The sequence below is a fragment of the Cygnus atratus genome, chromosome 1 (assembly GCF_013377495.2).
Source record: "Cygnus atratus isolate AKBS03 ecotype Queensland, Australia chromosome 1, CAtr_DNAZoo_HiC_assembly, whole genome shotgun sequence".
In the NCBI taxonomy this organism is placed as follows: Eukaryota; Metazoa; Chordata; class Aves; order Anseriformes; family Anatidae; genus Cygnus; species Cygnus atratus.
The window spans coordinates 182,653,710-182,942,067 of NC_066362.1; the positions used below are offsets into that span (position 1 = coordinate 182,653,710).

Consider the following 288,358-nt stretch of genomic DNA (forward strand, 5'->3'; position numbering starts at 1 on the left):
ATGGCCAAATGCAGAAAGAGATGATCAGTGGCACAGAGTTTTGCTGGAGGCTAGTAACAAGTGGAGTAACCCCAGGGTCAATACTGGGTCCAATTCTGTTCAACACCTGCATTAATGATCTGGATGATGGGCAGAGTATACCCACAGCAAGTTCACTTAAAAAAAAAAAAAAACAAAGACAAAAAAAAAAAAAGGAAGAGTGTCAGATACACTAGGATCATTCTTTCGTTCAGATGGAACTTGACAGGCTGGAGAAATGGGCTGTCAGAAACCTTACACAGTTCAATAAGGGAAGTGCAAAATCCTGCAACTGGAGGAAAACAAAAACAAAACAAACAAACAAACAAACAAAAACAAACAACAAAAAGAAAACAACAACAACCAAACCAAAAACAGGTACCAGTGCATTCTGGGGCCACCCAGATGGAAAGCTGCTTTGTAGAAAAAGACCTAAGGGTCCAGGTGGACACCAAGTTGAATGTAAGCCAGCAGCGTGCCATTGCATTAAAGAAAGCCAAAGGTATCCTGGGCTGCATTAGGCGAGCGTTGCCAGCAGGGTGAGGGAGTCGATCCTTCCCCTCTAGTCATCACTAGGACACCTGCCCAGTCCAGTACTGTGGCCAGTTCTGGACTCCCCCAGTACACAAGAGACATGAAGCTACTGGAGATTCCAGCAAAGTGCCACTAAGATGATGAAGGGACTGGAGCCTCTCTCCTATGAGGAGACTTCAGTCCGTTCTTGGACTGTTGAGTTTTGAGGAGAGGAGGCTCAGAGGGGATCTCATCAGTGTTTATAAATAATTGAAGGGAGGATGTAAAGATGAGGGAGACAGGCTCTTTTCAGTGTTACACAGAGACAGTACAAGATGCAATGTGCACAAACTGAAACACAGGAGGCTCTGTCTGAACATCAGGAAACTTTTTTACATTGAGTGTGAAAGAACACTGGCACAGGTTGCCCTGAGAAGTTCTGGCATCTTCCCCCTTGGAGATATTTAAAAGCCGCCTGGGCAACCTGCTGTAGGTATTCCTGCTTGAGCAAGGAGGCGGACCAGGTCCCTTCCAACCTAAACTATTCTGTGATTCTGCGTGATTTTACATCTGAAACAGCCTTTTAACATAATTTACTTCATAATAACTACATTTCTTAATTAATCTATGGCAGATTTGACCATCTCAACTTCATAACCATAGAAAAACATTCATTTCCCAGTAAATAAACTTCAGGATTCATCGAACCTGTGCTGTCTCAGTCCAGAAGATTATAAATTTTATTCTGACATTAAAAAAAAAAAAAAAAAAAAAAAAACAGAATAACTGTATGGATGAACAAGCAATATGCAAGTTTCAGAATGAATTCACTAAGACCGATTACATGCAGAACACCCATTCCTATGGGAGAACGTTTTTGAGTGTCTGTTCAAAATTTTCTCCCTCAGTTTTGATCCTCTAGAACTTCAAAAGACATATCATAGAGCTAAAGTTCACTACTTCTATGAGTATTATAATCAGGAAGAGCAATTTTGTCTCATGTTATAATTTTTGTTGTACTGTTTGTACTTACCATTTTGCTAATTCTTCACTTAGCTATGTGTGATAATTAGACAGATTCCCCAACTGACCAGAGGGGCTAGCAATCTGGTCAGTTCTCAGATTGTTACTGTTGCTCTACTTGTATCAATCACCTTTCCTTGCTTTTTTTTTTTTTTTTTTTTTTTGATTGAGTAATGTATTTAGGTTAGAATCAGACTAATGTTTTTCAATCTGTAACTAGCTTTGATTTTTTGTTTTGTTTTGTTTTACCATTTCAAACCCAAAGAAGATGTTTTATGATGAAGAAAAAAATAATAATCTATTTTTCCAATTGTTTCACTTGATGAAATAAAAAAATAATAATTATTTGAAATGTTTGCTTCAGTGCTTGTAAATACTGAAAACTGCCAATAAAAGCTTCAGAACTATGTTTGTACAAGTCAATAACCAATCAATACACGGACTGAGTTAAGGTAATATAGTACTACTTTCTAAAATGTTACTATTATTTTTTTAATATTCCATGCAAAAGTGCATTCAAAATATTAATTAACCAGATTTCATATCAGTTATCATTTTCCAATAAATATTTTTTTCCATATTCATTTGTTTCAGACATGAAAGGCAAGACAATCTGCTATATATCTAAACTACAGTCTTTGATTTTACATTTAAGAATAAACTGTGTTATGACTCAGTCTTTTTAATCCTTCATTTATATTTGAAGCTCAAACAACCTGATCCTAAATCTTCTGATGTTAAATTAATTCACAATGATAAATCACTCCTCTACCTCTTAGTCTGTTCTGCCAGGATGTGAGAAAATAAATCTGATATAACCATGAATAATTTGATTATTTGCATGTTTGAAAAACCGTTAAACTTAGAGCAATTGATTTATTTGCACAGTTCAAAGGAAGACACATTTTTATTCCTTAAAGAAGTATGGCTTATCACTATTTCACTAAATAAGATTGGACTATTAAACACAACTCTAAACGTTGTTTATTAGAGCAACTCTGTTTTTATTAAAAATAACTTTAAACGTTGACTATTAAAAACAACTCTAAACCAGATTCATTTTAAGAGAAAAAATATTTCTAATGTTATTGTACCATTAAATATACGGATTTATCATGATTTAATTAGACTGATTGAAATGTAACTGTGGTAGAAAAATGAGTTAATCTGTAAAATTCAATTGTATGAAGTTACAGATGTAAGAAAATCAGTTTGGGGTTTTAATAATTACATTTTGAAACAAAATAGTGACATGCTGTAATTATAGTGTTAAAGTCCTGACTTACTTCAAACATCCATAAGGAAGAAGAAAGCACATACGTTCAAAAGGTTTTTCAAACATTATTAAGTCTAGTGTTTTCTAATTTGATCATGGGCTCTATTCTGCTAGCCTTCCTCATGTATATCCATTTATTATAAGGGACTCTTCCAGGACTAAACCTTTCAGCTTGGCTGAAATTATTAGTCTACATTTAGTTGAACACTATTACACTATTATGCATGTGTCTGCATTTACTACTTAGCATGAAAACAACATATTTTTCTATCCATATTTTTGTTTTTGTCATTTTGGGCTCTACATCATATTTTTATTCATCATGATGATACCTTGCATTAACAGTTAAAATATAGACATTATAGCTATCAGAAAAATAATGTGCAAATGTAAATCCAGATAAATCCTCTTTGAAACTGTGTTCAAGCTATGCAAAAGCTTGCAAATATAGGACTTTAAAATCATTATTGTATTCAGTATTACAGAGGTGTATTCAGTATTACAGAAGTGAAAGCTTTTCATAGTTTCAGTGTCTATGTATATACTCTGATAACATCTCACTCTCCAAGGAGGAGCCATCATATTTTTTACTGTAGTCAGGGACCATGATTTCAGGGTATGTTATGGTATGCATTAGTCAGTATCTCTAAACTGGCTTTCAAGACAAACTCAGCATGGAATCTAGATTACATTAGCTTCTCACAGATCATAGGAATATCTGTGGAGGTAAATACAAGTCAGTGAAATTTAAAGCTAAGATTACTTAATACACTTAATTCAGAGCTATAACATGCTGTTATACAATATATTATAGTTTATAACATTATCAGAGTACTATTATATAGCAGTATAATATAATGTGCTATGCTGTTGGGAGAGTGAATCTAACTTTCAACTTCTTTTAACCACTGGAAACAAACCCAGACCTTGTTTTTTTTTTTTTTTTTTCCCTGAGATTAATGGTGAAACTAAGGACTATTTTGCACAGAGACAAGGTGTAAATTTCCTTTGCAGAACTGGGGAACTGGGTTTCTGGCTAATTTTTTTTGTTGCTAACATCTTCATTTTTTCCATCACTGATCTTGGTGATCTTTCCATCTGTGATAGAGTTTGTGACTCCCAAAGAACCAAGAAAAACCTAAAAGACTTTAGCCCACGCCACTGTTTGTCTTTTACAGACATCTTTCTGGACTAGAGACTAGATGCTGGGCTAAAGCTTTGTCCTTCTCAGATATTTCTCCTGCTTTGGAGGAGAGTAAGTGAAGGTGTACAGATGAAGAAAGAGCAAGGCCCGAATTCAACTAATTCCTCAAAAACATCAAAAGCAGTTATACTTAATATTACATCAGTTTCTTTCTCCAAGTGCTTCTACAGATCTTATCCCTTAACTTTCTCCATATTTTCCAGTCAGAGGCTGAAATGAGATATCACTTGAATCACCATACTCACAGCTCCTATTCCCTTCGTCTGAGAAGAATTTTTCTCATTGGCTTCTCCTTGAAACAGGTGGATAGCAATACGTGTGTGCTGGGCCAGAGCATCACTACATCTTCCTTTCCCAAAGCATTTTTGTGTGTGCTTCTGTCTTCTGTTAACAGATAAGAAGACAACCATGAAACTGATCAAACCTAACTAAACTTTCTCTCTGGCCACAGTGACACAAATGGTTTCCTTTTTAATTAGATTGACACTCCAAAAGAAGAGCCCATATGTTGTGAAAAAGGTAGGGCAAACCATGTGACCTAAAAATTAATCTGTGTAGCTGTAAGAGTGTATCCACATGGAAAAGCCATCCAGTAAATTTACATTTTCTTTCCACCTGTTTTGCCAAGACTTTTATCTTTATTGATGGTTGGGATCCCATGTGAGCCCTGTCTGCAGGAGACACATCCAAGTAATTCTTCATTGCCCAGGATTTCCAGGCAAAATATGTGAGATTGAGACAGTGCTAACTGGTATGGGAGCAGGCCAGATCCTACCACAGACCAAAGCACAGACCCACACTCTGGTCCCGCTTGCTTTACAATATACAGTCAGGATTTCTTTCAGTGTTTTCCATTCCATGTTTTCTGGTGATAAAGCAGTGACAGATCAAAAGTTGAATCCACGATGGGGACAGGGAGAGCTTCTACTGGAAATGTTTACAGAAGAGAGGAAGAGAGACCTACCCCAGCAGACCAACTAATCTAATGATGAAAAATTATGCAGAATGCAGAATGCCATGACCACAGAGGTTTGACCATTTGGGACTGAATTTGTCTCTATTATATTGTGGAAAACTTGGACGTGATTTTTTTTTTAATCTGGGTGAAAAATGGGGATGTTTTTGAAACCTTGAATGCTTTAATGGGATAAGAAATATGACTGTCTGTGCTCAATAATTTGCCCATCACTGGGCCATTGATGTATGAGTATTGTCTTAGAAGATATCATCCTGAAACCTCTTAAAGCCTTTCATTTTACTTTAAAGTCGTAAAATCCCTTGGTCTTATCTACAATCTCGGATGTAAACAGTACTTTTAGAGCCAGAACCAGGCCAATTGGAAACATTTTGTTCTCATAGTCAAGAGGGACTAAATTTAAAAGTGCTAGTGAGCCAGCACCTGCTATGAATAAAAGATAGGCCCAACTGCATTCTCCAAATTTATTTTTCAGTGCATCTGGGAGATTTGATAAATTTACAATAGGCTGCTCAACAGTTCCTAGGGGAAAATACACGTAAACTGTAGTAGTATAATAACAAAGTATCATGGTGTGCAAAGAGTAAATCTTTCAATGGATTATATTATAGTGAAGGGATAGTCTCCATTTTTAAGCATTTTGATATGGATTTTTTTATACCCAGACTGGTTAAAATTTAGAAGAAAACTGCATAAATCTGTCTCAGAGGAAACCGAATATAGAGAATAAAAAATATCAGAGGCTTTAGCAATGTTTCATTCGGAGATGTAGTTGATGAGATCAAACTTATATTTGTACTTCTCAGAAATGATGAGGGGCAGTGAATCATGACATTTCTCTTCTGGCAATGAAACGTACATTTAGTTCTATTGTATGCCCAGAATAAGATTTTAAGGCATTGCATATGTTTACTGCTGGTTCTCCACACAAGACAGAATGTTGCACTGAGAGAGTATTGACTGCCTATGATATGTTATAAGCAGAAAAAAAAATGTAGTTTGCTTTAAATATAATTTGAAACTTCAGTGTTACAAATATTAGATTTCCCATGCTTGCTTATTTAATCTTTAAAAAAAAATATTTTCTGTGTTGTTGCATATGGTCTCCTATGTATGGTAGCAGTCCAAGAAAAAGACTGAATAACAAATCCAGCTGCATGCAATCACACTGCCTCATTATCTTCCCTATGTCCTTCCCTGAAGTACTCTTCTGCTAAGATGTCCACCAAAAGGATAAAATCTAGTTAGGTTTCCTATGATTAAATTCATCAGGCTGATGAGTTAATATCCTTTCCATTTATCCACTTGTGGCCAGGTAGGTATGCTCCAGATAGCTTTAATTCAGGCATGATGTCGCAGGCTTCAGTGAAATCTCTAGATGCATAGCAAGGCACATCCTGTGCATGTGCCCAGGTCACTAGTGTGTTCTGAAATCAATAGCGAACATTACTATTACTATTACTATTGTTTTCCATGCTAGCTATCTTAAAGCTGGCATTGTTAGGACAAATTGCAATATATGCATATGTCTTACTCCACTGTGAATAAAATCTCTGAGCCTTCAAGACAGAGATAATTGATTCTTTAAATATTATTAAAGAATCTAGCTTTGACCTCTAGGAATTACCTTACTAATTCTAATGCTACTGCTACTGCTAAAAGGCACATGAAGAAATTATTCAAGCTCTCAGAAACACAGTCTAACAAGGAAACAAGAAAATAAATAATGTAAATACACTCTGACAGCACCAAGACAGTACTATCAGACTAGATGGAAATTACCATTACAGCTGCTCATTTTATTGGATGGGTCATAGTCTCCTGTCAGCAGTTTCAGAACCCTTGGGGTTGTCTCTGACAGTCAAGTTTCTGGACGGCATCTGCTCAAGCAATATTGGAAATAATTTTTTTTTTTCTTGCTATTCTAACTAATAGTCTTGAGAATGTGCAAATTACATAGTTTGCAGACTCATAAAAAAGCAAAGTAGATGTATAGATATCTACCCTTTTCTGCCTGCTTGCTGCTCAAACTGTGTAGACAGACAGTTCATGGTTCTGTTCCATTAATTTTAAATTATAAGGCTCTTCTTTTGCTGGGAACTGTTCCTTGTCATTATTATCCTCCTTTGTGGAGGACCACCAGTAAAACAGATTTCTGGTGTATATCTAAAGTGCTAAGTAATACATAGGGTAGTAGAAACTCAGAATATTTTCCATTAAAGTAGAGGTGGGGGATCTTGTATTTTGTCTCTCCTTTCCCACCAGTGATTTTGCCATGAGCTCTCTTTTATCAGGTTTGTAAAATCAGACTCAGAGACAGCTCCCCAGCTAGCACCGCTCTAGCTATAATTGAGTTTTACTATGTATTGATCCCATTTTATGCAGACTCAAAATCAGGGTTAGACTGATATAAATAAAGCAACTCTGTTACTCACATTTTATAAGAAGTGTTTGGGATTCATTCATTCCTGTGTGGATAAAGCATTCAAACTTGGATATTTTGTTTAAACAGACAAGGATGACAGCTTTTTTTTTTTTTTTTTTTTTTTTCTCCCTCACAACAACTGTTTATATTTCATTGAAAAGTCAAGTGATTAAAATTTTTGAAAATTTGAAAAAAGATATTTTAATATGGAAATATTATAAGAGCTTTTACCCCAGTCTAATAGTAAAAGTAGTTCACACGCTTTTTGATATTCTCATTCCCTGGCCAGAATACATTTTCCTGTAATGCACTATTGCCTGTTCTTGGGGCGTCTATCTCAACTGAATCATTGAAGTCTGAGTCTGCCTGGGGAATACAACAAGAAGGAGAAAACGATGATATCAAGAAATCATATGAGAACTTCTATGACAGAAGCATTTCTAAACTGAAATAATTAATTTTTCGTTCACTTACATTCTCTTGTGCATTGCCTCTTCCTCTTCCTCTTCCTCCTCCTCTTCCTTGCAATTAAAACTTAGGCAAGTCTGTTTTGAAGAAAAATAAATTTTATCAAAACGCGATTTCCACTATGGTTTATCTTTTTTCTCACTACAAAGTGTATATGTAACATGCCAGGAGAAAACATGGAAGTATCACTTTGAAGGCTGCAGTTTTAGACTATTTTTACAGCAGCAGAACCAGCAAAAATCATTCCCTTTCACACTCCTCTGAATCCCCTTCCCATGACAAATTATTTCCAGCTCATTCTACACCCTCAGCTGTGCTGCCACAAATCCTGAAGGACATGAAATACCTTGTCTAGCTTCTCCTCTTTTGTGAGAGACACAGGATGTTACAGTTGTATGTGGTCATAGTTTTCATGTATCAAGATTTTAAAAAAAATAAATCAAAACTTATTTTTAAAAAGCCTACAAAAGACTTTCCATAGCAACATTTTCTATTTTCACAAAATTAATACATTATAAAATTAACTTCAATTCAATTTAAATAATTCATTTGCAGTACTAATTAATTCTTATTGTTCTTATAAGAATGAAAACTATTAAGAACATATTTTCATATATTTGTTAGTTATTTTGATAGAATTGAGAAATATTAAATGACTTTAGAAAAGGCAGAGTAGTATAGGCTTGTTTTTTAGAAAGACAATAAATTATTGACATGTAAAAGAATTAATTTTTATTTGCCTTTGTGATTTTTTACTTTGTTTCAAGACTGTAAAAAGGTTAATGATAGCCATACATTCAGCACAGTTAAAATTAACAACAGAGTCACAGATTAAACCAAAAAGACAATATTTAAGAGTATCTAGAGTTGTTAACAACACAAGTACTGCATTCAGCTCTGGGGTCCCCAGGCTCAAGGGGGAGCCCTCAAGGCTCCCCAGCCTCAAACCCCCAAAAAAATAGACGTGGACATATAAGAATGAGTCAAAGGAGGTCCACAAAGATGATAAAAGAGCTGGAACACTTCTCCTCCTTTGAAGACAGACTGAGGCAGTTGGGGTTGTTCAGCCTGCAGAAGAGAAGACTCCAGGGAGACCTCATTGCAGCCTTCCAGTGCCTAAAGGGGGCCTACAAGAAAGTTGGGGAGGGACTCTTTGTCAGGGTGTATAGTGATAGGACAAGTAACAGTTTTAAACTCCAAAAGGGTAGATTTAGATTAAATATGAGGAAGAAATTATATTCTTCTCTTAGAGGGTGGCGAGGCACTAGAACAGGTTGCCCAGAGAAGGGGGCCCCATCCCTGGAAATGTTCAAGGCCAGGTTGGATGGGGCTTTGAGCAACCTGGTCTAGTGGGAGGTGTCCCTGCCCAAGTCAGGGGGGTTGAAACTGGGTGAACTTTAAGATCCCTTCTAATCCAAATCATTCTATGATTCTATGAAGACATATACTGCAGGATTCAGAACAAAGTGTCCTTAGCAACAGATCCTGAAAAATTGGATCAAAATATTGGACAATCCCATTGAGTATTTTAAAAAGATATAAAATGGTGATCAAGGAAGTTATAAATGAGATAGACAAGAATCAGTATCAAAAGGGATCCTGCAACAAATCCGCAATTTTAAATTTCTAGATGTTGAAATGCACCTCATACAGATGATATTAAGTGAGAATGAGAATTTACTATCAATTTTTATACCAGTTATATATATTTTTTCTTCTTTAACATAACTTTTAAACCATTGGGTGGGAGACACACAAATGATATGATAGATGTTGCCTTGAATAAGGCTTTACTATCTCCCAGATTTTACTCTTGTAAACAAAATGGAGAACTATGATTTGAATGCAGTGATATTGTAAGGTAAGTGCTAACTGAAAGATCATGTTCAAAGACCAGTAAAATACTTCAGTCATATTGAAGGAGTCTACCAACAGAGTCTCACAGGCTATCTCAGGAAATGTGTTGGAAATGGAAATGTAGCACTGGGGAAATGTGTTCCTGAACTTCGGAATTTGGGTCCCTAGGATGCCAGGACAGGAGTTGGCTAGAACACACTGTGAACCTCCTCTTCCCTCAAATTTTGCCTGATATTTTTTCCACAGAAATCAAAAGAGAAAGAAAATTCAAAGACAAGAATACAAAGGGGGAAAAACTAGCTAGATACAGCTGCCATTAAACTGCATCTTGGTCCAAGATCACAGGCGAAAAATGAGTCATTGGCATAACAAGTTACAAAAAAAAAATGAACAAACAAACAAAAAAAATCTATCATCTTGAAGTGCACTGATGAACACGTTATATGTGAGACATAGAAACTCCTTAGAATTAGTTAGAATTAGAGCACTTATGTTCAGTTCTGTAATCCACAGCTTTAAAACTTTAGAGAAGTTAGGAGGAGTTAGGAGGCTGAAGGAGAGAAGTGAAAAAAAAAAAAAAAAAAAGATATATGAGCAAAGCATGGGTGGGTTGCATTTTTGTGTGACTTGGAAAAACCACCAGAAGACGTGACACAAACATGTCTTTGAAAAGAAGTCACTGGTTGTTCTATTTCAATTTTCCTTCAGGGCAGGATGAGTTGTAAAAAACTTATGTTGCAGAAAATCTGATTTTGAACAAAATACTCATGAAATTATTAAAATTCTTTCTAATTTAAGGTTAGGTATAGCACTAAAGCTCACTGTATCAGAAGGTCAACAAATTCCTATCAAACAGGATTTTCAACAACTAATTAAGCAAATATTTGGAAGGGTATCATATGTGAGATATACTTGATTCTGTCTTACAAAACAGGATGAACTGCAGGGCCTCTTGCAGCTCTCCCTAGCCCTACAGTTTTATGATCCTGTATATAATGAGCTTCAACATCAAATTGTTTTCACAGACTAAGAAATGAGGACCCAAATGTCAAATTACTTGCATTGATTCATGCTAATGTAATCAGCTAGGTAACTGGTGTTGCTCCTTATAAGACATAACATGAGCAGGAAACAGAACATCATTTTGACCTGGGTTCAATCCTAATTAAATGCAGAAGATATACTCTTTTGCCAGTGTTATGAATATTTATTCTGGCTCTCTTTTTGTAGGTAAACATAAACAGATTCATGGAGATCTGAGAAACATTCATTTTCCTTATTCCCAGTATGAGTGAAAAGAGGACCACACATGATTTCCTGATAAGAAACAAAATAACCATTGCAATGCTTCAGGATTTGTTCTTTTCTTGGCCTTCTTCCCCCCAGTGTTAACTGGGAAATACTCACTGTTCAATGATGCATCACATAATCTTATTCTAGCTCTTGAAGTAATATTTCTTTGCTTCGTACACCTGGCAACCTGCAACTAGATGTTTTTATTGATAGAACGCTAGGTCTTCAGTTAAATGCTAGCTCATAAGAAGTAACTGGACTTTGGATTTTACCCATCAGTGAGGAACTTGGCAAAGCCATTCACTATGACTGCATGCCAGCAGCACAGAGGAACACAGAAGCAGTGAATAGTTTGGCACTACCCTCTCTCCCACATACAACCCCTTCACAGTGAGCAAACAGAATCAAGACAGAATGACAGTCCTTTGTTGATATGCCATGCAATTTACCTCTCTGTTTTTAATGTATCTTTCTGTGCTCTGAGCCAGCCCAAGCTCTAAATAATAATCAATCATAATCAGGTAATAGTAGATGAGTTTTGGGCACCCTTAAGAAAAAATACCTTTTGAGATGGACTGCAGACCACAGCAAACACATCAAAATTAAAATTATAAACACCCCTCTTTTTCTTAATCTGTTCTAGAGTGTCTTATGGGTACCATCATCATCATGTCCATTCTCAGATCCAGGAGTTTCCTACCCAGTATGTTTTAGAAGTGATGTGCCAGAAGGCTGGTATACCATCTTGAGTTTTGACAATTTGTTTCCTAAATGTTATAAGTAACTTCCTCCTCCTTTCCATTGGTTACTGGAACTGACATATGCCATTTCTTTGGGATAAGAGGCTTTTCACATCTGGCAATATTTTTCTCTGGATGAGGTAGTGAGTTCCTGTATTTTGCATATTCCCAATTTAATAATTTCTAATTGTTTTAGGGCTTTAATTTGTAGTCAGAATTTCCAACTATTTCTGCAGCACTGCAAAGTTCTCCATAGAGAAGTCCTGAATTAAATTATTTTGTAAAATAATCACATTGAGAAAAGCATTAGATTTATGAGGCATTATCTGTGATACTGATATATACTTTTATCACCAATTCTAGGCTATATTTCTATCATTTGGCTGTAAAGTTAGGAATCGAATTTCTAACGTTATCCACCACAGTCAGTAAGATGAAGTCACTGTAATTATTACCACTATAGTAAGAGTGTTTCTGTTAGTGACAGGTTATAACAAGGTGTGCTTTGTTGATCTCTATTAAGCTCATTGACTTGCCAATTGTTATTGAAAGACTTCAGTTTTTTTCTTCTGTATATAAGTTGAAATAGCAGTTTTGATAAGTTACTGAAATTCTTTTGTTCCCTTTCTCCATACTCATGCTGGCTCCTAACTACAACCTTCCAATGTGATCTAAATAATGCACAAAACATGACACCTGCTGATACCAGGGGAGGATATGCTGGGGAGGCATTGCAGTTTCCATTGGAAACCATACAAAGCTCTACAGTTTTGCATGGGAACATAACACATTAGCCTAATGTTTTGCTTTGAGTGTTAAGAGTTTTGTGAAGCCAGAACTCCCAGTGTGAGTCTAAGGAACAAAAGAAAATGCTTACATGGAGTCCAGCAAGCCACTTGAAGATTGTCATGCAGCTCTGATAATGACTACTGAAGTTTTCAAAACCTTGGTCAGAACCAACTTCTGCCAATCTACATGTGTTTTCCATTGGCTTCATTAGTGCTATAAAGAGGGGGGCGGGGAGCAGAGAAGAGGATTATAGTTAGCATATTTGAGGTTGCATGCATTGTCTGTGTTTTTTCCCCTGGACATTGTCCTATTTGTCCCTCAGAAACTCACCCAAGCATATTTGGATATGTTTTGTTGTCATCTGTGGTGATGGTGCTTTTGGTTTTAGTTTATTTTGTCAAGGAATCTTTATGCACTGACCTTTGTGTTTCCACCCACTAGCAAAGAATACTGTGTACATTTGAGTACCCTCACCTCCGACCACTGCATGCATCCTCTTTATCTTTGGGACTGTGGGACTACGTGCAATTCAGGAAAAGTTTATACTGTAGTGGGTAAAGTAATCTACCTTCACCATCATCTTTTCTAGGGAATACCAACAGTGGTTCCTGGAACACTACAGTTTGTTTTTTTTCTGGACAACTCAAAATTGCTTTTAAAAGTAGTGGTGTAAATTTTTCTACTCTGGCCACACAATTTATTCTATCTTGCTACAGGTCCCTCCAAAATCTCACCATCTGTTTTACAGTAAATGAGAAGGCAAAAGGCCCCATATGATTGTAACTGATCACACACTAATGTAAAGATTGATTTTTGTTGTGTGGAATGGAGGAACTGTTGTCTTAAAGAAACAGAAGAGTGACAATTTTGTATACTGTATACAGTATCACATATACAACAGAGTCAGAAAAATGTGTTGAAGGACCACACTAAGAAACCAGATTTTTCCAGGTTTGGGGTAAGTATTGTTTGGATCCTCATCCTTTGGATGAGCCCAGAAATAAATAAAAAATAAAAAATAATAAAAAAAAGGGACTAGTTTTATTCTTAGGATCACTGTAATTCCTCACTTTGATATTATTGTTACAGTCTTATTCTCAAAGTGTCTCTGTTCTCACATTGTCTGTGAAATTTCTGCCACCTTCCATACTGCTGGGAAACAGTTTTGCTAAAAAGGACCACGGGGTCCTGATGAACAAGCAATGTGTCGTTACCACTAGAAGGCTAATGGTATCCTGGTATTAGGCAAAGTATTGCAAGCAAAAGTATTGCCAGCAGGTAAAGGGAGGTGATCTTTTCCCTCTACTTAGCATTGGTATAGCTGTACATGGAGTACTGTGTCCAGTTCTGAGCTCCCCAGTACAAAAGAGACATAGACGTACTGGAGAGAGTTCAATGAAGGGCCACAAAGATGATGAAGGGATTGGAGCATCTCTCCTATGAGCAGAAACTGAGAGAGCTGGGACTGTTCAGCCTGGAGAATAGATGGCTCAGATGGGATCTTACCAATGAATACAAATCCCTAAAAGGAGGGCGCAAAGAGGACAGAGCCAGGCTCTTTTCAGTGGTGCCTAGTGACAGGACAAGAGACAATGGGCACAAACTGGAACATAAGAGGTTCCATCAGAACATCAGGAAGCAATTCTTTACTGTGCAGGTGACTGCTCAGGTTGCCCCAAGAGATTGTGGGTTCTCCATCCTTGGAGATCTTCAAAAGACAGCTGAACAAGGTCTTGGACAAACTGCTCTGGGTGTCCCCACTTGAGTCAGATGACTTCCAAAAGTCCATTCTAATATAAACCATTCTGTGATTCTGCGATACTCTGATCAAATGGTGACTTGAATAAAAAAATTGACTTTTCTGTTTTTCATATTTTTGACAGAATCTATCCATTGAAGCCTAGAACTTTTCCTGATATAAAACATTTTGAAAACTTACTGCATTAAACAAAAAGAGACAGCAAGCATAAAAATGTCTCTTGACTATATAGCTATATATGTTAGAGTTTTATCTGTGGGAACTTCAAGAGAAGAAATTATCTTTCTACATAAACACTGAACTAGTGTTCTTGAAGCACTGTTACAAATATACCAATCAGTGGAATTGTTTGTAGCAACAGGACAATAGACCTGATTCTTGATGGAAATTTGTGTTGGATAATTACATTTTGCGTGTTGCAAATATCTTTGAGGTTCAGTTGAATGTGAGATTCTTCCTGCCTAAATCAGTTGGGTACAGATGTTATTTTATGTTTAATGACTATCTGTTTCCTGATTTTAATACAGACATCTTTATCTTGATGGTGAGAAACGTTTTCTCTTTGTGAATTCTTTTCCAGAAGTATGAATTTTGTTAATAAATAAAAACAATTACTTTATTTTTATTATTTTATTTTATTTTATTTTATTATTTTATTTTATCTATTTTATCTATTTTATTTATTTTATTTTATTAAAAGTGAAATAGAATATGGTGTGTTTTTTTTCTTTTTCTTACAAATGAAAAAGTTCTTATTCATTCCTTACTCTTGTTTTATTTTATTCCAGGATTTTTTCACTACATATGAAATAAAAATAAAAAGAACATCTGTGTTCAGTAATGTTTACAATTTTAATAAACAAAAAAAATGGAGATAAGCAACTGCTTTCAAAAACAAAGATTAAAATCATACTTAAGAAATGAATGTGTTTTCCTTCACTCATTATTTCCATACTTCTTTTAGGCATAAACGGGTAGAAGACCAAAAAAAATAGTTACAGTCATAGATGTGGTAAGAAAAGATTTTACGTTTCTTCCTTCAAAGAGGTACTGAACCAGAAAGCAATTTCTACAGAGGCTCTTGCCCTTGGCAACAGCAAAACATGTAGTCCCAGTGTTTTGCAAGATACAATGCTTTTCCAAAATTCTTTAGTAATGTGGCTATGGAGACTATTTAATCTTCACCAGCAGTATTTGGGGCAATGCTTCCTTTCTTAGTGTGGCCCTTCTATACCTGTACCAGAATAAAAAGCATCATCAATCAACAACCTATAAACACAGCTAACATACTGGTGTAACCCATGTTTGAGTCAATGTCACAAATATATCTGTTAGAAAACAACCTGATGTCCAAAGAGCAGGCAGGTCAAACACATTTTGTGTTGCAGAAAAGACTGTGGAAGAATTCTAATAATTTGGACATAAGTCGGCTAGAGAAAAGTTATGTTCACTCTGATGTCATCGTCATGTTTGGTTCATTGCTTCAAAAGCTTGATTCTAAATATGTGTAGAGTATTTAGGGATCATTCTTACTATTTTGGATCCAACTGTGGTTTGATAATGTATGATGCTGTCTCACATTGACATAGTTCATTATTCTGGATGAGCAAAATTGTACGAAACTTCTTTGAACAGGAATATTCCTGTCTGTGAATGTGGTTCTAAGAAACAGCATCCTTATCACAGCTCCCATAGTTAACAGTGTTTTAGACTTGCAGACCCCGTTCATTATTCCTACTCTTGCTTCATTAGTCATCACTAATGCTATTTTTATCTTCAGAAAAATTTGAAAAGCTCAGTGTCAGAAGAAAAGAGCTGTCCATTGCAATTCTACAAAACTGCAAGCTAACTTAAAAATAATAATAATAATAACCCCCTCCAATTCATTCCTTATATCATCACAGCTATCACTTAGAATGTCTTTCTCATTATGCTGTTAACTGTTTTATTCTTGACCAGGCTACCTAGCTCTTTAGCTGAGAGATAATTTCCTGTCAATTTATTTAAAAATGTATACCAAATGTATATTTAAATTAATAAATAAATAACCAAGCAACACCCCCCCACACCCACACAATTTTTATTGTTCAAAATGCTCGTTAACCTAATTGTTTACTAGGAATTGTTAAGTTTTTATCAATGCTTATTTTTATATTCTATCACTGATATTATTTTTTTTTCTTAATATGGTATTTGCTGTAGTTGTTACCATTTCCCTAGGGACTGATATTGCCTGCCAGACAGCCCTATTTTGTTCTATACATTTTGCCTGGGGCCAGTTGATGATCACTGATTCTTTCCAAGTTTCTGTCATGATGTTTGTCCTCTGACTGTGCTGAACTAAATAAATTATTGAGTGATTGGATTATGTTCTCTACAACAGTTGAGTGAAAGGCCTTCACTTACATTTATGCAAAGAAAGTGTCAGATAATTATGTTTTGCTAGTACCATGCTTACAGGTTTCTAATAGCTTTATAATAGGAGGCATTTCAGTGTGCTTCTCATAATTAAGTATATATTTGTGGTTAGGAGGTCTTTCATCAACTTTCTTAGTGGCCTCGATAAAACTATTTTTTCACCCACTTACTGACATGCTGGATTGCCTGCATAATCTTTCAATTTGTTTTATCCGTGTTTTTCATTGCTGTTTTCAAACTGGCATTGCTTCCTAAATTCACAGATTATGAGGCCAAAAGGTCTGTGGGACAGGACAGTGCTTCTTTGGCGTCCCTAGTGAGATCATGTGCTTGTGACGAGCAAAAGCTGACCACTGGCCATGTTGCTACATGGAGCCACCTGCACTGGACAGATAGGCAGTGATTGCCAGAAGCATAGCAAGTTCTTAGTTTTCATATTGAGAGGTTTAAGCATCCTCTGATAAATAGTTATAATTCTTCATGAAAGGTAGAGGTGATGGCAGTGTCACTGTAATGAAAAAATGGCACCCCATCACCCCTTGACACCAGTTACGTTCTGCTGGATGTTATTTTTTTATATATATAAAAAACTCTGTAATTTTTATACACCATAGTTCTGTAGTTCTAAGCAATGATATTTTTCAGTCCATTCTGACATTTGCATGGATCCTACACAAATGCATATACAGTCATTCTGTTAAAAAAAAATATATATATATATAAACAAATAAAATAAAATATATATTTTTTTTTACTGAGAGACAGATCAAAAATCTCTTATTTTAAATGGGGATGTTGAGTTAGTGTCTATTTAAATAAAGCAACACAGTGGTTCCCATTTTGTATCTGTGTGTCTGGGTTCCTGTGTGTTTATTGCTTCTCAAACCAGAAGTGCCTACAGTAGAAAGCAAGAAAAAGGAAATAGTGAAAAGAAGATAGCAATAGAAAAGAATGAGAAAAATAAATAGCTTCCTATCTTACAAATTTAAAATAAGCTTGGTAGTTTTATGATGTATTGATGATTTAACAGAATTCTGTACTAATACATGCAATAACCCACTTAATGTATTAACTTCTGAAGTCCAGCTCTGAAATACTTCAATGGTAAAAGTTAAAACATAAATCAAATATTGTGAATGTATAAAATTTGATCATTAAGCCACACAAAGTGGGACATAAAAGCACAGTAAATCACAGATAAAAATGTGTTTTAAAATGTTTGTAATTATTTTCATGAGAGCAAAGGCTACTTATGTAAAAATAAATCTACGCAAGTGTCTTGCTAAGGATATTGGTGACTTCAACATGAAATAGATAATGTGAACTGTTGGCTCTCTGAAGTGTTATAACATTCCTTCTTAGGATAATGAGGCATTTGCATGACTTTATTTATAAGCATATTTACTAAGTGAGCAACAGTATTATCCCCACAGAAATAAAAAAGACATCTACGAAGAAATAAACAACCAATATCCTTGCTCTGAATTGCAATAAATGAGCATAACAAAAACCTCAAATATACAGTGCTACAAGGAATCTCAGCAATAGCCAAGTCCAAAGAAGAACAGTGCAAATGCATTTGAGAAAATGATTACCACCAAATACACACGGTAGAGCTTAGAAACATTATTATTATAGCCAAACTATGTTCATTCATGCATGGTAAGTACATTTATTCACCACGGATTGATGTCATAGATCAACATAGTCTTCTTACAACAGGCACCTCCATTCAAATAGCTGACAAAATTAAATATGCAAAATGAACTTTGGTAAATTACTCAGTGGACTATTCTGTCATTTGTGCTACAGCTAATTAGTGGGTCCAAAATATAGCCAGAGAATGAGCTAAAAACTGAACTGTGTGGACAGGTAAGGTCCTGGGTTCAAGCTCACTCCATGACTTTTTTTTTTTTTTTTTTAAGTATATATTCCATCATGGTTATATTCATTGTCCCACTCTGTAAGTGACTATTTTAAAAACAGTTAAGAGGAAACACATGATAGCTGTTATCTGTGATACTCTGGGTATTTCTGCACTGTCAAAACACTTCTCTCTTTATTGCACTCCTGGCCTTTGTTCACAGATTGTCCATACAGCATTAACATTGTTTTATGCTGGAGTTTCTTTTTTGAGTGTTCTGCTCACAGCAAAACCTACTATAGCAGGATGGGAGTGGAGACATCAGCTCCAGCTCCCTCCCCTCCTTTCCAACATTATCCCAACAAGGTTTGTGCCTGTGTGTGTGCTTGACCCACCTAGGTCACAACTCTGAACATTCAAATTCCACTTCTGTTTCTTGACATATAAATAGCATTGTAGTACAGCACTCCAATTATTTTCTATGCTTTAAAATGGGAAGAAAAATGCACAAAACCAACCAACTAAATCAGAACTAAAACAGAACTCAAATAAATAAAATATCATACTATGTTTTAGGTTTGCCACTAAAAGAAGAGCTGCTGTGGTGAGGACCTGTGTTTAAAAAAAAATATAGATGCTCCCTGTGCATCATTAATGACATAATATCATAACAATGACACACACCTTACAAAAACTACATTTTAAATATAGGGCTAATTGCTGAACAAGACAGTTATAAATTCTTGAATGTCACCCACATCTTCATACAGGTTGGGTACCAGTCTGTGAAGCACTCATTAATGTCCTGGGTCCTCCTAGATCATGGCTTAGAGACTGTCTAATGAAGATTAATGAAGAAAAAAGAGAGGTGAAAACCAACAAGCATATCCATTTATTGCATTAAGCAGAATATTACAGGTGGGACACCAATGCATCCGACAAAATCCTAGAATTGAAATACTGTCTTTTTATTACATGAAGAGACATTAATCACAGGAAGGAAAATCATATATTTTTTCCTTCAGCTCCTCTGTTATTTTCCAAGATAGATTTATTTTTCATTAGTGACGTGCTTTTACAGAGGATAGACAGAAAATTGCCAATGTTTCAGAGTCTGGATCATGTCCTGCTATTACAGGATATTTATCTCTTCACTTAAGCTGGCAAGGTGAAGCAGATGGTGACTGAGACCATTTGTTGCTTAGAAATATATATTGTATATATATATATATATTTTTTTTTTTTCCTAAAGAAGCTTCACAGCATAGGGTTAACTTTCCATGCAAAGCAATTCTGGATTAAGCAGGCTTCTTCCAAACCTTCCCATGAACTTCAGTAGCTGTGAAAAACATTTCTGAAAATATATCTGAAAGTAATTCTTCAAAACAATATGTCAAACAAAGTACCAAAATTAAAGAGTATTACTGGAGTACACCTACAAAGGTCAAATGAGTTTGACTTTCAGAATTATTGTTTCTGCTCCTGGTGAAAAATTTCCACATCTAAACAGCTTTTGATCTTTTAGTACAAGCCCATTAAATTGTGTGAGACAATACCAATGGAAAATAAGCATTCTGCTTCCTTAAGAGATTTCTATATAATGTCTGAACACAGAATGAAATAGCCAGGGAAGTTCAAGCACATGTGTGTGATTTAGTGTCCCTAGAAGGGTTATTAATAAAATATTTTGGGCTTCTAAAATAGTTTTCTCTCTCTTGTGCTAAAGAATCAACTACAGTGCAGTATGCACTCTCCACAATGTTCATTTTTTTTTTTTTTTTTTTAAGAATTAGAAGTGAGGAAAAGAGGGAAAATTGGATGAAATATGCAAGAAAAACAAAAGGGGGGGATTTATTCTGCTATTTTTAGTAGGTGAATGTAGTTTGTATGGGCACCTGCAGTCAGTAAATCTCTGCTGATTATGGATGGAAAAGTTCACCCCACTGAGTTGGCATGAATTCTGTGGGTATGTGCTGTTTTACAGGACACCAAAATGTTATGAAAAGTTGTTCAGACCCATCCAGCCTTTTGACTCTTACTGTCTCATGCTTGAACAATCACTGGCAAAGTCTTTGCAAGATTACAAGACAGTAGAGCTACTACTACTATCCATGTCTTTGAGCAGATGCAGAGTCACTCTGAATGAGAAATGTCACTCTGGAAGAAGATAAAAGACAATTCTGAATACCTCAGATGCTTGCAGATTGATGTAAGAAAAACAGATTAAAAAAAATGAAGATATAAGTCAATGTTTTAACTTTAATATAGAAGTGCACAGCTTGTTCAGATAGGAGAGATGAACATTTATTTGTATAGAAATGGTCAGTAATATAAATACATGGCCCAAAGTACTTGTATTGCCCATTTAGAGAAAATAAAATCAAGAAGAAATACATAAAACAGTTCTTAAGCATGCATGTGAGAGTTGCCATAATAAATTGGATAAGGTCTTTCTACAGGACCTGAATGAAGTGTTTGACATTACAAAATGAGGAATTAGTCTAGGCTTCAGGAAAGCTCTCTTTCAATACTGATAGTCAAGCACTAGAGCGATTTAGGTAGCAGGACTGGGGTATTTCCATCTGAAAAACAGTGCTGCACAAGCTCCTGCCAGGAATGTTTCAGGGGTGGGCAGTTCTGTTTTAGGATCCATTAGGTACCCTGACACAGAACTTCTGCTCCTTCTGAAAGCTCCAGAAGGTTCCTCTCCAGTGAGACTCTACAGTCACCAAGCCTGATGTGCTTCAGGACTTACAGAGATTCTAATGCAGAGCCTAAGGCTGAGCATCCTCACTTTGTAATAGTCCTTTCCTCTAGCAGTATAATTGTCCAGCTGCTTTTTTATTTTGAAGAACTTGCCCGTTGAAGCTGAAACAGATCTGAGTGCATTTCTCTGTTCCTCCATCATCACTGTGCCTCTCGGGGCTGCTTCTCTCCTCCTGGTTCCAGCAGCCTTCTCCTGTGGCTGCAACACAGTGACAAAGTGAGCAATGTCACCCATATAGAGCACTTTTTCACCATGATAGGTGGTCTGTTTCCTGTCTAATAGCACAAATTAAAACCAGTGCTATCTGTATCTGGCACTGGCGCTGTCTTCTCACATGGCTGAGACTGGCAGAACAAAGAACTGTGAAATGTAAGGCTGAACTCCATGAAGAGGATTTCTACCCCATTTCTCTCCTGCAGGATTTCTCCAAAGTCCAAGAATAATCTAACTATACATGCTTTAAAAAACTTGCTTATTGAAAGGAAATGGCATTATGCCTTTATTTTTACTCTGCATGGATCATTTTACCAAAAGAAGTTTAACTGTAACCTAATTTTGGGGGTCCTCAAGCTTCAATTCTAGCTCTGAAGAGTCAATGAAGCACTGTCTTCATTAGAAGAATTACACATATCTCAAGTAACATGCCAGCTATACTAAGAAGTGTTTTTTGGATGACCTCAGGGAATTAAACAGCTTTCAGTTTGAAAATTTATTACTAGTAAGAAAATACTAATGAAATATGCGTTTGCCTGACCCTTTTAAGCTTGGCTAGTAAGTAAACATCACAAACTGTTTATATTAAAGAAAGCCATTTCAAAAGTAAATGTTAGTCACGTCAGTCCTTTTTTCCATATCTCTTTTCTGTAAAAACTTCTCTAAATATGGTTGTTGTTTCTTCTCTTGGGAAAACCCTGTTTGTGGAGGAAGTTTCTAGTAATACATTGTCATAGATAATAATAATAATTAAAAATAGAAACAAGGCTTCAAAGCTGAGAACAATCTTTGATGTTACATTAACTCTTTCATTAACTGTAGTCAGGATTAAATATGGTCAGCTGACAGAAGAAAGATGGATGACAAATAATGGATATGTCAGAGCTTGATGCTCTTGATCCTCTTTCCCCATTTAGAAAAAAAAATGGTCATAAAGAATTACAGGAAAGCCCAGTTGCCAGTCCTGTAGCAAGCTGGTTATCTCTATAACAAAGCTGGAAAAATTCTGTATATAATTACTGTTGCTGTAATTTTGGACTGGGATTCCATATGCCTGTGTTCTGATCTCTCCCTTATCACTAGCCCTGTCTTGAAGAGGTTGCCGTATTTTTGAATGCCACATCCCCGGAAGTGTTCAAGGCCAGGTTGGATGGAGCTTTGTGCAAACTCATCTAGAGGAAAGAATCCCTGCCCATGGCAGGGGGATGATCTTTAAGGTCCCAAAACATTCTCTAACTCCATGATGTCTTTTCACTAACAGCAACCTGTTAAGATTAAACATGCGGAAGGTTACTTTTAAAAGATTTATTGCCTCTAAATTAAATATATGAATTCCATGACTTGTCAGACCTCAGCAAGTTTTTTGTTTTGTTTTGTGTTGTTTTTTTCCTCTAATAGAAACAAGACATAAGTGTCAGATTTACTTTTTAATCATTTTCATATTCAGCATTTTATATGGCTGGTATTGACTGTTTTGGAAACTGTTGTTTAGGAGACAAAGCAGGAAAAATGTTCTTTATTCATGTGTGAGATATGAAAGCAGCTAGTGCATACGAATTTTTTTCTAGAGTGACTGATGAAACAGTTCGTACATTAAAACTAACTGATAACAAATACAAATATTTTAGCAGAGGGAAAGGTCTCTGTAGACTTAAAATTGTTACAGAAGTCACTACAAGGAAAGAAGATTAACTAATAGTCACAAGATATCTGATTTTTTCTTGATTTTTTTCCATAGTTCAAGTAATTTTTTAAGTTTGGAAAACTATTCATAAATTTTAACATGCATAATAAACCTAAAATTATTGAAAATAATGGCAATCAGTTGTATAAATGATACAATTACACAGAAGTATTTCCACCCACAAAATTATCTAGGAGGAATAAAAAAGGACTTCTAGCAAGCCATGAAATGATATTTTATGTATTTAAGCAAGGAATTTGGATAGTAGTGCAGAGTACAAAATCTCAACGAAAGTGACAGCATTATATTATTTCTGACAATGGATATGATGTCTCCAATGGTCAAAAAGGCACTTAATGATAAAGCTTTTGGATATTCGTATTCTGTTTTTGTTGTTGTTTTATAAAACCATGTCTCCAAGCTCTTTTACCATTAACTTCTGCTGGATAAAAGTCAGGGATTATCTGTTACAAGTCATTATTAATAAAAGCATTGTGCTAGTTTACATAGGCACAGACTAATCTATTGCAATAAATATCCTTTGTTCAGTGAGTATGCTTATTTATTACCATTCTTCTACAGCAACATGTATAACTTACAAATAGTTGCCTTCCAAATAGACTTTCAACTCTAATCCAAATTATCCAAGCAGCTGCTTCAAATATTTTGCTCCCCTAGAGAAGCATTATGAGTAAAGCTGGAAGATTACTATAAACACGTCCTCATTATCTCTCATTCTGATATTAAAAATGTATTTAACTACATCTTCTTTTGTGTGCTTATCTCCTTAATAATTCTAGTTAATATATTCATAGTCAGGAATTTTCAGAAGTGTAGTGAATTTAAGAGAATACAGCAGAGCATTTACAAAATCTAGATACTCATTACTGACCTTGAATGAACTGGAGTTATTGTAGAAAAACATTAAAGAGTGGAATTTGAAAAAGTAATTAATGTCAAAGAGATGAAATAATCATTTCCCCATTTTGCTCAGTTCTATCTCTGATGTCTGAGTAACAGTGATTACAGTCTTTATAGACTCTGAGAAAGGCAATCCAGTAACTCCATTAAGAGTACACCATTGAGAGCAGAACAAGACAGTACAGGTCCAAAAGATATGAAATCATATCCTGTTGCCTCATAGATATTTTCAGCTGAAAAATGGTGCCATTAAATGCAGTTGCTCCCTTATGGTATCTCTCTTAATTACTTATCCCATCTCCATATCTGACACATCTAAATTTTCTTACTGGAAGATGTAGTATACCTTCATCATCAGACCATGTTTAGGTTACAGGACCAGGAGACATGAACCACTGCTGTCTGATGAAGTCCTTAGTAATATCAGCTCCCAGTTATGGTATAGTTTTATGGATGATGCAGAAGGGACCAATCCCCCACACACTTATAGACCACACAATGTCTAGAAAAAGAAGGATTCATTACTTATCAAACAAAATGAATCTTGACTTAAAGATTTCATCTGAGGTAACGCAAATCCAGCTTACTCTATACACTGTGGACATCATTTTTGTAAATTCCTCTTTCCAAGTTGCAACTTTTCTTACATGTCCTTTTCCAAAGGACCATGTTCAGTTGTGTTTCTTTGGTCTACAAGGATGGGATTCATTGCAGATATTTATATGATGGCTAAAAGCGGTGTTCTATTTTTGTAGTCATTGAAGAAAAACAGGCAGTCCCATGGCAAGATTCATCTTATCTATGAAAATATATGCCGAAACATTTTGTCTGCATATGCAAGGAAGCGCCTCATGCAGACATCTGTACTGTAGATGTTTAGCATCTGGTTAGGTGGATCTCACCAGAGGTCCTAGGAACCGTATACAAACTAGGCACCCATGAAAGCAGGATCTGAGCATAACCAGACTATCCTGAGATACAGACTCTTCAGGATCTCATGGAGATGACAGTTTGACTGTCATACATCTCTATTTTCTTGATCCCCAGTAGCGATCCCATCATAGCATTGATGGAATATAAACTCTTCTTGTCTACATCAGTCAACTTTCCTGCCCAAGAGCGGCAGTGACCAGAAGCAGCAAGCAGACACAGCAAAGCTACCATCCCTTGATCCCACAGTTGGTGATTAAGTGACAAGAGCTCTGTGCACAAAGCTCTGTGCACTAAGACACACCTGTACAAAACACAGAGAGATGACATCCTGTACCACAGACTTTCACCAAAGCATATCAAACTAAGATCTATGATAATTTTACAGTGAGTACAGTGCCAGAAAAATTACCAAACTGAAATAAAATACTGGCAAGCTTCAATAAAAATGAAAATACCTGGATACATACATACACATGATACATATTTCTCAACGCGAACATACATGATTTCTGTTCTTTGGCTTAGAATTGAGCATGAAACTCTATAAAGCAAAGGTGTGTGTAAGAAAAGGGTGTGTAAAAAAAAAAAGAGAGAGAAGGGAGAGAAGGGTAGAATTAATTCTTTGTTTGAGCCTATTTCCTACCTTATGCAGATGTGTATGAATAAAATGATGTGCACCTTGCACATCTGTGCAGTGATTGCAAATTGTCTCTATAGCACCATCTATCGGTCTTTCATTGATGGTAAATCACACTACGGTAAATACACACCTAGAAACTATACACCTCATGGCTGAGAATATTAATACTCCCATACTTTCTGAATGCTTGTTCTTCCCTTCCCCCTGCCCAGCTTCTGTCACTTCTCTTGAGCTAATAATTATGGGCAAAACACACTAGAGTAATGGGAAAATAATGGTATCCATTTAATGCAGGAAAAATAGAAGTTCTCTCTCTCAGGATTACTCATTAAGCAGCGTTCTGAAAATCTATGCAACAAATTATCTTGTTTTTCTGTTACTCATAATGAAATATTAAGTAAATTTCTTTCTGGGTTTAACACTGCTTGGAGAATATATACCAAAAATGTAGCTAAATATTGCATTAAGCAATTTAAAATCCAACAAGACCATTTGGTATTCTTCTGTCACACACAAAAACACACAAAAAAATATTAAAAAAACTACCAACGTACTCTAAAATGATAATAATAAAAACATGAGTTAATTCTCTTTTGGTTTATTTCTGCCTAGCTATATACAAGCATAAAAGATCTGGCAAAATAAATTATTTCCAATTGTTAAATGAAAGTAACTTCAATCTCTAAACATTCTTTGTTACTTTCCTGATACCCTCTGACTTTTCTAAGCTCACTAATATGATCTGCTACAAAAAAAAAAAAAAATATATATATATATATATATATATGTATATATATATGCGCACACATACATATAATCAGTAAGCTTAACTAGTAGGGTGTCTCAGTATGCATAGCAAGACTGGATATCAGAAATATTTTATACACAGAAATAATCTTCTCCCAGTATTTTACATTCACGAAAACATCTGAAACAAAGATTAACTACTGTTATCTAAAATGCAGAAACAGTGCAGCATCCACTGTGGGCAAATCTCTTGTTGTTATCATTGTTACTATTTACAGGGGGTTTAATGGCTTTACAGACATTTATGATTTCCTCCTAGATACTGAGTGCACAGTAATAATGTTCTGATAAAAAAAAAAAATGATTACCACATCACAAGTAAGAAAAACGAATATCAGAAAAAGCACAAAAGAAGCATTTACAAGGTAGGAACAGAACTGATATTTCAAGCCTGAATATCTTCCTTCCCCTTCTTGTTCTAGTGTCCTTCTGCAAATGACTGAATTTTATATTCTGTGTCTCAGGTTTTAGATACCTTCAACACATCCCACCACCAAGCTGAACTGTTGTTATTCTTCAGACAGTAGGAAACAGAACATTAGTATACTGTAAAAGCCATACATTTCTAAAAGCATGTCCCTTTTTGATGCATTAAAAGCATTACTGATGGATTTCTTTGTCTGATGGAGAGAGAAGCAGAAGAATCATGTGGGGTTAATATTTATATATGTATTTATTAAAGTTTGGGTAATTAGTCTATGATTTGCTTTTAAAACAGTTTAGTATCAATATCTGTTACAAATAGAGGTCAAAGAAAAATATCAAAATGTTAGCTGGGAAAAAAAAAAAAAAAAAAGGAAGTGAAAAACTAATGCTAAGACAGAACAGTGGAACACCTGGTTGGTGGGATATCCCAGTTGCTCTTCTGGGTGGGTGCGGATCTGCTGTCAGACATCTGCTGACCCTGTGTGGACCTCCGCAATACCCTAAGGAATAAAAGGTGGCCTATGGTTAGGCATATTAATCCTCATTTAAAGTCCTATTGTTCTAGAACATAATGGGCACAACCTGCATTTACGTGCATTAGTGTCCTATTAACTTTCATGAGATTCTATCTGAAGGATAGAGTTCACCATTTCCATACATAAAAGCCAGGACAGAAACATTATTTGCTCTCTTAAGGTACATATGCTTCCAAATTTGAGTCACACTGTTCAAATGGCATCTGAGAGTGCAAACAGATTGGCTGCATGTGTCTTTTAAAAGCATGAAAACTCAGTTTCCCAAAATGTCATATAAAAAAAGGGGTACAGTAAGCTTTGGAGAAAAATGTCTCATTATGGCCACTTAGAGAATCCTAAAATAGGAAAAAAAGCTACTCCCAGGAAAAGGCTCACGAGTATCAAAAATAAAGATTCCACAGTTTCCTGAAGTGAAATCTTCCACTGTTTAACTCCTTTTTTATAGTCTGAAACATCCTACTTATGATTAAGCTTAGATTTTCCTTGCTAAAATCCAAAGTTTATTACTTTACTCCTCTATCTGGTGAATATGCTAGCTGTCTTTTTACAACTATTTTTTATACAACTATAAACTATGTAATTATATAACTATAGTTTAAAGGCATCTTTTCTTACACATAACAAGCCAAATACATTGAAACATTTCTGAAAGGTGACCTGGCCTCTAGTCTCTCTGCATTTATTTATTTTTTTCTTAACACCACTATCAAACACGAAGTCCAAAGCTTCAAAAAGTGATGCTTAGGTAGAGCAGAACAACGATTTCTCATGTGTCATAACTTCTCATTAGTTCTTGCTAATATATTCTGAAAGCCTATGGCATTCTTGCAGTTATTGCTTTTTTAAAAAAAAAAATTACTACTATTTGCAATAGCTTTGGTATGGCTGCCTCTCCCTCTCTCCCTGAGTGTATGTTCCACTAAAGTCTCCAAGCCTTTCTTTCCAGTCCTCTAAGGTTGTCACCACCTCCTTTTCTTTCCCTTCCTTTTTTTTTTTTTTTTTTAAGTACATTGTAATTACTCCACTGTTTATTTCTATTATTTCAAAGTCACTTATATCAGATTTGTCTGAAGGGCCTCCATCTGCATTTTCAGTCATTTCTCTCCATTAAGACAGAATAAAACCTAGTTATACACTCTAAGTATTGAAGATGCAAAGCCACATCTCCAGAAAGTTTCCAGAAAAGATTCCATTACATTTTTTTTTGATTGCTTAAGGTGTTCAATGACTTCTCCTCTCAAATTGATAATTTGAGCTAAATTTGGTTAAACATCTCTTTTGAAACCCTGTTCATTCTCCCTCTAGAAACTTTTGTCATATGTCATCTCTTTCAGAAGATCATAAACACATTCCTGGTAATGTAATGTTGTCTTTTTTTTTTCCTCCTGCTTTTCTTTCCTGAACAGCCTGTACCCTTCTATATCAACACTCCAGTTCTTTGATTTATCCTACAAAGTCTCTGTCTTGCCAATTAAGTTATAGCTTTGTTTGTACTGCAAGACATCTCGTTCTTTCTGTTTATTCCCCATACTCTTAGAGATACCTAAAACATTTGGCTAGTTGCCCTGGAATTCTGTTTCTTGATTCCCTTTATCTCCCGGTTGAAATATCCCATTTGTTTCCACAATTTCAAACCTTTTACCAAGTTACCATCCTCATAAACACAGGTAAAGGTTTCATCTCTTTCAGAAAATGAGAAAGGGATCATTGCTTAGGTTTGTTTTCTATTCCTTTTCAACAAAGTTACCTTTTCCATCACTGTCTTAATGCTTTTGTCATGCAATTGTAAGGATCATGATTCATACACCTGATTTTATTTATCTGTAATGCTGGCATTCACATGTGAGATAGGGGTCTTATCTCCTACTAGAGCCAAGAGGGACTGAGTGTGGATTCAGGTGCCTGTGCCTAGGTGTCCAATGCCCTGTGAGATGCTGCAGAGCATCTCAAAAAAGATACAGGTCACCTGTAAGACTAGATCTTATTAAAATAAAGTGAAACAAATCCTACTTGCCCACCTACTGCAGATGTCTTGTAGAGCCTTGGGAACCTCAGACAGCACGAGGCACCTCTATTTTGGTGTCTGCTCCCTTTCAGTATGGCGCTTAGACTATTCAGCATATCCTGAAGTCAAAATCCATATTCAAAGATGAACTTTTCTATAAGATCCCTTAACTGTATTAAATAGAGTTCTACTGACTCTAGAGGGAGCGTAAGATGCTCATCAGTTCAAATATGTACACCTAAATTCAGATGTCTCTAATCTGGAGCTGAATCCCAATCTAGCACTGGATTTGTTCCATTACATCTGTGTTTTACTAAAACTACTAAAAGACTGTGTCAAAAATAGATAAATAAATAGATCAAAAAGGCAACAGCTGGGTCTTCTGAAAGAATATAAGTGCTTACTGGAAAGCACAGATATCTGAGAATAATCATGGAGGACAAAAACTAAACGGCTTTGAAAAACAACAAAAATTTAAATGATGTCATTCTACTATTCATTAAAAAATAGCAAAAGAGCCAATTATTGTACCAATTTCCACCCTCTGATGTCAGAAAAATAAGTATAAATAATTCCAAAACTCAGGGTAAGAGAACAAAGGAGAAAAAGGTTATAGCATGCTAGTGAAAATGAGAAATTAAATAAGAAAATAAGAAAATAAATTCCGGAGAACAGAAAAATGTAGTTAGGTAAAGGAAGTTTAATTGCTTGCTGTCCATTAAAAATATGAAATTTTAAACAGTAACAAAATGAGAAGTCTATGTAGAATTCTGCATGTCCCTAACGTAAGCTGAAAAAAAATAAATAATAAAGTAGTAATTTAGCTCCTAATAAAGCTAAGAGACCTGTATCCCTCTATTAAAATATGAGAAACAATTATTCTCTTACCTGAATAGCATGGAACTCTGGAGGAGGTCACATGAAAACCTGCACTATATATGTCATGACTTGACACTAAAGTTGACGAAATACCAAAATTTGGTACTGGATTTTTTTTTCAGTGGTTAGTTTGTGTTTTACCCTGTCGATATTTTTATTATTACAGTGAAACAACCAACCAACTAACCAAACCAAGCCAAAACCAACAAACAAACACACACAGTTCCAGATTCTAGAATAGTTTGGGATAGAAAAAAAGGCTGAGCCTAATAGTCCCACAGCTGAGATCAGTACTTGCCTGCTTTAAGGACTATTTATTCTCATCCCCAGATCAACATCTCACCTTCTGCTTATCCTTCCCTTCACATGTTCCTACCACTTTCTCTCATGGCCCTTTTCTCTCTGTTGTTCACAAGAACAATTTATACCCCAAACATTCCCAATAAATGCTTAATTAAAAATGAAATATTTATGCTGTTTTTTTTTTTATTTTTTATTTTTTTCTCTGTTCCTTTCACATTTTTTTAATGTTCTTCAATCATTCAATAAACAGAATCTCTTTTTCTCAAGTCTGTAGACTTGGAAACTTTAGTTTTGACTAAAGTACATAAATGGCAATACACTGAGTTATGTGGAAGGAAAAGACTGAAGAGTATGGAATGCCTGGTGTGGGCTGGCAAGAACAATTTACCACTTGCAAAAAGTTCTGGCTGGGGGAACTGCATGGCCTGTAACAATAGAACTAATTGAACTAACTTGTTACAGATTTCATAAATTAGAGTAATACAGCAAAAAAAACGATAATCTGTATTTTTTCTAACAATGTAGTCTCCAAAACAAATTTAGAAAAATTCTAAACTGCAACAAAACATATTACTGTACTTTGTGATTTCAAGTTACATTATTTCTAATGGGTAATATATCAATAGAAGCATACTTAAAATTATACTTAAACAATAGAAACCTGAGGAAATCTTCCTCCATTATCCTAAATTAATAAAAAATAAAATTCATTTTAATCAATTGACTAGATTATTTCAAATACTTGCTGTATTTTTTTTTCTAATGCATATAAATTTTCATCTTAGTAAAAATGGTCCTTTACACTTTCATGCTAATATTAAGAAAAGCTTTCATTGATACAAAAAGAAAAGAATCTGAGAGAGAAGAATATTAGCGATACTTTTTACCTGGCACTGAGCAAACCTGGCTAGCATTTCTGCTGTGGTTTTTCTTTCCTTACAGATGTAAAAATAATGAGCTATTTCTTCGGGTAAGCTGATTCAGCTTCACTGGTTTTGATAAAGCTATCCTGTCTCACACCTGCTGCAGATGTTCTTACCTGTAGCCAATGATATTGCAACGCTAAATCAATTATCATTTGCTAAATTTGCAGCTTTCTCTTATTTTTCAAGCTTCCTTTAATCTTTTTTTTTTTTTCCTGTGTTTAGTGGTTCATGAAATAAAATACACCCTAGTAATATTCACACAAACTGCAGAAAGAAGGGGGAAAAAGCAGCATGATTGGTATTGCAGATACATAAAATTTAGCTGAAATGAAAATGATCAGCTGCTGGGCATTCATCAGTAGGTGTTCTTAGGAAAGTGGTATAATGGGAGTGGTCGAAATGCATGTCCCAAGGGAAACCTAATTCGGTGTGACACTGTGCACAGATAACGGAAGGCCCAGCCGTGCTGTTACAGCATAACCTCTAAAGCCGCAGTATGTGTTACACATTTCACAGAATGTTTAATTTTCTCCCTATACCACTCTCTCCCTGATACAGTACCTACTGCTGAGAAACATTTGGCGTCTAGCTACATGCTGGGAATAAAATATACTAACATATATTCAGGACATTGCAAAGATCCAGACCCCACTGTCCTGAATCAGAGATAAAATTCTATTTACTTTGTTTTCTTCTGAGTAAGACCACAGAGATTTTATCTGAACATTAGTTTAATTGGGAATTATAAGCACTGGCAAGACCCACAGGAGACTGCTAATGGGTTATCATATGTAAAATGCCAGAAACCGTAAAGCACATTGATAGTGCCACACTGCATTCACCCCTGAAAAGAAGAAATGTCATGATACACATAAAAAGGCATAGGAAATACTGTTAATTATAGAGGTATTTGCTAGTGATAAATTAAACATGATACACTCAAAATAGAACTTTGCTTCTCAAGATCTAATAAGGAAATGTGTGGGGAAAAAAATGCTCTGCTCTTGGAAGTGAGCATCAAAAACCTCTGAAAGTTTTGTCTACAATTCCAGTGTGTAGTAATGCAGTCTAATCTCACTAGTGCTGATAGCAGCTGATGAATTCATGCACAAGGTGTACAAATACTCCAGTAAGATCTAGATCAGCTCTCAGTAGCAGTTCCAATGTAATCTAAAACGGTGTAGTCTTTTCTGTACTTCACTGCAGATTGTCATTGTCTCTACGGGGTACCTCTACTTCTCTCTCCCTGTCTTTGAATGGATTTGGGGTGTACGACTATGTGTCTGTGTATATATAGAGAGATAAACACTTATATGCATGAGTGTGTACTAGAATGAGTGGATCAGCTTACTAGAGCAGCTGCTTTTGGCATTTGATCTGTACTTGAATCAACACAAGTCGATCTCATGAGTGCAATTAACATCTCTCAGGAAGAGCCAGGCAGAGACCTGTTACAACATGTCTGGATTGCGCACTGCACTGCTCAGTGGTACCGGGCTGTTTTCTGCGGGGCTCCCCAAAGGCGCTATGTTCTGCCAAAATCTTAACAGTAACTAATTTGGGCACATCTGAAATATGTATCGCAGTGGTTCACCCAGGAGTGCTCTGATACAGAGGCTCGGTGCTGCAACCGTGACAGTCCCAGAGCAGAATTAATCTGGCATTTTCACCGCTCAGCTCCTGCTGAGCAGTGATGCAGAGTGGCTGCATCATCGCTTCCTTTTTCTCTGCTGCCCGTGGAGGTCTGGTGCTTGTACAAATAGCTGCCATCAAAAGCGGTGCATCTGGCAGTTCCTTAACGCTTGCTGTAATGGCATTTCCAGGCGTGTGCGCTTGCCTGCTTCATCAAGCGTTTCACGTCTCAGTGTGCTCAGGTCTCTGTTAGAGATGTGGGGTGATGCATTTCACATCATTTCACATTTTTTTGCATCCCCTCTCCCCTCCTTGGACAGCTTTGCCCTGTCTCCTTCCCTCTGCTCCCCTGTGCTTATTTCCCTCTCCTCCTCCTTCCCCCGCAACCCCTGCTGTTCCCGGGAGCCCGGGGGTGGAAGATAGCCTCCCAGTGCTTCGGGCAAACTCGGGAAACGCTGAAGCGGTGTTTGGTGGTGGTGTAGTCCCTACGGACAGCAACAGTGTCGGGCCAGAGGCAACCCCCGGCCGGGGCGGTGCAGGCAGGGCTGGGGTGCGGCAGGGGCTGCTGACCCAGGCCAGGGGCAGGACCCTGCACCTGTGGGGCGGCAGGTGCCTGCCGTGCTCCGTGCCTGACCCCAACACGGGGACCGAGCCCCCGAAAAGGTCTCAAATAAATAAATAAACAAACAAATAAATAAATAAATATTTTTGGTCGTGCTATCTTGGAAACTGGCTCAACACGCTGCGTCTTTTTCGTGCCATTTCCAAGCTCGTGTATGTCCTAATTTTAGGGAAAGGAAAAGTGAGGAAATGGTACCTAAGCTCCCTCCCTCCGCTCTGCTATTGTGAATCCTGGCTCCGGCTCGGTCCCGCAAGTGCGGGATCCGTCAAGTGCGACTCTTGGCCGGCCGGACCCGGCGGTGCCGGGGCAGGGAAAGGGGCAGGGACCCTTCCGGACAGGGCAGCAGCTCGGCGACGGCTGCTCGGAGCGGTCCAGGTCTTCCCCAAAGATGCGACAGCAAAGTTTGCAGTTACACCGTCCGGCGCGGTGCTTTCCTCGGCTCACCCATCACGATGGCCCTTTTCCCTCTCCTCACCCTCCCGGGGGGACACTTCGGCGTGAGAGCAGCCAAGGCTCCGCCGAGAAGCGGGGCCGGGGGGGTGCGCAGGAGCGCGGTGCGGCCGCGGGGGGGCGCGGGTGCGGGCGCCGGGGGCCGGCGGGGGCAGCGCCGCGGGGGCGGCGGCGGCGGCGGCGGGAGGGGTCCCCCGGAGGCAAACGGTGCGGCCGGCCGAGGAGAGAGCGCCGAGGAGGGAAAGCCCCGGTGTCTGCCCCTCCGTAGTCTCCTTGCCTTCATTCCTGCGCCTTTCCTCCCGCCCCACGCCTCGCAGAGCTGTGCTCCGGGGGGGGGAGGGGGGGGAAGGAATAGTCGCGTCGGAAGGAGCGGGGACTTTTTGCAGGCACCATGAGGCTCTCCAAGGCGGTGAGGAGATGCCGCACTGAGGAGCCGGGGATGAAGCTGCCTCTCATCTGTTGCACCGGTGCCGGGCGGCTGGCGCGGTCCCCTGGGCTGGGGGTGATGGAGACCCTCTAACTCGTGGGCGTAAGTCCGAGCGTCTGAGTGTGGGGCAAAGATGAAGAAAATAAAGTAAGAAAAATAATGGGGGAAAGTGGCTGAGGCGGACGAGAGCCAGAACTAAAAAGAACACCTCTTAAAGGGATTTAACTTACAAAAAGGATTGAGAAGGGTACTGACGAGGGAAAATGTGACCTGTTAAAGCTGTTGAAGGAAGATGCCGGCTGTCAACGCATGCACCTAAACCAAGTAAGTTCTCATTAACTTTGTTATATTTTCCTTCTGAATCTTTAATTCCCTTCTTGTCCTTCTACCATAAATAAATAAATAAAAGTCCCCAGGACGGTCTGAGCTAACTTTTGCGCCGGCACAAGCACTGAACGACATTGCGCACCTCCTTGGTCAGAGCCCAAGGGAGAATTAGGACCCTTTTCTTTCCCCTGTACATAATAAAGGTGGTTTTTTTTTGTCTCGCAGCCAGTACCGTGGGAAGCGGCATCCCTCGGTGGCTGGGTGAAGTGTGACACCTGCAGGACAGCTGAGCGCCCGGGGGCCGGGGGATGCCGGGCAGGGAGAGGGCAGGGGACGGCTCCCCGGCGGCTCAGGGCTGGACAAAGTCCCGCATTTGTCCCCGGCTCCGGACAAAAAGCGAGGGAGGCTGCAATGGGAGGTTCCCGGCCCCCCGAGGGGACCTCGCTCCCCGCAGAGAGCCGCGGTGCAGCCCGGAGGGAGCTTACTGGAAAGGTTTAAGTCCTTCCGGGAAGGACCTCCTGCCTGGAGGATGGAGAAATGCGAGGTAGATAGGAGAGGAGCATTATAAAGCTCCTGGTGGGATTCATCCGTGAGTTAGGTTTACATTTGCAAGGTGCTCGCTGTTGGAGCGACAGGACAGAGGCCGTAGTCTTGTTGGAAAGAAGCAGTTGATGCCCTGGAGCCGTAAACGCTGACAGAAAATTACACTCTACAAAAAGGCAGATTTGCAAAAATCGCTGCTATTGGAGAAACCTGCAGTCTTTTTAATCTAATATATTTCCCCGTTTTTACAAGGAAATGTCATTTATCCACTTTTGTTTTACTGGACTCTGTTGAGTGATTTCCTGTTAGCATGGCAACCAAAAATTACATTTATCAAAGCATGCCTCAAAAGTGAGATAGCTCTACCAGTTCTAAAACACCTTTTAGGTGAAAGTAAATAAACCCACTTTCCAGTCTCTGCCTTTCTTCCCCAGAACAGGCACTCCTGAAAAAATGGGTGAAAAGATGATAAAATGGAAATTGCGTCTTGATGTCATTTAAGGAAGCAACACTTCTTTTTACAAGAATCAGTTCACGTATAGATTTTCTGTAGCATACAGCAAGCACAGAATGGGAAATAGTCATTTTTAAGTCCTACGTGCTAGATTAATGCCAACATTAGAGCACTTTTGAACACAATCTACTTGAAATTTGAAATGTAACTGTACTGCAGTGACATAGCACGTTTCAGTGTTTATGCTTCTTTTTCAAAACCCAGACCTTGATAGCTTAGCAAGGTTACATATGGAAATATATAGAATTTTCTATGATTTTACCTCATTCACATAAGCAAGAATTTTACATACAGAGAAGCCAAGCACGAGTGAGACTACTTTACAACTGTCTTGGAACAGCAAATTCTGGATTTACAGAGGACCTAAGTTTACACCACTTCTTCAGGCAGGACTCGGAAATAGTCCTTTAATATCAAAACAGCTGAAACTTTCATGACACTCTCATGTTTTTCTTTTGGTGTTACCTTCTATACTGAAAAAAAAAAAAAAAGTTGTTTTTGTCTGCACAAAGATGAGGTTTCTTACTACAGTTTTTGTTTTTCTTCTGTTGTTCAGACTTCGGAACAGATGAGGCTGTATTTGGAAACAGCAAAGCATAAACATGCTTGTCTTTTAAATTTAACTTCAGCCACTTATTCTGACACTATATATAGTAGTCAATGCACTTAAAATAGCTCCAGAAAAAAAATCTCATTTCTTCTTATCTCATCTTATTTAGAGCCAAATACTGCTAGTTGAAATTTAAGTCAGTTGAGGTCACTCCAGATCTGGTATGATTTTGCTTCTTTTTGAGTATGCCCACTGCAAATACTGGGTCCTGATCAATGTAGCTCCACTCTTAGTGGAAGTGGATTTGCATTAATCCAGCGTGGAAAGCCCGTCAAGTTTACACTGGAGGACACATGTAGAGAAAACTATTAAGAGATTAGTTTTCAGCTTTGTGTATGTGTGTATTTTGCCTTAGGTGACAAGCAAAAATGAGCATGACAGCGCCTCCTAACACCTGAGACCTTTCTCCATGCCAGTACACTGTTTGATCTGTCAGTTTTTTTTCTGTGACGTGATTCATTGCAGTGAGGGGGCAAAATCAACAGGGAAAATCTTGTGTAGCATCTCTGCCTGATCTGCTACATTGGTGATTCTGGTAATCAGTGCTAAAAAGGACTGAATTCCTTTTCAAAATGATGAGTAAGTCAGCATGACTTGTCTTATGGAAAGGCAACATAGAAGCAGGAAGAAAAGACAACCTATTTCAAGAAAAAGCAGATAAAAATATAGAAAGCATTGTTCTACTGAGATATTTAATGGCTTTATTTGTGTCAGATTTATCATTACCTTTTCTGTTCAGGTTTAAGGTGGATCGGGTTATAGTTTGGTTATTTTATCAAGCATAATATTTTAAATTACTGAATTCATGTTGAAGATAAAACTTCATTTATAAACCAGTTCTCCATTACCGTGTTTGTTTCAACAAACAAAATTCCAGGAACTATCTGTTTAAGAAGCCCTGATTCCACTGAGGAAGATAAAAGACAGAGATGTGCCCTCAATCTAATTTTAAGTACTGGGGCATAGCATTAGTATAACACCAGCAACAAGGGTGCCAGGATCTTCATGCCTGTTGAGATTTGCTGCTGGAAAATAAACTCACCTGATTAAAAAGATATTAATTGTTTTAGTTTATACAGTGAAAAAAGAGAAAGGCTGAGCAAATTGAGTCTTCTTTTTGTAACAGATACCCATGCAAAAATCATTCATAGGTGCATTAGCTCTCTGTCAAAGACTTTGAAAATGGTAAAGAGCAATCGTAATTGCTTTGCATAGTGAAGTTTACAAAGGAATTAAAGGATTTTAGTGTGCTGAACAAACAAAAAAATATATAATGCACCTTTTAAAATAAATCATTCTAATTTTTTTCTTAGGGCTGTTTTTTTTTCCCCTTTTTATTTTATTTTTTAAACTTCTGTTTCATTCTCAACCACTTATTTCTAAAATAGGTAGTGACTGGTGTGGGACTAGAATTGAAAGGAACCTTCAATAAAAATTATATTTTTTTTACAGCTAAGCTATTTTTTCAGTGACTGTGGGCTGAAGGAGGACAGGAAAAGCTACTTCAGTTTGGGTGAATTTTACATGTATCAGGGAGTTTGAACCAGTCAAATTCAACCTGTAAAGTCTATGGCAACTTCTGCAATTGCTTGGTCATTGATTGAGCCTGTTCTGGATATACTCACCTGAAGAGCTTCTCTCATCCATGTACATGTCAGATGAACCATTTGAATATTATGGTAATAATATTATCTGGTATTTTATGTAACACATAGAGTGGGAAACAATAGATAGAGAAAGAGTTTCTCCTGGGATTTTCTGAAACAAATGTTATGGGTTATTCCAGGGATACTTCCCACATACTGTGGAAAGCTTCTGAGGAGCAAACAGCCCTCCACAAGAAGGCAAAGGCCCCATCCTATCACTTGTGCATAGATGGTGAGCAGCCAAGCCTTGCGGTGGTGCCCTTGTGCTCTTCCAGTCCTACCTCAACACGTGCTTGTTTTCCATGCATGTGCCTGATGCAGAAGTTCTTTTATTTATTTTTTTTATGTGATTCCTTCTAATACCAGTTTTAAGAAACATCCTTATTGGTTCAGAGAAACGTAAAATTCATGCCATCTACACTCACACTTAAGATCAGACTGGAAAAACAGTTCTATGGGCTCTTGCCCCTTGTGTCCTTGTGCCACCTAGTCATGCAATGTGCATTTCAGTTGCCGATACAGAAGTACATCCTACCCTTTTAGTTGACTTAAGGTATGTTCCCTGACTGCCGACTGCCTCTTATTCTAGGAGGACACCAGTCTCTTATAGGTCATGTACCACACAGGCCAGCCTTTTGTGGTTACTTCTGATACCCTGAACTGATGCCTGAATTGACATGAAATACTTGTGTGTTGGCTACCGAATCCTTTCTCTCCTGGAGAAAGAAAGGCAGGAGCCAAGAGTAAACAATCTTCTGTACTTTTACATCTCCTTTGGAACAGAAAAAAAAATATCCTCCAGGAGTGTCTACCTCTCTTTGCTCGCTATGCAGAACTGAGATAAGAAACCTGCCTTCTTAAACTGGGTTAGCTCAATCCCAGCTGTGCAGGGTGTACTGTGATAGTATAGCATGAGGACTGCTATAAGCAAACTAAAATGCAGGTGAAAAATAAAAGACATGCACGTACATACACCAAACTGCTACGCTAACTTTGAAACAACCTGTAAATAGTGTGAATTTATGACTGGATGTACACTTCTGGAAGGTTGCCACCTACTACCTCTGCAACCCATTTTCCTTACAGAGGATTCTTCAAAACGTCATCTTATGCAAACTGTCAATAACAACCTAAAGCTTCTATAACTTTTTGGCTCGATGTCTGGTCTTATGTCCATCATAAAGAGGTAACAACAGTCGAGAGAGACAATGATACTCTCTGTGATGGCCAAGTATCAGGGATGATTACTAACCCAGGCCATAAAGCATGAGAGGAGCATCAGTGCAACTCTGCATTTACCCTCCCAAAAATGTATGTGAAGCTGGCCTGGCCTGAGAGCCTGGGAGCTCCTTACAAGATGTGGGCATTCTGCCAGTAAGGACCTTCCTACGGTAGGTTCTGTGTTCGATTGACTGAAAATTCAATCTGCTCACTTTAACCATCATTTAATCAAAGTACCCGCTCACATCACAGGAAGTTAGCAATCCTAGGAAAATCAATGCAGTCTTCTGTTCATTAGATTAATGGACAGGCTTTTGCCTGTGTTCCTTTTGTGTTGCCATAAATCAGGAGAATACTAAAGAATATTTTTTTGAAGATTAAAACTGTAGTATTCCACAGCATAGAGACTGTCTTTAGTGGATTGGCAGTCTAATGTCAGACCTAAGTGTACTGGACTAAGAAGAGAGCGCACCAAATTTATTTCCAAGGAAAATTACATTGTTTTCTGAATTCAAACACTACATTTGTTTGAAAAACTGAAATGCTTTAAATATAGTTTTTCCATTTTAAAAAGTACAAACAATCAGTTTAATTTTTGAGTAAAGGAATCGACAATAGGGTTGTAGCAGAAGATACAGGGTCATTTTATGTCTGATTTAAGATTAGCCCCAGTAAATTTGTATATTGTGATCTATGTCAAAAATATCTTTGCTGACAAGTCCTGAAAAGTGCCAAAAAGGGATTTTTGCACCAAAGGTTGGATTCATTTCACCTAGCCACTACAAATTTGATTGCCATTTGTAAACCAACCATCTATGTTCCTTGTATAGTCACTGGAGAGATACAGAAACTTCCAGTGGACAAACTAGTCCATCTAATTCATACACCTATAATAGAGTGGAAGGAATTGCTCTCTGCAGGTATATATTTTTTCTGATGTTGGATTTCATACAGCTAAAATTAGGTGAGATGATTTTTTCCCTAATGGTATCAAAGGAAAATAAAACCCACATTCAGAGGGGCCAGAAAATCAGTGTCTTTTTAATTCTGAAGTATCTCAAGGTCCTACTTACCTTCATGGTACAGATGCAGACATCTTAGCATTAACTAGATGACTCCACCATGGTAAATTAATTAAATTATCCTGTTGTCTGTTCCAAGAGTTTTTAAGAATTTGTGGTTTGGTTAAGTATCTGAAATACATCTTGTAGCTGTGCCAAGGGAAATGGGAGTGTCAACTGGACCTTTGTAAAGGGAGAACACACAGTTCTGGGTGCTCACAGCCTGCTTCCTGTGAGTGCAAGATGTCTCTCTTCCAGAGAGCACATTCTGCTTCTGCAGAGCAAAGGAAAGCAAGGACAGATTCTTCTCAAATGCTCTCAACATTGCTATTTCTACAGTGAACCATAATGAAATGAATACATAATTACAATGAAAACTATCTTTCAAAGATGATATCATTGTTTGAATCTCTGTTCTTGTAGATATGTTTGTTATTAGCAAAACACTTCAAAATAAATCCTCCTGTTACGCTTCAGTGCTGACTGCTGCATATACCCAGCTTATCTTCTACTGGAAAATAACTAAAATATCCCATTTGTGTTTTGCTTATACTGAGAACATTTTATTTTAAATTGGGAGAGATGTTTACCTTTCTTTTCTTTTTTTTTTTTTTTTTTTTATGGTAATCACTTAAAGTGATTGGACCTGCAGTAAATCCCTTGAATTTTGTGCTGGCATGGTGAGTTTGTTTTTAAAATGTATTTTGTTTTATAGTACATTCATACCTGCAAAAACTACTGCCACCAGTTTCAAAAGCATACACTTTCACTATGGTGGCTTTAACTATCTAGTAGATACCATACAGGAGGGATTTTGGCCATGAATGAAACCAAAACCAAGTTGCCTACAGACTGTTCTCTAGTTTTCCTTATGCATCTTAGCTACAAAGTCGACATTCTAAAACCAATAACTGCTTGTCTTTGAGTGTATTTAGACACTTTAACGTTAAACATGACAGACTTTGTAGGCTGTGGAAGGAACCTAGTAACTTTGTAGGGTGATTGATGTGACCTGTCTTGAAGAAGGTTAATTGTCCCGTGCAGGTCAGTGCATTTCTTCCCATTACTAACAAAGGAGGATTGGGATGACAAACCAACTTTGTATGTCTATTTTTTGGATTCCTAGGCTAGCAAATACTAATCTCACCTTTTTTCTTAAAATGTTTTTTATCAAAATACTTCTTAATGGCACATAATGATTAATAAAGCTTCATAACAATAATATAAAGAATATACTAGTATTTTAAAAACTGATCAGGAAGCTAACACACAAGGCACTGAGGTCACATGTTGCAAATTGATGGCATAGGTACTTAGTCCTTAGTTTGTACTTAGTCTTGTGCTATAACTACTCAACTACTCTTTTTTTTTTTTTCTTCTGCAGAGCAATTACAAAAGCATATTTTGGTCTGCACGCTTACATAAAAACATTTTATTTATGATTGTTTAACTTAGAGATATTAACTTTGAACATATTTGTTTATGGACTGAAGCCAGTTGTACCAAATACGGAAGTGATTTGAGATGATTAAGTACATTTATCACTGCAGTATCTTCATGTATAACTAAACTTCCTTATACTTATTACTTTTTTTTTTTTTAATCTCTTTTTTGAGGATTTGTTTCTTCCACAATACTTAAAACAAGGGCTCTGACCAAAGGTTTGAATCTCCCCTTTTCTGAGAGTGCCTTTGTCCACAGGGAAAAAGCAGAGGATGCTTGGTGGGCTGGGTTGCATTTCAGTGGTCAGGTATTTGTCCAACCTGAGAGCTTGCACTGTCTGATCTAACTGACACACTAGATTTTGTAGGGGTGGTTCAGGATAAAAGAAGTATTTTTCGCTCACTGCCAAAATACTTCCTCTTCACCCACTTACTAGGAACCACCTGCTTTTCACAACTGCCTCTGCTGGCTTCATGCCCATTGGGAACTTTCCTCTATTTGAAGAATTCCTTTGGGTTAACTGCGCACAAGGATCTACCTTTTTAGATTTTAATAATTAAAAAAATGTCCAAGCATGAGATAGGGTCTGGATGAAAGCCTTTTAATCCTCCCTTTCATTGTATTTTTTTGAAGGGACATTACTCTCATCACATGCTGTTTCCTTGTTAGGCCCATTGGTGAAGTACCATGTTGTTTTACTGATGTCTTCTTACTGATGTGCCTTTGATCTTTTGCCCTTGCCCCTTATTAATGTCAGATTTCCCACCCACTCGCTCATTATGTTAAGTCCAGAAATTGTAGTTGAATTCTTAGTGACACTGAAGTGGATTTCATTTTGGCTTTAGCGTTACCAAGCACGAGACTCTGGGATGTAACCAGCCACCCAAGCCATTAGGACAACAGTACCCATGTGTGTGCCTGCAGAGTCTGTCCGATGAGATATGTGCAAGGACCTCTTTACCTGATCAGTCCTCAAAGCATCTGTAGTTCATCAAGACACTGCTAGTAACACCCAAGGAACCAGTAACCTTGCACAGAGTATCCTGCACTACCTGAAGTCCACATTTCAGGGTCCTTACTTTCAGGAATAATCATTGCTGATGTGGTAACATCATTGTGGTAATCATTGCTCCTCAGTGGTAACATACAACTACACTTGTCCTTTAAACAAGGTTATACTTACTTTGGACAAAGTAGCAAGTGCATGAATGAGGCTTCAAGGAAGACAGAAATAAGCCTACATTTCAAAACAATAATAGACAAAACAGTTTTCATTTCAAAGCAGTCATATATATATATATATATATATATATATATATATATATATATAAAAGACAGTGAAGAATGTTGAGACACTAGCACATTCAAATAGGTCATCTCTTGCTCATATTCTCCATGATATTCCCATTGATAGATAGATAATAGACATCTTTCAAGGCTTGATTTCCTTCTGGAAATATACGTGTTTGGTAAACAAGTATTCCAGGACAAAATGACACTTCAGTCATCTTCCATTAGTGCTTTCTTGCTTAACTCAATGTTTACTGTTATTTTAACACTTTCCTTAAGACCTTTTTCTTAAAAACAAATTCTACAATAAGAATTACCTACATGAGTCAACAGCTCAAAATAGTTAAGTTTATGGTCAGCATGCAACAGATTTTAAGAAATAAAATGCTCCATGTGTTTTGCAATTAAGGTCTTGACTCAAGGAAGTTTAAAGTCTTGGTATTCTACTGATAACAATGCTTCATAGGGTGCTTCTTGTTAAGTGTTCACTTTATTCCTTTCCTCAGTATGAGACATTTGACTGAATGTAGGCCTAAGTGGTATAATTTGAAAGATCAGGTGAATATTTTCTATATTATAACAAATAAAATATTAGTATTATATTAATCCTTTATGGAGAATCCAGCATAAATTTAAGAATTTCACATGTAATGTAATTATGGTAAAGATGTTTCTAATCTGCATGTTGGCATTTTTCTGTGGAAAGATTACTTTGGTTCACTGAGATATGATTTTTTTTTCTGTTTGTTTGTTTTTGTTTTTGGCATTTTTTTTTCCATTCTTTTATCACAAATGTCTGAGAAAACTCCTATTATTTTCACTTTTATTGTATGGGTAGCTGTGATTTAACAAGTCTATTTTATAGCCAAAGATGCCATATTCAAAAAAAATTTTAGCAGCTTTTGCATATCATAAAGTTTCCTAAAATCCCACAAGCTACCTGCTCTTCTATTTATTTGCTTACTTATTCGCTCTAAATTGCAACTGTGTGCACTGTTTGGGGTGGAGAATAGGAAAACAACAGGTTAATTGAAATTATGATAATAGTAAAATTCCTTTGAAATTCTAGCTCCCTATTGTGAAAGTCTATGAAATACAAAATGAAACAATTGTGTCTTCTCATCAGTCATACGTGCATTGGCTTAGACAGAAGATGTTATTTCAAAAATTTGCCCCCTTGGTTCCAAGAGAATTATAATGCTCTGGCAGCTTCTTGTTTCTTCTCAATAATTCATCAGTTTATAAAAAATAAATTGGGTCTCATTCTCCATTCCAATGCAGCCAATGCAATTACAAGCTGGGGAGAACCTACTCTAAAAACTTGCTGCTGTAGAGTGTTTTAGAAAAGCATGTAGGCCTAAAACACTCATCTATTTGCCATCATTGTTACCACCTATGGTTGCAACCCACACAACTACCATGTGTAATTGGGGGAGGGCTTGCAACCACTCTGTCATTTCATTCTCTATCTAAATTCTTTTTTTTTTTTTTTTTTTTTTTCTTTTGCAGTTCACATTGAATCTTTTACTGGAGGGAAGCAGTGAATCTTCTCTTTCCATATACAGACATAGTTGACAAGAACTAGAATCTCACTGTATCTGATTATAAGAATCCCTGCATTTTTCTGTTGCTGGTAAACTAATTTTAAGAAACCAAATTAAACAGATGATGACACCTGTAATTTTTAAAATAATCTTTTTTTTAATTATTATTATTTTTTTTTTAATGGTTTCTAGAACATTCAGGAACCATTCTGAAGAGTTTTTGTTAGCATCACTAGAAAACTGGTTGCCAGTTCAAGATTATGGCACATCAAAGCAACAAATCAGTCTTGGAAGTCTCTGTTATAAGCAAAATTCTCATGTACTCTTACATATTCAATACATTCAAGTTGTTATTCATAATTCCAGTAAATGACATATATTTCACTGAACATAAGGAAACACAGTTTTCATTTAATGTTTTATCTATTTATGTCAACTATGAAACCAGGTGCTGTGTAATGTAGGAATCATCAAGGTTTTTGTTCAGTTTCCCCAACTTTGCTTTATGTCTTGTGATATCTCAATAACTGTCCACAGTGATAGCTCTATCTATCTAGTGATAGATAGATAGATAGATAGATAGATAGATAGATATCTTAGTGATAAGATATCTAGTGATAGATTATTGCAATAAAATTAATTTCCAGTGTGGGGATTCCATTAGGAATGGAATATTTTATGGGAAATGCAAGCAATTATGTTTATAGTTTGAGTATTTTGAAGGAAACAGTAGTGTCTACATCTATAATCTGAAAGATTGACAGATTTATGGATGTCCAAATTGTATTCTGTGCCAAAATATGCTTATAGATATTTATGTATGTGCATGTACATTTGTACATCATACACATATATCTATATATACACACATAACAGAAAAATGCATACATAAGTTTACATATGCATAGATATTTATGTGCACTATGTGCTTTCCTTTTACTGGGACACGTTAAAAGTTAATTTTTGCTCCTGCAAGTGAAAGAGAAGATCTATCCTGAGGTCCATAACATAACCTGTTAAAGTATCTCTCTGTCTTGTGTGTGCACATGCAGAAAGCTATCTGTATCTTGTTGGCTGGGAATATTTAACTCTCTCTGCACTGGCTTATATGATTTAAATAAGTGTTTAAGTCAAGTTCTTGGCCAACTGTAGTTTAATTGCCCCCACAAGCAAATAAGGGCTGTAAATTTAACTATAGTAGCAACCTACCAGGGTATGGAAAATTAATAGTGGTCCAGAGACATTTTCTTTCCTTACAAGTTTAGAAACTCCCAGGAGACAGAGGCTTCTTTAACAGCCAGCAACTTCTGGGCATGGAGCTGACAGCCCTGACACTGTGCTAACAGTCACAGCTTCTACTAGGGAATGTTTTTCCTAAATCTGGTAGCAAAAACAGCTTGACTAAGATGGAGCCAGTATTTTTCATTTTGTTTATTATCAAGAAGGATTTTTTTCTAGACTTTTATGTAAAAATAATAACTCACACATTTAAAAACACAGCAATCTATTAATCACATCTATGTAAATCTAGCAACAACATTTTTAACCGTACAATCCTAATATGAACTGTACAGGGCAGCTGTTAAGGAAAGGTTTTGAAAGCAGACTGGATACTCTCATGCTATGCAGCTTCAAACTTCTTCAGAATCCTGCTTCTGAGATTGGAGACCACAGTGTGCATGATATAAAAGGAAAAAGTAGTTGATCCTTCATCATCCTGCTGGTTGTTTCACAGAGGTGTTGCAATGGCAGATGCCTAGGAGCTGTGTTTTCTGATCTTCTGTACTCACGGGTAAGAACTGTAATGAGAATAGAGAAGGAGGATACAGGATACAATGAGAAAGGGAATTTTAGAGTAAGCAGTGTGTATCATCCAAGCCAATGTAGGACATGACAGCCTGGCCCGATAGTTTCAATCCCCCTGTGACATGCACCTGAGTATGGTCCTTGTCAATTTGTTCAGACTAGCAGTTACTTGAAATATCTAATAAATCACCTTCTCCAATGTAACCAGAAACACATAGCTGATATTCCAACTTGTTTACTTAGACTTCTTGATCATCCCTGTATTCACCTATCTACAGAACACTGAATAAGCAGTACTCTTTTTGCATGGGTCTGTGAAGTAGCTGCACAGAGTGATCGAGTGTAAGGGGCTGAAGAGGACAAAACCAGACAATTCCTCTGACTTGTCTATATAACACTGTTGGAGTTAGTCACAAACCCACCCATAGCAATTACTTTTCAGATCTTGATCTCATGCTTTAAAAAATATTTAAAAGTTTTCCGAACAGTGACACAGAAAGGTTAAATGACTTCTGACTCATTAATATCTACCATCCATAGATAGCATTTCCTTTGACTGCTAGCTAATAACTTATACAGTGGAACTGGTAACTTCAAGTGAGAGTAATTGCTAATACCAAAACAAAATGGATAAAATGTAAAGATTTGGCTTGGGCTGCCAGATTAGAAACAGAGATGATAGCCAAAAGTAGTTTGCAAAACAGAACTGCTGGTTCAAGGGAAGTCAGTTGCAGCTGTTCTGAATAACATAGATAAAGCACAGACTGACTTTTGCTCAGGTCTATAAAGAAGGCTCTTTTCATCATTATTAGGGAAGTAGATTTTCAGACATATATTCAGAGTGTTTTCTCTCCTGTAATATTGTATCACTTTTCTCCTTATTGTTCATAATCATATATTCAATTTTTAATCATTGTAATAATTGTCCTGTGTCTCATCAAACAAAACACAAGAGCTCTGTCCCAGTGTTGGAACACAAACTGACACTGAGAGCATTGGGATTCTTCCTTCATCTGTCTAAATAAACCTCGAATGCCAGTGCAAAGAAACTGAAAAGCACTCTTCAGGGGCAAATCATCATCTCCAAATATACTAGAGGCTGAAACAACCTCTGGAAGTCACTTAGTGAGTGACAGATCTTAAGTTGTCTTAGCTTAATATCTCCAGAGTTCTGACCATGAAGCTGTTCCTAATCAGAGGTCTGAAGCTGCAAAGTGTGACAACTGCCATCTTCATTTCTCCCATCTTCCTCCATTGTCTTTCTAGGTGTGGTGGTTCTACCGTGCTAGGCAGCTGAACACCACAACCACTCTCTCACTCCCCCTCCTTAGATGAGGAGGGGAAGAAGTAAAGGAAAGAACAACTTACGGGTTGAGATAAGGATGATTTAATTAAAGGGAAAAAAAAATATTAAGGAAAGATTATTATTAGTTAAACAATTTAACTAAACAATTTAACTAAACAATTAACAGTTTAACTAAAGGGGAAAAAAGGAAAGGGGAAAGGGAGGGGGAAAGGGAAAAATTAAACAAAACAAGTAAAGGCTATGTGGAAGTGCAGAGGAAAGAAATTACTCTCTACTTCCCACAAATGAGCAATGCTTGACCATGTCCTTGAAGCAGGGCCTCAACGCACGTAGCCGGTGTTCGGAAGGAGGACAGACATTTTCACAACGAGATCCCACCCCTCCCTTCTTCCTCCTTTTTCCACCTTTTATTGCTGAGTGTGACATCATATGGTATGGAATATCCCTTTGGTTGGTTTAGGCCAGCTGCCCTGGTGATGTTTCTTTTCTCACATCTTTGCCCACCCCTAGGGGGGTTAGAGAGAGTCCTGATGCTGTGCCAGCACTGCTCAGCAGCAGACACAACACAGGTGTGATACCATTGCTGTTTTAGCTACGAGTGCAGAGCACAGCACTGTATGGGCTGCTGCAGGGAAAGTTAACATCCCAGCCCGACCCAGTACACTAGGTTTCAGTATTTGTCAGAAACATGACTGAAATAATACAAATAAATGCAAGCATCCTCAAGTGTTCTATATTGCTAAAAACAAGAAGAGGAAATTTCCAGAATTTCTACATAACATTATATATATATATATATATATATATAAATTGGAAATTAATTGATACAGGATTACAGTTATCAAATGGATTAGAGATGAAAACAGAAAGCAGTAGTAATTAAGACTAACTTAAAAGAAGGTTTAACAGCTGTTCAATTCCAAACAATTAAGAGACTGTTTAAATAAAGCACAAAGAATAGGAGGTAGCATGCCAGGGAACAGAAAAATACTGAAGAGATTTGGAAGAGGTTTTAAGAGTAGAAAAGATGTGGTTTGTTGAAGAGGAAAAAGACGGCTTGAAGTAGAAGATTAATAGATTGAGTGGTAACACTACAGCCAGATCACAGTGAGTCAAAAAGCGAAGAAAAACACTAGCTCTGTCATTTGCTAGTGTAGATGACAGTGAAATAGGTAGTAGTAATTTAACAGTAGATTTTAGGGTGTACAGTAACCAGAGCTATTCAACTGCAATTGTAATGTAGCAGTATTGTTGTTATATACATGCATGTCTTCATAGTTTTCTGATCTATAACACCTGGCACATTTAAACAGAAATCATAGATTCATGAATTAATTTATCATTTCCTTAACCACAGTCCTACAAAAATTTATTCCATGCACTATGAGTAATCTCCTACCCAGCTCAGTCAAAGTCTGCTTTACCAGTGACTTCAGCTGTGACGTTACTTCAACTACTGAGTAGTCCTATGGCCTTTGATATTTTAGAAGCAATAAAGACTGAAAGATAGTATGAATGGTGGGTCAGGCTGGCTCACTGGAGTGTTGGCATTTGAGGATGGAACATGTTACCATATATCATTTTGGCGATTTCACATTAAAGAAATCAAAGGGTAGACAAGAATGTACTTAAAATTGCCTGGGACAGCAAAAAAGAAAACAAATATGATAATATCACTACAGCCTTAAATAACGTTATATGAGTGACACCAAAAGTCAGCTATGTAGTATCATGGTGTGGTGGTTTCACACTGATGGGCAGCTAAGCTCCACCATACTGCTCTCTCGCTCTCACTCCTCAAAAGAACAGGAGGAGAAAATATGATGAAAAAAAGGCTCATGGATTGAGACTACCACACAGGGAGATGACTCACCAATTACCATCATAGGCAAAACAGACTCAGCATCGGAAGATAAATGTAATTTATTATCTATTGATAACAGAGTAAAAGTAAACTTAAAACACCTTCCCCCCCTCATCAATCCTCTTCTACTTCCTCCTCCCCCCCAAGCAGCAAAAGGGAACAGGGTCAGTCCCTGATGCTTCATCTCTGCCACTCCTTCATGGTCACTCTCTGCCCCTGCTCCACGTGGGGTCCCTCCCACAGGATGCCGTCCTTCCCAAACTGATCCTGCAGGGGCTGCCCACAGGCAGCAGCTCTTCAAGAACTGTTCCAACATGGCTCCGCACCATGGGGTCCATCTGTCAGGAATGGACTACTCCAGCATGGGTCCCCCACAGGCAGCAGCTTCCATCAGACCTCCTGCTCCACCGTGGGCTCCTCCTCAACAAGCTACACCTCTGTCCTGGAGTCTGCTCCTGTGAGAGATTTCCATGGGCTGCAGCCTCCTTCAGGTCAGCTCCACCTGCTCATTATGCTGATGTTCTTCAGTTCTTGGACATATGAACATGTATATTTCATACTTTTACATCAATGCTTTCCACTCAGGCGGCAACGTCTTGCCACAATACAGCAGCCCATTGGGTTTAACACTTTGCTGCCAATTGTATCACTTCCACTGCTGTAGCCACCCCCACTGGGCATTTACCACCATCTATGCATCAGTATAAAGATAGAGCCACTGGCCACTTTTCTCTTTGGCAGCTTTTAGGGCCAGTTGAATGGCTTTATTCTCTTCAAACTGCCCCTGAGCCAGGCATAATGGGGTGATTTTGCCACTCATTCCTATTTAGGCTCACTTTGGCCTCCAATACCAACAGCTGTTGGGATCCCTTTGTCACTCTTAGAATCATAGACTCACAGAATGGTTTGGGTTGGAAGGGACCTTAAAGATCATCCAATTCCAACCCCCTGCCATGGGTAAGGACACCTTCCACTAGACCAGGTTGCTAAAAAAACCCCATCCAATCTGTCCTTGAGCACTTCTAGGGATGGGGCATCCACAACCTCCCCGGGGAACATGTTCCAGTGCCTCACCACCCTCATGGTAAAAAATTTCTTCCTTATATCTAATTTAAATTTACCCCTTTTAGTTTAAAGCCTTCACTCCTTGCCCTATCACTACACTCCCTGATAATGAGTCTCTCTCCAGCTTTCTTGTAGACACCCTTAGGCCCCACTCTAGAAATACAGAGGGGTTCTGGCCCTTGGTAACTTGTTGACATTAGGGTACTCTGTGTGCAGGTTGTGAGAAACAATCTGTAGCCAATAACACAGGCTCGGGAGAGGATCTCAGTGAAGTAGCATTTTTACTCACAATTGTAATGGTGGGGGTCCTGCAAGAAGGAGCACCCAGCAAAAGTATATCATAACCTTATATTCTGTATTACGCAACACTTGATTCTTCCCCTGTTTCCTAATTGGCTGAGTACTACTTATTTTGGGACAATGGGACCTTCCCCTTTTCTACTTAACATACTGCCCACTGTTATGCCACTGTTATGCCTGCACAATCACTTTTGAATATACAAGTTTAGTGGAATTTTCCACTGCAAAAACACAAATTTATTTCTCAAAATTTGTCCACTAGAGCCTTGTACTCCTGTGGGTCTGATGTGCCAGGTCATCAGATCCACACAGTCCAATAAATCTGGTTGTCCCTTTCTTCTACCTGTCCAGAGGCAGGGTCCCTCTAGTCCTGATCATAGTATCCATCACTTAATTCTTTCAAATGTGAAACAGAAGTCCCTTCCTAAGGGTCAGCAGTAAGATGAGCCCTTCTGCTCCTTCTGGAAAACTTCCCAATAGAAACTGGAGCAGTAATTTTCCTAGAAGAACACCTTTTGGCTGCTATTTTTCCTTGCAGTTCACATACCCAAGCTTCTAGGGTCAAGGTGTGTTTGCCATTCCACTTCCTCATGTCCTCCTTATGGCCACTCAGATAAAACCACAGGGTGCAATGTGGTGTGCATCCACAGTATCCAAGGGAACTTGAGCAGAAAAGCACTGTCTCTTAAAAGCTGAGGTACTGGTCCATATAGGTGAGGAGGAAAATCTATGCTCTTCAAGCTGCTGAACCTGTTGGGACAGTTTCTCCACAACTGAGCTGCAGGCCTATAGCAGAGAAAAGAGATATTTGTATTGAAAGAATTGGCTGACCACTAAGTCCACTGTTGGTTCCTCTGTATCTTTCCAGCCCTTTGCTGCCACTGGCATATGAGGATGGTCTGCTCTGTACAAACTTCCACCATGTGGACCACATGCACTGGATCTTTGGATACCTGCTTGTCATCCATTTCACTATAAATCACCTCCCGCACAGCTATCTCACTCAGGTACTGGATATCTTTCTCCATGGTGGTCCACTTGCCTGGGCAACATATAACATCTTCCTCGAAGGGTTACCAGTCCTTCATGCCTAACAGGAGGTGCCTCCAGAGTCAGAGGACTGGTGTCCCTTTCTCAATCGCTTTGTCAACGGTCACTTCCCTAGAGAGGGATCCCAGCTGCTTGGCTTCTCCATCCTCTGAGTCCTGGCAACTGGCCCCGTTATCCCACCATGTTCACCTGGGTGATGGCTGAAATGTTTTGCATACCTGTCAACTCACTCTTCTCCCCCAGCTGCACAGCATTTATTTATTTATTTGTTTGTTTGTTTGTTTGTTTCCTCCTGTTGTGGTTTAGCCCGGCTGGCAGCCAAACACCACACAGCCGTTCGCTCACCCTCCCCCCTCCCTCTCCGGGATGGGGGAGAGAAACGGGAAAGTGAAGCCTGTGAGTTGAGATAACGACAGTTTATTAAGACAGGAAAAATAATAACAATAATAATAATAATAATAATAATAATAGTAATAATGTGTACAAAATAAGTGATGCACAATGCAATTGCTCACCACCCGTTGACCGATGCCCAGCCTATCCCCGAGCAGCCGGCCCCCCCACCCCGGCTAGCCACCCCTATATATTGTTCAGCATGACGTCAGATGGTATGGAATACCCCTTTGGCCAGTTTGGGTCAGCTGTCCTGGGTCTGTCCCCTCCCAGCTCCTGCTGCACCCCCAGCCTGCTCGCTAGCAGGACAGAGCGAGAAGCTGAAAAGTCCTTGGCTTGGTGTAAGCATTGCTCTACAACAATTAAAACATCAGCATGTTATCAGCGCTCTTCTCATCCTAATCCAAAACATAACACCCTGCCAGCTACTAGGAGGAAAATTAACTCTGTCCTACCTGAAACCAGGACACCTCCTTTCTTAAATCTGTTCTCACAGAGGTGCTAACAAAGTCACTTACTGGCTCAGATCTGGCCGGTGCTGGGTCCCTTTTGGAGCTAGCTGGAGCTGGCTCTGACATGGGGTAATTTTGGGGCTCTTCTTACAGAGGCCACTCCTGCAGTTCCCTTGCTACCAAAACCCTTCCACATAAGCCCAATAAACATGGATGGAATTGCTGAACTGTATCAGGCCTAGCAGCTTTTGAGAAGCAAAGGAATTACATATTTGGGTGATACAAAATTCTTAATGGTATTTAGATCTCAAAACATTCGCTAGCTGTTGAGTAAGAAGTAACACAGACCAAGATCTACACCAAGTCTTGGAAGTCAAGTAGGAGAAACTCCAAAGAAAGAAAGAGTTGTAAGAAATCTCTTAAAATGAATATGCTCTACTTGAACAGGTAGATGAAACTGAGAAAAAGAAGCAATACTTTTTTCACATGAATTTATATTCAAAGTGTAAGAGTCCCATTTCAAGCGTAAACCATTCTTGATTAAATTGTGTTTTTCTATGTGCTTAAAAAACTCTGTTGTTACTTTCACTAAAAGACAGTGTTGATTTCCCTTGTATAGGGTGTATATATCTCATTACTTGTGCAATGTAGCAGTGAACTCAAAATCTTTGGTGAATTAAAGCCTGGAAGATAACTGACTCCCTGAAATGAAGGAAATAACTTGTGTTGAAGTTAATGGGAGTTTTTTTCAATTAATGTTAACACAGCTACATCCTTACTGACTCCATCTAATCCCTTTTAAGCCTAGTAGTTGTGTTTGACAGTGGCAAAAAGCATAGTTCTGGACAGGAGTACAGTAAGACAGAATGTGTACACCATCATTTCTTATAGTGCTCTCCCAGACTCACCACAGATTAGGGGCTTACTTTGACAGATATGGTTTCTATATGTTTTGTAATCTTCTTTGGATTTTTGTTTCACAAATTTATTCAGTCTTCTGTGTAAGCCATATACACTTTTAACATTTTCACAGTCCTTCAGCAATGAATTCTTCAGGTCACAATGTGAAAATACATCAGCTCTTGTTTTTCTTGAACCCGGTGCGTACTGCCTTCATTCGATTGCTTTTAGATCTCATACTTGAAAAGGCAGTGAACATTTAATCCATGTTTGTCCTCTTCTTGACACCCATAATTACACAGATCGATATTACACCTTCCATCTGTTAGTCTTTACGTATCAAAGATTTCTAACTTAACTTAGTCATTCAACTTTTGGAAGATTTTCTGTAAGTTTAATTATTCTGTTGCCGTTCTCTAAATGTTTTTCAGTTCTGCTGGCTAATTTTTGAGAGGAGGACACTAAAAATGCATGTTCAATCTTTTGTGCCACTCTGAAATGAAAGAAAAATATACATTTCCATTAGTATGAGTGAAGCTTTTTTTTTTTTTTTTGACAGAAAATGGACATATTAATTACAGAAAATTCATCTTATCTTTCTGGAACCAAAATTCTTTGCCTTGCCCCTTGATATAAAACAAGAGTAACAGAATACTTTTTTTTTTTTTTTTTTTCCTGGAGCCAGCTTGGCAGAGGTAGCTGAGACACATGGGAATGTAACTGGTCATGACTCATTTAAGCTTAGACAAGAAAAGAAGATTTATAAAATATCTGCTATTTTGTTTATGGAAGTCTATTTCAATGCTGGGAGCATAACTTTTATTCTTCTATTTGAAATACAGATCAAACGGCTTTGTAAAATCTGAATCATCTTTTGGAAATGCTCGTTAATATCAGTAATTAGGCCTTTTAATTCCCATACATTTGTTAAAATTCTGCTTATTACTCACTGTAGCATATGGATCAAATGCAAATTGCATAAAAACTTTCATTATTCAGTTGAGCTTTTACTGTTTTTGCACTCTAATGACTCTCCACCCAGATGATCTTGTAATTTTGAGTTTTTTTAAAAACACATAACAGCCAGGCCTGTGAAATTGTAGAATTTAAGAGAATAGGAATTTACTGAGTCACTTAATACTGAAAATAAAAGCAGGGAGGCTACCCACTGAGCCATTCAGAAACTGCAGTTCTTTTCTGTCTTTTATGCTTTTAATTACATGTATCACAAAGTTACATTCACTCATTGAAATGTAATTTCAGTACATGTATTCCTCTTCAAGAAATCCAAGGAAAATAAATTGGAGATCCTTTAATAAAAAGTTAACAGAATACCTCATTTGTCTTTCCAGTTGTCCATTAAGGGAAAAAGAATCATCATTCAACCTCATTTTTCTCATGTCTACCTGGAAAAATTAGAATCAATATTACAGTACTGTTGAGATGCATTCATAGTCAAGTTCCTACTCAGTTGGCATTGACAGAAGCATAACCCAGCCATGAGCTAGAGAAATTTTGATTTTCATCAGGGAAGTGTCTGGAGATTTTGTGCCTGCCAGAGTGTTGTCTATTCCCTAACACTGTGAGGTGCTGTCTGTGTTCGACAACACAATATATGAACAGTCGAAGTACAGGGAAGGCTGAGTAGACCAATGCCCCACAGAAAACCTCTGGCTGAGACATTTCCAAATTGTGAGAAATACCACCAACCTTGTAAATGTTTCACTGTCTACCTTCCCCATCCTGCCTTATAATCCAGTTTTTATTTACAGAAAATATAAGGGTGGTATGATTCTGTCACATGCATCTGTGGCATAGCCCTAGGGATGAAAATCTTGTAGCTCAGAAATTCCATGAAGTCCATAACTCCAGTCACTGCTATATAATCTGGAAAAAAAAAAATCGACTGTGCTTTTCATTTCATGTTGTGTTGCAGAGTTCTTTTCTTAGTGGTTGCATGGCAAGGCTTATTCTGCTTTTGATGTGTTTTGATCTGGGATTCAAACATTCACTTGATTCCAGCAGTGCCCCACATCTTGATCTTATTGACATAGATCCTTCTGGTTGATAACATTTCTCCATGCAAAGCTTTGGAACATTTGCATTACTCTTTCAGAAAGAAAAAGGTTCAGTCTGCAGTGGCTCAGTCCTACTTTTGCTAAAAATCTTGACAGGGTTGCAGAACTGCACAGATTTAGTCATATTTGACTCAAGAAAAAAATGGTGAAAATAAAAATGAAATGGAGACGTACAGCATCTTTGAGGTCCCTCGGTTTTCTCTGCTGGACAAGAGTAATTAAAAATCCTGACTGTTATATGTGACCAACTTTGATTACTGTACCCAGAGGGATTCCTCTTGCTCCAACCCAATGGATGGGAGGCTGCAGTTACATGTCCACATGTCCAACCCAAGTATTCCCCAAAAGTGCATGTGCAAACATATGCACATATAGAAGATGAACATGGCTGGCCACACAGATCAACACAGGCAGAACATAACACCTCTACCAGTGCTTATAAACTATATTCACATAAAAGCAGGATTGCTGCAGAAGTTCTGGTCCTGTTCCTCATCTCTATGTGGTTCCCTTTGGTTGCTGACCTTAGGCACTCAATGTAGCCAGTAGCTAGCTCCAGATCCCATCTCTCCCTGTTGTTGACACCTGCTCCTGAAGTTCATGGTTCCCCTCCAAGTGCTGCTACTCAGACCTCATAACTTCCTTGCCTGCTAGTTAGTCTGAAGTTTGCAAGTGCTCACTCACACCCACTCAGAGTAGACAGCACACCCATGCAGAAGGTGGTGAAGAATAGAATTTAATGAGAAAGTGAGGTAGACCACAGGAATCAAGTGCAGGCTTTAGTCAAACAAGTGTGCTGACCAGCAACCTGTCTAAACTTGACCAACCCTTCTTATCCCATTGTCTATTTTCCCATATTTATTTCTTCCCAATCCAACATAATCTCTCTCTTCCCCTATTTTTGATCCTTCTTCTAAACACACCATAATAAGTTTTGCACACCTCTCAACTCCCTGGAACATTCTGCAGTAAGTTTTACACAATCCTAACAATTTCTTCTTCCTGCATCTCACAAGAAGTTCTATGCCCTGTAGGCAATAAACTCCTCTTGTTTGCATGGACTTCTGGAGAGAGTTTTCTGCCTTGACTCTTCTGGATGAGTTTCACAGCAGCAGGTCAAATTACTCCCCTTTGAGGGTTTTAGGAAGCAGACAGGTTCAGATGGGTTATTGGGTTTCCTTCACTTGCTATGGTTCCTTTGGCTCTCATGGATCACTGTTTATTGCAATTAGCCTTAAATCAGATGATCTAACACTTAGTATCTTCTTAGTTAAACTCATGAATCAGCCAATATGTTGGTAGTTGTCCTAGAGGATAATTTCACCTTTTTAATTCTCCCTATGAAAACTCTTCAGTTCTCACTGCAATTTGTACCATCTTTGAAAAAAATCAGCTCACTAAAAGTGTAAAATACGACAGCAAATCATCATTCAGGAAAAGGCAAACTATATGAATGCAAAAAAGAAACAAACAACCCCCCTCCAAAAAATTAAAAAAATAATAATAAAAAAAAAGTGACTAGATTTTGTCCTTTTTCCTTCAAGCTGATGATGTTGGTCTTCTGGCAGAATTGTTTACGCACATTGTAATCCTTTGCTTTCTTCACTGTTTCACGAAGCAAAAGTGCCAATAAAACATAACTGGACCTGTCTCAAGAGCTTTGGGATAGGCAAATAAGCACCTCTGTACTGTGGGTCAGCATAGACATGATATTCTTTTCTTTCAGTATACATAATAATAAGAGATAATATTGTGCTCTTCAGCTTCCTGGACAGAAGACAACAAGTGTGCTATCTAGAGATCAGCTTCTTTATAGCTTAACGTGATGTTAAACTCTCTCTGGGCAACTCATGCATTAGAGACTGTTTGGTATTTTATAACATCTTGGTTTACCCGGAAAAGTCTATTAGACTCCATATCTTTGCTTTCTCTTCTGGTGAATATAAGTTGCTTGAAAAGAATGTTGTTCTTTCATCATTTAAAATGTCTGTGATCACTCACCAAAATTCATCATTTCTACTGTGATGAGAGCTACACACTACAGCTAGGGCTCTGCTGAGCCCCAGACTAATCTAAGGCTTGGCCTATTAAACTCATGATAATAGTTCAAAAACACACTCCTTACATTAGATCTTAGTGGCTCTAAAATTAAAAGATCTCACTTCTAATAAACCAGTTTCTCCCTTCTCTCCTTGATGTCATTGTATTTATCTGCCATGAACCAAAACATATTACTTACCGTGAAGAATGATATATCCTAATGACATGATTATTATCAACAATAACACACTATAAGACAGGAATTGGTCAGTGATTGGCTACATTGTTTTTGGCTTTTTTGTTGTTGTTGTTGTTCTTTTTTGTTGTTTTTTAGTTCTACAAAGATGAATAAAGAAATAGTCATCCAGAATTTTAATTGCGTATTGACGTAAAATAAAAACTAAGCATATTTCCATTTGAAGGCTGCTTGGTATGAGAAGTTTTATACATACACTTTAGAGGTAATTATCAACAGAAATTATTATTTTGTATATAAGAATTAAGATAAATGTGCTATCCTGAGACTCAGAAATGAGTCAAAGAGAAGCAGGAGAAAAGAGAAAGTCCTATGAGCCAGCTCAGATAGACCTCTGTGCTCCATCAGCATTGCTAGAAGCATAGCTAATGAAGGAACAAACCTCAAAGGCAGACATTGGAAATACATTCCCAAGCAAGGCATCTGGATCTTGCAGTTGCCAAGTGTGGTCTGTTTATACTTATCGTAAATGTTAGCTAGAAAAGAAAAAGGAGGAAGAAGGCAGGACAAAACAGGAGTCATAGCAATAACAGAACAGGGTAGTAAGTCATCCTACCTGAAATGGACTGCTTATGTTAAGAGAGATGAGGTCGTACTTCATTCTAATCATCCAGCTATGCATTTACAAGCTGTAGGTAGCTAATAACTACTGCCTTGGAAAAAAGAAAAGAAAAAAAAAAAAAAAGATCACGTTTTAGTAAGGGACATACAATTGCAGATGAGTATTGTTGAACTGCACATTTCACCTAGCTGACTGTTAGAAGAAAAAGTACCTAAAGGAAAAGTCATGCTTTAGTTTTATCATAGTACTTTTAGTATACAGTAGGAAAAGTTAAGAACTAAGAGACAATATATATCAAAAAATATTGTCAGTAGTTCCTTCCAAACCACAGGCTGCACTAGACTTTTAGCAGTGAACAGAATAATAAACATTGTAGTATGTAGGAGGGACTACTTATGCAGGGAAAAAAAAAAAAAGAGCTTGAGAGCTTGTGATATCTAATGTAATGAAAATTTTCCTAAATAATTTCTTAAAGAAAGTGCTAGCCCTTGTATCTGATAGCATCCAAATGATTTTAGAGCAGGGATTAGTTTTGTGTCAAGCTTCTTTTTGTTAACGATTGTAAAGTACTCTTGTAAACATTTGTAAAGTACTCTGTGATATAACAGAAAGAAAAACAACCTGTATATACATTATTTCCTATTTCCTAACCACCATGTAGACAGATACAGGATGGATATTTGTGGTCTGATCTAGTATCAGTAGTATCAGTCAAGACTTAATACTATTTGATTGCTTTTAATAAGAGGAAATTATTTTAATCTGATGAGAAATTTTTATTTTATTTGATTTGATTTTATTTTATATATATATATATTTTTTTTTCCCCAGAAGGATGTTTCTTCACTACGGTTTTTTTCAAATCACAATTCAGCTCAGTTTCCATGAAAATTTTGCATGATGGGGTTTAAAACTTGTTCTTCATAGACATTCCTGACTACATGAGCTAAGCTTACTTAATCAAGGAACAGAGGCAATGCTAACTGACCACAAGAAGTACGCTTACAATAAGCATGCCCACTGCTCCGTCTGTGTTGCTAAAGACAGATGTTATTTTTAAAACATTTTAAAAATACTCTTAGTTATGGTGATTCCGCACCCTTTCCTTCACTGTACGTAGGATTAAAGAGTTTTCTGTTGATGTCACAGCTAAGTGGAAATGAATAAATAAAAAATAGAATAAAAGTGAAGAAAATTTTTGAATGTATGTTTTAAAAATGATATATTTAAAGTAATTGCTACCTGTACATATATATTTCAAAAGAAATCTGAGAGCAAATGGAGATTTAGAAATTTTCAAAAGAAATCTGAGAGCAAATGGAGATTTAGAGATTTTCTACTGTGCTGCAATGAGGTTAACATTTCTCTCATTGTTAAGGCATTCTCTATTTGAGTCTAAAAGGAATTTTAGTAGATATTATTTTTAACGTTCTTTAAATATTTCTTGGAAATTGGGTAAAAACTGCATTGTTGAGCCAGTCCAGCAGCCTATGTGCAGTTTGGATGCATATACAAGTAGGTTCAGTGGCTTCATCCCAAATTCATTCTAACTTGTGAATATTGACTTTAGTTTGAGTTTTGAGCCATATCAATTTGCAATTTGTTCATTAAGCTAAATAAGGGCAGTATTGGACACTATTCCCTTGACAGGAATGACAGTAATAGTTCTGCATGCAGCACTTGTCCCGTGGTAAATCAGTTTCATAATCCTAATTCTATGAGTCACTGGGCAACGTCACTCTCCCAATCTCACTGATATTTTGAATTCCAGCCCAATGCCTTGCTCACCAGGTAACTGAACACAAGTGTAGCTATTCTGATGTCTTTTGTTCCACTTCTAGGAGCCCCTTCTAAGCACGTTATATAAGCATGATCAGACTTTTCACTGATGCAAGAAGAGCCATGACTATATATGAGTGCATATATATAGTCTGTAATGTGGAGCTGCATACATGAGTTCTCTTTATTCAGTGTTGCAAAATTTATGTCTTTTTGTATCTTTGAATGGAGGTGAAGGTGGTATGCAGCATTATTCTGGAAATGAAACATATTTGCAATTCCTAAACATGAATTAAGGGTTAAACTAACACTAAGCTAGCACAGTGAACTTTTAATGTTTTAGGGAGGAGAGGGGAAAAAAGAAAGTGTGATAAACTGATCTGTAAGCGAAAAACTCAATAATTTTACTGTTGTTGTTAGAGAGGTCAAAGTTAAATACACTGACTACACATTTAATTCCTTTTAATCAGCTACATTGCTTGCATTTTAAATGCAATTGAAATTTTTGCATGTTCAGAAAGAAATTCTCCTTTTAAAGTACTTCTTATCACAAGGCATTTATGCTCTGAAAATATCACACGCTTTTCTTGAAGTCCAATTATGAAATCCAGAAACCCAATCTTGAAATCCAGAAATGTACGGCTTCATTCTGGAATGCATTACCTCAGTTTGACCTAGATCTTTGTTTTGTTTTGTTTTGTTTTGTTTTGTTTTGTTTTGGTGGTGGGTGTTTTCTTGTTGTTGGTGGTGGTGGTGGTGTGTTTTTGTTTGTTTGTATGTTTTTGCTTTTCAGGATACAGTGTTCAGGGAGTGATATAAGTAAGTAAATGTAGGTAACAAAATGACCTAGAATAATGGACTCCTTAGAATTTTGCTTCATGTAAAGTGGTGCGACTTAAGGGAAGATGCAAAGGTTTTTATAATCCAAATGTTCTGTGTCATTTATGTTATTGCCCTATGCATTCACAACACTTGTAATGGCTGTGTAGGGCAAAGCCCATTAAATCCCACTGAGATTTAAGCAGATGCCAAAGTGTTTTTTGAATCAAGGAGCTTCTAGCTCTGCTTGGAGGATAATTTTTATTAAAAAAATATATATTTAGCATTTGGGAAAATAGTGGGAAATACATTATGCCCCACCTCTAAATTGAAATCCATCATAGTAGTTCTTTTTAGAAGAACCACTGGCCCTACCCATAGCAGCCATGTATGGGCAAATGGGGGAGGTGGTAGAGAAGAATTAAGTGTGAATTGTCATTTTATGAAGACAGAGAATGCCCTGTGATGTTCTGTCTCCATTGCCCCTTTGCCCTTCTCTTCTCCCCAAGGCTGCAGTGCTAATACCGGAGTTGGATTCGGTAATCCCTGTAGGACCCTTCCATTTCTGGATATTTTACACAGCCCCATATTATTGCACTGAAACATCTCAGTCAGATCACAGATCTCTTGCTTGTGACTAAATATCAGGCAGACAACTGAGAGGCAAGGACCATTGATACCTCGAGCATAGAGACAGTAGAAGACTCAGGCTGTTCCTGCCATACTCCTATCTGAAAGCTGTTGATTATTGGCCCCGCTTTTATAGACATAGTTTAGAATAAGTAGGAAATGTGGAAACACACACCCAGGCAAACAACAGGTTTACTGGTCTGAGAAAAGGATCTGCTCTTTTTACTTTTGGGGAGATGGAGGAAGGGACTTCTGCCTTCTGGGCATGGATTTCCATTTGTTGCTTACCCCAGCAGTCCTAGCACCTGGGCAAACAGATGGCAGTTGTTACTGGGAGAACATCTTCTGGGATGTAATTTGACTTTTATGGATGAAATTCTGCTTAGGATGCGATCAAATGATGTTGGCATAGTGGCACAATTATTTTAAAGGAATTTTAAGAAAGGCTGTGGTTGAAGAGATTTTCATGATTTGTTAAGTCTTTCACTGTATCTTTGTTTCATGATCCAGCTATCTGAAGCCCAGCTCCTTCTGTAGAGCTCATTCGCTGGACACCAGTGGGATGCACCTGAGTCCCAGGCATCTGCATCCTGGTCCCACAGTTGTTGATTTCCCACGTACAGGTTCAATCAGTAGTGAGGCTGAGTGTGTATCCCAGAGGCACACACAACTGCACACAGAGGGCAATAACTGCTAGCCATGCCAACTGTCACAGATGGCACAAACTTCAACAGCACCCACACTTAACGCTACCAGAGCTCGCATACACATGTTGTACAGGTAGCCAAGTCCTGTTCTTCCTTGACAGCTGATCAGGCTTGAAGTTTACTAGTGAGAACACATGCACCATCACTGCCCAGATTCTCAGGCACCCCCACAATCACCATTCCCTCAGATATCAGCATGGGCTCTCAAGCGTGCTGTCCAGCCCTGTTTACACATGACCAGTTCCTTTGATTGTCCCCTCCTATATTCTTTCTCATGTTTGTTTCTCCGTGCTCAGCCAAGACTCTCACCTTTTCCTCTCTCTTTTCTCCACCATCCCATAATAAAAATTCACATAGTACCATAAAATATCCCATAATAATCACGTTAGTCTTTTTTTCCCCCTTCTTATAATTTACTAAGTTGGGGATAACCCTCTTCAGGGTTGACCCTCTTTGAGTTTGTGCCTGAGCAATTTTTTAATGGCCTATCAGTCAGTGGCTAATGAGTTCTGGTCTTTATTGTCACCCTTGTCACCTGTGTCTCTGTTTTGTTTGCCTGAATGTTTAATTTATCACTTTATATGTTATTCCTTGTTTCTATTATACTGAATAATCCTTAAAAGGATAAATTACTGAATCAGACACTCTCACATTCTTCATTTCCTTACAAAAGGCAGCATCCTGCTTATGCAGGAGTTAGAGGAACCAACCTAGCTGGAGAAGTCCATGTCTCCCTGCCTTGTGCAATGCCAGTTTTGGTTGTACATGGGCTCAGGGGAACAGCAAGGAAGGCTATATTATTTATCATATTTTCCCAAGTAATAAGAACATAATTGGTAGAAACTCTCTAACTGTACATCTTGCAGTGACTGTACTTTGAAGTCATTACTGTCATGTTGCTTCAGTATGCTATGATATTTGAATGTCAGTGCCATATGTCACAAAAAATGATTTACATTAAAAATAATTAAAAGAATAGAAAAAAAAAGTGAAAGCTACAAGTTTCTCTTTCAAAGCATCTCATGTAACTTGTGCCTGTTCTAATACCAGTGATTAAAACAAAGCGTTCCAGTAAGTGTATTAGGAGTTTCAAAATATTACAAAATCTTGCCTCCATTTCAGCTGCAATCTCTTGGCATTACAATAAATTAAAGAAAACGTAGCAGTTTTTATTCAATATTTCTTGATTTTATTTCCCCTGTGATTATTTCTTGATATGTAATATAAAAATGTGTCATTCCTAATTAATTTTTACAGTTAAATGATGTTTAACTATTACACTTTTTACAATAATTAGTAGAGAAAACCTCTGTCTTTCACTGACATCTTCCCTGTCAGAAGACTTCTGAATAGACTGAGACTATTTATTATTGCTACTTTGATATAGCTGATTTGCAATGTGAATTGTCACCCAGCCTCATATATCCTTCAGGCAATGAAAACCAAGTCACAACTGAAATAAATTTTAACCAAGCAAACCAAAACCACACAACCAAACAAAAAATTCAGCCTTTGGAAGTAATCTTCACAGCCAGGTTGCCAGTAAGCACTGTGTGAACACATTGAAAGCTGTTCAGCATTTTGCAGATAGTAAAACTTATCTGTAAATTAATTTGGGGTGTGTGGCACCTGAGTGCTCCATTGCCTGATGAGAAGTCTCTTGTAGAGCAGAAAGGCAAGATTGCTTCTGACGAGGCACAGCTTCTGTGAAGACTGTGTTATCCCAAGCAACAGGGCTCTGTGCCTTGTGGGCAGAACTGCTTCATTATTCCCATCATAGGAATTTTAAGTTGCTCAAAAAACATGTAAATGTCTGTTAGTTGAAGTTGCCATCATATTTGGCAGGGTTTGAGATCTGTTCCATTTTAGTCCTTTTACAGTACATGTTATGGGGTATCAGAGCTTCTGCCAGTGCAACCTTATAAGATTTGCATAGGACCTTTCCCAGGCAGTCTGGTTGCATATCTTGCCCAAATGGAAGAATAGTGAAAACAAACAACAACAACAACAACAAATATATATATATACATGTATATAAATATTAATATTAATTTTATGGCATTCTGTTACCTCACTACAAGGCTTAGTATGGTTGAAGCTTATTCTCTTATCCACCTCTGTAGACAAGATACAAACCACCAAAACATCATAGTAACTGTAGAGGTCAAGATGCCCAGGGAGGAAGACATATACAATTCCTCTGTATAGATCTGCCCAGAAGGTGGAAAAGTAGTGTGACACAAGTTGTGTCTGGCCCAAGGAAGGAAACTGGGTCCTCAGCTCTGTCCTTATCCTTCTGTCCCCATCCTTGGATATCAGGACACAGGAGAAGGTCGCAAATGGGTTGACTCAAGCCCTTTAGTATGTGTGAGCGGGACAGTCTAGCAACAGCAAAATACCCTCAAAACTAGAGGGCATCCTCCCTGTAGTCCTCAGTAAGTCAGAGGCTACTGGGTCTCATGGCAATGTGGTACATCACCTCAGAAAGCATTTTGCTCTGAGCAACAAAGGACCATTGACAGATCTTCACAGACAGCAGGAATGGTGGCAGGCCAGCATAATTAAGCACTGTGAGGATCAGTAAACAGCTGAATAAGGCTTGAATTTACATTTTTGGTTCTATGGAGATTCTTTAACGATACTTCTGTTGTGCCTGTTGTGTATCCTAGGCTCTTGCAAATTCTGTCTTCTTCATGAGGGTCTTTACCTGCGCAAAATATCTACCTCAGGAAATGTATCAGCATTGCACAGTCCCATTCTGGATTTATTTCAGGCAGTTAAACATGGGCACATGGGACCTCTTTTATTTCCCCCCCTCACATTTCTAATTCCATTAAGGTGTAATGGACATTGCCTTAGAGTGCTTTATGCAGATCACCTGAATCTTTTATGGCCGCCATTTGCATATTTTATATAAAGAACCCTGAATCTCAATGTGGAGTCCCTCCTAAGCAAGCACACACACAAATCAGAGGGTTTTATTAGCTAATTTTCATTTATAATGGAATATTTCTACAGAAATCTGTACTCAGACTACATTCCTGTTATATGATAGAAATTTATTTTAATATGATTTGGTGTCTATGTGAATTAATATATTCTATTACCGTTGGCCAAGGGAAACCAGTCGATGTAATCTTTTTGGATTTCAGCAAACCTTTTGCTACTGTTTCTCACAGTATCCTTCTGGACAGAAAGCCCAGCATACAGCCAGAAAAATACAATATAATGAGTGAACAATTAGCTGACGGGTCAGGCTCAAAGGGTTATAGCAAAAGTGGTTACATCAGGCTGGTGGTCAGTCAGTAGTTGGGTTCCCTGGGGCTCCAATTTAAGGCCAGTTCTCTTTAATGTTTTTATAAATTATACTGGCGCAGGACTCAAATGCATACTATGTTTGCAAAAGATACTAAATTAGAAGGAGCTGTTGACTCTCTCTACAGTAGAGAGGCCTCACAGAGAGATTGTGACAAATTAGAGGGCTGGGCAATCACCGACCACGTGGACTTTAACAAGAGCAAGTGCCAGATTCTGCACCTGGGAAGGGGCAACCCTGAATATATTCACAGACTTGGAGATGAGAGGCTGGAGAGCAGCCCTGCAGAAAAGGATCTGGGGGTTCTGGTTGATGACAAGCTGAACATGACTCAACAGTGTGCCCTGGCAGCCAGGAGGGCCAACCGTACCCTGGGGTGCATCAGGCCCAGCACTGCCAGCCAGGAGAGGGAAGGGATTGTCCCGCTCTGCTCTGTGCTGTGTGGCCTCACCTCCAGCACTGTGTGCAGTTCTGGGTGACACAGCATAACGAGGACATAAAGCTATCAGAGAGTGTCCATAGGAGGGCTGTGAAAATGGTGAAGGGTCTCAACTGCAAAGTGAGAAGGGGCTGGGGCCCCTTGGTTTGTTCAGCTCAGAGCAGAGCAGGCTGAGGCGGGGCCTCATGGCGGCCTGCAGCTCTCTCACCAGGGGAGCAGAGGGGCAGGCGCTGAGCTCTGCTCTCTAGGGACAACGACAGGGCCTGAGGGAACGGCATGGAGCTGGGACAGGGGAGGGTCAGGCTGGGTGTTAGGAAAAGGTTTTTCACCGAGAGAGGGGTCGGACACTAAAACAGGCTCCCCAGGGCAGTGTTTACAGCACTGAGCCTGCTGGAGTTCAAGAAGCATTTGGACAATGTTCTTGGACATATGATCTGATTTTTGGGTGGTCCTGTGCGGATCCAGGACCCCCATGATCATTGTGGGTCCTTTCCAACTTGGAATAGTTTATAATTCTAGGATTCTAAGATTCTATGATTCTCTTAAATAAATCACTTAAAGTGCTATATATACCATACATTTAACCTTACATTTTGATCCAAAAGTCTGTTTAATGTTACAGAGATTTGGACCTATTTTAGTCTTTTATAACATAATTGCAATTGACTTTTGTCTTTAAATCTGTACTCTATAATAAAAATATCATCACTTTTAATAGGATATAGAAAAATATATACGTATAAGTATTTAAATATAAACATCCCAGTAGGAATACAGACCTGTTATACAGTAAGAGCATCTCTACTAATTATTGTTGATGTTATATTTTGTTCAGTGTCTACAGATTTAGTAATGTGTATTTAACAAATGAAAAGATATAACAACTTACATCACTGCTTCCAAACTATGAAGCAGAAAGTAATGAACATAATCCATTCTGTTAATGAGACTCATGAATTGCTGTTCAGTGTAAATCAAAGCCAGTAAAGTTTAAAGGTGGTAAAAATGAAAAGACATTAAAATTGTGTTCAACATTCACCAGAATGGTTTATATTAGAATTGTATTTTGGATGAAAACTTCAGGAGGAGAGAAATATTCTCACAATGTTAAATAATCAGATTTGATATTTTTAGAACAATGTTTCAAGAAGTTGTTATTTGATTTTTCATTTTATTTTCTATTTATTAAAATGCACTATTTATGTCAGTATTGTAGCATTTTTCTTTGCTTTTGATTAATCTACATATTCTTTCTCCCCATACTTTTATCTCCCAGCATTTTAACTTCGTGAAGAATATTGAAAAAGTTTCATTTGGAACAAAACCCAGTTTTGAAATCTTGAACTTCACAGTAAAATGTCATTTTGATCTTCAGCAGAGGCTTAGCCTGTCAATAAGTAATGACCCCAAACTGAAAGAACTTGTCAGTATTTCAGCTTGACCACTATGGACCTCCACCAGAGTTTCCTCTAGCTTCGCCCTGCCCAGTGGTTGCCCAGAGAAGTTGTGGATGCCCCAACCCTGGAGGTGTTAGATCAGGTTAGATGAGCCCCTGAGCAACCTGATCTAGTCAGTGGAGTCCCTCCCTATGGCACAGGGGTTGGAACTAGATGATGTTTAAGGTCCCTTCCAACCTGAGCCATTCTGTGATTCTATGATTTCAGCTTGTAGATTGAATTGTATTTCTTTTGGCAGCACATTGCAGAATAATCTGTAAATTTTAAGAATTGATTAGCACATTCGTTAGCTGTTTAGACTATTGATATAATGATGACAAAGTTTTAATGCAATTTGTATTATGAATTATTGACATAAAATCTGCAGAGAAAACAAGGCCCAAATAATGCACTCTGACTAACTAATTATCGCAAGTATTGTGCATTTCAAGCTGGCTTTCTAGGCAGAGGGGGTGAAGTCACCACCTCTGGCATGGATTTTACATATGATTAATTTTTCCTGCAAAATTACTTTGTGTTAAGTAATAGATAACAGATACACAGATTAGTGAAGGACAAACTGAGTGCACATTGATCAAAATTTGCATAAGTTTCCAAAGAAATGCAGTGCCGAGGGCTCTTTGGCTCTGAGTTGAAGGTTTTCTCTACAGAGAGAGCAAAGGAAAGGTGAAAGAAACTACACAAACAGTCTGTTCACATTAACTTTATTTTCCTGAACATTTCCTTGGGTTGTTTCTGCCCTGGGGAAGAGAGTGGAGATTAACTAGTGTCATTTAACAGTTATAAGCTCTCCCTCTGCTCTCGGCAGGGTTAAATTAAATGGTTCTTAGAGCTCTGTCTGCAGCAACATTCCCTAGTTGGAGCTAAACCAAAGTGGGACAAGTGGCAACACTGGAAAATTTAAAAACAAATTACCTACTGAAAGATTAATTTTTAAATACTGTGAAGCAGGAGGAGGAGAAAATACCAAGGAGGAAGCTTGTTTTTATTGGCTGATTTGACAACACGCTTTCTTTGTTACAGTCTCCAGAAGCTGGAGTTTTGTTGAGAATACAAAAGGAAGGGTCCTTTTTCCCATTTCTGCTCAAGGTCAACAGGTTTCTGCACCAGTCCATAACAAGCTACATATTCACATCAGAGGCTGAAACTCCACATTTAATACATTGACAGCAAATAAGTCCAGAGCAAACAGCTCCGATGAAAATACAGGAGAGGGGAGATGTGTGTCTGAACATAGCTCATGTGACTGTACTTATATTAAACAGGCTCTGATGTGAGTGCTGGGAAAGGGCTGTGCAGCCATGTGCTGGCATTCACATCACTCAGCACAGGGTCGCTAGATGCTCCCTAGCATCAATGAAGAACTAGACCCACCCTAAGCCCATCAGCATTGCTTTTATTAACACACTTTTTGAGCAGATCCGAAGCACAGGGGTAGGTTATGTTTTCAGATATTAACACAGAACACTGTTTTCATTCAGAAGGGCTATGGGGAGTATAATTTATTTCAGATGAAAATTGCTGCATTTCTCTTCTTCCATACAAAGGAAATCAGCAAAGAGGAGATTATTACTCCAACTTTAATTAAATATTTCTACACCATCTAGCTCTCAGGTTATTGTTTACCCCAAGTAACTTTCTCAATCTCTGTTGTTCTTCTGTTGAAATGGATGTAGTTTGTAAGAACTACTACAGCAGCCCTTCATGTATATGAATACAGTACATCTAGACTGTAGTACTTGGCAGTAGCACCTTATACCCTAGTATCATACCCTTAGATCTGTGTGAACAAGAATTTGATTTTTTTTTCTCAAATTTGGGCATTTTTCTTAGATTGAAAATAATATATTGAATACAGCTTTCTATAAGTAGAATAGAATTTATTTGTCAAAAGTTTTTTTCCATAAACTTTCTTCTACAAGCAGGAGTATGTTCACATTCATGGCAGTGGAAGGTGATGAAATAACTTGTCATTATCAGTAAGGCTACTGATCTCAAACCTGAATTTGATCAAATCATAATAATAAGCACACCTCAAAGGTCAAGCTGAAAAACACCTGATGTCATAAAAATTATGAGCAGCGTAATCTGGTTTACATTTGCTAATACACAGGATTAAAAAGGAAAAGAAAAGAAAAGAAAAGAAAAGAAAAGAAAAGAAAAGAAAAGAAAAGAAAAGAAAAGAAAAGAAAAGAAAAGAAAAGAAAAGAAAAAAGAAAAGAAGAAAAGAAAAGAAAAGAAAAAGAAAAACTGGAGTCATCTTTATAGAGAAATATCATGAAATATGACTTCAATTTACTAAAGTAATCTCAGTTATGTGTATTATTTTCTTTGGACAGTTATGATGGGTCTTGAGAAAAATGGGTATGGAGATGCTTTCTCAGGTCTGACTTGACACAAGAAGTTCATTCTGAAAAAAAAAAAAAAAGCTCTTATTTCCAACTCAATTGTATTCCCCTTCCAGTGCACTTCCTGAATCAACATTTATTCTATAGTTTATTCAAAAGACCTTGTAGCAAAGAATAAACACCATTTGATTCTCACCTTATGAGACAAACATTTATGGTCACTAAGGTTGTGCCTTATTAGTGACCTTTTATGGTCACTATGGTTTTGCTTTATAGGCAAAAGTTTGTCAGTTTTACTTTAAATATAAGAATCGCACCAAAGATCAGCTATTACAACTGTATGTAAAGATATCATATTTGATCCTCTGTGTTAATATATTCTGAATATTTACAAATAAATTTAGGAATCATTCAATAATCATTTTAGTAATCATTTCAGCCTTGTTTGCTATTATACTTAGCAATTAAGGTTATGCCAGTAATCAGTGCTTTTAGTTTAAGATCCTGTTTTCAAGACTGCATTCAGAAATGTACTTTTGGAGAGGACATAGTATATCCAGTGAGTATATGTCACTGTTTTTTGTTTGTTTGTTTGTTTGTTTGTTTTTTAATTAATAATCTTAGAAAAGGTTATTAAATACAGAGTCTCTAAAACACAGAGATAAGAAGTTAAAAAGTTAACATGATCCAAAGAAAGAGAAGAAAACCTTTAATTAATAGGAAGGGATAGAAACACAGCGGGTAGATACGCCTTCAGTCATTTCGCAGACTTCTTGCTTAATTTTGAGAGATGTCTATTGAACTATTTTCCTTGCATATTTATGTGATTTAGCTGGATGAAAAAGGCTATACTCACCAGCAAACACAGCTATACTTACAAAAATGCTATTGCAATGGTTGAATGCTTTTGTTGGCATAGATTAAGTCATTTATGGAAGTACTGAAATTATTTCAGATGCGTAGTCCCCTGAAATGTGAGACTTATTCCACTTTCCAGCCTTCACTTAGCATATTTCTAACCAGAGTGCAGTCTTCTAAGCGAAGTTAGTGATGGCTCTGGAGCTTTCCTTCTAAACCATTGTCTTATTCTTTCCTGATAGTGAAGATTTTCTTTCTCCACGCATTCTCCAGTCTTCCGTGGACTGCACACTTTTCTGTCACTTTTCTGCAACTGGTTTTCCTGGATGCTGGTATCTGAACTTTTCAAGCCATTGTACTGGATCACCTGCTTCCTTCTCTGCAGGTCTCCTGATCTGCTCATGACTCTTTGCACACCTGAAATGGTGACAACTTCATGTATGAACACATTTCCTTTGTCTCAGTTCAGACTCATCATGATTATTGCCTGATTCCAATTCATTGCTGAAGATATTCAAACATGAACTACGTATTCAGAAGCTCATCATAAAATGAAAGGTGTTGTCTCCTGATTTAGTAAAGGCAGGTGAAAAAGAGGTAGTCACAACAAAATGTCTGTGTGGAAGAGCTTTCTGTGCTTAAAAACAAACATGTAATTTTTAGTGGATTAAATAATAAGTAAGCATTTTCACCCAGATGACTCTCAGGGTGTCATCTGGGTGACCTTGATCTTTTTATAGATCCACAAGAAAGAAACTGATTTATCAGAGCTGGTGAAATTCTGTTACATGGCAGATAGAATTTGTGTACATGCTGCAAAGGCAGTTATTTCTAAAGATTTTTATTTATTTATTTATTTATTTAGTAGTCTTCTATGTGGCCTTAGTGTCTCTTTAAGGCTGTTGTGTGGGAATGAAATGCTTAGTGCTGAAGGATCAGACCCAAAAATAGAAAAGAAATACTTTTGTACATAAGCAACTATCTGAAGTACAAAGCCTAATGATGAATATCATTATTAAAAATAGGAAACGGTGGTATAAATGCTACTGAACGATTCCTTTCTAGTAGCAGTTTATTTGTTCTGTCTCTAGGAAGACAAGGGTTCTGGAGAAACTCAACAGAAAGATGTTAAATTAAAGGTAGTAAATTAGTTTCCCACCACCACATTTTTAAAGCTGAAGTGCACACTCCATTACAGCAGAAACTCTGGATAATTATTCCTTCTGGTTATTCATATGACCAAATTATTTACAAAGATAAAAATAATTTTAAAAAATCTGCAGAAGCTAACATCTCCTTAAATTTTCTCTTTCAGAGTTTTACCAGCTGAAAATCCTAACAGTAAATGTATAGCGTGTTTTTTTTGTTTGTTTGTTTGTTTTGGGAGGAGGGGTAGTTTTTATCCGATTATTTACAACTATTGCCCTGGCTTGAGGATGGCTCTTCCTAAGTAATACGCAAGAATACTTCTAGTGATGTCTCAGCCCATATGTACTCTTTCTCAAGTGGCGTTATGTGAGACAGATGTTGATGTTTCAGTTTGCAAGGTGAAGGGTCATGGAATGTTTTGAGTCTCAATTTAGGGCCAGGAACAAGCCCTGCAGCCACTTGGGAAGAATATTCTCAGCTGAGAAGCAAAACATTCCATGGTCCTTAACCAACTCAAACATCAACATCTGACCTTCACACACTGGCATGAATGAAAGATTTAAAATCCAAGAATCGTGCCACTTTAGTTATGAGTTCTCCAATGTGTCTGGCATTGTCATGTGGTGACTTAATAATTTTAAGTTACACACTGTACCAGGGACATTGTGTTCATTTAATAAGTAAACAAAAAAACATATTCATGGATCATCATTTCTCTTATATACCAAGTATATAAAGGACTACATGGTTTGGGGTCAAAGAAGTTAGTACAGAATTATTTCATAAGAGATTAAAAATAAAAGAAAGTTTTCTTAAATATACAATAATATAGTCTCCCAACACTGATAATCATAGAATTACAGAATCATTTAGGTTAGAAAAGAGCCATAAGATCATCAAGTTCAATCGTCACATAACACTACCAAGTCCACCACTAAACCATGTCCCTAAGCATGTCAAGCTTCAGAGTAACTGCTCAGAAACATAAATTAAATGAAGACCTATTTTAATTAAGGTTTAAATTACAAATAATGTGTTAAAATTAGGCATGTCACAATATTTTTAAAAGTATCATTGTTGTAAAAGTTAACATGACTTCCACAGAGCAAATCAATTCTAAATATATATATATAAAAAATGTTTACTATGCATCTAAATAACCATCTATCCAAAACACAATTTAATATTTATTAAGCCTTCTCCTCCTCCTTTCATCACTAATCTGTGGCCCAAATGGAAGGAGTTATGGAGATAAATCCATCTTCTAGATGACCAGATAAGAGTCTTCCTACTTCATTTAGGCATGTCTAAATTGAAGCAAATCAATTTCAGCCCCCCTTGTAGTCCTCAAGACTTCCAGAAAGAATTAATCTGATCCTAAGGAAAGTATCTGAGACATGCATGAGGAATCTCCACCCCTAGCAGCCTGTTTCACTACACTGAGTATAAAGGAGGACTCCCCTTAGTTAGTCTACTAAATTTGACTAAGCCTACTGTGGACAACTAAATTTAGACAACTAAACTTAGGTGGGAGGAATTCCTCCCCAGCAGTTTACATGGCAGTTAGAAATTATGCTCTTGCTGTCGTGGGCAAAGATGAAACTGGCTGTTTGTCTTGATGAGACTGAAGGCATAGTATCAGGACCCAGGGAGGATTTCACAATTGCCCTGTTCTGCGTCTGTTTTGAGAAGCTGCTAGAGACTTGAATTAGTCACTCCAGTATGTTCCTCATACAATTCATTTTAAAACTGATAGTCATTTCATTGTAATCTTATCATGATTAGATTATTTTCTTCACCTGTATCCCCTCACTCAAGTTGAAATAGTTTGGTATACTCTTGAAATGTACAGCTCTGGGTACGCTTACAGTGTGAACTAATGGCCAGGGATCAGGAACACTACAGAAAAATCTCAGTTCTTTTTTCCAATACGTTTTTGGCATGGTATGTGACATCAGGCATTTATGGTTCTGTTTCCTTTTTCATGCAACTTCTACTGCAATTCAAAGTAACTTTTGCAGTAACTACCATGATGGTAGTTTGCATTTCAGCTATTAGCTTATAGGTATTCCAATAACACTATATATATACATATATATATATATACACACTGTATGTATATACACACACACACTAAATACATGTATGTAAATGTATATGTATATGTATATGTATATGTATAGGATTTATGTGGCAAGGGCTTGGTAGCAGGGGGACTGCAGGGGTACCCTCTGTGACAAGACTCCAGAAGTTGCTCCACATTAGTTCAGAGCCAGTTTCAGCCAGCTCCAAAGGGACCTGATGATGATCAGAACTGAGCCAATAAGCAATGATGGTTGGGCCTCTGCAAGAGCAGATTTAAGAATCTACTGCACAAAAGCAGCTGGGAGAGTGGGGTGAGAAACAGCCCTGCAGCCCCCAAGGTCAGTGCAGAAGGAGGGCAGGAGGTGCTCCAGGCACGCAGCAGCAGTTCCCCTGTGGCCCATGGAGAGGCCCCTGGTGGAGCAGGCTGTCCCCTTGCAGCCCACAGGTCCCACATGGAGCAGATCTCCACGCTGCAGCCCGTGGAGGAGCCCCTGGTGGAGCAGGTGGACGTGGCCTGGAGGAGGCTGCGGGCAATGCTGGAGGAGTTTGCTCCTGACGGATGGATCCCGTGGTACGGAGCCATGTGGGAGCAGTTCTTGAAGATCTGCTGCCTGTGGTTAAGCCTACATAGGATCAGTTCGGGAAGGACTGCATCCCGTGGGAGGGACCCCACTTGAAGCAGGGGCAGAGAGTGACCATGAAAGAGAGACAGAGATGAAGCATTAGGGACTGACCGCAGCCCTCATTCCCTGTTCCTCTGTGCTGCTCGGGGGAGAAGGAGGTAGAAGAAAGTGGATGGGGGGAAGGTGTTCTTAGTTTGCTTTTAGTTTTCCACTTTCCCAGTCCACTGGTGATAGGCAATAAATTACATTAATCTCCCTATGCTGAGTCTGTTTTGCCCATGGCAATAATTGGTGAGTGATTTCCCAGTCCTTATCTCAACCCTTGAGCCCTTTCCATCATATTTTCTTACCCTTTTCCATTGAGGAAGGGGAGTAAGAGAGCATTTATGGTGGAGTTCAGCTGTCCAACTGGATAAAAACCACCGTAACATAATATATATATATATATGTGTGTGTGTGTGTACATATGTAACAGGGTTTTGTTTTTTTTTTTTTTTCCCCATTTTGACCACTGTGGAAAGTGTAGTTAAGAACAGCTTATTTTAGCTGAACTTTTTCTTGATTTACAAAGTCAGAATGGAGGACTTAGAAATATTCACCTGTCGGATGACAAAGTGTAGAATTTTGCACTTGGCAACTGACCTGACCTGTTAGGGATTGAGAGTGATGGTCTTACAGGAGTGGTACTTATTTGTAATGCATTAACTTGATGCAAGATGACGATCCCTCTTTTATGCTGTATTACAAGTTTGGTGGAATAGTCCTTGGAGTTTCATTATTCTGCAAATCTCCAGCTATTAAAAAAGATATAAGCAGATCCACTTTACAGACTGTTTAAGCAGCAGGAAACATCTTCCATTCCTTTTACTTGGCAACCTACCCAGACTCTGCCTCCATCTTCCAACTTCATTTTGCAAACTATGCTAGTAGAGGATTCAAGTCATATGAATGTATTTCAGAGGAAACATCCATACTGAAAATGTATTTGATCCATACAATCCTGTAATTTAGAATACATCCATTTCTACTGAAGCAAACTTTAAAAAAGAACAAAGTTGCATCATACAAGGAGCCATTTTTATTTTTATTTTTTTTTTTTTAGTAATAACTAGAAGTAGTATCACAATACATTTAGGCATTTGTAGGTGGTATGGGGAGAATATTATCTTAAGAAAAAATATACAAAGCATATTTATTCAGATTCAGTATAGCAGGAAACAACTAAAACAATTTGCTTCTAGATTTAAAAGGCCATGAGGTAATTAATTCATGAACTTTTATGGCTTTCTAGATGGTAGATTTGGTTCTAACCTGCAACTGAACATAAGCAATAGAAATCTCAATTACTGTTCCTAGAAGGCTTTTCTGGAGGTATTTTAAGCATAAAATAGTTTTCCTTGTCTTACCATCTGAATCAATATTTCACGACCAAGGTTGATTTGCAGAATTTCTGAAGAATAGTTATTAAAGCCAATGAATCCTTTAGTATGGTTATAACATAGAACATTACTGCCTATGTTGTTCCATTGTATATAATACTTTTATAAACTTAAAAACAAACTAATGAGCAACAAAAACGACTACAACAAAACACCTGCAGAGATTTGTTTTCAATCAAGAAGGAACAGAAAATAGACGTAGCTAGAGACAAATCACTCTTGACTTGTTCTGGGAGTCAGTACAAAACCTTGGGCAGAGTTTAATGAATATAATTAGAAAAGTGTGCATTGCCATCCAAAACAGAATGCCTTTTCTTTGTTTAGCAATTAAATTCTACTTACTTGATTATATTCTGCTTTCTTAATCTGTACTGTACAGTGCATAGAAAGCATAAATCCAAACTCTTTTCAATGCTGTTCAAAATCAAGATTACATACTGGTAAACCTAGTTATAACTGAAGAGTTTATTGGGCAAAACAAGCTACTGTATCAATTCATTTCCTCTATGCGTAGAATATGAATGCATTCCTAGTAGCATTTTTCTGTAATTCTAGCATTGTGCCTGGTAAAAGGCAAGTCTGGGTGAAGAGGTTCTTCTTTTTATTTTACCTCCTGACCCTTCAGTACCAGTCAGTCCTGAATGTAGAACCCAAGACTGACTCTTCCAAGCGCCATAAGCACTTGTCTTTGGCATCACCCTCTCATCCCTTGTCTCTAGCCTAGTCAGTTTTGAATCTCTTCTTCAGTGGTGCAATTCAGAAGGAACACTGAAAGATATGATCCTTCATTGCAACACTGTCATTAGGAGACACAAGTTTAAACCATTTCCGGATATTTCTGCATTATTTGTCCCAGTGCTATGAACACTGAACCATTTCATGAAAACCAAGAATAACATCTCTTTCTGGTTTGAAAGCAGTGATCCCAACTCATTTGCCTGAAAAACAAGTTAGATGGTCTTACCTTTAATAAAGAGTTTCTAACCCTGGGTCTTACCTGAAAAGAAACAATTTCCTCTAGATCCGTAAATGAGGGTGGCAACTATCTTCCCACAAAGAAGTGGGATTTACAGGCATCTGTTCTCCTTTGCTATGTCTTTTTGCAATGCTGTCACTTTGAGACCCCATCCTGAAGGATTTAAGCTTTTCTATGCACACAGTAAGGAATCTATTAATGAAATACAGGATAATCCTGTCATATAACTGAAGCCTTCTATTGATCAAGCTGAGTGTTTCTTTAAAACATACCCAATTGTGTGTACAAGCCTCCAGAACCCATGAAAATAACCCATAATACACCCAAGTACCAGTGAGACGGGGAACTTTCTTGCATATTTAATGATCAGAGCAATTCACATCAGTGCTATAGTTTCAATTCTGAAAATAATGAATTCAGCTGCTGTAACTGCATCTACATCAGTTTGTTATCATATCAAAAAAGTACTATTTAAGTGAATCTCTTCATTTTCTTTCTCCTGCCATGCTTTGTTTGATACTGCAGAGCAGCCTGTGGCATGAGAATTAGATTCCTTCCCAATGATCCACAGCCAAAGCATGCACCCCAAGCATATGCCTAGTGCATCACAGCTGCTGCTGCACAGTTAATAGCACCGGGACAGAGCTCATGTTGGGTAAGTCCCCCGAAATATAGGGTTCTCAGAACCTTCTCTGTCACTCCAGATATCTGGTACTATTGCATTACATTAATTGCTGAGGCAGGTGCAGTGTTAGAGTATCTTTTCCACTGCACCTCACAAAAAGAAAAAATAACAATCTCTAGTGCACTGTTGTGACCCACTAAAGGCTTGCAGATGCTTTTAAGGAGCATAAAGCAATTCTCAGCAAGCAAACTGGTGCCTTTCTTTTATCCCTGGTTCTGTCACATGTGGATCTGTGGTGGCAGGTGGTTTTCTGAATATAGCCAAGACAACAGGCTCTTGTCATGTCAGGCACAGGTGTACACCTGCTCCTGCTTCCTCTTTGGTGGTTGCTCTTGATAAGGCTTGATTGCTTTTCACAGTTAAAAGCAAGATTGCAATGTTTAGTTGTTTTAGCAATTGCTCAGCTTCTCTCATCAAATAAGACTGGACTTGTAGGGGAGAAGCAGAACTGGTCACCAGCCAATTCAATTCTTCACTTCTAACTTCTCACCTGACACAAACTGAAGTTTGGTAGATAGGCTGCTAACAGCTTTCTCAAGATGGCTGACTTGATTTCCTTACACTTACTATTTTTGTTTTAGTCTGGGTTGTTTTATCTATCTATTTATTTATTTATTTTGGAGGAGAGGTGTGAATAAAATGAGAATTTAATTGAAGAAATGTGAAGGAAAAGGTAAGGATAAAAGCTCTTGCTTCAGAGGTGGCACATGATATTGAAATCATCTTATGTTGTTACCTCTGAAAATATTACAGCAACAAGTTGTGAACACACTAAAAATCATTGCTCATTGTCCCGTAGCAAAAGGCACACATATAACCAGTGTATTCTAAATCTTTCTAGTTAATAGATGTCATAGATAGAAATAGCTAGGTGGAATGGTTGTCAATAAGCAGGCAGCTAATAAAATTTATTTAAGTAGGTCATTGTGATTATAATTAGAAGTAACAGGGTAAAAGTTAGCAGAATAAAATATCAGCTAAATATCTCAAAAGCATTTTGAATAGTGACCTGTGTTGGACTGTGAAACTTTTTCCTCTGGTGTTGAAATACTTGCATATGTATTCATCATTTATATTCTGTGGTGTTTTGCCTTTCTAATGTGGTATGAAAATCATGTACCTATGAAAATTATTAGGAAATCTTGCTGCCTCTGATTTAATCCTAGCAGTATATAGCTCTAATGGGGCAAATAGTGAGCCAAGTATCATAGATCAGAAGCAACCAGATGGCAGCCCAGAAGGGCTCTGACGTCTTCTCAAATGTGGAGTAACAAGGTACCAAACTGTGGGATGATGACACCCTGTTGCCTGCTAGCACTTTGTGTCAAGGCAAAAACTTTAATTGCCCCCAAAGTGCCTGCAACAGCTTTGTATGTGCCAAGTGATGACTGCTAATGCATCTTGTCTTCATTTTCTCATCAGAAATAGATTTAATGGGAGACATTCTTGACTTCATTATTAGAAGCAACAAGTGCACAGTAAACTAGCTCATGGAATAAGGTACAACTGCACAAGCATCTCCCATCCACACCAGTGTGTTGCCAGCACCTTCTTTGAATTCTCAATATTTTCTGGCCTTTTAGCACTACAGGAGGAAGACATCCTTTCCAGCCTTCTGCCCTAGGGCATTTTATAGACTGCACAGCCAGGGAGCAGTTTGACAGTAACACCCCTGGCATTGCAACTGCCTTGCTGTGCATCGTGTATTCCTCTCTCCCCAGTGGACATCTACACTCAGTGTATTCCTTGGCTCTTCTTAATGAGTAACCTGGCAGAGCATACCTGCTGGGGAGGCAGCCTGTGTCCTTCCTGTCATGACTTTCTCCTTACCCAGTTCAGTGTTCTTTCTCTACTGACATTTTATGTCTAACAACTATTAAGCTGAGGTGACTCTGGGCAGCCATGTGGAGAATCTGCGAACTAGAGCTTGCACTGCTGATCTGAGACTTGGGACTGCTTACCAGCAGCATTGGTTCTTGGGCAGAACCACACTGCAGATGTGCGTGAGGCAGAAACATGTCTTGCCTGTCTCTCCAGAAGGGCATGAGTCTCCCACTGGGCTTGTTTCATACCTCTTAGTCACTTGTGCATCTCTGACAGCCTAATGTACCATCTTATGTCTCTACACACCACTTTTCAGACATGTCGAGAATTCACTGAATTCTGCTCAGCATGTGAGATTTGGCTCCAGATCTACACAGTGTCTGTATGGAGGTGTATATGAGCATCTTAGGTGACAGTGTAGCCTTGAGAGTGTTGCAGCTTACCTAAGATGAGTTGAACAACTTTGCATGTTCTCCTAATCCTACTGACTAAGGTAGTTGTTAAGTGGCCTAAAGATAGGTGTCTGGTGACATCTGAGATGTCATCTTGTCTGCCTTCTACCTGTGGCCAAAGAAGCATATACTCTCTTTGGCTAGTCCCCAGGGGTGACTCAGACATATCTCAAAGATTATCTTAAAGGATATCTTAAAGGTCATTAGACTTTTTGTTTGGAAAATTAATCCAATCCTGGCTATCCAACAAGAGAGGTCATTCAGGGACTTACCTCAAATGTTGGTGTCTACATTTAGACAGTTAACGTAGGTGTCTTAACCCTGAGCTGAATCCCACCCACAGTTTTACCCTCCAAAAAGAAGTAGTCTAAAGGGATGAGATTGCCTGAAGCAAAACGACAAGAACTTGCCAGTAAATGATTGTCATATACATGCAGCACTTTGACATAGCTCTCATTCAAACAGTTGGTTGCTTCTTGTAAATAAATATGAGTATACTTTTAGGGTCCCTGGCAGTAGGTGTGATTCTCAGTTCTGTGTAATTTACTGTATTCAGATGGATACATTCTGTTGCTTGATCCACTGCCCATTGTGTGTGTGTGTGTGTGTTACAATTTCATGTATGGCCCAGTCCTGCCAGTTGGTAAGCCACTGCTGAAAATGGTGAATATTTTCTACTCTTACTTATCTACACATTTCGAGAATCAAGCTACTCTCGTTCAGTCAAACAGAAAAATTGTGTTTCAGAAGAGGAAGGTTTTATTGCCAGCTGTTTTTTCTGCCTCGGGGTTGACCTTATGTTTTTATAAGATTAGGTTGATTAAGTTTTCCCTGACATTCCACTGTGCAATAAGGAATGGAACTACTCTGCACAGAAGAAATCTAAATTATACTACCTTTGAATGAGTCCCACTTGTCTCACTAGCTAAGCAGCTCTGAGTGTAATTATTCTAGAAACAGTTTGACCTCTGAAAAACAAAGTTGATGATTTTTGCCATGAGTGGTTACTGTGAGTGACATTAAAACCTCTTCCAACATTTACTTCCTCAACCAGAGTTGAATAAGCACTCAAGAAGAGCATGTAAAATGGCAGTTTTGTTTCCCTCCTTATTCCAAGTAGCGAGTATAGAGGACTGAGAAATGTGTACTTCATGAACGTGCTATCCTAGGCATCTGATAGCCTTGCATTTTTTCTTGCTGTAAAAATATTACTTTGAATTTTTCAGTTCTTAATCTTTCCCAAAGGGAATCTTCTTTACATCCACAAACCTTCACTTTAAATGGGGTGATTTAAAGATAATTGCCCTCTTTTTCTCTCAGGGCCCTGGTAAAACAGTATTAACTGTTTTTATGGTAGATGACAGGTTAACAGTTCCTTATCATTTATTTCTCAAGGGCTATTGCACATCTAGAACTGTAGCTCTCAATGGAAAGAATGTCATTACATAGTTTTAGATTTCCTCAAATAGAAACTACCAGTGTTGGCTAGAGCATCGGTACACTAACCCATTTCAGAACTGTTCAGCACTCCTTTCAGTTGGCTGTGGCTTGCCCAGTGGCCATGTGTGCCATGTGGATGTGGTGGTTTTACTCAGGTGGGCAGCTGAGCTCCACCACAACCGCCCTCTCACTCCCCTTCCTCAAAGAGGGAGAAAATATGATGAAAAAGGCTCAAGGGTTGAGGTAAGGATGGGGAGATCACTCAACGATTATCGTCACGAGCAAGACAGACTCAGTGTAGGGAGACTGGAGAAAATTATTGCCTATTACTAGCAAGCTAGAGAACTGAGAAACAAAGAAAACAAACTAAAGACACCTTCACCCCATCCACCTTCTTCTACCTCCTTCCCGCAAGCTGTACAGAGGAACAGGGAATGGGGGCTGCAGTCAGTCCCTGATGCTTCGTCTCCGCCGCTCCTTCACGGTCAGTCTCTGCCCCTGCTCCACGTGGGGTCCCTCCCACGGGGTTGCCGTCCTCCCCAAACTGAGCCTGCGGGGGATGCCCACAGGCAGCAGCTCTTCAAGAACTGCTCCCACACGGCTCCGTACCACGGGGTCCATCCGTCAGGAGCAAACTGCTCCAGCATGGGTCCCCCACGGGTGGCAGCTCCCCCCAGACCCCCTGCTCCTGCGTGGGCTCCTCTCCACGGGCTGCAGCTCTGGCCCGGGGCCTCCTCCTGCAGGGCCTCTCCATGGGCCACAGCCTCCTGCAGGCCACATCCACCTGCTCCACCGGGGGCTCCTCCACGAGCTGCAGCGTGGAGATCTGCTCCATGTGGGACCCATGGGCTGCAGGGGGACAGCCTGCTCCACCAGAGGCCTCTCCACAGGCCGCAGGGGAACTGCTGCTGCATGCCTGGAGCACCTCCTGCCCTCCCGCTGCACTGACCTTGGGGGCTGCAGGGCTGGTTCTCACTCCTTGCTCTCCCAGCTGCCGTTGCACAGCAGTTTTTTTCCCCTTTCTTAAATCATATTTCACAGAGGCGCAAACAACATCATTTATTGGCTCAGCTCTGTGTAGTGGTGGGACCCTTTGGAGCCAGCTGAAACTGGCCCTTATCTAAGACGGGGCACCTTCTGGATTCTTCTCACAGAAGCCTCCCCTGCAGCCCCTTGCTACCAAAACCTTGTCACGTAAACCCACTACAGTGGGGAAGCACAGACCAGCAAGGACTGGTGGAGATCCCTCCCAAGGACACCAGGAGGCAGTTTGGTGATATGGAAGTGATGGCTGGAGTGTACATTTCTGAGATAAAATGCACTAGCTGTGCTTTCAGGGAAAATGCTATTGTCGACCCAGAATAATGTGTTCTTCATTTAGTTAATGCACCCCATGAGCATGGAAATCATAACAGAGTCATCATTAATTTTTCAGCATTTTATCTGCAGTTTCATTTGTGCTCTGCTGTTCTCCCTATATATGTGTCCTGAATACTTGTTTTTCTTTCATTAGGTCCTTATATGTCCCCTCCTATCAACTTCATGGACAATTTTCTTTGTGGCTTTGCTTCTCTCTTTTACTCTAGCAAGTTTTCCTGGCAACTCAAATTCATCTTGGCCTAGGTTTTTGTTTTCTGTGTTGCACTGGAACCTGAAGCCAACTTATTCAATGTTGATCAACTTGTGTTCCAAAATCTATGTGTAAACACTGAGATGTGTTCTGATTTTATAAAATACAATTTTCTGCAAGTCTGTATTGACTTGGATGGAACCTGATGAATGTTAGTTTTTTTTGTTTGTTTGTTTGTTTGTTTTTAATCATGTTAAAATGTGCTCAAATGAATGTTTAAACCCATGTTTTGGAACAGCGTGCATATAATTCATAACATTGGCCTGCTCTCATATTAACATAGCAATCTAATAAGTGAGAAGAAATGCTGTAGATTGTGTCTAAACATATATTGCCTTTACAAACTCACTGTCTTTTATAGCTACATCAAATGGTTTTCTTTTATATTAGTAATATTACTTTGTTCCTTGCTCACAGGAATAAGTTTGTTTCAGCAGTTCAGTACTAAAATAGCATTATTTCATCTTTTCCTTATTTCCTGAAGACAGAGATAAAGCTGAATTCCTTCCTAAATGGAAAATGACAGTGCAGGTAACCTATGTGTTGCTGCTAAAGATAACTTTAATCCTTCATTTAAAATGAATCCCAGAGTGACTCAGAAACTCAGTCAGAGTCAAAGATATTATTGTTTTCTACAAATGCATCATGAAGTTGGGGAGTTAGAAAAGTTTCTTTAAAAGCAGGTGCTTGAAGAAGAAAAAGTGGCTATAAGCAAATTTAGACTTGAAATTAGGTTTTTAAACAAGCATGTTCTGCAATGATGTTCTAGAAGAAGCAGATATTCGAGAACAAGGAACTAACTACTTTCAAGATAGATTTCTTAAAAGTATATAGCAGTGTTACAAATAGCCTTTTTGTTTTTACTAATAGTTTTCCCTTTGGTTTATGTGGATTATGATCAGCTTCAGTTACCAGACTCTCATCTTTAGAAGAAAAAGTTATTTGTAAATGGAAACTCCATCAATAGCAACTGAATTTGAAAAAAATTCCTACATTCAGTATGTTAACTGTGCAATGTTAGCATGCTGGGGACAATAAAAAATATAGGATTCACCTGCACAGTGATGTTTAATTGTTTGTATTTGCACCTTTATGTACCTTAGGGTCAATTTTTCCTCTTAGAAAACGAACTTAAAGGAAAAGTAGGTATTACTTCCCTTATAATGTATATATCCTTTGAACATGGGTGAGCTTCTTTGTTCTTTCAAGGTATTTTGTGAGAATTCCAGTGCTTACCAACTGTTTGGAATGACGGTTTAGCATAGTATCTGAAAGAGGATGTATGACACACTTATGGTGTAGGCCATCGCTGCTGCTATATGCATACATATTTAGAAGGGAATTAGGATAGGAAGTAGGTTTTCTGTAAAGTGATTTTTTTTCCAAACTCTGATCATCTCAGGGCTTGGAGTTAGTTAGGTCATTGCTTTACCTGATTTAAAATAGTGAAAGGCACTATCCCACGTAAGAGGAAATATCCCTAATCAAGGCAGGGGCATATCTTCCATTGTCTAGTCGTCTTCGTTTAATTTTGACAAAATTCCAGGTCATATTTACAATTCTTTTCAAAATGAATGTTTTGAACATCTTTGATTAAGAAACCTCTTACCATGAAGATGTTCAAGCCTATGGTGTTCAAACCCACCTATCAAAAGAAAAAGATGTGGATTTAACAGAATTGCTTGCAGTAGGCCTCTCATTCTCTTTCTCCATTAATTTTAGAAGGATTCCAAGATACATACATCCCAGATAAGCAACTCTAGAAAGGTATCTAAGTTTAGGTAGGTTGAATCTAGGTGCAGCCCTACTTAACATGTTTATCTACAGTACTGACCCCTTATATTCTACTAGTATGAGATGGCTTCATTTTATTGACTTGAAAAACAGTAAACACTATAAACTTCTCTTCCTGATGATTGGTGTTTGGTTTTGGTCACTGACAAACCTGATATACTGAAAGAAAAAAAGATTTTAAAACTCAAAAAACAAAATACTGTCTCATATTTATGTTTTACCTATCTTGCTCGATAAAGTAAAATGATGACAGGTATATTTAGAACAAAGTTTTCAAGAAGAAAGTTCATGCAGTTCACAGGGAACATGTGACATTCATAACTACAAGAGGTCACAGAGTCAAAGACTTACTGAGTACTAAGAGAGCCGGAGAAGTATGTGATGCATGTAAGTAAAGAGAAAACTGACTAAAAGTCAAGCACTGGGGAGGAAAATGATTACTGCAAGGGTGAAAGAAAAAAAAATAGCAAAACTTATATATATGTTTCACCACAGAATTAAATACATTCATCAAGAGGTTTCTTTTGCTTTTCCCTTGAGACCAGTTATTTCACTACTGCAGGAAGCAAAGTACAGAAGTTTAGTCTAATCTATCTAGCAGAATGAAATACAAAATTAATACAAAGACTTATAGAAGAATATTTTTTTTCTTTTCCCATAAAGTGGAAGCTTATTGACAGAAAACATCTGAGTAAGAAAAGAACATGAGTTATCAGCAGATTGAAGGTTATAATTGTGATACAGCCTTAAACAAGACAATTGTAGGTCTAGAACTGTATCATGCCAAATATCTAAGCATGAGATACGGAAATATTAAAATAATTGTCCAAGAGGGCATGGAAGTGTGTCTTGGAGCAAAATGCATCCTTCAGGTCACACAGAAAAATATTATGTGGCAAAGCAATAGTACAAATGTGAAAGGAGACAGAAAATTCAATTTGATAGCCCACTTGCAGACATTTATTGCTGTTTGAATGACTATGGGTACCAGGGTGTTTGGTGTCTGACACCAAGAGCTGATGGGAACCCATGTCCATCCAGGGAAGTGGCTGTGTCATAGATCAGGCACCCTGGGATATTTTAGGTGGCATCGAATCATGAGCAGATGGCCAGAAATATAAAGGATCTAGATTTGTGCAGCCTGGCAAAATTAAGTCTAAGAGAAGAGAGAGTTTTCTCTGCAAATATGGGAGGATAAACCTGACAGCAGTCCTCAACAGCTGAACCTTATTTAGGATTGAGGAAATTGTCTCATCAGAGAGATGAGGCTCTGTCTGCCACTGCTAACAGGAACAGAGGAGAAGATGGTGGGTCAAACCGGGGAATCCCAGCTACTTCTAACAGGGTGTCTGATCTGTTCTAGCAAAGATTGTCTGAAAGAGCTGCCTGTGATAAAGAGGCTGGGTTTGGTGACCCAGACTTTTCTAGTTCTGGCTTCTCAGGACCAGGAAGCAGTGCTGATTTTCTCTAGACCTGTCTGATGACAAATTTCAGCTGAGATATTTGAGCTAATCCTTACATCTGTGACTTTACCACAACTTCTGAGCTTCTTGATAGCTAAAAAAATATTTCATAGAATCATTAGAATCATTAGGATTGGAAAAGACCTCCAAGATCATCTGGTCCAACCATCACCCTACCGCCAATGTCACTGACTAAACCATGACCCTAAGCACCACGTCCAACCTTTCCTTGAACACTCCCAGGGACGGTGACTCCACCATTTCCTTGGGCAACCTGTTCCAATGCCTGACTCAAAGAGCTCCTGGTAACTAAGTTTAAGTTTGCTGAGGTTTTCATAGAACTCCTTGTTCCATTCAGCTTTTATTAGATTGTCTTGCCAAGCAAGAATTCCCATACTGAGAATAATGTTTGCAGCTCAGAGTTCAGTTAGTTTGTGTTTAGATGAACTTGTCCCCTTCTGGCTCTAGGTGCAGGAAACATACCACAAATGCTTCAAAATGAAGTTGCCTACTCCCTAATTCCAGGGATAGATCTGAATTATTGCTTTTTAAGATAGATGAGTGGAATCATGGCCTAAATGAGCACAGAATTAATCCTCTGTTAATTGGAAATCATGGCAAGACATATTTTCCACAGTGAAAGTTTCTACATCAATTATTTATTTCCTTTTCTATTCCTGTCAAATATAGTTTTCCCATGAATACAATACTGGAATAATTATGTGTCTGCAAGAGGAGTCATTATTTATGATAAAAGGCTTCACATAACATTTGAGAAAGCATCTGATAAGTGAGTGCCAGATAGCTAGCTAGATTTGTTTTTAAGATTTTCAGGTGATATGTTTTTAAAGGCTTTGTGTTGTAACATGGTGATGTACATTCTTACATTCTTCTGACTTTTTAACCCAAGAAAGAAAATACAAACTTCCTGAAGGCTACTCAGAGTATTTTGACTATTACCAAGCTAACATAATTACTGCTAGATAGGTTATCTATACAGCAGTGTATTAAACATGCCTGTATTAGTCAGGTAATCCACATGAAAACTTTCTGGTTTCACCACTTCCTGGGAATGAGAGTTCTCTTATTGTTACTCTTTATATTTTTAACTCCTGTTCTCATTTAGCAGGAGACTTTTAATCCTCCATTTATGCAAATGCATAAATCACAATTTGGCCATGGAGACAATTTTCTGAAAAGAAATGTTCTTCTGGATTTAAGCAGCCTTATGTAATACCTCATCAAAGTATTCATTAAGGTATGTTCTGTGCTATACATTTAAAGGTCCTGAGTGACATGAAGCTGTCATTTTATGACTTCTGGTAAATAGAATTTGTCAGACTTCTGGTTTTATATTCTATTATTTGAAGCCCTTATTGCTACAAGGGCAGGAAGGGGTTAGTCATCATGTAAGATAGAATTTATTAAGGAAAAAAGTTATAATTATTTTTGTCAGGCTTTGGTCCAGACAGTAGATTGTTTTTGGTGTTCATCTAGTTAACCAACCAAAGTACAGATTTGAGTCATTTTAACCATTTTGTTGTCGTTGTTGTTGTTGGGGCTTATTGCCAATGGACAATCATATTTTTTAGTGTTGTATAGCTATTTTTTGTTGCTGTTGTTTTTGTTATCCAATATGATTGTGGAACATTGTCTACTATTGAGTCTAATTGGTTTGCTGTGAACTAAGTTTGATTTTGATTTATCTTTATAATTCTTTTTGCTTGAGCTAATGTGATATTATTAGTAGCTGGGCTTAGGTGAAAAGCTTTCCTGATTTTATTTTTTAACAAAGTCTTTTAGTTAAACATACTAAAATGCACTGACTTATGTGTCTCTGGATAAACAGTGTAAGGGCAAAACCATTAAGGGTCTGAATGGAAACAGGCCAATAAATTCCAAAGACTGACCAGTTTCTCCTAGTTAGTCTTCATTTCTTACCAGCTTTTGTTTTGTTTTAGTTCAGTCTCTTTCAGAGCTCCCTGCAAAATACACATACCACTCTGAGGGCAGCAGCCAGTAAAGAAATGTTTATGTGAGCACATATATTTGTACACAGATCTCTTCACAGCTGGCTTGCTATCAGTCCTAAATACTAGAAAGCTTCTTAACTTATTCTCGGGGTGGCTTAGCTTGTACATCTGAAAATGGACCCCCACTGGAGTGTTTTTATTAGCAAGTCTTTACTAAATGTATTTGGGCAGTCTGCCCACAACCTCCCTTTTCTGGTCAGACTGCATGCTGCTTGGAGCTTCTTCATATGAAGAATGGAAAGACGTGGATCTGCATGTAAACACATTCTGAAGCACAGAAATGTCACTCCCACTTGTAGCATAACACTTACAAGCAATGCTTCAGAAAGGGTCCTGCCCTGTATTTCCCAAGCTGTTCTGCCTCCCCTTCCCTTTCCTCCCCAAGCCAACATTTACATCCACACCCTTGCTGCCCAACCACGATGTGATTTCTCAGCAGAAATTGTGTACTTGCTGCTTCTGCCATGCTTGGGGAGACTTTAGAGAAACCCTCCACCCACCCTTTAAGCAGAGGACAATCCCCTCCCCACATCTTCTGAGAAATGTTGATGCAGTGTAAGAATACTGCAGGATCACACCCACAGAGCATAAGGTCAGTGCCACCGTTGGGAATGCTGGAAGAAGGCCTTCTGTGTAGCCAGATGACACTGGAGTACATTATCTTGAAAATTATTTTGGAGAGCTCCTTGAGTTTACCCAGGAGAATAACCCCAGCCAAGCAGACAGGGAGGTCAGCTCAACTGGATGGTGCAGCCATTCATTAAGATCACTATCTGTGTTACTGCCGTCTCTGTCCTTCCCCCCTCAAACTGTCTGCCTACTCTATGTAGCCTGGGCTTACATCATTCATGCTCTATCATTTCAAAGAACAGGTATGTGTCAGTCCATGGAAAGAATTCTTTCTCTCCTTTGCTCTGCTAGTAGGCTTCAATATTCTCCTCTGAGCAAGAGCAAATAGTTCAGGCTTCAGGCTCATTCCCTCACTTTCCTGAGTATTTGCATACTGCTACTCATCATTAAGATGTAACCATGGATGCTGTTGGGTTTTTTAAAGGAATGCCTCTTTCTAGTTTGCATAAAACTGGAAAGATGAACTAATATATTATGTACTAGAGAGCTGCTATCATCTAATAATGTTTTGTTTGTTTGTTTTGTTTGTTTAATTTGAGAAGCTGTATTTTCTCTGATAAGTTAAGTGAAATTATGCTCAGTTTTAGCTGTATTTGAAGAATTGAGTTCTTGAATATCTCTGTTTTTAACACTTATGCAGATTCACAATAGCAAGTGCCTGTCCCCAAATCATCCTACCCCGATATGATCCTTTGCTCTGTACATGGCATTTCTAATATCTCTCAGTAAGTATTTTTTTCCATAAGCCCCTGAATCTGATCTTTTGGTATTTCTTATGTTGATAAGAATCCTAATCTTAAATGTCACTGTTACATGAAGAACCTGTCGTTTCCCACTGAGATCTGATGTGATGTCAGCCCTAGGAGATGAAAGTTCTCTCCTATTTGTGTAGCCTAAGTGAACATACTTACATCCTTAATCTGTAGAGGAAGCACTATACTTTAAAACCAAGATATTGCTATGAAATTGCATTCTGTCTCAAAATTGACACAAAACCATCTGAGTGAGTAATCCATGTCACTATGTTAAAGGTTTACCACATTCAGTGTCAGTATTGCATTCCCTTGGGACTCAGTCTTTAAAGATGCTAATGTAAGAAGCTGGTAGAATTTCATCGGTTGTGTATCCATTCTGTCTCAAGCTCTGTAATTTAAGAACAACTTCTTAGCTGATGTCCTGCTTTGCTGATTGTGAAGCCAGAATATACATAAGCAGAAAACATGACGACCTGCCTCCCATCATCCACTGACAGCTGCGTACTATGTCCTGTTCTTTGCTTTACTACAACTTGAGTTTCAGGGTACTTTGAGCCAGAGAACAAACAAGAGATTTAGCTCTATTCCACATGAATCAACAGCCTTGTAAGGAATGTATACCATATTATGCTATTCATTTTATCTCCTAATTGCATGGCTACATGTTAAAGTCCAGATTGCTACTTCTGTTCTTGTTAGCTTTCAAGTCTGAAGCTGACTATAGAGCTAACAATGACAAATGACTTTCAGGAGAGGACTCTGTATATTATATTGTCAGCTATAACAATTGTATAATAAACAGCACATATATGGACAGCGGAACTCCATTATCAGTCCCAAGAATGGTCTTGGCTGTAGCAAATTACATTGTCCCGTGCAATTTTCAGACACAGTTTGGAAGTTAGCATGGACCACAAATTATTCCCAGTAGACAGTTTTCATTCAGCTGTCTTATTTTGGGACTGAGAGAGTTTAACAGTATGGGAACAGCTTATCCAGTTGACCTCAGTGCTAGAGATATGCTTAATTTACCTGTCTAAACATTCATTTATACACAAGTATTTGGACAGATGCTGGGTTCAGAAATGGCATTTCTTTTGTTTTTGTTCAAATCTAACAGTGTCCTGGTGACTGAAAGTGAAGGAACTTCAAGCTTCTTTTGGACTGAAGCTTATAAGAGCTGTAGTCTTGTTTTCAAAAATTCACTTTGAATATCATTTTTACTGTGTATCAGATATGATTCTGTGTCAGATTAAAGCTGGCCTGTCACAGATCTACTTTAGAAAGAAAATTTTGTACTCTCATGAATATATCAAATGTCAGAATCTCTCTTTTGTCATGAAAAGTGCATATAAAATAGTTTCAGGAAATCACACATAAATCCATGAGTTATTCACTTGTCATAACTGTGCTGGTTTTCTGAGCAGGGTACCTCCATAATTACTTCTGAAGTTTCACTTTTTTTTTTATCACCCAGTCTGAAAAACAAACTCACAAGCGAAGTCAGAAGAGTACTTCAGATGACATCATAGTAGAAGCTATAAAGTGTCATAATGTCTAACTTAAAGATCAGTGTTGGAAGTAAAGCAGGTCAGTAACAATGATAATTTGAGAAGTTGCACATGCAGGTACTGTGGAGCATGCCTGTGTCGATCCAGCTTTCCATCTGAAGGAGATGTGTGACTGGGTGTCTCTTACTGTCTCTGAAAGGGTAATAATACTTAATCAGGTACTGAGGTTGGCAGAAGTGGCTTGTTATGGAAGCCCTTGATGCCTGCTAGTAGGTCACTCTGAAACCCTGCTCTCTCCTCCAGCACACTGTGGGCTACAGTAGTGTTTTTTGGGTAGGAATGTTGTGCAAGGGAATGCAAGTCAAGGTTACAGAATCATAGAATCATAAAATGGTTTGGGCTGCAAGGGAGCTTAAAGCCCACCCAGTTCCAACCCCCTGCCATGGGCAGGGACACCTCCCACCAGACCAGGTTGCCCAAAGCCCCATCCAACCTGGCCTTGAACACCTCCAGGGATGGGGCATCTACAGCTTCTCTGGGCAACCTGTTCCAGGGCCTCACCACCCTCTGAGTAAAGAAGGGTGGTGCAGGTTTTCCAGATTCCCCTGAAAAAAAAAAAAAAAAAAAAAAGTGAGGATATGATTGTGTACTTAGGGAAAACAAATGAGGCAAAAGCAAAGGTTGAATAAAATCCAAGGAATTCAGATTGCATTATTTTAGCTTTAACTTTGATTGGGAAACTTCTGAGTAACTTTGGTTTACAGTATGTTTATGTATATGCACATAATATACTAGCAGAAGGTAATTTCTGGTGATTTCTTTTAAAATCAGTAAAATTAGTATCAGCTATAATCAGTAAAATTAATATCATCCAAATAAAGATAAACAGAGTAGAAAAAAAATAATTAAGTTTGCAAACAAGACAGAATCTTTTACTGAATATTTACAGAATGTTTTATTGTTCCCTGGAACAAAAATATATGAAAAATTGCCTCAAATCATGTGAAATATTAGTTTGTAGCAGGTTTACATGAAACTGCTTCTGTAAATAAAGAAATCTTTTCTCATAAGACTGACTTCACATCAATTTTCAATTAAGTATTATGGCTTTCTCCTTTTATAAATTTCTCCTGCTCAGATACTGATGATATTTTCCTGGTTTCTGCAAAAGGCAGGGAGCACTATACAGTGCATGTATGTTCATGTGTGCGTACACACTTTGATGGGTACAGTTGCTGTGGGACAATGATAGTTGAATATCTCAGTCAATATCTTGTCTTCCAATATCATAGTTATTTCGCTTATTTTCCTTTAATGCTGACTTTCTGAAAGAGGGAAGAACGCTGGAAAAGCCAGTAACTCAGTAAATACCAGGCCCTCCTGATAAGAGAATTAAATAAGTTCCTCTTTCTTTAAAAAAGAAAGGGACTGTTCTGAGCCCTAAGCTACTGCTTATTCCAGGTCTGTGAATTTTTTCTTTTTTTTTTTTTTTTTTTTCCTGATGGAAATAACATCAAACCATTGAAAAACAGACTCTGTTGCTGAGACTACTACACACTATTTATAATTACCAGTGTATATGAAAATCTAAGCTTTCTGAAGTTCAATATGCTCTCTGACACTGGTTTGTTTCCTTACATCAATATCCAACTCAAATTAATTTCACTAATGCAAAGGTGTGTTAGAGTGCTTTGTTGCTGTTTGTTGTTGTTTTGTTTTGTTTTGTTTTAAGATAAAAGCACAAATGTAATTTAAAATTTTGCTTCCAAAATAAAGATTTTAAAAATGTGTGGAAAAGGGTTTAAAACCTAATTTTCTCAGTCAACTGTTTAAAAATGAAATTAAAAGTAACTGGGAGACTACAAACAAAGGAGAAAGGACTGATTAATACAGTAAGATGGGTTTTGTAGGTCACAAAGTGCAATACTGTAAGAGTAGTCATCATAAATCAAGCTGATGAGACACTTGAAAGGGAAATTATATCTAAATTAGTTTTTAACCATGTTAATGAAGAAGGGTATGACTTTTTTTTGTTCTATTGTATCTGTCTAAAACAGGCCAGACAAATCACTCTTGGGAAGTGCCTTGCTCTCAGCTTTAAACTCTGAGGGCAGGAATCAGTTGCCAAAGCAGAATATGGGTGTTTGGGGCCATTTGAGATCGCCAGGACTTCAACACAGGGCTGGCAGGTGCGACATGAGACCTGCAGGAGACCTCTGCCCTTCTGTAGAAACAGCAGAAGATGGCATGGCTTACTCTAGGCAATGCCATGATGATAAATGTCAATATTTAAATAAATGAATTGTGCTCCTAAAATTAATTGAGATTAATCTTCCATAGGAGGTTGTGCGCCATTCAAATGTGTCTCATGCCACCGGAGAAGCCCTAAAGCATACTGCATAGCCTCCTGTCATTAGAAAGTGCTTGACTCTAGGGGGACTACAGTTAGTCCATAATATTTCATTTGTTATAATTACCTAGCCTACAGCTAAACATTTTACAAATGTTGAGCTGCATTTTTTTGTAGATTTAGTACCTTATTTTTGAAAAATTCCTTGAGATTCTTAAAGTATATCATAAGTATAGATTAGAGTATGTAGTACATGGTATTAGAGTATACATTACATGGTCAGACTAATGGGATGAAAGTCATTGAATACTTTTTATAATAATGAATATAACATTAATCAATGTTTGTGTTAATATTTGTTCTATCATTTCTACAACTAGCATGAATAGCATGATTGAAAATACTGCTAAAGAAAAGAACAAAGATAAATTATTTGGCACTATTTGAAGCTGATTTGTTTTATCTAGTTGTGGGAAAGTTAGTTTCAGTTTTTTATTGGTTTTTAATTCTATTTGGAGAAACATGCACTTTTAAAACAGATATATTTTCAGCTATGACATAATTACCTAGTAAAGATTATTTCAAAATGAATACCTTTTCATGAATGCTTTTTTCATGCAATGATATATTTTTATTTTTATTTTTTAAATCCCTAGCATGAATCTTAATCTTAAAACATTCCACAGGTGGGTTTTCAGCTAGTCACCAGAATTTCAAATTATCCTGTGCATGTTTTGTAAATAAGGAGAATGGGTATTCAGGTATTCCCAAAACATAATATACAATATTATCTCTTCATATGAAGGGTCTTAAAGGGTGAGTATCATACTTGCACAGTTATTAAGTTTTAGCTCTTTTACTGAAAGTGCTAAAACTCCCTTATCTGGATTAAAAGATCATGGATTAGTAGAGAAGAATACTGGTCAAAATACTATTAATTTTTAAACAGTTGTAATTTTCAGTGCTATTAGTTGCGTTCGAGGTGTCAGAGTGAAATCCAATTTCTTGCAAAGTTAGTTGTAAGAACTTGTTTTCCTTGAAAGAAAGAAAGAGAGAAAGAGAGAAAAGAGAGAAAGGGAGAGAGAAAGGGAGGAAGAGAGAAAGGGAGAAAGAGCGAAAGGGAGGAAGAGAGAAAGGGAGAGAGAAAGGGAGGAAGAGAGAAAGGGAGAGAGAGAGAAAGAAAGAAAGAAAGAAAGAAAGAAAGAAAGAAAGAAAGAAAGAAAGAAAGAAAGAAAAAAGAAAGAAAGAGAAAGAGAAAGAAAGAGAAAAAGAAAGAGAGAAAGAGAGAAAGAGAGAGAGAAAGAGAGAAAGAAAGAAAGAAAGAGAGAAAGAAAGAGAAAGAAAGAGAGAAAGAAAGAAAAAGAAAGAAAGAAAGAAAGAAAGAAAAAGAAAGAAAGAAAGAGAAAGAAAGAAAGAGAAAAAGAAAGAAAGAAAGAAAGAAAGAAAGAAAGAAAGAAAGAAAGAAAGAAAGAAAGAAAAGAAGGAAGAAAGGAAGGAAGGAAGGAAGGAAGGAAGGAAGGAAGGAAGGACAGATTATACAGAAAGAGGATATTGCTATATTACCCCAAATTGATCAAAATAACTATTTTTTTTACAAGTTTGTCTTATGTTGTTCCTAAATTCAGAATGATTCCTTTACATTTTTAATGAGTTATTATAGATGTGGCATACCCTGTCAGAATTATGGGGATGACAGGCAAGACCAGAACAACATTGAAGATCAATTCCTCTCCTTGACTTGAAATTCTCTCCCAGATTCTAATTCTGCTCACCAAGTTCAATAAATTCACAACACCAAAAGCATTCCTCCAAAATATGAAGTTGAACCCTACAGGTCTAAGTATTTGTATGGCTCAGGAAGAATCTGTCACACTCATTTATTGGCTTTTGGATGATTTTGTGATGAGTTTCTTATAGGTGATTACATTCATATTTTCAGGGCAAGTTATATTTCCTGTCTCTCTTCTCTGAAGTAATTTTACTCTATTAAGTATCAGGTATGTGGACTGCAGAAACTGTAATTCCACTCTTGCTAAATTTTGGACCTTATGTTTCATATTTTCTTTCGTCCCCCTCTCACTGGTCTGGTGTGCTGGACCTCTTGCTTCTTAAAAATCTTGTTACTGCAGAGGAATTCAAGGCAAATAGAGACATTCCTCATCTCAGCTGGCTACTCCCAGCTCTTACAGCTTTCATGGTATGCCCTTGTAGATGTCATATATAACTTTGCATGTGACAGCATAGTATACTTGTCACACAAAACTATCTATCTGTAGATAAAACCAAAATAAATATTTTACTTTTCTAAACACCTGTGAGCTATTATCTTTATAGTACATATCATCTTCCAGCAGTGTACTGCATCATCAATTAATCTTAACTTTCTAATTGCATATAAATGTATATTTTTAGTTATGACAATCTTATTTAAGGATGAATATTTTCAGGAAGTGTTGGGGTTGCGAAAAAGACTAGCAGAAGAGAATGACTATGTCTGTTTAGGCGAATGACAATGTCTGTCTGAGGTATCTCTTCTGTAAGAGAGAAACTACGCTTAAATCTAATTTTCCCCATTTGAGAATCATGAAGAGGTAAACACAAGAGATTCCAGCAAGTGTTTTCCTTAGGGCTTATTGTGAAGCAATATAAGAGCTTCTTCAGTCTTTTAAAAAGAAGCAAGCAAACAAACAAACAAAATTATAGTAATGCAATCATAATAGATTCTGTCTGTAAATCACAGTACTCTTCTTCTACCATAAACATCTCTATGATGCCCAATTTCACTGATCCAAACTAGTTTCTGGTTTAACTACCAATAAATGAGTAGGCATCTATGCATCTATTCTTTCCTGTTCTTTCAAGAGACAGGAACTTTCAGCAATAGTGTCCAAATTGCAGTCAATCATTTTTCTCCAGGGGTCTTGAGGAACTCTCTGTAGATATTAAGAAACTGAACAATATTTGTGCAATCCTACATTCAGCAAGAATCAGGGAGTTATTCAGCTGACCAAGTGTAGGTGTCTATTTTAGCGTAGTATGTACAGACTTCTAGACTAAACTAAATTAATTGACTAGGACAACATTTAATTATCCTCTCTCACAAACATCAGAGAGACTCTCACAAGTCATAGCATTAAGCAAAACTTCTCTGTGGAACTGACAACTAGGAATGAGACTCCATGTGAGACCTAAGTCATCCTGATCTGGCAGATGGAGCCAGGCAGGATGCCCTTCAGCATCCAGCACCAGATGCCTGTTTATGGGCAGTGGAATGGAGCCGTAAATCTCCATAGCTGTAATGAGAATGTAGCACCTTATCTTTTAAGTAGATATCTACATGTAAACATCTACATTTAGATTTGTTAAATTGGAAGTGATTTTGCACATCCTTTTTTTCTTCTTGAACCTAAAAAGTAAGAGTGAAAGACAAACTGTTAAATACAATGTATTAAAAATAAGAATATGCTATATCTGTTCCAGGGACATAAAAATGTGCAATGGATATGTGTTCTACATACAGTGAGTTTACCAGAACATAATCAACTGGCTGTATAACCTCTAGTAGTCCATGGTGCAGCCAGATATCACCTTCAAGGCAGAATTCAGAAATATTTTGGGTGCAAAGTAGTGCAATTACTTAGTTGCTGTACGTGGATATGGAGGGAAATTCTTTCTAATGTATCTCCTTTGCGGCTACATGCCTGCCTCAAGTCCTGTTGATCTGCTCCAGAAAACGAAGAAAACAACTTGGTAACAGCCTTTGCACTTACTTCTCCTTGAACTGCATATGGAGACTGGAGCAGATGAATCACTGTTTCTCACAATGGCTACTGAAATTTTTGATCAACCAAAACTTCACATAGCAAAAATAAACACTGCATTTCCTAAATTAGATTTTGACAGAAATTTGTATGATTGTTAATGACAGAAGGAAATGGAGGAAGAGTCAGTGTGTTAACCAAACTTGCATTGTCAGCTGAGAACAAGACAAGAAACTATAGTTTTCATTGATTAACAAACTAGAGAGGTGGGCCTCTGCAAGCCTCCTGAAGTTCAACAAGGCCAAGTGCAAGGTCCTGCACCTGGGCCAGAGCAATCCCAAGCACAAATACAGGCTAGGTGGAGAACGGATTGAGACCTGCCCTCAGAAGGACGTGGGGATTTTGGTTGATAAGAAGCTCAACATGAGCTGGCAATGTATGCTTACAACCCAGAAAGCCACCCAAATCCTGGGCTGCATCAAAAGAAGTGTTTCCAGCAGGTTGAGGGTGGAGAGTCTCCCCCTCTACTCTGCTCTTGTGAGACCCCACCTGCAGTACTGTGTTCAGCTCTGGGGCCGTCAGCACAAGAAAGATGTGGAAGTATTAGAGTGAGTCCAGAGGAGGGCCACGAGTATGATCAAAGCACTGGAGCACCTCTTCTATGAAGACCAGCTGAGGGCCTTGGGGTTGTTTATCTTGGAGAAGAGAAGGCTCCAGGGATACCATATAGCAGCCTTTCAGTATCTAAAGGGGGCCTACATGAAAGCCAGGGAGGGACTCTTTGTCAGGGGGTGTACTGATAGGATAAGGAGGATTGTCTTTAAACTAAAAAAGGGTAGGTTTATATTAGACATTACGAAGAAATTCTTTACTATGAGAGTGGTGAGGCCCTGGAACAGGTTGCCCAGCAAAGCTGTGGATGCCCCATCCCTGGAAGTGTTCAAGGCCAATTGATGGGGCTTTGTTCTAGTGGAAGTTGTCCCTGCCCATGGCAGGTGGGTTGGAACCAAACCATTCTATAATTGTATAAAACTGTTCAGCCATTAGTGGAACAGCATTTTTGTGTGTGTGTGTCTGCTCTGTTCTTTTAAGTCAATCTTTTTCTCTCTCTCATTTTTTTAAGGTAGTAGGTACAGTCAGGATAAATTGTTCCTGTTAGAAGGAACTATTTTTGCAAAGTTCTTGCACAAAATGTACAGACTAAAAGAGGCATTAAATGCTTTATCAACTGCAAGACGTTAGAGTTGCTTTATAGTTGCAGCATCTCAGTATTCATTCTAGTTTAGATTTTAACAGCGCAGAATCAAAGCCATGATCTTTATCTACTAGTCCTTGTGATTTTATCTTATATGGCTTTTGTTTTTCCTTTCATGCTCTGAATTCTAATTTATATGTTAGCAAGTACTGGCTGGAAAAGTACTTTGTATGAATGTTTTTCTTTATAGCATATGAGACTGAATCAAAATCTTAGTAGGAAAGCACTCCATTGAACTGTGGAATCTAGGCCTAACTATGTCAGATAAGTCAGGAGAAACTAATTTAGGTTTAAGGGGTATTTCAGGAGCACTCAGAAAAACTAATGTCTAAAACTATTCCAACTCTAACTTATTCTTTCTTCACAAGCTAAAGATTCAGACAAAATGGTCTGTATTCAGTGGTCCACACACAACCACCAGTGACACTTGGGTTGCATAGGGTATCAAAGACATGTGCATGCAAGTCATAAATGTGAAAGACCCATGGCATAATGGAGTGCTGGTGGGGTAACTAGTGTATCTCAAAGAGGACTAGATACCTTTAAAAGGGCAGATGAAACAGCCTCTAAGTGACATAACTGTTACCACAATCAGGCTCAAAAAGTATAAATGCCCTGTAGTAGTGGGCAGCAGTAACTGTGTATGAGCGTACTCTCAAGCTGTGTTTAACGTGAGGTAGCAGAATTTACTATAGAAATAAAGGATGAAGTGGGACTACACATTTGGTGCAAAATGCATTATATAATCTCATACTACATGTTTAAGGGATATATACACATGAATGGTGTGCTGACATGCTTTGGCTTGGTAAGTTTGAGCAAGATGGTTACATGTTTTTCTTTTGCACATTTTGTTGGTGATCTCACAAGGGTTTTTTCTGGATATTTCTTAATGTTATGTTTATTTTCAACATCAGTTTATTATGATTTTTAAATACTTATATATTGAAAATATTAATTTGGTGTACTGTACCCCAAAATACAATATTATTTTATTCTTTCTTTTCATATTTCAGAGATAAAGTATTAGAATGGCATAAAATATGGCCCAGTTCTACTACAAAAGAAGTGTCAATGCTCCCTACAGAGATCGTATCCCTCTTCGTATTGTACGAGCAGAATCTGAACTGTCCCATTCAGAGAAAGCCTATCTGAATGCCGTGGAGAAAGGAGATTATGCCAGTGTGAAGAAAGCTTTAGAAGAAGCAGAAATTTATTTCAAGATCAATATTAATTGCATTGATCCTCTGGGAAGAACTGCACTCCTTATTGCAATTGAAAATGAGAACCTTGAGCTAATTGAACTGCTCTTAAGTTTTAATGTATATGTGGGAGATGCTCTTTTGCATGCCATACGAAAGGAGGTAGTTGGTGCTGTGGAGCTGCTGCTAAACCACAAGAAGCCCAGTGGGGAGAAACAGGTATGTACCGGGTTTGCTCTAGGTTTATAGTCTGCTCTGATGAAAAGAGAAGAATTTGCAAAGGGAGTACACACACACACACACACACACACAAACACAAACACAAAGTCAACTGTCATCCTTGCACACAAGTATTTCAAATCAGAAAATCAATGGTTTTGATACTGTATTTATTTGTTCTTAGACATCTCTCTCAATCAGTCAAATCTGCACATGTCCACAGGTTTATTGGCTTAAGGTAGTTGTCACTTGAGACTTAGCTTCCAGCAAGTAAGGATAAAAACATCTTGCATCCTTTTTACACCCTCAAAACACTCTTTTCAAACAGTGTAGTAAAAATAAATAAATACATAAATAAAGGCAAAATTCTTCAAGTCAGAGTTTTGCAACCAGGATAAAGTCACTCAGGAAAATCTGGAAGTTGATAAAACTGTTAGGTTTTGCTTGTGAAGATGCTGACATGGTTTAAAAAAGTAACTCCCCACTGACTGCCACCTTCTGAGCATAGATTGAGCTAAGACTGCTCGAGACTGCCACATAACTCCCTCGTTTTCTAAGCCAAATAAGACACATTTGCTTCTACTTCAGCAAGAGTTTACATAAACTTGCTTTAGTCTGCACTGAATTTGCACTGAAGGCAAATGCAGGGTCCTGCACCTGGGGCAGAATAACCCCATGAACCAATACAGGTTTGGAGCTGACCTGCTGGAAAGCAGCTCTGTGGAGAAGGTCCTGGGAGTCCTTGTGGACGGCAAGCTAACCATGAGCCAGCAATGTGCCCTTGTGGCCAAGAAGGCCAACGGTATCCTGGGGTGTATTCAGAAGAGTGTTGCCAGAAGGTTGAGGAAGCTGATTCTTCTCCTCTGCTCAGCCTTGGTAAAGCCATACCTGGAGTACTGTGTCAAGTTCTAGGCTGTACAGTACAGGAGGGACATAGATAGACAATGATACAATGGAGATCCTGGAGCAGGTCCAGCGGTGGGCTACTAAGATGATTTGGGGACTGGAGTATCTCTCATACGAAGAGAGGCTGAGAGAGCTGGACCTGTTTAGCTTGGAGAAGAGCAGACTGAGAGCAGACTGAGAGGGGATCTGATCAATATATGCAAGTATCTGAAGGGATAGTGTCAAGAGGATGGGACCAGACTCTTTTTGGTGGTGTCCAACAACAAGGCAAGAGGCAACGGGCACAAACTGAAACACAGGAAGTTCTGGCTGAATATGAGGAAACATTTCTTTGCTGTAAGGGTGACAGAGCACTGGAACAGGTTGCCCAGAGAGGTTGTGGAGTCTCCTTCTTTGAAGATATTCAAAATGCACCTAGATGCACTCTGTGCAATGTGCTCTAGGTGACCATGCTTGGCAGGGGAGTTGGACCAGATGATCTCCAGAGGCCCCTTCCAACCTCAACCATTCTGTGATTCTGTGATTCTGTGAATTAGGCAAATAATGTTCATGCAGTCGCTTGTCAAGTCTCATCTAAAGAGAAAGGAAAAGAAATGAACAGATGAGAAGCAATGACTTCCAGCTAATATGAAGGTATCACCAGGGAATGACTCCACTAAACCATATCACTAAGGGCTACATCTAAACGTCTTTTAAAGACCTCCAGGGATTGCGACTCAACCACTTCCCTGGGCAGTCCATTCCAATGCCTAACAACCCTTTCAGTAAAGAAGTTCTTCCTAATATCCAACCTAAACCTCCCCTGGCACAACTTTAGCCCATTCCCCCTCGTCCTGTCACCAGGCAAGTGGGAGAATAGACCAACCCCCACCTCGCTACAGCCTCCTTTAAGGTACCTATAGAGAGCAATGAGGTCTCCCCTGAGCCTCCTCTTCTCCAGGCTAAACAACCCCAGCTCCCTCAGCTGCTCCTCATAAGACTTGTTCTCCAGACCACACACCAGATTCATTGCCCTTCTCTGGACTCTCTCGAGCACCTCCATGTCCTTCTTGTAGTGAGGGGCCCAAAACTGAACACAGTACTCGAGGTGCAGCCTCACCAGAGCCAAGTACAGGGGGACAATCACCTCCCTAGACCTGCTGGCCACTGCTTCTTATACAAGCCAGGATGCTGTTGGCCTTCTTGGCCACCTGAGCACACTGCTGGCTCATATTCAGCTGCCTATCAACCAGTATTCCCAGGTCCTTCTCAGCCAGGCAGCTTTCCAACCACTCATCTCCCAGCCTGTAGCTCTGCTTGGGGTTGTTGCGCCCCAGATGCAGGACCTGGCACTTGGCCTTGTTGAACTTCATACAGTTGACCTCAGCCCATCGGTCCAGCCTATCCAGATCTTCCTGCAGAGCCTTCCTTCCCTCGAGCAGATCGACACACGCACCTAACTTGGTGTCATCTGCAGACTTACTGAGGGTGCACTTGATCCCCTCATCCAGGTCATTGATAAAGATATTAAAGGGGACTGGCCCCAGCACTGAGCCCTGGGGGACTCCACTAGTGACCGGCCTCCAACTGGATTTGGCTCCATTCACCACAACTCTTTGGGCCTGGCCATCCAGCCAGTTTTTAACCCAACGAAGCATACACCAGTCCAAGCCACGAGCAGACAGTTTCTTGAGGAGAATGTTGTGGGAAACGGTGTCAAAAGCCTTACTGAAGTCAAGGTAGACCACATCCACAGCCTTCCCCTCATCCACCAAGCGCGTCACTTGGTCATAGAAGGAGATCAGGTTCGTCAAGCAGGACCTACCTTTCATAAACCCATGCTGACTGGGCCTGATCGCCTGGTTGCCCTGCAAGTGCTGCGTGATGACATTCAAGATAATCTGCTCCATGAGTTTCCCTGGCACTGATGTCAAACTAACAGGCCTATAGTTCCCCGGGTCTACCCTCCAGCCCTTCTTGTAGGTGGGTGTCACATTTGCTAGCTGCCAGTCGACTGGGACCTCTCCTGATAGCCAGGACTGCCAATAAATGATGGAAAGTGGCTTGGCCAGCTCCTCTGCCAGTTCGCTCAGTACCCTCGGGTGGATCCCATCTGGCCCCATCGACTTGCATACATCCAAGTGCTGTAGCAGGTCGCCAACCATTTCCTCGTGAAGTTCTTCCTAACATCCAACCTAAACCTCCCCTGGCACAACTTTAGCCCATTCCCCCTCATCCTGTCACCAGGCACATGGGAGAATAGACCAACCCCCATCTCGCTACAGCCTCCTTTAAGGTACCTGTAGAGTGCGATAAGGTCGCCCCTGCTATAGCATACTATAGAAGACAAAAGATAGGCTTACCTGTTGAGTACATACTACACTGTTAAATTAGGCACAAACTGGTCCAAAGTGGAGGTTAGCACTCTGGGCTCAAACTTAAAAATATTGTTTCAGTGCCACACTCCAAGACTGGATGGTATGAAGAGTACTGCTTCTTTTTCTCTTCCTGTCTTTCCTCGTGGGATAACAGTTTTAACATCCTCCTCACATTTAACATGGCAAAGTGTTTACAAAAGCTAAGTAATACTCTTTTTTCACAACAGCATTTGCTAAGGGTCTGCCTGCTACTGTAAAGCATGAAGAATAATCACGAATCACTTGAAAAGTAACATCTCCATTTGTGTCTGTACAAGGCTAGGCCTGCCCATTGCAAATGAAAATATTGCCTGCAAGCTAGTGCTTGCAAAAAATGACCTTTAAAAAAGCTGTGATTATTTTCATGTTCACACCTTTGCTTGCACTGGGGACCCCACCAACCACTAAGCTTCTATGGGTGTCATAAATGTAAATAATAACATTGGTTCATTTTTAGGAACAGTTCATGATGAAGTGAATGCAGATATAGATTACATTTCTGCAGTAAGCATTTTGCTGCAGTGAAGCAGATAATACTGAATATTTAGCATAATCAAAAGCAGAACTCTGGCTGAAAATTCATTAAAATGGACTAAAGATATAAAATATGGATGCTTAGAATTATATACTAAAACTTACATGTTCAGTATTTAGAAAGAAAGCTACATTTTCCCTGGAGAATCAAGTTCCTTTCAAAACTCTATTTCAAACTTTTCTTTGATTACTTTTGTAATTTGTAAATATTTGCCATATTGTTTAGATGATGATTCATTTTCAGACTCTGTACTTTAAATAGCATGATATCTTTGTTTTTTTCTCCTTTGTGTAAAGCTGGTCATGTGTGGTAAAATCCCAGCCCTTGATGTTAGTGGGGGTTTTGCCACTGATTCAGTGAGGTCAAGATTTTACCCTCTTGCTTTTTTGTTTTTTATTTTTGTTCCCCTTGAAGAGAAGTTATTTGCAGAGGAGACAGATGAACAGGGAATTAGAAAAATGTGTGTGCTAAATACTGCCAAGCTCAAGAAAGAGTTTAGATTCCCAAATACTTTATTGGTGATGAAAGTTACAGGCATACAAAGAATAATATAATAAAAAGTAATAATGAGTATTATGTACTTATGAGTACTTATGAGTATAATCATAAGTATGACTTATGATTTACAGTTAAATCAATTAGCTTTCACTGTTTTATATTAATGAGATAATATCCTATATATGAGATATAGCTAATTTCAGCTTCATCTTCATGCAATAATGTGATCATATTTGTAAAACTAAAGGATTTTTAAGCATAGGTTTTCATACATAATTCAAGAGTTTATTAGCAATAACAGAAAGCCAAAAAAAAATTTTTTTTTGCTTGTGGTCAACAGAAAGCTACAATTCTTTAAGACAGTTGAAATGTCTTTTGAAATAATTATTTTTTCTCCAAATTTTGATTCTTTAAAATATTTAAATATTTAAAAAGAAAAAAGAAAAATCTGTAAAGAGATTTTAATTCTTTGCCTCAGTCTTTAGTAGTAGGACCAGTCGTTCTCTGGGTGCCCAGGCCCCTGAGCTGTTAGATTGGGACAGGGAGCAGAATGAAGCCCTCAGACTCTAAGACAAAATGGTTAGTGACCTTCTACGCCATTTAGATTTACACAAGTCTATGGGGCCAACCAAGGGTAATGAAGAAGCTGGTGGAAGTGCTCACCAGGCCACCTGACACCATTTATCAGCAGTCCTGGCTATCAGGGGATAGTCAACTGGCATTTAGCTGATTGAATATGAGCCAGCAGTGTCTCAGGTGTCCAAGAAGGCCAACAGCATCCTAGCTTGTATTAGAAATGGTGTGGCCAGCAGGATTAGGGAAGTGATCGTCCCCCTGTACTTGGCCCTGGCAAGGAAGCACCTTGGCTACTCTGTTCAGTTTTGGGCCCCTTGCTACAAGGACATTGAGGCCCTGGAGTATGTCCAGAGAAGGGCAACAAAGGTGGTGAAGAGTCTGGAGAACAAGTCTTCTAGGGAGCAGTTGAGGGAACTGGGGTTATTTAGCCTAGAGAAAAGGAGACACAGGGGAGACCTTATCGCGCTCTACAGTTACCTTAAAAGAGGCTATAGCAAGGTGGGCGTCAGTCTTTTCTCCCAAGCAACAAGAAATAGGACAAGACAAAATGGCCTCAAGTTGCACCAGGGAGGATTAAGCTGGATATTAGGAAAAAATTCTTCACTGAAAGGGTTGTAAAGCATTGGAACAGGCTGCCCAGGGAAGTAGCTGAGTCCCTGGAGTATGGAGTAGTTTTGAATCCTTGGAGGCATTCAAAAGACATGTAGATGTGGTGCTTAGGGACATGGTTTAGTGGAAGATTTGGCAGTGCTAGATTAATGGTTAGACTTGATGATCTTAGAGGTCTTTTCCAACCAAAATAAAATGAAATGATCTTAATTATAACCAAGAATCAGTGCATTTAATTAAAATAATGGTATATTCCTTCATTTTTGTAAAAATTTTCCAACCATTATCTTCAGATTTGGAAGTGCCTCTGAATCTTCATCTTTAATGTTTCCCTTCTTCAAAAAAATAAATAAAATAAAAATCAGATCTTGTTAAAACTTAATATAAGCTCTGCAGTCTACTGACCACTCAGCTATTGGGAGCTACTTAATATCCATAAGTGATGTGCTTTGCATTTCAATGACCACAAGGGTTACAGTAGTTTTAAGCTGATTATCAATATATGGATACACCTGGTGCCATCTGGTGACTACAAATGAGGCATGTATATTTAACAGCTTTGAACTGTATTTGACTCCTACTGTTATTCAGTTTTTGAGTGAGGTTTTTATGGTATACATCAACATAACTAAGGAAAAGGTTATTTGTCAACTGCATTATATTTTCTACACATTTTAGCTGCAGCAGCTGCTACAGAGCATGTAAAAAAAATACAATTTAAGGTGAATGAATTGAAGAAACTTGCCTGAGTACTTTTAAATTATCAGTTTTTCAAAGCCATATGTCCTGAATTATCTGCCAAGACACTTGTTGCTTACCCTGATAGTCAAATGCCAAATTAAGAAGGGAAAAAGACCACTGTTCTTTAAAAATTAGTATCTGTCAGAAATATTTTTAAATTATTAAACCACATACAGCATCATCCACAGATGGGATGCGGGTTAGGAAGCACAAAAAAAAAAAAAAAAAGGAATACAATACCTATATCTAAACCACAATATGCTCTGGTGGTTGACAAACCCAGGCATCAGTCTCTACCTGGGTGGCTGACTGCCTAGATATGCATTTATATTCAGGGAAGAAGATAGCAGCCTCCTGAGGATGCTACAAAACACAGAAGTGAAACTGAAGTCGTAGTTATTTAACTTGAATCTATGTAGCACCATATTACCTGACAGTCTAGATTTAGGGCACTGGAACATAAGTGCAGTGTTTACAGGCATTGCGTGGCTAGCTAAAGCACATGGTAGTGCCTCCCTGTTTACTGTTAGAAAATGATCTTGTGACACTGTCAGTATTTTGACAAGTGGACACCCCGGAGATAGCTTTCTGCAGGTGTCTGAAAAAAACACCAGTCTAATGACAGACTAGCATTCACAAACTTAAGGGGATTGCTAGTGGAAGGAGTACTTCAGGACAGGGAGAGAAGTGATCATAGTGGCATGTTGCTGGCTCACTCGTTCCATGGTGTGGAAATCGATTAACATGAAAATGTTGCTGGGCACAGAGGGAGAGTTGTGGCAAGGAAGTTGGAGGGTGTGAGTTTCTGACCTCTGCAGCACTTTTCCAGTCCGTTTGGAACTGAAATGTTAGTAGCCATCAAAGCAGCCTGGGTAGTACATCTACTATACAGCAGATTGCTTGTTGTGTGGGTGGCTGAATGCACTGATCAAACATCACTCTTGCATTGTCTTCAGCAGTGGTGCTTGTGTCTTCAGTGAGACATATCCCTGTCTCCTGTCCACTGTTCTGTTTTCTCTATTAATAGGAGGATTTTTTTCCTTATACATTAGTTCCTCATACATCACCTCTTCATTTACATGGTGTCCTCTCAAGGTACATGATACTAAATTTTTCTTATCTTTTGTGTACATACTTTCTGAAGCCCTAGATTAGGAAATGCTTGTCAGAATTGCTTCAATTAATTCCACCTTTGCAAAAATGTTGTGAGATGTGCATTTCATTTACAAAAGGGGGAAAAAATAATTAATTAGAAAAAACAAAACCCAAACCTCAAAAACTTCATATCTACAGAATGAGTTAAATACACTCAGCATGTGTCTTGATGAAGAGCCTATTGCATACTGGTGCCAGAAACGAGGTGAGAGTCTGGCATGTGTTTAGGAAGTGGTAGAAGATACCGATACCTGAATTAGCATCTCAACACCTTTATGATTTTTCTTGCCCTTTCAAGACTACAAGTTAGTGAAGATGGAGATGATTGCAGCAGGGCTTGTCAATGCCACTTGGCTATAGTGGACTTGGAAATGTCCATCCAACTACCCCGAAGTAACATATATTCACTTTACAGAATCCTCTTCCACCACCCCACTTCTTTCTATGCCTTCTACTAACCTGGTTAGCTATATTAGGTTGCACTCAGAGCTCTCTGTTCAAGTTTCTGATTTCACTACAGTGTTCTGAGACTCCCTCAGGAAAAGTATAAGGATAGTTACCATTTTCTCTCCAGGTAGACTCGTGAGCAATGTTTCTTCCTCGGTTTTTAAGGACCTCTTCAAGTAGCTTCTCCAGGCATGGTAGACTACAACGGGCATATTTCTGAGCAGCCGAATAAAAGGGATAGTATGTTTTAGCCTTTATGACTAACCGAAAGGACTGAAATTAAAGGGGTTAAAGTTTGGTGACGGGGGTTAGGACAGCAATCTTGACTGTATGTTTTTATTTTACGCAGATGTAGCATCTGGCAGAGATAGGTGAGATAAGTATTCAAGAAGATGACAGCTCTGATACTTTTCTTACTAGATGTGAATCCAGCCATCTAACTCAGCCAAATATATATTAATGGTGCTGTATGCCACTTGCACAATGCTTGACATGGATATTTTATCTATGTGTGAACAAGAGGATCCAGGACACATTGGAATTCTGGGTCCCAGAGCATGATGTGGCAACACCTTCACTCTGGGAGGCCCTAGTCCATCGTCCCACATTTGGGTGTTGAAAGAGCTAGAAGACAGCTACAACAGGGTCTGGCTAACTCCTTGCTCTGGATGACAGGCAGAGCAGCAGCTCAGAGCTTGCTCTGGCATTTGTGTGTATTAGCAACCAGCGTGTACTCCTGGACAGGAAGAGTTATGCCAGAGGATCAGCTGGCTGTCCCAGGATTTTTTATGAGGTGGGTTGAAGGGACATTATTGTGCTGTCACAAGCTAAAGTTATATTTTATAAATCTTGATGTCTTTAGCTGATTGATAATTATTTGGAGTGGGGGAAGGCAGAAGAGAAGAGGAGATGTTGACAAAAAAAAGTTGTGTTTCACTTGACTCTATTGCATGCAATTCTCATTAGAATAAAACAAGACTGATCATATGTTCAACATTTGTTTTTTGTTGTTGTTGTTTTGTTGTTTTATTTTGTTTGTTTTTAGCAGTGTTGCCATCTAGTTTGGGGGAGAATACAAGCATGTGGGAGAACAGCTAGGGAGAGGACTGGTCCTATGAAAGCATGTGTGAAGAGTGTTGCACAGTATAGTATCTAAACCACTGAGGCATTGTGCTACTTGGATGTTCAGGCACTCACTTAAACTGTCTGGGCAAGGACACAAATAGGAAAGCTAGGCAGCTTTTCAGGCAAAGTGCCTTCAGTCTGGCAGCATCCCAAAAATAGATAAAAAGTCTAAAGGTGAAAAATCAGGAAACAGCATGAAAGCAGCACAGAGCCTTAAGAGTCGTTTTCCTTGATTGAGATGGTAGCAGCCTAGATTTGACACTTCTTTAACAGCTTCTGGGGCTGACAGAGCTCTTGGCTGCTGAGAAATTCCCCACATGTGGCCTCATCTCCCACTTAGTAGGCTCTTAGTAGACCCAGAGTATTCAGTTAGCTTCAGTCCATTATTTTCCTTTCAGGCCAAATGAGATGATATCATTGTCCCAGCTCTGTGTTGCCCCACAACCTGGTGGTGTTTGGGGGTTGTACCTCCTCATAGTAAAAGTGCAGGTCATGATGGAGAGGACCAAGTAAATATGTACAGGTTGTAGGCCTAGCTCACCTGCAATGGACTTTAACCACAAAGATGTTGGATCTGATATTTTAAAAGGTTATTTCAGATTTTCACCTAATTACAGAACTGGGACTTATTTTGATGAAGCTGGGGCAGAAAGAGAAAGATTTTATGAGTACTGCGTGATGCCTTGTAGTTTTTCTTAAGTTTCTCCAGTAACTTTGGAAAATATCAGTCACAGTCACTTGTGTACTGCTCTTCGTCTATTGAGATTAAAGCATCCCTTTTGTTTTGAAAATGTCTCCCACAAAAGTTCATGAACTAAGTGCCTTTTTGAATGTTCTGATTAATGACAGTCTGGCTAGTAAGGAGTATGGAGGAGGCAAGCGAAGCTATTCTGTAAGACTTCAAGTACATAGGCTTGAAGTGGAATGTGAGGACAAAAAGTTGAATCTTCCCACTCTGAGTGGGTAGATGAGTGGTTTTTTTATTTTTTAATTATTTTTTTTCCAGTGACATCTTATTAATTGAAATTCTCTGGCAGGTTTTAAAATATTGATAGACAGAGACGAATGGGAGAGGCTGTGTAAAGTATAAATCAGTTTATTAATGAAATTGATATAGAAGCCTATCCACATATTCAGTCTTTAATACAACATTTTGGGCACATGAATAAAAAACATGTAACTCTTAAGGAGAAATGTACCATAAAGGCGTAAATGACTAATTGCACAAGAGATGGAGATATGGATTTAGAAAAGTAATGTTCTTTGATTCTTTTTTAGAGAGAACTGTTTTCAAGTTCAAAAAAAAAAAATAATAATAAAAATAAGCCACAAGTGACATTACATCTTGGCAATAAACTCACATTTTCTATGTTTATATGCATCAGTGGTAGGGGAGGTGGCTGTATAGGAAAAAAAAAAAAAAGTGACAATCACTAAAGAAAGACTTCAGAAGCTGATATTGGTGCCATCAAATAGAGCTGTTGGCAACTTCAATATTCTACAATATGCACCCATCACCTGGTAACAAATGCTAAAGCATAAATTCCAAATGTGAAGCACTGTCAAACAAACAAACTAAAAAACAAACAAACAAAAAATAAACATGCCAAAATATGGGGGGAATGTGATAGTTTCTTGAACTGTACAAAACGATGAGCCATTTTGTTATTGGCAATATACATATTGCAGGATCCTTAAGACTAGATTATTGGCGGGTAGCAGTATCAATGGTAATTTAAACCAAGTATAATCTAATCCTCCATTTTAGCAGTTTTCAGAATTAAAAAACAAAAAAGATGATGACAAATATACATTTAGTTCAAAGACAATTGGTGAACTAAACTTCTACCCAAACTCTAAATGTTATCAATTTGGAATGATTAAATTATTTTCTGTCATTATTCACTTGCTTTTTCACACTTCTTGATTTTAACTTATCCTGCAAATAAAAGCACTTTTCTACTGCAAGGAGATGCGTGAAGATTAGCCATAAACAATTGAAAATCTAAAATATATTAAAATCTTTAGAAAATTGAAAATAAATCAAAATCTCTAAAGGATTTATGCAAAAATGAGATCTGTAGAAAAGTCATATTTCTTCTCAACAGTTCCCATAGTCAATGCTGTCTTCCTTTCCCTTCTTTTTATATTTGTTAACTGCCATTTTATGACACTCACCCAAGTTTACTATCAGAATAGGGACAGCATACAAATATAAAACAAACAAACAAACAAAAATTCCAAAATCGCTGCCTTCTACAGTTATTAGACCCTGTACTGTCATTTTCCTAAACCCCCGTGCCTGGAATCCATTTGCCAAACCTGCCTGCCTTTACTTCCTGTTAACTCAACAGCTATGCAGACAGTTTTGACTAAAGATTCTGATACTTTTGATGCTTGAAAACAATCTAAAAACCCAGCTTTGACACCAGTCTTATAAATCTATTAAAAAAAAACAACTGAGAGGCTCAACAAACAAAACCTTCTTTGACTGAGGTAAGGTCTAGAAATGCACATAGCCAATTACTTTTCATTTGGCTGGGCAAGTCAACTTTTGAAGTTAACAAATACATAAACATTCAAGAAGCAATGTAAATAATCCACTATCTCTTCTGACTAGAGCAGCTTCTCAGAGGACAATTAATGTTCTTGTCCATGATGAGATAGACTAAGATATGCATTATATATAAGCAATATGTATACAGGTATATTTATGTAAGGGCTGGGATGTCCAGCTCATGATTCAGATTCCTGAAGCTGACTGCAATGTAGTACTAGAGCCATGTCTTTGTGAGAGATGTCTTCTGCCTCAGGACAGCCTTCCTGGCCTCCACCTACACTGCTGTCCAAATCTGAGTGTTTACCTTAAGCTATGAAAAATAGTTCTCTAGACCTTATTGACTGAATTGACCAGGGGCCCAAATCGGGGGCTCACAAGTCGTTACCAACTGATATGTGAGGCATTCTAGAGACATTTCAGAGATGAATATGGGGCTGGAAATTACAACACAGGACCTCTGAGAGACCAGTGCCTGTCTGGAGTGGCAGGTGGAGGTCAGACAGGACACCTACAGAGATATCTGCAATTGCACCTACATGGGGACAAGTGAGCTGGGTCCTAGGTTTGCTTTGGGTTTAATGGAAGCTCAAAAACCTAACTCATATGTAGCCACTATAATTAAGTGTTTTCAACTGGAGATAAATCCTGTCCTGTAGGTCCATCTACCACATATCCTTGCTCTGACAATAGCCAATGAAGAAGCCCAGGAAAGATTCTAGGAACAGGACTACTAGAGAGACCTATCCTTGGAAGAAACATTTTTTTCAAAGGCACTGCAACTCCTCATGGATGCAATCTTCCAGTCCAATGCTGCAAAATGGTTTGCTGAAATTGTTTTTCAAAGAACATTTCTAAAGAGTTCTTCCTCATCTGTGAGCCATGTGCTGAAGTGCATTTACTCGGAACTTGTCTGTGGAGATACCTTCTAAATTAGTTATATGCAAGGAAAAGTAGCATTTGAGGGACTGTTTCAAGGTGACTGTCTTTGAGAGTCAGCCATGCAATCATCAAATTGGTCTTTAAAATGAATGGCTTTCCAAGCCTTCAACCATGGGAAAACAATATGAAAATATAAAATCAAACAAACAAAACAAAGCAAACAACAACAACAATAACCACAGAAACATGCTATTGTTGAGGAGCTTGCTCATGTGTAGCCCTCAACACTCCATCATCAACTTTGCTCTTGTCACAGGGCATCTTTTGCCAAATTGTTCTACAAGAAGTGAAATTTATGAAATCTGATTTTCACATCACTATGTGCATCATGATAGAATTACCTTTGTTTTTAATTAATTATGAATGCTCATGAAAGCTTTTTAAGAAGTTGGTGCTCTCATTATATATATATATATATATATTCTTTGGTAGGTGTGTGTGTGATTTTTCTGGTATTTATTAGTATAGTTGAGCTGACACTCCAGAATTTTCTTAAGACCTCAATCATCCACCTCCAGAGCATTTTCAGGAAATTTGCGGGAATTTATTACTTCTAATATTCTTTCCTGTTAACATTCAGCTGGAACAGCACAACAAATTCAAAAACCACAGTGGGGTGTCTGACAGAGTCCATTAACATGATTACAGAGACTTATTTTTCTTAGATGACTACCAATTTACCCTGTCAATTTACCAACCACTTTCTGGATGGAAGATTCACATCACATATTGTACTGATAGAAGTCTTAATTGCACATCATGCCAGTGTCAAGATCCATATCTTCCACATCTTCACCCTGGACCGGCAGGAGGCAAAATTATTTCTCCTTCAAATTAAGCTAGTAGAGGCTGGTACTAAAATATTATCAAAGTCCTCAGGCTTGTTACCATGTGTGAAGCCTTCTGGCAGGAAACAGGGAAACCTGAAATATTCATCACCAAAACCTTGTATTTCATGTTATGTACTGGCCCAGATGTAGTTGAAAATTTACAGAAAATTGAAAAAATTCTGACACTCTTTTATTTGCTACCGGCCTTGTGACATCACCTATAAGCACAAGTAAGCTGGCTGGCCAGTTGAAATTTCTCTTTCCTGTTAATTTAAATCTCTGCTTATTAGTTCTCTGTAACTACCGTGTACTTAATAGAGTAAAAATATATTTTCTTAAACAACAAACAAACACACAAACAAACAAACAAACTTTTTACATCTTAGAGCATCGTAGAATTAGAATCATAGAATGGTTTGTGTTGAAAGGGACCTTAAAGATCATCTAGTTCCAAACCCCCTGCCATGGGCAGGGACACCTTCCATTAAAACAGGTCAATCAAAGCCCCATCCAACTTGGCCTTGAACACCTCAAGGAATGGAGCATCCACAGCTTCTCTGGGCAACCTATTCCAGTGCCTCAATGCCCACATCGTGAAGAACTTCTTCCAAATATCTAATCTAAATCTACCCTCTTTTAGTTTAAGCCATTCCTCGTCCTATCAGTACACGCCCTGACAAGGAGTCCCTCCCTGGCTTTCCTGTAGGCTCCCTTTAGGTACTGAAAGGCCACTATATGGTATCCCTGGAGCCTTCTCTTCTCCAAGCTAAACAACCCCAAGGCCCTCAGCTGGTCTTCATAGGAGAGGTGCTCCAGCCCTTTGATCGTACTCATGGCCCTCCTCTGGACTCATTCTAATACTTCCACATCCTTGTTGTGCTGGGGGCCCCAGAGCCATACACAGTACTGCAGGTGGGGTCTCATGAGAGCAGAGCAGAAGGGGAGGATCTTAAAGCATCCATCATTAAGGAACTGAACATGGATGAAGTTATCATTAACAAAATGTAGTTGCCAATCCTTTACCTCTCAAAGAAAGTTCAATTTTTCCACGCCATCATGGCTGCATGAGCTTCAGTCTCCTCTATCACACACAAGCAAGTCTTGTTCTTCATCTGTCAAAGTTGGAAAACTTATAGTTTGATGGTTGGAAAGTTAGAGCTGCTGCTAAATAACAAACCACTAACTGAGCAACATACCAGAAATAACATAGTTATGAAACTGCTCGCTATAATTTTTCTCTAAATCCTCTCCATGGTTTATGGGGGTTTTTCTCTGCCGTACTCTTTTGCATTCGTCATAATATTTTGAAAATACACAGAACATTTTTTCCTTAAGTGTTTTGCAAATTTGTCTGATTCCCAATTTGTTCTTTGAGTGTATAACCTTTTTAATTTTCTTAGATGTGAAGTTTACTTCCCAGCTGTGAAGATATCTCAAATTAATTTATAATGCTAAGTAATTGCAATCAGCTGTAAAGAAGTTTAGCTAATTACTGCCCTTCCCTCTGAAACACTTTTACCTCCTAAGCAGTTTGTTGATTTCTAGAGATGCCACAAATCTATTATTCCTCTTTTTTCAAAAGCACCTTTTTAAAAACCATCTCTCTCATTCCATAGCCAGCAGGACACCTTTTCTGTTTCTAGACCTGTGAAGCTCAGGAAGTAAACAAAGGATCCATTTCAGACTGTTAGAACCCATTTTCTACCATTTTTTTTAAGACCTCCCTGGAAAAGCAAGTCAGTTTCCTTCTGCCTCCCCCACTGAGTCTTGGAGCCAGCCTGGGAGAAGGCAAAAACTAGGGAAGAGCAAGAGCTTTTCTTCTGTGGTGGTTTTGATCTGCTAGAGAGTAGGAAGAGCTTGCAGAGGGACCTGGACAGGTTGGATCAATGGGCAGAGGCCAATGGGATGAGGTTCAACACAGCTAAGTGCCAGGTCCTGCACTTTGATCACAACAACCCCATGCAGTGCTACAGGCTTGGGGAAGAGTGACTGAAAAGATGTGCAGAGGAAAGAGATCTGGGGGTGTTGGTTGATGCTTACCTGAAGACAGGCTAGAAGTGTTCCCAGATGGCCAAGAAGGCCAACAGCATCCTGGCTTGTATCAGGAATAGTGTAGCCAGCAGGACCAGTGAAATGATTGTCCTCCTGTACTCTGCTCTACTGAGGCCACACCTCGAGTACTGTGTTCAGTTTTGGGCCCCTCACTACAAGAAGGACATCGAGGTCCTGAAGCATGTCCAGAGAAGGGCTACAAAGCTGGTGAAGGGCCTGGAGCACAAGTCCTGTGAGGAGCAGCTGAGGGAACTGGGGGTGTTTGGTCTGGAGAAGAGCAGGCTGAGGGGAGACCTTATTGCTCTCTACAACTACCTGAAAGGAAGCTGGGGGGAGTTGGGGGTCGGCCTCTTCTTGCAGATAACTAATGATAGGACTAGAGGGAATGGCCTCAAGTTGCTCCAGGGGAGGTTCAGGTTGGAAATGAGGAGACATTTCTTCTCAGAAAAAGCAGTCAGGCAGTGGGATGGGTTGCCCAGGGAGGTGGTGGAGTCACCGTCCCTGGGGATGTTCAAGGAAAGGTTGGACGTGGTGCTTAGGGACATGGTTTAGTCGGTGACATTGGTCGTTGGGGGACAGTTGGACCAGATGATCTTGGAGGTCTTTTCCAACCCTAATGATTCTATGATTCATCCTGATGGCTACCTAACCTACAATACATAGCTCTCTCACTCCCTCTCCTCAAAGGAATTGGGGGAGAAGATACAGTGAAAAGGGTCTCAAAGACTGAGATAAGAATAAGGAGATTACTCACCAATTACTGTCACAAGCTAAGCAGACTCAGCTTAGGGAGAGTAATTTGTTTCCTATTACTAACAGTCTAGACCAATGAGAAACTAAAAGCAAATTCAAAACACCTGCTCACCTCATGCTCACCCTCATCCCCCATCAACCCTCTATCTCTTCCTGCTGAGCAGTGCAGGGAAATGGGGAAGGGGAGTTGTGCTTAGACATAATGCTTTGTTATCTGCTGCTCCTATATCTTTGCTTTCTTCCCCTGTTCCAAACTGGAGTCTCTCCTACAAGATGTAGTACTTCTTGAACTGGAGCTATATGGACTTTCCACAGACAGAAGTTCTTCAAGAACAGCTGCAATATGGATCTGTACCTTGGTGTCCATCCGTCAGTACTGAGCTGCTCCAACATTGGCCCATCATGGGCAGCAGCTACCACCAGGCCTCTTGCTTCACCGTGGGCTCCTCTACAGGCTACAGTGTGGAGATCTGCTCCACTGTGGTACTCCATGAGCTGCAGGGGGACAGCCTACTCCACCAGGGGCCTCTCCACAGGCTGCAGGGGAACTTCTGCTCTGGCGCCTGGAGCACCTCCTGCTCTCCTTCTGCGTTGATCGTGGTGTCTTCAGAATTTTTTCTCCCTACATTTTCTCCCTCCTCTCCCAGCCGCTTTTCCCCTTTCTTAAATATGCTCTCACAGATGTGCAACCAGCATTAGTCAGCTTCGGCCAAGTATCTTTCAGAGCTGGATGGAGCTGACTCTTATCTAACATGGGGCAGCCTCTGGACTCTTCTCACAGAAGACATCCCTGCAGCACCCCTGTTACCAAAACTTTGCCACATCAACCTGATTTTTCTAACTGAAGCAGAAACACAGGACCTCATAAAAGAGAATGTCAGACATAAACATAGTTAAAATGATTTTGCCTTTACAAACCATTTTGCCTTTCAGAAAAGAATCTGTGCATGCATTTAAGAAAATTCTGTTGGGAAGGACCCAACCACGTTTACTTCTGAATATTCAGAAAGTTTTGATATTTGCTTTTTTCATAATGCTAACTTTGTGAGAGGCTTATATGAGTTTTATTATGATGTGACAGAAATAATTTGAGTTCTCCTTTAATCATTTCCATAATAAGATCTTTTTTCTTCCTCAGATCATATTTTTTTTCCAAACCATTTCCATCTTCTTCTTTCACTGTTCTTGAGTGAAAACAAAATTATTTGCTTGTCATTTTTCATTATGAACACTCAAGGAATGTCCAGAATTCCCACTTGAGAAACTCTTCTTTGTTTTGTTTCAAAAAGATATGCAGTGAGAGAGCAGGTAAGAGTTGCAGAGCTGGAAACAAGCTCAAACTATCTTGACAGTCACTTATCGTGTGTCTATTTTCAAGTCATTTCCCACCATTGCTCAAGATATTGACATTGACTGCAGGAAGGACATATCCATCCACTAATAATGCTCACGGGAAAACATTAATTGAAAATGACCATTTTTATGTACAGGCTGTATTTTGGATCAGCTCCCAGACATACAGGGAGGAGAAAAAATGGAAAAAAAAAAAAAAAAAAGGAGAGAGAAAGTGCTGAAGGCTTTCTCATCAGTCACACCCAACAAATGCATGTCCCAAATCTATCAACTCAAATATCTTTTCCTCTGATTCCATCTGGAAACTGTCATCAATTCATTTTGCAAGATTTTCTTTCCATTCTCTACTCCCCTTTTTCAATAAAATAAATCCATACTTTTATCACAGCAGGAAGGGTTCTGAAGAAAGTAATCAAACATACTCCTTGTAAGCACCGAGAAGAAAACCTGAGTATGAGTAGCAGCCTACCTGGATCTATCAAGAACAAATCTTGTCATAACAATATAATTTTCATTCATCACCAGACAGCAAGCTATGTAGGTTGGGGCAAAGCATATCATACAGCTTGAGTTTTGTAAGATTTCAGAACCTGTCGATCAAAATATGGTCTAAGAAGAAAACCACAATCATAGAAGTTGCCAACAGTCCTCTGTAAAACATGATGAGTGAATCAAACAGAAGGATGAAATGAGCAATTCTGTAAGGGTGTATCCCAATCAATATATGCATTCATGACATTTAAGATGAAATAGAGAGAGGGCATATTAAATCTGTAAACAACATAAAACTGAGGGGATCACAAAACTGTTGCAGGACACAAATAGAATTCAGGATGATCTTGGCAAAGAAGATAAATGATTTCTGTAAAAAAATAAAATAGTTCAGTAAGGAGTACAAGGTTATAAATGAACAGACATAAGTATAGATTGAAATTGAATATGTTTAAGGCAACAATTTTGCATGGACAATTTAAAAAAGACCAACAGAAAATGGCTAGACAATACCACGTTGGTGTGAAGAAGCCAATATCACACTCAGTTGCATCAAAAAGGGCACAGAATACAAGTAATGTTAATTTGTCCTCTGTTATACTGAGAAGTGGTAAAGAATGTGCAGAAGGAAGTAAGAAGCTTCATAAAATTAGGAAATATACCCCATAAGGAAGTCTGAAGCGAAAAGCGTGTTTAAAAGAGAAAACAGAAGGTACAGTAAAGAAATAAAATATTCTCTGTATCCACATTTTATAGAACGGGTCATTATAGGCTTAATCTGCACAAAGGTAAAACAAATTAAATATCAGAAAAGTTACCTGGAAAGAGTGCAACATATCCACTCACTGCTGCAGGCCATCACGGGATAATGCAAATCATCCTTATTTAGAAAAGTGATGTTACTTTCAGTGAATTACTAAATGTTATTGTATTTGTTTATTTATTTATTTTAAATATATCAATACCTTTTGTGCAATATGGCTGGCACAGTAAATGGAAGTCATTAGTCCATGCTGTGATTATTGAGGCACAGAAATTGATTTAGCTGTAATAGTATGAACATGATAAAGCACTAAAAAACGTTATGGTATTTTCAGTGTAACTGATAAGAGAAAAAAATACGGTTTTGAAAACCCACCTTGTACTTGGATAAAATAGAATTAAAATAACTCAGACTTGTAAATTGAACTACAAAATTCCTATATATATGACAAGATAAGCACTAAGGACAACTTAATGTGACAGGGATTTAGTATTGGCTGTGGCAAGATCCCTGTTCCTTGTCATGTCCCAGCTAAGCTGAAAGCAAATTTTCAGCAAAATAAATGGACGTGATATCACATGGTATTCTAACTAACTGGGTGTGGGGTGTGTGTGGGCAGGGAGTTAACCCTTGTGAACAGGAATGCATATTATTAGCAAGTAAAGACGTATACGCCTGATCTCTGGACATATTTATGGACCTTATGTTGTACACTGAGAAAGGCTGTCAGGAGAAGCAAAACTGGCAGCTCCCTGCCCTACCAAAAGGAGACAGAAAAAAGCAAATTCCTAAAGGTAAAATATTTAGCATAAACTGTTAATATCTTCTCCTTGCAAATTCTGGAAAAGTGGATAGAATTATAAACCCAGTTCTTTTGAAAAATATCCAACTTGTATCCTACTGGTGCAGGTTGTGAGGCATGCATTATGGTTCGTTGCAGGTTGTATTAGCGTGGGATAGCTCAACCAACACATTTTGAGCTAATTCATAGCATAGACTGCTAAATAAATTCTGTTGATCCCTAGGCTAAGGGAAGTATTACCCAACTTGAGCTATCTAAAGTTAGGTGTTTCTTGCTGGAGTTGCCATTTGGGTGAAAGAACATCTAGAACGTATGGAGCTCTGCCTCCGCGTGGTTGTTGAGCAAGTCAAGAGCTTATAGGTAAGGGTTAAAGGACAGACTAACAATGGGGACACTATTGTGGGTGTTTGCTACAGGCCACCTGATCAGGAGGAGGAAGTAGATGAGGCCTTTTACAGACAGCTAAAAGCAGCCTGGAGATCACAGGCCCTGGCTCTCATGGGGGATTTCAACCACCCTGACATCTGCTGGAGGAACAACAGTAAGGCACAAACAATACCGGAGGTTCCTGGAAAGCACTGATAACTTTCTGACACGTGATGGAGCAGCCAATGAGGAAAGGCGTTCTGATGGACCTCGTACTAACAAACAATGAAGGACTGGTTGGAGATGTAAAGGTTGGGGGCATCCTTGGCTGCAGTGACCATGAGATCCTGTATTTCAGGATCCTGCAAGGAGGAAGCAGTGCAATAAAATTGCAATCATGGACTTCAGGAGAGTTAACTTTGGCCTTTTCAGGGGTCTTGGAAGAATCCCATGGGATCAGGCCCTAGAAGGAATACAAGATAGATTGTTAATATTCAAGGATCACTTACTCCAGGCTCAAGAAGTGCATTCCTATGAGCAAGAAATAGAGCAGAGGGGGTAGAAGACCTGCATAGATGAACAAGGAACTCCTGACAAACTCAAACATAAGCAGGAGGTGTACAAGATGTGGAAGCAGAAACAAGCCACTTGCGATGAATATAAGGATGTTGTCAGAGCATGCAGAAATGTGACAAGGCCAATTTGGAATTAAATCTGGCTAGGGATGTCAAGGACAACAAGAAGGCCTTCTTCAAATACATCAATAACAAAAGAAAAACTAGGGAATATGTTGGCCTGCTACTGAATGGGGCTGGAAAACTGGTGACAGAGGACAGAGTGAAAGCAGAGATACTGAATGCTTCAGTCTTCACTGCCAAGACCAGCCCTCAGGAATCACAAACCCATGAGAGCAAAGAGAAAGTCTAGAGAAAGCAAAATTTTTCCTTGATTGAGGAGGATCATTTAGGCAAATGTGACATCCACAAGTCCATGGGTCCTGCTGGGATACATCCATGAGTTTTGAGGGAGTTGCTAGGCCACTCTCAATCATCTTTGAAAGTTCATGGAAATCAGGAGAGATACCTGAGGACTGGAAGAAAGCTAATGTCACCCCAGTCTTCAAAAAGGGCAAGAAAGAGGACCCAGGGAACTACAGGCCAGTCAGCTTCACCTCAGTCCCTGGCAAGGTGATGGGACAGCCATTCTGGAGGACTTCTGTAAGCATATGGAAGTCAAGGTGATCAGGAGTGGTCAGCATGGATTCACCAAAGGGAAATCATGCTTAACCAACTTGACTGCCTTCTATAGGGGAATGACTGGCTGGATACATGAGGGGAGAGCAGTTGATGTTGTCTACCTGGACTTCAGCAAGGCTTTTGAAATGTCTCCCATGCTATCCTCATAGGCAAACTCAGAAGTGTGGGCTGGGTGAGTGGACAGTGAGGTGGATTGAGAACTGGCTGAATGGCAGGTCTCAGAGGGTTGTGATCAGTGACACAGAGTCCAGTTGGAGGCCTGTAGCAAGCAGTGCCCTGCAGGGTTCAATACTGGGTCCAATATTGCTTAATTTATTCATTAGTGACTTGGATGAAAGGATAGAATGCCTCCTCAGCAAGTTTGCTGATGATACAAAACTGGGAGAAGTGGCTGATACCCCAGAGTACTGTGCTGCCATTCAGAAGAATGTCAACAAGCTGGAGAGATGAGAAGAGAGGAACTTCTTGAAATTCAACAAAGGCAAATGCAGGGTTCTGCGTTTGGAGAGGAATAACTCCATGAACCAGTAAAGGCTGGGAGCTGACCTGCTGGAAAGTAGTTCTGTGGAGAAGGACCTGGGGGTTCTGGTGGACAACAAGTTAAACAAGAGCCAGAAATGTGCCCTTGTGGACGAGAAAATAATAAATAAAATAATTAAAAATATAATAATAATAATAATTAAAAAAAAAATACTCCAGAATTTTTTGTTCCAAAAATTCCACACAGAAATCTGATGTTTTAATAATTATTTTTTGCTAGATCTTCTTGACATGAATTCATAACTGCATTTATATCCTGGGTCAAAAAAGTGGACCCAGCTGGGAAAAGAAGCTGAAAGAGATGCTCTTCCTAGGCAACCTGGAGTTACTAGCAGAACTGTGAACAAAACCTGAGTTCTGACATCCAGATGAGTTGTCCAGCTGCTATTGCCTTAAACCAAATTTACTGGTTTTCCTCCTGAATAAGTCATTTTTTCTGTTCACAGCATCATTTAGAATCTGACAGAATATACTTCCATCTCAAAGGTGCAACCCAAAGAAATCGTCCCACCACAAAAGCTGAACTTGTGGTTAGAATTTCAGCTAATTACTCCTTCCATTTTGCTGTGAACCAGTCCATGATTTAACCCAAATGGGTTATTTTATGGCTTTATGTGTCTAGCATTTTGAATGTTAATTTGAGGTCTTCATATATTTTATATAAGAATCAGTATCTTAATATTTTAAACATACATTATTTAAAAATCAACATTTCTTTCAGATTCAAAAAGATAAGAATCCCTTAACCTCATATATGTACTGCTCCATTTTTATTATCTCTGTTGCTTGTGGTTTGAATACAGAGAAAAGTGAAAGATGAGCATTAAGTACCTTGACAGCATTGAGCTGAACTGAGTGTGAAAATGTTAAAGGATACAAATTGAAATGAAACCTTCTGTGCTGAATTTACATAGGCAGCATTTCAGCTGTTTAATTAGTATTCAAAGTGTGCATTCTGAAGAAGTTATATCTCTAAAAAGTTTCAGTACTCATTCATAGGTTCCTGTACATTTACATCTAGCCATCTAGCCCCCCCAGACTGTTGTCAGTTAACTTACAGTTCCTTTGAGCAAGGGTGAGCTTTTATGAATATGTCTGTCTATGAAAAAAAAAAAAAATGGTATAGAGACAGGATTTTGTAAAAGAAAGAAAAATATTTCAGTGGCACATAAAACATGTGGTACTTACATCCCCAAATAGTTTAGGAAATGAAATGAGTCCAAGGGCAATTAACAAGTTGAATCCTTTTCAGAGAATCCAGGGAAGCTGCCTATGGAAAGCAAGAAAATATGCCAGATGGCTGTTATCTGGCATGTATCACACACACTGCTCTGAAATTATATTTTTCCTTAGCTCAGTTTGATGACTTCCTTCCACTTGTCTGCCAGTGGTGCTCAGTAACCAGGCAATATTCCAGCTGTGCAAGGCACGGTGAATACCCTGGAATGGGGAGTAGGACCTTCAGTCACATCTTGGCCACCATTGCCTCCCTGCAGTTTTTGCAGACTTGTGAGGATGGTTTCAGCAGAGCTTTCAGGATAGACTAAATCCAGCCCTTTCACTGGTGTGACAACTGAATTCAAGTTGTCTTGAAATTATATCTTCAAGTTATTAAAATTATATATATAGCAGTTTATCAGCAGCTTGGTACATTTGAAAGGAGTAGAATTAGGGTGATTTTTTTTCAATTTTTCTTGGTGGAACAACTTCCATGATCATAATGTGTTTCAGCTGATATTATAATAATATAGAATCAAAGAAGGGAAGAATTCAAAAAACTAGAGTCTGAATCAGATAACTGTATATGCATAGAGATACCTTGTATGCCGTGGGCTGTACTGAAATTCAGAGTTCAGCATTTTCAAGGTGTTCAGTTGATTAACAGCTACAGAACAAGAGTTATGAAATAACTGATGAGCTTGATAACACACCTTTATAATATTAATTTCCTAATATATTGTGGTACTGCATCAGAACACATATGCATTCATTTTGTTATTTGTCATATATATACGTATTTCCTTTGCTTTAGTTTTTTCCTCCTTTTTTCCATGATTCCTTCATTCATGCTGTCATGATTGACATAGCTCACTAATTCATTCATCTAACTACTTGCAGCCATTGCAGGATTTGCTTCCCTTTTACAAACAACAGGCAAAGTAACTGTAAATAAATAAACAAAGACAAGACTTAAGAAAACTAAACAGGAACTGAGCTATCCAAGGAAATAGATTGCTTTACATAGATTCTGAGCTCCTGCACTTAAAAACTAAGTAAATGGGCATTTCATTTTTCAGTCTTTCTGTTAGAATACTGCAGGAATGAGGACTATGAGAAACCTAGATAGAAGCATGGACAGACCTGGGGTTTCAGTTCTTTTTTCCAAAGTGACTATTTATTTCCTGAATACAGAAAACAGATCATAACAGAGCAATTGGTCTCTTGCCTTGATATCATATTGTTAGGAACAGAAAATGTCTCAGACCTGACTGGCGTTAATTTAGACTCTTTCTATCATAGCAAAGGGAGTTTTCTTCACACAGACCATACAAGGAACTTAAACACATATTTAAGAGGGTTGTTCCACTTGGTACCTAAAAAATTCTTAGATATCTAAGTCCGACTGACTCATTCCCACTTACAGCAAGCACAGGGGAAAAGAATGCAACAAAAAGCTCATGTCCTTGAGCAATGAAATGTACAGACTTTGAACTATGCTTTCTTCTTTTCTGTTTTTTTCCTACTCATCCCCATACAGATATGCATACAAGTATGCAATCCTCAAACTGCTTTGCTCAGCCATATAAATAATGTTGAAGTAGAAAAAAATCAGCAAAATGTAAGAAGGCAAAAATCATTTGACCTTTCTAAGTTTAAGTAGTCTCACACTTGATATATTAACTGCAAAGTGTATCATACATTCACACAACTTCTAAGCCTTGGGGAGTTACAGTCACAGTCAGTGATTGTAAAACCCATTAGCTTTCCATCCTCCCAGGATTTAAGGAATATTCATATGTTTTCTGTGACTGCTCTGTCAAAGATTAAGATTGGGTGGCTAATATCTGTGAGTGCTGATTATTTGTTTTGGCTTATTTAAAAAGAATTGTTTTCAGTAGTTTGAAAGTAAAATTCTTCATAAGTCTGGTGACTTCAGAGCAAGTACAAGATCAACAGTTAAATACAGAAATATCCTGAGTGTCTTGAGAGCACTCAAAACTTCAAAATATAAGTACTTCATTATGCTGCAGATGAGGGAATAATTTGACCTCATTGCTTTGGCTTTCTTTATATCTTTGGTTTAAATGAGTCGGAAATCTTAAAATAGGATGTGAAGGATCAGGGGTTAAACTCATGATGTAATTAAAATTGCAGTCTTAGGGTTTGCCCTTTAAGCTTAAATGTTTCTGTAAGTTAAGGCTGAAATGATTTAATGCACACTACTATATTTGGGTAAATTGTGATGGTACGAATTCCAGAATGTGTGCATCAGCTGAGTTCCTTTAACATGAATGATTTTGATAAACTATGAGAAAAACAAGCAGCTTTTGAATTAAAGGACCCCATATACAAGTCAATCATTGTAATGCCATGTTGTTTGGAGCTTTGTCTCTGTTAACATTTCAGAGAAGATTGAGGTTAATGACATGTTATGATAGCCTTCAGTCTGGAAGGGCTGGAAACAAATATTAGTTTAGTACTGTCAGACAGTACAAAGATAATAACATCCTAAGTGACACAGAAATACCCTGAGCAGTCAGTGAATTTGGAGCTATGTCTTTTTTCTCCTTGAGCTTTCTGCCCTTCCAGCTCTCACTTCTGTGCTGTGGTACCCAGACCCCAGGGCCAAGAGGGGAGTCTCACTAGTTGTGGCAGATGCTGTCAAAGCACAACATATTCATCCCAGTAACATTTGTTCAGCCAAATGATAGCCCAAAGCTTGCTTCTACTAATGCAGATTTCGAGCCTCTACTGCCATTTTCTTTTTCTTTTTTTTTCTTTAGCATAAAATTGTTGATTACAGTTGCAATTTAGAGAGCAGAAAAAGCGTGTGTGCGTGTGCTCTTTTTTTTCCTTTTTTTTTTTTTTCCCTATATAATATGTAAGTAACAGAGAAGATAAATCTATGATTGAAATAACCAGTGAGGTTTGGGGGTTGGAATTGTCTCATTTTGCTCACTGACACTACCAACAAGCAAGAAAACAGATATGGATTTCAAGTCCCAGACCAAACTGGACAGGCATAATGAAGCAATCCAGTCCCCAAGGTGCTCCATGCAGTAGCTAGCCTGGAGGTGCCAGATAACTGTGGGTTTCCAGCACTGGGAGAGACCTGACAGAACAATGTGGACAGACAGAGAGAGTTCTCTGAAAAGTCACATGCCTGGGTTGTGCTCTTGTCCTGACCATAACTGACACCAGGAATAGTGCAGAGACCTTCTGCTTGTACTTGTATCTGAATGTCCTCTCCAGCCTTACGTAACTCTAGTAAATTCTCAACCAGGTTCTTTACTTCCTGAGTAATATTTGAACCCATATATTGGAAGAGTGACTGATATCATATACCTGGACTTCTGTAAGGCCTTTGACAAGGTCCCACATGACATCCTGGTCTCCAAATTGGAGAGAGATGGATTTGATGGGTGGGCCATTCAGTGGATAAGGAACTGGCTTGAAGGTCGCACCCAGAGAGTGCTGGTCAAGTCCAGGTGAAGGCCGGTGACAAGTGGTGTCCCTCAGGGGTCTATCCTGGGACTGGTACTTTTTAAGAACTTTATCAGTGACATAGACAGTAGGACCAAGCACACCCTCAGCAAGTTTGCAGATGACACCAAGCTGAGTGGTGCAGCTGACACAACAGAAGGAAGGGATGCCATCCAAAAGGACATGGACTAGTTCAAGAAGTGGGCCCATGTGAACCTAATGAGGTTCAACACGTCCAAGTGCAAGGTACTGCACGTGGGTCAGGGCAATCCCAGACATGAGTACGGACTGGGAGAAGCACTCATTGAGAACAGCCCTGCAGAGAAAGACTTGGGGGTTCTAGTGGACGAAAAACTTGATATGAGCCGGTAACGGATGCCTGCAGCCCAGAAGGCCAACTGCATCCCAGGGCTGCATCAACAAAAGAGTGGCCAGCAGTTTGAAGGAGGTGATTCTCCCCCTCTATACTGCCCTTGTAAGGCGTCACTTGGAGTCCATGTCTGGGGCCCCCAGCACAAAAAGGATGTGCATATATTAGAACGGTCCAGAGGAGGGCTACAAAGATGATCAGAGGGCTGATCAACTTCTTTCACCTATGAGGAAAGACTGAGAAAGCTGGGGATGTTCATCCTGGAGAAAAGAAGGCTCCGGGATGACCTTATTGCAGCTTTTCAATGCTTAAAAGGGGCTTATAAAAAAGATAGAGAGCAACTTTTTGCTCACTCACATGACAGGACATGGAATGGTTTTAAACTAAAAGAGGGGAGATTTAGATTAGAAGTTAGGAGGAAATTCTTCACTCAGAGAATGGTGAGGCCCTGGAACAGGTTGTCCAGAGAAGCTGCGGATGCCCCATCCCTGGAGGTGTTCAAGACCAGGGTGGATGAGGTCCAGGGCAACCTAATCTAGTGGGTGGTGTCCCTGCCTATGGCAGGGGGTTGAAATTAGATATCTTTAAAGTCCTTTCCAACCCAAGCCGTTCTATGATTCTATGATATGATTCTATGATTCTATACACACATTATGCAAAGGTGTTACTTTTCATTTGTAGTTCAGAATACGGAACATGAAAGCAGAAAAGAACTTGCTCAGGAACTGCTGGGTTCACAACTGCCTGCTGTAAACATCCCCCATAAGACATGTGGGAGGACCGTGAAGGTGGCAGCTCCTTCTGTATGTGGTCATGAGGGTGGGTGGGCTAGCTCAAGATACCCTGCAGCCCTGCTCTGAAACAACCTCTGTGCCAGCTTTACCCAGTGCTACACAGCTAAGTGTGTATGTTTGAAAGCGTGGGAAGGGAGAAGGTGTTTCTGCCTGTTGACTCCACATACTGTCTCAGATCTGTACATCAATACACTATGGCTAGGCAGAGATTTTTTTCACTAGGGATGTATGATTATACTCCTGAAGGCTGGATCTACGCTCTTGACTTTCTACCCCATTTTACTTGAATAAGTGGCCACCTCTCAAAGTAATTCTGATTCAACTAATTACTGCTTGAGGCCCTTGTTTTACAGTCCACACACATAGCAGCTCTTCTACATAGATGCAGTCCCATTGAACAAACATGAGTTGTTTAACATGCAAAACAGCTAAAAAATGTACAAAATACGCACTCATTAGAAAGAGGGAGGAAAAACAAACAAACAAACAAACAAACAAAACAAAAAAGCCATGATCAATTGATTTTAATTATGGATTTAGATCCACTGACTACTATTTGTTTTCAGTTTAATTTCATTCTAGTTTTCTTTTGTCTTGCATTTCTGCCTGATTCTGTGCATTTCATTTTTTGCACCACTTCTTTCCCTCCCAAGACTCAAAATGTAGTTCATCTCACCTCATTCTAATACTGCTCTCACATGCTTTACCTGTTTCTTATTAGCTTCTCTTGGATGTTTTTCCACTTGGCAATGAGCTAATACTGCTGTCATAAGACTACTTTCAAATATTTTTTTCCTCCCTCCAGTGGCCATATACTTCCCTAGGCTTCAGCTAACTTTTTCCCTTTCCTCCTCCTAAATAAGCATTGTCACTCGAAGCACCTTGCTGCCTTCTTGTATCATGACAAAAGTCACACTGTGCATCTGCTTCCAAGATAGCTACAAAATCAGAGAGTAGTACTGTGAATACTGTCCATGTACTGTTCTACTTGTTGTGCTGATATACTGATAAAAATACTATTTCCTAGCAGCACTGCAAATCTATCAAGAGCAAGCAGTCCTGTCCTGTCTCTCATTGCCAGTCTGTGTTGTAGAATTGCCCTATAAGGTCTTACATGGGAATATCAGTAGTGAGCAGAGATGCACAAGGCAAGCACTTCAACTTCTGGATAATGCTAGCAAGTGGTTTTTGTGTATTCTGTACTTTGAACATTGTGCTGACTTTCAGCTTGGAAAATCCAGAAATGGAATAGATGTGCTGTGTTTGTCAGTTCTCTTCTGCAACGATATGACTCAGTCGTGAATAGACTGAAAAAGAAAACAAGTCCTGAAGTTAAAATTGAGTAATAAAAGAGAAGTGCTCTAGATCATATAATGATCTAAAATATGGAAGGAAGACAGACTGAAGAAATGTGATTATATGGTGACGGATACATACATCAGACAAATCTACATATCCAGATACATATGATACTCATGAGCTTGGATTTATATTGGTCACCTTCCACCTGATGCAGATTGAGTTTGCACTTGGTTGCTGAACTAAGAACCAAAGGTAGTCCATAAGCAATGCTGCCAATACCATTTTTTTTTGATTAGCATTGGCTAATCACACTTGCACGGCTTCATTATACTAGTCTAATAAGATGTCTTGATATATGAAAGACGTTATGAGTCAGATATTGTAAAATACAGAAACAAACGTAAAATGAAAGATCTTACAATCTTCTGATAAAATACAGAACACAGCAGAAATTTAAAAATAATGTTTCTTCTTTGGGAGCCCTGTGTTACCAACTGTCCCATTTTACTACAAAAATAGTATATTTGTGCATGCAAATATAGAAATTAACCTTGAGATAGTAAATTCTTTGCAACAGGTATCTTTGCTTCTCTGTATGTCATGTTTCTAACCTTCTCCTTCAGGAAATGTATCTTTTCTTCCTCATTTACTTGCCATTTTTATTTTGTAACTTCAGCTTTCCTGCCCCCTGTTCACTGCTTCCTTCAGAGTATCACAATTATGCCTCCATGAATCTCTTTCCTTGACAAAACCGAAATTAACAAGGGAGAGACCAGAAAGTGTTTACATCTTGCTCACAGCTGGGGCTTCAAGAGACTTGACAGGAACATTTGCGTCTAACTCTTCCTTGTGTATCTAATCATTTGTTCTAATGAATTGCTGCCTATGGACTGTTTACATACAAAAAGGCTTTATGAAAAATCATACCCTGTTTATTGCAATTTATGAACTGAAAAGAGGCTATGATGGTTAATTGAATTGTTATATTTAAAGTGTTTCCTTCACCTCCAGTCGGAAGCAGAGATCCATCAGAGAGGGTAGAAGCTGGTAAACTATTCATGGTATAATTTTCTGTAGTTTTCTTTCTATTTAGAGGCCTATAATAGTTTTTCATTTTTTATAGGTGCCACCAATACTTCTGGACAAGCAGTTTTCAGAATTTACACCAGATATCACACCCATTATTCTGGCTGCCCACACCAACAATTATGAGATCATAAAGCTCCTTGTGCAAAAAGGGGTCTCTGTGCCCAGGCCACATGAGGTCCGCTGTAACTGCGTTGAATGCATATCAAGTTCAGATGTGGACAGCCTTCGGCACTCTCGATCCAGACTCAATATCTACAAGGCTCTGGCAAGCCCATCCTTGATTGCTTTGTCCAGTGAGGATCCATTCCTTACTGCCTTTCAACTGAGCTGGGAGTTGCAGGAACTGAGTAAAGTCGAAAATGAATTTAAGTCGGAATATGAGGAACTGTCACGGCAGTGCAAGCAATTTGCAAAAGATCTCCTGGATCAGACACGGAGTTCCAGGGAATTGGAAATTATTCTTAATTACAGAGATGATAATAGCCTGATAGAAGAACAAAGTGGCAATGATCTTGCAAGACTGAAACTGGCAATTAAGTACCGTCAAAAAGAGGTGAGTGTGATGGAGAATATTTAAGCATATTTAGTAGTAGTAATGTGATAGATAATAGCTTGAAATACATCCTTTTAAATGAGACAAATTGCTGCTTATTTTTTCTTCTTCTTCTTCTACAGATCTCTTATATTTTTAATTAGATTAATTTGAGTAAGTTTTTATGGTTTAATAGTATCAGAATCTGAAATATTTTGTTATAGCACAGATCCAAAGAAACTTTCCTTTTCCTTTTACACCTGAATAGACACTGTCTCCAGTAGCTGTACTCTGAGGTAAACTTCAATAGGAGGATGAGAAATATAGACAACATACTTCAAAATAACTTTATGTATTAGTTGTGTCTGAGGAAAAGCAGGTTATGTATTTAAACAGCTACAGAATACTATAGGTACATCTACAGAGATGTTTCTTCTGAAAGTATCTATTATAAATAGATACTGAAACATAAGATTAATAGCAATGAATGATTCCCCAAAATGTTGACATTCAGATCTTTTTTTTTCTTTTTTCTTTCCATAAAATCCAAAATAGAGATACCTGAGCACTGGTTTTCATAACAGTTAAAAATTCATGAGTTTGGTTGGTTGATACAGATGTTCAATTGGAATCAGAGGATACCTGCATTTCTTTTAAAAATATTGAAGTTTTTACATGCATGCAGAAAGAGATGTACCGTTTCAAGTTTGCACTGAAGAATGAAGTCTGACAAGACTGTGAAGAACATCTCCACAGCTTTTGGTGGCAGAACCAGAGTGTCCATCAGCATGTACATTTTGTGTACTTAGCTGCAACTTTTTTTAGCACAAGGGACAGAACACCCAATGTACAACTTTTTTTTTTTTTTTCCTGTTAATTCTGCACCACTGTTGGTGGTTGGTTGTAAGAAAAAACAAGCTGGCAATGCTTATGGTGCCCATTCCTGACACCTACCATTCCCTGGGCTACAATTAGCAGCAAATAAGAGAGATTCTCTGAAGTCATGCAACTACTCTGCATTGGGTACAAACAATTTGTTAACTCTCTACTGTATAATATTGTCTCAACTAAGGGAGAGTTTGGTTTTATAAAGGCTGTCACATTTTCATCGTGCTACATTCTAGGCATACAGTGAACAATGAGAAATAGTTTCTTGTTTTCCTGAAGCAAATAAAAACATTGAGTGATATAATTGTTGTTTCATTTGAGTACGTAGAAGGTAAATCCCCAATTCTGTATACGATTCACAAGCAAAAGTTATTCTCATATGTCCCATATGACTCATATGTCATTCTGACTTAAGCAAATTGCAAAACTTTAGTGAAACAGTGCAATTAAATATCAGAGAATAATAGCAGTCTATAATAAGGAGTAGATGTAGTCATTTTTGCCACTGATTGCGAAATACATGTTGTGTCTCAGATATTGGGAATTTATAATAGAGAAATCCCAGTAAAACCACATTGTCTCCCACTGTTCAATTATCCTGTTTTACCTATGGTTCTGTTTAGGTATTACGCATATACCTACACAAATGGGAAGAAGTGTTTACTAAATGCTTACTAATTTTCCCACATACCTGAAATAAAGAGCAGGGAGATTAACAGAGTGAATCAATATCCTCTGGTTTCACAATAACTTTTGTTAGGGCAATTTGAATAATTATACTTGTAATTTACATCTCTGTCTTGCCTGGCCTGCCCAATACTAACTGGTCAATGTCATTTAAACAGTTGTAGTATGAACTCAAACATGGTAGCAGGGTGTGGTTGTCATTACTGGCAGTACTATCTCATTTTGCTTTTTTATTAGACATTCAGTTACCAACAAAGAGAAAACATGAAATTTTGAATATTAACCTGTTAACCTTTTCTCCAACACTTTTCAAATAAATAGATACTAGCTTATTTTTGTTTGTTTTGTTTGTTGTTTTCCCATTCTTATTCTACTGTTATCATCTTTTTATTCCTCTGTAAGTAGTAGGTAAAAGGCCAAGATACCTTCTTTGTCTCTGGCTCCTAGTGCAACAGTTTTTTGAAGAAGAAAAAAATCATTTTAAAATATTGATTTATTAGAAATGAGTAAGAAATACCTTTGGAAATTTCATTTTTCCTGAGACCCTACAGTTACCTTGTCTTTTTGATATCATTAGGGTTTCTATACAAATATATATATTTTCTATCTAATAAAAATATTTTATGTTCTACTGAGAAACATCAGTTCTGTGGTAGAAGAGTGAGTGAGAAATCAAAAGCAATGTGAAGGCAGATCTATCACATGGCAGGATAGGAAATAAAAACATCAGAATATTTGAAGATTAAGAAGGACATTTTTTTCTGATCCTGAATTATTTTTCAAAAGTTTGATTTAAAACATAGAACAGTTGCTAAATTTTCATTTCTCTTCCCAGTACTTTTTTTTTTTTTTGAGCTGAAACCTTTTTTTTTTTTCAATAAGGATTTAGCTGTCTAATTACTAAAACTTTTCCAAATGTCTCTTGTTGGTCTTCTGAAAGTTCCCAGTTCCCAGGGGCAGGCTTATTTCTGAGTCATTGGTACTTGTAGAGCCTGAACTAGCAAAGAGACACAGAAACAGGGAGAGAGGGACAGGGTCTTAACAGTTAGCATGGTTAAAGACAATTAGATTAAAAAATGTACAAAATTTATTAATTAGAACTTGAGGGAAAATATTTCAGGGAAATCAGCTTCAAACTACCTTGCTCACTTATTTGCAGTGAATTATTATATCACCAAATTAATATATCGCTATATTATAAATTATACATTATATATATCCAAAATATATTATGCATTGTATTACATACTACATTATATACTAAATTATTATATCACGATCACTATAAATTATTATACATTATAAATTATTATATCACTAAATTATTATGTCACTAAAATATTAATTGGTTAATTAAATCTTAAACACAACAATATAATATTCATATTACATGGATCAATTCTTGTTTTCTAAGAAAATGAGGATACAAGATAAAGTTAGCTTTGTCACTGATAATACAAGCTGTATGCTTTCAGTTATTTCAGTACAAAACTTTTAAAATTGCAATCTTCCATTTTTCACCAGTTCTCTATATAAAATAAAGCCTCCCTGGAATTGAATTGTTTCACAATAATGTCAGAAATTCAGTGAAAGTTTCAATGAAAACATGTCAAATCATTTAAAATCTGTCTTTTCACATTGATGTCTAAATACTTCATTTCAGTAAAGCATTTTGTTTCACTACTGTTTCTTACTTTGCTTGGACTTCACCATTTTTGACAAAGAAAAGTTTATACCTAATATCATACATATCATATTATTGTATAAAACAGTATAAATATTATAAAAGTAAAAAATATTCCTTATTATAATTGAATATTTCAACAATGGCTGGAGAAGTATATTTGAAAGTACTAAAATAAAAATTTATCATGTTCTAAGTAATATGTTCTAGTATTAAAACTGTCATTCTTTTGGAAATGTTGGCATTTTCTTCTAACATGGAATACAAAATATGTCTGGAAACACTGGAAATTTCCATACAGCTCCTCTGGCAGCAATACAGTTTAAAAGTCTGAGTTAATTTTCCTTTAGAACCACAGATTGATTTTGAGTAACTTTAGTGGCCATTATAATGTGTTTCTGATTAAAATTCTTTGAGGTGTAAAAGCTTGAATTATTGACTACGTGAGGAGAAATGAATTTGGAGACACACACATACACACACACACAAAAGACTGAATATTTGGACGTTTTTAACACCAAAGGAAGATGTGTTTAGTCTATGAATCTCGTAACTGAGAGGAGTGATGTATGTAGGTTTAGGATCATGTCTCCAAAAGACTTATTTCTGCAGATTCTCAGCCATAGTATTCAAAAAGTTTGATAAACATTTTGCCAGGCAAGAGCCAGGTATTCTTAAGCAGGTCATATGTTTGCTTTGTAGATCATGTAAATGTCTCTGTGTTTACAGATATAGACTCCACAGACTGTTAAAAAGCATAAATTATGAAGGTAGCTTATCTACTACATATGCTTGAAGTCTTATTCTAACTGGTTATCTATTACCTCAGAACTTAATGAAGTATAGGTGTCCCAGTGGAACCTGCAGTTATTGCTGCTGGAAAAGAAAAATAAAAAAAAAAATATTTAATTACAGGGTGAGAGCACATCTGTTTCACGTGGGTATGTAATTTTTCCTACATTTTAAATGCATGGTGAAGCAATCCTAAAGTATGTGAGCAAATTCCATATACAGTCAAAAGCGAGGTGTATGTGTACAGGGAGATCCCATCTTCTCAAGATATCTAAGTTAACTCTGAAGACATCTCTTTCTGCTCTCAGTGTAAGGAAACAGGGAACTTCAATTAGAAGAATTACTTCAGTAGACATTGAAAATATAGATGCAAGTTAGACACCTGATTGCATCAACTGCAATTTCTACCCTGTGGTAATAGAGATTTTAGATTCTGAAGGCTGAGAGTCCACGTAAGGGGAAATGAATCTCAGCACTAACTTTTTAATGACGTCTCAGAAGGCATCAATAACCTTTGAATGCTATATGCTGCACACAAGTTCCAGTCATCTCAACCCAGTTCTACTTAAACTATTCATGAACTGACACCAGCATCTTTTTATTTTGAACGCTTGGTAGAAATAATTAACTCAAGAAGGAGGAGACTTGCTGTTAATTAAGTACAGTGTCAGTCTCTCATTTCAATTCCTTTTTTTGCATTATCCTTAAAAGAAATGCTGCTGTGATGTCTGCCTTAAGCAAGAACAAGCAGTATTGCATATCCCTAACTAGCAATGCACAGCCTTTCTATTAAAATGTGACTGGAAGCAACAGAAGTTCGCGCATGGTTTGAAGGAGTCACTACTAATGCACCAACAAGCTTTCCTAGAAACCTGGGATATATTTAGCCCCAGGAACTTTTTTTTTTTTTTTTTTTTTTAATACTTAAAGCCGTAAAGCTTTGGCTTATGAAGCAAAATATGAGAGACAAAAAATCTTTAACATAGTGGATAAATAAGGTAGCACACACACAGTATTTCATTGGGAATGTAGACCTATACCTATAGGAATTTTACAGCTCTCTTTACTCCCTCCATGTACTTGCCTGTGGTTTTGCTGTTCTTCCACCAGCCCCTGCAGGAGCACCTAATCTACAGTTCAGATTCATTAGTTTTGCTGAGGGATGAACCCCAGCATGAACTGTGGAGGAATTTGTTTCTGCTGGCTGCCTCTAATCCTCCCACAGTCACCTTCAGTCCTTCCTGACTGCCGCCACCTCCTCCCTACTGCGGCTACTCCTTTGTGCTCCCCACACATGCTACTGTAGCTGCACCAACAGCTATGTTTAACCTCATTCCTCTCTACAGGTCATTTTGGCAAAGTCCAAAAGCTTCAAATAATTTATGTTATTTCAGCTCTTAGTAACTGCCCTAGTAGCAGGAAGAGCTCATGTGAGCATCCACCTTGAGGAGGAGCATTAACTCCTTTCTATTTTTTTTTCTGTTTCCTAGCTCCCACAATGCTCTTAAGCAACTCTTCTTCTCTCACATATCTTTTAGGATTTTCTCACACAAAGCCTTCTCTCCTCCTGTCCAAGATCCAACCTTTCCATGTCTGTGCTAGGAGCAACTGACCTATGATAAAGTGACTGCTTAACCAAGACACATTTGAACAGTTAGCTGACCGAAACTTCTGCACACTGTTGTGGTGAGATATTTTCCCCTGTTTGGTAGGTCTCCCTCCATTAAGATTAATGTTTATTGACCAAAAAAAAAAAAAAAAAAGATGAGCAAAGCAAGCTTGCCTGTCTGCTCATTCTTTTCATATAGCCCTTTGCTCCACCAAGTTTCCACAGAGATTTCTCTCTTCCCTTCTGTTCCCCATTAAAAATAATAATAATAATAATAATAAAAATAGTTAGTGCACTCATGTCTAAGGAGAGGTCAGATTTTTTTTTTTTTTTTGGTAGAAAATAAGTCCTTCTAGACTTTATAGCTCCAGGACTTAAGGCAGAAAAAATGACAGAGAGGTGCTGAGTATGCCACTGGCTTGACAAACAAGGACTTATGTTTGTGAAAGCCATGTAGATCTCAAGTTTGACTGGTGGCATTTGAAATTCTAATTTTTCATATTGAAAATAAATGTTCAGACAAAACTATTAACAAGTAATCCTGACAGAGAGGCTTGGCTTTCTTTTGCAAAAAAAAATAGAATGACATTCCTCCCCGTCTCATTCCCTCTTCACTAGATCATCCTTAGACCATCTCCACTGGCACAGTCCAGCAGTGGATCTTCTATCCATTTCCTTCTAGCCAAACACTTGATAAATTCTGATGACCAGTGGAGGTATCACAAGAAAGGCTAAATTGCCAGTCTTAGTGGCTTAGAGACAATTATTCCCTAGGCTGACCATCAGGAAAACAGTGTCTCAGATCCATGCAGTCTCAGGCATTTCTATTGAATCTTGTTTTCCCTAATTTAGTGACTCCATCTTGAGACAGAACAGATCAAACAGAATTCCTGAGACCAAAAATACTTGAAAAGACACATGGATCATAAAGGAAAGTTCTTTTGTTTCTAAGGCCAAGTTACACAAGAGACAGTATGGCTAAGTAGATCAGACAGGATTTTAGTCCTTCCTCTAACACCAGATTGCATGTTACTTCGGAAAGATGATTGCATATTAGATTCACAAATATAATACAGGTATCTTCAGCTTTTGTCTGTCCTTTGTAAGTATGTAAAATCCCAGTCACTTACAGGTTCAGTGGAATGATCACTTCAGTTGCTGTCTGTTCCTGCTGGCTATTGATGCAGTCATTGAACTGTTTGTATGTTGACTTGCCTGGTACCATATTCATACATGTATCTGAAAAGGGTTCCTGAGGAGGGACGTGAACTCCCTTCTCTGTTTGAAGGACTGCTCCTTGAGGGTGCAATAACCATGGAGAGTGCCACAATTTATCCTGTCTTGGGGCTGTCTGCACTGGTGTAGCCTCATCTTGAGTACTTTGTACAGCTTGGGGTGCCAAAATAGGAGGACATAAAACTATTAGAGACTGTCCAAAGGAGGGGTATGAAGATGGGTGAATGGTCTAGATGGGGAGATGTAAGCAGCTGAAGTCACTTGGTCTGTTCAGCCCAGAGCAGAGCAGGCTGAGGGGAGGCCTCATGGCAGCCTGCAGCTCCCTCACAAGGGGAGCAGAGGGGCAGGCACTGAGCTCTGCGCTCTGGAGACAGCAACAGGACCCAAAGGAATGGCATGGAGCTGGAACAGGGGAGGCTCAGGCTGGGGGTTAGGAAAATGCTCTTCACCAAAAGATGGTGGTCAGGCACTGGGACAGGCTCCCCAGGGAAGTAGTCACAATACCAAGCCTGCCAGAGTTCAAGAATAATTTGGACAATGTTCTCAGACACATGGCCTGATTTTTGGGTGGTCGTGTGTGGAGCCAGGAGTTGAACTCGATGATTCTTGTGAATCTCTTCAACATGGACTATTTTATGATTTTGTGATTCTATGATTGTCTCAGTCCTGACTGGCGAAACTGACAAGGGTGCTTCAGATCAGATAGCAAGGTGGGCTCTGGGACATAGCCAACCCAGAGTTCATAGCCTCAGAGCTTCAAGATCAATTTCCATGTCAGTCCCACTGAGCAGATCTTATGTCCTGTATGTGCTATTGTAACACATTGAAAGCAATAAATATGGTACAAGTGTGATTGCAACTCCTCATGGTGAAGGGCGTAATATAACAGGAATCGCTTTCTTCTTTATTTCATAAGACTTTTATTTTACTTCTTTTATGTATAATCTATCCATGACAATGGCAAAACAAACCATGTAATTCTTCTTTTCTGCTGAATCTAAACTACCTCAGCATAAAGAGGGTACATTTAGAGCAGCCCATGGAACTCATTGACTCAGCTTCTGCCTTTGTGGTACTTGATAAAGATCCTGCTTAGGCCTGTTGCGGGACTGCAATTATCCTGCTTAGGCCTGTTGCAGAACTGCAATTTCTTATGCTTTACTGATATTTTATGGACATTTTAAAATTGACCAACCAGCCTAAGAGAATGTCGTCTTGCGACAAGAAAGAACATTTTTCTTTGCTTCTGAAAATACATTCTCATTCACTTCTTTACCTTAAAATACTTTTTAACTTTATTTTAAAACTTGGAAAAAAAAAAAAAAGTTGATTATGCCTTTTGAGGGCAAAACACCAGAAGAAATTGCTGATGTTATTTGCAGCTTCAGTTGTCTGGAAAACAATGCATCAATATCTGCTAAGTACTGATTTGGGGACTGAAGAAAGAATTGAAAAAAATCTGAGTTGTTAATAGAAGATTTTGAAAAGCTTGCTAGTTTTGTTGCTTAAAGAATTCAGTTTTATTTTATTGCTATCATTAATCAATATAAAACATAACTTTCTTTCTTCTTTTTCTGTGTTGCTTCAACTTTCCTGGTAGTTTCACTTTATATAGTGTTAGATTATGGGACTGACACAACCTAAAACCAGTGCAAGAGTGTATTGAACCAGAATAAACAGGGAAGAGAACTGAAAGCATATATTTTTTTTTTTCAATGTTCTTTTCCTTTTTACAGTACATTTGGATTCACAGTAATGGAAATAGACAATTTAGAAAGTTATGTGTTGCAAGCTGTGCTCTGTAGACATACGCAAAAAGTAGTTTGTTTATCTGATATGTAAGTGCTTTGGGTTTGATTTTCTTTCAGCCTATGTAAATGCTTAGCAAACCCAGGACAAATAGCTGAGATTGCAGACTCATCCAGTCTTTTACACTCACTATTAGAAGGTGTGTCAGGGACTCAACAGATTAACAGTGTTTTGTTTTGTCTTTTTACAATAACCCACTTTTCTTATATCAGGTATGTGTCTTGTGCAGATATCTTGGGTACATTTGGGCATATCAAACGGTACAACACATGAAAGAATTAAGACCTCTCAATAAGATAAAATAAGATATTTTGAGGAAAGATTTTAAGAAAGTGAAAACTCTTTTGCCAGAGAGAGAATAGGCTTGATGTTAGTGAGCACTTGCAAATAAGTAAGAAGTTGATAGGGAAGTATTTTGCAGAAAATTTTGAAGAACAGGGGAAAGCCAAAGGTGAATAGGTGAATGTATATGAGGAGAAATGAATCCAGAGCCGAACATCCTCTGGCATTTTCTTTATCATATCATGCACTTTTTTTTTTTCCTGTGATTGTGTTTCATTCCTGAATAATGTTGAGAAAAAAAAAGAAAAAAAAAAAAAAAAGTAGGGTCCTTAGCATCTGTAGAAGAGAAAAGACCAGTGCAGATCTTCAACAGAAATTTCTGAAGGTCCACAGAGTGTAATGCACCTATGCTCTGTTGCTCAAGTACAAGATCTGGCTCATTATTTTTTTAGGTGGATGAAGAGGAAAAGGAAATGTTTTACACTTCCTACTGTGAAGAAAAGATAATAATATTTAATTAGCAGGGTAATGTATTCATTTAAATTAGAGGTTGTTTTAAATAGCTAACCTTAAAGGTTTCATTAGCAACCCTGTTAGGGTTCACAAAAAGACATGACTCAGTTATGCAGCATTTGACATCAAGCCAAGCTGAAAATGTAACAGAAGGTAAAAAAGGTTTGACACATTATTAATAAAAGTAGTTCAAGGTTTGGACTCTTTTTTTTTTTTTTTTTCTTCCCCCCCCCCCCCCCCCTTTTAATGGCATGTATATTGAAACCAGAAATAGCCATTTTTGTAGTGTGTTGGTTGGTGCTGTGAGTCCTTCCACATAACCAGGTATTTAAGTAAGGTACCTGTCAGCATCTTAGCCTAGGGTCTCTTCATATTTGATGGGAAGAGACAGACATTTCCAGATAGCAACTCAGGCTAAGAACAAAATCATTTTTGGCACCACCTACGGTCCTTCCACTGACTGCAGAGGAGGCATGAGATAACTAGATGTGTTATACAGGGTAAAGAGAAGGTAAAATTATTTAAGAAGGATAGAACAAAATTTCTGGAAGGTAAGTAACAATAGCCTTAAGCTAATTTTATGAAAGTCTTGATATTCTATTCTGAGAACTAGAAAAGCTCCTTAAAGTGAGATAGATGAACTTGGAGTGTCTGTTTACTGGAATCTCTTTGGCAGTCCAAGATACAACTTCCCTTCTGGGTCTATATTAACCAGAAAGTTCAGAAACAAAATTGAGTTTCCCACAGAGACTCATCTACATTGTTTATACACAGTCGTGTTTAAGCACGGACTTAGACATCATTTTAGAGTTCTTTGGAGTGTAAAGATGGAACATGCTAATTGTTTGTCCTGCTTTAGGGAGAAGGTATCATTCATGCGGTCTGGACAGGTTGTGTTTGGTTTAACAAAGTGATCAAACATAGTCTCAGATCAACTTTTCCTAAACAATGTTATGTTTCTGGCTACATACAGACTAACAGTCAGCAATTTTAATAGAAATATACAAGACTTGGTACTGAACTGTTGTCCATACTTGAACCTGCTCTTCACTTTTCGATGAAATATAGCTTTCCTTTAACCACCATAACCCATGTATCTACCTTACAGAGGAACTGGCAAAGAACCCATGGCAAATAGCTTTATAGGACTTATACTGTTCATACAGGTAGCATTTTCCTCCCAGCAAAATCAAGTGCTTGGGAGCTCCCACCAATATACAGAGATTGAATGATGACTTTGGATTTCATGTAGAGAAATAAACATCATGTAAAGCTGCATTCCAGAGTTTTGTTTGAGGGAATTTTACTTGATTTTCAGGATTAGATGGAAAGTTTACAGGGCGTAATGGCTGTTACAAGTATGGCAGCCTGCAAGACTCCTCTTGTGTCGAGCCGTTTTTTCATCATTATTTCCAAAGCTGGAAATCAGTAGTGAGCTTATTCAAAACCAAAGTCAAAATCTTGAAATAAAGAGCTTTTATATGCAATGAAACAAAAACAAAAATAAAGACAACCAACTTTTCTTTCACTGTATATTCTCAATACAAATACATTAGTCAAATCACATTAAAGGTAAGTAGAATAATTACACTTGAATGAAGAGAGGCCATTGTCATTTCCATTAAAGTAACTTAAGGTTAGGTCTTCCTAGCCTGGCTGTGAAAAATTGTTCTTTGCTCTGTACTAAACCTTGGCAAAATTGATCTGGGAGGGAGAGAATTTTTGTTTTCAGTGACAGATCTTTCCAGGTATAATCATTGCAAATTATTGTGTAGAAATGACAGTTAAACAAAACCTAGTGAATACATACAATTATATAGATTCGAAGTTGGCTTGCTTTTGAAATTAAACATTCCATTGAGACTTTTGCAATCAGAGTATACATATTTGCTTGGACACTAACTAGATCTGTGGCCAAAGAGATTTCATTTACCTTGACTTTAACAAGACTTTCAACACCATTTCTTACTATATTGTTGTATCCAATTTAGGAGTTAGGATGTTACAGACTGGATAGGACAATAAGATAGGTAAAAAACTGACTGGATGGTCAAGGTCAGAGGGTTGTGTTTAATGGGCCATAGTTTACCTGAAGATGAGTAAAAATTTCAGTGCTGCAAGGATCTGTACTGGCCCTTTGCTTATTCAAGAGATGTAGCAGAGAAGTGAAGATGATAAAGGAGTCCACTCTTGAAAAGTTTGCAGGTGACACCAAGTTAGAGAGACCAGTTGATATCCTCAAGGACAGGGTTGCCAGGCTGGAGTAAGAGGCTGACAGGAGCCTAATAAAATTCAACAAGAACAAATGCCAAGTCCTGGACCTGGGAAGGAAGAAGCCCCTACAATGACACAGGCTTTGGGATTGACTCCTTGGCAACTTTGCAGAAGAAAAGCTGGAGGTGCTCACACCTCCAGCCAAGCACAGGCCAGTAGCAAAGAAGGTTAATAATAACACGGGCTGTAGTAACAGGAATATAGCCAGTATATTAGGCAAGTGCTTGGCTTGTCCCCCTTTAAATAACACTCCTTAGACCACATGTGAACACTGCATCCAGCTGTGGGGCCCTCAATACAAAAGTGACATCAATAAACCTGAGATAGTCCAGAGGAGGGCTACTGAGACAGTAGGGAGGCTGAAGTACTTCCACTGTGAGGAGGGACTGAGGGAGCAGGGTTGATTCAACCAGGAGCAGAGGCAGCTACGGGTGAGCCAACATCACCTGCCAATGACTACAGAAAGGTCATTGAATATACGAAGCCAAGCTTTTCACAAGGGTGCACAGTGGTAAGACAATAAAGAATGGATATCATTTTCCAGAAGAAAAGTTCAGTCTGGATATAAAGAAAAAGCTTTCCCATGAGGACGGTCAGGCAGTGGAAGAGGTTTTACAGAAAGTCTGTCTCCATCCTTGGAGGTTTTCAAGATTCAACTGGATAAAGCCCTGAGCAACCCAGTTTGATAGGTGACCACGGATTAAGCAGGAGGTTGGAAAAAAGACCTCCTGAGGTCCCTTCCAAACTGAATTATCCTATGATACAATGACAGGAATCCAGGAGTCATATGCATTGAGGCCAATGTGCTTGGAAGTCTCTGTGAACCTGTCATCAAGTGTACAGGAGATGGCAGATACTTGCCTCTCTCTCCTTCTGTGGTATTAAGAATTCTGGTCATGTGAGTCTTTCTTATATGTGTTTACCAGTATATGTCCTGACATTTCAGCTGAAATCATAAAGAGGGAAGCATTTTTATATCTTCTTAATTCTTAGCACCTTTTAAGAGTACAGAAAGAACATTGTTGTTGTTATTAATATAGTAGCAGTGCTCCAGGGATATTTAACTTTACATATAGTTCAATGCATGTGAAATAACCAAGCAATATGAGTTTTCATATGATTAAACAAGGAAAAGGGTAGATCATTTTAAAATCACATCAGAAGAGAGAATATGGAAGTGTTCATTTACAGATTTTTTTTCCCCAGGAGTGGAACACACAGTATTGGAACTAAAATTAGTAACAAAACAAAACAAAACAAAAACAAAAACAAAAACAAAGGAAAAGAATGGGTTCTTTAGCAAATGTATATTACTCTTCCTCTATCAAATGTTGAACAATTATTGTGATACCACCTCAAAATACAAAATTCTTAGGTGAAAATCATTATCTTGTAATTTTCAAAGAGAAGGTAAGGCAGCAACTTTCCCTTGATTTCTGCTTTCATTTCTTTACAATTAATGTAAATTGACCATAGTTGTAACACTACCAATACAAATATTCTACCCATACAATTGCTCTCTGAGCTGTGGGTCCTTTAGCTTTTATCGTTCCTGAATTTCCATGGAAAAGCTGGGTTCTGTAACAGGTCCAGAGGGTGCAGAAAAAAAAGAAAAAAAATATTTCCCCAAAACAGGAGTGAGATATATCTGCCATCCAGTCTTCTCTTCAAAACAGGAGGTGAGTTTTTGCCCTTGCAATCTGTCAAGGTTGAACAATTAAAGGTTTTGTGGGTCAGATACCTTGCTGAGTTTTTTTAAATCCCCCATACACAGAAAAAAAAAAAAAAAAAGAAAAAAAAAGTTTGTCTTTGAAGTTCTGAAATGAAGCACTAAAGAAACTTAGAGTTAAAACTTGAGTGCTGTTGATTTTTCCCTGTTGATTAAGATGTAATTCAGTTAACATTATAGTTTAGTTTCCAAGTATGGATTGTTTTGGCTGACATCCTCTCTTCCTTTCATTGAAGTGTGATGATAGAAGCTGAAACAGAAGCATTACAGCATCTGCTGGGGTTTGACCTAACAGGAGGCTCAGCGAGGTGGTATTTAGGGAGTAAGTTTGAGAGTGCCAGTTGGTAGGAAAGAAGCTTTGTTTCTCTGATTACCATATTTGATGCTATTAGCATTAGGCATTTACAACTGCAGGGTGGATACTGTGGAGAAGAATAGATACTGAAGAGATAGAATAAATAAGAAGCAAGATACTAGCTCAGAAGGCATCACCCAGCCTGCCTGTGGGTCAAGACAGAAGTCCAGCTGGCTGATTTTGTTAGCACCTGTATGTTATGCATAAGTGGAGGAGAAGTGAAGGGTATGTGCAATCTAAATTTAAATCACACGTCACATAGAAACTCCAATGTTTTTGTGGGTTTGCTTGAAATTTTTTCTCCTTATTCCCTTATCTTTTACTCTACAATAATTTTCTTTACTCTTAATTATAACACGTCTTGTTCTTGAATTAAATTTTAGTTTAGGGAATCGTGACTTCATGCATATGATCAGATTGCATCTGCTTAACACAATAGGAGAGTGAAAAAGAAGCAGCAGATAATATTCCTTCAGAGCACCAGTGAGCTGTATTTCAGATGGATTAAAGAGCAGCTGTTTCTTACAAACATATCCTTTCTGACATGCTGGAGTAGAAGCTGGGGCATGCATGCCATGCAATGACAACAGCCTATGGAGTGTATTTCTCTGCCAGTGAACAAATTGACCATGATTTCTTAAGGAAGAATGTGCCCTCAGACCCACTGGGACCAAAACACAGCATTTGCTTATATCAGTGCATATACACAATATGTCTCCTCCACTTCTAGCTTTTGGCAAATGGTAATTTTATCCCATATTTTTAAATAAAATATACCTCTTTACCTAAAAATATAAGTGAATGAGTTCTACTCCATCTCCATAAGAATATCTGTGGAAGTTGGGAAAAAAAAAAATCTTCAAAATTTTAGAAATGCCAGTCTAATGTAAAAATTCACCACGCATTTCAGTAAAATATTGTTTACCTAACTTGTATCTGAGGCTTTGTCTATAATGCTAAATGAAAGAAGACCATAGTTTAGCCCTGAGACCAAGTGACACTAAGGGCAATTGCAGATTTACCTTGCATAAAGCCAGCTGGAGTGGTCAAAACTGGAAACAGACAAATAGGTAGAGTGAATGACTGGGATCCATTGCTCATACTCAGTCACTGTTTGATATGTTGGTGTAGATATAGCCTGAACATCCCTAAAAGTCATGCATATGTAAAAATTCAAGTACACTCTTATTGGTTCCTTCCTTCATTCTGGTCCTTTACCATGAAAGAAGACAGTAGTGTTCTGACATCTTTCTGTACAAGAACAGTGAGAAATATTTCATTGAGGTACCAGACTGCAATGGCTAGCTACAAATAACAAGGCTTCAAAGGGATAAAAAGACTACCAAAGGACTGTCATTATTTCTCACGTCTGGCAGATTCCTGATACATAGAATTTCATTAACAGCTATCTTAGATATCTTCGCATTATGGGGAAGTAAGTATTTCTTAGGTCTGTTCACAAAAGAATGACATTTTCTTGAACCACAATTTGCTCATAAGCATAAAGGAAATTTTGGAGCAATTATACTTCTTGTAACCCCTCCCAAGTTTCATATTCTGTGTTTAAATCACATAAGCTGCACATGGTGGTTGTAAAGAACTGTGGTTCTGAACTCACATAAGGCAAAAATGGGAAGAATGGTGAATTGCAAAGAACTGATGAAAACCGCCATCTATGAAGTACAGAAGAAAAGTTCATGAAGTGCACACTTGACACACAATTGATGCATCTGCTATAGACTTACTATGAAACATGCATTTCTCCTGCAAATGGTCTCAGAATAATGCTTACTGACAGTCACTGCCAAAGACCTATCATTTCATCTGAGTATTTATGCAGGAACTGGGTGGTTATCTGATTTCTCAGATAAATGCACAACCACGTTAAACAAGAGGAACTTAAAGATGGAAAACATTGAAGTATTTGAAGAGAAGTTGAGTGACTATATATATATTCTTTTCATGAATATTAATGAAACTACAAAGCCAGCCCTCCCTACAACAGCTTAATAGAGAACTTTACAGAGAAAAAATGGAGTTTATTGTTTTATCTAGTTTAAATGCCTTTGTAATCAGTCAGTGTGTTTATTTTTCTGTCATTTCCCTAATTCTGTATACAGTCAAGCCTTCAAATGAGCATCAAGCTTTCTGAAAACATGATTTACATTGATTTGGGGGAATCTTGGGAGAACAGTTCCACACAAGCTTCACATAATAAACAGCTAGTTCCAAAGAAAATGGGAAACCTTGGAGTTCAACATGACTCAGTTGCTGGCTCTCCAATCACTTGGCTAGAACACATAAGCTTGGAGTCAAAAACGTTTATGTTCATATCCATTTTTCACATCAGGATGCATGATGGCACCTCATAAGCTAAGCTAAGGGAGTGAAACCGAAATTTGCCTGGTACTAATGGAAGGTGATTACCATTGTTTTTACAGGAAGAAAAAATAAATAAAAAGAGCTCATCTATAAGTCAAATAACTTGACAAAACATCAGTGCTCCAAGGATTCTCTTCACAGAAAAAGGCAGAGCCTGACAATGGAGAAAATAAAAAGAAAAAGCTTTTTTTTTTTTTTTTGTAGTCAGTTTTCTTCCAAATAATGACCTGCTCAAATCTGAAAGAATGTCCAAAAAAGGAAAGTGAAGCTAAAAATGTCTCTCTAACTTGTTTGGCCCCTGGTCAAAGGAGGAGCAAGGCAGTCTCCAGTGATGTCCATATAAATTCTCAGATGAGCAAGTATTGTCCAGAGAAGGAACCTAACTTTTCTAGCCCCTTTCCTATCTTTCCCTTACTCAGAGCCTTTCCCAGCTAATTCTTCTTGAATTGAACTCTTGTTGCTTTCCGTGCTTCAGTTGCTTTCAACATATTTGCAGTACCCTCATGAATTTTGAAAGGTTGGTATATGAATTTGTAACTTTTCCTTCTGGCAATCTGGCAGCTATAAAAAGTAGACAAAATGGTACAATGAGCTGGATATGAGTGAACTCACTGATTCTGTCATACTCTGGGTTTGTAATAGAAGCCTTAGTGATACAGGACACAAAAACAGTTTCAGCATAAGAAACATGCTGCTGGTATTTGCTGAGTGGTTCAGACTTTTCTTTCCTTCCTTCCTTCCTTCCTTCCTTCCTTCCTTCCTTCCTTCCTTCCTTCCTTCCTTCCTTTCCAGACTATCCTTTGTATAAGCGGCTGTTTGTTCCCAAATCAATTTGACTTGATAGAATGATTTACATGAACTGTATGCTATGAATGATGCATGTTATTTCTACCCATGTTAATATATGAAGTGGCTTAGAATATATATTGATTTTGGTCTCCCACGGTTATGAACAAATGTGATTATAATCTCATTTTATTCAGTGTTCAAATGAGTACCGGGAGAATGATTATCTGCTTTTTCTATTCTCTCAACAGTTAGTTTATTTTGTAATTTGTATTTATTTTTGTAATTTTTTGGTAAAACTATTGGTGCAAACAGCAAACTTATTGTCAGAAATATCTGAAAAAAGAAAAAAAAAAACCTTGGGAAATAATAAGATTGAAGTGATAGAGAATTAAACAAATATTTTGACTATTATGCCTTCTCACCTAAACATGATGCACATATTATTACAGCACAAATGTTTGGAATAGTTGAAATGGTTTTATGTATTTGGCAATAATATGGTTCAGTGATATCAGGCAGACAGGCAGAAAGTCTCTTCCTCTTTTCAAAGGGAATAACCAACCATGAAAAAGATCTTAGCAATACATTCTGTTCCTAGAAAAGTAATTCAAACCTAAATAAATAATTCAAACCTGTAAACACAACTACTATGGCTCTTACTAAAAAATGTGTTTTAGTATAAGTAAGATCATGAAAATGCTTACTTCAAAAATACCTCACAAGCTCATCTCATTTGACCTCCTTCTCAAAACCAGGCTAATATTGGAGTTAAAACAGGTAGCTAAGGAACTTTCCAGACAAATTGTGAATATTTCTGAGGATGGAGAATCTGTATCTTTCCTTCACATCCAGTGCTCATAAGGAATATAAGAGCAGTTTTCCTTAGATCCAACTAGAATTTGTCTTGCTGCAGCTTGTAACTATCCTTATCCTTTCTTTTTGTACCCCCCCCCCCCAAAAAAAAAAAAACTGCTTTTGTCCATAACCTCCCTTTTGTTTGTGTAAGACAGCAAGTGAAACCCATGATTTGTCTCTCAGGCTCACACACTTCCTTTCTTCTCTCCCTGTGCATCATGCAATCAAGTCCCACAACCTCGTGGGGGTGCCCTGCTTGACTTGTTCAAATTTTCCTATATCTCTGTCATAGTGGGGGACCCAAAACAGAACACAGCATTCCAGATGTAGTCTCACAAGTGCCAAACATGGGAATTATCACCTTCCTTGATGTGCTGGCTATGCTTGCATTACTGCAGCCCAGCATGCACTGCACAGGCACAGTCATGTTCAGCTTCCTCCTTTCCGCTGTCCCAATGTCTGTTCTGAAAAGCTACTCCCTAGACAGTCAGATCCACCCTGTACTGTTGCACAGGGTTATTCTGTCCCACGTGTAGGACCTTCCATATAAATATCAGCCTTATTTTTTTAGATTATTATGCATGGAAATGCACCAGCTAGCTGTGTAAAAATAGCAATCTGATATAATGGCAGCAAATTCGTATTGTATTTTCTCTGTAGATATTAACAGATATTTAAATGTTTTGAAATATTTTTGAAATATTTCTGGAATGTTTTGTTTTTGAAATATTTTGAGTTGTGGTAAGCCTAATACTTGCCCAGAATGGGAACTAGAAGTATTATACCCGCATCTCAGTTCTAAAATTTTGAGCTATTTACATGCTCATCCCCAAGCCCAACAACTGATTATTTTTTCCTTATTACTGGAAAGTCTAACAAGGCTATTCATGCATAGCTGGTTCCTAAGAACTGCATTCTATTTTCAATGACTGTTGCCTTTTCTAAGCAATTAATCAGAGTCATTCCAATTACAGATAAGTCTTGACTTGTTATTAGATATTTAATAGTTTTCCGTGTACTGATTCATTTCACTGAGAAGTACTGACAAATCAAATGGAGGGTTTCTGCTTGTGTTGGTGTGGCAAAAAGGAAATTTAAAATGTTAAAATTAAAAACTGCAACATCGTTGTTTGTACAATAATGTTCATTAATCATTTTAATTATTTCAGTCTTTGCTTTTATGTTTTTCTTTTCTTTTGTTCCTCCTCATACTCTAAGTTAAACATTAGGATAGGAACTCAGCCCAGAAAGCCAACTGTATCCTGGGCTGCATCAAAAGAAGCGTGGCCAGCAGGTGGAGGGAGATGAGACTCCCCATCTACTTTGCTCTTGTGAGACCCTACCTGGAGCACTGCATTCAGTTCTGGGGCCCCAGTACAAGAAGGACATGGAAGTATTAGAACAAGTCCAGAGGAGGACCATGAGGATGATCAGAGGGCTGGAACACCTCTCCTATGAAGACAGGCTGAGGGAGTTGCGGTTGTTCAGCTTGTAGAAGGAAAGGCTCCAGGGAGACCTTACAGCGGCCTTCCGGTACCTAAGGGGGCCTACAGGAAAGCTGGAGAGGGACTCTTTGTCAGGGAGTGTACTGATAGGACAAGGGACAATAGCTTTAAACTAAAAGAAAGTAGATTTAGATTTTATATAAGACAAAATTCTTCATGCGGAGGGTGGTGAGACACTGGAACAGGTTGCCCAGAGAGGTTGTGTGCGACCCATCTCTGGAGGTGTTCAAGGCCAGGTTGGATGGGGCTTTGGGAAACCTGATGTAGTGGGAGGTGTCTCTGCCCATGGCAGGGGGGGTTGGAATTACATGATCTTTAAGGTCCCTTCCAACCCAAAGCATTCTACAGTTCTATGATTCCGTATAAAGGCATCTTTATGAAGACATCTATGCAGTGAATTTGTTTTGCTAAAGGAACTGAACTGAAGCTGATTGCCCTTTCAGGTAGTATCCTGAGTTAGCTGGTTAGTTTCATTAATGACAAAGCTGCAGACAGAGCTGGGGAAAAATTGACCCAGATTTGGTTCCTGGAAGAATCATCATTATAACAACATCCTTCTCCAGTTGGCTAGTGCTTGCACAGGATGGACATCAAAGATTCACAGCAATTGGCACAGGAGTGCCCGGGTTCCTGGCCTGAGGCAGAAAACAGACAGTAGAAATATACCCAAAGGAGTCCAAAGAATGATTCCTAGCTTTTAGAAACGAAAATGTAGTGCTGATCCAGTCAAGAAAGTTAAAGAATTTAAATTGCATTTCAATGTTATTTGACTTGATGAACCAGTCCTCACGAAGTGCCTAAGTCCATAAATAGGCTTTTTGGACTTAGGTCAATAAATAGGCTTGGGGCGGGGGGGGGGGGGGGGGAGGGGGGGGAGGAAGGGGAGGAGATCTAGAGGAGAATATGTAGTGATGTCTCTAGAAGGAGAAAGAAAAAAAATATACCAAATTTAGGAATCTACTTAATGAGATTGGAACTTGAATCTGTCATTAGTCATCTGGCAAGCAAATATAATTTTCACTATCCGTAGAGAGAGAATTTTGACATCTAAATTTGAAGTTACATAACTAGAAGAGCTTCGGTTTTCATAACGTATCTGGGAAAATGTGTAAACTGAGAAAAAAAAAAACATTCTAGAGAAAGTAAAAGTAACTGTGCTTAATTTTTGTTGAACTGGAGTATAATCATTGCAAAATGTGTGTGATAAAGTAGCAGACATCAGTGCTAACCTTTCCTACCAACTTGGCTGTAATGGCGGTAGAAAACAGCACAAGAGAGAACCTGACCCAAGGCTTTAAAAATATATTATAAGAAACTTTCTGATAACCATTTATTTTTGCTTCACACCCCTCCCCCATCTGCCCCACACCCCCAATGTCTTCTTTAATATTCATGCATTAGAAAATGATATCAAGGATAGTTTTCTGTATTACAGCATATACTTAAACACTTATACATAAAGTCAAAAAGATCAGTTTTCTTTGTCGACTTTCTATTTTTAGATGATAAATCACATTCTTTTTACTTGTTACATATACTAAAACACCTACTAATCTCAGAATGAGAATTTAATTTCAACCTCAGATTTTGTCAGACTGCTTTGTAAGCATAAAAATGAGCACTCTGTAACAACTGTTATGTTTTGTTGATGTCTTTGTATATTTACTAATATAATGAAATGAATACTTAATGATGTCATGGTACAGGCAAAAACTAACTTAACTTATGATGACTGATATCTACTTCATAAAAATACTTAATATTTATAAAAACTATTACTTCTAAAAAGTCTTTATATAGTTAACAGTACCACTTATGTTATTTCTTCATAATTTCCGTTGACACTAGAGTATGTACTACAGCAAAATTACAGATCAGATGTAATAAGCAGTGAAAATGAAATTATGCACAATGTATATACTTGGGTATCATTAGAATCTGGCTCTGCTATTATTTATATCAGACTGTTTTTTGTTGGCACTGTGAATAATTGCTGATGAAGAAGAGAATGAATACCAAAACATTTTCAGACAAGAAGACTCTGTGAAGGAGCAAAAGTTGTGAAACTAGGAATAATCATTACAGCAAAATCCCTCACATAATTATAAACCACTGGAAGCTAGTGGAAGGCATTGTTATGTGAAAATATAAACACGCTGATTGCTAATTATATGGAGACAATGTCAAAGTCAAATAACATAGCACTGACAGTACAAAAATACTTTAAATACCTCAGAATGTAATATTTCCAATTAAGGAAGAAAAAATATATTACAGTGAAAATATTTTGGCATAGGCAATGCAGAACCGGCAAATTACTGTCACAGAGTACTCTTAATTCGGCTAGTTGTAAAATATTTGTGCAAAACATATATTTAAATTTTTTTTAGACCCCCAGTTCAGCAGAGGACCTATATCATCCTAGATGTGGTCCAACCCACTTATAGAGGAAGTATCTTATTGCATGGAGCATGCCTTTTTTTTTTTCCATCCACATCTCTCAGTCCTTTCTAATGGAAGAGCTTGCAATAGTTAGAGTATAAATCTGATGTAAGCTTTTTTTTTTTTTTTTTTTTAAATAAGGTTTTTTTGCTGAATTAATCAAAATGTCAACTGGAATACTCATTCACGATCACTAATAAAATTGACCTATATAACCATATGCAACATATGAGTAATGTCTCTGAGACAGCCTATACAGGCAGCATTTACACAGTGGGGCCTAGGAAGATCTTCCAGCTCCCAGTTCCTATATGATGTGCTCAAACACATGAGAACAAGGCGTGGGAACACATCTTCTTCCCTTCATTTTCTTGGGAGGAGACACGTCCCCAAGGACAAGGAAGGAGATGCAGTGTGTGTTAATAAGTTCCCCCTCTCTGGGAAGTTGAGGAAAAAGCCAGTAGGTTCAGCACTGACTACTGCCATCAGGGTACCTGAACAATTGTTCTCCATTTAAGAACATGCCACATTCTTCAGCTAATATAGCAAATGTAATTATCACTACTCGACAACTTTTGCTGCACATGGTGACAATGTCTTCAGCACAAAAAAATGGAGCCACTAGTCAAATGTGGAAACTAATATGGACATTTTAAAAAATGTTATGCAATTCCATGACAAACAAAGCAGAAAATCATAACTCTAAAAGAAGTGTCAGCAAGAGATTTAGGTTAATTTTCCAGATATCTGAAGACACTTCAGAATAGTTCATAGTGTATATATATGGCCAATGGAGCTCAGAACCATAAAGAAAAGACTGCAATGAAGAGTTTTGTTGCTTTAGAACATTGTTCACTAACATTGCCAACAGTGTTATTCAATAAAAGTGACAGCATGAAACTAGCTATCTGGATCTCCCAGAAATTGAATATATCATCTGTAGACATTGTGTTGTCAGTTCTATTATAGTCCCTTGCCCACACTACTAGAACTGCTTCCCTACATGTGCAGTTCATAAAGTGCTGACATAGTATTTTATATGCTTGGTCCATACCATCCAATTATTCCCTTTATATTTGTTTTATATTTGTTAATTCATTTAAAGTACATTGCCAATGGTAGTCACCCTAATTCTAGCCACATAAAATGCATAATATGTTAGTTTTCCCTTATTGTCAGAGGATCTGAGCAGTGCATAAATTGTCATGTCACATTGGTAACAATCATAAGTTGAAGAATACTATGAGAGATAATTTATTGAAAAAATAGAATTATAGGGATATTAGGAAGCAACAAAAATTTTTTATGTCTGCTCAAAAATGTTGCAATTATACCTCCTTTCCTTTATTAACACCGGATATTTTGCATTATAATCTGTATAAATGTTAGGACTAAGCAGCTACTGCCAACAGTGTACAGCATCTTCCTGATGGTTTTGTCAGTGGGCATCTTTCTCTTCATGAGAAGAGATACTTCTGCATCAATTCTGGTCTACACAGTCTCAGAGCAGCCCAGTACTTGGTGGACATAGGAAAAAAATAATAATAATAAAAAAAAAACCTGTCAAGGAGTATGCCCCCTGCATCCACCACTATCCTTTGAGGTAAACACTGGAAGTTGTTCCTTCACCTGGGTACCCAAAATAATGAGGGTCGCCTGAAGATCTTGAGAAAGGGACAGAGGCAAGACTTAGGAACTACTTTTAGAAGGTGAGAGGATTTTTATTAGGGATACATTATGAAGAAAGTGAAGAAGGGGAAATAAACATGGATCTGCCACACTTGGAAGGGAGAGGGGGTGAGGAAAATATTGTACTCAGGAATTAATCCAAAAGTCATATTATTTTCACTAGTCAAGCAAAGCAATAATCTCTGTCTACCCAAGCAAGCTGAGGTGAGATTTTTTGTAGGGAGACCCCCATTAAAAAGTTGGCAACACATTACTTAGAAACTGTCTGTTCTGATTATATGTAGTATTATTCTAGGCATTTGTATCTTGAAATAAACACCCTAAAACCTTGTGAATGCATTTTTCCCAACAGAAGAGAACACTCTGTTGTTCTTTTTTAAGGCTATTTTCAGGATGCTTATGGTTTGAGTAGATTATGTTTCACAACAGGCAGTTTCAGTACTGGTGTCTGGTAGGCAAATATGTCTCTGCTAAGGACACTAGCATTTCATTAACATATACCAGGTCTTAATTTGGCTCAGGTTAACATTACTGACAAGATCCAGACATATATAGAAAGATGCATGCTGACTCATTTCATTCCAGTCTAAATAACATTTTCTCCTAGTAGGAGTCCTAGTAATTTCAGAAACTTTTTAAGAAGTTGCCTATTACTCATCCCAAAAAGAACTTGGCTTCTCTGGTTATAAGTGTTGCCAAAATCATGTAAAATTAAAAACTAGGTGCATTTAATTAGGACTCAAATATAAAAATATTTTGTGTCAATCAACACTTTTATTATTTAATAAGATAAAGAATTTCCTACATAGCTTTATTAAGTCTTCTGATTTAATCCAATATATGTATGCATGTATGTATGCATGCATGCATGTAACGTAAGAAGGAAAAGGATTCTTTTGCTAATTTTATTTAAAAATAAAAAATAAAAAGTAAAAGAATACAACAACTCTGGGTCTCTTTGGTGCATATGTTGCTTCTATTCTATATTTCTTATGTCAAGTCTAGCACGCTGCTACTGTATGTCCCCTTTTAAAAAAGAAAGCATTAGGGAAAATAGGAACTAGTGATCGAATAAAAATATGACATAAAAGGCTTGAATATACTTATAGAGAAAAAATAGCTGAAATGAAATATTTACTGATAGATTTATTTTTGTTGAAAATAAATTTTAAGAATCATATTTTAGAAACTGAAATTATATCATGGAGAATAGACAGACCATAAAATAATGTACAGGATAGGAATATAGCCTGACGGGGTTTAGTGAAGCACTGGGGAATGCTAGTGCTTAGTTCATATTGTGCAAGCATTGTGCAATATATCTGTAGGAATTTTGTCTAGTATAAAAGTATGTAAACTTGATTCTTAAAGAATTAGCAGGGAACATACTGAGAATAGTTCATTTTTGGCTGTTTAGTTTTACTGTTTACAGATCTTATTTGTGCTTTGGTAAGAAATATCATGCTTTTCATTTTCATAGTGTCTTTCACCTGGTGTTCTAACTATTCTCCATCAGTTTTGTTATTTAAATAATGGAAGTAGTCTTTGTAAATATGTTTTTTAATTTGAAGTCAGATTTTGAGGTATCTGTGGTTTACAGTCCTTTCGCTCCTTGTATACTATAACATGGGGAAGTCCCGCTTTACTGTGAAAAGTGAATCTTGGGAGGATATGGGGTTCTAGCATATTTTTTGCATTGAAGGAAGGGAAGGCTGACCCAGCCCTGCCTTTCTGGTATTATCACCATGAATGGATGTGCGAAGGCTGTGGATTTTTTTTCATTGTTTTTTAATCTCTATCCAGAAGTTACTTATTGTAACATATATAGCATGGAATTAACTTCATAATGATAACAGAGAAATAACTGTCTCCCTTTCTTCTTCTCTCTGCAGTTTGTTGCCCAACCTAACTGCCAGCAGCTGCTTGCATCCCGCTGGTATGATGAGTTCCCTGGATGGAGGAGGCGACACTGGGCTGTGAAGATGTTGACATGTGTTGTGATAGGACTTCTTTTCCCCGTCTTCTCTGTGTGCTACCTGATAGCTCCCAAAAGCCCGTTAGGGCTGTTCATCAGAAAGCCATTTATCAAATTTATCTGCCATACTGCATCCTACTTGACTTTTCTGTTCCTGCTGCTGCTTGCCTCTCAGCACATTGACAGGTCAGATGTGAGAATGCAGGGACCACCACCAACCATCGTCGAGTGGATGATATTACCGTGGGTCCTGGGTAAATGTATTACTAAAGAAAATACAGTGAAAAGTGTTTTGAAACCTGTGGTTTTTCCAAGCATTTCTGATGCAGGAAGATATGGCGGAGAGTTCTGTTACAAATTATTATCTATTGGAACAGGCAAATGGTACATCTGCTCCAGTACTTAGTGGGATTAGTGGACAACTTGGGAAGTGTTTAAAAATCCAAAGTGTACCCACCCAGTAGTGTCTGACATACTACAGCAAGGGAAAAGATTAAGCAGTATGTGATTAAGTAGAGGCCTGAAAAAGAAATAGTGATAATATTTTTAATTTTCTCCTTTTCTCTGGGGCAGAAATTGCTCCAATTCCTCTCATTCCTTTCTAATATACTTTTTTTTTTTCCTTTGCTAGTCTAGCTTTTAAAAAGGGGTTTCTTTACCACTGAAATATTTTTCATGTATTAGAACAAGGTACAGTGTTAATTCTGGTGTTATCATGGACCTTTGTTACCTATGAAGGTAACAAATACTTAATATCACAGACCCACCTGTAGCAAATAGTGCTGAACAGCATTTTCAATTGACTATTTTAATTAAAATATCCATGCAGAGTAATTTTTCCGTGCCAAAACACTGACGAGAACTTGTCACACAACTTCAAGCAAAATATTTTCTCACCAGAAGGCATAAGAAAATCTGCTAAGATTTTTTCGAAAGAGGGAAAAGATTAACCTTCTGTCTTGATAGTTCAAAATAAAATTTCAGTTTGGTTTTATTGAAAGGCTATTTTGTACAAGCCGTGCCAGCTTTAAATGTCTGCCTGTGTGATTGCTCTGTCCTATAAAATCACATTATCTTAGGTCTTCCCTGTCCTTGCCTTTCTCCCCTGCTAGATGTTACCTCTCTTGGCATGCCATGGTCTCTTCCCTGTTTCTTATTTCAGTCAACATAAGTTGATTCCTAACCACATCAGGCCAAATATACCCGGTCTTGACTGAAAAGAAATTGTAGAAGGAAAGACTTAGTAGCTTTAACTGAAAGGATTTAAGTTTAATATTTTCATATAAATCATCATCACAGGGATAAGTTCATGCACAAACTCTCTGAAATGTTTTGGTGGGCTTTTGATACACTTACCTCTTCCAGAGCCTCCCATTAAGATGCTGCTTCTCTTCAGTTTTGCAACTTTTCCTAGGCTTTTTTTAGAGCAACCAAATCAACAAGGCTTTTGGCATCATTGGTGATATAATTTACAATGCAATATTGAATCTATAATATACTAATTGGCAGTGTCTGACATATAGAAGGAGAATGAGTCAATGGATTTTCCTCTATATGTTCCTTAGTAGAGCACTTTGCCACTACATGAAGCATGAGGCAGGGCTACATACTTCTTTCACTTAATCAAACAAGCAAGCATGACCAAAAATATGTTCACACTATTTGAGAAGTTCTCAGAAGAAGCTGCTATCTGGGATTTTCAACATGATAGCACAGCATAACATAGTCCTCACCACCAGTCTTCGCTGTAAGGTGTATTTTCCTTTGCATGGGTAAATATTGCTGCAGCATGTGACAAATGTCTTTTTTTTTTTTTTTTAGGAATAAATGTCAGCCAAAATCTGATGTTTTCTATTCACATATATAAAAACTGTGGGTGGTCCGGTCATCTTTTAGTAAATTAAATTACTTATTTTGTTAAGTTCTTATCAATAACCTAAGGGGTTAGTTTCCAGGACAAAATTTAACCTGTTATCTAATCTCTTCATAGTATACTGTTATGCACTATCCTTAAAGAGTACATACAACACTCTTGAATTGCATGAGTTATCCTATCTCAAAGGTGCAAAGATATATCTTTGCATTTATGGATGTAGATGAAAAATTTTGAAGTCTGAGATGAAACTAATGTGGCACAAGGGTTATAGCTTTACTCTGAAATTGGGAACATGACCAAGTAAACCCTTTTCCCAAAGTAAAGGTTATTCTGGAACAAATACAGCACGTCAAAACTATTAACATTTTAAACAATAGAACTCTTTGTTTGTCTTTCTTTCAATTAAAATAGTTCTGCATGTAATTTACATTTTAATAGCTACCTCTATAAAAATGAAGAGAGGAAGAGAGGCTCTACTTTCCAGCTTCTCTTCCAAATGAATTTCAGCATTTATATATTTCATAGAACTTAAGAGGTTTTGGGATTGTCCATAGTGATCTTAGCTCTCCAACAATCAAACAGCAATTAGTATTTACCTACTGCTTCGCAATAGAAGACTGAATGTGCATAATTAGCACATATTAAAAGTGCCACTAGAGTAGGAGGTTCAGAGGAAAAAACCTGTATTGGGCTACATTTCCATGGAGACTATCAATTTTACATTTAAAAAGTCTCTTAAGGGAACTGCTGCATTAATTTTGTCTTTTACATGATTAGATGATTACACAAGAGATGTTAGAGTATGTGGTGATTATCCATGGAACAATAAGTCAGTATAACAAGGCTGATGTTATAGCTTTAAGAAAGAGTTGTGGAAAACTCTGCAGGTAAGAAAAGTTGGAATCTCCTGTCCTTGCATACAGGAAAATATGAAATAGGCTTTTGTCAGTAAGGAAAATTATCTTTTTTCTTCTTAGCAGCTGTTAATTCAGATTTCCTAAGCATGCCAGATGCTTCACATTACAGAAATATAGGCCCAGCCTACACTTGAGAATCTGTCACCACTGGAGAAAGAGGGGAAAAAAAAAAAAAAAAAGACAGAAAACAGCAAACCCCTATTGTTAAAAAAGTGAGGAAGAACAATAACTTGCATAACCAAATTTCCTTTCCAGTTCCTGACTTGCCTTGGATCATGCGAGAAGGCAACTTTAGTTGATGAGAAGCTGGTAATGTGCACTTGCAGCCCAGAAAGCCAACCGTATCCTGGGCTGCATCAAAAGTAGCACAGTCTGCAGGGCAAAAGAGGTGATTCTTCCCCTCTACTTTGCTCTTGTGAGACCCTACCTGGAGCACTGCATTCAGTTCTGGGGCCCCCAGTACAAGAAGGACATGGAAGTATTAGAACAAGTCCAGAGGAGGACCATGAGGATGATCAGAGAGCTGGAACACCTCTCCTATGAAGACAGGCTGAGGGAGTTGCGGTTGTTCAGCTTGTAGAAGGAAAGGCTCCAGGGAGACCTTACAGCGGCCTTCCGGTACCTAAGGGGGCCTACAGGAAAGCTGGGGAGGGACTCTTTGTCAGGGAGTGTACTGACAGGACAAGGGACAATAGCTTTACACTAAAAGAAAGTAGATTTAGAACACTATCCTCTTCTTTTTGTCAGGGATTTATGCAGATTATTAGAATGTGTGAATCTACAGAGAATGCTCAGGAACTGTGCAAACTGCAAACTGCAAACATTCATGGTCAACAAACTGCTATGGGGAATATACACTCTTGCCAGTACTGAACAAAATGAACATCCATACTGACGGCATAGCAAGACACTTCAGATGAAGGGATCATAGAGGTGGCATGTAAACTACACATCATATTCTAAATTTCATAGGAAAAAAATGTGTAAAAAAAAATGAAACAGTACAAATTGACATGTTCTGGGGAGCAGATATAAAGGATAATACAGCCAGTAAGATGAAACAGTACATAACCAATAGTGACAAGTAAAGTGTAGTGGAGGAAAATAATACCGAACAAAGCTGGAACACAATTTCAGTCACAAAGAAGGATAATGCACGTAATGACCACTCAAGGCCTCTTAATCCAAACCACTGCTCAACACAGGCTACCTACAAAGATATATCAGTTGCTCAGGCCCTTGTCCAGTCAAAACTTGAAATTTCTCCGGGGATGTATATTCTACCACCTATTTCAGCAGCCCATGCCTGCATTTAGCCACTGGAGACTTTTTTTTTTTCCAGCTATCAATGGGAATATCCCATGCCACAACTTGCAACTTATCTTTTGTCCTTTCAATATGCACCTCTAAGACAGGTCTTTTTTCCAATTATTCATAAGCAGCATTTTCATTAGTGGATGACAGCATTAATATCCTCCTATCAGCGTCCTCTTCTCCAGGCTGAACAAATCCAGCTCCTTCAGCCTTTCCTTATACATCATGTTTTTCAGCCTGCAATCAGTTTGATGGCCTTCTACTAGGTTCAACTCAGTCACATAACATCTCTTTCTTGGGTGATCCCAAAACTGGATCCACTGATGAAGTCATTTATTTAAACATCCGGAGAGTCACTTGTCACTAGTGCCTGAATCTTATTGTAACAGGACCTTTTTCTTAATTACTTGGAGATTTACCACATTTCAAATATTTGAGCTATGTAGATGATTTTATTTTATTCTTTGATTGTTGGTGGTGTTTGTTGATATGTGCATTTGTGTGTGCAAGATTTAGCCTAGAATCATCTTGCCATTTCCAAAACTGAGACCAAAGAGATGCATCTTGTTTTGATTATGATTAAAAAGTCAGGAGACTTTTCGTTTGGGAAAATAGTTTAATTGGTGCTGTAAGCTCCACTTAAGCATAGGTAGCTTTTATGTATTTTTTGCTGTTTTAGTAAAACTTTATCTTAAATTTGAAAAGCTTTTGGGAGTATGTCTTCCATATACAATGGAGCTACAGACTGTTTTTTGTTACTGAATACCATCCATAGTGTCACAATCAGCCATAATCAGTGGCTCTTAGTCACAGTAGTGGAGATGTGGTATCTGGATCAGGATATCCCTGAACACAGCAAACCTGGAAGTTAGTAGAGACTTTACTTTACCCTGTCTTCAAATCCTTTCCCTAGGCATTCAGAAACAATTGCGGCTGAATGGGGATTTAGGCTAGATGGAGCAGTTCTCTACTGTCCTTTTTCAACATTTAAACAGAGTACAGAAAATAAGGGTTTGTTTCCTTAAAAATGTCTGAGTGTTCAATTTGCATACACTTTTATTAGTTATGGAAAATTTCCCTCCCACAATGAAGTAAATGAAGACTGTGCTTGTAGATGATAATATAAAATAATCACATATAGAAAAGTATTCAAGTATAAACAAGTATTCAATGCAATCAAATGTTTTCTTGAAATTTGCTGATGAAAACAGGTTTTGACAGTATCCTGAGATCATCTTCAGGCCTCAGGCTTGTTTTCAGTGTAGTACCACTGTGCTTGCTCCTCTAAAATTCAAATATTTCACATTTAGACATTATAATCATATAGCTTAAGGATCATAGAATCAGAGAGTCATAAAATGGTTTGGCTTGGAAAGGATGGTTAAAGGTCATCTAGTTCCAATACCTCTGCCATGGGCAGGGATACCTTCCATGAGATCAGGATGTTTACTTGATCAGGATAAAGATCTTTACTTGATCAGGATAAAGCTGTGTGTGTGTGAAGCCTAGCTTTGATGACTGTGCTTCCTAGTAGATGCCCTAGTAAGGAGGCTAAAAAACACTAAGGTTGTCACTGAAGTTGTGGGTGGTTTGGTTGTTTGTTGTTGTTTATTCATTTGTTTGGATTTAGCTTCTTTAGCTCCCTCTTCTTCAGTTTCCCTTTGTCCCCATTTTTATCAGGAAGGTGAATGTTTCTCCCCCCTCTCCCCTTATGCCTTCCCTAGTACTCTCCTGAGAAAGAGGTTCCATCTTCCCTCAGGCTGAGAAAAGGCAAGTTTCCTGTTCCCTGTGAACGAATTTTACCTATAAAGCTGCAATGCCAAATGTTGACACTAATATTGGATATAATTTCAGCATTTCAGGAAAGGAAGGTACTTCAAACTCTGAAACTCAGTCTCATGTGGACATTTAGATGAAGGTCTGAGATAGGATGCTAAGTGCTGGTGAGATACGTTTGAGACTCACTACTCTTTCCACTTCTTGTTATTCCTCTCCTTCAGTATGTCATAACTGTCCACATAACCTGTGGATCTCAGCTCAACATTTGAAACTCAAAATGAGCACAAAATGGAATTTGTGGGGAATTTAGGTGCCCTGCATGATGAATTCTACATTCAGTACTGTGTACTTAATTTAAGCATTGAAGCACCAACTATTTCAATGACTAGACCCTTTCATAGGATTTCGTTCTCAGATATGAAGTTTGGATCCTCATGATCGAGAACTTCAAATCCTTACATGCCTGTTAACAGTGTAGAAGCAGATGAGCAGTTTCAGATATCCCTGAATATCCACTTCTGGCCTTACCTAGACCTGCACGTTTAACGCTGTGCTGCACTGTTCAGGGCTCCAAGAGATTTTGAGCCATACTACAAAAGACTTTCTGTGCTTTATAGACAAGCTATACATCCATTTATTCTTCCTCAAGGTCTTGCATCCCTTTGTGAATTTAAGACTTGCACACGCTTGAATTTTTTTTTTCTACTGACTGCATAATATCTTCATTATATTATTCTAGCAACACCAAGAAAATGCAATTAATGCTGGGAGCAATAAAGAATACATAGATGTTTGTAGATACAACAGTTTAATGGGTATTAGACTGCATGACCCTACTTCTAGGATATATATATATTTATAAATTAATGCTTTCTTTGGAAATAATATATAAGCTTTGCTCTTTACCCTTTCCACAATATTTTTTGTGAAAGTAAGAAAATAATTTCTATATTAAATCAACTTCAGCAAATGCCTGCCACAAAGTTTCAATGAAACCATGGAGATTAAAGGATAATGAGTAAAATTTTGCATGCTCCACTCCTCATGTAAACTTGTAGAGCCTAATAGAGATGTGCAAGCAGTAATTGAGGATATACTTTTTCTTTAAAGAGATTCACAGACCCCTGTGCAAAAGTACCTGAGAGAATGGACCAATACTTTGGATAGGTAAATTTCTATCTACAACATTATTGTAGACCTGAGTTCAAACAGAAATGTACAGAATTTCTGCACTGTACCTCCACATTTATTTATCTGTCCATAGTCCCTTACTCCAAACTCAGGCATTTAGCAAGTCTTGTCATTATGAATTAGGAGATTGATTTAATTGAGTAAACATAAAAAAAGCAACTCAAGTGCCTACAAAGATGAAACTGTTACCAATTTTGAAGTCTGAAAATTGGATATACTTACTGAGAGGTTGTACCTATGATAAATACCCTACAGGAAACCTGTACCTATTTTTGACAATGCATGGGGTGGCCAGTTTGGATATGCATAGAGCATCTAAACTAACACTAGACACTTCTGTTTAAGCACATGATCCATTCCAAAAATACAGTGTCTTTCATGCTTCTCCAGATTATGACAACTACATTATCACTGTATACAGACCACTGATATGGAAAAAATAGGTACACAGAAAGGAAATGTTAATCCAGGATTTACAATTATTTTCACGTACACTACAGGAAGAGGATCTTAAATATTTTTTTTCTTTCTATTCTTTTTTTTTTTTTTTCTTGTAAAACCCTGTTTTATGAAGGCGTAAAAACAGGACAAGGAAAAGGATCAATAAAGTTAAGATAGACATACTAATTAAAATCTCCTTTAATCTTCCACTATGAAAATGAACAACAATTCATTTGCATTTTGCAACATTTTGCAAAGGAAATTTAAAAGATAAAAAAAAAAAAAGTAACTGTTAATTACATATATTTTCTTTTAACATTTATGAGAGTACTGCAAAATTCAGGCTTCTTGTTAATTAAAATATTGGGTCAATGGAACAGCTATCCCAATTATATGGACACCTTGCTGCATAAGTACTCAAGCAACTGAACAATCTGATAGTTGGTGAAACTAAGCCTTAAATATCTGAGGGGCTTTTTGATACTGATTGTCCAGACTGTTTGCACTTGCCATTCCATAGTGGGTGAAACACATATATACATACTTCACAATGTTCCTAGACCAGTTTCATTTGCAGCTGATCAGTGTTTCTTGGAAATTATACTTTTCTTTGAACATGAGAGTAAATGTACCGCTGATTTATAATCAGCACTGAATAGTTTCAGCTCTGATATAGTATATTTCATCCAGAAAGCTCAAATGCTTCATAATCTTCGTATTTTCCTTTACATTCTCCCTATACTCTCAAGACATTATCAAACTCATCTTCACTGTTCGTGTGGGGGAAGGAATTAAGCTGAATTTTACAACACAAAAGCGAGGACAGAGAGTGAACTGAGGTTAGATATTAAGTATTCTTAATGCTGAGTTGCGTGATCAGACAATTCCCAGATTCAGATCACTTAAGTGTCATTGTCATGAGAAGGGATCTGGAACAACAATGCCTCTGGCTATGTCATTCCCAGCCTCTTGCCTGACCTGACACAGGACACAGACACTGCACAGTTGTTCCCCTCACAAACATCCATTTCCCTATTCCTAGGAGAAAGCAGAAAACTTGATTTTAATTTTATGCATGTTCCTTTGAATAGCTGTATTTTACTTAAAAAAAAAAAAAGTCCCAGAGATTGGGAACCCATGAATTACAACAGAATGTCTCGCAGTTCTTCTCACAACCTTCATACCTCTTCAACAGAGATCAGATGTCAGACCAGATGTAAAATAGAAGAGAGATTTCAAGCCTTACTGATGCTCATTTAATTCCCTGGAACGACCTCCCCTCAGTTCACAGAGCTTAAATCATTAGCAACTTGTCTCATTTCTTGTACCTGTGAAAAACTTGAGTGCATTGCAGAGCAGAGTATTTCAGTTAAGTGGTTTCACAGTCCAGTGAAAATATATTCTTCAAGAAACATACTGAAAGGTTGTTGTTGAACTTGGCATGTAGAGACTGACCCCGAGGAGCCTCCTGCTTTCCATCACTAAATGGTAAGGAACAAAAATAGAAAAGAAAAACAAATCTTTTTGCAGGAAAGATAATGCCAAAATTAGATAGGGATCCGCAAATCTTTTTAAAAACAAAATTCAGAATACTGACTTTCATAGCTTTCTTTGACAGTCAAGCTGAATGTATCAGTCAAGTTGGACTTCAGTCGAATGGTTGCAAATTGATCAGCTTGCATGTGTAATAACTCACAGTGCTTTACAAAATCTGCCCATGCTGTCTGGCATTTCCTGGGCCTCATGTGGTCTGTGGGATTCTTGCCCTGACTTTAAGTCTATTTAATTCCATTAAAACTACGGAATGTTTAATCACATTTATTTCTATCATTTCATCCTGTTTCAAAATATCCATGTTGCTATTTCTCTTTTACTACTCTAGCTTTTAATTTATAAATAATGTCAATAAATGCTTGAAAATCTCACCTTCAACATTTTGATTTAAATCATCGATTAATGAGGTGGAATAGCTGCATAATATTCATAATTTCCTTTTAAGTGGAAATAAATGACAAAAGCAGAATGATGGGGAATGGACAGGTGAGGCTGTAAGAGACAGGTGTAAAATAGAGCTGGCATGAAGAGAAAGGGTTGGAAGAAGAGAATTGGAGCAAAGAGACAATCAGGATAAAGCCAAGTTTAGCTACCAAGTTTAGCTAGTCACAGCTACCACAGTGAAATCTGATTTGTGTGGAATTATTTCAACTAAATACAAGCACCTGGAAGTTAGACATCTGTTTTAATTCAGGCTAATCCTCCACAGCTACTTTTTCAGTCAATGGGAAGATTCAGCCACCTGAAGATGACAGGATCATTGCCTTGGAGGTGATTCTTTCCTCCCAGAGAGACAAAGGGAGCTTTGGGCAATGAACTTTTTCCCAGTCTAACTGTCTAAAATTGCTCACTTGTACATCTACCCCTTGTATTTGGCTGGTTCCTCTTAGCACTTTTCCCCCTGTACCAGGGTACAAAGAGGGGGTGCACTCCTCTGCTTTACTGAGATATCCTTTTTGTTGTCACACATGTGGCTCTATCATTATGTGATAGCATTGCTGCTTTGACACATTATTAGGCAATGCCTGGACCCTAGATCTCTTTCCTACCTGTAAGAATGTACCCATCAGACAGTCTTGTCTCTGCATGTCTTCATCTCTTGTATTATGTCAGGGCATATTTTGGAACTGTCCAAAAGACTCATTAGATAATAATGTCAGGTTGTGTCCAGCTACCCATAAGTCCACCAAGTAGAAAAGGGAAGTGTACAATGTCACAGAAATAATACTGCTTTGATCTCTGGGTGTTTTTTGTTGTTGTTGTTTTGTTTTGTTTTTGTTTGTTTTTGTTTTGTTTTGTTTTTAACACATCTATTTATGTATTTATTTATATCTTTAACTGATTCTCCCAATGAATGTAAAAAAACAAAGTTGGCAAAATGTGTCAGACACTGTGGAGAGAAGAGCTGACTGATGACTTCTCCCTGATGACTTTTCTTGCAAAAAGTTCCTTTTTATGATCTACAACAGGATTTCAAAACCTCTGGATGTGTGACTGCAAATTAATCCTAAACTGCACAGCTTGGAATCTCTGAGGTTCCATGCCCAGAATAGCTCCATCACGTAAGCTTATCAGGCCTTCAGTAAGTCTTCAGCTTTGCAGAAAGGCTATCGAACTTCAGAGTACACTTTCCCAGGCATACCTGGGAGGACTTACAGGACTACAGAAATTCTAGTTCTCCCCTCATTCACTGCTTCAGCACCCCTCAGGGTACCTAGCTGTAGAGACCTGGTACCTCCAAAGACAGAACTCGGCTTTCATGGTGTTACTGCTGTGGAGTTATGGACTTATACAATCTACCTTAGGAGTTTCTACTTTCCAAGATTTCTCTTCAAAGAGCATTAGGTATCTGGCATGTCTGAGAAATGCTACTATACATGTACGGATAGCATGTGTGTCACAAATTTATAATCCATTTACCTGGAATATCCATCTCAAACCTAATCAGCTGACACCCAAAGCAGTGCTAAAAACAGAAAACTACCACAACTAGGTACAGAATTGTCTGGCTCCAAATCCCATTATAGCATCATGGGCCCTGAAGTCAAGGCTGGAATGTCCCAGGCTCTGAGCTTCAAGACACGGAAACTGCTCAAAAACAGTAACATTTTTCAATAATTATGAAAATAAATGAAATTCTGCATCTTTGAAGTGCTCTTAATCATACCTTTCAGTAATTCTTGCATAGGGGTAGACTGTGAGTCTGGGATTCATCCGACTAGATGTAGACATCTGCAGTGCAGTGTCTGTGCCTAAGCCAATCCCCAGAGTCAACTCTCCCTCTCCATTGACTTTAAAGGGAAACTAGGGTGGCTACTTCAGATGGATCTGTTTGTACTGTAGAAAATTAAAGCTAGATAAGAAAAACTCATCCTCAACCACAATGCTCCATGATCTATCCACTGAATTTTCTGTGTCAGCTGCTGTATGGAAAAGAAAAATTTTATCACTTAATTATCACTTAATGGAGAAGACACTTAATGGAGAAATAGAGTCATCCTAGCTTCAAGTCCTCTTGGGTCCCACAAAATCTCAGTAACTGTATTCATCTGAGGAAAATGCACTTAGATTTTGGCTGGCAAGAAAGATTAAACTATCATATCTCCTGCATAGCCAAAAATAATGTAGGATTTCCAGTTTCTAAAATCATTTGATTGAAAAGAACAAGTCCTGCATCAGGATAAACAAAAAAGTAGTCTTGAACCAAGAAAAAAAAATTTGAATCACCAACATTACAATGTCAAACTATACTCCGAACTTTTTAACTGACAAAGGACTTCAACATTACTGGTAGTTTGGATTACTTGTGTTTCTCATTCTAAATGACAAAAATTTATAATAGCAATATACTCTATTTCACTAGAATTCTTTAATTGTTCAGTATTTCTCTGCTAATGTCAAATTTACAATTACATTTCATTTTCTGAAGCCAAGGAAATTGTTGGACTGAGTCTGAATTTCACTTACAAAACAGATCAAATGCAGAAATATTAGTCAGCATTTCTTTTTCAGTCTGTACATAATTACACTATATTTCAGTCCGTGCTGTCACAGTATGTGATGCTGAGCAACAGTCTTACAGAGAACAGCCCTGTTGCATTTGTGACAGTTCATGTTTTTGGATGATTATGAATCATGGAATATCTCAGCAGAAGACTTTAATGAATCTACAGCCTTTAGAATCATAGAATCACAGAATCAAAGAATCATAGAACAGCTTGGGTTGGAAGGGACCTTAAAGACCACTTAGTTCCACCACCCCCTGCCATGGGCAGGGACACCTTCCACTACAGCAGGTTGCTCAAAGCCCCATCCAACCTGACTTTGATTACTTCCAGGGATGGGGCATCCTCAGCTTCTTTGTTCCAGTGCCTAACCACCCTCATAGTAAAGAATTTCTTTCTAACATCTAACCTAAATCCACCTTCTTTTAGTTTAAAACCATCCCCCCCATGTCCTATCTATCACTATCATGTAAGAAGTTGCTCTGCATCTTTTTATAAACCCCTTTTAAGTACCGAAAGGCTACAATGAGGTCTCCTCAGAGCCTTCTCTTCTCCAGGTTGAACATCCTCAGCTCTCTCAACCTTTCTTTGTAGAAGAGGTGCCCCTCTGATCATCTTTGTGGCCCTCCTCCAGGTTTGCTCTAACAGATCACATCCTTCTTGTGCTGGCAGCCCTGGACCTGGATGCAGTACTCCAAGTGGGGCCTCACAAAAGCAAAGTAGAGGAATGCTTCCTTTAAGCATTCATCTTCCTGATCACCCCAACCTATTCCTGCTCTGGTTTTAAAACATATTTTAAAGGGAATGCTTAACTGTGATGAATTAGAAAAGAGTATATTTAGTTTTATGAATGTGCATATCAATTTCTGTGAAGCTTTTTTTTTTTTTTTTTGGGGGGGGGAATGGTGGAGGGGGATGTTCTGTCAATGTAACTGTCTGCTTTCTGAGCCACCGGAGTCATCCCAGTGTCAAGATCACTTAATAAAAAAAGCACAAGAAACTGTTCTCTAACACTGAGGCTTAGGCACCATACCTGTATTATACAGCCTTTGGCTCCAGATCTCTTCTGAGCCCCACCTCAGACTCCTGTGGCACAATGGTTAATTTTATATGCTCTTCTGCAGTTTGAGCAGGAGCAATTCAGAGCAGTGTCTGAAATGTGAGGCATATATTGCAGCCCACAAAACCACTGCTTTTATGACATGATGACGGTCAAGATATTGTGCATAAAACATAGCAAAAGACTGAGCAGGGACATTTGCAAGTACATGGACTACATGCTGAATGCTAGAGGGGATTGTGGAGCAAATTGGGAGCCAAGACCTTCTGGTTCATATTGTGTGACAGGAGTGAGCAGCTCTTTGAAAGGTAGATGGCTAAATCTTTGCCCAGGATGAAAGTGGCAGGCATTTAGGAGCCCGCCTGGTAGCCCTGTGATGGTGCTTGGGCAGTTAACAGTAGCAATGGACACTGTTAGTGGATACTGATACCTGCCATGTAATAATGTTCAACTCTTTTCTCACTACGAATCATCACCTTGGATGAAGCATGAAAATAAATGTTAGCTTCTTATCAGTGTTATATTTTATGCATCAGTTTTTTTCTGATCAATTAAGGTAGAGTTGCAATCAGCCTGTCTAGGCTGATGTAGATATTAAATTGGCATGTCCCTGTGCACGTGTTCCCACTATGGTCCTTTCTCAGAATGTGTTCCTACAGATCTGCAGACAGGTGAAATAGTGATGGCGGTGTGTCTGAAAAGGAACTCTATGAACATAAAATTTGCTGGATCTATTAGACAATTTAGGTACTCCTGAAACTCCTGATTAATGATAGCATGCAGAAACAAGACAGGAATGTGTGGCTGAGATCAGAAGGGGCAAAGTTGTGAGGAAGTTTTCCTTTCACAAGTAATCAGGAGACAGAATGACTTCAGCCAAAACACTACAAAATTAAATTGTACTTGTCACACCTACTCCACTCCTCTGACTCTCTTCACCCTTGTAGTCAACTAGAAGACCACTGAAACAAAATGTTGAGTTTCAAGGTAAATCAAGCCCTGACTACAGTGATGCAGGACTCTGAAAATCCATGTATGAAATCTGTTCAACACTTTTTAAAGGAACTTATGATAAGCAGCTGGAGGAAAGCCATGATGAATTAACTGTATCTCAACATCCATATGTTTTAGATTGTCCTCTTTGCTGTAAATGTTGTCCCTTTAATGAGCACTCAAGTATGAAAATCCTTTCAGCAAAGAATTTACTATGGAACATGTAGAAGCTCTACCAAGATTGGTAACCAAAAAGCTTTGTAGATAATAATACAAAGTATGCATATAAAGATTCCATTGTTTTTTATATATTTTATCGTTCTGTATTAGAAAATAATGTGGAGTATCCTTTTCAGACATTTTGTTTTAATGTTTACAGTACTAAAGTCTCCATATAGTTGTCTCTGGAGCTGTTAAATTGAGGTTATGTCAGACAACTCGCAAAATGTCCCACTGGGATTGAATATTTCTGTATCACATTGTGTCCAGAGTAATGCATACTTTGCACACCTGCAAACAACTTCTATTCCTTCCAGTCCCAAAGGAAAGAATCAACAAAAAATATTCCACTGAAGAAACTGTTCTTTCTTATGGGAAAGGCAGACTTTAGTTCAGCATTGACAGCAATAATGAAATCCTCTCACTTACCGTGTTTGTTCCAATTGAAACAAAATAATGAGCTGGCTTGGTTCCTGCAGTCATACAGTTTACAGTTAGAGTTACATTGCAGCAGATACTGAGGATAAAGTTGGCAATGATCATTGGTTTGGAGACCCTTTTTATACTTATTAGGTTATAAGGAAGAAGGAGATTTAAGAAAACTAGAGAAATTGTCCTTGTACAAGCAGGTGATTTTTTGTTTGTCTGACAATTCCGGAAACATTAATTGAAAGATAAAATTTCACGTGACTAGATATGTAATTTAGAGCACTCATCCACTTTTCTTTTGTAATTATTGTAAGGAAGCTAAATCCAATGTGAGATAAATGTCTAGGATACTCACAGACTTTTTTTTATTTAGCATTCATGCTTAATGAATTATGTTCTGTTTACAGGCTTTATCTGGGGTGAAATTAAACAGATGTGGGATGGCGGACTGCAGGACTACATTCACGATTGGTGGAACCTCATGGATTTTGTAATGAACTCCTTGTACTTAGCAACAATCTCTCTGAAAATTGTTGCATTTTCAAAGGTAATTTTTATTTTATTTTTTAATTTCAGCAAAATATTTAAGTTAACTGAGATTGGGCCTGTTCAGACTTTCTTTTGTATTTGATGATTCTCAGGTCTAACAATGTAAGAGATGTTAGATTTGCTCACTGAATCTTCTGCAACTATGACAAGATGCTAGGCCAGAATAAGAGCAAACAAAAGATTACAAATTATTATTTTTTTTTCCTTATTTGGACCAGACAATCTCTCTTTTTTGTCCTGAATAGTCATGCTATGATAATCTTGGAAAAGGCAAATCGTTCCTAATACTTACAGTGCTTGCACAATGTTATGTTTTGTGTTAGTCTTTGCCTATTTTCCAGCAGGAAATTACTACCCCTAAGAAAATGTTACCCACTATGCCAAACTTCAGGGCAGGACTGCATGAAAAATATTTACTCAAAATTAGGGGAGGAGGGGAGGAAGCTAAAGAGCAAGATTTTAATTTTGTTTTGAAAATTCATGGTAAGTGCAACTTGATTAAAAAGTAAAACTGAATGGGATTGGTTGGATATGAGGTTGGATATGTTCACTTTCTCACCTGTTTCATAGGCTTTTTATTACCAATGTTTGAAATATCTTCCAGCAAAGTAGCCCTTCTTTGCAAAACCATGGAACACGTTGCATTTTCTGTATATTCAATGTGAATTTATAATATATCATAAAATCCTTGTAAAAATGAAATATTTACATCACAAAATGCAAGGAAACCACTCCTGAAAGCATTTCTTAGTATCTGTCTCAGACTTCTTGTCATACCCAAGATAACAAAGCCTTTTTTACTGGCCACCCTTGCAGCATTGCATTTCAGTTGTTTCAGGTTTCCTGACACCAGCTACCCCATATGTGTGAAAGGAGTGTCTCTCCTCTGCCAAGTTTTTTTTGTTTTGTTTTGTTTTGTTTTGCTGGAAAGAGAAGAGGAAAAAGCTATCAAGTAGTTGGTTACAGCTCCCTATCCCCCAAACTGCTGCTGTTCCCGTTGCAGCCCTGCTATAAGCAGAGAGTGATATTGGAACCTCTAATTTGTATAACCTGATGACTATCCACAGGGGTCCACATCAGCTGATCAGGGGCAGGGATGACCAAAGACTTGATCAATTGACACAACAGCCTCCCCCTGTCACAGAATGTTTCTGATTGCAAACACTTGGAAATCTTCTCATTAAAAGATATTTGGAACTGTTGCCTAAAGAAGCAAGAGGCTCAAAGATGTGGGGAGAGCTGTAATATAAAGCTGATGAAATACCTTTTTACACACAAGGATGCCTCATCATAAAGTGACTGGAAAATAAATAGTCATTTCACTTTCCCAGGTAACAAAGCAAGCAATTCATTGAAAATGCATGTTTCCAAAGCATTGGAGATGGCCAATTATTCATTTTAGAATGATATTAATTACAAGACATTATAATCCTTTCATCTCCCAGACAGTTTCGTCTTATGGCAATCAGATTCCAAGGTGACAGTATCTGTGTTAATGTGCATCCATTACTTTCCAAATCAGTGCTTGCATGTCAGTCATAATCAACACGGTTCATAAAGCACTATTTTTGGCTCTGCAGCTAATATTTTTTTACTGCATGTGCAATGTTGCACCCAAATACTTTTTCTGTTCTTCTTTAAAAGAGCCTCAGTTTTGGCAGACAATTGAAACACAGCGTGCAAACAATGAGCAGAGTAATACAGAAGTAACTTACTGCCCCAGCCATGCTTCAAATAGCTACAGCAGAGTTCTCCAGCTCTGAGCTGGAGTTTTGAAGGTAACCAGTACATTTTGATACAAAACTTTTACTTTCATTTTCTAAAACACAGGTTTTTCAAAAAGACAGCTTTTCTGTATTTTTTAATCAAATCTATAAGCAAGTTTTTAGATGTATTTTACCTTTCTGTGAATCACTGTAGCAGATAAAGCCACCTAAGAAACCATTTTTAACTAAAATATTTGAATAAAAGGATGAGAACACCCTCATATCTCCTTTGTGATAGATGCTCCTGGAGAAAAACTTACTGTTTGCGGCCCATTCTCTGACTGACACACTAGATAAGAAGATGGTTATTATTAACAGCAGCTGATGGGATAGTGTAAAACATAACAAAGAGTGTAATATCAGGATGAGGGAACTGCTAAGACAACTCAAAGTTATCTGCTTCACTGTCAGTATTCAAATAAAATGACTATATTTCATAATTTTCAAAGGGTATGCTTTTTGCCTCTGATTGTTTATCAGTGTGAGAGATTATAAATTATCCAGTATACCCACTGAAAATGCTCTCTCCTTGATAAATAGCATGTGATTATAAATAGTGCACTCTCACATGTTTTATATGAGTACAAGATGACAGATTTTAAGCAACACATCTGTTTTGATCAAGGGTTATAAATATAAACAGAAGCTGTTGAGCTCTAAGAAAAATGGATGCTTTTATGTTTTTGGAAGATGATTTATTTTGTACTGATAGGTCAAATGAGGTGCAATGCTAAGTCATGTGCAGACACCACTTGTTCTATCTTAAATATTTACTGGGCTTGAGCATTGGACACAGTGCTTTTTTCCAGCTGTACTAGAGACAGCATGCAAATTCGTATTACTGATTATGTGAGTCTCAGCCACTGACATGAAAATCTAGTAGGAAAACATGTTCCTATTCAAGGCAAAAACTCTGAAAAGTAACTGAAAATAAATTATTTGTCTCTATATTTATTATCTTAATGATCACCATGTCAGATCCATTCTGCTTAGTAGCAAATAAGATGATATTTCTCTACTGCCACAAGTTCTGCAGAAGGTGACAGTTTTTCTTCTCCCTTTGCATTGTAAAATGGTTTTGATTGATGTTTCACTGGTTTCACAGACCAAATGTTCATCTAAATGAATATTAACCCCCAAGAAAAATTATTGACTCCATTCCAGAGTATAATTAATATTTTAAAGATCTTTGCTAGCCCCTTCCCCACTTCCTGACTCTTCTTACTTTTAATTCCAACTTCCCTACTCTGAAACGCAGCAAAATGAATGTAAATATTGAGGCACATATTTTAAATAGCAAGAGTTCACATGCATATATGGCCTTTTTTTTTTTTTTTTGGGGGGGGGGGCGGTTGATGGTGATTTTTTGTTTGTTTATTGTTGTTGTTGTTCTTGCTGTTTTTTCTCCAGCAGTTAAAGTTATTTATACTTTCTTTTTTTGTATTGCCTATTATTTTTTTTGGTATTGCCTATTATTAGCGAGCTATAACAGTGAGAAATGAAGAGAACAAACTAAAAACACCTTCCCCCATCCACCCTCTTCCATCCCCCAGGAGCAAACTGCTCCAGCACGGGTCCCCCACGGGTGGGCGGCAGCTCCCCACCAGACCCCCCTGCTCCTGCGTGGGCTCCTCTCCACAGGCTGCAGCTCCAGCCCAGGGCCTGCTCCTGCGGGGGCTCTCCATGGGCCGCAGCCTCCTCCAGGCCACATCCACCTCCTCCACCGGGGGCTCCTTCACGGGCTGCAGCGTGGAGATCTGCTTCATGTGGGACCTATGGGCTGCAGGGGGACAGCCTGCTCCACCAGGGGCCTTTCCACAGGCCGCAAGGGAACTTGTGCTGCATGCCTGGAGCACCTCCTGCCCTCCTGCTGCACTGACCTTGAGGGCTGCAGGGCTGCTTCTCACTCCTCACTCTCCCAGCTGGTGTTGCATAGCGTTTTTTTTTTCCATTTCTTAAATCTGTTCTTACAGATGTGCAAACGACATCACTTATTGGCTCAGCTCCGGCCAGCAGTGGGTCTCTTTGGAGCTGGTGGGAGCTGGTTCTGATCTGACATGGGGCAGCTTCTGGATTTTTCTCACAGAGGCCACCCCTGCAGCCCCCTCTACCAAAACTTTGCCATTTAAACCCAGTACACAAGGGTGTCATATTTGACCAAGGCCCAGGAGCATATTCAACACTGAGGTGGCCTGATCTACTTTTCTATTTGATCTCTCTTGGTGATTTCATGAAATCTACAGCTTATGACTTTAGTCCTAAAGAGCATTCTTCTGACAAATAGTTCAGACATTAGATTTTCATTTGAATTCCTCTGAATAATGACCAAAAATTGTTACCTTATATTCCTTGAGTGATATCACATCATACACTTGCTTTGATGTTCTATAGTTTATACGCTGCTCAAATTGTTTTCTGGTCTTAATTTTCTATTGACATGCCGCATGCATTTCTTTCAACTCATAAGCCTATGATAGTCATTGTTCAATCATGCTTTTAAAAATGGCTGGCTTTATAACCTATCAACAGATTGTGTTTGCATTTGAAGTGGAGTCAGAAATTCATCAGGGCCACAGAATAACAAAACAATAACCGCAGAGAATTGAAATCTGATTTACCACAAGCTTGGCATTGCTATATGTGCTTATATCTCTAATCTGCACAATATGGGTTGTTTAGTTCTTGGCCCCAAACTACAATTTTTCTTACCTTAATATATATATGTTATATATATATTATTAAATGTATTATATATATATGTTATAAATATTATATACACACACACATACATATATGTACGTGTATATATATATGTGTGTGTATATATATATATATTATATATATATATATATACTTTCATTGTTTGTTTCTGGTTTTAACATGCCTAGTTTCTTTGCTCCTCTGCTTTCTTTTCCTTTTCATGTAAGCTTCTTTGTTGTCTTAGTTCTTCTTTGATCTTGCTAGATTTCTTTTCAGCATCTTCATATCCTCATATCTCTGCCTCCTCTGGTTAGTAGAGTCAATAGGGTTTTGTTGACAGAGCCATTTCATACTCATGATTTTCTTTATCAAATTTATTGTCTTCTTTCAGCTAGTATATTTCACAGATCATTTTCAAACCTACTTCTCAGGCCTTTACTTCTCTCGCTATATATATATTTTTTATTTCTCATCTCTTAAAGTACATCTTTTCAAAACTATATTAACCCTCATCGTTCTCTGTTTATGACTATGAGACCTTTTGCACCATCTCCACACATAAAGGAAGCATTTGGGTCCAAGAAAGGCAGAGTCAGTAAAGCTGAAATAACGCTGTTGTGTTGTGACTTTGATTTCCCCTTTACAGACCAGAGGTCACTTGATCTTTTCTTATTTGGATACCAAGAAATAACAAACAGGGTTGTGTTAATTTGTTAGACTGGGATATTTTGAAGCTGACTTTGAACACACCAGTTCTGCATCTCAGTCCAGATCATCACTGATAAAGTCCTTTCTTCTTCTTTCTTCTTTAGCTTCATCATTTCCTTTAGAAAAGTGACATCTTGTCAGACTGCTTCTTAGATATCTAAGAAAACTGTCCCCTACCCCAAGTTATATAACTAATAATGAGAAAAATATAATGTTAGACCAACTCATATGACCTATTTGATTTATCTGCTTTCCTACTACTCTAGAAATGTGAATGCTGACTGTAAAAGAAGCTGACAGAGAGATCGGATGTGGCTGTCTTCACCTAATTGTTTGCATATGATCCTTGTTGTCTTTCTACATCATATGCTATCTCTGTTCATTGCCATGTAGTTCTATGTTTTTCTCAGAAGGGTATTTCCTTACTTGTTTTTAAATTATTGTTGTTTTCTACTCTTTTATTTTTCTTATTTTCTACTTTTTTTTTTTTACTTGTTTAACGTCCTTGGAATCTACTACTACATGCCTTCATCTAAAATATGTTTGCAGGTGGATGCTTTTGTATCTACCAAAAATTCCATCTCTTCTCAGTTTAAATATTCTTTGTTTCGTGAATAGATTTTACCTTATTCCTATAACACACCCTGTATACTTTTCCCTAATCTGAGCATTTATTGCACTTTTCAGCATCTAATATTTGCTTGTACTGGCAACTGTTCCCAGTTATTTAACAGTTATGAATTTTCATACACCAGGACTTTAAAGTGCCACCAGAATTCACAGTAATATATTGCATACTATTATGCAAAGAAAGACATTATAGAAAACACACAGAGTTCTCACCTCTCTTTTCTCAATAACCGTTGTAAATTTTCCATATTCATTTTCTTTGTGCTTTAATCTCTTAGCTGGGGGTTCTGGAAACTCAATTCTGTTTTCTACTACCTGTTCCTTTATCATCGGTCTTGAGTCGATCAGAACTGAACTGAAAGTCAATAGTAAATGAGGCAGAATAGCATCTTTCTTGGAGCTATGATGTCAAATATAGTAAGACTCGATTTTACAGCATGGTCATTAGAGAAGGAGATAGTCTAATGAACAGAGTAATGACCTATGACTCCAGCAGGACTGGATTTAATTTACTGCTCTGTAGAAAACAAATATCACTGGTGGTTGAAACATAAGACAGTGTGGTTCTTAACTCTGCAGTAGACTATTCTCCAGTTCTGCAGTTCCCATCCCCCAGACTGCAAGACTGTCAGATACTGTGGGGACTACACTGTGGCTACTTATACACAAATAAAACTGCCAGGGATTATTGTCGTGCACTGGCACTGTCTCACCTGTCCTACAGGTTGATTAAAGCAACTTCAACGTGGTAGGGTACTGTGCCAACTAGCACTGCCCCAGAAAATGCCCAGATCCCATCTGCAGTTCAAGAATAGTCATGTTATTTGGAGGCTGAGCGTGATGTTGAAATGTTGTGATGCCTGGCTATGTTACATCTGGCCACAGTGTTAGGGAAGGGTACCTCTCCTTACTACTGAAGGCACGTTCAGCATCTCTGAAGGATGCATCTGGGTGGCCCAGAGTGGGTAAATACAGACTGCGCCATTGTCCTTCTTTGTACTTGCTTCATATTATATTATCCCATGGTTTTAGAGTACTTCATAGCTTAGATTCTGTCCTCTGATACGTCATATAAAGCAGATTAATGAGACCCAATAAATAATAATGAGTCTGACACGGTAGTTAAGTCTTAATTCAAAGTAACATCTTTCATCTTCAGTAAATGTTTTGGTAGAGCTGGAACAGTAAAGAATCATAGTCCCAGGCATGAAACTCTTTGATAATGAGATACACAAGCAGTTTGCCATGGTTCATTAAAAAACACTTTTTCATTATTGGTCCATTGTTTGTGATTAAGTGATAGATATACTTATTCCTTGATTAAATGTTTTCTTCCAACTTTTTCAAAGTTTTTCTGTGTTTCTATCCATAACTGTCATATCTTCACTGTTCTGCAAAACTCTAACTTACTCGTTTTTACAGTTGAAATTTTCATCAATTCTGAAAATCAAGATGTTCAAAAGTGGTTGATTTTCTCAGAATTGTTAGACATGCTTTTGCTACTGTAAAAATCATAATCAAATGCAAAGCACAATAAAGCCCAAGAAAGTATAGGCTATTCTGCAGATGGAAATGAAGGACAAGTATCCAGACACCATCCATTTTAAGTTTTGCTAAAATCTCAAAAAGACATATTTCTCTCCAAAATATGTTTACTTTTATTGTGCTATCAGCAAATTAATGGAATGGCTCGTAAAGAAAACAAGACACTTTTTTTCTGCATATAAACAACGGAGTAATTTTTTTCCCTTCTGCTTGTTTTCAGTATAGCGGGTTAGTTCCACGACAGAGCTGGGACATGTGGCATCCGACGCTGGTGGCTGAGGCCCTGTTTGCAATTGCAAACATCTTTAGCTCTCTACGTTTGATCTCATTATTCACTGCAAATTCTCACCTGGGACCTCTGCAGATATCTCTGGGAAGAATGTTGCTGGACATTTTGAAGTTTCTCTTCATATACTGCCTCGTGCTGCTAGCTTTTGCAAATGGATTGAACCAGCTGTACTTCTACTACGAGACACATGAAAACAAGTGTAAAGGGATACGATGTGCAGAGCAGAATAATGCTTTTTCAACGTAAGTGGCTGATCTACTTCTAACCCTACCCCAATATTTTACTCATGTAGATGTTTTTCACAGGAAAGAGGCTGTCTTTTTGTTCCCTGTTGTTCTTACAGTGGCGTCCTGACAGATACTCCTAAAGACACTCTAATAATAAATAAATAAATGTTAACATTATATCAATCAGTAATAATATTCATCCTATAGTGGGATTTTTTTAAAGTGGGATTTTGTTATTTAGCATCCTAGTTGCTGTCCCAAACTTCTTTAAGAGAATATCGTAACATTTAGTTGTAAAAGCACAAGTGCTATATGAGAGTGGCATGTTTGCTTTTTACCATCCCCATTCTCTACAAAAGCAAACACATGGCAAAGACAGTAATGCCCTTCTAATTATAGAGCACTTTTTATCTCAATGGTTCTCAACACAAAGTAGAAATGGCATAAATTGACAACACTGAATAGGTACAAAAATACCATATTTATTTTAACATCTTGCTAAAACACAGTTGATGATTTACTTTTGGATCCTTGTTCTACACTCTAAAGGCAAAGCAAAGGGGCAAAATACTTCAAAGACAGGTGTCCAAGGTAAGATCTCTAAAATGATATCTATCCTTTAGAAGTTTGAACAGAATCAGCCTTGTACTCATAGGTTTACTTATAGATTCAACATTGGATATCTAGAGGTTCATATCTGAAACATTCAGCCAGTGTTTCTCCAGAAAAATATTCCATATAGGTTGCCTATATTGTGAATCATCCAGCTCAATCAATTCAAGAACATTTTGACGTCAGGGGAAAAATGAATAATCTGAAAAGTATATGCAGTGGTATTATACAGCTATTCCTTTTGGATTTTGTCTTTCAGATTATTTGAAACGCTGCAGTCATTATTCTGGTCTATATTTGGACTCATCAATCTCTATGTGACCAATGTGCAACCAAAGCATGAATTTACTGAATTTGTTGGGGCCACCATGTTTGGTACCTATAATGTAATCTCTCTGGTTGTTCTACTCAACATGCTAATAGCCATGATGAATAATTCTTACCAGCTAATTGCTGTAAGTTGATCATTTGTAATATATACCTTCTCTCTGTTTCTAAATCCCATTTTTTTTCTGTCAGAAAATCTTTTTTAAAGACTGAATATAGGGTTTGTTCTAATTATTTTGCACTATTCTGCAAGGACACAGAAATCAGATCACAGCTGGGTTGGAGCAGAGGGGAATTTCCCCAGAACTGGAAATGGGGAAGAGGTGGCCCCACTGCAGAAGCCAGCTTGAGGGTAGAGAAGGGTGTCCTGAAGCTGCTGGCAAGTGACAAAGGTTTCAGCACTGCCCCAGCTGCTCTGTGCAGGACCTCTGTTCTGAACAAGACTCATACATAGATTGTTTGGTCTCTATTTTTAATGTATTGATTAACCTTTAAAAGGCTGTTATTTTGTAATTCTTATATAGTACGAATATATACTGAATAGAAATTGGATGCCTACATTTCGTGGACAATTTGGAACCCATTAACAAGTGAAATAAAAGGTCATGACACCTCATTAAGCAGTGTCTTGTTTTCCTGTGTCATGAAAACTGTCTTTATCCTTACCAGAGCTATTTTTATTTCTCATCTCTCTATTATGAGACTAATGAAATTAAACACTAGTGTATTGTATAATAATTCAAATATGGTCATGCAGAAAGCAAACAATAAAAGAAAACTTCTCATCCTTAAGATTTTTTGAAGGGCTACTTTTTTTTTTTTTTTGCCTTTTTTTTTTTCCTATTTTGGACAAAAATTACAATTTTTTCCACAAAAGAAATGCATTTATATAACAGTAGTTTATAAATTCTATTACATGATACCATGACATATTAATGTTCATCAAAACTCATTCTCCAGGCAGAGTACTTTCCTGTTAAAACATCTTAATTACTGTTTTGATTATAGTAAATCTGTCTAAATATTAAAAGTTAGGGTTAGGTCTATAGATTAAGTTCTTGGCTACTAGTTTTTGTTGTCCAAATAAAACATTTTTCCTTTAAAATTCTTGTTCGGCTGCTAAGACTTAACAATCTTTTCAAACTCTAGGTTTTAGTTTTGATTTTTTTTTTAACTTTTCAAAATGATGCAATATTATATCGAATTCAAAAGAAAGAAACATTCAAATTAAAAAAAAAAAAAAAAAGAAAACAACACCATAACCAATTCCAAATATACAATTTTGAAGTAGGAGAAAATAATTCTGCTCAACTCAACAGTTTTGAGTAACCTCATGATTTGTTAGATAGGTTATTTGTAAATTTCAGGGGCTTGCAACAACTGAGAGAGTGCATGAGGCTTACAGACTTGTTGAAGCTGCTACACAGCAGAGTAATTAGAGTGATCTATGTGGAATAATGATGAGCTGCTATTATAACAAAACATCTCTACCAGAGATGTAACATTTTTCTGCTTGTAATTATCCTTTGTTGTTTGAGAGACTGTTAATTATGTAAAAGCCTGTAGCTAAGCAAGAAGGGTTGAAAGTGGAGATATACTGTATGTATTTAACATCTCTTTATTGGAGTAAACCAGCTTAGCTTTGCTTTGTGTTAAAAACTTTCTGCAAAAAGAATGTTCCAGTATTTTAAAAAGAAAATTCATTAGAGTTTCAGTGTTGTTCTAGCTTTAGGTTCAGTTTTTTTTAGAGGTTTGTTTCATCTCCTTAATTACAGCCACGTATGTGTTGTTTTGTTTTTGTTCACAGGATCATGCAGACATTGAGTGGAAGTTTGCTCGGACAAAACTCTGGATGAGTTACTTTGAAGAAGGAGGGACTCTACCCACTCCTTTCAATGTCATACCAAGTCCAAAGTCCCTCTGGTATCTGATCAAATGGTTATGGAGACACCTGTGCAAGAAAAAAATTAGAAGAAAGCCTGAAAGTTTTGGAACAATAGGGGTAAGTCCTATGTGCTACTCTGCTGTTAATCCTCCTCTTTTATATACAGATAAGTCTTACTCAGCCTTACAGAGATGGAAAGGCTCTGAACTGTCAAATAATGTGAATAGGAATTACAGAGTAATTCTAGAATTCAGAGAATGATTTTATTATTGTTATTTACATTCATGTCAATGTATCTGACTGGAGAGAAAACATCATTGGATTTCTGCAGAATGACAGTATGAAGCATGACTATGCCTCATCGATAGATAATTCAAGATTAAAAGCAATATAAATAGAGATCAAATACAGATACTTGTCTACCAATTCCAGAGTTCTGGTTAATGCTCTCCAGCTCAAGTGTTACAATTCAATTTTGATCAATGTATCATGAACCACAGAATTTTATATAAACAACTTGTCATGGTATATTCTCTGTCTCTCTACATGTAGTGAAATGGGTTTACATAAAATCATTCTTACCAAAAGCTGTTCACATTAAATAAAGCATTTTGAAAGGTAACCACTTACTTAGAATTGCTTACCTGAATCTACAGGTAGAGTTATTTCAGAATCATATTATTGCCCTATTCTAATAGTGCTTAATAGCAGTGGAAATTTCTAGGGGAAAAAAAAAAAAAAAAAAGAGGGGAAAAGACACACAAAGGGAGCAAGAATACTCCTGCATTCCTGTATTTGGGTTCAGCAGACGTCTGCGTAATATCTGAACCACAAATTCTCTGGTAGCTGCAGTGCAAAGCAAATTTGAATTTGCTTCTCATATATTTATTCAGCTGAGATTCTCCAGTAAGCAGCACAGTTTTCCTATATTGTCAGAGGAAATAGTGAGGTAACAACCTGACCAACCAGCAAGTAAATCTCTCTAGGAATATTTTCTTCATTTCATATATAAATCAAGTGAGTACCTTGTTAACTAGACTGCATTTAGACAACTCCAGCATAAAAAAGTGAACAAACAAATCAATCTATTGTGGGTAAAATAGGGTAATTTTTTTCCCTATACTATAGGGATTTGATGAATACAAGTGTTTTCAAGTCTGTTAGGAGCTCAAGTAGCAAAGCATTAAGGGAGACCATATGATTGCCATGTATGGGTAAGGGGAAGAAAGGATTGTAGTCTTCACGCTCTTTAAACTATTAGCAATACACCAAAGAAGCTGGGAGTATGATATGATTCGTTGTTGGACCATTATCTACAGACCATTACTCTACGTACCTTCTTTTCTTCTGTGTATTTCCTTCCAGTTTCCTGAGAAAGTGAGAAATAAGTAGATTTTTTCCTATCTATTCTCCTGTCATATCCTGGCATTCAGCTTTATCATCAGATACACCTCAAGGAACAAGTTTGCAGAGTTGCACAGATATATGATAAAGAGGCAGTGTGACAAATAAAACCATTTCACGTTTCCTTAGCTGATTAGTAGATTATGCACTCTGTGAAAAGCTTCTAATCAGGCTTATTGCAATATCCTGATCTTGTTGGACATTGTGAAAGTATGCTTCACTTAGCTGTCATTCTTGTAGATAGGAAAGAAAGGGACAGAAAAGGAAGCTTATAAAACATGAGAATGATATTGAAACAAACTAGCAACTGCAGAAAAGAAACACCAAAAAAATCCTTTGGATTAATATTAGAAAAGCAGTGAAGACAAATAAGTAGCAATTCAGACAGAAATAAAAATAAAACACGTGAACTGAGAATGAATGGTGAAGAACTTCAAGAACAAAACATCACTGTGTAACCTAGCAAAGAAAAGAAGTGCAGAGAGCAACTGTAGGAAAAACTGTGAATTTTTGTTAGAAATAGAGAAACTGATGTACTTGTGTGCGGGGGAGAGTGGGCAATACTTCTAGGCATTTGTTGAGCATTTGGTAGGGATGATTATCTAGTGTAAACTGATAGAATGATATTAAAATTAATGGAGAGATGCCAGTTCATAGCAGCTGAGTATCTCTACTTGGTTAACACAATATCTGTGTTTGACTGGGACAAATTCTGAATACACTTATACATCCCAGAAAAGCCTTCAGGACAATATTTTCTGACAGACTTTCAATTCAGGATAAAGGACTTTTTTATTTATTTCTTTTCCCTTTGTTTCCCTCTCAACCTGCAACTCTGGGAGTAATCTTATTCCTGGCTGTCTGGAAGGAGGAAGAAAGAGACAGGGTGCTTCCAGCCCCCTGCTGGTATACATGGTGAAAATGTAAATGGGCTTCAGAGAGATCACCCCCTGGTTCCTGCAGCTACCTACAGCTGGGGGAATAAATAACAGCTTCTAGGTATCAGCAATTTGGGTTTTGCAAAACTGTTGCAGCAAAGGGTCAACGGATAGAGTGTGTATACACAAAGCTCGTTGGGAATTTTTTCCACATAGCATTTTACTTACAACCTTTTTGTTTGTTTGTTTGTTTGTTTGTTTTCTTTTTCATAAATATATACCAGTTCCAAAAAACTTTTTTGTTGGGAAAGACTTAGCTTCAGGACAGAATTTCTCATTGGAGCACATGCTAAAAATAACTAATAGTTTGAGCTATGGGAGACCCAGATTCACTTCCATTCTCCAGTAAGCATTTAATTATTTATGCCAAGCAGAACAGCTCTGACAAGAGGTGATTCCTGTCCCAAAACAGTGAATCATAGTCATAGAATCATTTAATCATTTAGGTTGGAAAAGATATCTAAGATTATCAAGTCCAACCATTAATCTAGCACTGCCACCACCAAACCATGTCCCTGAGGACCTCATCTACATGTCTTTTGAATACCTCCAGGGATGGTGACTCAACTACTTCCCTGAACAGCCTGTTCCAATGTCTCACAACCCTTCCATTGAAGAAATTTTTCCTATTTTCAACTTAAACCTTCTCTGGTGCAACTCGAGACCATTTCCTCTTGTCCTCTTGGTTGTTGCTTGGGATAAGAGACCAACCCCCACCCCATTACAACCTTCTTTGAGGTAGTTGTCGTGAATGATAAGGTCTCCTTATCACTTCCTTATCATTTGTGACCTGCTGGCCACACCATTTCTGATACAAGCCAGGATGCCGTTGGCCTTCTTGGCTACCTGAGCACACTGCTAGATCATATTCAGCCAGCTATTGACCAAATACTCTCAGGTCCTTCTCTGCCAGACAGCTTTCCAGCCACTCTTCCCCCAGCCTGTAGCATTGCATGGGGTTGTGTGCCCCAAGTGCAGAACCCAGCACTTGGCCTTGTTGAACCTCATGCAGTTGGCGCCCATTGGTCCAGCCTATCCAGAGCCCTCTGCAGAGCCCTCCTTCCTACCATTGAGCAGATCAACACTCATGCCTAACTTGGCATTACTTGTGAACTTACTGAAGGTGCACTTGATCCCCTTGTCCAGCTCATCGATAAGGATATTAAAGAGAACTGGCCCCAGTACTGAGCCCTGGGAGATACCACTTGTGACTGTCCACCAACTGGATTTAATTCTATTCACCGCAACTCTTCGGGCCCAGTTACCCAGCCAGTTTCTTACCAGCGTGAAGACATTGGGGGAAAAGGTGTTCTCTTCAGACAGTGTAAGAGAAGGAGATAAACCTAGCTTCCCTATGATCTGAATGTGAACTTCCAATAACTGACCTCTTTGGAAGCAGAGGGCATAGGGGAGGGAGAGATGTAGGGGGTTGTTGTTGTTATTTTCTGTAGAGAAAACTTCAAAAAAGTTTTGTTTGATGAGAAAAAGCAATCTTTATGAAGCTCTGTGAGACAATAGGGACATATCCATCACTAATTATAACTATAGAACAGACACTTAGCTGTAAGTGTAGCTGAAACCCCTCTGAAGCAGAGTGTTCACCAGCTGAATCATCACAGCAACAAGAATTACAGCTTCTTGGAAACGGTGAGTGGCTGTGGTTGACCAGCCCGATTCAGTCTGCATATCTGGGCATCTCATAAAACTATGAAGTTCTTCAGCCGTACTCAGGTGTAACAGCAGCCCCAATAGAGCTGTCTGCATTATGAACATTTTGCAATTTCTAGGCTCAGCTATGCACTCAAGCTCTAAAATGGGCAAAGATTGGTGTATGCACTATGATTTCTGCATAAGGAAAATTTATCTGTACATGTGTGAAAGCCGCACACTCCATCATTCAGTTCTACGCACTGTCTGGGCAGACGTAAAGCAGACACTGTTAAGTGGATTTTCTCCAATAAAGAGATTAAGTCATTAAAGAAAAAATGGGCACATTGTCATGATCTCAGAGTTTGTCCTAGAGGAATGCACTGTTTTCTGATTTTGAAAAACTTATTATCATCACCCACATCACCCACAGCTCAGCCTTGTGTTCCCAGAATTTTTTCAGTTGTCTCAACAAACTGTACCAAAAATTAAATTTAGAAACTTTATACCTTTACAAACAAAGGGAAATGAAGAGTTATCTCTGCCTTTTGTTTGAAGACTTCAGCTGACAGCTCTCTGACTCCAGCTCACTGGAATTTCTGTCTCAGATCTACAAGATAAGCTTTTTTGGGAACTATTTCTCTTCACTGAGTCTTGCATTATGAACTCTGATACCTTTTTTTTTTATGACCAGTACTGGGGAAAAAAACACTTGACTCCATTTCAGGTTCATTTTCTTACATCAGCTAAATAGATGTATGAATGCCAGGTTGTCTGTGATGCAGAACTCAGATTTCAAAACATTTTTTTCCTGAAATTTCTATATGCTAACTTTGCTATTAGGAAGCTCTAATCAGCAGTGGCATACTGTGGTGTCTTCCAGTAGGAAAAACAATAGTGAGCATCCAAAGACTGAGTCAGTGCTACAGGGTAAAAAACAAATGATAGACAGAATATAGGTGTCTTGTTAAAGCCAGCATTTTTCAAGGATCAGGCTTAAGATCTGCATAAAAAAGCAGCAATCAAGAGCTAAAAGGAATCAAGGAGGTATAAATGTGTCACCAATGTGTCTGCTCTGTGTATATATATATATATATATACTCATATATAAATAGTATATATATAATATATAAAGATAAATATATATATAAAGAATATACATATACACAGTGGATTGTTGGATTATATATGTAATGTTTGATTTAATACATATATATAAAGAAAAGAGCACTTGAAAAATTATACGTAGGTAGAACTTGTAAAGAAAGGATTCAGGGTCAGCATAATTTGCAGCAGACACCCAGTGAAAAGATTTATGTGGCTCACACACACACAAAAAAATGTCAGTAGAGATACCTTTGTCATGATTGCTTTGGAGGACCGTCTACAGTGCTACTTGCGGAAAAGCTATCACGGGAAAGAAGAAGATCTGCATGGAAGTGAGGAGCCTCTGAAGAGAGCTGATGAATTTTATTCTCCTTGACTGTCAGTTCTGTGTTTCTGGCACCCTTTGTTGTACCGGGACAGATAAAGAGGTGGGCGGTGCAGTCAAGGGGAGCTTTTTCAAAGAATGGCATCTTTCTCCACAGGCTGCCCAGCCATGCTGACGGCATGATCTTTAGCCACAACTACAACTGGCTTCCTCGGTACAGGAAGGACAGTATGTTCACACATGATTTACTAGCACTTCAACATGCTATTAATCAGACAGAGATCTTCTGCCTTTTCAGATTTCAGCACATTTTTATTTTGTCATTTTGACATATCCCAGGTATGCAGCATTCTCTTTAGCTATTATCACAAAGTATCTCCTACACTCAAAGCTCTGAAATAACAGTGTGTGCTGCTCTTTAAGCTATATATAGTAGTTCTGTTAACTTTTTCAGATTGCCTTTGCAAAAGCCAGATTAGTAATTCAATTCCATTGGTTAGGCTGAAGTTTTTCTGACTACCCAAATCCTTTGGGTGTCTCAAGGCTACTCCTGTTGGTCATCTGAAATCCATTGTTATTTCTAAAGAGAAGAGATGTAAGAAAAGAATCCCCAAGCCCACTGGAATAAATTGTACTATTTTCCTCAAATTATATTCCACTTTGTGTCTGATCAGTCACCAAAAAGTGTTTTATCTATAATTTTAAGAATTTCAGAGGATAAAATGGAAAGGATTTGCCAGACATATCTAGAGTATTTTTTGTGCACCTGATGTTTAGGTAAATAGCTAGTTGTTTTTTTTTTTTTTTTTTTTCCCACAGATATCCTGATTTTCTTGCCATTTTTTCAAGCAATCTACATTACAATGATACACATTTGTCAGAGAAAATCTTCTTTCCCATTCTCTTAGCCTTCTTTCTCCAAGTGGAAAATGATGCAAGTCCTCAGTCAATACAACTGTTTTGTATTTTCCCTGAAATGTGTCTTGCTGAAAACTAGGGCAAAAAATAACACCTTCCACCTGGAATGGAAATCACTAATCTGGAGCACATATGTTTTATAACAAAAGACCATCTCACAGGGAAACCTTTCTGAAAACACAGATAAGTTCTTTCCCCTGTAATGTTTCAATTCCAGATGAGGAATATATTGTATGACTTCAGATAATCATTAGGTTTTCTGGACCTTTATCACCAAGCAGTTTGAGGTCAAAAATAGATATGAAATTTGAATTCATTTTTTATAAAAGATATAATTTTTATAAATCACATCAAAAGAACTAATTTAATATTGCCTTTTTTCTTTTCTTTTTTTTTTTTACCGCTAAAGAGATTTTTCTTCCAAAAAAAGTAAAAATTACTAGAAATGCCATAAACAGGAAGACCAAAATGATCGTCAATGCCAGTAAAGTGCTGTTAAAGCTTCCTAAAACATATTAGCATCCCCCTTTAGAAAGTGATAAAACATTTCTTTTTATTTCACCATCTCATACAATATTTCCATCACAAGACTGTTTCTTCCCTTGTTGCTATTTTTCAAACAGATTTAACTTTTAACCCTTTGTCAGCCATACTTTTCAACAATTCTTCATGTACACAGCACAGCAGTTCCTTGAAACAAATTGTGAACAGTGACGGGTTAGACTATGACCAGGTAGAGAAAAGACAGCTGTGAACCAAATAAGGAAGAGATGAGTGTCAATATCATTTTATGTATAGAGAGTAGTTTGATTTTCAGACATTTATTTAAAGATTCATTCCGCTTTGAGAAGGAAGCAAAAGGAGATTATGATCTGGGGACTGAATCTGAGCATTTAAACCAGAGATAACGAACTGATGTGGTTAATGACTTTGACAGGCTATGTGTATGCATATTCCCTTATGCAGTGTCTATGTGTATGTGTATGCAAATACACCATTAAATGTATTCTCTTTCAGCTTCTCAGAGTAATGGATTACTTTTAACTGTAAAATAAAGCAGAGCAGACAACAACTGCAGAAAGTAGCCTCCAAGGCAAGAGTTAGCATTTGTTTTATTTATAGGAGTTTATTTATGAGAGGCTTACCTGAACTGAAGTGTGTTTCACTTACACCTTAAGGTGTTTTTTTCCTTTGCCTGTGAGTCAGAACGGTTGTGGAAAGCTCTTGTACAGCCTCAGACTCCCCTAGTGCTCTCTCAGCAGGAATGAAATATCTCCATCGTGTGGTCAACTGCAAAAAATCAGAAAATTAAACCTGCTTTAAAATAGGTGGTGGGAAGGTATTGTCTTTCCCATAGCTACCTTGTCCCATTCAGCCCCAGCAGTGGACACAGACTCCCATCCCTCCCTCCTTAAATATGAGGAATCACATCCATCTTCCCTTTGGATGTGGTATAAGATGCAGAAACACCATCTGGAAAAACTTTGAAGGCACAATGTTTATGTACAAACCCATGGTATCTGGGCAGTTTGGAAATCATGGCTTTACCCTTTCTATTCTCTTTTGCCAACCCCAACCACACAGGTACTGCATCTCAAATTAATTACAAAAAGAAATCAATCATAAAATGGAAACTATTCCCAAACAGAGAAAGTTTTAATCATAAATAAGTTGCCAATCAGTTTCAATTAAAAGAAGATGACAAAATACCTTATTGTGCCTGGCTTATTATGCAACTGAGGTCAATTTTATTGAGTCTCCTGGATGCCGTTTTATCCTGTTTTAAGATACTCTAAGTGTTCTGTTTTGTAGAAATATGGTTAGTGGTCAGACACCTGCTTTTCTCACCAGCAGGAGATATAAGAAGCCAAGTAAAAATTGTAAGACTGTCTTCCACCAGTTGGGGATAATTAAGGTAGAAAATAAAAAGAAAAGTTACTCAGTATGTTGAGGACAACAGTAATTCAAGGACTAAGTAATTCAAGGCTCTTTTTCACCATCTTCTTCTGGACACCCCCTAGATATAGCAGTATGATCTAATGCAACATTTTCTTGAAGCCTATACTGTGTTTTCATTCTGCCAAGCTTCTTTTCACTGTTCCTCCTCATAGTTGCTATCCCTTATACCCTCCTTCCTTATTAACACAGAACTCTCTATCACAAAGCTAAGTTTCTGTCTTTCATACTTCTCTGTGGCTTATCAAGTGTGGCTTACCTCTGTGATTTATCAAGTGGCTTTTTAACAAAGAACTAAGCAGGGAATTTTCTTTTAAAAATGGTTTTATATTGCAGGCTGTGGATAGCTCTATCCTAAATGAGATGTAAGGAGACAGCCATAGACATTGTATATGTCAAGCTCTTCTCAGTTCATTAAAGTATCCTTCAATTTGTACAAATGAGTGACACAATCACATCTTCTGTCTCAGATCCGTGACTTCAAAGCTTTGCAAGCAGAGACCTTGCTGCTCCACCACATCCACACCAATGCCAATTCTGGCAGCACACAAGAAAATGTAGAAAATCCACTTTGCCTTTCCAGTGATGACATACTCCCTTCTGTAAAGCTAATGACAGGCTTTGCTCTAGCATTGCAATTTTTCAGCAGACATTGAACCATTGAACCATTTCTCAACTTCTTAGATACCACAGACTGCACACACCTGCTGTTTTGCCATGATACAGTTTTCTACTATCTGGGATTCATTTTTGTTTGTGTTTTTTTTTTTTTTCTTCCAGAGGCGTGCAGCTGACAATCTGAGAAGACATCATCAGTACCAGGTAAAGGTCCATGTTTATTTTTGTAATTGTTTTTCTATGCCTGTGAAAGAGTGTCAGGAGGAGAAAGGGGAAAAAAAAATCACAAGAAAGCAGAGAAAAATACCAAAAAAAAAAAAAGCAAAGAAAGAAAAAAAAAGCAAAAGAATAGTACATTTTGTCTTGAAACAACAGCATTTGAAATACAGAATTGTCTTCTCTTGGGGTGCAAGATGTTATTTCCTAAAGCCACAGTATGCTGACTAGTATTTTATCCACTGTAACACAGAATCATAGAATCATTAAGGTTGGGAAAGACCTCCAAGATCATCTGGTCCAACCATCATTCTACCACCAATGTCGCCGACTAAACCATGTCCCTAAGCACCATGTCCAACCTTTCCTTGAACACCCCCAGGGATGGTGACGCCACCACCTCCCTGGACAACCCATTCCAATGCCTGACTGCTCTTTCTGAGAAGAAATGTCTCCTCATTTCTAATTTGAACCTCCCCTGGCGCAACTTGAGGCCATTCCCTCTAGTCCTATCATTAGTTATCTGCAAGAAGAGGCCGACTCCCAGCTCCCCACGCCTTCCTTTCAGGTAGTTGTAGAGAGCAATAAGGTCTCCCCTCAGCCGCCTCTTCTCCAGACCAAACACCCCCAGTTCCCTCAGATGCTCCTCACAGGACTTGTGCTCCAGGCCCTTCACCAGCTTTGTAGCCCTTCTCTGGACACGCTCCAGGGCCTCGATGTCCTTCTTGTAGTGAGGGGCCCAAAACTGAACACAGCACTCGAGGTGCGGCCTCACCAGAGCAGAGTACAGGAGGACAATCATTTCACTGGTCTTGCTGGCTACACTATTCCTGACACAAGCCAGGATGCCGTTGGCCTTCTTTGCCACCTGGTCACACTGCTGGCTCATGTTCAGGTGAGCATCAACCAAAACCCCAAAACTTTTTCCTCTGCACAGCTGTCTAGCCACTCTGCCCCAAGCCTGTAGTATTTCATGGTGTTGTTGTGACCAAAGTGCAGGACCCGGCGCTAGCCATGTTGAACCTCATCCCATTGGCCTCCGCGCACTGATCCAACCTGTCCAGGTCCCTCTGCAAGGTCTTCCTACTCTCCGGCAGATTGACACTTTAAAAAAAACAAAACAAAACAAAACAAAACAAAACAAACAAAAACAGACAGTTCCACCTTCCTTCTGGGATTAACCAAGTCCATATATGCAGCTAACTGACATGCTCCATCAGAGTCAGCTCTGCATCTCTCTCTCTCTCTCTCCAGTTCTGCTGTCCCATAGACACATTCTTGTTCCTTAATAATCCCTTTGCCTAGATGCCCTGTAAACTGTTTTCCATCCTTCCTGCTTCAGTCTCTGGATTTTTTGAGATTATTGTAGCATAAGGAATAATTTTCAGGTTTATTTTCAATTTTCATTGTGTTAAAAGGAGTGCAAGTTCACCAAGATGTGGGCTGTGCACTTGTAAATTTGGTAATGAATAGATTCCAATGGGAAATGACTGATTAAACCAGGACTTTCCAATCTGAAGAAGAGACAGCTGTAGAGAGTACAACAGGGATCTATAAAATCGTGGAGAAGATGAACACAGAGCAGCTCTTTACCATCTATCCTCAAACTAAATACCAGACGTGTACAAGGCTTCATTAATAGGGCTGTAGGCAGCGCTTTGAGAGAAGTGATTATTCTTCTCCAGCCCACACTTGTAAGTCTGTATCTGGAGCACTGTGTCCTGTTTTGGGCCCCCTGCTGGAAGAGTGATGTATTAAACTGGAAGGAAATCAGCAAAGGGCCACCAACAAGGTTGGAGGCTGACCTAAAAGGAGAAGCTGAGATCCATGTTTGTTCAGCCTGAAGTATGTTAAGGGGGGGGGCTAATTGCTATCTTCAATATCACAATGCTGGTTAGAGAGAAAAGGGAGCCACATTTTTCTTGCAGGTACATAGCAAAAGAACAGGAGTCAATGGACACAAGTTGCACAAGGGAAATTCTGTAATGAAAATCATTATCACAGTGTGGGTGGTAAAGAACTGGAAAAAAATGCTCAGGGAGGCTGCAGCATCTCTAGCCTGGGAGATATTCAGCACTTAACTGGACCTGAGCAACCTGATACAACTTCAGAGATAGCCCTGCTTGGAATGGGGCAGCTGGATCAGGCTGCCTCCAGACATTTCTTCCAACCTAAATAAATATAAAATTCTTAGAAGTAGAAGGCAACACTGGAAACTATCAGAGAGAAGATTAAAAATAAGCAAAACCCCACAAGGATTTATTCTATCTATACCTTGGTTTTTATCTAGGTTTTAGTCTAGCTATACCGTGGAATTCATCAGCAGAGAATTTGTGGATGCTGAAAGTTTACATGAGTTCAAAACCCATGGGGAAAACCTCTCACAGAACATTAAACGTAAAGCTAACATTTCCGATTCAAGAAGTCCCTGAATCTCAGATTGCAGGAGGCTTCTGAGAGTATAGCTGGAAAAAACATTATACAATCGCACTAGACTTACACTTCTCATGAGGCATCAGCAACTGCTCACTGTCAGAGAGCAAGTTACTAGCATGAGGCATACCTTTGATCAAAGCCAAAGCAGCCATTCTTAGGATAATTATCACTGCTTTCCATTGAAAAGTAGGACAAATTTTTAACCAGATCAAAGGTTTGTACATTTTTTGTCATGTTCCTTAAACACAAGAAGACGCAGTGAGTGTAGATTTAGTAACTATTACCAAGAAAACTAACACAATATTTTATGTTTTTAGGAAGTTATGAGAAACCTGGTTAAGAGATATGTTGCAGCAATGATAAGAGATGCCAAAACTGAGGAAGGACTGACAGAAGAAAATTTTAAGGTATGTATTTAATTATATGTTCATACATCTTTTGCACTTGCAGCCCCAAAAGCTAACTGTATCCTGGGCTGCATCAAAGAAGCATAACCAGCAGGGCGAGGGAGGTGGTCCTTCCCTTCCACTCTGCTCTTGTGAGATTCCACCTGGAGCACTGCATGTGTGTGCAGTGCGTGCTTGCAGCCCAGAAGGCCAACTGCATCCCTGGCTGCATCAACAGAGGAGTGGCCAGCAGGTGGAGGGAGGGGATTGTCCCCCTCTACTCTGCTCTTGTGAGGCCCCACTTGGAGTACTGCATCCTATTCCGGGGCCCCCAGTACAGAGAAGGGTGTGGATATGTTAGAGCAGGTCCAGAGGAGGACCACGAAGATCAGCGGTCTGGAGCACCGCTCCTATGAAGAAAGGCTGAGAGCTCTGGGGATGTTCAGGCTTAATAGATGGAAAACTTAAATAAGGAGTTAACTATTAAAATCTGTTTTATCTGAAAGATTAAGTGAACAGGTCCACATGTACCACAACTTTTACATTAATCACTGTGTATTTCTAGCATCAAACATTTTGTTACTATTAGTGCCTCTACCTTCAAATATCCAAAATTATATCCATCAGTCTCAGCTTTGGCTAGAAGAAGATACAGCCAGAGCCTGAGCAAGCTGCTCTAATATTTCTTTACAGAAAATGAAGAGAAATAGGCATGTTGTAAAGGCAAGGAGTTTTCTCCTAATACAGGTCTTTAAGAAATAGAGGATGCACTGGCAGAAAGCAGTCTGCAGTGATTAGCTCTTGACTGATCTGCCAGCTGCCCAGAATTTAGGAGAAATGCATGCAGTTCCTGCATGCTACTCATAGGGAAGCATGCACACATCCCCCATAAGATTCTCACAGAGAAGCTGTAGAAGTATGGGCTCTATGAGCAGACAGCAAGGTAGATCAAAAACTGGATGAATTGCTAGACCCAGAAAGAAGTGGTCAATGTACAATGTCTAATTGGAGGCCAGTAATGAGTGGAATACCTCAGGGGTCAGCACTGGTTCTAGTCCTGTTTAATGGCGTCATTAAAAATCTAGACAATGGGGTAGAATGCACCCTCAATAAATTAATATGATATGAAACTGGGGGGAATGGCTGATAACCAGAGGGTCATGCTGCCATTCATAGGGACCTTGACAGACTGACAAGAACCCCATGAAGTTCAACAAGAAGTACAGAGTCCTGCACCTGTGGAGAAATGACCCCAGGCACCAGCACATGCTGGGAGCTACCCAGATGGAAAGGAGCTATGCAGAAAAGGAGCTGGGGGTCCTGGTGGACACCAAGTTGAATATGAGTCAGCAACATGCCTTTTCCACTAAGAAAGCCATTGGTTTCCTGGGCTGCCTTATGAGAAGTGTTGCCAGCAGGTACAGAGAGGTGATTCTTCCCCTCTGCACAGCACTGTTGAGGCTGTACTTGGAGTGCTGGATCCAGTTCTGCCCCCCTCCCAGTACAAGGGAGACCTGGACATACTGGAGAAAGTCCAATGGAGGTCCACCAAGATTCTTAAGGGACTGGAGCACCTCTCCTAAGAGGAGAGGCTGAGAGAGCTGGGACTTTTAGCCTGGAGAAGAGGAGACTAAGAGGGATCTCATCAATGTCTAGAAATCCCTGAAGGAAAGGTGCGAAGAGGTTGGAGCCAGGCCCTTTCCAGTGGTGACCAGTGCCAGGACAAGAGGCAATAGGCATAAAATGGTACACAGAAGGTTCCCTCTGAGCATCAAGAAGTTCTTCTGTGCTGTGTGGGTGGATAAACACTGGCCCAGGTTGCTCAGAGAGGTTGTGGAATCTCCCTCCTTGGAGATTTTCAAAAGCCACCTGGACATGGTTCTGGGCAACCTGCTCTGGGTGTCCCTGCTTGAGCAAGGGAGTTGATCCAGATGATTTCCAGAGGTCCCTTCCAACCTAAACCACTCAGTGATTCTGTATGCCTCTTTGTGTGTGTCTGTATATTGGGGATAGTGTTAACATCTGGTCATAAGGCCATTATGATGATGGGACAACACTGTCTAGCAGATTACTTACAGGTCTTTAAGTTATCCTTGCTCCTTCCTCCACCACTGTTGATGATTTCTGTGCTAGACCAAAGTACATTTCCTTTGAGGATTCCCCTGATAACATTGGTTATCACTTTTTTGCCTCACCTGGAAGATCCATTAGACAGAGTATGCAAAGCACCTCTAAGATCTCAGGTATTGTCCAGATGTTGAGGCTTCTTATTTATCCCTACCATAAGATTTTTTTTTTCTTTTTTTTAATTACAAGATGAAAAGTCAAATTAGTGTTCATCTTCTGATGTTTCATCTTTCTTCCTCATTTTTAGGAGTTAAAACAAGATATTTCCAGCTTTCGTTTTGAAGTCCTGGGTCTACTAAAAGGAAGCAAGCTTTCTAATTTGCAGACTCCAAAAACAAACAAAGATGCAGCATCTCTCTCAGAAACTGAAGAAAAGAGTGAGAATGAGGGAAACAAGAAAGGAAAGAAAAAGGCCTTCAGCCTTTTTGACATAACTACAATGATTCACCCAAGATCAGCCACTATTGCCTCTGAAGCACATAATGTAAGCAATGGCTCAGCAATGATGGTGTCAGAGTCCTCTAAGGAGAAACAAAAGCGTGTGAATTTTGTAACAGACATAAAAAATTTTGGGTTATTTCACAGACGGTCAAAAACAAACTCTGTGGAGCAGAGTACAAATAAAATATACACCGTTTCTGAAGAAGTTTCCCGTCAACAAGCAGAAGAACAATGTGAGAAAGCTGATGAACTGGAAGAGGGAGAGCTGACCATGAACTGTGAAGTAAACACCCAAAGTCCTGATGAAAAGTGCATGTTAGCTGAGTCACAAAATAACAGCGACACTTCAGATTCACAGGATGAGGGAAGTATTTGTGCTTTAGAAACAGAGAAAATGGAGTTACACAACTCTGAACCAGCCACACCACAGGATCAGCAGGACACGGAGTTGGACATTAGCATTGACTGTGATGGGAAACAGGAAACAATTGATCAGGGTGACTATGTGATAACAAGGTTGTGATGCTTACAGGAAGAAGCATTTACAAATATATATATTTTGCATAGTGCTTTTGGGGGGGGAATGTTTTAAGAACATATTAGCAAATGCAGAATTACACTTTATAGTACTCAACTGTGGCACATGATCTTGTAACATAGTAATCAAGAGAAAGATAATAAAGGGACCTTCTGTTTTGTAGCCTGCTTTAGCTTTCACAATTTGTTTTACATTTTTTAATAAATGGAAGCATCTTGTATTCTTGTACTGTTGCAATAACCCACAGAAACTTTTTAGCTATCTTTTTCAATTACAACAAATGCAATTTCTCTCATATGATAGTTGACTCCTATGATAAATATTTTTCTATGCAAATAAAAAGTAGCTTAAGAGACTTGTAAGCCTTTATTTAACTTTGTAGGTTCTTAAAAGATTCTGGACAACATCATTACCATAAGTGGTTCCTGTCAACATAATTCATGTCAAGCTATTAGAATCATTTATTTAAATTGCTAGAAAGTTGATTTGCTTCAAAATCTATGAAGAAACACAATATAAAGTATATTCTTTTATTTATTGAAGGAATATGAATACCTGTAAATTATGAATGATCAGTCATCATTTGATTATTTAATTACATCTTCTCCCACCCAGGAAGAGGACTATTACCTTCCTGATACCACTGTCAGAAATGCATTTTGCAGGATCTGAAGACTGTAAAAATGTTTCTTATAGTAAAAGAAATATTTGTGGCTTGCTAAAATTTGATGACGGATTACTCCTCAGGAATCCGTAATCACAACAGCTACTGCTTCTTCAACCATTTATTTTTCCAAATGTGGACAACCTATGCACTTTAATGTTCAACTGCTTATTAGCTTTTGCCTTCACAATACACTTGTATTTGCTAAGAGAAAGATACTTCAGGAATAAATAAGCATACAACAATCCCCTGAGTACTTCGGAAGACATGACAATTTGCTGAGAAGTTTTTAAAGGCAAAACTTAGGAGAGTTTCTTTGACAACTTTAGAGTTTGGGGGAAACTGATTGGAGGTTTTATAAAAAAAATATTTAGACATTTAAATGTATAAAGATAACAATAGTATTTTTCTTAACTGAGTGACTTATTGTCTTAGTCAAAACCAGTATTTTTAAAATTAAACAGTCTGTTGCTTTTTAATCAGTGACTGGTGTCCTACATTATTAAAAAAAAAAAAAATAAGTTTACAACTGACCTAAGAAAGACCACCCTTGAGCTCCCAGTACCATCCTTCTTCTCCCATGGAAACATTAATATACCACATCAGTGTGGTCATTTCATTCTGAGCTTCCCTAGCCCTGCTATAATAGATTTTGAAGTTCATTTTACCCTGTATTAAGGGATGTGCAGATGCATAGAGTACACTTACATAACATATCCCTATAAATATAAAACAAGCAGAAAATGAGGACAGAACAGATGGAATCCATGACATTAACTCTCACTGTGTAGGACATGACCTAAAGCCATACCATTCTGCACCTAAACTATGCTTGTACTTTACTGAGTTTTGAAAATTCAGACTAACCTCTCATTGCTGTACATTTGGGTGTGTTTTCCTGCTCTGCTTTACACATGTACTAGTCTCTCTGAGTTCATATATTGAGAGCTTCCTTTCTGTACATGTACCTGTGCCATGGGACCTAGGAGTGAATTAGCTGAACCAAAATGGAAAACTAATTGGGAAACAGTTTGTATAGCTTTGCAACACTGTGTTCACACCACATTTGATTACTAAGTTATGGTTGATTTCCACCTTGGCCTCTTGACTGCTCTGTGGACCTCTTCTCCTCATCTCTCCCCTTATCCACCTTTAGATTGTGAGCTCCTTGGGGCAGGACCTGAAGCTTTTCTGTTTGGAAAGCACCTGAATTATTACAAGCATAACAAGAAATAAATAATAATAATAATAATAATAATGGTGGAATAACTTCATATCATTTTTACTAGGTCAACTCTTTTAGAGTTCTCTTTTCTACTGTAACATTTGTGCTAAGAATGACATAAAGCCAATGTGTCCCATGTAACTTTTGTCACAAACTTCTCTATATCCCAGTTAACAGTCTTTCACCATCACTGATTTCATATAACATTTACATCATATTTTATTAAGGCCTGTACAGCCATTTGGGATGCTAAAATTTGCTACTCCAGAAATGCAGCTACCCAGAGATACTGGGTTGATTTCCCATGAGCTTTCAGAAACTTTGCTTCCTTTCTTCCTTTCCCTTTGGCACCTTGCAGTTCTGCCCATTTGAATTGGGATGATTAACTTATCTGGTTGCCTGATCTTTTGCAGTCGAACACAACACAGAGAAAAGTATCCATGCCAAGCACTGATGTTTTATAGACATATAGAAAACCATAGCATAGGTGTCATTGTAAATGATTTCCTCTTCCATCACAACAAATGAAAAATGCATTAGTACCATAATGACTCTACAAGTTCTTTGTTAATGACAAATGATGGTGACTACAACAGTTTAAAAAATGTAAAACAGTAGGATCTCAGTAAAGGAGATTTCTCCCTGTGGGAATGTAGAGTGCAGCTTGAGTGCAACGGCACAAACTGGCATCTGCAATTTTACTGTAATCATGGCAGAATTTGAACTTATGAGTCTGTGAAGTGTGGCTACACTTTGTGCTCTTTTCTGTCCATGAGCATTGCTTGCCCCAAGTAGACAGGAACTGTGAAGAGTTCCACCTTCTCATTCCATGATGACTTTCCTAATCTGAAGCTTTCTGTGAATAAGTAGTGTCTACTTTCAGGACAATGTGTATCTTTATCATAGGTATAATTGTTGAGAGGTATAAAAGGCAAGGAAATTCTGGTGTATTGGCACCAAAAAGTTCTTAAACAGAATGTTTGAAACAAGAATGTCTTCCTTAAGAGAATCCTTGAACCAATCTTTCAGGAGATTTTCTGCATAGTTCCCTCACATACATATACTGTAGACAAAAGACGCAAAGAAACAATTATATGTCCATCTCAAATTCTACTATATATATGGATTGCAGGCCGTAACACCCCTTTTCCTCTCTAGATTTCAATAAGCAATAAGATTCTGGTATGGAAATGTAGGGAGAATAGTGAGGGAGGCAACACAAAAGAGAAAATAAGTGAGTCATAATGCTTAAAGAGGGTGATGAGGCAATGCATTTTTGCTTCCAGTTCAAGATATCTGTATGTATCTGGTATCAAGACTTTTTATGGGAATGTGGAGATATAAGTTGGAGAAGAATATAACCCATCTTCATTTTAAAGTCTCCTAAGAAAATCCAACACCTTTGCTTAGTAGGGCAACCTCATAAAATAATATTAGTAATGGCAATGGTAATAACTATTACTAGCAATATTAAATGTAATTGTAATAATAGCAATCTTGTACATTTACCTGGGAAACAGAACTCCTCAGTTTTGATCCCTACTCAAAAGACTTTGTGTCTTCCACATCAAACTACGGGTTGATAATACCAGTAAACTGTCCTTGGGGCAGGGACTGGAACCTGGAGTTTCTTCCTCCCACACAAGTACTCTTAACCTCTAGGCTAAAAATCTTACCTCTCCATGTTTCAGTTCTTAGACTAGCTGAAGCTTTAATTTTGAACCCTACAGCCACTGTAGCAGGAGCAGATTAGAGATTCTCTGAGACAGTTCATAGTTAAGTAGTTGGATGTGCTTCAAAATAAATCACCGGGGTTAAGGATGGGTCCGAACCCTCCAGATATGAAAAGGAATTGAACCCATTGAACAACATCAAATCAAGTTCAGTAACCACTGATTTAATACTCAAGAGTTACCTTCTTGTACGAGTTTAAAAGAATGCAGCAGAGAAGGCTCTTCTTCATATTAAACAACAATAATAAGTTGCAGTCTTTCACCTTCATGAACGTAGGACTGTAGGAATCCAGTCCTACAATATACTTGTTTTTTTTACAAGCCGCCCCATCACATAATTATCATCTTAAATCAATCAAATCCTCTGTTGTTGTTAAATATAGTTCTGAACTCATGAAATGTTTCAGCTGTTTATATTCATACATTTTGGGTGGTCACTAACTTTTAACTTTACAGCTCTTCTCCAGCTAATATTTGTTCTTATGATAGCATTCTTCTCCCTTCAGCTTTGGTTTTCTTTGGGTTTAAAGAAATTATACTGTTTACATTTTAGCAAACATTTTCTGCTCTCTTTAGTTGACCATCATAGTTACTGCTGAGTGCTGTGCAGCATTGGGTGTCACGGTGTTCACAGTGGCTTTTCAGCCCGGCCTTTAGCCATTTGTAAACTGGTATTCTTCTATTGTGGAAATCAATTGGTACATTCAGCGGCCAATGCATCTTATCATTTCAAATTGACTTTGAGAGATCCTTTCCCACTTTGTACTTTCTAAAGGGAGTTTAGATAGCTGTCTATGACTAGAAATTTAACTTTCCAACAGCTGATGTTAGATACCAGTTCCACAAGTTGCTTCTTCAGTGTATTTTCTCTCACCTCTGCTTTTCTAGCTTGTTGATAACAGACTCTATCATTAAGGCAATATAGTCACTACTGCATCTTAAGAGTATAAGAGCAGTGTTTGCATCAGGAACAGGAGTGTTCAAGATGTAAAATTGGAGCTTCCAACAAGACTAAGCCACTAAAGACGTTACTATTACTAATGTTATCTAGTCTGAAAATTAGTAATAGAACCTCACTCAAGCAGAACTCATGAGAAATTATTCAATCACATGAAATCAATAATTAATTCAAAAGAGCTTGCACACTTTTCACTCAGTGGAACTGAAAAAGCAAGGATAACACTGTCTATGTTTGTTACATATGATCAACTTAAAAAAAAAAAAGCATCATTATATAATAATCTTCTAGAAGTCCATGTGTTTCAATTTAGTAGCTTGGTGAAAGGAGAAAAAAAAAAAAAGAAGAAAAGAAAAAGAAAAAAAGGAAAAAAAAGGAAAAAAAAAGAAAAAGGAAAAAGGAAAAGGAAAAAGGAAAAAAGCAAAAAAAGAAAAAAAAAGATTTTTCAGATTTCAGAGATTTATAGTTTTTCTTAGTGTAATTAATACCCTCACAACATCTGAAATCATTGAACTAACCTTTCATAAATTGAATGGACAGCATAAACTGCTCTTTAAATGTAACAAAGTGAGAATAACAACTGCAGAATAACTCATTCTGGTAAATGACTAATGGTTTTAGTACACAATATGTAATTTACAAGGTGGGAGATGCATACATCAACATTTTATGAGTGTCACGTATGCCTTAAAATAAATATGGTAAGTATTCATATGCATTTAGAGAAAGTGTAAAAAGTTCTGCTCAAATGCTTATTTCTGCGATAATTTTCATCATTTTTCTTCCTTTCACCTTCCCTTTCTGATGATTTGTTTATACAGAGGATGTGTTTTTTCCCCATACCTTTTAAATTTTTCCAGTATATGCTTTGCAAATGTAGACACTAAGACCCAATAGTGCAATATTTTATGTTGCATCATCTGGAGTATAACATAGGACCTTGTGTCCACAGCATGACAGAATAGTTTACTAGGAAATACTAGATATATTTTTGTTTGGATGAATTACATTTAATACTGAGAGATATCATTCAGCTATATCACAAACATGAATACCGACATCCAGACACCAAAGCATGGAAATAATCTTTCTCCATGACTAATTCAATTGAATCCAGTTCTAACTCAAGAAGTAAGCAGCAAAAATAAACTTTAAAAAGAGACATTTAAAAAAAAAAAAAAACATAAACTTGGTATAGTGTGCTTTAGTATCCTCAGTTCCCTTCACTTTAATTAAGTAACATTAAGGTTGTGTTTTTTTTTTTCAGTATTCATCTTTAAAATTATAGTTTCTTTTTAGTTTTGCTTTGCAAAAGATGCAGAATTTGTATTTAATAGTTAATAAAAGAAAGATGCAGAATTTGTATTTAATAGTTAATAAAAGTTTCATTAGCTGAGAGATTGTAAATCAGGAGACTGTTAAGGGAGATCTCATCTGAGAACTGGTTCCACTGATTTTGTTTTTACAGAATTGTAACCTCCCCGAGTTATAAAACTCACTGACCTTTTTCCAAATAAAATCACAGTCCTTGAATTACATGGATCTGATCTGAAATCAGATTCACACAGAGGAAGCATTAAGATTTCAGCCACAGAGAAATATGCTGTGCTCATTTTGAGAGTCTGCACTAAGAATTTGTTATCAGGAGGGTCACCTATTGAGTATCATCATTTAACATTGTGTCAAAAGAACAATACAAAAAATAGGCACGAGCAATATATGCTGAATAAAAGAGAGGATGATCCATGTTTTAGTATTGAAGCAACGGACTGTCTAAAACAGGCCCACCCAAAACCTCAGTCCAAACATCCAGACTTTTGGAAAATCACACTCAAACCCAAATCTGGCCCAAATTTCCCCAGAGAAAAGAATACTGCAAAAGTATTAGGGACATTAAGGACCATGTATGGTGGCGAAAGAGCTCTTCATTTTGGAACCTACTGCTTTGCTTGTTTGTTTGTTTTCTATTTCTGCTGAACACAAATAAACTCTGAAACCTGACATATTCCCACACACTCACACCCAGATTCTGATGAAGAGAGAACCAGATGTATGATACCGAGCCAAGAGTTATCCAGCATGGTCAAGATAAGTAAGCGATGAAAGACTGAGTGAAAGCAATCATAAGCCTGAAACTGGCTGCAAGTATTATAAAATATGAAAGTTTTTATAAAGAATTATATTGCAATTTGCTTGGGGAAATATTTTTTCATGTAAATTTATTAAAATCTGCTGTAGTTTAACCTGGCAGGCAGCTAAGCACTACACAGCCATTTGCTCTCTACTTGCCAGTGGGATGAGGGAAAGAATCAGCAAAAGGTAAAATTTGTGGGTTGAGATAAAGACATTTTAATAGGACTGAAAAAGAAGAGAAAACAACAACAACAACAACAACAACAATAATAATAAAGAATATACAAAATAAGTGATGTAGAATGCAATTGCTCATCACCCACTGACTGACGCCCAGCCAGACCCCAAGCAGCAGCAGCTCCTCCCCCTCCCTCCCCAGCCAACAACCCCAGTTTTATTGTTTAGCACGATGCCATATGGTGTGAGATATCCCTTTGGCCAGTCTGGGTCAGCTGTACTGGTTCTGTCCCTAACCTTGTGCACCCCAAACCTCCTGGCTGTCAGGGCGGTATGAGAAGCTGGTAAGTCCTTGAGTTAGTGTAAGCACCGCTCAGCAAGTAAAACATCAGTGTGTTGTCAACATTAATTTTCTCCTAAATCTAAAATGTGGCATCATACCAGCCTCTGTGAAGAAAATTAACCCTATCTCAGCTGAAACCAAGACAAATCTCATTTGAAGAATTCTCCTTAGTCAGCTTCTGAAATCTCACCTGGTATTTCACAGAATCACAGAATTGACCTCAAAAGATCATTGGGTCCAACCCCCCTGCCAAAACAGGTTCCCTAGAGCAGGTTGCCCAGGTAGGCATCCAGATGGGCCTTGAATATCTCCAGAGAAGGGGACTCCACAACCTCCCTGGGCAGCCTGTTTCAGTGCTCCATCACCCTCACAGTCAAGAAGTTCTTTCACATGTCGGTGCGGAACTTCCTGTGCTCTGTTTTTTGGCCATTGCCCCTTGTCCTGTCCCCACAAACCACCGAAAAGAGGTTGACCAAATCCCTCTGTCTCCCACACTTGAGATATTTGTAAACATTAAGATCCCCTCTGAATCTTCCTTTCTCCAGGCTGAACAGACCCAGGTCTCTCAGCCTTTCCTCATAGGGAAGATGCTCCAGGCCCCGTACCATCTTTGTGGCCCTCCGCTGGACTCTTTCCAGGAGCTAAATCCAGGATTTGCTTGCTGATCTCCTCTAACACTGTCACCAGCATCAAGGAAAGCATAACGTCAACAACTTATGTTATCTTATAACTCTGCCAAAGTGATTCTTCAAACTAGTAGCAACATTTCAGGTTTCATGTTGGCTGATTTCCCTCTCTGGACTAAATTTCTTTCTCAGTTTGAAAAACAGAGAGGGAATACAACTCAAAGAAATAATTTATTTAGTTCACATCTTATTACTTCAGACTAGAGTAACTATCCCATTCAACAAAGATAATGGTTCATTCTAGAGACAGGTACATTTCCAAGGAAGATGGAATAACTCCTCTCGGTATATCTGTGTAAGAGAACAGATGTGCTGGGAACTTCAAAAGTAAATTACAGTAACATTAAAATGTATTATTGCTTCATCTACAAGCCAAAACTGCTGCCTATGGGAAGTATTTATACCTTCATTTGATGCAAGGCTGAGCTGTATGGTTTGAATAGTAGGGTTATACAGCAATTCCTGTGCAATGTGACTGGAAATACACCATAATGAACAGAATTTTTGAGGAAAATACAGCATGCTAAGTCATGTCCTCAGCATCTGCTTTGGAAATCACACAAAATCATTCAATCAGTCAATTCAATCTTTAAAATCAATTCTATCAGTAAATGGCATAGATGAACAGTACACATACCTCTGTGTTCATTTGGTTCTTTATTTTCCAGGCTCCTCTCTAGTATTCCAAATTCTATTTTCTTACATTTCCATCTTTATTTATTAATGACTCTTCCCCACTTCTAAATCTAGTCCATCAGTTTCTCTTCTTCCGCCATTCTTTTTCCTGTCATCTTATCTCCTAGTCATTTTTCATAATTTCTTTCCCTCCTCTGTCCTCCATGTTCACGCAATCAAGTAATTTATTCACACACAATTTCTGAACTATCCTATTCTCTGATTAATCATGTCATGTGATCAGAACACAAAAGGACTTTGTTTGTTTGTTTTTAAATCTCTATATTTTTGATAATGCAGTTGTAGGTGGTGGGAAGATACTTCACTTCCCATGCCTACAGGTTCCTATGAATCAGTTCAAGGTAATAGGATTCTCTGGCACTTCAAGTGGTGCAAAAATCCTTTCTTCCACCTTAAATCTAACATTAACCTGTGTTTTCATATTATTGTGGCCTTTTTTCATCTGACATAATGCATTAAACAGACACTACAAATATTGAATAGCACTCTAAAAGCTTAAGCTGAGAGTGAAGAACACCACATCCACCTGAAACTGCAGTTGGAATTTACCTCCAGTACAGTTTTAAGACCTTCAGTCTGAGACACCTACTCACACAACAAGACCATCTGTTTTTTTAATGATGACAAGCACTGAGGATTTAGGATTATACTTCATCATTTGAATTTCAAGCTTGGGGCTTATTTTGTGTTTTACACCTTCCAATCTGAGGTTCATACTGGTGCTTTCTGATAAAACTATTTCAGTTAATGGTAGGAGGAAATGAATGTGAAAATGACTGAAGCATTCCCATCGCTTGCAGAAGGATTTTCTAAATGATATTTTTTTCTTTTCTAACCTTTTAAAATGCAAATGATTAATAATAATAAAAATAAATAATATAAATTACACACTTTTTCTTTTAGTTTCATACTTTCATTTGTTGGCTCTGAAACAAAGTTTTCACTTTTCACCTCTTTCCCAGAAATGCTCTATCCTTTCCACTCCCTGGGAATAGAGGATTTACATGGGAACAGAAATATCTTGTATTTTAGTAGTGTATTTTCTGCTCTTGATCACATTTTGTTTGCTAATCGTGACCTTGTGATCTCTGTATTTTTTCAGCAAATGAATTGGGCTTGTTTAGGATGTGCTTTTGATTTGAGATCAAGGCAGTGAACAAGCATATACTTTTAATATCCAAGCATGCTGCCTAGTATTTAGACCATCTCTTTTCATAGAGGTTCTTGAAATTAACATTATTGAGAAGTTAATGTTTGTTTTACTGCAGTGAGGAGTGGCTGAGGGAACTGGGGTCATTAAGTCTGGAGAAGAGAAGGCTCAGGGGAGACCTTATTGCTCTCTACAGCTACCTGAAAGGAAGGCGTGGGGAGCTGGGGGTCAGCCTCTTCTCGCAGATAACTAGTGATAGCAATAGAAGGAATGGCATCAAGTTGCACCAGGGGAGGTTTAGGTTGGAAATTGGAGACGTTTCTCTCAGAAAGAGCAGTCAGGCATTGGAATGGGTTGTCCAGGGAAGTGGTGGCATCACCGTCCTTGGGGATGTTCAAGGAAAGGTTGGGCATGGTGCTTAGGGACATGGTTTAGTGGGTGACATTGGTGGTAGGGTGATGGTTGGACCAGACGATCCTGGAGGTCTTTCCCAACCTTAATGATTCTATGGTTCTATTAACTAAATATAATATTGAAAATTAAATAATTCAGTGCTATACCTTGAACCAGACCTAGGTAGTGTTATTAAAAAACATGTAGATATTTAGCTGCCTCATTGTTTAGCACCTAAGCTTCCTTTACAACATATGAGAGTTAGAAATAAAACCCCTGAATATCAAGTCACCTCAGTTACTCCAGGCAAAACTGAAGATACAAAGGAGAAGGAGGTGTTTCTGTCTGGTTTAGATTCCTAGGTAAGAAGAGGACTGATCTTCCTTCCAAAATATTGACAGACACTCAGTTCAGAAGAATAGGTTCCAATTCTTGCTTTCTCTGAGTTGAACATCTACAAAGAGATTGTCTATACTTCAAGACTTTTAGACCAGGGCAAGCTTCCCACTCTCAGATGAAATATATACCGTAAAGGAATACAATGTTACTAACTCCAGCTAAGCACCCTCAACAGTCTCTCCACTTATTCAAAAACAAAAACAAAACAAACAAAACAAAAAAAAAACTGTAAAATTGAACACATTTAACAGGAGAATATAAGAAAGTTGCTTATTAATTCAAAATAGTCCAGTGGATTTGGCTGTTGTCTCAGATACAACACACTGTCTCTAATGGGGCTTTATCACAGTATCAGCAGCAGCAAGTAGCTAGGTCTCCCCTGAGACTACCGGAGTTCTCTCAACATTAACCTATTCTGGGATGAAAGACAAGCATAATCCAGACTTAGCTGGGAAAATCCATGGCTTGCCAAGAGTTCATTACTCTCTGGCATGGTTGACTTGAAGCTGCACCTTAGTCCAAGCTGTGGAGAGTTCTTTACTTGCAAAGAACTGACTTGCTGGTTTGTCTTTGTCAGCTGAACCTCTGCTATGAGCTGGAGCCCACAAGCATTTCTGAAAGCCTCACAGTTCCACTCACTAAATCCCTGGGAACAGAAATGTATCAGATGCTAAGCATTTATTTGAATCTCAGAGGGGAAAAAAAAAAAAAAAAAAAAAAAAAAAGCTAAGAAGCTAAGAGGTAGCTTTAAATCATTTCTCCCTTGTCCTTGCTTCTGCCTTGAACAAGTTCAAGGGATTTATGTTTTACATCTTGTGAGAGAGAAAGAGACGGAAACATGGTATTTGCAGCATTGTACTATTGGTTTGACCTTGCCTTTGAAAAAATGAATCTACGAAGAGAATTTGGTGACTAGCTATTGCTGCCTTCATTTTAAAATTCTCTGCTATTTTTTGATGAATTAGTCTTGATGCTTATCAAGAAGAATTTATTACCTATTTTTATCAATTCAGTGATTGAATTTTCAGACTTTTGTAGAGAAAGTACAGACCCCAGGTAACTTGAGGCTTTTCAGCCTCAAGGAACTTTTCAGAACATCTGAGATTATTGAATGTGTTCACAAAGTTTAAAATTAGATAGCATTAAAAAGATTATAAGATAAAATAAATGTTTTAAACACACCTACAGTAATGGATTTAAAAATAAATAAATAAATTATGCATTGGAGCAGCTTTATAGGTCTAATGCCAACACACTTGGAAGTCGAAGTCCTATTTCCAAAACAGTTTTAGGACATAAACAGAAAAATAAGTTTGACTTTCTATTTTTAGAACAACTTAAGCTGAAAAACGTCTTCTCTTTATTCCAAAAAATTATAACTTGTATATTCTGTTCTTGCTAACTTGTATTTATTTCAGATAACTTTGTTATTTCAGGGAGGATTTGACAAAAAGGTTTATTTTCTGCTTTTGAAAGGATTTTACTCTTATCAAGAGTAAACAGTCCTTAATCCACAAACACCAGTGTGTTTAGCTTTGCATATACAAGTACTCCCACTGAAATTGAAACTGGATGGAACTGTGCATTGAATGTACAAATGCAGCTTCTCTCTGAAGATGACTGGCCCTCTTTAATTTCTATATTGCTAACTTGTAAACTAGTCAATGAAGAAACAGAAGACTCCCTGCACTTTAATGCAGGGTACCATCAACATCTCAGTTTTTCAGTTAAAACTAGTTTTTTATGTCAAAAGAACAACAGGAGATAGCCCCATGCAATGAAATCGAAAAACTGATATCTCAGAAGTACCTAGCTCTATGCAACTCAGAGGGAAGATTTCCCCTCAGAAATTGTCCAGGGTTTTGCTAGAAAGCTGCAGACTTCTGCTGTGATGCCTGGAGGCCATCATAGTTTGTGCTAAATAGTTTGTTCTGATGTTTCTCAGAAGTTTTTATTTCAGCACAAACTGCTCCCCAAGCCTCCGAGGAAAGACAGGAATGTAAAATCCAGTCTCTCCTTACAGAAAATACCCCAGAAATTCCTGAGTACTATTCTATATGTGCTTTCTGACTACCAGGAAGATTTATTTCTGCCTTTATAGTGAAATCCTGCAAAATGTACTAAGTTTCACATCCCTAGGTCTCACATATAGGAGTCAAGAATGACAGTGATCAGGACTCATTTTTGTTTGTTACATTGCTCCTTCTTCAGGGTCTACTTATAGGTAGCTATTATAACAAAACAAGGTCCGTCCACAGGTCTTGCTGGGAATCCAGCTTTAGATCAAGTTGTGCATTGAAAGTAATATCAACAGTATGAATTCCCTGTATGGCTTTATGTTGCCAACACACGGATGTACTATTTCAGCTTTTAGGAACAGTGTTGCTTGTTTGTTTTATCCATTTCCTTCTTCTCTGTTTATAGTTTCCTCTCAGCTTGTAAGTGAATTATCTGGGGCACTGGTATTGGGACAATATTAAGAATGACTCTGGATCTGAGCTCAGCCTCTTCTCAATGATATCTGGTTCTCATTGTGAGTAAAGACATGAATACAAACATGTACCTAGCAAATACAGGGCACACTGTAGACAGATCCTACTTTCAAAATGGGTAACATGGGAAATAGGGACATTGCAAATCTATTCATAGTTTTTTTTAATAAGTTTCAATTTACCAAAGAACAAGAAGACATTATTACAATAATGGTTCCACAACATTCATTACACAGCATAGGTGTGGAAAAAAGTCTTTACAATTGCAAAAATAGATTGAGGGAATTTCTATAGAGATCTGTTACATTATCAGCTCCCCTGTATGACTGTAGTAAGTATTAAAAAATTAGTCTATATTGCTTCTTAGTGATGCAATTAAAATGTTATTTTCTGTTCTTCAGGCACCATCTGAATTGATACAATTATTAGAGACAATTATGCTCTAGAAAGCCAGAGCAGGAGAGATCTTAATTTTAAATATATATTCTCTGAAGGTACTAGATTGAGAAGAAAGACAGATGTAGATGATTCCACAGGACTTTTTTTAAAAACATAACATTGACTGAAGTGAACTTTTACCATTTTACATGCAGCTTTTTACATGGGTGTATAAATTTACCTTGTAATTACAATTCATAACACAATGGTATGAATATTTCCATTGTTGCTCAGGCCATACATTTCCTGTTACTTTATTTAAATTATTTAAATTATTTAAACCCATCCAGGTTACTAAATCTGATGAACATACCTTGGTCTGTACTCTGTATATAAGCAGTTTCTTCTGTGTACTCAGTATCCAAGACTGACCTCTTTGGTCTTGACTGGCTCTGATGAGTCACCCAAGTCTCACAGCAGCTGATCCTTGGTAAGCTTTCACATACCTAAGGCAGAGAAATCAGAGTATTTCAAGCAGCTTTTAAAGTTTGTTCACATCTATAAAGTATTTTTAGTGTGTGTGCTTTTAATAATTTACTGGAAAACAAATTTTTAAATATGTGGGCTTTGTTCTTGCTTTTTAAAAAACTGTTCACAAAAATCTAATACTTATTTATGGGGAAGTGTCTAAGGTAGCTTAAGATTTATTCCTGGAGATATTCCAGGAATATTGCAGCTCCAAGCAAACTGCTGTAGCTGATGCTACTCTGAGCAGGGGGTTGAAGTAGGCAATCTCCAGAGGAGCCTTTCAGCCTCATTCATTTCTAGCCCTATTCTTTTAAATCACAAGAACTTGAAATGCAAACAGGACAAGAGTTACCATATGAATATTTGCTCTCCACTGACAAGTTCATTACTGAATTTTTAGATTCATAATGCAATGACTTCCTAGAAGCCTCCAATAGAGGAAACTTGGAAAAAAAAATGCTTGCAGAGAGCCTAGAAGTTAAGTTTTTGTTCCCTCATTTGTCCACGTACCACAAGAACAGTATCGAGTCTGGTGGTGCAGGCTACTTCATACTAAATGACACAATGGTTTAAAACCTGTACTGTATCACTGAACAGTCCTTTACTTTTTAATACACAAATGCCTCTAATCAGGGTTAGTCAAACACAGTTGTTCAGGCTGGACACAGACCAACCAGAAGACATTTGCAATACTGCTTTTTTTCCAATGAAAATCCCCTGTGGAATCAGGTAGAGGGCTAAGTGATATACTCTGTGGAATTAGGTGTACAGAATTTTTTCACAGAAGAAGCAGCTGGCTGCAAACTATTTTATTAGACTGTATTTTATTCTTAATTTCTGGTTTGCTTTACGCAACTGTTTTCCTCAACTTAAAATTATGTTCATATTCTCCAAGGGATTTCTGTTTTTTAACAATATCAAAGAAAAAGAAGGGAGTCTAATATCAGAACCTGACTTGATATCACAATTTTCTTACTCCTTTCCTTCTAGATCACTCCTCAAAGGTCTTCCAACATCTTCTGAGATGTCTAATCCTAAATTTCTGCACAGGCTAAAACAAACCCATCCATGAGGGGGTCTATGTCCAGTATAATCAACTCTCCCTCCTTGAGAACAAGTCATCCATACAGAAGATGGGGTGACAGCAAAGAAGCTGATTTTTCTGGCTTGTGGAATCCTCTTTAAAGTGATGCATTTTTTCTTATAAGTAGGGTGGGCATAGAAAGAGTTTTGTGCATCTGTGGAGTTTAAGATACATACAAATGTTTTAAACTTCATCCTATTTATGTTGCAGCAGACTGTATATTTTCCAGATACTCCATAATAATTGCCATGGACAATGATACAGTAGCATATTTGTTAAGACAAATATTATTTACTTTATAAATGATTCATTTAAAACTCTTGCTATTCATTATGTCAGAGGATACTTACACAATTCCTACAGGACACGTGCCATAGTTAACTATCACTGTTGTTTAAGTCATTACTCTTACTCCAGTATCTGCAGTCCCTAGAGAAATATTTTCTTCACCAAACAGTACCCTGATAAGGCTATAATGCATAAAACAAATTAAGTAAAATTCTCTGTTCTGGAACATAACCTTCTTTAAGAGAGTAGGTGCCTTTGAAATTCCCTTTTCATGTTTATATGCGGTCACTTATTTTAAATATGAGCCAACTACAAATTGGCTATAAAGTTGAAGAGCAAAATGAGCTAGTTTATGTAAAACAAAAACAAACAAACAAAAAAAAAACACTTTGTTGAATTTAGGAGTGTTTCTCTGAAAATAATTTAAAAATACTTAAGCATTAAGTATTTAACCATGAAGTGTTTTTTGTTTTGTTTCTTTTTTTTTTTTCCATTTAACTCATATCAAACTGCTGCTAGACTTATTTTTTTTATAATTGTCAAAAGGAACTTTTCTCAGTTCTGTGCTGTCTGTGTATTGCTTCATCTTCACATCTTTATACTCCTTTATAACTCCTTTATATGACAGTTATCAACATGTATAAACTGCAGCAGTTAGACAATAGGTAAATCTGATTGAAATAAAATGTTGCATACAGTTTCCATTTATAATTTCCTGATCCTAAGCCACACGACCGGCCCAGAGTCAAGTAAGGGCAGCTTTATCAGTTCTGAGTAGTCCCAGAGGGCTGCTCAAACAACATAACTAGAAAACTAGAATACAGTCCTCCACAGCCGTAGCTCCTCGAACACAGCTTTTCCTTTGAGGACAGTGAGAGTAACAGCAACAGATCTGTCTGATTCCTACTCTTTGCAGGCCCTTGATGTAAGAACTCTGTACTGAGACAGCGAGCTCTAGTCAGTACCTCAAATCTAGTGCCTACTGTAAAAATAAATAAATAAATAAATAAAATTTAATTACAGAAGAAGGTAAACATATTGTTACAGCACCAACACTTATTGAATGTAACTCCTGAGTTCATATTTTCTTGTAATGCTGGACAGACTTGTTACTCTTTTATAGTGAGAATACCACAAATGATCTATCTTTTATTTTATTGTCAAACTTCTTTGCATTTTAGGGCTTATGTATTTACAGTAGGTGTTATTTAGCTTTTTTTCAGCTTAAGATTTCAGCAGTCTTAAATACTTCCAAGCATGACATATCAGTTTACACTGGGAGGGAGTGGGAGATTCTGTACAGGATACTTTCTGGATCTGTGTAAGAAAGTCTTGACAACAATCACAGATTCTAGAATCATAGAATGGTTTAAGTTAGAAGGGACCTTAAAGATGATCTGGTTCCAACCCCCTAGCCATGGGCAGGGATACCTCCAACTAGACAAGATTGCTCAAAGCCCTATCCAACCTGTCTTTGAACACTTCCAGGGGTGAGACAGCCGCAGCCTTTCTGGACAAAGTGTGTAAATAAACCAGTGTGTAATAAAATAGCCATTTTAATAAGATATACTAATATATATATATATTATATATATATATAATATATATATATCGTGAGTAAATTTTATAACCCTTCAAATGCTGAGAATGCCACATTTGTGCAGCATTGGATAGGCCACATATGAATTTTCCCACAGAATGTTACGTAGATCCCATCTGTAGAGAGCTTCCTGCCAAAGCTGATTCCTAATAATTTACTGTGCAACTCTTACTATCTCTGGGTAGATCATTGCAGGAATTTAACATTACTGATATGAATCTTATTCACAAAGAACATACTCTGAAGTCCGTTATATTATCACTATAGTGGAAAACATTTGGACTTGAGCCTGCAGGTGCTAAGGAAATGTATATCTGAATAGCCCAACTGATTTCATGTCTGTGCTCTGTGGATGCAAACACTATTTGCTTGATTAGTAGTTTGGGTTTAATGTTTGTTACTATGAGGAACAAGATGGGTGAGTTCAAACCCTTCAGCTGAAGAGGAAACTGAATGCTATCTAAATGTGAGACGATTAGGTTCCAACAGGAAAGATGGGTACTATCAACACTGGTGTGTCTGTCACCTATATTAGGCCTGAATGATGAAAACCAAAGAAGTTTAGCTAAAGACTTTGAAAGTATCCTAAAAAGTATTAAAAAGTATTAGGTTTCAGAAAAAGAATATATACATATATATATATAATTATATATATATATATACGCATATGGTGGGTGAATCCATGCAGCAGTTTTTTTGTTTTTTATTCCTTTCTTAAATCTGCTTTCCCAGAGGCACAAACAACATTGCTTATTGGCTAACCTCTGGCCAGTGGCAGGCCCCTTTTGGAGCTGGCTGAAACTGGCCCTTATCTAACATGAGGCAGCTTCGGGACTCTTTTCACAGAGGCCACCCCTGCAGCCCCCTCTACCAAAACCTTGCCTTCTAAACCCAATACCGTGAGCTAATGAGTTTCACTAAGCAGCTGGAGAAAACTCCTCTGTTGTCTGCACATCAGCACAAACCCACACATTCCACCTCTGCAACAGGTGTCAACACTAACAGCACAACCCAGGACCAGTACAAAGTTCATTGGCTCAGTTGTATTTGCAGGATGAGTTCTACCAAATTTACTTTCCATAATCATTCTCTGAAATCTACCTTATCAATACTTGCTGTTTTCAGAAGTTGTTTCTGAAAAGGAACCTTGCCTGCAGAAATAATCACAGCTGGGACACAAGTCTTATGTCTTTAGATATTCAGGACCTATGATTAGCAAGTGCTAGCACTCAATTGAAAATAAGTAAAACAGTGGTTGAGAAGTAAATATAAACTATAACTTTCTAGATTTCTTTGCTGAAATGCATGCATACTTTTTTTTTTTTTTCAATAAAACATACAGCTCCAGGTAAACTCTGAAAAAGTACCTCATGAGAATCTCCGTGCTGACAAAGTCAAATTAATCCGAGTCTTATGGAGAAGAAAGCCCTCGAGACAACCTGTGATTTAAATTGAAACAAATCCATTCTTGTCTTCAAACACAAATAATTAAAAAAAAAAAAAAGACTACAAATTTTATCAGGATTGTTAGATCCTTCTCATTGCATAAAACATTTCTGGAGACAGGTAATGCTATGGATTATCTTGAGTGGGAGAGTTCAGCAGTACACTATGAATACTGAGGAAGACAAAAGGATGCCCAACACTTCCCACCCCCTGCTTCATAAAACAGGTATTTAAGAACTGTTTGTTCAAAATGCACCCATTACAAATGCTACCCTTGCTCCCAGGCCATAGGGACTGATGTTTTAAGGATGCATACACAGCCTCATAAAACGCCACATGTCACCCCTGAAAACACAGCCAGGAATGCTGCAAGGGTCTGAACATGTCTCCATGACAAACTCCACCCCACTTCCTGTCCACCAGGGTGCAGGGTGTAGAGCAACAACTTAAAAAAAAAAAAAAAAAAAAAAAGCTATGAGATCTTAATTAGAGTAAAACACTTTTTACTTCACCTGGCTCAATGAAGCTTTCAAATACTTGAATATTAGAGTCCACGTAACATGCAGATCCTGATGTTGCTGAAGGTATTCGAGACCTGCACATATGCTAGCTAAGCCAGCTAAGCCAAGTGGAGACAGCAATGCCATTGCAGCCAGATGGTGGTGTAACACTTGGAGCAGCTTCATGGTACTTAAGGAAATGTCAACCAAGTGATGGATTCTGGGAATGAGCAAGTAAAACATAGCTGGCCAGATTTTCTAATTAACTATTGATATGGCAGAGAACCAGAACAACCCAGACAGCCATTTATGATGGCACCTCAAGCAAAGGGAAGTTTCCTAAACACTATATGAACCTGGCTGTCCAGTGCACAGGGTTTCAGAGGATGGGTCCTGCCCTCTGTTGTGTATTTCATGGCTATATTCACTTCAAAAGTCCAGGGGTTCCAAAGTGGTTATTTTTTGTATGTTTGTTTGTTTCTTTTTTTTTTTTTCTTTTTTACCCAGCTTAGAAGGTAACAATTGGAGCTTTAAGAAAGGTCTGATCAAGATATCAGATAAATGTGCAGTTTTCCTACAGTGACTCAAAATCCACATGCAGTTTCATCTCTCATTAAATGTTAGCAGTACGTTTAAAATTCAGATGTGAACTTTATATACAATTTGGACTGACTACAATTTATTTCGAAAGCCTCATTCTCATTTCAATGTCTTCCATGTTACTTTTCATTGAAAGTCTAAAGGGCTTCCTTAAAGTGTGTGCAGGTCTGTTTCATTTCCACTTTAGCCATCCTTATCCTGACAGAGGGAGCTGTATGAAATAAAGGAGGTCTTAAGTGTTTTTAAGCAGTGGTGTGACAAAGGGCAAAGAAATTGAAAGTACTGCTTAAAAATTTTTAATCATTAACTCTATGGCTACACCTTCTGTTAGAAACAAATATCAGTCTTAATATCTTCAGAACTGCTCTTTTCTCATTTTTGCTCTTCATCATATTTAATTCCAGCTTTTAATTACAGACTGGAGGATTATCATATCCAAATTTAGGCCTGTGAGAACTGAACATAGGAAGAAACTCTACATTAATTTCAACACAACCTCTTATTAAAAAAAAAAAGAAACCTTGGAACTGATAATTATTCATGCTTGAATTATTATTACTTAAGCTAGAACTGGAGAGTATTGTGCAGTTAAAAGTAACTTAAGTCATAATATTGACTTAGTATTACTCCATACAACTTTGATGATGTTCACATCAAGGACTTGTTTGCGTCAAACTGGTCAAATATTGGAGCCTGAAACAAACAAAAATCATCCCAACTCAAACCCAGGAGCTCTGAGTGCTCAACTCAGGAGAAGCCACTTTTTTATGACTGTCTGGACTCAATGTTATTCTTCTCTTGTCAATTTTCTACAATATACATTCTACAGAACAAGAACCATCTTGATACATATCTGCTACCCACAGTACACTTCTTGTGTGACATGTATCATAGAAAGTCATATGATAACTGGGATAAATGGAAATATGTTCTTTGTAACATAGTGCACTGCAAAACTTGTGGCTCAGTGGCTTGAATTTTGCATCTCTCTTCCTTCACCTGTTTTCATTATGGTAATTTCTTACATGGGCTGCCTGATCCATGCAAGTGGCAAGTCGTCACTGAAGAATTCGATAAATATTTCTATATCCATTTTTGTGACAAACATGGATGGAACTTCTGAAAACTCACAACACTAAAAACCAGTTGTAGATGGGAAGTCATCAAACAGTAACCAGAACTCACTCAAAACCTCCCTCTTTCTCTCTTTCTCTTTCTCTTTCTCTTTCTCTTTCTCTTTCTCTTTCTCTTTCTCTTTCTCTTTCTCTTTCTTTCTCTTCCTCTTCCTCTTCCTCTTCCTCTTCCTCTTCCTCTTCCTCTTCCTCTTTTCTCTTCCTCTTCCTCTTTCTCTTTCTCTTTCTCTCTCTTTCTCTTTCTCTTTCTCTTTCTCTTTCTCTTTCTCTTTCTCTTTCTCTTTCTCTTTCTCTTTCTCTTTCTCTTTCTCTCTCTTTCTCTTTCTCTCCATCCAATGAAAGTGAATACACTGCATAAAAGTGTCTGCAGTAGCCTTACAATTTAAGTAATCAGTATTGTTATCTTACTGTTTAAAAGAACAATCCATGGCTTCCTGGAAGATAAGGCATTCCCATTATTTTGAATGAGAATCAGATTAGGCATTAAAGGCACAAGTATTATTTTCTCCTAATTTAAAAAGAGAAAAAAAAAGTTTTCCTGTTTTCCTGTAGTTCTGTCAGGGTACTATGCACCTTGCATAATAGCAGTATGAAATTCATAGCCTGATAGTTCAAATCCATTTGAATTTTTATATGGGTGTATAATTGACCTCTTGGCTGGCTGCAAAAAGCAGGAGCACAGTACCATTTATTCTTTCTTATTATAAATAAACAAATAAATAAATAAATACATTTTCTTCCTGTTTTTGTTGGTGGTGGTGGTCTTAATTCCAAAATCTCTGTTTTGGATTTGCTATAAAGCACATCTTCTCATACTTTATATTTTCAGTTTCCTATATTCTCCATTCTTTGTTCTTATAACTGTTTATTTTATCATAGACTATACTAAGTATATGTTCATCTACCATAACTTAATTGGTTAAAAGTTAAATGTCACCTTAGGCTTCTTTTGTACTCATTGGGAAGGTGTATTAGTAGAGCATGATCTTTAGCAAGTTAAATTAGGCCCTCTGGAGATGCTCAATTCACTCTGTTAAATGGATAAGACCCAGGGGATTTAGGTACCTAGCTTTAAAATGTCTAAATCTACAAGAGATTAATGGTATTCTTTATTTATTTAATAAATTTATTTTTTAAAATAATCATGAGTATGATCTTTCCACATCAGACCCTAAAGTCATCACAATTGTTAAATTTTCATACTTTTCAGAAAATGTATTTTCTTGTTCTGTACCTACTTTCTATCCAGGCTTGTCACAACAGTCCATCAATTCTGCTCTAAATAGCAATTATTTTATGTCCTTGTCTTATCTGCTCATCATTTCCACCTCCTCATCAATAAAGCACTTTTCCATTTAACATTTAATTTATTTTTTTTTTATGACAGGTAAAATCAGCACATTCAACCTTTAACATGTCGATTCAGAAATAATAGACTTCAAAATCCTTGTTAAATTTTTTCCTACTTGTGTTTGAAGAAGAAAACATGAAGGCCATTTTTAAGTGTAGAATAATTATTTAGCTATCCCACTTCCACAGTAAAGAATCCAGATTGTTTGCACCATTGCTGTTGAAGTGTTATTTGCATCTCCTCATAAAAAAAAAAAATTGCACCTCTTCAAAACCAGGCATCCTTCCTTGATACTGATACACCCAACCTGTTTAAACTCCAAACACACATATAGAAGACTTAAAATCTATCAGCAGAAAACATGTAGACACACAGCAAGAAACCAAAGTCAATTAGTAGTAGGAAACATTTATATTTGCAACCAAAGCTATGAAATTACTGTCTGTGTTATAGTTAATCGGTCAATGAATGTTTTCCTTCACTGTCTATGCATATAAAGCAGCTATGCTTTTAGTTACCAACTGAATGAAAGAACTGCAGAAGCTCTGAGTTGAAAAAGCCACAAGACATTGTCTTTAGTTGCCCAGTCAAGCAAATGATTATCAATTGAAAAACTACAGCTGCAGAGGGGCAGAATACCCATGTTCTGTGTTCTCTGCCCTGGAACACAATTAACACGAAAAATTATCTTTGAGAGTAGAATGGTCACTCAAATTGAGTTACTCAAATCCAGATCCAGCTCCTAAAGGCACCCCTGTCTTATCCATAAAGGAGGAATGGAAAATGGTCCTTTAATAATATAATTGTTTACAGTGTTTCCTGCCTTTTCTTAGGCAATGCTTATTAAGAAAGATGTGATCCACTATTAGTCTTCCAGCTATTTCTGATAGGATTGGTTTGGGCTGGAATGGGGCAGGTCTTTCCCCACCACTTTCAGATGGATACCAGATGTGTGGTTTAGACAGACCCATTGCAGTGGCACAGTTCTGGTTGGGTGAGATGTTTCTCGTTACATGTCTGGGCCAGATGCTGACAGGACTGCAGAAGATGCCCTTTGGATCATCAGGGAAAACAGTGATCCAAGAAAAGATAGGACAGGTGCCATTCCTCAAACTCCAAGAAGCCCTGCACCCACCATACATCCATCCTCACAGCCACAGCAGAAGTGAAAGCTATGTTTGCACCCTGTCTCCCAGCAAGTAACGATGGGCCCCCTCTCACCACAGACATAGCAGTGCTGGAAGGAGCACAGCAGCCTACCACCAGAGGCACGCTCAGGGCTCCAAAGTCTGCCCAACACATTTGGAAAATGCAAGGGGATCTAGGTGCTGCTGGGTCACATCCAGCAGATACACTCTGTGGACTGAGGTTGTTGCTTATACTGGAGCCTCTCTGGAGCATAGAATCATAGAATCATTAAGGTTGGAAAAGACCTTCAAGGTCATCTGGTCCAACCATCACCCTACCACCAATGTCACCCACTAAACCATGCTCCTAAGCACCACGCCCAACCTTTCCTTAAACACCCCCAAGGGATGGTGATTCCACCACCTCCCTGGGCAACCCATTCCAATGCCTGACTGCTCTTTCTGAGAAGAAATGTCTCCTCATTTCCAGGGGGACAGCCTGCTCCACCAGGGGCCTCTCCACAGGCCGCAGGGGAACTTGTGCTGCATGCCTGGAGCACCTCCTGCCCTCCTGCTGCACAGACCCTGGGGTCTGCAGAGCTGTTTCTCACTCCTCAGTCTCCCATCTGCTGTTGCACAGCAGTGTTTTTGTGTGTGTTTGTTGTTGTTGTTGTTGTAGTTTGATGTTTGTTTGTTTGTTTGTTTTGCTTGTTTGTTTTTTGCTTGTTTGTTTGTTTGTTTTCCCTTTCTTAAATCTGCTCTCAGAGAGGTGTGAGCAACCTTGCTTATTGTCTCAGCTCTGGGCAGCAGCAGGTGCCTTTGGAGCTGGCTGATACTGGCCCTTATCTAACATGGGGCAGCTTCTGTATTTTTCTCAAAGAAGCCTCCCCTGCAGCCCCCCTGTTACCAAAACCTTGCCATGTAAACCCAACACAGGGTGGGCTGTGCCATGCCCACCTTGCCCTCAAGCTGTGCAATCAGTACAGATAGACAGAGAGGTGGGAGATAGGAGCTTGGCCTGCCCTGTGGCTGACAAGCACTGAACAAGAGGACCCTTGAGGGGGGCTGGTGGCCAGTCCTGACAAGCTGGTCTGCTGGGTTTACCATTCCTTGCTGATGAGGCGAGCCTGAACAAAGCCCAGGAAAGAGACTCCAGGAAATGCAGGAGGTATGCTGGTGCTGCTAGGAAGCAGAAGCAACAACTACAGAGCCCTTGGGATGGCATTGTTGGGTGTGCCAGGGGAAAGCTGGAGGCACATTGCTAGGCAGTTCTCATGGGCGCAGAGGCTGAACTTCTGGCTTTTCTGCACATAAATATATGGGTCAACACATGCCTGGCAGCACAGCATGTATGCAGGACAAGGAAGAACAAATACCACAACCACTGAGTCCCTCTCTGAGGCTTGGGAAGTGTTCTTGAGGATCACAGCCCACAGCAACCTGCTCTGTCCCTGCCTTGCTGGGTGATAGGCAGGACTGAAGCTGCTGGAAGGGGCTTTATGGCTTTGTAGATGAAGGGGACGCTGTAGAAGTGTGTGTCACACAGGTGTCCCAGCAGGTGTGGGGCAAGAGAGGCTGGGGAAGGCTATGGCTGGTGTCAGAGGTTGTCTGTGCGGTGAGAGGTTCTCAGACAGTGGCTGCAGTCACCTCACAGCTGTCACCAGTCCCTCTTCCTGTGGTCGCCTGTCACTTCTTTTGGATCAACATCGTCCTTATATTTCTCAGGACTCATCAGATCATATAGCTTGATGGAGAATTTCCCCCCAAAATGAAAGCAAAGCAAACAAAAGAAATAAACAACAACAAAAATGAATCTAACATAACCTTTTCCTAATCTAGATTTTTTTAAGAGCTATTTCTGCACTGTATTCTATATTATTGTGACATATATTGCTTCCTATATTATTGTGACAAGGGGTTGACCCTGTATTGGGGTATCCTGAATTTGAGAAGTTCTCTTACAGTCTCTGACAGTGACACTTCTGTCACAGTCAGGAGTTCTGCTGCTGTCTCTGAAATGTCACCTTTTCAAAGTTTCCTTGGGAACAGAATTTTAAAAGAATTTAAAGTTGCGTGGAATTGCAGATGGAATTCTTAACATGTGTGAGAATGCATCTCCTAAGTTGCTAAATAACTTTTAAAAAGTTTGTCAATCAATGATTTAGGAATCTGGCACCCGCTGAAAGTAAGTAGAATATATTCCGTTTTACTTTCTGCCTTATCAGTTGTAATAAGATTCATAAGTTTATTTCCGTTTGTGTTAGTGGAATCTAAGAAGCTAATCCTTTGCATATAGCTTCGGATAGCTTCAGAGTCGGTCACGTAATATAAACCTCCTGATATCAATGCACCACAGCAGTCAGCAGCACTGAAGTGAGAAAGTCACAGTCTGGTTATTTAAAGAGGTGGTTGCCATGTGTCTAATAGTTTATTAGCTATCATTTCATTAAAATTCAGCATATTCAGCAGCTTAAATTTATTTAACAATCAGCCAGATTTGTACCATCTGTAACATATTTTTTAGCACTACAGTGGCATCGCCTGTACTGCAAAATATATAAGTTTACCCACTCACGCAAACAATCTGGTATAAACTTTTATGTATGACTGAAAAGGAAAAACTGTCCCTCACATACACGCAAAAAATGCATCTCCCTTAGCAATACAGATCTCTCTTGCATCCAAGAAATACAGTACAGTGTTTGGGCTTCTACTTTATTATTTAGGTGACATAAGAAATTATAAACTTTCTTTTTCAGAGCCAGAAGTCTCAAATAACAATTTTGTTCATCAGCATAACAGCGCAGTTCTTTTATGCATACATCTTTTTATGAACTCTTGAGAAGCTGATTTTTAATTAGCCACACATCTGATCTTTTGTGGATGTGGATGCTTGCTTCGTCCTGTGGCTTTTACTCATAAAAACAAATATTATAATTTAATTATTATTAATTCACCTTTTCTGCAGCAAGGGATTATCCGATACAGAAATGTTTGCATGCAGTGAATACTGTCTACTAAATGAGTAAGCTGTGTTGCTTAAAGATGCATCACGCAGACTTTGAGTTTACTTTCTGCACCTGCCTTTCATGAGGACACCGTTTTAAACTAGTGTCAATGTTAACAGACATCACTGAGCTGTGATGTAACTATAGCTTTTAGTGGTGTTCCGCAGACACTACACGATAGGTGGGAAACACACAGTGTCACAGAATGGTTCTTGTAACATGAAAAATGACCACCTGAGCAATCTACTATGGGTCTTTCACAATATATTGATGTATTAAGTAGTACAAAACAGGATGATTTCAAAAGACAGATCTGTAAATAAACACTAAGTATATTTTGCGAAGCTATGGATTGTTCAGTCTAGTTGGGGTGAAAAAATGATTCTGTCATTTTGATTAAGCTTTATTCTGAATACAATAACCCCTCCCCCAGTGGTTACGCTAAATAAACTATATCAAAAGCCACTGAGTTGTATTGCTATGGTAACCCACTGAACCACTGAAATATTAATTGTGCTCCTGACATTATACATAAAGATTCCATTTTCCCTCCAAAATACAATACTGATGTACTTTTTTTTTTTTTTCCACAACCCTTTCCACAAGTCAAGGAGAAAATCAGTTTTCTCTAGCCTCTCAGCATTAAATCTACTGATTTGTCAGATTATATTCTGCATAGGTTTGTTTGTGTAATTTCACCTTAAAAGTCATGATCTTTAAACTGAACAGAGTAAAAGCTATGGAAGATACCACCTTAAGTTAAAAGTCACATGTTCTAGGAAGGACTGAAAACAAAATTGATGTGTGAATGGTGAACTGCGTCTGGACACAAAGTAAAGATCAACTGTGACTGTGCATGCTCTGAAACATCTAAAATCCAATAAACATGCTCACAGGACTTGTTGAACTGAAAACTAAATCTAAAGCACACATTCATCTACCAAGAGCAAAACTATCTTTTTCTGTAATTGCATTTTACGGAATTTAAATAGAATTCGTTTAAAGACAGAAGTGTGGCATCCTTGAAGTTGGTTTCTATGATCTGTTTCAGAAAGGGGACACTACTCATATTTTCATGCTGACTTAGTTCTTCAGGAGACAATTTGTGTATTTTAAGATATTCATGGGGAAGACAGTTTCATGAATTTTGCCAGAAAAGTATTTATATTTTGATTCAACTTATCACATTGTATACAGAAACTGCAGAGAGAGACTGGAAATTGATTTTTGCTGTCTTTTTGATTGAGCTTTGTTTTGCACTCAAATGTAAAACCAGTGAAGGATCTCACTGGTATGAGACAATGCCTCTGCACTGAGTTTGTACTATTATGAGGACTGTTTATGGGTTTTATTGAGTGAACCCATGTTTTTTAAAAGTTAAAAACCTAAGTTTTTACTGCAATTCCTGGAAAAGGTAGCTTGTTTCCTAGTAAAGATTATAAATCATAAGCTTCTTCAGGGCTCTGAAAAACTAACTGCTTTTAGGGAATTAATCTTTATAGGAAGAAACCCTGATTCAGAACCCATACTGTTTGTTTATTTTACACTTACAGGCCAAAGGCCTGACATGAAAAGTTTAAGTCTGCATAAACGCTAGTTATACCCATTTTTTCGTGTTTTTCTTATGCAGAACTTTTTCAGTGACCACATTCTTTCCCCTCACATTAATTTCAATATCTTTCTTATGGTTTTCATTCGTGCCCTAGAAGTTACGTATTCTAGGTTATACCAGGCTGTATCAGGAAGAACTCATAGCAATTATGGTTGTACAATCTATGAGTAACAAGAAGTTTAGAATTTTATTTTGACAGCACCCAACACAAAATTCAAATGAATGGTGTAGCTACCATTTTTGTAATATGTATCCTGGGATTCTATCTTTAGTGTTCCTGACAATACAATCACTACAATAAATGGCCTTTTGGTTAACTAGAAGCCTGGTAATTTTACATGCACTGGAGTGGATTAAGAGACCTTTGAAATCAATGAAAGCTTTCCAGCAGACTAAATAAGCATTTAATTGGGGATTTAGAATGCATATTACTGGCAATTTGCTGTCATTTCTACCTTAACAAAATATACATATATATATTTGCAAGGAGATGTGTTAAAAAAATATATTAAATGGATGGTCCTGACTGACTAGTGGGTGTTTTGTTATTGTTTGTCTGTTTGTTGTTTTGTTTTTTCCCTTAAGCGGTAAAGAACAGACATTCTGGACACACAATGTGGTTAACTATCATACCATCTAATACCAGGGACACCTTGAAATATTAGCAGGAGAGAGCACAAGCATCTCTGATGCAGGCTTTTGCTGCTTGCTTGGGGCCATGTACTAGATTCCACTGCTGTCTGAATCACTTATTGACTCCTATTGATTTGTTCACTCAGCTCTTATCTCAGTGTTGTGCTGACACTTGCCACGTGCTTTATAAGCACAAGAACTTGCTAATATTGTGGGTTTTATCTCAAACTGTTATCAGATTATGCGCTCATTTTCTGAGGAAGAAGAGAACTGTTTGCCTATGGCAAGAGCATCACCTGCTGTTGGATGAAGAATCAACATTGCCATTTCCTGAGGAGTTGGCTAAATGCTTATTGTATTTTTCAGAGTAGCTCAGCTGAATATGCAGATAAGGTTTGAGGAAGAAGACCAGATGAGTCATACTGAACTGTATTTTCTTATAAATTATTGCTATACATACACAGGACCAAAGTTCCAGAGTTTGTGGCTGGCAAGAATCCACACAATAGCCAAAAGATGCAACACAGTTTATTATCACTCTAGAGCCATACAGTCCCAAAAGTTGCAGGGGAAGCCCCAAGAGCCCTGCCAGGACAAGGACTCCACCAGATGCTGTGGAGCATCAGACCATAGTCAAGGATTTCTCCTACTTAAAAGGGCAGCACTTATCTAATCTATCCCGCATATCCGTGTCTAGGGTTCATGGTCACGGCAGGCAGTGCAATAGGACAGCAGCTGCCCTGAGTGATCAGGTTCCAGGTCTGGAAAAGTTAATATAGAAATAGAATAGAATATATAGGGGTGAGGTCATGTAAAGAGCGGAGAATCAAGAACATTGTGTGATCTTGACCTTCAGCCAAACAAGATATGGTTGGGTACTTGAAATATGCCAGACAGTGATAAACAGTAACAGTCCTTGGCTGATCATATAACTTTGCAGAATCTTTTGCAATGGTCCACACAATATGCACATGACTTCGTCAGTAAATAAATAATAATAATAAAATTAAAAGTAATATTAATATCAATAATAATAATAATAATAAATCATATATTGGGATCTTTGGTGTCATTTTTACTCAGAGAAAGATGAATATTTTCACGTTTAGGACTATAACTTCCCAAAATACCTAACAAGGCCCAGTCCGTACTATGAACAGCTTGTAAGGTATTGTGGTGGTTTTACCCAGCTGGGCATATGAACTCCACCACAACTGCTTTCTCACTCCCCGTCCTCAAAGGGAAAGTGGGAGAAAATACAATTGGAAGGGCTCAAGGGTTGAGATAAGGACAGGGAGATCACTTACTTATCATGGACAACACAGACTCAGCATAGGAAGATTAATGTAATTTATTATTTATTACTAACATGCTAGAGAAGTGAAAAGCAAAATGAAAACACTTTCATTCCCATCCACCCTCTTCTACCTCCTCTGGCCAAGCTGCACAGGGGAATGGGCCATTGCCCGAGGCTGCGGTCACTCCCTAACGCTTTGTCTCCACGGGATGCCGTCCTCCCCGAACTGAGCCTGCGGGGGATGCCCACAGGCAGCAGCTCTTTAAGGGCTGCTCCCACATGGCTCCGTACCACGGGGGTCCATCCCTCAGGAGCAAACTGCTCCAACCTGGATCCCCCACGGGCAGCAGCTCCTGCCAGGTCACCTGCTCCTGCGTGGGCTCCTCTCCACGGGCTGCAGCTTCGGCCCGGGACCTGCTCCTGCGGGGGCTCTCCATGGGCCGCAGCCTCCTCCAGGCCACATCCACCTGCTCCACCGGGGGCTCCTCCACGGACTGCAGCGTGGAGATCTGCTCCATGTGGGACTCATGGGCTGCAGGGGGACAGCCTGCTCCACCAGGGGCCTCTCCACAGGCTGCAGGGAACTTGTGCTGCATGCCTGGAGCACCTCCTGCCCTCCTGCTGCACTGACCTTGGGGGCTGCAGGGCTGGTGCTCACTCCTTGCGCTCCCAGCTGCTGTTGCCTAGCAGGATTTTTTTTTCCTTTTCTTATATCTGTTCTCACAGAGGTGCAACTAATATTGCTCATGGCTTGGCTCTAGCCAGAAGTTGGTCCTTCTGGAGCTGTCTGGAGTTGGCTCGATCTGACATGGGGCAGCTGCTAGGCTATTCTGGCAGAAGCCACCCCTGCAGCCCCCCACTACCAAGACCTTGCCGTGGAAATCCAAGAGAGGCATTTATTAGAAATAATCCTTCCCTGAGTTTTTAAATCAACATTAATATCAATTTGCTAAATTAAAAGCAATAATAATAATAATAGTTAAATACTATATGTCTTGGTTTAGAATTGCATCTAGCAACATTGGATTTAAGATTAATTCATTATGCATTAAAATTAGAATAACTTTGTAATAAGCAAAAACTTTAATATTTACGATGGTAACTTAAAATTTAGGAATATCTCTTATTCCATCAAAATATGACTATAAAATAACACTTCCTAAAGGATCATATTGATTTTGGAACTTCTGTTGTCTAGTCTAATACCTAGACACAGCTTCCAAAGATGTGTAGGGATGGGTGTTTCCTTGCATATTGCAGGAGCCAAGGTATTGGTATCTCAAGCTCTGGTCACAATAACTAGTTTTGTGTCTTCCTTTTGCCTTCTCCTCCCTCCCAAATTCAGATAGCTTACAGCCATCTTTGTGTTTTTCCATCCAGCAATGCTTTCTGTGATTTAGTCCCCATATACATACACATGCTATGTTATGCAGACATTGGTGGATGTCATGAGGAAGAATAACACAAAATTAGTTTGCTGAACACCATGCTTAGTATGTCACTTAAGCTCTTGAGGACAGAGAAATATATAGAATAAGCATTAAGTGTGAGTACAAAACGGTGGAAATGGGGGAGGAGAAAAGCCATTTGCAGAGAAGTGTTAAATTAAATTTAAATTAAACAACAAGAAAAAACGAACAAACAAACAATCAAAAAGAGTATTTAGAAGCAGAGTCCTTTGTCTAAGTCTCGCAGTACAGGACCAGAGAGAAGAGTATAAAGAATTAGTAGTGGCTTCTTTTGAACCATCCTGCAATCATGTTGAGATTTGCCTTCAGTCAAACCAAGGTTGATTTTGTTACGTTCAAAATTTCCCTTAAGGTTATTTATTTATTTATTAAACTGCTTTTGGTTTAAGCATTGTTGGGCTCTTCACTACACTTGGGATCTCTCTTCCTTTGGTAGTTTGTTTTGGTAGCCAGGCTTATTGTGCTCTGTGCATTTTTATTTTTGTTTGTTTGCTAGTTTTTTAATTGTCTGATCTAATTTACCAGAAGGTACAAATTCTTACTGAATTAAACTGACTATGCTTTTTCACAAGCAGTTCTCTGCTAAATAGTCTTGAAGAAATTGAAGACTTTTTACATGGCTTTTTCATGCTTTTTTTTGACAGGATTCCTAAGTGATACTGCAATAAACCACCAGGTGTTAAATACTTTTTTTTTTTCCCTGTCTAAAGTTCCCTTACAATGTTCATATAAGGCAGAAAGGAAGAGAAGCCACCCACCCCAACTGTGACTAGCTCTGTACTGTTTTACATTTAACCCCTTACTTCCTAAAGTGTGTCAGCTTCCTTTTATACACAATTTCTTATATACCTATTACAGTCAACCTATTACTTTGTCCAAAAGCACAAAATCGGGGGTTCTTCTAGTACATACTAGTGACATTCCTAACAGCAAACTGTTTTGTTTGTTTGTTTGTTTGTTTGTTTAAGAAGAAATACAGCAGGTTACCACAAATGAAAATTTCTGATCTATTGAACTTAATGGTAGAACTCCCAAATTTGCTGAATTGAAGTTTACAAGGAAGCCTTAGGATTCAAACATCAACTGTAGGATAAAGCATGCCTTTATTTTCATCTTAAAACTTTCTTTTCCATTTGCTCTTTTCACTGAGCACACACACACCAAAAACTAAACACATCAAGTGTCTATAAAATAGAGAAGCAGAATATGTATAATGCCACATACACTGTAAATGATCTGCAATGTGGGCAGTTTTTAACTGGGGGAAGAGTATTAGAAAAATTTTTGCTTTCCCAACATTCTCATTTGCTAAATTTTTGCATGTCATCAGTAGAATTAGTGACAAGTGATAAAAACCAACACGCTCTTGTCACTTCAAGCTTTTACATTGTAAAGGCTTCTTCAAGCCCCTAAGTATTCGAAAGCAAAGATTCTTGTGACATAATGAAACTAAACCTCTTTAGGAACAGTGCAACATTGCTTCATCATAAAATAAATTCTTAGCGTAAACACACTGCAGCTTCGAGGAAACGACCTTTACAGAGTTCTCTCCACTAGAGGTCTCTAGAGAAATACAAGTTAACAATATTCAGAAATTAGCAGGACTTTTCTTTCTGATACTATATACATTTCGTGGAAGATAAAAATCGATACTTGTTCCCTACTTGTCCTATTTATTTCTTTGGATAGGTTTCTTCTGCTATGGATAATATTTTCTATTACTACAATAATTGTTAGATATAATTCTGTGTTTTATGCACTTTATAACTATATTTTCTACATTTTTAGTTAGATTTTCAACACCACATCTCTTAGTAAGTATTATATTGTACAAAGCATTTAGTCCAAGGGAGAGAAAACTTTGTGGGATAGCCACCTTACTAAATAAAGACTAAAATTAAATAGTAATGATCAAAGGTGAAAAAACTGTGGATAAACCTGAACAGTATGTTAGCTTGAAAATTAGAAAATCATAACTCTGGTGTGCTATTCAGCAAGCCATTATCTCCCAGGCAAAATAAATAAAGCCCCAAAAGGGGGCCTGGCTTCATTATTTGTGTTTATATCCAGGCAGATGTAAACATAAATGTGGAATAGCATTCATGTAGTTGGCCTGGTTTTTTCTTCTTGATGCTTGTTTTCTTCCATAAGTTTTTAAATGATAATTTGGTGCAGTTTCCATCATTTGAAGATTTTCAAAATAGACAGAGATAAGCTTTGTCCATTCTGGTCTCTGCGTTTTTTACACCACTCACCAAAACAAGTTATTCAATAGTTTAGAGATTTTTCAGAAAGTCAAACTTATGATCATTATTTTTCTTCATGCTATTTTATTTCCTTGAACTTTATGTCAGCATTTTCAGTAACATTTGCATCATTAAATATAATATTGTCACTAAGTTTTCTACAAGGTTTAATGTCAATTATTCTTTAATCTGATTATTTAGTATTTGCATATTTCTTTAACATCATTTTCTGTGCTGTCCTAGAACCTCTGCCACCATATCTGACACTAAGTTTGACATGTAGCAATACTTCAGATTATTTTTTTTATATACGTCTGAAGTGGAAATGCTAGCTTTTTAACATTAATGTTCATTGCTTATATGGAAGTAGAAACCTGAATGGTTTTAGGATTATTATTTGTTGCCATTATGCCTAGTTCCTACCATAATCAAAAACAAGCAGTGACAGGAAAGATACTATTCATAAGAGCTACCAGTGTAAGAATTAAAGCCTTCTCTATCTCAGCACTCACTCCAACCCTCAGGAGATAACTACATTAACAAATGGGGTTCTCTTTGATATGGAACTGATTCACTAATCAGAAAGCTGAAAAAATACGGAAATACTTGCCCTGTTAATGTTGCTCCTTCTTTAACTGCAGTGCATAGCTTTGTAAATGACAGGAGCTCAGTGGGTGTAGCAGCATTAATTTTTACTCATTTTTTGATGCTACATGGTTAAATGTGGAAGAGAAGGACATGAGCTATGCTGAGAGGTTGAAGACTCAAGAGGATGATACTCCTGAGAAGACAGGTTACTGTGACAGTGCTGTGACTTTCTCAAGTTTATCAAGTTACTTTAATGGTAACTTCAGTTTATCTTCTAATTTTTTTCATCTGTAGAATGAGAACTGCAAAGGGTAATCAACTGAGGCCAATTAGTAACTCTGAATGTCATAGCTAGGTATCTAAGGGGTGATATTTCCTGCAGTATTTTTCTGCAAAGACCAGAAAGAGGTAAAAAGCTTTGAGACGATTAGAAGGAGCACAGCAGTGACATTCTCCTACAACTTGTAATACTATGCCGTATAGCTGACTCATCACCTCCGTGAGCTATCTGAAGGTGACTATTCCAGGCAAGGAGTTTTCCTGAATTCACACACAGCCATCAACTATCTTGAGTCATTTGTAGGTAGGATGATACAGGCTGCAGCACAAAAAAAAAAAAAAAAGTCTTTCTACCTTTTAACCAAATGTCCATGTTCTTAACTTTAGAAACAACGAAGTGCCATGGTCATGTAATATATTTCCTTAATCATTAAATCATTAAATGCCTATATACCTATTCCTAGTTATAATCCTCACCTATAATGATACATAGGAAATAGCCAGTGTCTCTGGCCACTGTTCGTTGTCCCGTTCTTCTCTGTTCTGTAATGAGAGGTTGGTCCCAGGTGTGTCAGTCCAATACTGCATCCATTTCCACATCCATTCCCATATTCACATAACCACTCTCCCTGTTTTGGAGGAATAATCTACAGCAAAGTACTGTCATGAAAGCTAATATATTTTCACAAAGATCTGAAATGATCTATAGACTATACCTTGAAATTGTATTCATATGAGAACACTTTTATGCGAATGGCAGATTTTTTTCCTTGACGTGAACATTGCAAACTCCTGGATTGTGGTTCAAACACTGACTGTCCCTGGAGCATTAAGACTGTCACTTCACTTTTCTGCCTCAGTTCCCACATTTGCAGCTCAGAATTATATTTTCTATTTGCTTCATGAGAGGCTCCCAACAACCAACTAATGGGTATAAGTAGGTATATATTAAAATTTCCAGCTACTTGGTGATTTTTGTATGACTACATAAAGCTCTAAATAAAAGCATTATGCAATAGTACATGCTATTATTAGAATTAAAATACATATTTAAACTAATAGTGCAACTGCTTCATAATCGGAATGTATGTTAATAGAGCCTTCTTTTCCTGAAGACAATAAAAGCTGTTCCAGATTATTGACAGGAGTTTATTGTTTGGAACTTCCACCAACTTCACTAGTTAAACAACTCAGAGTTGATAACTATGAGGACATGGAAAACAAAGGAAAGCAATGCAGTTCTTATGGGAAGAAACTTCCTCTGGGTTTGAACAAAGCCACACATAATGATCCTGACTTCTGGATGCTTCAGTGCTAAAAATACCAAATCATAAGTCAAAGTCTAAACTTCCCAAACTTTTTCTGCTGTTGTGTCAGCAGAATAAAATGCTAAGCCTTCTGTAATGAGGAAGAAATTAGTCAATCAGGGATAAAAAAAGAACAGTTTATAAGGCTAATGTATGGTATTAATTTAGGTTACTGATGCTGGCAGCCAAAGAAGCTGCTCTAAGGGGGGTGGTACAAAGTTTCAGGTTGATCCTGTAGTTCCCTCCCACCACCTTCCAGCATGTATATAAATTGTCAGCTCTCCAGACTCTTTGCCAGTTCTCTCTTCTAGACTTGTGAGAAACAGCAGAGGACTAAAGATGAAGATCTTTTTCTTATTCACCTTTTCTACTATTTTCTTGACGTCTTTTGAACAAGCATCTGCATTTGCTCACTATGACAAGATTTTAACTCATAGTCGAATAAGGGCACGCGACCAAGGGTAAGTACATTGTGTTCATCTGCATTTTAAATGTTTCTTAATAGCTATTCTCTCCTTTCTTCTCACATTATATTAAACGTGTTTTTTTCTTCCACTATGAATTCTTACTATCATTCAAGAATAACTTTCTTTCTAAATTAATTTTGTAAGAACTGCTCCTGGATTAAAAGTTTCCTGAGGAGTTTCAAAAGGAGTCAAATTAATGTTAAACTTCTTAAAACCTGTAAAAAAAAAATAAAATTCCCACTTATGATGAATAAAACACATACATTTTAAAATCATTTAAGTTAATTACAGTTCATGATTAATATAATGAGACATGGGGTGTGTTTAATATACATTTTAAAATATTTGGATAGAATTGACACCTATTCCACAACATTTACTCTCTTTATTCTGTCCTAATGAAAATCATGAGCTCTACTTTCTGACACGGGAAAATACACTAGGAGTCCTTTGTAAAATTTCTGTTCCTGCTAGAGTAATGCAGCAAGCTGCTCAGCAGGGTGCCCAAAAGACAATGCTTACAAGCCAGTCTGCTCAGAGACATCGAACTAATTTGAACAGCTGGCGTCAGGGAAACGCATGTGTCTAAACGTATTTTCTTTCAGTCTTTTAAGTAAAAAAAAAAAAACATTCTGTGAAAAGAGTTGTTCACAATCCTGTCCTTCTTGTTGAATTCTCTCTCTCTCTCTCTCTCTCTTTCTGTGTGTGTGTGTTTTAAATAGAAAGAGTTGTCTGGCTTCACATCGTTGTAAAGCATGTGTTTTAGCTTTTGAACTGATGAACTTCTGTACTGCAAAAGTATATGAATTAGTGACAAAACACCTTTGCTCCATGGAATTTGCTCTTAAGAAATTCCTCTACACCACCATGCTAAGAAAAAGTTTTCCTTGTTTGAAATCTGTGACTCCTTTTATTTACATGCCAATTACCCTTTGGTCCCTAGTAATTCCCAGAATGTTTACTTAGGTGCTTGTGGTACTCCAAAAGGTTTGTAATCAAAATAACTGATTGATTTACAGAAGACAGGGTTCCCTTTTACATAAAGAACCAGTCACTTTTCTTCACCACCTCCCCATGACCTTCAGCTGCACAGATGTGTGCAAGAAAAAAACTTTATTAAAAGGAGCTTGATGGTATTCACAGCTCAGTCCCTAGTGGCCTGTTATTAATTCACTTCCCAGGCGGAAGGAAGAAATGTAAGGCATATTGAGACAGAGGGTCAGGACAGAGCAGAGGGGGATCATCTGTCTCTACCAGGAGGGTGGGCTTGCCAAGGAACCCAGCTGGGTAGTCCCAGGAGTTTTCACTGTGGTTGCTTCAGTGCACACCTGCCCTGGCAACTGAACCCAGATGTTGGTTCCTTCCTCTTGCTTGGTAGGAACCGTGTTTACTGCTATTTTATATAACGCTTTCCCAAAGATGAACAAAAATTCCTTTTTAAAATGTTTCTCACTCCCACCCACAGCCCCAATGTCTGTGCCCTTCAGCAAGTTATGGGAACCAAAAAGAAATACTTCAGCACCTGCAGAAACTGGTACCAGGGAGCCATCTGTGGAAAGAAAGCGTAAGTATCTGCTGTTTCCAAACATTCATTGAGATGGGATAATGTACTATTAGAAAGTTCTTATTTTCTCAGTGCAAACAAAATACTTGTTTCAAAAGCAGAGGCAGGAATAATTAACTTCATAATTTTACAGTGTTACAGCATCCCTTTCCCTAAAACCACCTCTAAAACCACTCGAATAACTGATTCAATGATTGCTGCCAAAAATAATCACAAAAGGCATGAAAATGACAGCATGGTATGTAGCACTTTTTAAATTCAGTGGGCTTCAAATCATTAGTTTCAGGAATAGTTCTTTGAGTTAAGTTTTTGTAGCTCTCTTTTAAACACGAGGAGAGGTTAAGTGTCCTACCCAAAAACACAGAGGGATCTAAGAAGCCAGTTGTGGAAAGAACTCAGCACTATCCAGCAGAGTTGAGTGCTTAGACCACATCTTTCCACAAAGAAAAAAAAAATATATATATATATGCATATATATATATATATATATATACACTTGAGGACACAAAATAAGTCTGGGTGAGTTTGACATTCTTCTAGAATCTGTGTATAAATTTCAATTTTTAGTTTTTCTGATAATGCAAGCCATTGCCTTTTCATGTGGAAAAAAAAGTGAGTAGTACTGGTCGCTACCTCTGCATCAACCACAGAGTGGTTTCAGAGTAAGAACACACACAAAAACTCCAATCCAGAACTTGGTCTGCCCCACTTGTCGTGTTTAAAATTGAGTTAATTTAACAGCAACTGACATTGTTTACCCAATGCATTAAACTAATGTTTTTCCAGTGTACCACATTTTCTCTTGCTGTTACGTAATTACTTGGATAACTTTCACAGCAGTTGTCAAAGGAAGTTATTGTTTCTGCTTTGTCGTTATTCTCTTACAGGGTCCAGATAGGTTTGGGGTGACATTTTCAGAACAGCTCAGGAGAACGGGGAGTCTAGGCTTCATTTGCAACTCTGTGAAAGGATACCAGAAGTCTCATTTTGAAAGCCCATAAGAAATCTTCCACATATCTGTGTAATGTTCAAGTACACAATTTTAATAGTCACTCAGAGATTATGTGCCCTAAGACATAGATACTAAGTTACATTGATACAAGGTGCATATTACATGCATGAGGAACTTAACTCCTTTTAAAGTAAGATAGGTGTTTAAAACGTACCTAAATAACCTCAATCACTGTTTCAGATGTTAATGAAAAGTGAAAGAAAGATTCTTTGTTTCCAGGCCAAAGGATTCCTTAAAGGAGGTTAATATGGAAGAAAAATAATGATTAACAGTATTGATCACATAAGCCAAAGATGTCTCCCTTTATAAAACAATCATATTCATAGTTCTTCTTGAGCATGATCCATACATGTTTTAATGTAAAACTGATTACAACTCCATGATTGTCCATGTGAGTGAAATTTCTCCACTAATGATTTCTTCACTGTTCAAATCAGACTTGAATTTGTAGACAGTAGTCAGGCAGAGGCCTGAAATGGACTTATATTGTGATTTCTAGTACTCCCGTTTGGTGTCAGAGGCTTTCTCTTTTTGAGAGTCCCGAAAGACACTACAGGTCATAACACAGTGTTGGAGAGAACCCTTAGGGAAAAGACTGAAGAAAGATGGAGGAGGAGGAAGTTTTTTCCCATTGTCTTTCTGAGAAAATGTGTTTATTTCTCTGCCAGTGTAACATGGATTAATGGAATTTAGTTACGTTTACAATACAATGAGGCATAAATTCCACCACAGACTTGCCTTTCAAGTACTGACACAGCTTTGAAGTCTACACATGAAGTATGATACCATGGCCCTACCTGAGCTGAAGAAAAGATGATTTTCATGAACCAAGCTGTCACCCTAAGCTTTCTGCTATTGTAAACTTTATTGGATTGCTAATTACTTATTTCCTTAAGGATATGAAAGAAAGTAACAGCATTAAGCTAGAGTGGTAGTAGCACAAATCATAACGAACTTCCTTTGAAGAGAAGCAATCTGATTATTTTAAATCCTCAGAATTTCCTCTGAAATATGACTTACTGTCTAGAACCCTGAGCAGTCTCTCCTATTTTGAATTTAGCTTTGTTTTTCTTAGCAGTTCCAGACAGGGTAGAATCCTTTTCTCATAAAAATTATCCAGAAAGTTTGGGTAATTAAAAATTGTAACAATGAACAATTTCCAGTCAATCTAGACTGTGTGTGGTCATTTGCCCTATCTCGGCCCTCAGTTCTTTCAGTACCCATAGGTTTATAGTCTTTATCAGAATCTTCTCCTCCAGGTGGCATTATAATACTGACTTCCTTTCTTCCTCAGTCATCCAAAATATTTCACCTTTTGAGAAAAGTCTGCCATAACACTGATTTGTTTGGCATTACATGCTATTCCACTACAGACACATTAGGAATAAGGATATTTCCTGAAAATGACTTAGACTGAAATTTGGATATTCTCAAAGTCAGTTTTGGAAACCAACTTACTCCTGTGGTTTTATTCCTAGATAGATGTTGTGTCTTCCCAGGAGCAAAAGTTTGCTCTCAGCACAAATCTGAGAAGGAACTCATTACTTTAGTAAGCTCCAGAAGTAAAATGATTTGTGTAGTGAGAGATACCTCAATGGGTTAGGAAAAGTAATTTGAAGCAATACACAGTTTGGACTCATATGACTTTGTTCTAGTCTCTGACAAGAATTTAGAGGAACATGAGCTGAAAAACATTTTACAGAGCCAGTGTAAGGCCCTAAGCAGGAAACCTTCTGCAGCCAACCAGTGGCAGACACTGAGCAGCAGTATCTCCATCCTCTTTTAACACTCCTACCATTGTATAAGTACTCAGAGGGGAAGGCTAGAAGGGGAAAACTGTGTGTGTGGAACTAAACAGAGTCATAGGTAGAACTGGGCTTTTGTGTGTGTGTGTGTGTGTGGCTGTAATAGAGCATCTGTTATAATTTAGTCTTAGCTCTTATTTAATTGGATTTTTATATTCTGTTCTCAAAGCATAGATGGAGATGTGACTAAAGGTGTTAACTTTAGTAAGAACAGTAATCCAAAGGACAATGGCTTTTCTCAAGTTAGTATCTCTGATATCTCTATGTTAACAAGCCATTCATGAATGTAGATATGATCTATAAAATCTTAATTTAAGAAAGCTTTTTACATTTACATTTCCTGTCAACTGCTGTAAATTTCCAATAGTGATACAACTTAAAGATTTGCTAAAAAACAAAATCTGTTGGACCAGAAAGCTTTTCACTGTTTTATACAGTATTTTATCTCCATGCCAGCAAGGAGTAGAAAGGGATGAGTCACAGAACTCATCTGAATAAGCTGAAAACTGCTGTGTTAACCAAGAATAACAAGGACATAAAATAGTCTAGCTCTGTCATCTGTTCCTTTGGAATATATTCCCTTGGATGAGGTAAAAACAGGTTAGTAGTAAAAAATACAAAAGCAACAACAGCAAAAATTACTTTATTCACTTGGACACCATCTTATACTGAGCTAGTAGCGTGATACAGATGAGGATGACTTACAGTGTGAGAAGGGACTTCTCACGTGTACTGTGTATATGAGTGATGCTGAAGAAATGCATCTTGCATCAAGTTATACCTTGTTCTGATGTTACCTTGGAATTCTCTTTATGGACCCCTCTTTTTCCATTCCATCTTCCTCACTATATTTTGAGCACATCTGATACATCAACTTTCTAACTGCTGTCAGCCATAAGGGAATATCAATAACGATTAGTAGGAATTTGCAGTAACCCTTGATGACTGAAAAAAGCCTTGGTTGTACATAACAAGCTACATAGTAAATAAGGCACTGATCTTGTAATGCTTGAGTCAAGAAACATCTTTCTTAATCATATTCTTCAGGCAATTTTCTGTCCTTCATTAATTGTTGTGTATGTTAAGAGGAGAAAACTTTCCATGTCTTATGCTATACTTACAACTCAACTTCTTTTGCTTCTCCAAAAGCTAATGAAGACTGTAGTCTCTTATAGCTGCTCAAAGGGTGAGGTAGAGATATTTTCTATTCAGTGAAAAAACTTTCTCATGACAAAGCAATTAACACAGTTGGACAAACATTCTGACTCCTGTTGCAGAAGTCAGGTGACTGTGTTAATTGCTTCTGACAGGGATGCAACTAGGAGGAAGGGTATAAGGTTAATTTCCTTGTTAATTAGTAAATCTGTAGCTCAAACTCTCTTCATCTTGTATTCCTAGGAAATAGTCATTCAGTGAATTGCCCTACAGAAAGAAACATACTAAGAAGAACTGTAGAAATACTTTCAATATATGGCTTGTCTGCTGAAGACATGAACATGCCAGAAATGTGAAAATGTCATGTGCATATGTGTTTATGACAGAATGGAAATGATAGGGTTTGTCTGGTTGTTGTTTTCTAATCTTTATTCTTTAACAGCTCTATCGAACCACAGTAAATTATGGAATTCCAAACTTGACTTTTAAAATAATGCTCTGTAATGCTATTGCTCTTGAAGTCTGCATTCATTTTTTAAATCTCTTCAAGTAGTTTAGATAGTGAAGTTCTTAAGTCCAACTTTTCATTTGAGTAAGCTGTTCAGTTTAATGAGTTTGTGGTTAATGTTTGTCAGATTTAGCTTATGAAAAATGAGAGAAGCCTATTCAACTGCCACTGAAGAATCATCAATTTAAACATTGGAATGTAGTGGTAAAGACTCAGCAAAAGTCTTCAAGGAATTACTGTTGAGAACTCTTTTAACACTGCCAGCATAAGCCACACATATAAAAATAAGACTATTATGTAAAACCATGATGGCAAATTTTCCTTGCCATTCACAGTGTACTATAGTTTGAAAATATCTGAAATGTAAAGTCAGCAAGTTTAAAATATGCTTTAGACCTTGATAAGGTCTACATAGTTTAGACCTGATATAATTTGTTGATATTCCCTGCCTGTAAGGGCCAAAATCAACTCAGTGATAACTCTGTTATATTTAGTGAAGTTGCACTTCCTTATGAGAGAATTGTCAAGCAAGTCTATGGTAGAGCTTTTGTTTCTGTCATATTAATTAAGACGACATTATATCCTATTGACTTCAGAGCTAAGTTGAATGTTAAAGTACAGACTTATCAGTTAGCCCTGGTTTGCTGCTCTGTACAGCTTATACATGCTCAAAAATGGGAATATTTTATTGGTATCATTATATAACAGTTCTTAGTCTGTTCTATTGATAAATTTTAAGTATACTGTGATGGCATGCTCTTTTAACTCTGTTCGTGGTTTGTTACAATCTGGTTTTCATCCTTAATACATTTACCAGGGAACTTTCCCTCAAGTCCAGCTATCCTGTCTTTAGTCATTTTATTTTCTATGACCTGCTTTATATCTGTTCTTAATTAGTTCTCTCCCTCATTCCTGAGATTCTTCAAAGTCCTCTTTGATACACTGGGGCTCTGCCATCCCACTTTCTTTCACCATACGATCCACAGAACCTTCTTCTTCACTACCCTTTAAGTTCCTATATCCAGTATGCAGGTTACCTCACATAGTTTTGTCATTTAAATTTATTTTCAGCTTAATTTTTTATTTCCTTTTACAACCCTGCCTATAACAGTTCCTCTCACTGTCCCTGCTATCTTTTTTTGTCTTTCCTCAGTCCCATCTAATCTTTTCAAAATAGACCCATCAAATTAACTTTCTTCAGCTGCTATTCTATTTACATTATCTTTTCATAACTCTGCATGATATCCACATTCCCTCCCATGTTCCCTCCTTTCACTTAAACTTAATGACTGCAGTCATATTGTAAATTAAAAAGCTCTGCATTTACTAAAACAACAACTAATTTGTAATATATACAGAATAGGTCAAATGATAAAAAGGCCATGAATATCAAGAGTGTATACTTAGCTATACAAAATTAATAATGAGAAATAAAAAATGAGGCTATGAGCTAAAATTTGTATACAGTTGTCCTATATGTTACTTAATTATGTTTTTCATTTATATTCCACAGAACTGTCTTATACGAGTGTTGTCCTGGATATATGAAGATGGATGGTATGAGAGGATGTCCTGCAGGTACAGGCTTATTTGCATATGGATGAATCAGTATATGAGAAGCATTACAACACAGGAGGCTTTGGGCCCCTCAGTACAAGAAGGACATCGAGGCCCTGGAACATGTCCAGAGAAGGGCTACAAATCTGGTGAAGGGCCTGGAGCACAAGTCCTATGAGGAGCAGCTGAGGAAACTGGGGTTGTTTAGTCTGGGGAAGAGGATGCTCAGAGGAGACCTTATTGCTCTCTGCAACTACCTGAAAGGAAGGTGTGGGGAGCTGGGGTTTGGCCTCTTCTCGCAGGTAGCTAGTGATAGGACTAGAGGGAACGATCTCAAGTTGCTCCAGGGGAGGCTCAGGTTAGAAATGAGGAGACATTTCTTCTCAGAAAGAGTAATCAGGCATTGGAATTGGTTGCACAGGGAGGTGGTGGCGTCACCGTCCCTGGGGATGTTCAAGGAAAGGTTGGACGTGGTGCTTAGGGACATGGTTTAGTGGGTGACATTGGTGGTAGGGGGATGGTTGGACCAGATATCTTGGAGGTCTTTTCCGACCTTAATGATTCTATGATTCTATCATACTGCCTGAGAATACAAAGGTTCATTTGCATACTGTTAATACAGTTAAAAATGAGCCTCCATTGAATGTGGTCATGCAGTTGAATTCCAAGGCTGCTTCTAGCTGCTGGGTTGGAAAGAAGAGGTAGACTCCTCAGTTCCCAAAGCTACTGAAGGTGAATTTTTATTCCTATTCCCCTCCCACTCCAGAGTAACCTAAAGCATACCAGTGAGGTCAAAAACCTAGGACATGAAATGTGGCTTATCTCAGTTCTGTTTATTTCTTTGCCTGAGAAGACTTGAATCTTGTTAACTAAAAGTGTGTTATAGACTTTAAATAAACTAAGAAGGGGTGAAAATGAAGACAGGAAATCTTAATTTCTCCTGGTTTTGGTGATCTATTTTACATAAATAAACTTAATTGCAACAGGAAAGAATAATTTGAAATGGCATGCTTTAGAACACTATATCTGTGCTGCTCTTTTTACATTCACTAATAAAGTAAGGCATATCTAAGGCAGAGTTCATCTTGTTTAGGCGAATTCATGTCACTTCATTGGAAAGAGGCTGGTCATACTCTAAAGTTGCCTGTTCCTCTCCACAGCTGTAAAAACAGCCAAGGACAACTAGCTCACACATCAATGCCTGACTTGTAGATGCATAGAATTAGGAGATATGCATCCTATTCTCATGTGGCAGTGCTTTAACTGTGAGTCTATGACCATTATTACCCTCTGGCTGAATCAATATCTACCCAAGCCAAACACTGGAGGAGGCCTCACAAAAAGAATTCTGTTTCACCATGCCCACTCCACTGCAATTTTTGTGACTGTAGATAGAATTGACTCATGTCCTTTCTCAAAGGTCCCAAATGGATAGGTTCCCACTTCAGGTTAAGCTTAGCGCAAACAAGACATCTTTTCTAAAGAAAATATAACAATATTTGGTGTTGTTTGATCTAATTTTTCAGCTCATTATGCAAACCAGAAAATAAATAACAAGCAGATGTTTTTGGATGGATTTGGATTACATTGATAATGGAATTTTAATACAAGCATGTTTTAATATTGATTTAAACAGTTTCATAAAGCCAATACCATTGTCCAAACAAAAGAAATAAATTAGATTTGGTCATGAGAAACTGACTGAAGAATTTACAGTATTTTTGTCTAATGTCTGTTTTAGTTGCTCCTATTGATCATGTATATGGTACACTTGGTATTGTGGGAGCTACCTCCACTCAGCAGTATTCTGACATGTCAAAACTGAGAGAAGAGATTGAGGGACGAGGTTCATTCACTTTCTTTGCACCAAGCAATGAAGCATGGGAGCAATTAAGTTCAGTAAGTGTGTGTGTGTGTTTGAGCATGTGTTTTAAGTATATTTTTCTTTCAGGTAATGTTTTAGATGCAATAAACTAGACTGGAATTGATGAGATTTTAGATATAAATGGACAATAGTTATAATACAGAAATGTACATGTAATGTGCATTACTGAAGCTAGAACATCTGAGTTTATTTTCAGTAATACTAATCAACAGTAATCATTTCTTATTTAAGCACTTGCATGTCAAATTTTAATCTTGTTAGTGTTAGCATAGTTTTGAGGAAAACAGGAATTCCAGCAATTACATAATGTAGAGTACAGTCATGTTTTGACAGTGACTCAGGTGTACTCCTTTTAGTAATGTTTTTAGTTAAAATAAACATTGAGCCAAAACACCTTCAATGACTTCTCTTTAAGACCTCTTGTCTTCCATTTGTGAGCAAGTCAAACCAAAGCATTATCTAAACAGAGCCAGACTGATAGATATTGAAGTCATATAGGAATTATCTGTCAACTATATTGAAAGTATATGTTAAGGTAAAGCAATATGTACATCTTTCTGAGTGGAAGAATGCTCTTGAAAAATCTAATTAAAATCCTTTCTTCTTCAGGAAATTCACAGGAATTTGGTTGACAATGTAAATATTGAATTATATAATGCTCTCCACCACCATATGGTAAACAAGCGCATGTTGACAAAAGATCTTAAGAATGGCATGACATTAGTGTCCATGTATAATGGCCAGAAATTGCTTATTAACCATTATCCTAATGGGGTAAGTCTCTTTACACAAGTTTTCTATAATATAATAATTCAGTTTTAGCCATTGTTTGTTCCTTTATTTTATTCTATAGCTAAGAATATTGGTTTTGGAAAGATCAGCATCTAGCAAGTCAGTTGTCACCGATAAAAAATAATTAAATAGTCTCTTGAAAAAAATCAGTTTGCTGTGCAAGGTAATCACCAAGAAAGAATTAATAAATATGTGCTGTTTGCTGTTTAAAAATCAAAGTTCAAATGAGAATGAACTTGCTCCATAGAAGACAAAGCCTTTCATAGTGAAAATATATCATCATCATAGCTCTGAAGGCAAAATTTGATAGTACTCTTTATCTATTTACAAAATAACATTAAATTAGGTCTTTAATTAAATCAGATCTTTTATTTGAATTGGACTGCGTGGTAGAAGCATTTAAGATTGTAATGATACAGGTATCCATTACTTTCCAGAAAGAGTTTCATTTTTATAAATGTTAAAAAGCTCCCAGTCATGTTACCCGTCTTTTCTTAAAATGCATGAATATGTTTATGCTAGACTACAATTTACATCAGTAAAAACCAAATATGATCATCATATTAACCAGATATGGAAAGCAAGTCTGAAGAATAAGGATTGCAATGACAAATAAAACATGAATATGAAATCAATGTAGCCTGCATTAATCTGCTGCTAGCTGAATGCTTTCCAGAAGAGTTCAGTCAGCCTCTTAAATCTTGCAAGGTTTTACTTGATATTTAAAATAAAACCAGAAAGAACATCAGTGAACACATTATGTACAATACACGTATGGCCAGTCTGTAAGAATCCGATTCCAAGTGTATGATCAAGTGAATGTTTAATCATCTACTGCTTGATTCCTCAAACATAGGTTGTTACTGTTAACTGTGCCAGGGTCATCCATGGCAACCAGATTGCTACCAATGGTGTTGTTCATGTTATTGACCGCGTCCTGACTCCTATTGGAAATACCATTCAAGATTTCATTGAAGTAGAGGATGATCTTTCGTCTCTCAGAGTAAGTGGACAAAAATAGAAACACTTTTCTGGTCTTGTAGTTTCTTCTTTTTTTCTATTTGTGTATAAGGCCTGGAAGTAAGAAGAGTATTCAATAACAGAGAGAGAAATAAATCAAATAAAGGATTCCTACTAATACTGCAAAGCTAGCTATTTACGGAGAAAGTGTATTTTATGTAAGGAGCCCTCTTGTGTTCTTTTGTGGATCTTGTACCTCATCAATAGGACAGATCATGTCACTGTACCTAAAAAGTGTGCCCTTTCTTCAAGTAGTGAGGTAATGCAACATATGAGCATAAGTTGCAGTGTCTGGTGCTAGGTAGATAAGAATAATTTTGAAATGCATCACAGAAAATGGTAAATCATATTTTTTCCAGAATCTGCTCATAGCAAGTTTCAGAACACCATGGAAAACATGGATTTTTCTTGCAGGGAGGAACCAGCTTACTTTCTGTCCAAGTGTCTAATTTATTCTTCTTCCAGAAGATGTGTCTTCTTAGCATAATAGGATTTCACACTGCACATTTAACAAAATATGTCATGGTTTTGCAAATAGCTTTTGTTCTCTTCCCTTCTTCATCTCCTCTTAAAATACAAAACTATTTTAAATGCAGAGGCATAAAGGTGGAAAAGACCACCTGAATTCTCTAAACCCAGTCCATTGCACTTCCAGGCAACCATATACATTTAATTCTTTGAAAAAACTGGGGCTAAAACAAGTCTTGTCTACTCTTCAGTTGAAAACAAGAGACTTTTTTTTTTTTTTTAATTTTCTTCTGCATTCTTTCTTCTACGTGTTCTATGAGTTTAACTTCCATGAACTCTAAGCAAGACCTTTTCACCTAATCCTAGATGACATTTTACCTATTACTTTTTACTTACTTACGTACCGGCCTAACTCAGCTTGAAAAAAAAACTAACACTTTTTTTATTATTCCAGGTATTATTATTTTTTATTATTCCAACTGTAACACATTTTTTATTATTCCAGGTAGAAGTTAATTTTGTTGATAGACCATTGCGTTAATCTAATGTGTCAAAACCTACATGTTCACGTTTTTCATTTAAAAATTTAGAAAATAATAATTTGTGCCCTGTTGTCAGTTCTATCAGAATATATTGACTAGTATGTGCTAATTTAAGGAGGGAATTCATCATATCAAGGTACATTTTTTCCCACAGAATTATTTTTTAATTCATGTTCGTCATTTCACTTTTAACACATCTTTCTATGACACCGTTCTCATTGTCACAGTAAAGAGCTCTAGGTACTAAGTGGAAACACATGAGAAGTTTTGTGCTAAATATTGCCTGTGAGCTCTCATGAATAACTCTGTAGGTTTCGGTGTAAACTCAATATTACTCTTAAAGAGCAAGATTTGACTACTTCAGAATTCTAAATTAAGGAATAAAAGGAGTGAGCTTTTTGTCCATTTTTTTTGTTTTCCTGTGTCTACATGGCTAAGCTAATGCTTTAAATAACCAGCATTAATAACCAAATTTATCTTTTAGGCTGCTGCGATCACATCAGATGTCTTGGATACTCTTGGAAGGCCTGGTCATTACACACTCTTTGCTCCTACTAATGAAGCTTTTGAGAGTCTTCCAAGGGGAATCTTAGAGAGGATCATGGGTGACAAGGTGGCCTCTGAAGGTATGTAAACGTTTCTTGCAGAAGAAGAATACAGGTTAGTAAATCAGGATGTAGAAACCACATTATCCTTGTAGCTCTGAAATTCAGCACCTGTACTTTTACAGGAGGAGGAGTCATTTCTTCTGACTTTGTCAGTTACCTAATGATTCAAATTAAATGAAAATTTACTTTCCAGAACATTTCAAAGGAAACTATGAAAATACAGGCACTCTAATGTCTCTAGCTGAACTTTGATGTTCAACTCCATAGTTCTAATAGAGATTCCTGCCTCTAGAAATGAAGAGCTATCTGAATTTGGGGGTTCATTTGTAACTTTCTCATGAGCAGCTTTTTCATACGGACCATTCAGAAATTGAAGGCTTCTTTATTGTGAATAAGTGAGTCTGAGATTATCTCATTTTAAACAAAAATGCAGACCACTCCTGCTTCCAGTTGTCCATCTTTCTTCTCATCAGTAAATATTTCAAATTATGAACCTTCATCCAAATTAATTCTGCTGGGAATGAGTACATTTCAGTACTTAACATCCTGTTTGTTACTGAAGCAATATTCTTGTTGACTTCCTTGCAAGTAATACCTGCATTAGTACTGTAATATGGTGCCTTCTGTTGAGAACCTAGTAAGAGAGAATATGCCCAGGAAATCACAAGATTATCTGAAGAACCTAATTAACTTCATTAACTACATCAGTTGTTTAACGTTCCACAAAACCTGTATATGAACTATATATATATATAATATGTATATGGACTATATGTATCTAAACACCTATGTATGTAATTTTTGCTCTTTTCCCTAAAGCTCTTGTGAAGTTCCATATTTTAAATACTCTTCAGTGCTCTGAAGCCATAATGGGTGGAGCTGTCTATGAAACCTTGGAAGGAAACACACTTGAAGTTGGCTGTGATGGTGAAACTCTGACTGTGAATGGAGTAAAGATGGTGAAACGCAAGGATATTGTGACAAGCAATGGCGTTATCCACCTCATTGATAAAGTGCTAATTCCTGATTCCGGTTAGTAATGTCCACGACAAACTTCTTAAACTGAAGATGTTTTCTGTGAGCTCCCCTGGATTCCCTCACATGTATTGCCAGTGATAAGGTTATGAAACCATGGAAAATCCAGATCAGGAAGAGAAATACAAGAAGTATTTTAACACACCTTTTTTCTTTATTTGCAGCCAAGCAGGTCATTGAGCTTGGGGGTGCCCAGCAGACTACTTTTACAGACCTGGTGGCACAGCTGGGACTGGCATCTTCTCTAAGACCAGAAGGCCAATACACTCTCCTGGCACCTCTGAATGGTGCTTTCTCAGGTTAGTAGAGTTGAAAGAGTATGCTCTGAACATCAAAATAAACGAGAAGAATATATGCTACTATGACAGTCTTCCAAATAAGACCCAGTACTTGTTCTAAGTCCTGAGGAAAATTAGTAATTGAGAATTAGAATGAATTATTTAATCCTTTCGAAATGCACACCGAGTAGAAAGACAAAACAAATGCAATCATCAGACTGCACAGATTTTTTTTTAGTGGTACCATTTGTTGACAGAAATATTCTCACTAAAATAAGATACAAAATACACACAGGCAGGCTGTGGGAAAGGAAATGTGCTAGTGAATTGCCAGTTCTCTTAATCTTTACATTACTTACATAAATTCACAAGTTGGTTATTCTCACAAATTTTATACAAGGATATTGGTATTTTCTAGTACATTAAAGCAGGGAGAGACCGATACAAATATGCTTGGAACATATCTGCATATCTGCAGGAATGAGTACATGAACAGCCTGCTCTCCTCAATGATCTGTGTATTAACCACCCCCACAGTAGCAAATTTGGGAAGGATTTCAGGTGCACATTCAGAAAGAATAAGCTTCAGCAGTAATTCAGAAGTTGGAGCAGGCACACATCTGGCATTTTATTTCTAGTAATAATCAGGGCTGTGTCAAAAGATTGTTTCTAAATTTGAGAAAAGGCAATTTACAGAAACTGTTTAACAATTATTTTTTTGTTTACATAGATCCTTGCAAGTCATTGGAAGTCACTCAAGCATGTCAATGAAATATCTAGTATTTCCATGGTCTTCTAATACAGATGTCCACAGTTAACCTTACTTGAATGAAAGTTCACTATATAAATAACTATATATAAATATTTAATTGTCATTGTAGATGACACCTTACAGATGGATCAGCGCCTTCTTAAAACAATCCTGCAGAATCACATTATAAAAGTGAAAATTGGGCTCAATGAACTATACAACGGACAAGAGCTGGAGACAATTGGAGGAAAACTGCTCAGAGTCTTTGTGTATCGCACAGTAAGTGAATGGGACATTTTAAACAATGTGTATTCTAACTATGAAAATGAAGATGTATAAAAGAATGAAAGACAAAGTTGAATGAACCTTTCAACATCTACCATTACCACTGTCAAGGAAAATTCTTTAAGCTTTTAAGTTAGAAAAAAAAAATGAAAATCCAATCTTTGTTATGGGAATTTTGCATTTGGGAAAACAATACAAGATTCCGGATTTGTCACTCAATTAGTAATAAATTCATATAGTTTTTAGACCTAAGTAAAAGGAGGGAAACCAGAAAATCAAGTTTGGAAATCTTTGCATCCTGCTAACTTACTCCAGATTTTGATACTTTTGTTTTCTCAAGCAATAGCAGACTTCCTGTCAAGAACATAAAATTTGACTGTCAGAAATCCAGATAAATATTATTTTTAAACTCAGGAGCCTGTTGGGAAATACACATCCATTTCATTCATCAAATATGTTTAAATGTGTATCATTCTGTGAATAGATGCACTTAGGTGTCTCTTCTCTTTTAATCAGGCTGTATGTGTTGAAAATTCATGCATGGTCAGAGGAAGTAAAGAAGGAAGGAATGGTTTTATTCACGTCTTCAGACAAATCATCAAGCCAGCAGAAAAAACATTGCATGAAATGCTGAGAAATGATAAGCGTTTTAGGTGAGTAGCACTGAGATTTTCCTACAGATGGAAATATATATATATATATATAAGCACAGCTGGTCTGAGAAATAGTTGTGGACCATGTTGGATTTTTGGGATGCAAGAAGGGCAAGAAAGAGGTTATTACCTCAAGAAAATAAATACATGTTCCTTACTGCTACATAGGCAAGAGAGGAGCAAGAGGTCACAAGGTATTGGATGACACATCCAGAGCTATAAATGCTTCAGAGTCTGAAGGCTTAATTAACCAGTAATACAATTCCATATTAGTGCAGCATGATCGCAGGCTGTATATATACTGTGTTCCCAGTGTGTACTTCTGTCCCATGCCTGCAAGTATGTCAGTCCCTCCAGAGAGAGCAACTACCATTGTCATCCTCCCTTTATCTCTTTGATCTGTAGGGTTTTTATTCCATGAATTCTTCTATGATCCAGGCTGACAATGGTTTTTATTTTTCAAATCCTTTTTTCTCAGTCTGCTACTCTTAAGACAGTCTTTCTTTTTCTCATTTTATCTCCTCTACTGTCTTTATTTCTGGGAAACTGTAGGAGTGTTTGAAGATGGTTGTGCTTTCAGAACAAATGAGGGGACTAAGTGCCTGGATTTGAGAATAGCTACTACACGTCTACAGAATGTATTTGTGGTTTGTCTTTTTTAAACAGTGTTTTCCTCAGTCTGGTGAAAGCTGCAGATTTAGATGATGTTCTGTCACGGCCTGGAGAATGGACTCTGTTTGTTCCAACTAATGATGCCTTTAAAGGTTTGACCAATGATGATAAGGATATATTGATAAGTAAGTAACATACCAATACTACATGTATAAACAAGGGTGAAATTAATGGGAAAGGTAGCTAGTGTGTTTCTTAAACAAAAGATGTCTGATAAACCAGGTAACCTTCTGCAAAGAGCAGGTCATGGGATTTCCCTAAATTAATTCCTTCTTCAGTGATAGAGAAAGTATCTTTTGGGGAAAAAAACTGAAATAAAATAAAATAAAAAATCCAACCTTAATTGAAATTTAACCTCATTTGTTGATTCCAAAGTGTAATTACCTTCCAAGTTAAAATCTGCATTCATTTAATTAACTTCAACTTCTATAACAACATTCAAGGTTACTTTAGATATATCAAACTGCAGAGTCCCATCAAATTTCTGTTCTTCATGTAGATATTTATTGAGTTATTTATTGTAACCATCACATTATAAAAATATGTAGTATTGAATTTCCATTCCTGTCCTGTCCTTTCCTTTCCTGTCTTTTGCCTTCTTTGCGTCCACCCAGTGATCTGTAGCATCACTTGTGCTACAAAAAAAGATCCTGAATATATATATAAATACCAATTTACGCCATTACACCTTTAAGCTTTGGAATTGTGTAGATTTTTCACAACATTTAACATTTCATTTTTGCAAAAGAAGGAATGCACACCGATAACTTGAAAGTCTCCTGCAGGATTTCCAACTAGAGGGTTAGACTGTGGCCACAACACTATAAATATTTTTAGTTTATTTGAGGGTAATGTGAATCTGTCTTGTCGCACAGGTGTGGGAAGAGCTGTCACCTTGAATCCCACATCCAGAAAGTTAGTCACATTTTTTTTGCTTCTGCTCTGTTCAGACCAAAGTTCAAAGATATGAAGCCAAATCCCATGAATCCTTAATGGCTTCAAAGAGTCCATCTCAGAGCAGCTTCCCTAGCATAACTCAGCTCTACACAGACCTTAACTCACTAATGAGGCACTGTTAATTTGAATTCTCTCTTAGCCATATAAAGTTATGATTGTGGCATAGATTATCTTCCAGTGTGCTGTGTCTCTAGTCAACAATGGTAAATTAACAGATAACCTAAATGACCAACATTAGATAGCTATAAAATCAAATGAAGCTCATCTCAGGGTTGTGAACTGAAGTAACTAGATAAACACTATAGTTCAATTTTTGTCTTTAAGACTCTCTTTTCTTGAGAAAGAAACAAAAGAAAATGAGTTTACCAGGCCTATTATTTTGTGTCTTCAGTTCATAACTTGATGTACCCTAGGCCTCTGTCATTTTGGATTATTTCTACAGTCCAGAATACAACTATATTTGATGTTCAGCTTTTCAAGGGCTTTTATGTACTGGCTTCTCCTATCATTGTGACACAGTTTCTACTTACTTTCTTTGGCAGCTGAAATTTTGATTTTTACCCTCCTTTTTCTTTTAATGTCAGATTGCTTTTTGGAATTTTACCCTAGCTTTCTTTTAAGACATAATATTATTTTTCTCTATAAAAATTAAGCTTTTAAATATGTAATTTTTTTCCAAAGAATTTATAAAAATATTTATCTGCAATAAAGATAAAAAACAAAGGTTATTTATAACCACTGGCCATTGTGACAAAGAACAAAGGAAATTTGATTGTGAAACCAGCTTTTTCAAATGTCTGCATTTAGACTTTGTATATAACTTGATGCTGTCTATGAATAAACCAGTCATAAAAACTCAGCACTAATTTTAGTAGGTGAAAAGGATCATTTAACTGGACTTTATTAGTAAAGTGAATTGCACTGATATTAGCAATCAAAAGCAGAAAAGGAAAATGTTCACTGAGAGACACCAGAGAACAATTATAACCACACAGTATTTTTATTGCCATTTCATCAAGGTTGAAACTCTTGGAAAGAAAAATCAATGTCCACATGTAATACTAACAAAGAACATGCAATGGAATGTTCAATATTCCACATAATGACAAGAACTTGTGTTTTAAAACTGCTCTGTTTGGTACCCTGTCTTCTGGTCAGTCTGTGGATATTCCTACAGCTCATCCAAGACTCTGAACCTCCATGGATGCAGAGCTCCAGGGAGCCCTGCCATGACTCTAACTTGGACTCCAGAATCCATTTGCCTTGTTAGTCCTTTTCTAGTCCTTTCTAGTGGCTTTTTCTTCCAAAATAAGAATTAAACCAAACTTTGAAATATAGAAATCACACTCACAATAGGGTTGTTTCCGCTTTCTCAACTTCTCTTCCTCTCACAGTTTGACTGCAAGAATAGTCAAGACCAGTATCCCAGATTACCTTCTTCTGTTCTTCCTGCAACTCTGTCCTGCCTGAGATGGGAAAATGTGTGTATAGAGAGAGTTGTCAGTTATCCCCATTCATCTCAGAAGGGAGTCGCCCAAGAGAATAGTCATATTAATTTCTCTGCCAGCAGTTAGCTATGGTTCCCTTTAATTGAAAGGATGTTAAGGTTGCAGTTTGTCTAGTAGCTTGGTGATACTTGATGCTGCAGACTGTTTAGTGGTCCTGAAATTATTGTGTTTACAGAGCATAATTAGAAAAAGAATGAAAAATTCTGATTAGAGGGGAAAGCAAAGAAAAGCAAATAATACCAAATAATAAGAAAATGCTGCTCTTTTATACAGTAGTTCTCATAACATGTTTATAATTATGTTGAGTCCCTTTTGGCATAAGATTATTAAAATTATGATAACGGGGAAAAAAGAAAAAAGTTTCAATATATATGTATTTCTGTTAGTTTCATTCATACTATGCTTAATTCTGTCTCAAACCTATGGGAATCCTTAGTATTTCCCAAAAAGAACTAGTACAATTTAGTTTTTATGCCTTGCTTTATTTATTTATTTAAACTCATTACTTGTATTCCTTATTTTTCTTTTTAAATAGGAGATAAAAATGCTCTCAGGAACATTCTCCTTTACCACTTGACACAAGGAGTTTTCATTGGAAGTGGCTTTGAGCCCGGTGTGACAAACATTCTTAAAACTATCCAAGGAGGGAAGCTCTACTTGAAAACAGTTAAGTGTTTAAAAAAGTATTCCTGACACAACCATGTAATGGAGATTTGACATTCAGTGCCTGCAATTTGATATTCTGTCTGCAGTTTGACATTGAAGAGTGGGATGCATATATCTGAAAGTGATATGAAGGGTTTCAGTTTGTTTTTTAATGTCTCTGATAATGTGTTCTTTACCAGGTGAATGATACTCTTCTGGTTAATGAACTGAAATCAAGAGAATCTGATCTCATGGCAACTAATGGTGTCATTCATGTTATTGATAAACTTCTGTATCCAGCAGGTGGGTATTAGTTCGTGGAATTTACACACATTTCTGAATCTGTCCACGTGTTATGTAGGTACAAGGAATTTAAAAAGATACTTACTTTAAAGAGACAATTCCAATGTGAAATAGGAAACAGAAAATGTACATCACTACTCATTTTATGCAATGCCTGAAACCATGGAAACTCTTAGAAATTTTGTGAAAGTCAAATACATGGAAGACAAGATGCTTAGGGCTATTTTTTCCCCAGTACAGAAGAATGTATATGTACACATAACACTCGTGTACACATACATGAGTGTGAGTTTGAGATGGTTTTACATTGCATTATCGCTGTAAGTGAAAGTAAAGTGAATACAGATGTATCTTTCCTCTTACATACCTGTTTCTTTTCTTAGATCTGCCTGTTGGAAATGATCAACTGCTCACAATCCTGAAGAAGCTGATCAAGTACATACAAATCAAGGTACTTTTTAAATGATGATCCCATTGTCCTTTTGGCAAGGTCTATGAAACCATGTACATTATTCAAAAATGGTTCTTTGGCTCTCTGTTTCTTCAGCAGGCAACACATCTAGTAGCTCCCAGTTACCCAAGTGTAATTTGGATGATACACTGCACTCAACAGTTAGAACTTATATTTTTCAACACCACATAATTGTAGAACATTTGCATATGGGCAACTCCAGTGTGAACTGGCCTAAATCCACTCTTTGCTTCAAGTACCCTTTATCACTCCAGCAGCATAAGTCACTTCCAAACCCTTGAGGCAATCTTTTTTTGAGGGAAATATCAAATAGCTCAATTACTATGCAATTTAACCCATTAGCTTCAACAACTCTAGATTAAAAAAGAAGCATCCTTGTCTATCTGTTACATATCCTTTTCAACTTACATCATCTTTCAAACATGAATGAAAGAACCTAGTGAAATAGCATAACCTAACTTATAGATCAGTGAAGCTGTGAATTCTATACACAATCATTAGAAAATAAGAACATAAGTGCTCTTTCAAATTTTGAAATTACTTTTTTGTATTTATAGTTTGTTCGTGACAGTACCTTCAAAGAGATTCCACTGACGTTTTACAGTAAGTTCATTTTATATATTTCCAGATGGGTTTAAGATTGATTTATAAATTTTGTTAATTCCAATCTGAATTGTAGATCTTTCTTTAATCATAAAGAAAGCAATTTATGGTAAAGTGTAAAGTAAAGTGGGCCAAGGAACCACAGGAAGAGAGACTCAAAGAAGAATGTTTTTGGTTGTTGTGCTACTGTATGTATTTTTTCCCTTTCCAGATTCTCAACAGGGAACTGTCCTTAAAGTAAGCTGTTTCTACAATTTGGGATAGGCAAGATACATATGGAAAAGACTTTTTTTTTCAGGTTTTAGCGAAGGTTCAGTGCTCGGTGCACAGCAGTCGTACTGCCTCACAGACTCTCAAGGACTGACCAAACTATGCATTGAGTTGCTTTCTTTTTCATAAATGCTTCCAGAGGAGCAAAGTGTACCTTTTCCACCTGTTTTCTGTACATGCATATATGGGTTTTGTATGGGAGGCAGTTGCTTCAGCCATTTCCTCTATAAGGAGTAAAAGCCCTCTGTTTACCAGGTGTGCTCCCCAATGAAACAAAGAGAGTAAGATTCAAGTTTAAGATACGCCAGGGAATTATACAGATTTTTATGCAGGGAATTGTACAAGCCATTATTTTTATGTATCTTACACTGTCATGGATTTCATTACCTCTGGGTTTCATGAGGTACAAACAAAGGAAAATAGCACATCAGTAGACTGTCTGCAGGTAACTTGTGTGTATACAGTACCATTTAGTAAACAGAACTGAGATTCATACTCTAGAGCCTTTTGATTTACTTTGCCTTCCATTAATATCTGTGACTTTATTTACATCTTTATGACCAGACCTAATTTGTCTGATCATTACCATAAAGAAAATGTAAGAATGGAATGTTTTATATTCCATTTTCTATACTTTCAGAAATTAACATAATTGAAAGCAACGTCCAGCCCATCATCAGAAAGGAAGGTAAATGGGGCCCTTCCAATATATATTTCTGTATATGTTCATATAGGTATACATATACAGAATATGTATTGCATTTATTTCTTTAACAGAATGTATTTTTTACATAACAACTCTGGGTTGTTCTGTACTTTGCCAGGAGAGCAAAGATACGAATATTGCAATTAGAACTGGCTGAAATATTTTGTATTTAAAGATTTCCCATGGCTGCTCTCCCCAGCTGGTTTTTTTTTTTAATTTTTGTATGGGCATTTTTAAGATGTGTTTTTTTAAGTCTTTTTTTATCCCAAATAATTTATTTAAAATTCCCCAAATAGTACTATATTTTATATAAAGTATATAGAAAGTAAGATTCTATAATTAAAATATTTCCAATTTTTTATTAAAATAGTTATTTTAAAAAATGAAGTAGAATTGTTATACATTAAAGTTAAAAACAAACAAACAAAAATCAAGAGCAACAACAAACAAACAGTTAATTTCTCTACAGTTTTCAGTCAGTTCTAAATACCAATATCTGTCAGATGCCTGGAAAGGACAGTTAACCAGACTTTCTTCTCAATTTCTCTGTGGCAAAAGTATGAGTTAAAGACTAGTTGCGGGACTGAAGAGAACAAAAAGTTGGGCTGGGACTGTAAAAACACTTGTGATTCATATCTTAAGTAAAACATCATTAGTTTCACTAGGCCAGTGTCACCCCTTATGTGCTCCAGTTTTCTTCTGAAATGAAAATGCTAAAAAAGAATCTGGTAAAGTTCAACTGAGAACAAAGGCACTTGAAAATATCTTCCAGATATTTTATTCAAACTGATTAAATGTTGTTTCTGTGAGGACTTTCTCCCAGCAGAAATGGCATGAGCTTACTTGTTCTACAGCTTGTTTGTGCTTTGTCCCACCTAGCACTAGATACTATACACACACACACACACATATATATATATATATATATATATACACACTAATCCTTGCTGCCTAGTCTCCAGCACAAAATCAGAGCTATAAAGCAATATAAATTAGCAGATGATTCCACGTGATAAATTATCCAAATATCTTAGTCTTTACAAGATGAAGGTGAATCACTTTCTGGAGGTACCCGTTCTAGGTTAAATCCAGAGACAGGGCAGACAGTTTAGGCAATTTTCATAAAATTTGGAAGATGAGAAAAAATGATAAATGACTGTCTGAGCTATATGTTTGTATATATCTGTACAAATGTACAACTAAGCATTCTTCACTAAAGAGGGAAACAAAAAAAGAGTTTTAGGTGTTAGTGAGCACTAAAGAGTCACTCCTTTCCACTACCAGTACAGTACTTCTGCTTTGGGACCCTGTCCAAAGAAGGATCTCTAGCCAGCACAGTCTTCCTACTGATGACTCAGAAATAATCCTAATAATGCCAATTTAGGCCCTTCTGAGCTTGCTAGCAGTAACAGTAGTGATTGGCAGCTCCCATCAAAACCACATATGCCCCCAATTGTCTGTAAAAAAAAAAAAAAAAAAAAAAAAAAATCTGGCAATGTTGCATGTTAATTTTTGCAACATATGTCAAGAAGTTCCAGCAGATCATGATGGGAGATTTCATATAAAATAAAATAAATCCCAAGTCTTTTTAGAGGCTGATATCTACTTGAGTTGTGCTTCATTACCCATACATAGACAAGTTCAAAGAGATCTCAACAGTTAAATCTGGTTGAAACCCAAATCTTATTGTATTGAATGTTTAAAAGATTGATCCTTGACTAGGAAATACAGGAAAATACAGGTTCTGCATGCATCTACGGTATAAGTCACATAGGAAGGTAAAATAAATTAGAAGTTTGTTTTGTTTTGTGAAGGATTTATAAACGTTAATAAATCTTTGATTTTTTTCACTAACATTGATAATTTCTCTCAATGTATGTTGGCATTTAATATCTCAACATACAAAATTACCTCTGAATTTGGAACAGAAGCAACCCAAAGAGTCTTTTAAGATTGCTTCTTTACAAAATTTATGAATGTTTTTCTATCAGACTCCTTAGAAAATAAAAGAAAAGGCAATAGTTCAGCTGTTTAAAACTGAGAGTAGATTGAGTTCTGTAATAACTGGGAATCATTATGGTCCTATCATATCATCACATCTGCAGCAAATAAATGAATTATTTAGCTATGAGATCTAACCTGTACAATCATCTGCTGCTGCAAAAACAAAAATGTATGCTTCGATTTGTTACTGTTGAAGGACACTAGTAAGCCTCAATCATACTGCTCTCAGCAATTCAATCCCAGGCATATATATTCAAAAGCTATTATTAAATCCTGATTATAAAAAAAAACTAAAAAAAAAAAAAAAACTCTGTGCAAAATCAACTTCTACATGAAATAATTCAAAGAAATGTTTTAAAGAAATATTATTAAGGGACCACAAGAACATGTGAAAGATGGGTTGTGTTATATTTCTAACTCTGAGCAGGGAATAGGGGAAGTGTTACAAAACCAGCTTAACTAAAACACTATGTTAGTTAATTGGCTGCATCAGAGGTATGTTCTTCATTTTTTTAGGTGTCTATCTCCAGCCTGCCAAACAGAGATATATTTGTATCAGTGTGATCTGTGGGGATTGCACAAGAATAAGAGATTACCAAATTATTTGTTTTGGCCATTGAAATCAAGATGACATCTCCCATGAAACTCAGAGGGCAGTAGCCATTACTGCTGACAAATACCCTTACAACCTACCCAGCTGATCTCTGAATCTATTTATTTTATTTTATTTTAGGCTATATGCCCACTGCCTAAGTCTGTGTAGCTTAAAATAAAAATAAATAAATAAAAAGATAGATAAATAAATGAAAACCCAGCAGAACATTCCAGCAATGCCTCAGTTTAGGCATTTTACCAATATATATACAAGAAAGCTTCCTTTCAGCTGCTGAGGATCTGTGTTTGTTTGACACTTGTCAACAGATGTTAAAAATACCCAATACACAAAAACATAACAAAAACAAAATTTGTAAATAGTAAGTGCACAACAGGATCTAAATTTAAGACAGCATGGGAGGAAGTACAAGATTGTACAGCCACTGCTGCAGATGGCTTCTCAGATTTATGGTCATCTCCATCTCAGATTTATGGCTTCTCCATTATGGTCATCTGGTTTATTTAGGGTAGGGGTGACAATGCTAGCTTCATCTCAGTCCTATGGAATACCATAAATATTTTTATGACTATTTGTAACATGTTTTTTTTTCCTTGTGTCACAGACCCATCTATTACACAGCTCACTAAATTAATTGAAGGGGAACCTGAGTTCAAAATAGTCAGGGAAGGGGAGACAATAACTAAAGTGATACATGGAGGTTGGTATGCTTTCAGCAACTTAATTTGCATTAGTTAAAATCTGAAATTATTCCTGGACTGTTTTTACTTGAGTGCAGGTGGTTTCTGTGGTATGTTAGACAACGGACTTATTTTTAACAGGACCTTCTGGAAGTATGGCAATTTTATTTTTTTTTTCCTTAGCTGTACCTAATAGCTACAGTCAAGACAGTGTTAGAAATGTTCTGCATGCTGACATAATGCCTGTCTCAGTTATTTGCTGATTGTTGTCCTGCAGTCGAAAATGCAGGATGTGATTCTTGTGATAAAAAGGCAGCATTATCAGACAAACAAATCAACTTTGTTTCCTGCTTTGCTAGGAGCTTTAAGGATTTCATATCTAGGGTGGTTTCAAAGAAAATAGCATGTAGTCATCTTAAATTTGGGACAAACAGCTCCTGGTCTACTCAGCATTTTTATTTTTTCTTAAAATATTCTGTGGTCGTTCCTTGTGTGCTTCATTAAGTTTTGGTGTCTCAAAACCAGCAAGTGCAACACTGCTAATCACTTTATTAATATCTTCAATTTAAAAATCCTTGTAGAACCAATTATTAAAACATACACCAAAATCATTGATGGGCGACCTGTGGAAGTGACAGAGAAAAAGGTAACAGAAGAAAGAATTATTCAAGGTAATTCATGTTGAGTGAAGTTCTCCATTACATACAAAAGCAGAACATCTTAAGTCCTGTCCTAATGCCTAAACTGCATTTCCTGAGGAGGTGAATTTTCCTCCTGCTACTTCCCACTGCCATGTATAGCTCAGATTGTATAGCTCAGATTTTCACTGTCTGCTACACATATACATACAGAATTATATATGTCTGATACATATACATATGTATACCATTTCAGGCTAAGAGTGTTCTTTTGCATTTTTCAGTCTGTCTTATTTTAGATTTTTTTTTTTATTTTTTTGTGTGCATGTGAATTTTTAGGTTACTTGTATTGTATATCTCCAGGTAGGCTTCATTTGACCAACACTAGCCCTTCAGTGTGTAGATACCTACTTTTGCATGTTTTTCCAGGCTTCCTTGAAACTCAGTTCAGGAAAAAAATATATAATTATAATAATAAAAATAAAATACTTTGTTCCTTTTTAAGGTGAGACTATCTTTTTCTGACATCCAAAAGGCAGACATTTGTTTCGTGCTAATGTAGAATAAAATTAATGAGCATCTGTCCCTTTATCTTTTTGTACAGTAGCTTTCAATCTCCTTGGCCAATTTCAGTTACTTTGACCTACTGTGAAGATTTTTATGTTTAAGAATCCTAGAAAACTTACAGAAATTGAAGTGAGTAGATTGAGGCATATTTAAACAGTCACAAATTCTCTGCTAACACATTTGATTCCCTTGGATAAATACTATCTTGTACACTGTAGTTAAAATACTGTCTGCAAGAACAGTTGCAAGGGAAAGACAGTGTTACAGAAATATTGACGTAGCAGAAAGTCTTTGTATTGAGTTTATCTTGAAAAAATCAATTTAAGTCATTCAAGCAAGAGAGAAATAAACCAGGCAAGTTATTCTCACGCAACTATTTACTACAGTGAAAGCAACTGAATGAAATGACTATAACAGTGAAAAAGACAGCAGTAGTTTCTGAAAAAATCAGGGATACTTTTTTCAAAACGGAAAATTTCTGGGAGAGAAAATATTATTTTCTCATTTCTGAACTGCAAGTTTCAATAATAGCCCACATGAAATAGTCATTATCATGTAGATGATGCCAGCATTCCAGACCTGAAATTTCCTTCTCTCTGTAATAGAAACTGATAAAGAATTTCTGCACTAAACTCCCAAATGACTCATAGCTGTTACAACATTAATAACATCTTTTACAACAGTGGATCCAGACCATTTTACAATGAGGAAATACCTGATCTGTGACCTAATACAACAAAATTATTAAAACTGTGAGCAGATGTTTACTATGTTAAATTTGCCTACTTACTTGTCTGAATAGTTCTAAGCTATTCGTAGTCCTCTTTCATTTCAGTTTAGGACACAGTGAAAGATAAAACAAACAAACAAAAACAAAAAACATAAAAGCAGATTAAAGCATGTTAAAGACAGAATCATCATAAGGGTTAAATTGAGGGAAAAAAAAACTTAAAAGACAATAGTGCTATATCTAACTTAAGTCCTTGTTTTTTAAAAAAAAATCATCTTTTTCTAGGTCCTGAAATAAAATATACCAGAATTACTGCAGGTGGTTCAGATAATGAAGAAAAATTAAAGAAATTTCTTGAAGAAGGTTAGTATCCTTGTTTTCTTTTCTTCTTTGAAAACAGACAATCAAAAACAAACAATGACAGCAATAAAACCATAAAACCAGTATGATATTACTTAAGTAATCACTGAATGGATACTCAAATGTGTTTTCATCAAATATGTTCACTCTGCAAAATCAGAGGTTAAGCCTGAAAAGCTGAGAAATGGCCTAACTTAATACTCTGGTTTGAGTCTCTGATCTTCACATTCCAGTCAGCTCTAGAACTGAGACTGCCTGGGTCTAATAAATGCTAAGTTATGCTTGTCATGCAATATGATGTTTTCAGTATTTAGCGTGGAACATAATATCATCACAGATAACTTTTGTAATTCAGCAAAATGCTATAACAGGATAAAGTCATTAATATGCTGTTATAGGATTGTCAAACATTTTTTGTCAATCAATTTTTTTGCCATAACCTGTATCCTATCAGAGGTTACCAAGGTGACCAAATTTATTGAAGGTGATGGTCATTTACTCGAAGATGAGGAAATCAAAAGACTTCTGCAGGGAGGTAATTCAGTGTATTACAACTAACCTTGTTGTAACAGGTTATGATAACTGAAACCTCTCTCAGATCTGTCTAGCTCAACATTTTAAAGACTGATCTAGCAAAAATTAAACTTCAATGGGAAAAAAAAAAAAAAAAAGAATGACATATAGGAAGTGCCAGATGCACGTAAAAAGGAAACAAGTGCCAAAGTTTGATTAATTAATTTTGGTATGATATCAGCCATGACAAATAGATAAAAAATTCAATTGTTTTCTCAGTCTTTAAAAAGTTATCTAATTAAAACCCAGGGGAGCAATGAAGATTTATTCTACTAGCTGTGAACCTTTTTACTCAGCAAATTTAAATCTGTGAAAAACATTTATGAAATAGTAAACATTGTAATAGGCCAAATTCACCTTACTTATCAGTCATCCAGAAATGAATATTCATTGCCCTCAAATTAATAATTAAAGGCATGTTTAGCATCCCTCTTTCAAAGCTTACAGGTGACGGATATCAAGGCATTAACCTCAACTCTTTCCAAATATAATGTTCCAAAGAATGGTTTTCTTTCCTTCTTGCTCTCTTAATTCTAACAGTTTTGGCAGTATATAACCAGTAGCTGTAGAAAACTGGTAAACAAACTTGTGCTTATGAAATTAATCTATCTATGAATTTGGAATGTTTTCTGCTTAATGTGTAGATTAGAATCACTATCTATAATAGCAATGGGGAATAAAAAAAGAGAATTCAAGTATTGTGCTTTTAGTAAGGGTCAATGTAAACCTGAGTAAGAGGCTCAAAATATTTATGGATATTTCTCCTGGCATAAATTAGCTGAATCGAATTCATATTATGTTCACTTTCTCATAAGTTACTAACTCAAATACTACTTAAGTAGCTCATAGTAAGTTCAGCCATGTGTACACAGAACTAAATCTTGTAGCTTTTCACAAGCACTCTTCTGTATATGTAATTTAAACCTCAGAATCACAAGAATTTAGTAATGGCTGAATGTCATAGCAGTTTCTTCATCAAACAAAAACATGCTGGTTGATAATGTAGCTAGTCTTAGAGACAAAACATGATATGGCCATGAATATGACTGTATTTCTTTCTGCTATTTTAAACAATCAAATCTTAGTTTTGCAGATCTTAGCTAGGATTTTTCTGTACTCATTGGAGAGAAATATGATCTAGAGGGTTTTTCATTGTATCCTATCCTAAGTGTGAGAGTTGCTCTCTGGAGCTGCCTATTTCAGCAGCGAATATTTAAAAAGAGAGTTGAAAATAGGAAAATAAAAAAAAAAAATCCCTCCATCTGTTGGACTATGTTCTAGTGGTCTTAACAAGGCTATAAAAAGCAGGAGTAAAATTTATCCCAGAATGTTCAAAATTCTTCAGTTACAGAGATATACAATTAAATAGATATAGTCTGTAAAGATAAATCTTATAGCGATCCTATCATTGTACAGAAAAGTAAGAAATAATTTATCTGCAGTAAATTTGGAAAAGACAATATTGTCTCTTGAATTCTTGCTATTTTTCCTTGCTATTATATGTCAGTTTGCATAAGCATCCTGCTTTACAGAATGGGACAAATAGGCAGATTTCTGTCTCTTGTTTTAATCTGATTTTTTTCTGTCTTTCCCATGATTTATCCAGTCAGATACCCTTGTCTTCCATTATAATATCTTACCATATCTTTCAGCCAATAAAAGCAGATACACACACTGCTTTATGGCTGTTAGTGTTAATTGTGATAGTGCTTTATGGCCCTCTTGTCTACGTCAAAATGCTTGTTTTACTGAAAATTTCCTAAGCACTTAAATCTGAGTCCCGACGCAAATGGATGTATTCCCACTGTCTAAAATAAAAGATTTTACATGGGCTGTAATTCAACTCATATAATGTCCAGCACTGCTTATTACAATTGGCAGTCTTTGCTGAAACAAACTACAATCCAAGATTGCAATGAATGACTTTCAGCCCTAGAGAAGGCATCACCTGTGTCAGGGCCAAGAAAATCAGGAGGACTTTACATCATGAATGCCATAGTGGCCTGCATATACCTACACCCCCAAAACAGCATTGTTTCCACTGATGGTTCCTTGCACATGAAAAAATGCTATCCCAGATTTAACTCATTTGTTTTTAATGCCTATTGTAGCTGGAACTGAGTACACCAAGGTTACTAAAGTAATTGAGGGAGAGCCACAGATTATCGAGAGAGAAATCAAGAAAGTCCATTTGGAAGGTTAGTTTGTCTAAAAATCCAGTATCACTAAGACCTCACTTGTCTGAAGTGATCATTCTAGGTGGGGATTTGTAGCTTTTATTCACAAAAATTACTTAGGTCTGAAGCCAATATTTTAGCAAGAAGAGTTTTTTGATTGTTTTGGAAAAGAATTCTTTCACTGATGTTGCAGAGAAAAATGTTGAGGCTTGTCTTGTGTCTAAAAGTAACTAAAAGATTTGGCAGGCATAGTAGACAAGAGGAAATGTCTAAACCACAAAGCTTAGGTAAAACATATGAAGGAACACGCACCATAAGAATTGCATTTTCTCTAAGCAACACATCCAGAAGAAGACCACGTGAGTTGTTTTTAACTTGAGTTATTTCTTGTCAGTTTTAATGTGATCTGTCAATGTGATCTGTTGGGTTCTCAATTTGGTAAGAGGTGGGTGGAGGGAATATGATCTCTGGGGAAGGGTAAATCTTATGGGGTCTTGGAATTTCTCTACTCTTATCCTATTTAATAAGGGAAACTCTTGGTTTTGAAAAAGCTGAATGGTCTGGAGGTCCAACATGAGGAGTCAAATACAGTTCAGCCTCAGTTCAGCCTGGGTATATGCCAGGAATTAGTTTTTCAAGTTTAGCAATCTTTTTATTTATTTATTTATTCCAAGTTAAAAAGTAGTTTGTTTGGGGTTTCTGTTGTATTTGAATGTATGTCCTTTTCCAATTCTAATTCTAATGATGCAGAGTAAAAATTTATTTAGTCTGTCAGCCTTTGAAATACAAATTCATAATAAAAATATGGCTTGTGGATAGTGATGTTTAAGAAATAAATATGTTTCTACTTTTTGCATTTTAAAGTTTATACCAAATACTGAAGCTATACCACAATTATTTGTAAACTTCAATGTTGGGTAGTACAAGGCATGCAAGGAAGTCAACTATTGCTTGAAAATGAGAGATGGGTATGATTTTCAGCCATGGAGCTTTACCAGAAAACACACAAGTTTGTATGGGCCATGTTCTCTCCTTGTTAAGGTGGTGCAGAACTTGCAATTTTCTTTAACTTGGTGCAGATGCCCAGTGTTTCACCTCAGCAGTAATGAAGCCTATATTTCAGGGCATTGTGTTTACATACCCTGTACCTCAAGATGAAAAGGCAACTGCATGTGGCTAGTTAAGCAAATATACAAGTACTTTATGTCTGTAAAGAAGGAAATATACTACAGTAACGTCTGTGAGAGAAGAATTCTCTTTAAAGTTTGTGTTTTCTCTCCTAATGAGGAGACACTTGGTTTTAAAAATTACATCAGGGTTTGATTAGAGAGAGGAAAAAGTGTCTGTAGTTACAGAGAATCGGTCTTTTGGAAAACAGACATATCTGCTAATGAGGGTGGTACCTATACAATGGCCCTTGCTTTGCTGTACCCTTTAAAACAGAAGTTTCTGAGAAAATAAGCTGACCTGTTAATGTGGAGTGATACTGTGGGCTCACAGTGCAGTTATATATCAAGGCCCAAATGCAGCTGGTAATGTGGCTGACATCTTGCAATGGCTGAGATTCAAGCATATCATTTACATATAATTCTTGAATAAATGTCTATAGCGTGCCCTGCAAGGAAATCTGAATTTCCTCTGCCAAAATCTGAGACCGAGTCCTGGACAATACATTAACATGATTGCACATCACTGACAGTGTCAGATGGCTTTTGCTGTGTGAAGAGTATGGGCAAAATGTCCTGGCCCCTGCCTACATCATGCAACCATCCACAAGAGATCAGTATGAATAGTTCATACTATTAAAACTTAAAAGTACTTTTGAAATGTAGGTAAGAATTGATGGAAGAATACAAATTATGGAAATGCGTACACTGTATTTATTATTCGCATTCATGTTTCAGGTGATCAAGTCAACATACTAATGGATCAGAATCCTTAATTCATTAAAAAACCTTAAAGAGAAGACATTACAAGTCTACAATAGGTTTCCAAGATTTTTAAAGAGTTTTCAAAAGCTCTAACAAATAAATTCTGACTGAAACATTTCTATTTTCTAGAAGCGCCTGTACGGAAAGTACAAGCAAACAAGAGGACACAAGGTAAAAGCAAAACATACATTTAAAAATTTTAACTTCTATCAAATATTTTTCTCAGATATGTTTAAAGTAAAGGGTGGAGGGTACACAGAAGCTTAAGAAAACAGAGTTCCAAAGGGAAGAGTTGCATTTACGCTTTTAAAAAAAAAAATAACGAGACTTGCTATTGTTAATTAAAAGGCTTGTATAGTCTTATATATATGTTTCTATCTGAAAAGAACTTATATTATGTGTTTCATTCAAACCATGTTTCACAATAGAATAAAGGTGTGTTGTGGTTTAACCTGCCAGGCAGCAAAGCACTACACAGCCATTCACTAACCCTTCCCTGCACAGTGGGATGGAGGAGAGAATCGGGGGGAAAAAAAATAGCTTGTGGGTTGAGATAAAGACAGTTTAATAGGACAGAAAAGAAAAAAATGATTAACAATAATAATAATGTGCACAAAACAAGTGATGCACCATGCAATTGCTCATTACCTACTGACCAATGCCCAGCCCGTCCTTGAGCAATGGTCCCCCCACCCTGGGCATCCACCCCATAACCCCATATTAATTGTTCAGCGTGATGCCCTGTGGTATGGAATATCACTTTGTCCAGTTTGGGTCAGCTGTCCGAGTTCTGTCCCCTCACAGCTGGACCCCCAGCCTCCTCACTGGTGGGACGGTGCGAGAAGCTGAAAATTTCTTGGCTTAGTGTAAGCACTGCTCTGCAACAATTAAAACATGAGCCTGTTATCAACATGATTTTCATCCTAAATCCCAAACACAGCACCATACCAGCTACTAGGAGGAAAAATAACTCTATCCTAGCTGAAACCAGGACAAGGTGTCAAAGTAAGATCTGATTCTGGAATCTGATACTGTGAAAATGGCACTGTGGGATTCCCCAATGCAGGATTTGTATTCACTGTTTGTACATTATTTGAATCTATTGAGAAGCTGAGAGATCACTATAATTTTCTACCTGCCAGTATGACAGTGAAGGATTCAGCATCATTCTTTCCTATTCGCGTCTGTTTCACCCGTAAATGCAGTATCTAGTTTAACTATATTACATATAATCATAGGTTATAATTTCTTTTTTTTTTTTCCCCAGGGGGATCAGCAAGAAGGAGGACAAGACTAGCTTATTCTTAAAAGCTTTTCAAGATAAAATCCACAGAATTACAAATTAACGGCATGGTCTTTGAGATGAAGAGAAACTGTTTTGAAAAAAGAATATTAGAAAACAATGTGTTTTGATAACAATGTAAACTGAACCATGAATCCACAAAAAGATGTGAAAATGTAGATGCTCACTACTGGCATAATTCTCACAAGGTGCTGTAATTGCTCTTGATAGTAAGCATTATGCAAGGTGGGATCCTGGAACTGCTAAAGGCACAAACAAAACTTCCATCAGCTTCTGTAGAACCAGGATTCCCTTTTAAGCTGGCTAGTAAGTGCTTGCACGATTGGATTCAAAAATAGCAGGGAACAATGCAGAATGTATTTTTATTATTATTTTTATTTCTACTAAATGAGAAATATAAATGAAATTAGATCATTTCTAGGAAAAAAAAATCAGATGACTTTTAGAATACGTAATGTAAGGAAATAAGAGTGTTAATGTAGCACTTTTGGTTCAGTAGTATTGTATGTTTTTTGTAAGTCAAAATTCATAGCATTTTTAATGTAATACTGACACCAGTAACATTACCTTTTCTAAACAGACAAATATTATATGTCTAAACAGACAAATGTATCTTTTCTTGTTCTACATCACATATCCAAATGCCTTCTGGTAACATGGCTAATGGAAAATCTTAACAAGGGAAAAAGAAAATGTTATAAGCTTCCTAAAGTGTATTTGTGATCATGCTGACCTTTATTTATATGAAAAAATAATTCCCATTAAAGGAATCCTATAACAACATATATACTGAAATTCTTAAATGTTTTCTGACTTTTCCCTAAATATGTCTTTTGATTCTAAAAGTGGATTATAGAAGGGATAATTAAAATGCATGCAAACAGTTATCTCTGCGTGGAAAAAGGTGTTACAAAAATGAGCCTAGGTCTGAAAGCTTTTATATCAAAACATGCTTTGCTAATGTCTGGTACTAATGTGGAGTTGTCTGTAAATTATGTCATTTTTATAACTAGTTTTGTACTCATAAAAATTGTTTGCCTTTATTAATGAAAGTTGGAAAACAATTACTCATGGAGTAAGAAAAAACATGTTCAAAGTGCCTTAATTCTGCAGACCAAAGTTTAAGAGGAGTTATCTGATGTGCTTTTATACTTCTGTTTTGAAAGAAATACTCAATAAACAAGTTGTCTAAATGTCCTTGTATTTGTAAATCTTTTTTTATGAGAAAGCAATTTGTAAATATTCTTAAACTGTTAGTGTCGTTTTTAGATTAAAAATTTGCCCTCAGAGAAGCAAGCAGATATTTCCCTTTCTCACCTAGAACAAATTAATGCTGTAACTGCATCATTCTCCTTAAACAGAATTCAAAGCTTCCCTTAATTCAATAATCACATACTGTGAACGCTATCATCTCAATTTCTTTATGAGTGGAAAAGATACCTGAGCACTGGACTGTTATGTTTTGTAGACTTACTGGGCTGACAGAGTATCTCAGTAAGGTGACCCCACTATCTATTGTTAGAGTGCTGTTGTGGTTACTAGGAGGAAAATTAACTCTATCCTAGCTGAAACCAGGACAAGTGCTTGGGTGGAAGGATGGCTTCTAACCCTGGAAAGAACTTTTAGGTGAGAATGAGGCCCCTCAGTACTGCCCAGAGGATGAATTAAAGCTGTCACCTTTCCCCAGGGCCTTTTGCTGTCATTAGATCATGAACTTTATTATGCTCTCTTCACTGATATGTCATTATAAGATCTTCAGTCAATATTTTGAAGAGCAGACTTTAGAAATCCATTCTAAGTCAAATCATTCTATGCTGCTATGTGAACGATGCTCTTGGACCATGGCAGGGATTCTGGACTAGTTTATCTCCAAATGTCCCTTCTAACCCAAACCATTCTGTGATTCTATGCTAGGGGAGGGATGTGTCTGTGCTCTCTGCTACCCAAAAAGGAGAGGTATATCAACGAGAGAAAGACAATCACAATGTTCCAGGAAATTAGAATGGTGTATGTGTCCATACACCAATAAAGACTACGATAATATATGTTTCATCCACAAGCCTTTTTAACAAAGTGGCTTCAGATTGTGACAGGTCACAAATTGGATATCATCATAACAACAACCACTGGGTTGATAGAGAAGGACCTCACAGTTGTCACAGCAACAGACTCCCTTTTAATGTCACTGAAATAATTAAACCACAAACACAGTAAGTGGAGACTAATGAGTAAAGGTTTCAATAAAAACAGTTTTTCAGATTAAGTTCAGAGCAGTACTTAGACACCTAATGTCAGTGGAGAAGACTGAAAATTTGAGAAAATATTTTCTGACCACATTTACTGTTGAAGGAGACTAGAGAGATGATCAAATACCTAAGAAATCAATGATACTCTGTTTCTGATAAATTTCTGTATTCTGTGTTCAATATCTCTTTTCCAAATTGATCTGTAAGTGGCTAAGAGGTTCAAAAATTAATATATGACTGACATCCACATGCATGTCTCCCCATACTCTGCTACACATTCCCATCAGTGTACCCTACCCATTCAGAACATGACTACATGAAACCAATGAAAGAAGACCTAAAAACAGGAGAAAAAAATGTTAATAGCATCTGATTCTTCCTTTATACAAAGCAGTAAACGTCTCACCCACCCTTTTTCTAAGCCTTTGTTGAACAGGAGTACTGCAATATACAGCCTGATTTTTACATCACATGGGTATCACAATCAAATTTCTTATACTACCTTTTCCTGTCAGGGTTCATATTTTTAGGATTAAATAATATCCTGTCAACCTTGGTACTGGGTGAGAAGAGTAAATTTTGCTGTTCCTATAGACACCAGACTTTGGGTTAAATCTTTCTCTCTTACTCTTTTGCTGCTTCTTTTAAGATCCTTAAAATTACCTGGGGTAACGTCAGTGCTCTCACCAATGACCACTCATCCAGCACCCTCTTGACACAACTGTAGGAACTCTAGTAGTATAGGCAAATGCAATATTTGTACAAAACGAAACGAAGTAACGAAATAACTAAACGAAATCTCCATTACTCCAGGCCCCCAAGAAATATATCCAAAAATGTTGCAAAATCAAAAATGACAATGCTGAAATTTTAAAATAAGTGGAAAAATGTCATCTCTGATGTTCTTCTATAGCAATATTTGAGTAACTATTTTCATTAGTGCATTTAAAAGTCTATTTCAGCCATGTGTATTCAATGTTGGCTTTTTTTTTCATTGTTTTTGAAAGACTAATGTGATATTTCATACAAACTCCATGAACAATTTACCATGAACAATTATTTTTAAAAAGATTGAAAATCTTCAACAATCTTAATATTTAAAAAGATTAATCTGATATTTTGTAAAGAAATATGTTTTACATTTTCTCAGAGGCTCTGTATTTCAATTAAATGCTGTTTGTGTGAAATGGAGACTTTTGATATTAGCTATTTTCCAAAAAATTGCAGCAATTTTTGAGAGAACACCAGACAGAATCAGGTTATACATTGAATTTAAGAAAACATAAAATAAAGTACTATTTACAACAATGTTGCATAGGTACTGTTGCATTCTTCTTTCAGACCCTCAGAGTGGTTAACAACTAGTATCAATCAAACTGACAAAAAGTTATTTCTTTAACATTGCTGTTTTTTGCCAGTGTTTATGACTATCAATAAAGTTGGTTAGAACACTAAAATACGACTGTCTAAAGATTTAATAGAATTTAAATAAATTATGAAAATCACAAGAAGATGTTCTTTCTGTTTTAGCATGTGTTTTGAGATTAGTTTTTAGTAAAAGTATTAAATAGATGTTAACATACCTGTTCTCTTGTTTGGAAAATACAGGAAAAATAGTTATTTTATTTTAGTCAACAGACAGATCCCCAAGTACTTTACAAAGAAACTTAATGTAAATGTCTTGGTTTTACAGATGGAAGCAGACAAAGAAAATAAATAAATAAATAAATAAATAATCCTCTCTAGAATTCCTGTTCATTTCACTGTTTTCTAGATCACACATTTTGTCTGGTTTTCTCATCACTAGCTAACATCAAAAAAAATTGACATCCTGTTACTCCGATGGTGGTGCTTTGTGTGGTATGACAGCAGCTAGATAGGCCTACCACAAACTATCACGTTCTCAAGAAGGCATCCTCCTGGATGTACACGTGCTTCATTTGGAGACTGTGAAGCTGTTTATTTTGTTCTTCTAGGTAGCCTTGAGAACGGTCCAGAGCAGAATCCAATCTCCTCAAGTACATATAGCCAGCAACTTACATTTTCTCAAGTTCTTTGCAGGGGATATCAGGCAAACATTAAATACCTCCACATGCCACTCAAAGTGAGAAATATGTTCACATATATATTAACTAGAGAAGGGAAATATTACAGTAAGGCCTCCCCATTGTAATTGGATTGTGTGTGCTGTAGAAAGTCTTTTTGATATTCATGATAGCACAGGGCTTCTTGTTCAATTATTAAAAAAAAGGTCTCCATTTCTCTTCTGCATAAGCCACAGGAGTTAAGATTTCAGAAGCTCATATTCTTCTTGTCACTTTTAACCAAATGTATGTTTTTCATAACTTTTCAAGAAAATGCAAGCATGACAGCATAAAGGCTTGCCAATATTTGTGAAGTGTTGTTTTTTCAGTATAGCAAGAACAAAATATATAAAAAATGTTCACATCTGTAGTTTACCTCTATTTTAACCAGTATTAAATAAAAATTCAGTTATATATGAGTTTTGTGTTTAACTGCTAGCACAGAAGAGGAAATATTAACTACAGATTATACATGGGGAAGAGGATAATTCCTTATGGTAAAAGTAGTTAATAAAATAATATCAAGATGATACTACACCATGAGGAACACAGCACATTAATGACTGAAAGCTTTTATTCAGGAGATTTTGCAGTCTCCTTTACAGCTGTAGTAATTTATTCCTAATGTCATACCATATGACAATATTTCTTTTCTTTCTGCTCTAAATGGCATCCTTTAAAGACCACAAAGCTCAAGCTTTCTGTTATCGATTTCTTCCTCATTAAACAAAAGTTACAACTCAGAGGAATGACATGAGCACTAACACTTTGGATCATAAAGTTCACTCATCTTCATGAGTTTCATAAGCTGGTCGTGACAGCTGGAGTCACTAACAGTTATATGATGCAGTATTATACATATTCAGAGAACTCTAGTAGGACATCTTCATGTGAAGCACCTGCTGATATAATTGAGACACCCAAGTAGAAAAGTAAGAGATTATATTTTTAAGGTCAGCATTCTAAGAATGTTATATCAAGAAAAAAGGTTTGTGCTTTCCTGTAGTATACTGAAATGGCACAGAAAAATTTTCCAGGAATAAAATCTAAAGAGACGAGAACTTAATTTGGATCAATGAGATTAACATGCTGTAAATTACTGTCCATCCTCTATGCTATGATATCCTATTGCTTGTATGACTTTAGACAGCTGCACTTGCAAAGTAAAACATGCCATGGATCTGGTAAAGTCTCTCTCTTACACTGCTCTCTGCTGTAGGAGGCTTGCCTTGTCCTTAGACTGCAGTCACCACAGGGAGTGTAAATTCCACCCTCCCCAGTCCTGTCATCTCTTCACATCCATGTAGCAGGGAAATAGAGCAGCTGAAAATCTACCCCACTGTATTTCAAAGACACATGGTACCACCCAGTATTTTTGGATTTGCAGTACCACTTAAGGTGTTGGGCTTTGCACTCCTACTTCCCTTTCTGGTGAGATGCATCTCTTGCATGCTCAGGTTTCTTAACTTTTGGTTATACGTTACGTATCTGTACTGCTAAACAAAAACAGAACCAGATAATTTGCTCTTACAGTTATATACACTGGCACATGCAGTCTGTATCCACACTGCACAACACTTTGCCCTCAGCTTCTTTTACTACTTGGTGTTCCTGTGACCTAATTTTCTTGAGAGAAAGGGGGAATTTTTAACTCCTGTTTCAGAGTGTGTAAAATAAGATGGTACACTGAGGATTGTGTCTTTACATGACACTGAAATTTTCCATTGTATGGATTGTGGTAAAATGTACAGGAGTTAACTGAGAATGCAAAGCCTGCTGGGGCAGGGTTAGAGGAAGAGAGAAAGCCACATCTGTGCAGTCTTCTCTATACTGTTGGAATATTTCCTGGAACCTGTTCTTCACAGATTAATGCATGGGATTGGCTCAAAAAGTGCAAAATGGCATGGGCCAAAACCATGATACATGCTTAAATCCAGCTGAGATGTTTTAAATTAGTTCCTATAGTATTTAAATGGAAGGAAAAAAAAAAGGAAGGGAGAGGGAGAGGGAGAGGGAGAGGGAGAGGGAGAGGGAGAGGGAGAGGGAGAGGGAGAGGGAGAGGGAGAGGGAGAGGGAGAGGAGAGGGAGAGGGAGAGGGAGAGGGAGAGGGAGAGGGAAGGGAAGGGAAGGGAAGGGAAGGGAAGGGAAGGGAAGGGAAGGGAAGGGAAGGGAAGGGAAGGGAAGGGAAGGGAAGGGAAGGGAAGGGAAGGGAAGGGAAGGGAAGGGAAGGGAAGGGAAGGGAAGGGAAGGGAAGGGAAGGGAAGGGAAGGGAAGGGAAGGGAAGGGAAGGGAAGGGAAGGGAAGGGAAGGGAAGGGAAGGGAAGGGAAGGGAAGGGAAGGGCCCAATGTCCTTCTCTGCAGAGCTGCCTTCCAGCCAGTTAGCCCACAGCCTGTTCTGGATTATTCTTCTCCAGTGGCAGGACTTGGCTTTTGCCTTTTTTGAACTTCATGGGAACCCTGTCAGTCAGTTTCTCTTCTGAATGGCAGAACACCCATCTGGTATATTGATAAATCCTCTTTTTTTTTTGTAGTCTCTGAAAACTTGCAGGGTGTGGGATATATTCCACCGCATTGTCCAAGCTGTTAAACAATATTGGGCCCAGTACAGACTGCTGGGGTATACTGCTGTGAAATAAGATGCTGCTGATCTTGGTGTATCAGATGTTTAAGCTATGAGGAATGCTGCTTACTCCATAATCATGAATTTCATTATATCTCCTGCTGATACTTTTTAGGGTTGTTTCAATCATGTCTGGTTTGAATCACAGTCGGTTAGCCCTCTAATTGTTAGCCCAATTACCTTCTTTTTTTTTTTTTTCCTCACAGATGAATATTTAACAGTTTTTTTTCAGCATCTTTATTTTCCACAAATAAACATGTGACCTGAGTCAGGGCCACATTGAAGCCATGTGATGTGAACGTGATATTAAACACAATTAAAACAGTATGTTTATTAAGTGAGAAAAATACATCAATGCGTAAAGTACTGTCAAGAGATGGGGAGATTTTCAAGGGCACAGTCAGGAGTTACTTGAGATATGATTTACACAAGTTTACCCCAGGCCCTTCACGCTGTTGACTGTACTGTGAATGATATCCAAGAGACCTCTTAAGGTCCTCACTGTCCCTACAGACCCTCAGAGCTAAGGCGCCTGCCTGTCACTGTCAGTCTGACACCACTGATCTATCATAATCTGGCAAATCCAGCCCCTGCAATTCTCAGCAGCAAGTAGAGATCCGCTTTTCTACAGACACCTACATCCATTCCTTTGAAGAACTTAACAGCACTTGTGTCTGTCTTTTGTAAACATTTTCATTACAAAGTGCCCACATAGCAGTGGAAGATGTAGATGCAGTGGTGACTGAGACTGCCGAGCCTCCCTGCTCTGCTCCACTGTACAAGGAAGCAGCTATGATCTAATTCGGAAAGACTGCTCTTTCCAGTGAAGGTGGAAGGACAACTAATTTCTTGATCCCAGCTGGTTAGACACAGGAAATACAATAAGTACAAATTTTAAATAGGAATGCTGGCAAAAGAACATTTGAAAATGAGATACATATTGGCATATTCTTTCTTTTATATTTTCATATGAAAATAGCTACAGATAAGCTGGCAATGCCTTTGGGAAATCTTATTCTGTAGTGCTGAGACCTTGGCAAAAGAGCATGGGACCACTGCAATGTATATACCTCCTGTGTAAGTCTGCAAAAGCCCCAGGAACATTTCCAAGATCACGTCTCCTGGCATGTGTCTCAAAGATGCCCTAACTCTATTGAGACAATACCTGAGTGCTTACTGTGCGCCACCTCCAGTCCTCAGCGAGGACTCTGAAAGCATGAGCCAGAGAGATGTCATGCCACAATCCAAACAGAAGCAGTCTGGAAGAAAACAGCTGTACATCAAGTGTGTATTTATTATTTCTCCAGCTGTAAGTCAGAGACATTACAGATGGAAAAGTCTTACTAGATCATGTTATCAATCTCCTAGCCAAGGTTGGAGTGTTCCCCACTGTTACAGTCAGTAATGCTTTGCCCAGGCAAGTGGTACCTTCCCACAGTCTTTCTTTCACACTAGTCTCAGAGCCTTTTTCCCACATTCTGCTCTCCTTCCTGGCTTAGCTGCCATCAGACTAGGCAGACATATTCCATGAAGTACTCTTTCAGCAGAAAAGACAACTGGTTTAGCCATAACAAGGATGAGAATCCCTGTTTATGTCAGTAATGAGCTTGCTCATACTTTCCTGAAACACCTCTGCAATTGGAAATATATTATGGTGTTGAACAATCTATTGTCTTTGATTTACTGTGCAGATAGCACAGTAAATAGCTCATGTACATAGCTCACAGTACATAGCTCATGAAATCATAGAATCACAGAATGGCTGAGATTGGAAGGGACTTCTAGAGGTCATCTGGTCCAATCCTTCTGTTCAAACAGGGATATCTACAGTCCTAAAAATACTTAAAGAATCAATTACATTTGTTAAAAAATCTTATGAGCTGGAAACATCCTTATATAATTTCCTTTCTTCTCCCATAATAAAACGTATTTTTCAAACACCAGTGCAATGAGGAATTATTACACGTAATCATTTGCACTCCTTATAAATCAAGTAGAGTCATGTCAGCAGAAGTGTGGAAGACTATAAAATTCAGCATTCTTAGTTTAATCATTGAAAAATTTACTGGTCTGAAAGTCCTAGTAACCTCGCCCACTGGCAGCCTGAACATTAGGGCTGCCCCAAGAATCAGGCAGCAGAAATCCATTTCAAAGTCCGTTTGTCTCTTGGCATCAAGACTGTGACTCAAAGTTCGGAAAGCTTGTAAGCTCCTGGTTTCACAGCCAAAATGCCTGCAAAAAAGAGTGCCATTGACTGAAATAACAAGAGAAAATCAGGATGTATTAGCTGACCATAAAGAGACAATAAGGCACATGCACAGTCCTGGGATGTGCCAAGGGACCTACCCCCAGGAGAATGGGGTATTAACACCATTGTGGAAAGCACTGATAAGATACGTCTTGCAACTGTGGTTGTCCAGGTGCAGGCATCCAGGACCAATTTACACTGCTACAGGTGCAGGAAGGGGCTACAAAAAATGATTGAAGGAGTGGAAAACTCATTTTCTGATAGAATGAGCAAGAATTTAGTTTATTTAGCCTTGTAAAATGGAGGGTAAGAGAAAAAGTGATTGTTTTCTCCTCATATGCAAGGAAGGATAAAGAGCTATAAAAACAAAGAATGTTTTTGTGGGGAAAATTAGAAGAAGGGATTTAATGACTGAAAATGTGACACTTGCCAGAGCAGAAGATTTAGTCACCAAAAAGCACCTTCTGCAGTTCTGGACTTTGCTGTTAGGATTATGTTCCCTTGTAACTCTGCTGTTTACCACAATTTGCCACAATCAGGATCTAAAATTCATCCCTTTCATGTGGCTGCAGCAGCCATAGCCTAGAGTATCCTCCTTCTTGTGCATCTTTTTGAATATCCCGTCTGACACTTGGCAGAACAAAGACCTCCTTCATTAGGACTGGATCTTGCTCAGATCTGTCCCTGTAGCAACAGCCTCATAATAGAGGCTGAAATTCTTCAGATTGAGGGGAAGCACAGAACTCAGATATTCCATTCTTGGACAAGACCTCTAATTATTAGACAATTAAATCAAGTCAGCATTTCTATCACTACTCTCTTTGAAGGAAAAGTTTGCTTTTTTTTTTTTAGGTGCCCAGTCCTGTTACTTAGATGTTCTCCAAGCATCTCTAATGAACTAAGGCATTAGAGATTGTCATCTTACTTTGATACCCAGGATAGAAAACTATGCCCAGAAGGAGGAGATGTGGAGATCTTTCAGGGCAAACACAGATGTCCAAAACTCTTTAGTAAGAAGTGGCTTCTGTTTGGGGAAGGGCACAGATAGAAAATTCACTTAGGGTTAAGTTTATTTTGGGTCTGGATTGGCATAACTGGAGTGGATTTGTGTTCTAGGCATAAAATTCTACAGTCACCGAGGAGCATTATTGATTGCATATGCAACTGACACAGTGTATCTGCTTACAAAGTAAATGCATTTGTAGTTTGTTCACTAAGAATCTTTTCTGTGTATGCCTCATCTGTCCATACAAGCTGCGTACACAGTCACAGTGAATTTCTCACATTAACATATTTTTGTGCATTTTGTATCTGTGTATTCAAGTGCAAACATCAAAATTTACAGTCCAGTTTTATAGTGTAATTCAAATAAGCTTAGGACAGCAGCCAGCCACTCTGAAGTGCTAGATAAAAAAAAGTGCTCTAAATTTTATATAAACAAGTAGTGTCAGATGTTGCCTATGTGCCCAGGGTTTCAAAATGCTAAGAAGCCAGCTAAATCATTGGTCTCTTACTGTCCTCCTTTCTGTTCAACAGTTTAGTTTTGAATGGTAGATTCTGTTTTAGAAGTTAAAGTGCACTATACTAACAAAAATGTCATCTTCAGCACTATGATCCTAGACCCAGTGCTAAACTGTTATTTCAGATCTTTAGTTTTCTCCCCATCCAAAATTCCAGGCCAACGACAGGGATCAAGACAGGGCTCAGCTGGTGACATTTGTGACTTTCCTTCTAGTACTGATGACAGACTGCCATCTAATCAGATTGTGAGGTTATGATCAAACTCTCTGCGGTTTCTGTGTGAACACTATTAAAAAATAATTTTGCAGTGGAAAATTACCACGTAAGGAGTAACAAATATTGAAGATAAAAAACAGATTTTTGCATCTCTTCTATTCCTTTATGCTCTTTTATTCATTAATGGGTGATGAGGCAGTATCAGAAGCAGACCTGGCTCCTCTTTTCCCTCTAGTCACCACAGCACCCACAGGGAAACCACAGCATGGGGAGGAAATCCTTGTATGACCCAGGCTCACCCAAATATGGGGGTGATGGCATGATATACACAATCCCAGCATATCAGAAATATTCTCTGGTCTCAGAATAACACTGTGGACAGGTTAACTGACCTTCCGAATACGTAGCAGAGATTCCCCTATATTCTTTTCTCTGTAGCATTCAATGTAGTAAACCCTCATTTCTGTAACTTAATTATTTAGGTTTCCCACTATGATACCATTATTGCTTTGATATTCTCTTTTAGTTATCATGTTCAAGGATCTACAGGAAAGGAATAGATTTTTATTTGAGCAATAGCTATAACTGCAATTAACAGACAAGATTTCAGGTACACAAATCCTTTGTCAGGGCTGATGTGGAAGCATTCATTAACCAAGCCACACAGTACCAGAAAGATAAGTCACTTCATAAATTTAATTTGGCAGATACAATAGGTGTGACTGGGACAAAGATTTACCAGTTGTTTCGTTATAGACAGTAGGTGGATATCATCTGGGTGGAGAAATCCTATTCATACAGACACCAATGGGAGTTTTGTTAATTTTAGCGGGGGTAGAATTACATCACAGTATTTTTCCTTTCTTTTTGCACTCCCTCTAATCTTAATTTGTCATATTTCCTGAAGAGGATGCAAGCCTCATTAGCAATGATTCTGAATCTGAATAAAGCTTTTAAACACATGGTGTCAGTGGGTTGAAATATCTGATAGTCTTGCTGCCAGCACTTGCTAACTACAACAAAGGGAGTTGTGGGTGAGAAATCCTGGAGGATGGGTGGTTTGGATCCATATCACTCTCTTCTTGGACTTAGAAACTGAAGTAGATGCCTAAGTCTGACATCTGCTCTGTAGTATATGGATTATGGCTCTTGAGCCTTACAGTATCCAGGAAAAAGTAAGGTCTAGAGTTATGAATATCACCCACATGAAGCTGCAGAAGTAAGTGGTGTTCAAATACAAGCATGAGAAATTGTCACAGAATCACAGAATCATCTAGATTGGAAGAGACCTCCAAGATGAGAACATTTGAGTTATGTTCTAATATATGGTTAGTCAAAACACAGATCAATGTAAAGCATTCATGTTCAGGTTGTTTTCAAGGGAAAGACTTTCTGAAAGAGCAGTGTAACTGGGGAATCTGATTTACTGTTGCTTCTAAGGAAGAAAAGATCTCCATTTTGGATAAATGCATTCCAGAGTTCCTTGAAACAGACCCAGTTAATTCACTCTTAGCGTTTATTTCCACCCTCTAGACCTTAGCCAAATCATCCTTTTTATCACAACAGATATCCTTAGAAGCTTGGCAGTACGTCACTTCTATGTTTTCAAAAATGCTCTTAAGAGGTTAAGATGACCTTATCAGATTTCAGTCATGTGACAGATGTGGAATGGTAATAACTTACAAATACTGGAAGATACCTGATTAAGGTGGTATTTTTTGTTTGTTTGTTTTGTTTTGTTTGGTTTGGTTTGTTTTGTTTGTTGTGTTTTATTTTGTTTTTGATTTTACGGTGGTGTTATGTGAGTTACGTGAGTTAAATGAGTTAAATAATAAAGCAAACAATACTTCATGGTGTTATGTGAGTTAAATGAATGGTGTTACTGAAAACAAATAATAAAGCAAACAATACTTCATGATATAACATTCTTCAGCAAGCATATATGGAGCATCACAGGACGACTGGAGAGCCACTGGTAAGCAGACTATGGACTGATCACTTTGTGTCTATGCCATCAAAAATTTATGTAAGCAACTCCCTCTGAGTTCCTTGACTTTCCATCACGTAGAAGTGTTAGTTTCTTAGGAGCTTCCTCTAGATCAAAAAAATGGCTATCATCAGCTGATAATTCACTCTGTGGCCTCAGTCCATGGACACTCTTGAGCCAGCCGTAGAAGGCAGTGGTCTATCCATCCTCAAACCCTCTTACATGATCTCATTCCCTGCCCCACAACATTCAGCACCTGCCCTCAGTTTCACACCATATCATTCTGCTGGGCTGCAACACAGATTTCACTTTGTTTTTGACACTCTGGACTGAAAGGCACAAGCCAAATAATTGCAGTGTTTAGAGAAGACTTGGTTTCACACACTATCTGGATGAACCAATCCATTGTAAAGGAAGCTCCCTCTGAACACCATGGGCACAAACACTGCCCTCATATGGCACAGCATCCAGGAATCACTACTCCATGAAGCTTATTCGTTCATCTGTGTATAGCTACTAGCTAACATCAGAGTCAGAAAGCCTAGAGGCTGAGAAAACACAGATGGTCAGGCTTGATAAGAAAACAGGACAAGCTTGTCCAGATAATTACACAGGACCACACATGAGACCTGTATGGTTAAACACTATTATCTACTACAGCTTTCAACACATTCGACATATCCAGCTCATTTTTAACACTTTTCAGATATACTAGACCTTCTTTCTACTATTAAAACCAAGCAATATTTTGGTATAGAAAATATTGTAAGTAGACCAGAACTGGGGAACCTGGGAGCACTTTCTACTTCCAGGCCTGATGGTACTTCTGTGATGCTGTTACTGAAATTGGAACCAAACCTGAATAGGTACCATCATCTCACATGCACAGGTTCTCCAGTAGAAGAGAACCCAAGTATGTGTGCATAAGGAGAGCAGTGTTGCCCTGAATCAGGTAACCGGGTGTGGATAAGCAGGGGACCAGGACAATTAGAAGACCAGGGATCCCACCCACAGTCAAAAATCCATCTCTACTCACAAAAAAAACAGGCAAAGAATGGCCTCAGCTGGGGCAGTTTAGGGACCAGGGTCTGATCAAGGTAAATCCCATAAGCCTGCCTGAGAAGAAATGAAGACATGATGTTTGCTTGATTACAGGGGTTCTTCTGACACTTCTGATCAGCTACATAATAAAGACCAAGCATCCTAGATCATCAGTACAGTCTTCATTATGCAGGCATAGTTCCAACATATTGACAGAAAACTCTGGGATAATATTTTGCCCTAGTTTTTCTGATCCCATCCTTTATGGCAGATTATATTATGCGATGCATACTCACATCATGAGAGTCTCTGCTTCCCCTAAGAAAGGTTTCTCCTACCCCTAATCCAGCTCAATCTCAAAACTGTTAAATTGCTTGTATAATTATATTTTTTTGTAAGCAGTTAATTTAGACTCAATCAGAAAGTGATCTCAGCTGAAATTGCACTATACATGATGCCAGCTGAAGTGGCAGCTCTCAGTGCAGCATGGATTTGCTCATGTATGCATTCTTCCACACCTTCTGACTATTTACAAAAGACAGAAGTGCAGCTGCTGGTGCAACCACCATGTGTGTACTATTCCTGCAGATCCAGGCAGCCTGGCCCACAAAGAGACGTTTGCCACACTAACCTTTGGTAACAGGGCTTTCTGTCATGCGTAAGTCTGAGCAAGAGTGAGGTTCTTCACAGTGGATTCAATCCCCTTTTCAGTAAACTGCAAAACTCCTGAGTTATCTGTGTGATATTTCATGTTTCTAAATTGGGCATTTGCTTTTGTCTCACTTGGCCTGAGTGAGTGTTCTTCACCCATAAAAGGAAGAGAGTTTGTAATGAACGTAAGTCTGATGCACAAAGTGCGCTGTACTCAGCTATCTTCTTAAAGTCTTTTAAGGTATCCAATGTCAGATTTAATCTCTAGTATTTAGGCTTCATTTCCAAAACATTAAGGCAGCCTCAATTTTTAACTAGCTGTAAAAATATAAAAATGTTTAAAGGACTGTTCATAATCTGAAATTATGTAAAGAAAGGTAGTCAGCAAATCCTATACAGATAATTAATAGGAGAGAAAGCATTGTTTCTAGTAAGAACTACTAACTTCAGTATAATAATAATAATAGTAAAGATAATAATAACAAAAATAATAAATCCTCATGGCCTCAAAACTGCTAGAGATCATTGATAAAACTGTATTATTCATACATTATGTGTGCAATGTAAATACAATAAAATTCAATGCAAGGTTAACAGAGCTGATTCAGCTATAGAACTGACCAAGGCATGAGAACAGAACCTTTAATTAGCAAAGATGAACATCATAAAATAACTTGAACATACTGCATCAAATAATCTGCTGCAGTAAGACTTGTAATTTCCTTTGTTTGAAGTGTATCCTTTGTTCCAAACTGAATACATTTCCTGCATGACATTGAAACCATTTATCCAAAACATAGGACAATTGTGTTGAACAACGGGTCTGTCTATATTTAAATAATAATTATCTGCTCCTAAGCCTCTCTTGTGAATTTTAACTTTTATAGCTCTTACTTATAGTCACCCATCTTGTCTGTCCTGAGAAAATAACTCTTTAAAATTAATTGACCTCTCTAAGATTTTGCAATGCATGCACAGTGTTTGTTAACAGATAAGGACTTGAACTGATGCTCACCCAAGAAAGTTCTTCATCATGTTTATATAAAACAAAAACAAAAACATATTTTTCTTCTTTTTTTGGCTCATATTTTTTAAAGAATTTTTTTATGGTGAAGAGTTCAGTGCTTTTAAATTTTTCTTTTCCTTCATAAACCATACATATTTGGTGACAAAATTAATATTTCTTCACATAATCATATAATGAAACTGAATGTAAATAAACTTTTAGGAAAGATGAATGCCAGCTGGGATTCCAGGATCTTTATGGGGCCACTGAGCAGACTGTAGTCTCAATTCTGTACACAGCTGTCCTTTATCTTGCCCCTAAATTGTGTAAAAAATGATACTTCCCCAGGACTGTTTTTCCTTGTCAGTGCAGAAAACAGTAAATACTGCAGCAGGCAGAATCAGCTAAACACAGTCTCTTCATAGTATTGAATTGCTCAGCAGAGAAGGCAGAAAGCAGTAGTCAAAAATTACTGATGGAAAGTTGGGGGGTTTTGTAATGCATTGTGGCTGGTATGAGTCTAGGATCCTGACTTCATTTGGCTCAGGAGAACAGTTGTGTGAGGTAGCTGTATTCACTTGCCAGGAGACATCAACATGGGAGTTTCTCAGCCAACATATTTTGTGCATGTGCAGAATTATTCTGTTTTTCTCCTAAAAATAAATAAATAAATAAATAAATAAATAAGGAAGGAAGGAAGGAAGGAAGGAAGGAAGAGAAAGAGAGAGAGAAAGAGAGAAAGAGAGAGAAAGAGAGAGAAAGAAAGAGAGAGAGAGAGAAAAAAGAAAGAAAGAAAGAAAGAAAGAAAGAAAGAAAGAAAGAAAGAAAGAGAAACTTCTTATTAGAAAATGTTTTTGTGCAGCTTTATTTTTGCCCTGAATTTTAAACAAAGAGATTGTCTCTACATTTCTTGAAATTTTACTCTTCCAGTTAGATAGAAAATTTCTATGTAATGATTTCCTTTCATATGATAGACATATAATTTTTTATTCTTTACAATTAGGAAGTTTTACAGAGAATCACAGTCCTCAAATATGTACTGACATGAAGAATTTATAATGTCAGGTTTCATTTATACAAGCCCTTATGCAAGTGACATTAAGCATAGGGGTTCTCCTCTCTTCGTGTTCCCTGCCTTCCCTGTTTCTCATATGTGCCATTTTTTACTGCCATAAAGTACTCTTGTCCCTGTGCTTTATTTCTTCAGTTGAATTCTACAGCCCCATTATTAAAAACACCAACTGTAGGTCTGATGTGACCTCCATATAGCCTTCTGCCAGCTGTGGCAGCAAAAAACTGCTGGGTTCAAAAAATAACTTTTTTTTTTTACTTTTTTTTTTTTAATCTGCATCTTATTACATCATTTTGGAAACAAATGCTCAAAGTCCAGAGCATATCTGTACAGTTAAGTTCCCATTTATTTTCTAAGAGGTCTGCCTGAGTCTCATGCTTAAGCCTAGATCCAGTAGACTGCCTCATTACTGCAAAGGGCAGTTCATTCAATCTATTCCCTTCTGTCTGCGAGGATTTTTTCAGGACTCCTGAAAAACTCACTTTCAGGCCTGTCCATGGACAGACTTTGCAAACATACCTTATCAACATGCTACTGCTTTCATTTGTCTCAGTGCTCACATGGCACAATTTTTTCTTTAATAGAGATATGTCTCTGTTCTTGGGTATTCAAACTTACCATGCTGAGACCTATACTTAATTTGTAACTCTAATTAGTTTTAGATAGTTATTTTTGGTGTTGCATTCCTTTAAGACTGATTTCAGTTACTCCTGCTAACAGCAGTCTCCTGTCTCCAGGACAGATGGAGTATACCTAGCTGGATTGCTTCCATCTCTGTATCAGTAAGAGCATCCCAGCTACCATTCTAGCACAGATCACTTCTTGTTCTGACAGCAGTGGTCCAGTTAGGCAAAGGGAAGGCAACAAACAACTCAGTTCCCTGAAAGTAAACTTTCAAGGATGTACCCTCACTTTCTGCAAAATATCTTTGGAAAGGCATCCAAAATATGCAAAAGCTATCCTAGAGCTATGATTTTTGAGAATTTGTATGCTTCAGAATGCTCTTATTTCTTATAGAGGAGTTACAGCCATTTCTAGAGTTGACAGATGCAGAGAAAAATGCATTACCATCCTGCTCGGTTTAATCCATTATCTGTTGGCCTTGTAGCTGGATTAAAATAAATAAATAAATAAATAAATAAATCCAAGATTGTGTGCTATGCAGAAGTTTTTATTGACACTCCTTTGAAATAATCTGAACAGAATAAATCTCATACTTACACTGTTGCTTCCCCAATTAAGTGATATATGGGCAGTTTATGGATAATTCGAAAATATGTTCATGTTGTCAAAGACTAGTCTTAGCATGCAACCGTTAGATCATACGCATCCTTGATATAGGCCAAATATTTTATTATAAAACAAAAGTTTATCTAAATGCTATATTTACTTAATATATTAGTTTACAGAACAGTTTACAGAACTAGGTTGTAAATTTCAGAAAGTATAATATTTCTTACAAGGTTTCTGGCACTTTTATTTCTAGTTTCAACTGGGATAAAGCTAAATAGAGAAATAGAGACTTTATGATAGTGAAGCATTTTGTCTTTTAGTACTGATCTGAAATTCACAGGTGAAGAAAAATTCTAGGCTCAAAACCCCTAAAAATATTCTGTTTAGATTTGCCACTGAAAAAGAAGAATTAGTTTTTGATATTTTTCTGTCATTCTGGCTCAGGTGCTGGGGGTCACAAGTAGGAATTAAATGAATTCCACACTGTGAGGGGGAATATTCTGCCATAAGGATTGGTCAGCTGGGCATTGTTCATGGACATTTCTTCTTTTGTATTTTATTTTTTTCAAAGGAAAAACTTTGCCAGAGGTTAATTCAAGTTCTGATGCCTCTGCTTATACAAACAGTGATAATTCTTTGAGAACCAGCTGAACCTGGGAAAGTCCCCTTCTCTGGCCTGGGAGTCTGGCACTATTTCAGCCACACTCTCCATACAGCCATTGCTCTAGAGTTCAGCAATTCAGCACTGACACAGATGTGGTCAAGCAAAGCTGACGCAAAGTGTTATACAAACAGTAACATGGTTACATTTAGCTGTAGAAAAAGATTTATAGCTTCCCATAATCCCATAAATCATTCAAAGAGCCTGGAGTTTCTCAAATACAAGGAAGTTATTTCAGCTCAGCACTTGCAGATCCAGAGGAGACTCACTGGACAAGTAGGCAGGTGGATACTTCAGCAGAGGACTCCCTCCAGCTGCTGGTGCTGAGCTGCTTTCTACCACTGGGCCGTATAACTCTGGAGGTACAAACCCAATGGCTGGACCAGCAACATCTTTCAGAGCACATAGTTTGCTGGCCCAACACATACACCAGCAGCTCTACATCCATCTCAAAACACAGGTCACATGTTACTTCTTACACAGGGCAAGCAGGAAACCATTTGGAGTCCTACTAGTCCACATGGGGTTGGACACAAAGCTCCTTCTTTGCCAGTGAGGGATAGCATCATAACTTCTAATCACAGCCAAGAAACAGACTTTCAAGCATTTTGGCACTGAGTACAGCAATTTGACTGGTTTGGACTGTCAGCATATTTCCCAAATTCCCTGACAATTTTTTGGATGAAGAGGACAGAAACATTTAAAAGCCAAAGTCCACCTTATAGAATACTCTGTAAGTGATGCGCTCTCAACTCATGCTGTCAAGGAAAATGAAAGCAGGAAAACAAAGAAATATAGATATGACTTTTATTTTTAATTCCCTTGCTACCAATTTGGACATATTCTAGTTCATATGGGGTTCATCAAGAACTTTCTGAACAGAAACTGTAATGATTATATAGAAAGCACAGAGTGCAGTGAGGATGCAAAAAAGACTGACACAAAACTAGCTGCCTTCTAAAAAAAGAACATGAAATCTCAGGTGATCCATTTTAATGTTCAGACCAACAGCTCTGTCTCATGAGTTCCCTACAGGACTTTGCTGAGATATAAAAAGCTTCATGAGTCATTTGTCCTACTGCTGAGGATTCTTCACAAACATTGTGATCATTTGTCTCTATGTATTTTTGGTCACATTGGCTAATCTGCATTACTGATCTGATCCTAAAATTTCAAAGGACATAAAATTCATGAAGATTAAATTGCATTTCATGCGGGGGGGGGGGGGGGGGGGGGGGCGGGGGGGAGAGGGGATATTATTTAGATGACTAACAAATACAGTAATTAAAATGTTATTTTAATTAATCCTATATATAAATACATATTTTCAACACCATTGATGGGCTCTGGGACCCCACCTGCCCTGAGTTGGAGGACCATGACTTCAGGAATGATAAACTCCCAGTCAACCCTGAACTTGTGTGGGGATTTGCTGCTCCACGTGGACGCATATAAATCCATGGGGCCTGATGACATTCATCCCAGGGTACTCAGAGAACTGGCTGATGTCATCACGGGACCTCTCTCAATTATTTTTCAATGGTCTTGGGAATCTGGAGAGGTCCCTGTTGATTAGAAGCTGGCAAATGTAGTCCAAATTTTCAAGAAGGACAAGAAAGAAGATCCTGGTAATTACAGGCCTGTCAGTCTCTCTTCTGCATGTGGTAAAATTGTGGAGAAGATTATTCTGGGAGTTATTGAAAAACACCTGAAGGACAACACAGGCATTTGGAACAGCCAACATGGGTTCACTAAGGGAAGGTCATGTTTAACAAACTTATTTCCTTTTATGACAAGATCGCCCATCTAGTTGACCAAAGGAAGCCAGTCAATGTAATCTTTCTGGATTTCAGTAAAGCTGTTGATACTGTCTCTCACAGTAGCCTTCTGGACAAAATGACAAGAATACAGCTAGATAAAAGCATAGTAAGATAGGTGAACAATTGCCTGATGGGTTGGGCCCAAAGGTTTCTTGGAAATGGGGTTACATCAGGATGGTGACCTCTCACTAGTGGGATTCCCCAGGAGTCCATTTTAGGACCGGTCTTCTTCAATGTTTTCATAAATGATTTGGATGAAGGACATGAGGGTTTTTTGAGCAAGTTCATGGATGATACCAAAGTGGGTGGAGCTGTTGACTCCATCAAAGGTGGTGAGGCCTTGCTGAGAGATCCTGACAAGTTAGAGAGCTGGGCAATCACCAACAATATGAAGATTAACAAGAGCAAGAGCTGGATTCTACACCTGGGAAGGGGCAACCCTGGCTATACGTACAGAATGGGGGATGAGATGCTGGAAAGCAGCCCCAAGGAAAGGGATCTGGGGGTTCCAGCTGACAGCAAGCTGAAAATGAGACAGCAGTGTGCCCTGGCAGCCAGGAGGGCCAACCGTACCCTGGGGTACCA

At 37.8% G+C, this 288,358-nt stretch overlaps 2 protein-coding genes across 25 annotated transcripts; both read left to right on the forward strand.

Annotated features, from left to right (window-relative positions):
* The first annotated feature begins 34,535 nt into the window (after window positions 1-34,535).
* TRPC4 (transient receptor potential cation channel subfamily C member 4) lies at window positions 34,536-198,890 on the forward strand. Of its 4 annotated transcripts, XM_035542831.1 has the most exons (12): window positions 34,589-35,118; window positions 91,874-91,986; window positions 100,290-100,694; window positions 130,682-131,200; window positions 156,592-156,928; window positions 171,860-171,999; window positions 179,571-179,881; window positions 180,738-180,933; window positions 182,613-182,807; window positions 191,766-191,807; window positions 194,573-194,662; window positions 197,016-198,890. In XM_035542831.1, the coding sequence occupies exons 3-12, from the start codon at window positions 100,317-100,319 to the stop codon at window positions 197,730-197,732; spliced, it is 2,925 nt and encodes a 974-aa protein (XP_035398724.1). In that variant the 5' UTR covers window positions 34,589-35,118; window positions 91,874-91,986; window positions 100,290-100,316; the 3' UTR covers window positions 197,733-198,890. The 4 variants fall into 4 exon arrangements, with proteins under 4 accessions (XP_035398723.1, XP_035398724.1, XP_035398725.1 ...); XM_035542830.1 differs by lacking the exon at window positions 91,874-91,986 and having other exon boundaries at window positions 34,536-35,118; XM_035542832.2 differs by lacking the exons at window positions 34,589-35,118; window positions 91,874-91,986; window positions 100,290-100,694; window positions 130,682-131,200 and adding an exon at window positions 147,759-147,936.
* Window positions 198,891-233,388: 34,498 nt separating this feature from the next.
* Window positions 233,389-268,564, forward strand: POSTN (periostin). 21 transcript variants are annotated; one of them, XM_035542835.2, is made up of 24 exons: window positions 233,547-233,731; window positions 235,203-235,301; window positions 241,295-241,359; window positions 243,080-243,237; window positions 243,833-243,997; window positions 244,872-245,018; window positions 246,530-246,671; window positions 247,473-247,685; window positions 247,853-247,987; window positions 248,848-248,996; window positions 249,519-249,655; window positions 250,322-250,452; window positions 253,328-253,458; window positions 253,638-253,740; window positions 254,124-254,191; window positions 254,770-254,815; window positions 255,726-255,773; window positions 259,013-259,108; window positions 259,670-259,759; window positions 261,309-261,386; window positions 261,838-261,918; window positions 264,068-264,154; window positions 266,194-266,235; window positions 267,332-268,564. In XM_035542835.2, exons 1-24 carry the CDS (start codon window positions 233,610-233,612, stop codon window positions 267,370-267,372), a joined length of 2,574 nt encoding a protein of 857 aa, XP_035398728.1. In that variant the 5' UTR covers window positions 233,547-233,609; the 3' UTR covers window positions 267,373-268,564. The 21 variants fall into 21 exon arrangements, with proteins under 21 accessions (XP_035398738.1, XP_035398744.1, XP_035398746.1 ...); XM_035542836.2 differs by lacking the exon at window positions 255,726-255,773; XM_035542837.2 differs by lacking the exon at window positions 264,068-264,154 and having other exon boundaries at window positions 233,548-233,731.
* Window positions 268,565-288,358: the final 19,794 nt, after the last annotated feature.

Bases quoted from the DNA above. Each gene is read 5' to 3' on its own strand.
- TRPC4 (XM_035542830.1), top strand. From the start codon at position 100,317: ATGGCCCAGTTCTACTACAAAAGAAGTGTCAATGCTCCCTACAGAGAT. The intron at 156,929-171,859 runs GTAAATGTATTA...TTCTGTTTACAG, and splicing joins GATATTACCGTGGGTCCTGG to GCTTTATCTGGGGTGAAATT. The intron at 182,808-191,765 runs GTAAGTCCTATG...TTTTTCTTCCAG, and splicing joins AAAGTTTTGGAACAATAGGG to AGGCGTGCAGCTGACAATCT.
- POSTN (XM_035542835.2), top strand. From the start codon at position 233,610: ATGAAGATCTTTTTCTTATTCACCTTTTCTACTATTTTCTTGACGTCT. The intron at 247,988-248,847 runs GTTAGTAGAGTT...TTGTCATTGTAG, and splicing joins TCTGAATGGTGCTTTCTCAG to ATGACACCTTACAGATGGAT. The intron at 261,919-264,067 runs GTAATTCAGTGT...TGCCTATTGTAG, and splicing joins CAAAAGACTTCTGCAGGGAG to CTGGAACTGAGTACACCAAG.